Source organism: Myotis nattereri, assembly GCF_964212035.1.
Source record: "Myotis nattereri genome assembly, chromosome: 3".
Lineage (NCBI taxonomy): Eukaryota > Metazoa > Chordata > Mammalia > Chiroptera > Vespertilionidae > Myotis > Myotis nattereri.
In genome coordinates this window covers 181,158,297-181,424,751 of record NC_138077.1, presented here as the reverse complement: position 1 = coordinate 181,424,751, position 266,455 = coordinate 181,158,297, and the positions used below count along the sequence as shown (strand labels likewise).

At 42.5% G+C, this 266,455-nt stretch overlaps 3 protein-coding genes across 3 annotated transcripts; 1 reads left to right on the top strand and 2 right to left on the bottom strand.

Annotated features, from left to right (window-relative positions):
• The first annotated feature begins 39,632 nt into the window (after nucleotides 1-39,632).
• RNF11 (ring finger protein 11) lies at nucleotides 39,633-81,730 on the top strand. Its single transcript, XM_081087157.1, has 3 exons — nucleotides 39,633-40,293; nucleotides 77,112-77,281; nucleotides 79,824-81,730. The coding sequence occupies exons 1-3, from the start codon at nucleotides 40,171-40,173 to the stop codon at nucleotides 79,993-79,995; spliced, it is 465 nt and encodes a 154-aa protein (XP_080943283.1). The 5' UTR covers nucleotides 39,633-40,170; the 3' UTR covers nucleotides 79,996-81,730.
• Nucleotides 81,731-91,160: 9,430 nt separating this feature from the next.
• TTC39A (tetratricopeptide repeat domain 39A) lies at nucleotides 91,161-120,160 on the bottom strand. Its single transcript, XM_081087158.1, has 17 exons — nucleotides 120,060-120,160; nucleotides 115,065-115,196; nucleotides 113,882-113,958; nucleotides 112,705-112,772; nucleotides 110,756-110,820; nucleotides 108,816-108,915; nucleotides 107,399-107,464; nucleotides 105,302-105,410; nucleotides 104,716-104,783; nucleotides 104,576-104,635; nucleotides 103,650-103,811; nucleotides 98,720-98,811; nucleotides 96,791-96,911; nucleotides 94,958-95,069; nucleotides 94,297-94,411; nucleotides 92,881-92,997; nucleotides 91,161-92,379 (listed from the first exon to the last, which is right to left on the bottom strand). Exons 1-17 carry the CDS (start codon nucleotides 120,122-120,124, stop codon nucleotides 92,256-92,258), a joined length of 1,653 nt encoding a protein of 550 aa, XP_080943284.1. The 5' UTR covers nucleotides 120,125-120,160; the 3' UTR covers nucleotides 91,161-92,255.
• Nucleotides 120,161-144,583: 24,423 nt separating this feature from the next.
• Nucleotides 144,584-265,632, bottom strand: EPS15 (epidermal growth factor receptor pathway substrate 15). Its single transcript, XM_081087156.1, has 25 exons — nucleotides 265,450-265,632; nucleotides 243,693-243,734; nucleotides 236,265-236,354; nucleotides 235,338-235,385; nucleotides 230,706-230,801; nucleotides 228,742-228,807; nucleotides 227,588-227,713; nucleotides 225,210-225,269; nucleotides 221,166-221,255; nucleotides 219,846-219,991; nucleotides 217,076-217,232; nucleotides 213,347-213,432; nucleotides 200,638-200,710; nucleotides 186,686-186,847; nucleotides 186,097-186,294; nucleotides 174,053-174,256; nucleotides 171,465-171,581; nucleotides 171,170-171,260; nucleotides 169,948-169,983; nucleotides 167,730-167,866; nucleotides 161,756-161,825; nucleotides 152,870-152,946; nucleotides 151,470-151,632; nucleotides 148,823-149,004; nucleotides 144,584-146,217 (listed from the first exon to the last, which is right to left on the bottom strand). Exons 1-25 carry the CDS (start codon nucleotides 265,480-265,482, stop codon nucleotides 146,071-146,073), a joined length of 2,697 nt encoding a protein of 898 aa, XP_080943282.1. The 5' UTR covers nucleotides 265,483-265,632; the 3' UTR covers nucleotides 144,584-146,070.
• Between the last annotated feature and the right edge of the window lie 823 nt (nucleotides 265,633-266,455).

The window sequence follows — 266,455 nt, the reverse complement described above, 5'->3', positions numbered from 1 at the left end:
CATTCCTTTATGGTCAATTAAGAACATCCTTTAAAAAACACTTCAATCAAGCTGTTTTTTATTTTATTTTTTTTCAATACATAAATTTTATTACATTTTTAAAATATCACAAATAAAGTTGGAGGAATCATCTGGCATCTTGCTGTTTCCGAAGCTGAACAACTTAGAACTTACTCAACAGTTTATGCCAAATTATTTCTTTTTTGAGAAAGATAGATACCATCCAAAATTTTTCTGATATCCTTGTGCTTTTTTCTTTTTTTACTGCATTTAGGGTGACATTGGCTAATAAAATTATATAGGTTTGGGGTCTACAACTCTGTAATATATCATTTGTATATTGTATTGTGTATTCACTACTCCAATCAAACAGTTTTTTAAATTAAATGTATTGGGGTGACATTGGTTAGTCAAAGATCTTCCTCAGGCATGGGAAGAAAACAAAGGATTTATATTAAAGAACTCTGATCTGTCCAAAAAGGATTTAGGCATTTGAAAATTCCATATCAGTTTATAACCTTTTGAATTATTTAGTGTTATGTTCCAAGGCATAGCTGAGACATCCATAGTTGGGCTTCATAAGAAGTGTGTGTCTACTTTAATAAAAGAGAGGAACAAAAACTGCCACAGTAATTTTCTATTTTGAATACTCGTGCTTTTTTTCTTTATTCAGCAACTTTTCAGAGAAATTTTGCCATTTTTCAAAAGGTTAAAAATAGTATCTTGGATGAAAGGTTTGAAATTATGTAGTAATGTCAAGTTTTCAGAACCATTGGCAAGAAAACTGCTTCTGGGACCCAGGGAAGAAGGGACAACAGTAACAACCTCAAACACTGAGACAGCTCAGCTACTGTGGACTTTCCTAGATCCTTATTGACCCAGAAAATTTATCACGTCCCCAGTCACAAAGACTGAAGGACATGCCTTTTCATTTTGGCATTCTTCTTTGCCCCACTTGAGAACGTCCAGAACTATCCCTGCTCTGTTTTTGGGGAGGTGAGGAGGATAGGAGTTTGGCAGGGGGGTGGGAGTAGGACTTGGTTACACTGTTCTGCTTTTCCTGCTAAAACACTCCAGTGAGGACTTAACCTGGAGAGGGAGACAAAAAAAATTCCCCTTCTCAAACAATGAGAAATGCAGGTGTAGCAAATGTGTCTCTATGTGACTGCAGAGCTCTTTTCCCCTTCTCTGAAAGTACCCTCCACCCCTGGGCCAGCCTTTGCTGTAGGGGTTGGGTGGCCATGACTGTACTAGGCGACCTCCTCCTTAACATCCCTTTGACTACAGCAGAATGGATCAGAGTTCACACCTGATCCAAGTTGAGCCAAATTCTTTTTCTCTTAGAAATTTCAGATTGGTCTTTCAAAGGTGATAGGATTCAACCAGGGGAACCAGAGTTAGTCTGAATGTATTCCAGAATTGGAGGTTGCTGGTTATTTTCAGGATGTCTGTGTCAGGGTGAGGGCAAGTCAGGGCCATTTAAGGCCAGGCATTCTAAATTTGAATTCTACCTCTGGCACTTATACAAAGTGAAACACTGGCACATTTATCTTCTCCAAAGTTAAGCTTCCAAGTAAAAAAGATGGAGTTAAAGAGTGCTTACCTTGAAGCACTAATGTGAGAATTAAATGAGTTAAACTATGTGAAATCATTATAGTCAGTTGTGGGCAATATTTTTGTAATAAAATAGAAAATATCAAACTGTATGACATATAGCAATGGTTAGTATTATTTGGGGAACATTTTGTTTCAGATATATATGTATACTAGAGGCCTGGTGCACAAAATTCGTGCATGGGTAGGGTCCCTGGGGCTGGCCGGCAATCAGGGCCGATCAGGGCTTTCTGGCTGCCGGCCAGGGCCTTCCTTCATTCTGCACCACCCCTGGTGGTCAGTGCACATCATAGCGAGCATTCGGTCTCCCAGTCAAACTCCTGCAGGGACAATTTGCATATTAGGCTTTTATACATATAGATAAGTGTGTGTCAACTAGATCATATTGTAAAATGTATTTCTTACTAGAGGTTGTGGGTGGTTGTTTTTTATGTTTAAAACCTGTGCTGCTCAATATATGTTCCAGAAACACCTATATTAGAATCATCTGGATCCCTGCTAAAAATACAGATTCTTGCACTCCACTGACCATAAACAGAATTTCTGAAGGTAGAGGCTAGCAATCTACATTTCATCTATTTCCCCAGATAAATCTCACTCATACACACTAAAACCTGAGGACTAGTGCATTAAGCCTACAGAAATTATCCAAACATTAGCTATTATTATATAATTAAACTCATTCCTTCATTCAAACACTGTTTATGGAACACAACTCTACTAGGAGCTCTGTGAAGAGCAAAGAGGAAGGGGTAGTTCATCTGTTTTGAGTAATGTAGCATCCATAGTGTTCTGGTATTTTGTTGCTCTGGCATGTTTTCCTACACTTGACTTTTATTTACAAAAGACAACTAACTCTAAGGCAGGAATTGCCTTTGTAAACTCTATACCTCAAAGAGTTTACGAAGCTTCCTAAAGTATTGCTCTCCTCAGCTCTCAGAAAGTTGAATTATTAATTACTTCTAAAAGTGTGTCATTTTTAGAAGCACTAGTGAAAGCACAAGATGGTTAAATTTTTGTAATAGTCAAATGTCGATTACTGCTCACACTGTCGTCCACAGACCAGAAGCACTGGCACCATCTGGAAGATTGTTGGAAATGCAGAATCACAAGCCCATCCTAGACTACATCAATGTTTAAGGAGCACTGTACTAAAAAAATATGTAATCAGTTACCTAACTGTTGGTGTTTTATACGTATTGCTTATTGACTATAAAATCATATGATCACTATAGAAATTTTTAAAAGTTCAGAAAGTGGGGCCATTCATCCTTAATATAAAATGTATTCATAATTCCATTCCCTTTTCTTCTGAAAACATAAAAATGTACATATTTTAAAAAATTGGAATCATACCATATACAGGATTTATATCTTTCTCTTTTCATTTAATTTACCATAAGTATTTCCAACAGTTCTTTTTAAAAAAATTAGATAGAGTGATACCTAGTTAAGATTTCCTTAGTATGGATAAGATAAAATGATGAATGAAGGCAGGCCATAAATGTGACATCCAATTCTAAAATGGCATAGTTAAAAGGGGACTTAGGTGTTATTTTGTTTAAACTTTTTAAGTATAGTTAGAGAAATTTACGCACAGGTAGAAAAGTGTCTCACTGAAGGTAATTTGCTTAGGTAAACAAATGCATTGATTGAACTATTATTGTGTATCATGACCTGCGACAGGGTGAACAACTGTCCAGTTGCTTGGAACTGTGGGGTCCCAAAGATGTGGGACTTTCACTGCAAAACTGGAACAGTCCCAGGCTAACCTGGATGGGTGAGCACCCAGTTGCTAAGCTTTAGAGACAGAACAATTTGTATCTGGCCTCAGCTCTCAAGTGGGAGAGACGCCTTTGTGACCAGATCATTACAATACAGTGTGATTAAGTACCAGAAGAGCACACAGACTGAATGAGGCCAGACTTCTGGGATCCTGAAAGCTATGGAAAAAGAAGGAACTTAAGCCAGAGTTGGGAATGGGTCAGTTTAGAAAGAATTCTAGTCTGAAGGGTCACTACAATAAATTGTGAGAATTTACTGTGCCTAGCACTATGCTATTTATTATCTCATTTAATCTTCACAACTACATAAGTTTAGATTTGTCATACAAGTGATGAAAATGCCATTGGAGGGTTTTAAGCAGGAGATTAATACAATTGTGTACTTTAAATATAAATTATTACTCTGGCAGTATATAGTGTGCTTTTAAAAAATCCACTACATATGTGCTATTTTTGAAATACTTTTAACTTAACTTCATCCCCAAGGCCAGTTTCATAAGAGGGATTTCAGATTCCCAATACAGTTTAAGATCAAATTAACTCTTCTATTTCTTTCTATGTCTTCTATTGACTTTCAACCAATGTACAATGCTAATATTGTGTAAGGAGCCCTAGCCAGTTTTGCTCAGTAGATAAAGCATAGGCCCTCAGATGGAAGGGTCTTGGGTTCAATTCTGGTCAAAGGCACATACTTCAGTTGCAGGCTCCATCCCCGGTGTATGCAGGAGGTAACCAATTGATGTGTCTCTCTCATATCGATGTTTCTCTCTCTGTGCCTCTCCCCTTCCCACTCTCTCCAAAAATCAATGGAAAAATATCCTCGGGTAAGGATTAACCAGAAACAACAACAACAAAAATTGTGTAAGGAAATCATGCTATTAGGTTTTATAACAGGGGCTTCGCTTCCTCTGTTGACTATGTGGCAATAGCACAGCAATCATTTGACCTCCAGTAGAAATAATTATTTTAAATGTTACAGTAATTTTTTTCTTGTTTCCAGGAAAATCAGAGGCCTTTACACCTAAATTACAATAATTTATAAAATATTCAGATGCATATTTGACCCAGTTATTGGGTTTTTAAAATTTTCATATCTGCAGTGCCTGTTTTCACTGTCATTGTTCCATATCTTCATCAAAGAGCCATTTCCATTCATTAAACTGAACAGCTATTTGAATTTCATAATAGTATCATCCAGACTCTCATTTCCTATTATGCCTAGAGTCATACAAATGAACTTTGTTAGCACTAATTATAAGTATAATAATCACTCATTAGAAATGCCATTTCTTTACAACTTCCAGATCGCCTAAGTTCATGCATGATAAGTTGGCTCTCCAGATGAATTCCTGGAAGAGGCTGCAATGAGAGCTCCCCCATGTGGCACTGCCTCTTTAAGACTGTAGCAGAGTCACACTCATCCAACAAATACCCAGTAGCACTTGCTCTGAACCAGTTCTGTGCTCTGGAAACAGATTAAATAACAGAGAACCTGATCCCAAGAACCCTTTGGTCTAGTGAAGAAGATATTTGACACCTGAAGCAATATCTCTTATTTGAAGTAGATCATAAGTATAAATACAGAGGTACAACAGCAATAAAAGCAGAAGGAAATCTTATATAATAAAGAGCTAATATGCAAATGGTCATCATGCCATAACAGCTCAGTCACTCAACACTGGGAAGAGAAAAATGGGGACCAGCCAGGCACAACAGAGCTAGCGAGAGATGAATGGGAACCAGCCAGACACAAATGAGCTCGCAAGAGAGAAATGGGGACCAGCCAGCACAAATGAGCTCACGAGAGAGGAATGGGGACCAGCCAGGCTGTGGCCTGGGAGAGGGGCAAGCTGCCCACCCTGTGGTCCCAGGTGCTAGCAGCTGTGCCTGTGCCTGTGGCCTGGAAGAGGGACAAGCCGCACACCCCACAGTCCCGGGTACCAGCGGCTGGGGCTGCAGCCCAGGAGAGGGACAAGCCGCCTGCCCCGCAGTCCCAGGTGCCTGTGGCTAAGGCCCGGGTGAAGCCACCCACCCACAGTCCCCTGCGGCTGCAGCTGGCTCGGGTCCTGGGTGCTTGTGACCAGCCAGAGGAGGGAATCCTGGTCCCAGGTGCAGGGCAAGGCAGAGGCGGTTAGGAACAATCAGACCAACAGGGGAGCAGTTAGGGGTGATCAGGCAGGCAGGCAGAGGTGGTTAGGGGCAATCAGGCAGGCAGGCAGAGGGGTTAGGGGCAATCAGGCAGGCAAGTGGTTAGGAGCCAGTGGTCCTGGATTGCGAGAGGCAGTCATATATCCCCCGAGGGGTCCTGGATTGGAGAGGTTGCAGGCCGGGCTAAAGGACCTCCCCCCTGCCCTCATGCACACAAATATCGTGCACTGGGCCTCTAGTATTAAATATGATTGAGAGAATTCAGGCAGATATCTTGAAGAGGATACTATTTGGTCCAAATAGGATATAAGCTCCATGGTGGCAGGAATTTTTGTCTGTTTTGTTCTCTGCTATATCCTATTTCACACACCTGTGACTAGGACATAATAAATGCCTACTAAATCGCTATTGAAAGAATGAGTAGATTTGGAAGTCAATAAGAATTTTACTGACAGAAAAAAAGCAAACAAAAACAATTTCCCTTTTGAAAAAATTTATCCTCAAATCCATGGAGATTATTATCTTTTTGTTTGTTTAACCTGTCTAAACCCTTTCCTTATCTCTGCATTATTTTAGGATAAAATACTGTCCCCTGTTCACTTCTCCAGAATCATATCCATATATCCCAACCCAAGCCATTAGAGTTGACAGATATCTGGGCTACTACTTGACATTCTGTATGAATTGCTCATGAGCCATGTAAAATATAAAATATAAGGGAGGTTATTAATGAGCATATTGATCTTATGTATATGTTTAAAATTAAGATCCATTCAAGTTCAAGTAATGGAAAATTCAATTCATATTGGCTTAACTAATGAAAGGATATATTGGCAAACTAGAGGCCCAGTACATGAAAATTTGTGCATTCATGGGAGTCCCTCAGCCAAGCCTGCATCCTCTTGCAGTCTGGGATCCCTCGAGGGATGTCCACCTGCCAGCTTAGGCCCACTCCCTGGGGGATCAGGCCTAAGCTGGCAGTCAGACATCCCTCTGGCAGCCCCGGAGCCCTGAGGAGATATCTGACTGTGGCTTAGGCCTGCTCCCAGGAAGTGGGCCTAAGCCGCAGTCGGACATCATTAGCACTGCCGTGGAGGCAGGAGAGGCTCCAGCCATTGTGGCTGTGCTCGCAGCTGTCAGCCGGCTTGTGGCTGAGCGAGCTCTCCTTGTGGGAGCACACTGACCACCAGGGGCAGCTCCTGCATTGAGCATCTGCCCCCTGGTGGTCAGTGCATGTCATAGCACTGGTTGTTCCTGGTTGTTCTGCCATTAGGGTCAATTTGCATATTATCCTTTTATAATATAGAAATGTAGCTGAAAGTCAAGCAACAGGGCAAACTTCAGTCAGGGCTTCTCAGATGCTCTTCAGTTGTCTCATCTCTGACCTATGAATGTAGTTCCTACAACATAATCCTTGAACTGGTTTTCCCATGGGCACAAATTAGCAGCTGGCAGAAGGGATGTTATATGCTTTCTTGTGTACATGCAGCAGGAGAAAGCACTGTTTCTCAAAACCAGCAAATGGAAGTCCCAAACTCAACTTAAACTACCCCTAAACTGTTTTCTGTAGTCACAGGACTGCCATATTTGACTGATTTATACCTCATTTACCAGGGCAAATCATTATGCCAAGGAGGATAAGATTACTCTACTTGGCTTCTGTCTGTCAGAGTCCACCTCTAGAGCTGGGGCTGGAGTCAGTCACACAGGGAGGAATAGCTCCCAGAGGAAGATATGAGCATGGTTAAGAAGGGGGAAAAGGAAGGTAAATGCTGGATAGGCAGCTAATAAACCTCTAACTTACATACTTCTTGGATTTACAAATATGTATCAACTATTGCAGGAACCCACCGCTTGCTGATACTGTCACAAAAGTGCACCAAGGAACACAGAAGGCCGATGAACTTTGGGTGTTAGCAGGGCTGACGCTAAGCACCTAGTCCAGTGATGGCGAACCTATGACACGCGTGTCAGAGGTGACATGCAAACTCATTTTTTTGGTTGATTTTTCTTTGTGAAATGGCATTTAAATGTATAAATTAAATATCAAAAATATAAATCTTGTTTTACTATGGATGCAAATATCAAAAAATTTCTATATGTGACACGGCACCAGAGTTAAGTTAAGGTTTTTCAAAATGCTGACACGCCGAGCTCAAAAGGTTCGCCATCACTGACCTAGTCTGTTGTGATAGTGGTGGCTCAGGCAATTCCCTAACCTGATAATCCTTTCACTGTTTACCAAACTTTACCTTTGATAGGCCTGTATGCATTGCTAAAGGGCAAATGTGTATTCAAGTAAATAAAAGGCGGACCAGGCCAGAAGTTAGTGTGCTCTTCACGAAAGAGACACCACCTGGCCCCCACCCCTTAATAATTCATATTTCTTGTCTAGTGTTTTTATTTGTGCATTGGCCGCTCCTTCAGATTCTGAACCCAACCATGCAGGTCGCAGCAAACTATTACTAGTATTTTTGTTGAAGTCATCTAGAATTCCTCCTGGCTGTGGAACTACTGGCAGTTCTGAGCTTTCTTTCAACATTGCCCCAGCACATATTCAACTCTCTCTCCAGGACTCCCTTTAGCCTAGCAAACTCTTGTTGACTTTTAAAGACTACTCTTCCCTGGGATGGTTTCCCTGACCTCCAATCGTGTTAGCCAGTAGGGTTGACAGATGTCTGGGGTGGACCTGAACATTCTGTATGGATTATTCATGTACCATGTAAAATATAAAATACTAGAGGCCTGGTGCACGAAAATTCGTGCACTTGGGGGGGGGTCCCTCAATCTGGCCTGTACCCACTTGCAGTCTGAGACCCCTTAGGGGATGTCCACCTGCAGGCTTAGGCCCACTCCCCGGGGGATCAGGCCTAAGCTGTCAGTTAGACATCCCTCTGGCAGACTGGGAGCCCTTGGGGGATGTGTGACTAATTGCTTAGGCTCACTCTCCATTCCCTGCAGGAAGCAGGCCTAAGCCACAGTAGGATATCCTTCGTGCTGTGGAGGAGGTGGGAGAGGTTCCCGCCACCACTGCTATGCTTGCAGCCATGAGCCTGGCTTGTGCCTGAGTGGAGCTCCCCCTGTGGGAGCGCACTAACCACTAGGGGGAAGCTCCTGTGTTAAGCATCTGCCCCCTGGTGGTCAGTGAGCATCACAGCAACTGGTAGTTCTGCCCTTAGGGTCAATTTGCATATTACCCTTTTATTATATAGATAATGTCATGCCTTTAATCTTTTTAGCCACCTACATAAGGCTCTCATAGCCTTCTGTTTTTCCTTCAAGTCAGCATTAACATGCTGAGATGTGATTGTCTGTTTCCATGTCTGGCTCTCCCACGGGCAGGGAGTTCCTCAAAGATCGTGTTAGCTTTTGGCTATGAATAACAGAAACCTAATGCAAACTGACTTAAACAATAAGAGAATTAATTATTTCTCAAAATAGAAAGTCTATGCATAGTGCAGGCTCCAGGACTGCATGGGCCAGTGGTTCGATGGCAGCATCAAGAACCCATGTTTTTCCCCTCTCTCTATCATCTTCAGTGTTCACTCTCAGGCTGTTAACAGATGGCTAAAAAATTTCAGGCAGCTCTAACCAGTTTGGCTCAGTGGATAGAGCATTGGCCTGCGGACTCAAGGGTCCCAGGTTCAATTCTGGTCAAGGGCATGTACGTTGGTTGCAGGCACATCCCCAGTAGGGAGTGTGCAGGGGGCAGCTGATAAATGTTTCTCTCTCATAGATGTTTCTAACTCTCTATCCCTCTCCCTTCCTCTCTGTAAAAAATCAATAAAATATATATTTTTAAAAAATTCAGGCATTACATAATTCAGAAGGAAAAGAGGAACTTTTTCTTTCTTTGGAATAACAAAACATTTCCCAGAAGCTTCCCAGCAGATTTCCCCTCATCTTCTTGGTTGCCCCTACATTGGTCACTTGTAAGGGGAATAATTTTTCCACAAAGAGTCTAGGCCAGCCATGGACAAACTACGGCCTGCGGTCCAGATCTGGCCCGTTTGAAGTGAATAAAACTAAAAAAAAAAAGACTGTACCCTTTTATGTAATGATGTTTACTTTGAATTTATATTAGTTCACACAAACACTCCATCCATGCTTTTGTTCCGGCCCTCCGGTCCAGTTTAAGAACCCATTGTGGCCCTCGAGTCAAAAAGTTTGCCCACCCCTGCCCTAGACCCTATCCTTACCAATAAATGCATCCCTCCATAATTCCTACAACTTCAAGTATCTCTGACCTTCTATATTTCCAGTTCACTTTTTTTTACTACTCCAACTCCAACAATCTTTCAATCCCATAAGGACTTATATTTCACTGATGACTTTACCACCTTTTCACTCTCCATCACCCCCTTCATGTCCTCACTTCCCTCCCTACCCAGTTTAAATTTTATGATCAGTCATAATCACTCCTGTGTATATACTATCAACTTCCTTGCCACCTTTCATTTCATGATTCTCTTTCCATAAGACTACAACCCTGCTCATATAACTCTCAGCTTATTCTGTGCACCAGGACCCCTCAATATGATAGAGAAAAACACATAACAATGTTAATTAGTCTGACTCTACTCTTAATTTGTCTTTACAGCTCAGCAATCATAATACACTAGCCTAGTTTATCTTTCATTATACTAGACTAGTGGCCCGGTGCACAAATTTGTGCACATTGAAAGGAAATTAATTAGAAGAACTATTTTAATATCGCTATTCACCCTTTCTCTATAATGGAAGTGTCAACCAAATTCATGATCAACAATGACAGATTGAAACACATGGGTGTGGTTGCCGCCAGTGAGAGCTTTATATGTATCATGCATGTGCGAGTCAAATTAGCCTTTTATATATATAGAATAAACTTGCTTAAATAGACCTGCTTTTTGATGTAGCTAAACTTTTTCCAATCCAGTGAAACACCCCAACTTCTCTTTCAAGTAATTGTCATCAACACAGCAGTAAATATCAACACAAGCAGATTATTATTGCAGATCATGCAGGGAGAACAAAGGATAACATATTTAACTGCAGCAGTGTCTGACTATATTCTGAGCAGTGAGAAAACCTGAAGTCATTTTCAAGGTCCACCATTTCTTACTTCTTTTCAGTCGGGTCAAGTTTCTAAGCTTTCTAAATCTCTGCTTTCCGGCTAATGAAAAGAAAGTAGGATTCCACCACGTCTCCTATCTACCTACTCCAGAACTTCTGTGAGGATCAAAATAGATGAGGCATGGGAAAATGCTTCACAGACATTTGGTTAAAATGTAAAATGTTTGTACCTGGCTATAAAGCAAGTTGTGTTCCTGGGCTGAAGAAACTGCAAGGAGGCTAGTCACTAGGAAGAGGAAGCCAGGCGTTGCCATGTGACGTCATTACCTGGTGCCCACAGCCACCGTTTCCAGGCTAGGCTGGGCTGGGCTGTGGGCTGCATTTTCTGCCATGGGGTCTCAGCAGCATTGGCTGCGATTTGGTGACTGTCACTTCGGGGTGGTAGTGGGGCTTGTGTCCCACTTGGGGGAAGCTGAGTGTTGCTTTGTGGGCACCAGGTCCACAGAGACATTTCTCTGTAAATGGCCAGTGCGTATGTCACAGCAGCTCCTGTGTTGTGTCTGCCACCTGGTGGTCAGTGCACGTCATAGCGATGGGTCAGATGGTTGAACACTTAGCATATTAGCCTTTTATTTATATAGATGACCTCCCATCAGATTTTTAATCTCCTGAAACCTCTAACACCTCCTTTTGTGTGCTCACTTTTAGCTGCTTTCTCTGCTTCTAATTTTACTAAGAAAATAAAGGCAACTAGAAGAGAATTTCCCTAGGCTCCTACGCCACATCTAGCCACCTAACAGCGTCTGTACCCATATCCTCTGTTTTCTCTGTTAATGTGAATTTATAGTCTGTGAAACTAGCAAACCCATACCTTTTTTTGTGCAGTACATCCCATCCCTTCTCACCAACTCTATGATATTGCCCAGCAATCTTCCCATTCTCTATCCTACATCACCAATATGTTTTTAATCAGTGGTTCTCAGCCAGGGGTGATTTTGCCCACTTCCTCTCTCCCCTCCCGCCCCCTCAGGGGACATTTGGCAATGTCTAGAACCCCTGTGCTTATTACAACTGGGGAGGTGGGGGGAATTATACTGCCATCTGGTGGGTAGAATGCTAGGAATGTTTTTAAACTTCTTACAATGCAAAAGGACAGCCCTCCACAACAAAAAATTATTTTGCTCAAAATGTTGATAGTGCCAAAATTGAGAAACCCTAAACTAGATTATTCCTATAAGCACATACACACAAATGCTGGCATTTCTTCCATCTTAAAAATCACCCTCCCCTTATTCCCTATCTCCTTTCAACTTCAGCTCTATTCCCTGCTCCCCTTTACTACAAAAAAAAATCTTCAAAAGCTTTATCTACTTTCACTGTGGCCCCTTCTTTTCCCCTAAATCTCACTTAAAGTTTTCCAGTCTGGCTTTCCCCCCAATAGGCTATCAGAATTTCTCTTGTCAAGGTCACCAATAACCTCCATATTGTTAAATCTGACAAGTCAATTTTCAGGAGCACATGACTGGGTTGATCACTATCTTTTCCTATAATATATTTTTCATTTTTTTAGACTCTACCCTCTTCTGGTTTTCTTTATGGAAATTCTTCTCAGTCTCCTTTTCTGGTTCCCATGTCCTGACCTGTAACTGTTGGAGTGCCCAGCGCTCAGCCTTGGACTTGCGCTTGTATATAATCATTTCCTTAGTGGCCTCAAAGATCATCTATATCAGTGGTTCTCAACCTTCCTATTGCCGTGACCCTTTAATACAGTTTCTCATGTTGTGGTGGCCCCCAATTTCATTGTTACAAATTGAACATAATTAAAGTATAGTGATTAATCACAAAAACAATATGTAATTATATATGTGTTTTCCAATGGTCTTAGGCGACCCCTGTGAAAGGGTCATTCAACCCCCAAAAGGGGTCGCGACCCACAGTTTGAGAACCGCTGATCTATATGCTGATGAATCCCAAATTTTTATCTTTATTTTTTTTTTAAATAAATGTATCTTTATTGTTAAAAGTATTACAAATATCCCGCCTCCCGGCCCTTTTTTCCCCCACATTGACCCACTCCACCCTACCCCCACCCCTCCCAGGCCTTCATTATACTATTGTCTGTGTCCATGGGCTATTTCATTTCCCAAACACCCTTTATTTCTTGTTCCTGCTAGTTTAATGACCTTCTTTCTCTTATTTATCTGGACAATATGCATATAACCTGTAATTATAGCAAACACTTTGTGATATATACCTTGACTCAAGGAAAAATTAAACTTTCTTCTTTTGTGTACCTACTATGGACAATAAAGAGGTGCTTTAATAAGTCATAAATTCCTAAGTGGACAGATCACAGTGGTAGTTACACCTGGGCCTTAGTGAAAGGTTTTTAAGCCAGCCCTGTCCATTGTTCTTGTGCATCTAGGTTAACATACCTTTGAAATGTCCCTTTTCAGAGCCCTCCTTTGAAAGGGTGACCACCCTCGAGGGAGCATATAATCTTAACTATCCTGTAACCCAATTCCCACCTTACCTTCTCCCACCTTCTCATAAACTTTCTTACATTATCTCCTTAATTTTAAATGCATAAAAGAAACGGCAAATTGTTATTCTCCAGAGCATTCGAGATCTTGCTCCCTGACATATGTCATCATTTTGGCTCAAATAAACTACAGGGTTGGACGTTTCTTATTCAGATACACTGTCCTTGCAAAGGCTTGTAATTACTCTTGACAGGTCTCTGCCCCCCTTGAGACTATGATAATCTCTCTGGAAGAATCCTCATTTTACTCTTCTCTCTACCTAAACTAGTTTCCTGTGGCTTCTTTAAGAAATGATCACAAATTTGATAGCTTAAAACAAATGAACTTGTTTCCTCCCAGTTCTGGAGGAGGAAAGTCCAAAATTAGTAAACCAGGCCAAAATCAAAGTGTCAATGTGGCTGTGCTTCCCCTGCGAACATTAGGAGATAATCTGTCATTGTCTCCTCCAGCGTCTGGTGGTTGTCAGCATTTCTTGTTTTGTAGCTGCATCACCCCATACCTTGCCTTCTCTTCTTTAGCCTGGACTTCTTCCCTGCCCTCCAGACCCATATATCCAATCGCCTACTCATCATCTCCACCTGAATATTCAATATGCACAGTAGAAAGCTTGGTATTTCCAAACTGAGTTCCAGATATTTATCTTAAAACTTGCTTCTTCCTCAGTCTTATCAAAGTAAATTACATTCTTCTATTTCCTTAAGGTGAAACCTTGGTGTCACCCTTGACTTCACTCTTTCATGTTCCAATTTGATCCACCAGCAAACTTACCAAGCTCTACCTTTAAAATGCTATATATCAGAATCAGACCAATTACTACCTCTACTGCTACCATCCTGATCCTAGCCATCATCATCTCTCCCCTGGATTATTGCAAGTCTCCTAACTGGTCTCCCTACTTGCACCCTTCTCCAACACAGCAAACAGAATGAAAATGTGTCACCAGAAAGTAGATCATATCACTTCTTGGTTTTTTCATTTTTCTCTAAATAAAAGCCAAAATTCTTGGTGCTCTGATCCTCTGGGAGTAGCCTGCGCCATTCCCTTCTCTCCCTTCTTCCCCCACTTCTTCCCCTACAGGCACACATCTCCGAAACTCTAAAGGTCCCCACTAGGGGAGCAATGGGAAGCCGCAGCTGTCGCAGGCTAATCCCTTGAACCTGTCCCCTGGGCGCCCTTTTCTCTGACTTCCCGGAGAGCTCGGGCAGTCCAGCCAAGGCTCCCCTGTTGCTTCTTCCACCCAAGCCCGCCCTTGTTTTACTTTCCCCAGCTTTAACAAACATACCCTCATAGTCACCTGGACGTGTATAGTGAAAGTTTTTCTACACGAAATGAAAACCCCACAATTAAATATTTATTTAAGAACAAATTCTTAGAATAGTCACTCTGTTCCAGTTACACTGGCCTCCGTGCTACTCCTGGATCACACCAAACCCTGGAGTCTCAAGGCTGTGTGTGCACTTGCTCTTCCCTTTACCTGGAATGCTCTCGTGGTGTGTGTGTGTGTGTGTGTGTGTGTGTGTGTGTGTGAGAGAGAGAGAGAGAGAGAGAGAGAGAGAGAGAGAGAGAGAGGGAGAGAGAGAGAGAATGCAAGTCTTTGCCTAAATACCAACTTCCTAGAGGGGCCCTTCTATCTCACAGTACTTCCTGTTCCTCTTCCCTGCTTTATTCTTCCTGGCTGTTAGAACCATCTAAAACACTATATTTTCCACCACCACCCCCGCCAGGTGGTTCAGTGGTTGGAGCGTCCTCCCATATGCCAAAATGTTGTGGGGTTGATTCTTGGTCAGGGCACATACCTGGGTGTCAGGTTCAAACCCGCTCAGTAAGGGCACATATGGGAAGCAACCAATTGATGTTTCTCTCACAATGATGTTTCTTTCTCACTCCCTTTCTCTGTCTCCAAAATTGATAATCATATCCTCGGAGAGGATTCAAACAAACAAACAAACAAACGGACCCCACAACATTCTCTATAAGAATGTTTTAAAAAATAAAACACGATATGTTTTTTTAAAATATATTTTATTGATTTTTTACAGAGAGGAAGGGAGAGGGATAGAGAGTTAGAAACATCGATGAGAGAGAAACATCGATCAGCTGCCTCCTGCACACTTCCCACTGGGGATGTGCCCACAACCAAGGTACATGCCCTTGACAGGAATAGAACGCAGGACCCTTGAGTCCACAGGCCGATGCTCTATCCACTGAGCCAAACCGGCTAGGGCAAACACGATATGTTTTACATATTTGTTTGTCTGTCTTTGCCTAATAGAATGTAAGCTCCATGAAGCCATGTTTGTTTTGTTTATTGTTGTATCCCTAATGCTTGCCTCAGATATTTCATATTTTTTTTGTGGAAAGAATGAGGCAACTACAATGACCATTACAGAGAGGAACTGTCTCTGACTCATATGAATCCCAGGTGTCCTACAGAGACACGGAATAAGAACTAGTAAAACAAACGAATCTTCACTGTTGTTTTGAGTGGTTTTACTTGTCATGTGTTTCAGTGCTTTCTTGAGTCTGATGGATCACAGTTTCTCCTTTTCCCCCATCCCTTAAATATTCCTGTGGGGGGACAGAGAGCTCCCTGGGCACTCTTCCTAAGTCACTTGGTATCTGGGATCTCCTTTCTCCTTGTTCCTGGAACTTTTACCCTGAGATTCCAGCCAAGCCCTGGGCATATATAACAACATCACTCCTGTGGGCTCCATTTTTTTGAATAGCTGTGCTTTCCACCTAATTTTAGGTGCCTGACACCCTTATAAGATTCATTTCTCCTTCAGTGAAAAACAATAATTGGCTTTGCTGTGTCCCTAGTACTTGGCACAGGGCCCAAAACATACTTGGCACTCTATAAATGGAATTTGGACTAAGTTTTTGCCTATTGCTACTTTATTTCCTATTATTTTAGAGCCTCATTCTTTCCATACTTCCATGTAGCCACCATAATACCTTAGTAAATTTATTAGTAGACATATCTCTATGGTGTTGTGAATAATAACATAGGCTTTGGAATCCACTGAGTCTCAGCTCTGCAACTTACTGGTTATATAACTTTGGGCAAGATAACTAACGTCTCTAGCATCTCTTTCTCTATTAGCAAAATGGAAATAATAATGCCACAGAAAATTATGGTAAGATTAAACTCAATAGTTATATTAAATCCTAGCACTCCAGCACATAATAGCTTAATGAATGATAACACAAATATTTTCTAGCCAATAATAATGACAATACAACTATGAGTATCTTGAGGGTCAGGAACTGTATTTCTAGCAACCAAAGAGTGTAGACCTTGTAAGGGAGGGAAATGATGAGGTGTGGGGCTCCTGATGCCAGTGGGAGCCACATTATGAAGGATTAAGGAGTTTACCCTTTATTCGTTACATAATGAAACACCTAAAGCAAAGAACAAACTAGAGAGCCTATTTGTGAGTAGCAGATGAGGAAAGCCAGGAGAGCTGCGAGGGGCCACGTTAACAACTCATTGAACTTTATGGTGACTGACATCAGTAATGCACTCAGGCTATAGTTACATGATGTCAGCCTTCCAGATGAAAACGGAAAACTTCAGTCAAACATCAGGTTGTTTAGTCTACCCAACATCAAAGACCTGGCTGTTCTGAAACTTTCAGATGTTTGGCTGAAAGGTTTAGTTTTCATCTAAGGGGACTGGTAGACACAATCACTATGAATTTTGTCAGCTTCAGGCTTGAGGTTTTCTTTTTTTAATTATAAAAACATTTTTTATGACAACATAAAAGGAACGTTTTTTAAAGAAACACAAAACCTTAACTCTACCTCTTTAAAACAACTGGCTCTATTTTCGTGTATTCCCTTTATAGCATATAAAGTTTACATTGCATACCCACCGCGAACATATGTTTGTGTCCTTTTCTTTGCACTTAGTATTATACTGTAATATTTAAATTTTAATACAATTCATATTAAAAAATAATTATTATATAATATTATCAACTGAATACACTAGACTTCTACTGAATTTTAACATCCTGAGACTGTTGGACATTTTTTAAAATATATTTTCATTGATTTCAAAGAGGAAGGGAGAGGGAGAGAAAGGGAGAAACTTCAATGATGAGAGAGAATAACTGATCAGTTGTCTCCTGCATGCCCCCTACTGGGGACCGAGCCTACAACCCTGGGCATGTGCACTTGACCAGAATTGAACCCGGGACCCTTCAGTCTGCAGGCCAACGCTTTATAACACTGAGCCAAACCAGCCAGGGCTACTGAAAATTTTGTTGACTCTAATTTTTCATTAAAATGAGTAAAATTTTTGTTTATTGATTTTTTTTCTCTAAATAATTTTATAGGATAACCAGGTAAAGGTCAAAGTATTTTTATGACTCAATATAGATTTATATATATCAAAGTAATTATATTAATTTATAGTGATAATAATATTGAATGATAACCACAATCTTATCAACATTGATGTTATAATCTCAATGCTTTAAATTTTGGCCAGTTGAACCAGTTTTACATAATAGCATATATGTAATATGTTATCCTATATAATAAAGAGCTATTATGCAAATGGTTGTCACGCCCTCACACTGTCACACCATCACGGCTCAGACACTCAACACTGGGGAGAGGAATGGTAACAAGCCAGGCACAACAGAGCTCACAAGAGAAGAATCAGTACCAGCCAGGCACAAATGAGCTCGCGAGAGAGGAATGGAGACCAGCCAGGCACAAATGAGCTCACGAGAGAGAAATGGGAACCAGCCAGGCTGTGGCCTGGGAGAGGGACAAGCTGCCCACCCTGTGGTCCCGGGCACCAGTGGCTGCACCTGCAGCCCGGGAGAGGGACAATTCACACACCCCACGGTCCCCACGGTCTCAGATGCCAGTGGCTGCATCTGTGGTCCAGGAGAGGGACAAGTCGCCCGCCCACGGTCCCCTGCAGCTGTGGCCAGCCTGGGCAAAGCCGGCCCAGGTCCTGGGTACCTGCAGCCAGCCAGAGGGAGGGAAACCTGGGTCCCGGGTGCCTGCAACTGGCCGGAGGATGGAATCCTGGGTCCTGGGTGCAGGGCGAGGCAGAGGTGGTTAGGGGTGATCAGGCCAGCAGGGGAGCAGTTAGGGGTGATCAGGCCCGTAAGGGAACAGTTAGGGGCAAACAGGCAGGCAGGCAGAGGTGGTTAGGGATGATCAGGTAGGCAGGCAGAGGGGTTAGGAGTGATCAGGCACACAGGCAGGAGAGTGGTTAGTTGCCGGCAATCCCAGATTGTGAGAGGCAGTCGGACATCCCCTGAGAGGTCCCGGATTAGAGAGGGTGCAGGCCGGGCTAAAGGACCGTCCCCGTCGCCCCATGTGTTTTATATAACATAATGTATTATAATCTATATATGTGTTTATCTCTTCTACTCTTCCAAAACATCAATAAAATGAGAAAATAAATGACTAAAATGAGTACAAATGGTGGTTTTACTATAAAAGTGTTAACTCACAATGAAAGAGAGTGTCAGTGGACATGTTTTTAGAAGAGGGAAAAGTTCGCAGAGTTGAGAAAGCTGAAGTGTATTTTAAGAGGAGATTCCAGTGGGATGCTATAGAAACTAACAAGAATAATTATTATATATCTTAGGAGATATCAAGCATTGTCCTAAGCATTTTACATACAGTATATAACTCAATCTTCACAGCATCGTTTGAGGTAAATACTATTATTTTCACCATTTTAGAAATGAGGAAACTGAAGCATGAGGTCAAATACTTGTCCAAGGTCACATAGCCAAATCTCAAGCCCAGGCTATCTGGTTACAAATCCATCCCCTTAACTACTACATTGTACTGTCTCTTAAGAAAGGCTCAGTAGCTCTAGCCAGTTGGGCTCAGTGAATAGAGTGTTGGCCTATGGACTGAAGGGTCCCCAGTTTGATTCAGGTCAAGAGCAGGGTTGCAGGCTTGATCCCTGGCCCTGGTTGGGTGGGCGTGGGAAGCCAGCTAATAGATGTCTCTCTCACATCGATGTTTCTCTCTCTCTGTCTCTCCCCTCCTTTCCACTTCTCTAAAAATCAACGGAAAAATATTCTCAGATGAGGATTAACACACATGAAGAAGAAGAAGAAGAAGAAGAAGAAGAAGAAGAAGAAGAAGAAGAAGAAGAAGAAGAAGAAGAAGGAGAAGAGGAGGAGGAGGAGGAGGAGGAGGAGGAGGAGGAGGAGGAGGAGGAGGAGGAGGAGGAGGAGGAGGAGGAGGAGGAGGAGGAAAGGCTCAGTAATTTGAGGCACAGAGCATTGTGGAAGGCAGGGATAAGGTCTAAAGATTGGTTGAAAATCTGCATAGAGAGAAGCTAGACTTGCAGGTCCCTTCTCCCAACTAATCCAACCAGACTACTTGATCTCCCCACCCTGGCAGGAGATTTGATCTCTGGAAAAATTGCATCTGAGAGGCTAAAGCCCAGAGAAATTAGGCGCAGTCATAGGGAGAGAGAAGTGTCAACCGAAAACAGGGGATTACGTGAATGTTTGCTTATTGATGGTAAGTGCTCCGGCCCCTTATTCTACTGAGTGTAGAATACTTGGATAGCTGGACAGCCATACCTGTCTCTGCTACCCAAGAGAAGAAATTGCAGAAACTGATCAGTTTCAGGAAAAAAGAACTACAAATAGATATTTTGGGGGTCCTCCTTTAGTACCCTACAGGAGCAATTTTCAACCTTTTTCAGCTCATGATATGCATAAATTAATTACTAATATTCTACAGCCCAGCAAAAAAAATATATTTTTTGCTTATCTGACGAAAAAATAGGTGTAATTTTTATTTTTTTCATACCACTTGCCTATTGTTGTGTTAGCTGTTGGCTTTTTTATTTATTTGACAACTTAAAGGAAAAGAGGAGCGTGCCCATGACTATATAGTCAGGTATTGTATGTTTTAAAAATTCTTGTGGCACATGGGTTGAAAATTGCTGCCCTACAGTAAAGTCCCCAAACAACAACCTTGTCTATTCACACAGAGCTTACAATTGACATTTTAGTACCTCACTAGTTCATATGAAGGGCTGCAAAAATTCACCAAATATTTGAAAAAAGACCCCACAATTAGAGAAGCCAAAAGAAACAAACAGAAAAGGAAAGTGCCAAATTAGGGAACAGAAATTTATTTTAAATGATCATCAATGTACTTAGATAAGAATAGATATTACGGATGATTTATTTATTTATTTATTTATTTATTTATTTATGAAAAAGGAATAATAAGCCCTAGCCCTGTGGTTGGCAAACCGCGGCTCGCTAGCCACCTGCAGCTCTTTGGCCCCTTGAGTGTGGCTCTTCCACAAAATACCACGTGCGGGCGTGCACATATGGTGCGATTGAAACTTCGTGGCCCATGTGCAGAAGTCGGTATTTTGTGGAAGAGCCAGTATTTTGTGGAAGAGCCACACTCAAGGGGCCAAAGAGCTGCATGTGGCTCGCGAGCTGCGGTTTGCTGAGCTGCAGTTTGCTGACCACTGCCCTAGGCAATTTGGCTCAGTAGATAGAGTGTCGGCCTGCAGACCAAAGGGTCCCGGATTCAATTCTGGTCAAGGGCATGTATCTCGGATGCAGGCTCCTCCCCTGCTAGGGCCCTGGTCAGGTCATGCAGGAGGCAACCAGTGATATGTTTCTATCACACTGATATTTCTCTCTGTCTTTCCCTCTCTCTTTCACTATCCCTAAAAATCAATGGAAAAGTATCCTTGGGTGAGGATTTAAAAAAAAAAAAAGGAATAATAAGAAAACAACATAAAAATAAAAAACATGACAGTAGAAACTTAAAAAAGTCAATAGAAGGGTTGGAAATTAAAATTGAAGTAAATAAAGAAAGAGAGGAAAGAAGAGCCGAACAAAAAGACAAAGAGTTTGACAATAGTAGAGAAAATTGGAAGATCAATTCAGGAGATACAACATACAAACAATATGAGTTTCAAAAGAGAAAGCAAAAAGACAAAGAAAAATTATAGAAAGAATACAAGAAAAATTTCCAGAACTGAAGGATATATGTTTTTAATTTGTAAAGGCTTATCAAGGGACTATGCACAGTGAATTAGGAAAATACCAATGTCAAGATAATTCATTAGGAAAGTTCAGCCCTGGAAGGTGTTGCTAAGTGTTTAGAGAGTTGGCCTGGGCACCAAAGGATCTCGGTTGGACAGTGCCGTGAAGGCCTGGGGAGGGGTTGGGAGTGGGGTGGAAAAAGGGGATATCTGTCATACATTCAACAATATACATTTTTTTAAAAAAAAAGATACTTCAGAACACTAGGAGGTAAAGAAAGTAGTAGCTCAAGCTTCCAGAGGAAAATAATGGTGTCATACATGGGATAGAGAGGGAATTGAAATGATATTAAATGTCTCAAAAACACTAGAAGATAGGATACAAAGCAGCAATGCCTAAAAAGTTCTGGGTAAAAATTATTTTCAACCTAGAATTCTATATCCAGAGACCTAACAATCAACTGTGAAGGTAAAATGAAGACATATTGAGATTTGCAGATTGTCCAAAAAGAATTACTTCTCCAGGGAGCTACTACAGAATATGTGCCAACAAAATTAGGGAGTTAGAAAAAAAAAAAAAAAAAACAGAGAGAGAGAGTGTGTCATGATATTGGTAAAACAGAACTATATAACACAGGAGAGAGGTGAAGAGAATTCCCACAATGTTTATAAAGGGAAATCCTAGGATGGTGTTTAACATGTATAAAGATTGAAACAGGAGAATGGAGGGCTCCAGGGCTTACATCTTCAGGAAAATAAATGGAACAGATAAATTATCTGATATATTTGAAAATGTAGAAAATTATGACATAGAGAACTAAGCAAATAAAAAATAAAATTATCAACAACTATAAGAAAAGTATGTACAAGAAAGGAAATAAAATTATAGTAGAGTGCTTAGCTTGTCAATAAACAATCTATATATATAAAAGCCTAAGCAATCTTTACGACCAAATGACTGGAACGACCGGTCGACCAGTCGCTATGATGGGCACTGACCACCAGGGGGCAGACGCTCAATGCAGGAGCTGCCTTCTGGTGGTCAGTGTGTTCCCACAGCCAACCTCCCGCAGCTGCTCTCCCCACCCCATTGGCCAACCTCCCATGGCCCCTCCCCAGCCAGCCAACCTCCCACGGCCCCTCCCCCCAGCCAGCCGGCCAACCTCTTGGGGTCCCTCCCCCTGGTTGGCCGGCCCCCTGATAGGCATTGGTCACCGGCCAGGCCGAGAAACCCCACCTGTGCACAAATTCATGCATCAGGCCTCAAGTACTTATAATAATTCAAAGAGTGAATTTTTTATTTAATCAAAAATTCTATTTTAACTACATTAGGAAGAGAAAATTGGGGCCTAGAGTGATGGAAGAGGGCTGAATCCTCATCTTTCACAATAGGAATTCAAAAGATAATGTCTAAAATCTATCATAATAAAAGTGTAATATGCAAATTGACCAAATGGCTGAACAGCAGAACAACCATCCAGATGACCATGCTATGACACCCACTGGCACCAGGCCAGCCAAGGCAGGTGCGATGCAATTGGTCGGGGCCTCACCATCACCCCATGATTGCCCTGCAGAGGAGGCCCAGGCCACTGGCCTGTGGGGCCATCAATTGGGGGGCTCCACAATCACCCCAAAGAGGGAGGCCCAGGCCACCGACCAGCAGGCTGCAGCCAGTAGACGGGGCCTCCCTCTGTGCAGCACAATTGATCGCTCCAAAGAGGGAGGCCCAGGCTACCCTGTGGCAGCGTGGCGGTGGGTGGGTAGGGCCTCCCTCTGTGGGGGCAATCCATAGCAGAGCCCCAGCCAGGTGGGCAGGGCCTACCTCTTTGGGGCAATCCATCGCAGAGCCCCTCAATTGATCGCCTCGCAGAGAGGCCCAGGCTACCTGGCCAGTGGCACTGTGGTAGGTGGGCGGGGCCTCCCTCTGTGGGGTGATTGATCACAGGGCTCCTAGACTGTGAGAGGGCACAGGCCTGGCTGAGGGATGCCCCCCCCCCCCGCCAAGTGCATGAATTTCGTGCACCGGGCCTCTAGTTGATAAATAAAAAGAACCACTATAAGCATATTCTTTAAATGGGAGTAAATACCAGAAGAAATAGCTTTAAAAGTTTGGGGAGGAGATTAGAGACTGAAGATGAGCGAGGCTGGAGGTCATAGTTTTTCATTACAAGCCTTATAGAATTATTTGACTTTATAAAAATAATGTGAATATATTATTTTGATTACTTGTTTTTTACATTTTTAAAATAATTTTGAGTTAAGATAAGATTGAGTTATCTTTTTTCTTTTTAAATATGCTTTTATTGATTACAAAGAAGACGGGAAAGGGAAAGAGAGATGTGAGAGAATCATTGATTGGCTGCCTCCTGAACGCCCCCTATTGGGGATCTAGCCACAACCCAGGCATGTACCCTTACTGGGAATGGAACCGTGACCTCCTGGTTCGTAGGTCAGCGCTGGTCAGCACTCAACCACTGAGTCACATTGGCCGGGCTGAATTTTCTTTCTTTCTTTTTTAAAAAAAGAAAACCCTTTTTAAATAAAAAAAAAATTGGTCTGCGTTGGTAGAAGTTTGTTATAAAACTGGGCCTGTGGAATGTGAGGGGAGGAGCGCACTCTGCCAGATGTCAGCCCTAGGGCTGGTGCAGCACAGAGCCCTGTGGTGGTGGGCTGTCTTCACCCCCAGGAAAGGGCAACAGGTCCAAACAGTCACTCAAGAGGAGGACGTCACGGGGTCCCTCCACCTTGGCAATGGCAAAGGGCTTTTCCACCTCGATCTTGCCACAGTCTGCAATGATCACATCCTTCAGGGGGCTTGTCCTGACGATCTGCCTCGGTGCTTTCCATCTTGCCTACCACTTCCACGCCCTCTAGAACTCTGCCAAACACTACGTGCTTGCCATCCAGCCAGGCTGCTTGATTGTCATGATAAAGAATTGGGAGTGTTGGTGTCTTTGCTGGCATTGGCCATGCTCACCCAGCTGGGCCCATGGTGTTTCAGTTTGAATTTCTCAGCCGGGAAGCATTCGCCCTAGATGCTCTTACCTCCAGTGCTATCTCCCCGAGTGAAGTCCTGAATTTTCTTAAAGATTTTGATCACGAGTTTCTGTGCTGACTGCAAACTACTTTAACAAGCATTTATGTATGTGTTAGGTGTCTTGCCTGGCACTGGAGAAAATAAATGAGCAGAATTAAATATTTAGCCTTAAATAACTCTTAGTACAGGTGAGAAAGTAATCAAGTAATTATTAAACAGATGACAAAAGCTATAATAGAGAATGTGGAGGGCATTATAGGAGCAGAAAGGAGTGCATATAGGACTTTGCCTCGGGAGAAGTGGATCTGAGCTGCACCATAAAGGGGGATGGATAATGGAAGAGAGAGCTTTTCCAGGCAAATGGAATTGAGGTGGCCGGGCTGGTATGGTTCAAGAGGTCACTGGTTCCATTCCCGGTCATGGTACATGCCTGGGTTTCAGGCTCATTCCCCAGTAGAGGGCGTACAATAGGCAGCTAATTAATTCTTCTTTCTCCCTTTCTCTCTGAAAATCAATAAAAACATATATATAATTTTTTTTTTAAGGGTTGGAGGTGTCAGCAAGCTTTCTTTGTCATAATTGTTAAGGCTGGAAGGTAGGATGAGTAGAGTGTGGGATTTGCCTCAGCCTTTATTCCATTTTATTTGGGTTGGGTTAAGTTCTTTGGTAGACGTTTTAAAATATCAGAAATGTGCCTGTTCTTAAAATGTAGCTGGGATTCTGCCTTAGCAGTAGAAATAATGCAAACAGCTATAAACGGCACCATGTCACAAATGGGAAGGCCAGGAAAACACTAAGGTATGCAAACTCTTTTGGTATGTGTTCTCTAACAGCCTCAGTGTGTCTCATTTGCCCTGTGAGGGGGGGGCCCTCAGTTGTAGAGAGTTCCTGACTTTCCAAATTATGAACATAAGCTTTTTATCCAAGCCTCTCCAAGCAAATAATAGGCATCATTTAATCATCTTTCAAAATATTATGCCAAAAGGGAAATAGATAATAGCTATGAAAATGAACACTAATCCAACATATTTCTTGGTTCCCTTTCCACCATATCCATGACACCAGCCTAGTTCAGGCCTCAATATCAGACCATTGCAACCGAGTTCCGACAACCTTCTCTATGCCTCCATTCTCTTCCATTCAATCCATTTCTCCTTGCCACCAGATTGTTCTTTCTAAAACACAGACCTAATCATGGAATTCCTTTGATTAAAAAACCAAAACACAAAAATAACTTCATTGCTTCCCCATAGCCTACTAATTATGTGATGTTGGACAAATGACAAAACCTGTTTCTATATCTATAAGAAGAGAGATAGCTTCATTTATCTGAGTGAGGATTCAGTGATCATTTTCCTTTTGAGGTCTACTGTGGTCCTGCAGATAAACCTAAAACAGTTGACAGGCACACAAGTCTCTCCACCTTCTGGTCCTTTTCTACCTTTCCAGCTTCATCTCCCCCATTCTCCCTTGTATTTGCTGCTTCAACAATTCTAAAGTGCTTGAAATTTCCTAAGCTGTCCAGGTTTTTTAATTCTTGCACATACTGTTCATTCTATCTGAAGTGTCTTTCCCTTGATGTCTACTTACTCAGTTCTTCTTCATCCTTCAAAACTCATTAAAATAGAGGAGAAACCAAGATGGCGGCATAGGTAAACACCGGAAATTGCTGCCTCGCACAACCACTTCAAAATTACAACTAAAAGACAAAATGGACATCATCCAGAACCACAGGAGGGCTGGCTGAGTGGAAAGTCTACAACTAGAAGGAAAGAAAAAAGCACACTGAGACTCAGAGGAGGTGTGGAAGTAAAGTGCAGAGGTACGGAGGTGCACGCAGAAAGGGCTGGCAACTGAGGATGCAGTTGTCTTTTTCAATCGGGAGGGAGACACACGCTCCCAACTGCTCTGAACTCCAGTTCCGGGTGAGTCTTTGGGGACCCAGACTCATATGGGAAGAAACTGGACTGTCTGGCATCGGTCAGAACTCGCGGGTGGCTTTCTCTCAGAGGTGCTTGCAGCGATTACTGCGGGACACTGAGACACGGGGCCTCTTAGGGTAGGACTGAGGATCAGCCATACTGTTTGCTCTGCCCTGTTGACTCCCTGAGACCCCGCCCCACCCAAGCTGTGCACAGAGGCTTTTGCATATGAATGACCTGGGCCTTTGCAATCTAAAATTACCGAACGAAATGCAGCTGGGTCAGAGAGACCCAGAACATCCAAAAGAAGGCCCAAGGCCCCACAGCAGCTTGCATTGCTTCACAGCTGGGCCTCTTCCAGGCACCTCCAAACCCCAAACAAGGAAGAGGAATCTGCAGATCTCTCCGTAGCCCCTGCTGGGTAGCCTCAGGCAGAGGCTAAATTAGCACCTCCTTAGAGATCCAAGAGCCAGTGCACCTAGTGGTCAGAGTGGGACCATCCAGATTACAACTCCTCAGATCTATAAGGGACAGACTCAGTGAGCACCAAAGCCCCACTGAAGCAAGTCTTGCCCCAGAAGAGTGTCTCCAGCACAGAAGGTCTCCCGTAGACACAGCTAATTCTCACAGCCAATTGGCCTGGAGGTCAATTCGTCCCACTGATACCAACAATAATCAAGGCTTAACTACAGCAAGACTGTGCACAAAGGGGTGCACCAAGAGTGTCCACCTCAGGTAACTGGGGAGGTTGAGCCACTGGGCACTACAGGACACCTAGCACACAAAGCCACTCTATCAACACAGGGAAGCATAAAAAATGTGGAGACAAAGAAACAGGTCACAAATGACAGAAATGGAGGAAAATAAACTACTGGATATAGAGTTCAAAACCACACTTTGAAGGTTTTTCAAGAATTTTCTAGAAACCGCCGATAAATTTAGACCCTCGAGGATATGAAAAAGGACCAACTAGAAATTAAGCATACACTGACTGAAATAAAGAATAATATACAGAGATCCAACAGCAGACTAGAGGATCACAAGAATCAAGTCAAAGCTTTGAAATATGAAGAAGCAAAAAACACCCAACCAGAAAAGCAAAATGAAAAAAGAATCCAAAAATATGAAGTTAGTGTAAGGAGCCTCTGGGACAACTTTTCAACATCCGAATTATAGGGGTGCCAGAAGAAGAAAGAGAGCAAGATATTGAAAACCTATTTGAAGAAATAATGACAGAAATCTTCCCCTACCTGGTGAAAGAAATAGACTTACAAGTCCAGGAAGCGCAGAGAACCCCAAACAAAAGGAATCCAAAGAGGACCACCCCAAGACACATCATAATTAAAATGCCAAGAGCAAAAGACAAAGAGAGAATCTTAAAAGCCACAAGAGAAAAACAGTTAGTTACCTACAAGGGAGTATCCATACGACTGTCAGCTGATTTCTCAACAGAAACTATGCAGGCCAGAAGGGAGTGGCAGGAAATATTCAAAGTGATGAATACCAAGAACCTACAACCAAGATTACTTTATCCAGCAAAGCTATCATTCAGAATTGAAGGTCAGATAAAGAGCTTCACAGATAAGAAAAAGCTAAAGGGTTCATCACCACCAAACCAGTATTATATGAAATGCTGAAGGGTATTCTTTAAGAAGAGGAAGAAGAAGAAAAAGGTAAAGATAAAAATTATGAACAACAAATACATAACAATCAACAAGTGATCTAAAATTCAAGTGAATAAAAAATCTGATGAACAGAATAAAGTGGTGAATATAATAGAATCAGGGGCATAGAAATGGAGTGGACTGACAATTCTCAGGGGGAAGCGGGTGTGGGGGTGCGGGAAGAGACTGGACAAAAATCGTACACCTATGGAGGAGGACAATGGGGGGGGGCGGTAATGGCAGAGGGTGGGGTGGGAACCAGGTGGAGGGGAGCTATGGGGTGAAAAAAAGAGGAACAACTGTAATAATCTGAACAATAAAGATTTATTTTAAAAAACTCATTAAAATATTTATTAAATACATAATTACACATAGTCTATGTTCCTCTAGTCACTTAAAAAAATGCCTAAATTCCATCTGGAGTAGTCCCAAACTTTAGTGGCTTAGATCAACAAACATTTTATTTCTCACAATTTTGTAAGTTGGGAATCCAGTCAAGGCTAGGCTAGCCCCTTCTGTGCCACACGGAGTCAATTTAGGTAACCTAGAGGTATTCATTTAGCTTCACTCACATGCGTTGAGCCTTGGAAGGAATGGCTAGAAAGCTGACTTCATTTGGTCCCCTCTTCTCTCCAGAAAGTCTCAATGTGGTCTCTCCAGCAGAGTATATGGTTGGCAGGGCTCAACGAGAAAATATCCCCTGGAGACAGGAAGTGAGAATTACTAGTCTCTTAAGACTTGGACTTGTAATAAGCACAGTGCCACTTCTGCAGAAATCTATTGGTCAAAACAATCATAGAGCCCACCCAGACTCCAGAGAAGGAGAGGTTCATCCCACCTGTCAATCACAGGAGGATCAAAGAATTTATAGCCATCTTTATCTGTCACTGTCTGCCATTTGGCTATAAATTATTTACAATTTTTAAAAATACATTCACACACAAAAAAAAAGAAATAAAAAATGGGGAAAAAATACATTCACCTCTTCAAAGTATCTATCCCCCCAAACTCAGCTCATTGTAGCATCAGATTTTAAAGTCCATGACCTCATCATCTGAATAAGTTCCTGGTGTGGATGAGGCTCCTGAGATATAACTCCTAGAGTGTACCTTCTTGAGTATTGTTCCTTTCATCATAAAGATCTTCGAACTAAGAAAATACCTTCCCCTTCACACTCTTGACTACAATGGTGAGATAGGCATAAGATAACTGCAACAGACACTGATGTTCAAAAGAGATTGGTGGTGGTGGTAGGTAGGGAGAATGGAAGCACATAGCAATCACTGGAGCATAGAAATTCTGAAAGCTAGCTAGGCACATGTTACCAGTTCCTTAATTAAGGTCTAGTTATGCTCCTTGGGAATGGGTCTCTGTGATTTTTGTTCTGCCCTGTGAGTCATCCTTCTTTTTCCATAAAGAATTGCCCATTTTTATAGCTGAGTAAGTTTCTCAGCCTTCTCTCTGCCCATAGTAGGTTAGGAGTCCAAAGATCTCTTTTAATTTTGTACTGTCTCTGCTAGCTTCAGGCCAAGCTAATGTAATCCTTTTAAAATCTGGAGTTTTCTGTGTATCAAATTATACTCTACTCATTATCCAAGAGACACACCCACAAATTCTCTTTCAGATATCCTTTCTCAACCTTGGGCCCCCTGTGAAGCTGCTGTAGAATCACACCATGAAGACTTAGAAACCTTATTGTTTAACACAGAAGATCCATGAGGCACAGCATTAAGATCCTCAGAATTTTTCCCTCCTAGGAATAATTTTTAAAGGATTTATGAGACATTGCCTTAAATCTTTCTGAGGTCTTAACACAAGATTTTACAGTTGCATCCTTGGCTTGTCTTTACCCTGTGATCTCATTTTGCTGGCAGCACCTTGGGTTTGATTTTCACCATGAGGCCATTTGTTCCTTTGGGATCCTTGTGCTGTCTGGAAATACTATCCTGGACCCTTCTTCAGTTTATCTCTCTCTTCTTATATTTTATCATGGATAGCTAGAAAAAAAAAAAGAAAACAAAACAAACAGATGACACTTTCTGCCTGGAAATTCACCAGCCAGGTCCTCAAGTTCATTAGGTACCTTTCCATTTTCCATGTTACCACAAGTAACCATTTGCCAAACCTTCCTCTATCTTTCAATAACAACTCTTTGATTGTTCTGCAAGTCCTCAGCATTGATCTTCTCCAGGCCTTTCCAGCTTTCTCTAACAGAGTCCTCAAGGCTCAAAGTTAACATATTTTCAATGGTGAAAAATTGAAAGCTTTTCCTCTAAGATCAGGAAAAAGGTAAGAATACCCACTTTCTTTTTTTAATATTTTTATTTGTATTGATTTCAGAGAGGAAGGGAGAGGGAGAGAGAGAAATATCAATGATGAGAGAACCATTGATTGGCTGCCTCCTGCACACCCCCTACTGGGGATCGAGCCCGAAACCTGGGCATGTGCCCTTAGACTGGAATCGAACCCAGGACCCTTCAGTCTGCAGGCTGATGCTCTATCCACTGAGCCAAACCAGCTAGGGCAAGAATACCCACTTTCAACACAGTACTGGAAGTTCTAGCCAGAGCGATTTTTTTAATCTTTATTGTTCAGATTATTACAGATGTTCCTCTTTTTTTCCCTCCATAGCTCCCCTCCACCCAGTTCCCACCCCACCCCAGGCCCTCGCCCCCACACTGTCCTCATCCATAGGTGTAAGATCTTTGTCCAACTCTTCCCACACGCCCCCCCCCCACACCCTCTTCCCCCTGAGAATTGTCAGTCTGCTCCCTTTCCATGCCCGATTCTATTACATTCACCAGTTTATTCTGTTCATCAGATTTTTTATTCATTTGATTTTTAGATTCACTTGTTGATAGATATGTATTTGTTGTCACTTTGTTCATAATTTTTTATCTTTACCTTTTCCTTCCTGTTCCTCTTCTTAAAGAATAGCCTTCAGCATTTCATATAATACTGGTTTGGTGGTAATGAACCGCTTTAGCTTTTTCTTATCTGTGAAGCTATTTATATGAACTTCAATTCTAAATGATAGTTTTGCTGGGTAATCTTGGTTGTAGGTTCTTGCTATTCATCACTTTGAATATTTCTTTTTTTTAGATATATATTTTTTATTGATTTTTAACAGAGAGGAAGGGAGAGAGATAGAGAGTTAGAAACATCAATGAGAGAGAAGCATCGATCAGCTGCCTCCTGCCACACCTCCTACTGGGGATGTGCCCACACGGCACATGCCCTTGACAGGAATCGAACTGGGACCCTAAGTCCGCAGGCTGAAGCCCTATCCAGTGAGCCAAACCGGTTAGGGCCACTTTGAATATTTCTTGCCACCCGCTTCTGGCCTGCATAGCTTCTGTTGAGAAATCAGCTGACAGTCGTATGGGTGCTCCCTTGTAGATAACTGACTGTTTTTCTCTTGCTGCTTTTAAGATTCTCTCCTTGTCTTTTGCCCTTGGCATTTTAATTATGATGTGTCTTGGGGTGGTCCTCTTTGGATTCCTTTTGTTTGGGGTTCTCTGCGCTTCCTGGACCTGTAAGTCTATTTCTTTCACCAGGTGGGGGAAGTTTTCTGTCACTATTTCTTCAAATAGGTTTTCAATATCTTGCTCTCTTTCTTCTTCTGGCATCCCCATAATTCGGATGTTGGTACGCTTGAAGTTGTCCCAGAGGCTCCTTACACTATCTTCATATTTTCGGATTATTTTTTCTTTTTGCTTTTCCGGTTGGGTGTTTTTTGCTTCTTCATATTTCAAAGCTTTGACTTGATTCTTGGGATCCTCTAGTCTACTGTTGAATCTCTGTATATTATTCTTTATGCTGCCATCTTGGTTCTCCTAGCCAGATCAATTTGGTAAGAAAAAGAAATAGAGGCATCCAAAGGATAATGTAAAATTATCTCTATTTGCAGATGATATAATCTTATAAGTAGAAAACCCTAAATTTAAAAAAAAAACACTGTTAGAACTAATTAATAAATTCACCAAAGTAGTAGGATACAGAGTCAACACAAATATCAGTTGTATTTCTATATACTAACAATGAGCAATTTAAAAAGGAAATTACAAAAATAATTATTTAACAATAGCAACAAAAAGAAAAAAATAGTTAGAATTAGCTTAACTAAGGACTAAAACACTAATTCAATGAAAACTATGAAACATCCCTGAAAGAAACTAAGAAGACATAATAAATGGAAATACATCTCATGTTCATGGAATGGAAGACTTAATATTCATAAAGTGTAAATATTACCCAAAACAATTTACAGATTCAATATAATCCCTATCAAAATCCCAACTACTTTTTTTTTTTTTTCACAGAAAGAATAAGCCACCCTAAAATTTATTTGGAATTTCAAGGGACCCTAAATAGCCAAAATAATCCTGAAAAAGAAAAACAAAACTGGGGAGCTCACACTTCTTATTTCAAAATTACTACATAGCTAGAGTAAACAAAACAGTGTGGTCTTGGCATAAAGACAGCCATATAGACCAACGGAATAAAATAGAAAGCTCAGAAATAAACCCTCATGTATGTAGTCAATGATTTTTTTTCACAAGGGCATCTAGACCATTTAATGGGGAAAGGACAATTTTTTTTACAAATGGTGCTGGAAAAAAAATAGATACATAAAATAGTGAAGTTGTGTAGCGAACACCATAAAAAAATTAGCTCAAAATAGATCAAGGCCCTAAATGTAAGACCTAAAACAATAAAATTCTTAGAAGAAAATGTAGGTCAAAAGTTTCAGCCCAGCTGGCATGGCTCAGTGGTTGAACAAAGACCTATGAACCAGAAGGTCTCAGTTTGATTCCCGTTAGGATACATGCCTGGGTTGTGATCTCTATCCCCAGTGTGGAGCGTGCAGGAGGCAGCTGATGAATGACTCTCTCTCATCATTGATGTTTCTATTTCTCTCTCCATCTTCATTCCTCTCTAAAAGATATATATTAAAAAGCTTCATAACACTGGACTTGGCAATGATTTCTTAGTTATGACACCAGGGACATAGATAACAAAAGAAAAAATAGACAACTTGGACTTTATGTAACCTTTTTAAAATTGTGCAACAAAAGACACTATCAACAGAGTAAAACGGAAAACCACAAAATGAGAGAAAATACTGGCAAATCATATACCTGGTTAGGGCTTAATATCCAAAGTATACAGAACTTCTAAAACTCAACAACACAACACAATTCAAAAATAGGAAAAGGACTTGAATAGACATTTTTCCAAAGAAGCTATAAGAGTGACCAATAAGCATATGAAAAGATGCTCAGCTCACTGATCTTTAGGTAAGTGCAAATAAAAACTACAAGATAGTCTGGCTGGTGTGGCTCAGTGTTTGATTGTCAGCCTCTGAACCAGTAGATTCTATTCCTGGTCGGGGCAAATGTCCAAGTTGGGGCTCGATCCCCAGGGTGGGGCATGCAATGATTCTCTCTCATCATTGATGTTTCTCTCTCTCCCTCCCTTCCTCTCTGAAATCAATAAAAATAGATTTTAAAAATATTAAAAACAAAACCACAATAATATACTATCCTATATAATAAAAGCTTAATATGCAAATTGTCCCCTCGGGCCATCGGTCATTTGACCAGGAGACCGGGAGTCCAACTGCTTCCTATGACATGTGCTGACCACTGGGGGGCGGTGTGGAACATGGTGGGCATCAGTGACACAGGTGGCAGTGGAGGCGCTGCTAGCCCCAATGGGTCCTAACAAGAGCGGGACTGCAGCAGGATGGTGGAGCAGGTGAGTGGGTGGCACCAGGCCAAGGCAGGTGCAAGCGGGGGCCCAATCGCCCTGCAGCGGCAGTGGCAGAGGGGCGGGCCGCTGCCCAGCTCCCAGGCACTGAGGGAGCCTGGCAGGGGGCCTGGCCCCAACTGATCGCCCAACTAATAGCCCAACTGATAGCCTCGCAGACAGCAACCAGCAGCAAGGGCTGGGACTGCCACCCAGTCCTGATTAATCACCCCTCAGGTAGGATGGTGGAATAGGTGAGGGGGCGGCACCAGGCCAAGGTGGAGTGCCAGGTGGCACTGCAGGGCTGTGAGGCTGGAGGCGCAAGCTGGAGCCCGATCTCCACAGGCCAGCCCAAGACCCCATCTGTGCACTAATTTGTGCACTGGGCCTCTAGTAAACACTGAAAGTGATAAGCCTTTAACCAGGCTAAGAAAAAAAGAGAGAGGACACACATTACTAACATCAAAAATGAAAAAGGACTCTAGCTGGTGTGCCTCAGCTAATTGGAATGTTGTCCCACATACTGAAAGGTTGCAGGTTTGATTCCTGGCCATGGCACATACCTAAGTTGTGAGTTCTATCCCTAGGCACAGCACCTAAGAAGGCAACCAATCAATGTTCTCTCCCACAACAATGTCACAGAATGTACAACACCAAGGGTGAAACTAATGTAAGCAAGGATTTTGTGATATTAATGTGTCCTTGTAGATTCATCATTGTAACAAATGCATCATTCAGGTGCAGAATGTTGATAATGGGGAAGCTATGCATGTATGGGGACAGGCTGTAAATGGTACATCTCCGTACCTTCTGCTTAATAGTGATGTGAATCTAAAACTGCTCTAAAAAATAAATTCTATTCTTTTTGAAAATCTGGCTCTCATATCTGATTTTGCTTTAGGCCTACTGTCAGAGAAAACCAGAGCCGGTCAAAAGTTAAAGTGGTGAAGGCAAATTTTATTCAAGAACTACTGCAGTAGGGGAAGAGAGACCTCAGTATAGAACTGCACTCCATTGTGCATGCAAAAAGAACAAATGGGGCCCAGCCAGCATGGCTCAATGTTGACCTATGAACCAGGAGGTCATGGTTCAATTCCTAGTCAGAGCACATACCTGGGATGCGGGCTTGATCCCCAGTGTGGTGCACACAGGAGGCAGCCAATAGATGATTCTCTCTCGTCATTGATGTTTCTCTTTCTCCTTTCCCTTCCTCTCTGAAATCAATAAAAATATATTTTTTTAAAAAAAGAACAAGTGGAGATTTATGGTAAAGAACAAGGTGGGGAGTCAGTGGATGCTAAATTACTAAGAGGAAACATTGGAGATAAGGGGAATTCTAGCCAAACCTACTTGGTAGGATTTTTGCTCAAGTCAGGTCAAGGTGGTCAGATACCTAGGGTGGGAGATTTTGGCTAAACTGGAATAAGTGGGTCAAGCACAGAACCCAAGGCCAGGGCCTTTAAGGCTTAGAGGAGCCTGGCAGAGTTAGGTCAAGGAGAGTCTTGGTCACTGCAATAGCCCTGGTTACTATTTCCGATTTTAAATTATGTTTTGTGATTAGTTCACACTCTGGTCTACAGGGCACTTCCCAAGAGGTCCTTTCTAAAGTTGGGTTAGAAAGAGAGATCATTGAATAGTTACCTCCTTACAAAGGTACATGTGGATGTCAAAGGCATTCAAGATAAATCTTTCCCATCCCCTTGTTTTTACACACTGAAGGAAGAATATCATGATGAAAAAAGATGTAGTCCATTCCCACAGCCTAATAAAGGCAACTTGTATATGATTCAAATCCTGGCTTTACTACTGAATAGCTATGTTGTTACCAGACTGGAACCAGACCCAGAGTGGGTCTGCCTCTGGCCAGCCTACAGTTTGTGGGGTTTTTTACTTTGTGTAGGAAAGATTTCACAACACAAGTCCAGGTGACTTTGAGAGTATATTCATTAAAGCTGGGGATAGTGAAACAAGGAAGGGCTTAGGATAAAAGAAGCCAACAGGCCCTGGCTGGTGTGACTCAGTTGGGTTGGAGCATTGTCCTGTGCATGGGAAGGTTGCTGGTTCGATTCCTGGTTGGGGTTCATATGGGAGGCAACCAATCGATATTTTTCTCTCACATTGATGTTCCTCTTCCTTCTTTCCTCTTTAAAATCAATCAATAAATCACTAGCAGCCAACAACCAACAGGAGAGAGCCTTGGTGGGGCTGCTTTGGCTCTCTAGAGACATGATAGGAAAAAAAGTGAGCCAAGGTGGGGTTGCTGTTGGCTTACTGAAAAATCAGAGAAGAGGTGGCCTTGGAGACAGGTTCAGATATGAACTGCTACTGCTCATTGCCCGCCCCGCCCCCCTCCCCACCCCCCCAGTTGCAACTCTCGTGGGAACCCTTAATGATTCAGGAGAGAAAAACACTTGCTCAGGAGAGGGAAAGCATGTGCAGGGGCCTTCTTCTTTGAGGGTTTTAAAGTTTGGGAGTTTAGCGGAGGTCTTGGGGAGGATCTCAATAGTATATTCCTCAGCTTTATGCTGATGTGCCAAAATTTGGTTTATTTTCTTAACTTCATTGTCTTGGGTGTGGTTGGCACAAATGGCACTAATGAATTTCTGCTGCCTATCTCTCTGAGAAGGGAGATTTAACCTATTTACCCTCTGGTTGGAGAGCAGAAGTGTAAACCATTTACTCTTAACTGTCCTTGGTTAGGGAAAATAGGATTTTGCAATTTACTAAATGGCTATAAACTGCTTGGCCATTTAACTATCTGTCTGTTTCCCTATTCCACTTATCCTGGCTTGCTGACCTGCCTCAATGTGAAGCCATGTTTCTGTTCCTACAAAACAAGAATATCAATATGTACCTTACAGGGCTTTAATGTGTCTGGCTTAAGCTAATAAATGGCAGCTATGATTATATTTATTAAAAATTACATTGAAATTCATTTATGATATGTAGATATACACAATATAACAGATCCCACTTATTTTATATTGTTACATATATTCCAGTTAAGTGAAATCAAGGACAGCTGTGTAAAGAAAGTGGTCTTAGCCCTGGCTGGGTGGCTCGGTTGGAGTGTAGTCCCACTGTGCCAGGGTTGTGGGTTTGATTCCCAGTCATGGCACATTCAAGAATCAACCAATGAATGCATAAATAAGTGGAACAATAATTTGATCTTCCATTCTCTCTCTCTTCCTTTCCCACCCCTCTCAAACAAATCAATCAATTAAAAAATAATTTTAAAAGTGGTCTTAAAAGATGGCTGAATTTCAACAGAAGGGATAGCATGTCAAAAGTCAGAGGTGGAAAAGCATAGTGAAAACAGGGCATGGCAAGTAGTGTGATGTGGCTGGGGTTTAAGGATGCCTCATTGGAGCTGGAAATAAGGATGGAACTAAATGGTGCAAAGCCTCAAGGCCATGCAAAATTTCTGAACCACAAGTCTATGAATGCTCTCTGATCACATTTCTCATGGCAGTAGTGTGGAAAATAGATTAATGATTCAGAAGCAGGGGCATTCTTAAGAAGCTGTTGCAATAGTTCAGAGGATACAAGGAAAATGGCAATGGGGGGAAAGAGGCCTGTGCCTGAAATTTTCTGCCCAAAGGATCCAATGATTTCATTTTTCCAAGCTAGAGAGAATTAAGCAATCATTGGGGGGGATGTGTGAAAGATGCTGATGCAAACATGGCCTAAATTATACACCTATTTAGGTGGGAGCTATTAATGGGAAAGAAGGCAAGTCTTGGAGAAGAGGGCATACAGCAATGCTGGAAGCTGGTCCACCCTTGCTGCTTGACATAGTCGCTGAAGGGAAGAAACATCTGCACAGCATATGTTTCAAGGGACCTGGTGTATATGGCATATGTTTGCTCCCCCTCTTAGCGCTATGTGTTTTAACCAGGACCACCTCCCCGAGAAAGGTTGTTTCCCTGGGTGGGGATTTTTCCCTGGAGTTAGGGATTAACAGGACTAATGAAGGGAATAAATCAGTAAAACACCTTAACTAAGTGCCACCTTAACTAGGAACAATCACGCTTAAACTACATAATCTTTACTTAGGATAATCTCCTTCAGTTACTTCCTTGTAGCTTAACAGAACAGTTGAGTAGTGACCTTGGAATGGAGATAACACCTTTGGAATAGAATGGGTAGGATTAAAATCAACAGAACTAGATGGAGATGGGATTTTTGGCAAAGGTCAGATAAGAAACTATAAACAAGGAACTGTAGAAAGTTACCCAAAACATACCATGATGTGATTATAGAGGCATGCTTATAGGATCAAATGGTATAAATACAGAGGTAAGGGGACAATAAAGGGAGAAGCTGGCTATGCTGATCATATGAACGCTGTTTCTATGTCATTCCTTCTTCAAAGACTCCGACCACACCTTTGGGAACTACTGGACCTGGTGGGGCTGGACCCCAACACAGAAAGAGGGTTATATTTAACATGGGATATGAGTGCATTTAAGTCAGATAGTGATTTTATAGAATAGGGATTCCAAGAATCCTTTCAGGTCCTCACCCAAATGGTCTAATCACTCTCCTCTAGGCCTTCTACAACTCCTTGGTGGGTGAGGCAGAGGGCTCATCTGTTTGTCTTCCCAGGGGAACTCTGAGCTCCATTAGCAACAAGCCAGGTCTGGTAAATAAGTTTTCCTAGTGCTTAGCATAGGTTCTGGAGAATAAATAAATACATAAATAAATTTAAATAAGGAAATAAATGAAATCAGGAAATGGTGCATAAAAGAAAGGGAGTGAAGACCCGCCTCTTGTCTTCTTGCTGAGTGAATATTAGGAGAACTCTCAACTTTCTTGTTGCCTTCTTTTGCATACATTCATTGCTTGTTGAGTTCTGTTCATTCAACCAAGAAGGAGCCTACTGTACCTTAGGCAATGTGCCAGGCCTTGCACAGAGGAGGGACAGATAACGCAGCATGATCACACTGTGACAGAGAAAAGCCACAGAGGAGACTAACCCAGACTGGAGGGTCTGGAGAGGTTTCCTGGGAGAATTGCAGTTGGGTCCAAGAAGGCTCAGTGGGGATAATGATTAGCCTGAAAGAGGTAGAAGGTCTGGAATGAGTTTCTGTTAAAGAACAACATGAGTAGCCTGGGCCAGCGTGGCTCAGGGGTTGAGTGTCGACCTATGAACCAGGAGGCTACTGTTGGATTCCCAGTCAGGGCACATGCCTGGGTTGCAGGCTTGGTCCCAGGTATGGGGCATGCAGGAGGCAGCCAATCAATGATTCTCTCTTATCAATGATGTTTCTATCTCTCTCTCCCTCTCCCTTCCTCTCTGAAATCAATAAAAATATACTTGAAAAAAAAGAGAGAACATGAGTAAAGGCCTCGACCAAAGGGAACAGTTTTCTAGATAAGGGAAAGTATTTAGACAGCCTAGAGTTTAGAATATGTGAGGAGACAATGCTGCTAATGAGTTTAGGGAGGTAGGCAGATTTTTAAACCATTTGAGAATTAATAATTTAGTCATAACAGTATTGGGAAGCTATTGAAGGTTTTAAACAGAATGTCATCAGACTTACATTTAAAAAGATAATTCAACTGTGCCTATAATGGATTGGATGGGGGCAACGGTGAAAGCAGGGAGAACAGCTTTGAGAGCACTGCAATAGTGTGGGTGAGAAATGATGGTGGCTTGGACTCTGATGGTGAGAAAGCAAAGACACAGAACAATCTGAGATATGCAACTGGAGGAAGAATCTCTCTGGCTGTGACGTAGGAGGATAAGGAAGTGACTGGATAGATAGGAAAGGTTCATTGGTGAGTTTGGACTTGAAAGGATAAAGGGGGGTGGGGCATTTACCATTTAACTATGGGAGTGATACATTCTGCTCTAAGTTTATACAAGGATCACCGGGCAGAAGGAGGTGAGAAGACTCGGGACAGGACAGAGCACAAGTAAGAGCCGAGACAAGCGGGGAGGGAGGGGGGCTGTGGGGAGGAGACTTCAGAAGTCTCGGAGTCGGGGACCGAACCTGAGAGTCAGCAGGAAGAGACGCAGCCCCGAGAGCAGCGGAGGGCGGGGGAAGCGCGGCCGGAGCTGCCACGCCTCCGGCGCCGGGGGCGGGACCAGGGCACGCACGGCGGCGTGACGCAGGCCGCAGCTGGCCTCGTTTTGGCCGCCGCCGCCGCCGCCGCCGCCGCCGCTGCCGCCGCTCGGAGGCGGAGTAGGATGAGGCCCGCGGCCGCGGCTCCGGCGTCTGCAGGGGCAGCGGCAGCTGAGGCAGCAGCTGAGGCAGCCGCGACGGCCGCGCCCCCTGCTCCTGACCTGGATTAGGCCCAGCGGCTCCGTGGCCGCCGCCGCCCCGCGGGGGGGCGGGGTGGGGAAGTGTCTGGTCTCCCCGCCCGCCCCCCCCACCACATCGCCGCCTCGCTGGAGGCTCCTGCCGCGACCCCAGCGGCGCCCGCGGCCCAGCCCTGAGCCCCCGCCCCGGGGGCTGGCATGAGCGGCGCTTTGGCGGCGCCGGGGGGCGGGGGAGCCGCCGCCTGAACCCCGGCCTGCCGCCGACCCCTCCTCGCTGACCGCGGCTGACCGCGGAGCTGACGAAAGACCCCGCCACTGCTTACCCCCCACCCTCCCCTCACCCCCAGATCACACACCCTAGCCTCGGAAGATGGGGAACTGCCTCAAATCCCCCACTTCGGATGACATCTCTCTGCTCCACGAGTCTCAGTCCGACCGGGCTAGTTTCGGCGAAGGGACGGAGCCGGACCAGGAGCCGCCGCCGCCATATCAGGTAGGGGAGGGTGTGTGCGGGCTCGCGGGTGCGAGGGGCCGAGCCGAGGCGGCGTCGGCGAGGGGGAGGGGGCTTCGGGGCTGTCAGCGCCCGTGACCTAGCGGGGCCTGGCCTGGGGGCGGTGACCCGCCCGGGGCTGTAGCTGAGGCGATGGCTCCCTGCTCCCAGAAATGGGGGCTCCCTCACCTCTGCCCAGGCGCGGCGCGGGGCTGGCGCTCCGTCCTTGAGGGGAGGGATCCGAGGCGGTGAGCTCGGCCCCGGGGCCGGCGGCTGGTGGAGTTGGGAGTGACATTTTCCTGCCTTTATGCCTGAATCGAGGTGTTGTCGCCTCACCGCTGACTGGGGTCTGGGGTCTGGGCGGGCGGGTCGGGTGGGTGCCCCCCACCCGGTTATGTTGCGATGGGTGCTCACCCCTGTCTGTGTTCACTGGGTCTGGTGGGTGTTCATGGCTCCTCCTTGGGAGAAGAGCGTGAAGGGGGGATCTTAGTCCCCTCGGATCAAGAGTTACTTGCTGGTGGTTGGTTTGTTTGTTTTTTTTAAGAGTTAGTTGTTGACATATTTTTTTTTTTATTAAGTTTTAAACCCCTCCTCCTCGGCTCCACCCCGTGACACCTTTGAAACGCTTTGACTTAATAAAAGTTGGTTCTCTTGAACTTTGGGAACCTTGACCCATGCCTTGAAACATACCTTGTGTTCCTCGTGGTTCCCCCTTGGTACCAAAGACTTTCTTCTGAAGAGTTTCAGTGCTTTTGGGACCACAGTCAGCACCCCCTGGTGTGTTTCCACAAATTAATAAAGAGCTGTGCCCTCTGGAGAAAACGCAAGGTAGATATGTCGATGTTATTATTCATAATCTATACAGACAAACCTTTCCTCCGCTTCTTCGGTCTTAAGTGATGTTGGTTAAAAACTTTTTTTCCCAGAAGGACTTGCAGAGTTAAGTGGCTTATTTTTTTTTTTTTTTTCCTGCGGGGGAGGGGGTTAGTTCTCTAATTGGACAGGCTCCTTTGTTGTTTCATGGTGACATCATTACCTAGTGTTATTCTTTTCTCATTCCTGTGTAAACCAGTGTCTCACGACACCAGAAAAACCTGATCACACAAGCTGGTTTTTCAGAAAACCCTTCGGGGGCTCTTCCTAAAGGCCAATACAGGCCAGTCCTGACTGTGGCGCCGGGAGCCTCCACGGCTGACCTCGCGGTCTGTGTCCCGGGCTTCCCGAGCCTCTGCTCCCGCTGCTCCCTGTGCGCGGAGCCCTGCCCCCAAGGTCGGCCAGGTGAACATCTAATCCTCCTGGAGGCCTCGGCTCTCCTGTCACCGCCGGTCTGGAGGCTCTGCCTTGCCCTCCCTCCCTTGTTGGTGTCCTCCCGAACCCTCCACACGCCCATCCACAGCACACGGAGCACTTACCTGAGTGTCCCTGTCCTTGTTTGTTAGATGATGGCTCATCCTTGGGGCATTTCCCTCTCTCTGCAGTGGACACTGCCAGGTCGGGGGCCTGTGTCTGTCTCCTGGGTGCTGTTGTATCCCCAGCATCTGGTTCCTAGTAGATACTCAGTAACTGGGACACGTGAAAACTATATATAAGACTTGACAACAGCGTGCATGTGCCCAGTGCTTTGTGCACTTTTTGGCACAGAAACGCACTTATATGTCTGTCGAAGGAATTAATGAATTTGAATTTCGTATTATGTTTTGTAAATTTACACGCTCATTTCTTCCCAAGAATTGCCACAGGGAAAGTCTCTTTAAAAAAGACAAGCTAAGGGGGAAAAAGGGGGACCTATGTAATACTTTCAACCATCAAGATTTAATTTAGAAAAACACAAGCTAAATCTGGCTGTCTTTCTGAGTCTTTGACGCAAGTAAATTGTTTATATTCCACTTTCTGTTTACCTCAAAATACTGTAAGATGATGTATGTGCTTATTTCAGTTTCATGAGCAAATTTTTGTAGTGGGATGGATTTTTATTTCAAAATCTCCTTTCGTGTTTTCTAGCCCCTTTCCAGGCAAATTGAATATCTTTGACTTATTGCCCCTTTTATACTTATGATAACATAGTGTTGAGAATTGTATTTTCTTTTTCCAGGAGGACTAGATGATAATGAGAGGTTTTGGGGGTTTATTTTTTGGTATCATGGAGGAACATTTTTTGAAACATGTTATTTGTGACAGTGGGAGTTTTTTGTGGTTGTCCTTTCCTTAAATAAATGACCCAGATGCTGATATGCAAATTTGGTTGGTATCAATTGAAAGAAAAGAATTTATTTTAAAAATAGGAACATAAAAAGAGAAACTTTAGTAGAAAAAATTCTGTTCCCCATGAAGGAAGTAAGATTTTCAAGAATGATTTATTTCACACCAATCCAAGGTAAATTATTTATATATTCAGTGGACAGAAGTAACTCCCCTCCCCTTAAATAGTATATAATTAGCAGAGTTACAGGAATATTGGCTAATTATTTTTTTTTGAATAATTTCTTGAAAGGATAGTCTCAGCTGCAACAGAATTAAATTTTTTTTCATAAAGGAAATAGATAATTATAAAGGAACACACTGGTATTTTTCTGTAGTGAAGAGATTTTTGTGTTGGTGTTGCACAGTGTGTGTGTGTGTGTGTGTGTGTGTGTGTGTATGTATATATATATATCAAGAGCTCTAACTTCTGGTTATTTCTTATTAGCAGGATCTGACAGATTTTTTTATTTTGCATAAAAGTAATCACTGTTCCATTACTGTCAAAGTTTATAGGAAGTACATATTTCTTGGGCTTTTTTTGTAGCTTCCTAACTGGTCTCTCTTGCCTTCCCAATAAGTCTATTCCTTTTTTTAAAAAAGATTTTTTTATTGGTTTTTAGAAAGAGAGGAAGGGTGAGAGAGAGAGAGACATCCACATGGACATTGATTGCACCCTGCATGACCCCACACCACCGGGGATGGAGCCCACAGCCCAGGCACATGCCCTGACTAGGAATCAACCAGCACCAGCATGGTGCATGGGACAACACCCAACCAACTGAGCCACACCGGCCAGGGCCCAATAAGTCTGTTCTTAACTCAGCAGCCAGCTAAGTGATTCTGATACAACAGATCATGACACCCTGCTCAAACTTCTATGGATACCCATTTCATTCAACGTAAAAGCCAAATTCCTTACAGTGTCCCATAATCCCTATATAATCTGTTCCCTCTGCTCCCCCACACATAAATCTCCACACTCAACTACTCTACCCGCTGCTGGCTTCCCTTTAGCCTTTTCAGCTTTCTTGTCCCAGGATACTCCAGGACCTTTGCCCTGGTTTCTGTGCCTGGAATGCTCTTACCCCAGTATCACCATGGCTGACTCCCTCACCTTTTTCAAGTTTTTACTCAAATGACACTTTCCTTAACCCTCTCTGACCATCCTTTTTAAATTGCAGGTTGCCACAATATCCTGGAGTTCTTCCTTACTCTGTTCTGTCCCCCCCCCCCCCCCAGCATTTATCACTTTCTAACAGTATCTTTACTTATTATGTTTATTATCTTTCTCCTCCCACTAAGCGGTAAGCTTCCTGAGGAAAGGGGATTTTTAAAGAAACAGTTTTACAAGTACCTAGAACAGTGCCTGGCACACATTAGGCACTCAATTATTGGTTGAATGAATGGATTTTTAAAAAATGAGTTAATGTATTTATTTTGAGGCAAGTGCATTTGAATGTCTTATAAGAACTATGTGTATTCCTACTGCCTTTTTCCCTTTATTATGGATCATTTTTAAGGAATCCATTCTAAAATTCAAATCTCAATAATATTAAATAAAAGTTTAAAATAATTATTGATAAAATAATTTAGGGTTTAGTTCACCCTGTATATATTCCATAACAGAACGTTTATTTTATGAGAAAGTACTTGAATGCTTATCCTTAGAGAAATGGGAGGAAAGAGGTTAGAGCTTTTCTTGAATTAGAAGGTAAAAACAAAGAAATTTGGCATGCCCTCTATTTTCTCTTTCTGGAGTGTTTAGAAAGATACAAAGGAAATATGCTTGGAGAGAGAGGATAAGTCATGAAAAAATGAGGAGTGAAGGTCCTTAAGAAGAAAGGGCCAGTAGGTAGCCCAGCACCCAAAGATATATGTGAATAGGTTGAGGTACTACTGTTACTCTAAAACCCTGTTTGTCATATGCTAATTCAAGAGCAGCATCTTATTAAAACAGCTTAATATTCACTGAACAACAACAAAAGCCACTTAACAGTATTTCTGTCTAAATATATATATATATGTATGTATGTGTATATATATATATATGTTTCTCTCAGTTTTGTAGTAGTTATATAACTTGAGAATTACTAATTTCTTCCTCCTGTCCTACACTTTGTGATGAATACATTTTCGATTTTAAAATCAGAAGTAAAATTAGTTATTGTTAACATAGCAGTGGATGCAAGTGTAGCTCTGGTTTTGGAATTTGATAGATCTGAATTCAAATTCTGGTTGTCATTTACATGTAAAATATGAAGAGAGTTTATTAGGTTATATTGTGTTTTGAGGAGCTTCTTTCACAAGTAACAAAACAACATTTTGGATATTTCAAATTGTGACTGAATAAAGCTTACTTCAAGATACTTTTAAAAAAAGGTTTGATCTCTTCTATAGAACTTATTAAAAGTAACCCCCCTCCTTTAAAAGTCTATAATAAAATAAAATGCTTATTTTTAAGCATACAGAGCTGTATTAATATATTAATATCTTTTTTTTATACTTTTATGAAGTTAAATTCAAGTAATTGAAGATTTTTTTATGTTTTATTTTTGTTTACCATTTTGGTGGAAATTACCTCAAAATGTATTTCACATATCTTGGTCTTATTGAACAGATTATTTAACTTAAAAAAATGCCCTATGTATGACATTTATCCTTCTCCTCTTGAAGTTCTACCTTTTCACTGAGGTGCAGATCAACTCCAACCTCTTTAATGAAGCCTTCCCTGACCATATTTTCCTCTCTCACTCCTGATTTTGTTTGTTTTATTTGGAAATCATATTACCTTATAAATTAGCTCTGATACTTTAATAATTATTTTCTTTCCAGATTACAGTTTTCTTAAAAATGAGAATGAGGTAAGATTTTAAATTTTCTTTAAATTTTTTTTATTATTATTGATTTTAGAGAGGAAGGGAGAGGGAGAGAGAGAGAGAAACATCAATAATGAGAGAAAATCATTGATTGGCCGCCTCTTGCACACCCACTACTAGGGATCGAGCCCACAACTCAGGCATGTGCCCTTGACCAGATTTGAACCTGGGACCCTTCAGTCCAAAGGCCAACACTCTATCCACTCAGCCAAACTAGCCAGGGCTGGATTTTATATTTTCTTGGTGGAGTAGAATGGTACCTTACATACTCTGGACACCCAGTGACTAACTTAGAACTATGCCATCTCCCTCTTATTGTCACCACCATAATTGAGGTCCTCATTACCTCTCATAATAACCTAATTGACATCTCTCCTCCCCATTCATTTTATTCCTTGCTGCTAAACAAATTCTAACAAGATCAGATCCCTTACCTCTTAATCCTTAATGATTCTTCATGACTTGTCACTGAAAATCTCTCTTAAATCTCTGTCAAAGTCATAATCTGGCTCCTTATATAGTTTTTCAGCTTTTTAAGTCTGACTCTAGTCAGACTAAACAGTTTGTTGTCATCTATATATGCCTCTGTTTTCCAGCCTCTGCCTTTGCTCATTCTATTCCCATTGCAATGAATACTCATCCCTTAATTACAAATGTAAATTCTAGTTTTCGAGGTCCAGCTCAAATACCAGGAATCCTTTTTTGATTTCCTCCAACATGAATAATTTCTTACTCCGAACTTCTTTAAGTGCTCCGAACTTTAAGTAGTTCATTTACCATTCCTCAGACACTCTCTTTACCCTTCCTATTTGATTTTAATTATAACAATATCGCATCTTCTCTACTAGAATCCAAGTCTCATGATTTATCTTTGCATTGCTAGAACTGTTTTTCACATAGTAGGCACTCAATTACTTGAGTAAACGTGAATATCAGTTGTTTTGTTTTTCTGTAAGAGTGTTAAGTTTGCATTTTTAAAAATACTTATTGCTTTTAGAGAGAGAGGAGGAAGGGGAAGAGAGAGACATTGATTTTGTTGTTTCACCTATTTATGCATTCATTGGATGCTGCTTGCATGTGCCCTGACCTGGGGTCAAACCTGCAACCTTGGCGTATGGGAATGACGTTCCAACCAACTAACCTCCGTGGCTAGGCTGGTTGTTTGCTTCAATATAAATTGTTCCCAGAATCATGTGCTTTAGTGTGTGTGGCCTTTGTACTTTAAAGGGTTCTGATATTTTCCTCTCCCACATTAACTATTTTTATCTGACTGTATCGAGTTTTGTCCTGTCCCTGCTAATTTATAAAGTGCATGAACTTTGGGAAAGTTAATCTCTTTATCTTTTTCATTCAAGTTTGGTTTGTGTTCTATGTAGTTTAGCTTGTCTTGGTTTTTGTAAAATGAATAAGCTAAGGTTATTTAATTATCAAAGTTTGCTTATTTACTTATAATCTTTGTTGTAGTGAGTATGTTTGTTTATGCCTGATTTCCCACTCTGGATGTCCTTTAATTAAGGCTGATTTTTTGCCATTAAGCATGTATGCACCTTTAAGAGTGGGACAGTCAGTGTGTCACTTTAATTCTAGAGCTAATTATAGGGTAACTTGAGAAGATGGGGTAATAAGTTGGTAGATAAGATCTGGAAAACTTGACTTTCTTAAAATATTTTTTAGTTAATGCTTTCTAGAAACATTTTATTGTAAAATTTAGAGCTTTAAAATCTTGGTACAATACTTTAGAATGGGATTCTTTTTTAAAAAGGTCTTAATTTTATTTGGTTCCCTCTAAACAGAAAAATTGTCACAAAATAGCTACTATAGGTTCTATCTTACTTTTTTATTCAACTTTGTTCCTTCTTTCTGCCTCTGTCTTTTTTTTAAAATATTGCTGTAATTCATTCTTTAAAAAAATATATTTTTATTGATTTTCAGAGAGGAAGGGAGAGGGAAAGAAATAGAAACATCAGTGATGAGAGAGAATCATTGATTGACTACCTCCTGGATGCCCCCTATTGGAAATCGAGCCCACAACTCTGGCATGTCCCCTTAGCTGGTATCAAACCTGGGACCCTTCAGTCCGCAGGTTGATGCTCCACTGAGCCAAACCGGCTAAGGCCTCCCTTCTGTCTTTATTATGCCTCAGCCAAGTTTAAATGAGGAGGGGAATGAAAGGATGATTGTAAATACAATTGGAATTAAATGTTGTATTTCTTTGTCATCTTTTCTCAAGCCATTTTTAATTATCTTTTGTGTATTACCTTTCTTCAAGCAAAGAGATAGGGATGATGTATTTTTTCATTTATTCAAATAGGTTATTAAAAAATAGGCTAGAACAATTTTCCAGAAGTCGATTCCTTACCAGTTACTTTTAATAATGAATTTAACAAACACTTAAAATATTATTACAGACACTTCAGAATTCAGGTTTATTATACTAGGGGCCCAGTGCACAAATTTGTGCACCCTGAAAAGGAACTGTGGGCTGCAAGGTTCTTTGCATTGCTAGAACTGCTCCCACGCGCTGACGGCACCGGCACTGGCCCCGGCCCCGGCCCAGCTTGCACCCGCTGACAGCACCGAGTGATTGGGGCCAGTGCCAGCAGCAGGTGCAAGTGGCAGCTGCTGCCCCGATTGCCCCTCAGGAGCAGGGGGAGGTGGAGAAGCCCTCAGGGGCAATAAGGCAGGCAGCCGCCGCTTGCACCCGCTGATGGTGCTGAGTGATCGGGACCAGGGCTGGGCCCCGGCAGTGGGTGTGAGCGGCGGCTGCCAGCCCCAGTCACCCCTCAGGAACAGGGAGAGGTGGAGAAGCCCTGAGGGATGATTGGGGCTGGCAGCCACAGCTTGCACCTGCTAATGGTGCCGAGCAATCAGGGCTGGCGCCTGGTGCTGGCAGCAGGTGCAAGCGGTGGCTCCAGCACCGGCAGCGGGTTCAAGTGGGGCCAGCCGCTGGCAGCAGGTGCGTGTGCCGAGTGGGACCGCGGTGCACAGGAGCAAGGAATTTTCAGGAACCACCAGAGGCTCGCCCCAATGACAGCAACCAACGCCCCTCCTTGGTCTGGTGCCCTTCCTCACCTGCTCCACCATCCCAGTGTGGCCAACGCCCACCATATTCTGCACGCGCCCCCTGGTGGTCAGCACACATCATAGCGACCAGTTGTTCAGTTCTGCCGTTCTATTTGCATATTAGGGTTTTATATATATAGATAAATGAAATTAAGAGTGATGTGGTAAAGATTCTAAAGACCCACAAAAAGTGGAAAGGATGTAAGGAAACGCTGGCTTACAGACAGCCAAAGTGTGTGTTTTTAATGACAGAAGAGATTGCTACATGCAATTGAGAAGTAAAGTGATAAGGGAGAACTAAATATATTTTCTGCTCTTGGAGAATCTGCTTGACCTTTTGATTTTGGCATTCATTTTGGCTGTATGTTGCTTTTAAAGTTTTAGAAGAGTTCCTTTATTTTAACTGATTATGAATACTTTGAGTTCAGCCCTGGCCACATGGCTCAGTTAGTTGGAATGTTGTCCCCTATACCAAAAGGTTGCATGTTTAATTCCTGGTCAGGGCACATACCTAGGTTTCAGGTTCCATCCCCAGTTGGGACACATACAGGAATCAACTGATTGATATCTCTCTCTCTCTCTCTCTCTCTCTCTCTCTCTCTCTTCCTCCCTCCCTCCTTTTCTCCCTCTCTCTAAAATTAATAAAACAACAACATCTCCTCGAGTGAGGATTAAAAAAAAAGAATACTTTGAATTTAGTTTAATATGAATATAAAAGATATACCTATCTTTTAATTAAATAGCCAACCTGGAGTGTGCTCCCAGGGGCCAGTTGAGTAATTATCTTGTTACTTAATCCAGAGAGCATACAGTAAGATAACTAAGAGATCTTAAAGTGTGGGAAATAAAGCAATCCTCCAGATACATTTATTTTTAAATTTATTAAATTTTCTGAATTTCTTACACAGCTGAATGGCTTTAAGAAGAGTGAGTCTTTTGCCCTAGCTGATTTGGCTTGGTAGATAGAATGTCAGCCTTCGGACTGAAGGGTCCCATGTTCGATTCCAGTGCAGGGGATAGCCAATCAATGATTTTCTCTTATCATTGATGTTTCTATCTCTCTCTCTCCCTCTCCTTCCTCTCTGAAATCAATACAAATATATTTAAAAAAGAAGAAGAAGAGTGAGACTTTTATAACTAACCCAACTAGTTAAAATTACATATAATTTTGTATAACCATTTAATTCTTGGATTTGTTGGGGGAGGGATGGGGAAGAAGCAGTTTACCAGAAACTGAGTTGCAAGGCTTTAAAGATAAAAAGCAGGACGCTTGATACCTATTTTCTGTCACCAAGTATGTTAGGCACCAAGGGGATAGGAGAAATGAATCCTTTACTCCTGAGGAAGCTACCATATTAGTTAAGGGGCCAAAATTAATGCTTATACATGAAGCATTTTATTTTAGTTCATTGTGACATAGTATAATCAAGTATTATGTGTTTGATGTAAACTTTGAAGTTGGAGGATCAATTTATGATAAGACAGTGAATCACAAACTTACTTTTTAGGTTCTGAAGACTTTAAATGAAGTCTTATGTGAACATCAGTGTAAAAAAGGAATAAAAGCAACCCTGGCTGGTGTCAGTGGTTAGAGTGTTGGCCTGAGCACAGAAGGGTCTTGGGTTCAATTCCTGGCCAAAGGCACATACCTGGGTTGCAGGTTTGATACCCAGCCCTGGTTAGGGGGATGTGGGAGGCAATCAATTGACGTGAGATCCCTCTCACATTGATGTTTTTCTCTCTCTCTCTCTCTTTCTCCCCCCCCCCCCTTTCCCTTCCACTCTCTAAAAATCAATGGAAAAAATATCCTCTAAAGATCAGTAGGAAAATGTGAGGATTAACAAAAAAACAAACAAACAAAAAAGAATAAAAGCAAAAGAGCTGCCCTTATTAAACTATGAGTAGGGTAACTTGGAGCCAAAAAAATAATGAGTAGGTGGTGAGCATGAATTCTATAATCTTATGCAGTTAGAGTATAATATACAAGGGTGGGCAAAAGTAGGTTTTCAGTTGTAATACAAATACTACAATAATTAATAAATAATAGTATAAGAATACACTGTGTTTTGCCTTCTCACAATTGTAAACCTACTTTTGCCAACCCTGTATATGTGTGTGTAAACCTTTTTATTGTTTACATACAATAAGCAGTATTTTTTTAGTAGTATCTTAATAGCTTAGTGTACTTTTACATATTAGAACCACTATCAAGGTAGAGCCTCCTTCCACGCCCCCCAAAAGACTCCCTCATACCCCATCCAACAGTTAATACCTCTTTCCCAAAGGTAACCACTATTTTGACCTCTTATAACCATAATTGTGTTTTGCCTAGTTTTGAAGTTAAATAGAATAATTTATACAGCATTGTGAAATTTTTTTGTGTTCTTAATATGTATGTGATAATAGTTCATACTATGTTTTATTGGTGTTCATTTATCATTTGTATAAATATATTTTTATATTCTACTATTGATGTATATTGAGTTGTATTACTTTTTGGCTGCATAAATCTGCTGTGACCATTCTTTTTATGTACATAATGTATATAAGCCCCTGATTATTTTGAGTATATATCCAGGAGTGGAATTGCTTTGTAATAGGGTAGGGATATGTTTAGTTTTTCCCACAGCATTTTATTACAGTACTTTTTTTTTTTTTTTAATTAGAGGAAATATTTTAATATTGCTATTTGTCCTTTCTTTTTTTTTTTTTTTAAATCTTTATTGTTCAGATTATTACATTTGTTCCTCTTTTTTCCCCCCCATAACTCCCCTCCTCCCAGTTCTCACCCCACCCTCCGCCCTCACTCCCCACCCACTGTCCTCATCCATAGGTGCACGATTTTTGTCCAGTCTCTTCCCGCATCTCCCACACCCCTTTCCCCCCCAAGAATAGTCAGTCCATTCCCTTTCTATGTCCCTGATTCTATTATAATCACCAGTTCATTCTGTTCATCAGATTATTTATTCACTTGATTCTTAGATTCACTTGTTGATAGATGCATATTTGTTGTTCATAATTTGTATCTTTACCTTTTTCTTCCTCTTACTCTTCTTAACGGATACCTTTCAGCATTTCATATAATCCTGGTTTGGTGGTGATGAACTCCTTTAGCTTTTCCTTATCTGTGAAGCACTTTATCTGACCTTCAATTCTGAATGATAGCTTTGCTGGATAAAGTAATCTTGGTTGTAGGTTCTTGGTATTCATCACTTTAAATATTTCTTGCCACTCCCTCCTGGCCTGCAAAGTTTCTGTTGAGAAATCAGCTGACAGTCGTATGGGTATTCCCTTGTAGGTAACTGAGTTTCTTTCTCTTGCTGTTTTTAAGATTCTCTCTTTGTCTTTTGCTCTTGGCATTTTAATTATGATGTGTCTTGGTGTGGTCCTCTTTGGATTCCTTTTGTTTGGGGTTCTCCGCGCTTCTTGGACCTGTAAGTCCATTTCTTTCACCAGGTGGGGGAAGTTTTCTGTCATTATTTCTTCAAATAGGTTTTCAATATCTTGCTCTCTCTCATCTTCTGGCACCCCTATAATTCGGATGTTGGTACGCTTGAAGCTGTCCCAGAGGCTCCTTACACTATCCTCGCATTTTTGGATTCTTTTTTCATTTTGCTTTTCCGGTTGGGTGTTTTTTGCTTTCTCGCATTTCAAATCATTGACTTGATTCTTGGGCTCCTCTGGTCTGCTGTCGGGAGTCTGTATAATATTCGTTATTTCAGTCCGTGTATGCTTAATTTCTAGGTGGTTCCCCAATATACGATCGAGGGTCTCATTAGTTTTCTTGTAGATCTCATTAAGTTTATCGGCGGCTTCTAAACAGTTCTTGAGAGACCTTAAAAGTGTGGTTCTGAACTCTATATCTTCCATTGACAATTTTGTCCTGTTTCTTTGTCTCCGCATTTTGTTATGCTTCCTTGGTGCACCCCCTAGTGGTCTTTGTGCGCAGTCTTATAAACCTTGATTGTTGTAGCTAATACCAGGGAGGGTTTGACCTCCAAGCCAAGTGGCTATGAGAATCAGCTGTTTCTGCAGTGAGAGAACTTCTGTCCTCTAGGGAGGTGCTAATCTAGCCTTTGCCTGAGGCTATCTGGCAAATGCCTCTGTGCAGGGCTTGGGCGGGGTGGGTCGCACAGGATCAACAGGGTGGGCCGGAGAGAGCAGTGATGGCGGCTCTCAGTCCTGTCCCCAGGGGCTCTGCCTCTCTGAGTCCCAGCAATGGCTGCAAACCTCGGAGAGAAAGCTGCACTCGCTCTGACCGAAGCCAGACAGTCCCGCTTCTCCCGTTTGAGCCTGGGTCCCTAAAGACTCGCCCGGATCTGGAGCTCAGAGTCTGCGACTCCCTCCCGATTGAAAACGTCAACCTCGCCCTCCGCCGCCAGCCCGCTCCGTGCACTCTGCACCTCAGAATTTGACTTCAGCACTGCGCCTCCTCTGAGTGTCCGTATGCGTTTCTCTTTCCTCCTAGTTGTAGGACTTCCACTCAGCCAGCGTTCCTGTGGTTCTGGGTGATGTCCGTTCCGTTTTTTGGTTTCACTTTTGAAGTAGTTGTTCAAAGCAGCAAACTCCGGCGTTAACCTATGCCGCCATCTTGGTTCTCCCTTATTACAGTACTTTTCAAAATACAGAGAAGTCAACAGAATTGTTAGGACACCCATATTCTCACCACTTAGATTCCGCAGTTAACATTTTGCCATATTTGTTTTAACACATATCCATCCGTTTATCAATCCATTCTGGTTTTTGATGCATTTCAAAATAAGTTGCTAAGTAGTTTTCTAAAGTGGTTTCACCAATTTACAGTCCTATCAGCAATGTGTAAGAAGAATTCTATTTGCACTACATCCTTACCAGCACCTGGGATTATCGGTTTTATTTTTATTTATTGATTTATTTTTTTTGAGAGAGAAACATCAGTTTGTTGTTCCACTTATTTATGCATCCATTGGTTGATTCTTTTATGTGCCCTGCCCAGGGTCGAACCCACAACCTTGATGTATTGAGACGATGTTCTAACCAACTGAGCTACCCCATCAGGTTTGTAGTTCTTATTTTAGACATTTTGATAAGTGTGTAGAAGTACTTCATTGTGGTCTTAATTTGCACGTCCACAATGAGAAATAGATCCAATATGCATACTAATATGTGTTGTGTTTTTTTGTTTGTGGCTACCCTTTTTCACTTAGCATAATGTTTTCAAGATTCATCTATGTTGTAGCATGTGTCAAGACTTCATTCCTTTTTATTGTGAAACTAGAAGCCAAGTGCACGAATTCGTGCACCAGTGGGGTACCTTGGCCTGGCCTGAGGGATCGGGCCAAAACCAGCTCTCCAACATATCCTGAGGGGTTCCGGATTGTGAGAGGGTGCAGGCCAGGCCGAGGGACCCCACCGGTGTACAATTGGGGTTGGGGAGGGACCGCAGGAGGGCTCCAGGGCATGTCTGGCCCAACTCGCTCAGTCCTGATCGGCCAGACCCCAGCAGCAAGCTAACCTACCAGTCAGAGTGTCTGCCCCCTGGTGGTCAGTGCATGTCATAGTGAGTGGTTGAGTGGCCTTAGCATATCATTAGCATATTACACTTCGGTTGGTTAAATGAACGACTGGACACTTAGCATATTAGGCTTTTATTATATAGGATATTCCATTGTATAGATCAGCCTCATTTTGTTTAGCCATTCATCAGTTGATGAACATTTGAGTTTCTACTTTTTGTCTCTTATGAATGCTGCCAGGACATTTGTGTACAAGTTTTTATATAGATGTGTTTTCATTTCTCTTGTTCACACATCTACTAGTGGAATTGCTGTGTCATATAATTCCATTTTTAACCTTTTGAAGAACTGCCAAACTGTTCTCCAAAGCATTTGTACTATTTTACATACCCATCAGCAGTGCTCAAGGGTTCCAAATTCTGCATGTTGTCCAAAAACTTATTTTTTTTTTATTATAACCATCCTAGTGGCTATACTAGTAAAGTATCTCAGTATGGTTTTGATTGCATTTTCCTACAGGCTGATCATGTTAAGCATCTTTTTATGTGCTTGTTGGTCTTTGGAAAATGATTGTTCAGATCCTGTGCCCATTTTTAATCCGGTTGTCTCTTTATTACTGAGTTGTAAGAGTTCTTTATATATTCTAGTCCCTTGTCAGATACATGATTTGCAAAAGTTTTCAACCATTTTGTGAATTGTCTTTTCACTTTCTTGATGGTGTTATTTGAAACACAAAAGTTAGGAATTCTGATGAAATCCAGTTTATTTTTTCTTTTGTTACTTTAGCTTTCAGTGATTGTGTCTTAAGTTTAGCTTAGATCACAAAGGTTCACTCCTATGTTTTCTTCTAAGAATTATTTTTAGTTCACACAATTAAGTATATGATTTGTTTGGAGTTATTTTTTGTATATAGTGTAAGGAAGGCCCACATTTATTCTTTTGTGTGTGACTATTCTGTTGTTACAGCACCATTTGTTTAAAAGAGTATTCTTTCCCCATTGTCTTTCCATTCCTGTCCAAAATCAATTGTCCATAAGTGTAAGGGTTTATTGCTGGACTCTTCAATTTTGCTCCATTGATCTGTATATCTATCCTTAATGCTAGTACTACACTAGCTTTGTAATAAGTTTTGAACTCAGGAAGTATGAGTCTTCCAACTTTGTTCTTATTATTTAACATTGTTTTCACTATTCTTAGTTTTTATAATTCCATATAAATTTTAGGATCAGCTGTCAATTTATGCAAATAAGCCAGCTGGGATTTTGATAGAGCCACATTTGATTTTTCATTTTATTTTTTGCTAATCCTCACATGAGGATATTTTTCCATTGATTTTTTTTTTTTTTTAGAGAAAGTGTAAGAGAGAGGGAAAGACAGAGAGAAACATCAATGTGAGAGAAACACATAGATTGGTTGCCTCCTTTGCATGCCCCGACCAGGGCTTGCTCCGGGGAGGAGTCTAATAATCAAGGTCCCTGCCCTTGGCTGCAATCGAACCTGGGACCCTTTGGTCTACAGGCCAACTTTCTATCCACTGAGCCAAACCGGCTAGGGCTGAATTTTATTTTATTTTATTTTTTTTAATGAACCTACATTGAAACATTATCAACCAAAGTTGATAGTTTACATTAGGGTTTACTCTTGGTGGTTAACACTCTATGAGTTTGGACAATGTGTAATGACATGGTTCCACCATTATAGCATCAATACAGAATAGTTTCCTTCACCTAAAAATCCTATGTGCTCCACCTTTTCATCTTTCCCTACCCCTAGTCCTGGCAGCCAATGATCCTTTTACTGTCTATAATTTTGCCTTTATCAGAATATCATATAGTTAGAATCATACAGTAAGTAGCTTTTTCAGATTGACTTATTTCATTTAGCAATATGCATTTAAGGTTTCTTTAGAAATATGCACTTGAAGTTCCTCCATTTCTTTTCATAGCTTGATAGCTAATTTATTTAAATTAAGTAAATAGTACTTCATTGTATGGATGTACCATAGTTTATTTATCCAAATACCTGTTAAAGGATATCTTAGTTGCTTCCAGGTTTTGGCAGTTATGAATAAAGCTGCTAAACACATCCATGTGCGGGGTTTTGGGTGGACATAAGTTTTTAACTCCTTTGGGTAAAAAGCAAGGAACACTTGCTGGATCATATTTGGTAAGAGTATATTTATGTTTAGTTTTGTAAGAAACCACCAAACTGTCTTCCACAGTGGCTGTGCTATTTTGTATTCCCACCAGCAATGAGTGAGAGTTCCTGTTGTTCCACATCCTAAATAGCATTTGATGTCAGTGTTTTGGATTTTCACCATTCTAATAGGTGTATAGAATAGTAGTTTTTATTTGCTTACTTTAATTTGTAATTCCCAGCATTTATTAATGTGATCCCCTTTAAGTGGGACAGGATGGCAAGAGGTGAATGGCGTTGGATATTTCTCTTTCCCCACATGGAAGTTTAGAACCAGCTGGATTTGAGTATTACCCTTTCTTCAGATAGATTAGCATCTGATAAAACCCCAACAGGTTGGTGCTGGCAAAATAGTTTCTCCTGAGGGCAGGCCTGATTAGAATAGAATGCTCTGGTATATGTCAAAATGGTCCCTTTTCTCCTTCTCCTTTTGGAGGCACAGGAAAATTTTTCTCTGATATTCACTGTAGGAACTGGTAGGGTTCTTGGAGATAAAACTTATAAAAAGTAGGAGGGCCCCCTGGAGTTTTTAACTCAGACTTGATCTCTCTGAGCCCCCATCAATTATAATTTAGGTTTTCTTATCCCAGTGCTAGTTTTGCTCATGGTTCCTGCTCCAGTAAGTTGTGATTTTCTTTAGTCAGCTGTCTATCTCTTTAATTTTTGAATCAGTAGTCTGCACTGTGACCTCACTTCTCTGACTGATCAAGTAGAGTTGTTGATTTTCCAGTTTGTTCAGCTTCTTAGAATTTGTTATGATGGAGTGGTGGCTTATATAAACTCCTTATAGGCTAGACTAGAAACTAGAAGTTCTTAATTTTCATAATAATTCTGTGAATATGATTATTGTTATTCCCATCTTATAGATGAAGAAACAGGCTTTGCAGTAGAACTGGGTATCCTATGAGTACTGAGTTTTAGACAGAAGGGGTAATTGTAATTGTACAGTGTGGCAGAAGAATGAAAGTAGATATGATACACTAGATTTGGCTCAAAGGCAGTCATGGGAACCTGGGAGTCCATTTTCAGTAGAGTGAAATCTATCAGAAAATGTGATATTGGAATGAAGTGGTTTATACAGTGATAATTGAGGTAATGAGACTTCTTTATAATGAAGTGGTTGGTTAAAAACATTTCATAAATCATATAATGGTAGGTTTCATATTGCATAGCAGTGTTCTGCTAAATTGACAAAAATACCCCTGTGCATAACATCTATTTTGTCTTTTGAAGATAAGCAGAGCTGCCACTCAGCAAAATGATGAAGTTAGCAAAGTGTGTTTTTGGTGTTCCCATGTTCTCTAACCTTTTTTTTCCCCCCTTAAGTGATCAGGGCTTGCTGTCTAACCTTTCTCTCCCAAATCAAAACAAAATATGGTACATTTATTATTAATAGATATTAAAGCACTAATTCCTGTCTATTAATTAAGATGAATTGGCCCAGCAGGCATGGCTCAGTAGAGTGTTGACCTATGAATCAGGAGGTCACGATTCGATTCCCAGTCGGGGCACATGCCCGTGTTGCAGGCCCAATCCTTATCTCTCACCCTCTCTCTTCATTTCTGAAATCAATAAAAACATTTTTTTAAAAAAAGATTAATTATAGTACAGTAGGTCTTCGAATAACATTGTTTCCTTCAATGTGGTTTCATTATAACATTAATGGGCTGGGGGGTGGGGGAGGGCAGGATTTCTGGCTAGGGCCACTGTCTGTGTGGAGTTGGCACATTCTCACTTCGGGATGGTTTTCTCCAACTACTCCGGTTTCCTCCCACATCCAGAGATGTGCACTTTGGGTGAATCAGTATGCCTCAGTTGGCCTAGTCTGAGTGAGTGTGGGGATGTATGAGTGGCCCTGACATGAAAGGGCCTCCTGCCCCATGGGTTCCTGCCTTGTGCCCTGAGTTGCTGGGATGGGCTTTGTTCACCCTGGAATCTGAACTGGAATAAGTGTATTGGAAAATAATTATCGTACTTGTTTCTATTAATCTTTCTTAATTGTATGGAAATCTCATATTTATTCAATGTTTAATATTAGAAGTGCTTTGGGTTTTTATTTAAAAGTTTGATGATGTTTTTGTGATAAAAAAATTATACCATAGGAACTTAATTCTTATTTATATCAATTAGCCTATGGTAAAATTGGTTTTTTTATACTAATGTTATTTTATTTAAAGCTGCAGCTTCCTAGAACCTGTTGGCGACATTAAGTGGGCACTTACTGTATGGTGTGTGTGTATTTTATTTAGCATTATCTCCACTGGAAATTTGTATCCTACTTTCTTGCCTCTTACTGTAATAGTTTTTAAAAATGTAGAAAATAACAGTAGATTTGGAGGTAAAAGAGCTCCAAAGCAATAGGGTAATGGAGGAGCAAAGATATCCAAAAAATAAGACTCTTAAAAAGTAAAAAAAAGGACAGAGAAACCAAGATGGCGGCATAAGTAAACACCTGAAATTGCTGCCTCGCACAACCACTTCAAAAATACAACTAAAAGACAAAACGAACATCATTCAAAACCACAGGAAGGCTGGCTGAGTGGAAAGTCTACAACTAGAAGGAAAGGAAAAAGCACACTGAGACTCAGAGGAGGTGCGGAAGTAAAGTACAGAGGTACGGAGGCGCCCACAGAAAGGGCTGGCAACTGAGGACGCGGTTGTCTTTTTCAATCGGGAGGAAGACACACACTCCCAACTGCTCTGAACTCCAGTTCCGGGTGAGTCTCTGGGGACCCAGACTCATATGGGGAGAAACTGGACTGTCTGGCATCGGGGGGAACTCGAGGGCGGCTTTCTCTCAGGTGCTTGCAGCGATTACCGAGGGACACTGAGCCCCGGGGCCTCTTAGGGCAGGGCTGAGGTCAGCCATAGCTGTTTGCTTTGCCCTGTTGATTCCCTGAGACCCCCGCCCCACCCAAGCTGTGCACAGAGGCTTTTGCATATGAATGACCTGGGCCTTTGCAATCTAAAATTACCTAACAGACTGCAGCTGGGTCAGAGAGACCCAGAACATCCAAAAGAAGGCCCAAGGCCCCACAGCAGCTTGCATTGCTTCACAGCTGGGCCTCATCTGGGCACCTCCAAACCCCAAACAAAGAAGAGGAATCTGCAGATCTCTCCATAGCTCCTGCTGGGTAGCCTCAGGAAGAGGCTAAATTAGCACCTCCTTAGAGATCCAAGGGCCAGTGTACCCAGTGGTCAGAGTGGGACCATCCAGATTACAACTCCTCAGATCCATAAAGGACACACTCAGAGGGTAGACTCAGTGAGCACCAAAGCCCCACTGAAGCAAGTCTTGCCCCATAAGGATGTCTCCAGCACAGAAGTTCTCCCACCTTAGACACAGCTAATTCTCACAGCCAATTGGCCTGGAGGTCAATTCCTCCCAGTGATACCTACAACAATCAAGGCTTAACTACAACAAGACTATGCACAAAGTTCACAAAGGGGTGCACCAAGCGTGTCTACCTCAGGTAATTGGGGAGGCTGAGCCACTGGGCCCTATAGGACACCTAGCACAGAAAGCCACTCTATCAACACAGGGAAGCATAAAAAATGTGGAGACAAAGAAACAGGTCACAAATGACAGAAATGGAGGAAAGCAAACTACTGGACATAGAGTTCAAAACCACGATTACAAGGTTTTTCAAGAAACCGCTGATAAATTTAGTGAAGCCCTCAATAAATCTAGTGAGACCTTCGAGGATATGAAAAAGGACCAACTACAAATTAAGCATACACTGACTGAAATAAAGAATAATATACAGAGATCCAACAGCAGACTAGAGGATCGCAAGAATCAAGTCAAAGATTTGAAATACGAAGAAGCAAAAAACACCCAACTGGAAAAACAAAAAGAAAAAATAATCCAAAAATATGAAGATAGTGTAAGGAGCCTCTGGGACAACTTCAAGCGTACCAACATCCGAATTATAGGGGTGCCAGAAGAAGAAAGAGAGCAAGATATTGAAAACCTATTTGAAGAAATAATGACAGAAATCTTCCCCTACCTGGTGAAAGAAATAGACTTACAAGTCCAGGAAGTGCAAAGAACCCCAAACAAAAGGAATCCAAAGAGAACCACACCAAGACACATCATAATTTAAATGCCAAGAGCAAAAGACAAAGAGAGAATCTTAAAAGCCGCAAGAGAAAAACAGTTACCTACAAAGGAGTACCCATAAAATTGTCAGCTGATTTCTTAACAGAAACTATACAGGCCAGAAGGGAGTGGCAAGAAATATTCAAAGTGATGAATGCCAAGAACCTACAACCAAGATTACTTTACCCAGCAAAGCTATCATTCAGAAGTGAAGGCCAGATAAAGAGCTTCACAGATAAGAAAAAGCTAAAGGAGTTCATCACCACCAAACCAGTGTTATATGAAATGCTGAAAGGTATCCTTTAAGAAGAGGAAGAAGAAGAAAAAGGTAAAGATACAAATTATGAACAACAAATACACATCTATCAACAAGGGAATCTAAAAATCAAGTGAATAAATAATCAGATGAACAGAATAAACTGGTGAATATAATAGAATCGGGCATAGAAAGGGAGTGAACTGACAATTCTCCGGAGAAAGGGAGTGTGGGGGGTAGGGGAAGAGACTGGACAAAAATTGTACACCTATGGATGAGGACAGTGGGGGTTGGTAAGGGCAAAGGATGGGGTGGGAACTGGGTGGAGAGGAGCTATGGGGGGGCGGGAAAGAGGAACAACTGTAATAATCTGAACAATAAAGATTTAATTTAAAAAAAAAACATAAAAAAGGTCCTAGCTGGTTTTGCTCAGTGGATAGAGCATTGGCTGAAGGACTGAAGGGTCAAGGGTTCAATTCTAGTCAAGGGCATGGACCTGGGTTGCAGGCTTGATCCCTGGCGCCAGTGCAGGAGGCAACCATTAGATGTGTCTCTCTCACATCGATGTTTCTCTGTCTCTACCCCTCCCTCCTTTTCTCTAAAAATCAATGGTGTTTGAGAGAACCAAGATGGTGGCGTAGGTAAGTGCTGCTACTCGCCGCCTCCCACAACCACATGAAATTACAAATAAAATACAGAACAACCATCATTCAGAACCACCTGAAATCTGGCTGGCTGGAAGTCCTACAACTAGAGAAGTGAAGAAGAAAGCACAAGGAGACTGGTAGGAGGGGCGGAGGCTTGGAACTGGCTGGTCCGATACCCTTTTGTGGTGCTTTTCCAATTGGGAGGGATATCTCAGCTACGGTAACCTGTGAGGAGCAAGAGGTCTCAGCCCCACACCAGACCCCCAGCCCAGGGTTCCAGAGCTGGGAAGAGAAGTACCTGTAACTTTGGGCTATAAAAACCACTGGGGATTGTGACTGAGTGACTTGGAGGCTACTGAGGATCCAGGCAGTTCCTCTTAAAGGGCCGGCACACCAACTTACACAGACTCGCTCCCTCTGAGCTCCAGCACTTGGGCAACAGCTTAGGGAGAGCCAGGGACATACATATAGGGAGGAACTGGATTGTCTGGCGTAGGAGCAAGAACTTGGGGAGGCTTTCTCCCAGACAGGGGTGCTTGCAGGGATCATTGTTCCTGTGCTGGGACCTCCCCCATCACAGAGCTGACTAGCAGCCATATCTAAGTTTCCATCAGCATGGCCCACACTCTTTGCTCCACCCTGGTGATTCCCTGAGATCCTGCCCCATCCAATTTGCAGCCCCACCCAAGCTGTTTGCAGGGGCTTTTCCACGTGAATGGTCTGTTCTGGCTCAGACTTCAGACTTTCCTAAAATCTCTCAAGCAAGCAGCAGCTGGCTTCAGCATACCCTAAACCTATCAATAAGAGGCCCTAGATAGCTTGGCCTCGCCTGGGCACTTCTGGGCCCAACACAAGTGGTGACCATCTGCAGGTCACTCTGTGGCTCCTGCCAGGTGGCCTCAGGCCATGGCTGACTTTGCACCTTTGTGGAGGCCCCAGAGCTAGTGCACCTGGTGGACAGTTTCGGATCATATCAGATTACAACTTTACACATCTACCAGCAACACATTCAAGGGGCAGAATTAAGTAAGCAGCAAAGCCCCACTAAAGCAAGTTCTGTTCCGGAGGGGTATCTCCTGTACAGCAGTTCTTCCACTGTAATCACAGCTGGTACTCACAGCCAATTGGCCTGGAGGAAAATTCCTCCCAGTGACACCAACAGCAATCAAGGCTCAACTACAGGAAAGGGCACACAGCCCAAACAGGGGCACACCTAGAGTGTCCAGGTGATAGGGGAGACTGAGCCACTGGGCCCTATAGGACACCTACTACACAAGGCTACTCTACCAATTCCAGGAGACATAGCAGCTCTACATAATGCATAGAAAAAACACAGGGAAGCAGCCAAAATGTGGCAACAAAGAAACAGGTCACAAATGAAAGAACAGAAGAAATCTCCAGAAAAAGAACTAAATGAAATGGAAGCAAGCAAACTACTAGATACAGAGTTCAAGAATCTTAATGAGAGCTTCAAGGAACTTAGTGAGACTTTCAAGGATCTTAGTGAGAACTTCAAAGACATGAAAAAGGACCATTCAGAAATTAAGTATACATTAACTGAAAGAATAATTTACAGGGATTTAGTAGGATTTCAAGAATCAAATCAGCCGAGACCGGTTTGGCTCAGTGGATAGAGCGTTGGCCTGCGGACTGAGGGGTCCCAGGTTCGGTTCCGGTCAGGGGCATGTACCTTGGTTGTGGGCACATCCCCAGTGGGAGATGTGCAGGAGGCGGCTGATCGATGTTTCTCTCTCATCGATGTTTCTAACTCTCTATCTCTCTCCCTTCCTCTCTGTAAAAAATCAATAAAATATATTAAAAAAAAAAAAGAATCAAATCAATGATTTGGAATATAAGGAAGCAAAAAACACCTGATCAGAAGAGCAAAAAGAAAAAAATAATTCAAAAATATGAAGATTGTGTAAGGAGCCTGTGGGTCAACTTCAAGTGTACCAACATTCACATTATGGGGGTGTCAAAAGAAGAGAGAGCAAAATATTGAAAATCTATTTGAAGGAAAACTTCCCCTACCTGGTGAATGAAATAGACTTACAAATCCGGGAAGTGCAGAGTCCCAAACAAGAAGAACCCAAAGAGGCCCATACCAAGACACTTCATTATTAAAATGCCAAAGGTTAAAGACAGAGAATCTTAAAAGCAGCAAAAGAAAAGCAGTCAGTCACTAAGAAGAAGAAGAAAAATGACAAAAAAATATGAACAATAAAATGGCAATAATATAAACAGTTGAATCTAAAAATTAAATGAACAAGAAATCTAATGAACAAAATAAACTGATGAATAAAATAGAACCAGAGGCATGGGAACATGGGACAGAGTGACGAATCTCAGAGGGAAAGGGGTGAGGGGCGCAGGAAAAGATTAACCAAAGAACTTATGCATATGTGCATTACCTATGGACACAGACAAGGACATCTGTAATACTCTCAACAATAAAGATTTTTTTTTTTTTAATCAGTAGAGAAAATATCCTTGGGTAAAGATTAACAAAAAAAAATGTGAAAAAGGAAAATGGGGTATTAAAATCACATAGAGAATCTAATGGATATAGTTATAGAAAATACAGCTGCAATTAGATTTAAGTGAAATTTTCCAGTTTAAGAAGGATTTATTTTGGATTTTTAAAAAAAACATCCAAAAAGATATTATAAAATTTTACAATACCATTGTCAATGTTTTTTGTTCCCGTATACTACTTTGGTAATCAGTCAATAAGACTGACTCTCAACTGGGTCGTTTTTCAAACTTCACAACATTCATTTTCCATTCTCACTTCTTCACCCGTAAATCACTGAAATGTTGACTTCTGAGCAAATTTTCATCTCATTTTATTGCTTCATAATTGCTAGATCAGTTATTACACTCTGGAAGTAACACAATGGCACCTCTAGAGTCTTGAGTTATGTAGGACTATTTGTGTTATTGGGTGAAGTCAATTCTGCTTTTAATTCTTGTACTTGGTTTTAATCATTTTATTCTCATTGTCTTTTCCCATTCTCACTGGTTCTTCATCTACTATCAATATGCCTGCCATTGCAGTACCTCTCTTAAAATTCTGCATATTGGAAAAATCAGATAATCAAGTTTGTCAAATTTCCTAGGAGCTGCCAATAGAGAGATCCCAAAGGCAGTGCCTATGAGTAAAGAAGCTTTTTGTTTGTGAATAAACTATTTGGGGATTTCATAAACGGGCACCTTGTTGTTTTTAAGTTTAAAAGATGTGTTTTTAAAGTTTCCTTGGCACAAATTTGTTTAAGTAAGTAAAGTCAATTTTAGGTTACCCACATGCATATGAGAGTAGAAAAGATAAAGGAAAGAAACCTTCAATATTGAGGTGAGCTTATCAGTGTTTCATTTTTCACATACCCCTCTTCTTCCCCACTGTTTCATTATCTGGAATTTTCTCTCATCCCTAGATTTTCTTTCTCAAGATGCTTTTTACTTATTTTGTAAAACATGCTTTAATTAGCTAGGACTCCTTATAAGATCTAAGTTCTACCTTTTTCTACATAGATTTCAGACTTTCAGCCATTTTTACATGGTCCCATTTCATGCTATCTAATCTTTTTTTTTTTTTAATATATTTTATTGATTTTTTACAGAGAAGAAGGGAGAGAGATAGAGAGTTAGAAACATCGATGAGAGAGAAACATCGATCAGCTGCCTCCTGCACATCTCCCACTGGGGATATGCCCGCAACCCAGGTACATGCCCTTGACCGGAATCGAACCCGGGACCTTTCAGTCCGCAGGCTGACGCTCTATCCACTGAGCCAAACCGGCTTCGGCATGCTATCTAATCTTAAATGAAGTCTGACAACATACCTAATAGTGTTGCAACAGCAAAATTCAACTGAATTCTTATACCGCACACCTTTATCAGAACTCTGTGGCTCAAACCCCAAAGGCTTTGTGGTTTCTGGCAGCAGTGACATGAACTCATGACCTGCAATTCAGAGACTTCCTCTTAGGAATTCTTAACCTTCTTTGTGGCATAGAAACTTTTGGCAATCTGATGAAATTTATGGACCTTTCTTAGATTTGTTTTTGAATGAATACATATGATTACCAAGGAAAGCAGTTATACTGAAATGCAGTTCTATCCCTGATCCTATAGGGATCTATGAATCTAAGGATTATGTATCCGTCAGTCTAAAGATTACATTGAGCTTAAAAATTTAGATCTCTTTTTTTTCTTTTTTCGTTCCCAAGTTTTATTCAAGAATTCATACAAAATTTGCTAGGTAAATGAGCTTTAATCCTCATCTTCCTGCTCTTCTTCATCCTGGTGTATCTAGAAGTAACGCAATTTGTAACTCTCTTTGCTGTTAGCAACTACATGCAACCAGTCACGTAGATTATTCTTCTCAAATATTTTTTGCTGAGATATTTCAAATACCTTTTGGAAAAAGGCCACTCAGACGTTACAGTGATCTTACTCTTGCTTCTTTCAATGGTTACAGCCCCTCCGCTGAGATTCCCAGCTTTTCCATTCACTTTAATTCTCTCCTGAAGAAACTGCTCCAAGTTGGCAGCGTCCATGATTCCATCTTTTACGGGGTGGGTGCAGTCAAGGGTAAACTTCAGAACCTGCTTCTTTTTTTTGATCACCCCTAACTGCCTCTGCCTGCCTTATTGCCCCTAACCACCTCTGCCTGATCGCCCTAACTGCTCTCCCCTGCTGGCCTGAATGCCCCTAACTGCCTCTGCCTCTGCCCTGCCACCGTGGCTTTGTCCAGAAGGTCATCTGGAAGATGTCTGGTCTAATTAGCATATTACCCTTTTATTAGTATAGATTCTGTATATTTTATTTTATATTTTTAAAAGCTCCTAGCTGTGAGTCTCTAAAACTGATTTCACAACCCACAGGTTGGTCTTGACTTGCAGTTTAGAAAACATTTCATGATGCAGAGCCAAAAAGATAAGATTTTGAAATAATTTAAAATATTTTGTATGTCCTGAATTTTATTTTTTTTATTTTTATTTTTTTATTTTTTGTCCCAAATTTTAAACAAGGTCTCTTGGGAATCCAAACAAAAGCATATCCAAGAGAAATGAAAACATGTTTACACAGAAACTTGTATACAGATGCTCACAGTAGTATATTTATAATAGCCATTAAGTGGAAACAATTCAGATGTCCATCAACTGATGAATGATTAGGCTGGGGAATTTGGCGGGGGAGGGGATGGGGAATGACTGCTAGTGGGTATATGGGGTTTCTTTTGGGTATGATGAAAATGTTCTAAAATTGTGATAATGGTTACATAGCTTAACATACTAAAAATCATTCAATTGTATACTTTAAATGGGTTAATTATATTGTGTAAATTATATATCAATAAAGGTATTATATTAAATGTAGGTGTTTTGCCTTATAGTGATATCATATTTCCTCAATCATGAGATGTATTTTTTAAAATTTTTTTCAATGCTTTTTGCACTCAGAATGTAAATTTTAATTGGTATGTACATTTGCTGGGCTAAAATGGTTTTTCACTTAGCTTCAAAAATTGTTAGAATCCAAGAAATGTATTTCCTAAAGAGTTATTTTGCAAAATTCAACCTAAGTTCAACAGTCTTTGGAAGAAATTATTATTTATTGGTGATGTTAGCCCTGGCCCTTCAAAAAATAACTTTAAAAAAAAAGAGGGGGAGGTTATCTGTTAGAGAACTTAATGCAGTAAATGTAATACCAGACTTCCTGAGCTTCAAAACCAACCCTTGGCTGCTACAGACACATTCTTTTTGGAATTAATACACTTTTTTTAAAGCTTACATCTTTTAACTCCTTAAAGGTACATATATTCTGACTCTGATGATTGGTTTTGCAAAGATTCTTGGGCTTATTGCTTTTAGCTTTTAAGTAGGAACATTATTTTTGCATTTTCTGTTTAAGGATGAAAGACAAATTATGAAATGCATATTCTTATTCATTGAGCTGGTAAAATTGAGAGATAGGATGCTTAAATGAGAAAAATTTCAGTGTTTTTTGGCTGTAACAAAGAATAACTCATACATTTAGTTCGAGTAATATTTCTTAGTCTACAACTACCCTGGAGATCTGCCCCACTGGTAAGCAATTTTTTTTTCAGTAAGTGGGTGCTATTTCCCACCTGGAAGCTAGTTTGCTTGGTGAGAAGGAAAAGGCAGTCTAGCTTAGGGAATAAAATGGTGGTGGTGCTAAGGCAGTGGTCGGCAAACTGCGGCTCGCGAGCCACACACGGCTCGTTGGCCCCTTGAGTGTGGCTCTTCCACAAAATACCACGTGTGGGCGCGCATGTACAGTGCGATTGAAACTTCCTGGCCCATGCGCAGAAGTTGGTATTTTGTGGAAGAGCCACACTCAAGGGGCCAAAGAGCCACATGTGGCTCACAAGCCGCAGTTTGCCGACCACTGTGCTAAGGATACTCTTGTTTTAGACAAAATTAACTCTGAGGTGCTTATTTTAATGATTAGAACCAGAAAGCTTTCAAGGAACCAATACCCATCTCTCTTACCTAGGGGTTTCCGGCTTTTTCATTTGTGGGCTCTCCTAATTTCTGCTTCACTCAACATTTCTAATCTATCTTTTATACTATCAGTTTCCTTATAACTTCAGTTTACACATACCTCTTATTTGCTGCTTGATGACCTTTCAGGTCAGTTGTGATTCAGTTTTCCAGTTCTAATTCTAAGAGAATCTAATTGGTTCAATCTCTCTTCACCAGTCAGGAGGTACATGTCATCAAATGTTGGCTACCCTATGGGTCAACTAGAATGTATTAGTATGCCTATCCCAGAAGTTGCCAGATCATGGGCAGTTTAGGAATAGTAGGACCTGTGGGTAAGGTAGTATCTTCTTTTTGTTTACTATTTCTCTATCCCCTGCTATAAGGGCTTTAGACTTCATAAACACCTTATCTGTCTTGGTCAGTATCTCTCTCCTTTGCCTAAAACAGTATCTGAAATGTGATTGGGTGTTCAAGAAATACTATAATTTGTGCCTGAGCTCAAAATGTGACCTTGATTTCAGTTGTTTTGATATTTAGGTAGATGAATAAGCTTATCTAATGACTTGCTAATACTGAGTGCCTGTGGTGATAATGCCTACCAACCCTTCTCTAATTAGGATACTGTTTATAACCCTGTATGATAAGTGGTCAGTGAATATTTATGTAACAAATGAAAGAAGCCAACTTTTTCATTTCTTTAAAAATTAAGCAAACAAATGCCGAACCACTTCCCTGGAAGCAGTGTTTTTTCCCATGCAGATCACTCTGGTTTGTATATTTTTCCATCCTATATAATCCTATATAATAAAGAGCTAATATGCAAATGGTCATCACACCATCACACCTTAACGGCTCAGACACTCAACACTGGGGAGAGAGGAACAGGGACCAGCCAGGCTGTGGCCCAGAAGAGAGATAAGCCGCCCACCCCATGGTCCCCTGCAGCTGTGGCTGGCCCGGGTCCTGGGTGCCTGCGGCCCGCCAGAGGAGGGAATCCTGGGTCCCGGGTGCGGGGCGAGGCAGAGGCGGTTAAGGGCGATCAGTCCAGAAGGGGAGCAGTTAGAGGCAATCAGGCCGATAGGGGAGCAGTTAGGGACGATCAGGCAGGCAGGCAGGTGAGCAGATAGGAGCCAGTGGTCCCAGATTGCAAGAGGCAGTCAGACGTCCCCCGAGGGGTCCCAGATTGGAGAGGGTGCAGGCTGGGCTGAGGACCCCCTTCCCCCTCCCCCTCCCGTGTACAAATGGGATGCTAACTCTTTCCCCCTCTAAACATATGATTGTGTAATTTATGTAAAAATTATCCTTTATGGTTCAGGAACTGCATTAATGCTAATCTTTGGGGTTTTTGGTTGGATAGTTGGTTGGTTTGGGGGCTTCTTGATCCAGAATCATTGAACAGCAGTTAGAATGTGCATTGAGACCATCTATTCCAAATTCTCCATTTTATGGCCTTGAGTTTCAGTCTGGCAAAATTCAGAGAAAACATTCCCAGTGGAAGACTGCAGCTGGAGAGGGGGTGGTGCCAGCAGCCACTTGTAAGGCTGTATGGAAAAAATCAAAAGAGCTTACTCAGTTCTTACTGGAGGAAAGAATACAGCTTTTGGTGACAAGCTGCATTCTTTAGCAGTGACTTTATTTTTCCTTTACCACAAACCAGACTTGTACTATTTCCAGCCTCAGCACATTATTTAGGCACTTCCCCACTGCATTGTTTTAGTTTCTGAAATTATATCATATTCCCTAAATTCCGTCCAACTTTTAACGCAGTACCCTTCAGATAGACATGTTTATACTTTGATCTGTTTCTTTCTTGGCTTGTAAACTCCCTAGGGTTGGGGCCCATTATATTTTTCACAACATCCATCCCTTTATAGGTGCTTCATTATATATTAACAAGCAACTGGAATGCTTCAGAGATTGTTCTCATGAGGGCAGACCTTGCTTTTTTGTGTGACTGACCCTCTCTTTTTCCTTTATTCTGCCTCAGCATATTTTGGAATCCTTTGTTTCTTTTTTGTTCTACCCTTTCCATGCTGCTGCATTTCTTTTCCTAACACACATTTTAATTTTAAATTACTCATTTTCTTTAGGGTAAATGCTTTTCCTTGGATTGTCTTGTTTGTTTTTGTTGTTTGCATGGATAATTAAAGAAAGCATTAAGGAGGGCAAAATGTTTAAATTTAGACAGTTAAGTAGTTGAAAGGGATAGAGGGAAGGAGAGAAGAGTGATGAATTAGGAAGGATGTCTACCTTGGATGACTAGTGATGTCCTTAGAGGAAGGCCCAGATATTGAGGCCCTATCTTGGTAGGTACTTGACTTACATTTTCTTAGTTATACATTATAATACACTTTGAAGATAGATATTCTGTTCTGTTTTCTGATGAGGAACCTTATGCTTAGAAGTATTATGGTTGCATGCCTGATTAGTGCCAGAGCTAAAATTCCACGAAATGTCTGTGTTCTTTCCACTATAATTCTCTATCATTAACCTAGATAGTGGGCATAAATATTCTTTTTTCATTTTGTTAATCCTCACCTGAGGATATTTTTTCAATTGCTTTTCAGAGAGAGTAGAAGGGAGGGAGAGGGAAAGTGGGGAGGAGGAACGGAATATCTACGTGAGAGAAACACATCAACCAGGTTGCCTCCCGCACATGCCCCAACCAGGGCAGGGAGCAAATTCACATGCTCTTGACCAGGAATTGAACCTGTGACTCTTCAATTCATTGCCTGATGGTCTGATCCAAGCATGTCAAACTCAAAGGCTAACAATGGGGCAAATAAACAAGGTTGAAGTTTATGTGGCCCGCAAAAAAACACAAAAGCTTAAATTTTCATAGAAACGTAGGTTTATTTTGATAGAGACATGCTAAATACAAAGGGTTGAAATAAATGAGTAATCGTTGACATAAAATAATAGAACATTCTTGAACATTAACTTACCAGACACTGAATAACTGCACATATTAATAAGTGTAACACAAATAAACCTATTTTTCTTGTTCTCCGAAAGCAAAATATTTCCTGTTGCACACACCAAACAAGTCAGTCCAAGACTAATGACATGGCAGTCAGCTGCTAAAATATTCGCTGCTACCGATTGCCACATCATTAGTCTTGGACTGACTTGTTTGGTTTGTTGCCATGTTCCGTGCCGCCCCCTGTTAGTCAGCACATGTAATAGCGAGCGGTCGAACTCCTGGTCAAGGGGACAATTTGCATATTAGGCTTTTATTATATAGGATGACATGAATTACAGGAACATGAGTGCTTTGGTTTAAATCACTTAGTTACCCAGAAATGTTTATTGAGTCCCTATTATGTGTCAGATACTGTGCTGAATAAATAGTATACATTGGTAAGCAAACAGATACAATCCCTACTCTTATCAAGCTTATAGTTTAGTGGTGAGGAAGTACATTAGTCAAATAGTTGCATAAATAATCACATACCTTTTTAGCCCGAGTACAAAATGTCTGTTGTGCTTTCTGTGTTCTCTGTCCACAAAAGTGAACCATAAGACTGAAAAAGTCTAGCCTCTTAAAAAGCACATGCTTAGAGATACTACTCATAGTTTAGTTCTTTTTATAGTAGGTGTGTTCAAGGATTTTGGAATCCCTTATTACCCATAGTCTTATACCAGTTGTTCCAGTGTGACTTCGTATATGTCATATCTTGGTGTGGATGGCAGCTCATCAAGACTGGCCAGTTGGACTGGGACTCTGAGAGGAAGGTAGTTTAGACTGGGAATGGTAATCCAAGGGTTGAGAAACTCAGAGCTGGCAGGGGTCACAACAGAGGTCAAAATGTTTCTTGTATTAGGGACAAGCCAAAAAGCCAGGAGCAAAGCCAGGGACAGTAGCAGTTAGTTTAAAGTCTGCAAACCAGTTATTTGATGATGGGGAGAAAACTGAAGGTTGGAATAACTTACAAATGTTGACATTTACAAAGCCTTTTGATGTTATCTTATATATAAGTATATCATCACCCTCTAAAGTGCTGTTATTATCTCTATATTCAAAGATATGAAGAGACGTGGTTCAAGTCACCACAGTAAATAGCCAAGACTCCAGGCTTTTAATATTTCAGGCTGAAAACCCCATATTCTTAGATAAAAGTGTTTTTTAAATTGTGTTCCATTGATTCATAGGATTCTGCTAAGGTGCCCCAAGTAAGGGGTGGGGTGGGGATGGGGATACACATCCCTTTTAGGTGACATTCCATCCCAGCCCCATTCTACCAGAGTAGCTCAGTCTTAAATATTGTGATTCTAAATAAGATTCCTTTGAACAACAGTTATATTGCTTAAAAACTCAATGAATTAATAGGCTATGTTACCTTTTTAGACCAGGTAGTTTATGAAAGTGACACTGGACACTAGAAATTCCCAAAGTGAGTGCAAGGAGAAACTGTCTTATATTGTTTTAAAACAACTTAGGTTAGATAGCAGCAGAATTTGACCTTTTCCCAACCTTACTTCATATAGTAAGAACTATATGAAGTAGCCCACAGGAGTTCCAATTGAAGGACAGAGAAGTTATGATTAGACTTAGAGTTTATTTTTCTACCAGTAATAGAATCTGTTTTCACAGGGGCAGTTTATAGATGGAGTTGATGTTCTTTGAAATTCTTAATTCTAGACATTATTGAAATTATAAAACCTCTATTACAGATGAAAAACCTTTATAGAACCCTTTATTAGAAATGCCTTATTTTGATGGCTTTCTTGAAATGTTATTTCAGTGTACTGTTCTTCAGAGTGATGTAAATGGACAAAATCCACATCATTTAACTTATTGATCATCTTGCTATCCAGCAGCCACGCATAGTGTGGTGGAAATTATTAGCTTAAAGCAGTGGTCAGCAAACTCATTAGCCAACAGAGCCAAATATCAACAGTACAATGATTGAAATTTCTTTTGAGAGCCAAATTTTTTAAACTTAAACTATATAGGTAGGTACATTGTTATTAACTTAATTAGGGTACTCCTAAGGCTTAGGAAGAGCCACACTCAAGGGGCCAAAGAGCCGCATGTGGCTCGCGAGCTGCAGTTTGCCAACCACGGGCTTAAAGGGAGACAAGAATTCTAATTCCAACATTGTCGGTAATTATGTGACTGTAGGTAGACAAACTTAGGCTGATAAAATGGGAGAGTTGGTGTTAGATGAATTCTAAGATTCCTTTTTTTAAAAAAATATATCTTTATTGATTTCAGAGAGGAAGAGAGATAGAAACATCAATGATGAGAAAGAATCATTGATTGGCTGCCTTCTATACATCCTCTACTTAGGATCAAGCCCACAACCTAGGCATGTGCCCTTGACTGGAATCGAACCTGGGACCCTTCAATCCACAGGCTGACACTCTATCCACTGAGCCAAACCAGCTAGGACCTAAGATTCCTTTTTGAGAACTTTTTGCTTACTCTGCCAATCTACTTCATTTTTTTAAATTAAATTTTATTTATTTGAATTTCTGCTTTATTGAGGTATGATTAATATATTAAATTGTAAATCCCATTTATTTCTTAAACATTAGAATACTATTCTATAGTCATATAATATTAAAACTGCAATAATAATAGCTAATATTTATTTAAAGAGCCTTTATATGTTCATCTCATGCTGTACCAGATATACTTGCAATTCCCATTATATATATATACTAGAGGCCTGGTGCACAAAATTTGTGCACTGGGGGGGGGGGGGCGGTCCCTCAGCCCAGCCTGCACCCTCTCCAATCTGGGACCCCTCGGGGGATGTCCAACTGCTGGTTTAGGCCCACAGGGATCGGGCCTAACCCGGCAGTCGGACATCCCTCTCACAATCTGGGACTGCTGGCTCCCAACCACTCCCCTCCCTGCCTGCCTGATTGCCCCTAACTGCTTCTGCCTGACAGCCCAATCACCCCCTAACCCAGTAATGGCGAACCTTTTGAGCTCGGCATGTCAGCATTTTGAAAAACCCTTAACTCTGGTGCCGTGTCACATGTAGAAATTTTTTGATATTTGCAACTATAGTAAAACAAAGATTTATATTTTTGATATTTATTTTATATATTTAAATGCCATTTAACAAAGAAAAATCAACCAAAAAAATGACTTCGTGTGTCACCTCTAACACACGTGTCATATGTTCGCCATCACTGCCCTAACCACTCTCCTGCCAGCCTGATTGATGCCTAACTGCTCCCTTGCTGGCCTGATTGCCCCCAACTGCCCTCCCCTGCCAGCCCAGTCGCCTCCAACTGCCCTCCCCTGCCAGCCTGGTCGCCCCCAACTGCCCTGCCCTGCCAGCCTGGTCACCCCCAGCTGCCCTCCCCTGCTGGCCTGATCACCCACAACTGCCCTCCACTGCTAGCCATCTTGTGACCACATGGGAGCGGCCATCTTGTGCGAGGGCATGATGGTCAATTTGCATATTACCTCTTTATTATATAGGATATATGTATATGTATATACACATATATACATTATATATATATATACACACATATATACATTATATATATATACACACACATATATATATACACATATATATATGTATATGTAATTGACTTCAGAGAGAGGAAAAGAGAGGGAGAGATAGAAACATCAGTGATGAGAGAGAATCATTGATCAGCTGCCTCCTGCACTCCCCCCACTGGGGATTGAGCCCACAACCCGGGCATGTGCCCTGAGAATTGAACTGTGATCTGGTTCATAGGTCGACGCTCAATCACTGAGCCACATCAGCTGGGCCCCATTTATTCTTACAGTGGTATTAGTACTTTACATATGAAGAAACTGAGGCTCATAGAGGTTAAATAACTTGGTCTGAAAGTTAATAAGTTGCAGAGCAAGGTCAGTCTTTTTGACTCTGAACCATGAAACATTTCTGCACTGAAAGCTTGCCTGCTAGGTATAAAACCTTTCATCTAAACCAGAGATGAAATGGCCATATTTATTATCATTAATAACTAAAGTCATATAACTGTTATGCACTGTAAAACCCAGTTAACAAAGTTATTTTTCTAGTGCATAAAACAGGACTTTTATATATATGTGTGTGTATATATACATATGTTGCATATAAAATGTTCTTGGAGTTTGAGCTACAAACTGAAAAATTTTGTATATGCACAAAGCTTATTTAAAAGGAAATATTCATTTCTTAAAAAATAATTGTTTATAAAGCAAAATATTGCCTGTAGTCATAGTGTTATAAATATACACAGCTAAAAGAAAGCTTTCAAGCTTTACCAGAGAAATAGTTAGTTTGGTAACTTATTCCTCTGTGAAAGCTAGAACAGGGTGGGTGGAAGGAAGTGGAAGAGGGGATAGGAGATAAATGGTGATGGATAGAGACTTGCTGGGGGTGGTGAGCACACAGTACAGATGATGTATTGTAAAATTATGCACCTGAAGCCTATAGACTTTTGTTAACCAGGGTCACCCCAATAAATTCAATAAAAGGGGTGTGGGAGACCAATGGACACTCTCCTCACTTGATGACTGCACATGTAACTGAAGTTTCCTGTATTCTGTATAATCTTCCTAATTCTCTTATAGGTAGACAATACCTATGTAATTAAGCTGAGACTAGAAGCAGAGTCTGTCAATATTGGATATCAGGGAAGAGGATCTGAGAATGTTTCATTCATGTCAACAACCTACTTCATAGGGTAGAATTTAGACCAATGTACCTGTAGGGAAAGATTTAAAAAATATCAAGAGTAAAGGTAGTAAGATGGAAAAGCTTGCCAGTTTGGCTGCCATAATAGTTATAGCTCTTTGAAAGCAATATTAATGATTATATAATAATTGCCATTTATTGAGTTCTTGCAATTCACCAGCTTCCTCATTTAAGCCTTATAACAACACTATAAGTAAGGTAGGATCTAATCCAGATAAGTTAAGTAGCTTAAACATGGTAGCTCTGTTAAGTGGCAGAGAAATATCTTAAGCCCAAGGTTTCAGGATTCAAGAGCCATACTTAATCATATGGTATCTTCTTTCCATGTAATATGCATGAACTAAGTATTTAGATGAAAAAAATAGTTTTGATAAGCATTCACATGCTTATTATTTCCTAAATGATTAAATAGAAGTATGAAAGTAGTTAAAGTAACTATTAATTAATTTATATGGAAATTTATAGAACATTAAACTTTGAATTGCTGGCATTTTGCTTATGCCGGAGAATATACTCTTAATTATTTGATAAAGGATTTACTGGGTTTGAGCTCTTTAATTATGCATTTGTTCTGAATCTCAGAGAAAAGGAATATTTCAAGTCTTATGTTAAAATGTCTTTAATAGGAAACTCAATAATTATTTTTTAATGTAAGTAGTTATGATTTGACATTATATTTCCTATGAAAGTTTCATACATGGATTCAAAGTGTTATGTCTCCGCCAGTTTATTCAGTAGAGATGTTCTCTGTAAAACATATTAGGTGGCTCAAATAGTTCTAGCCACAAGGAAATTATTAAGTCTTACAATTATTAGTATCTAACTTATACTTCATTGAGGCACTTTCTCAAATGTCTCATCAGAGAGGTTTTCCCTGAGCATACTATCTAAACTAGCATCCTCCATCACTCTAGGAACTTTTATTTTGTTTATTCTCAACTCCCCATCACCTGACACTTAAGAGTACTCAGTGAATATCTGTTGAAAGAATGTATGAAGAGTATGAGTAAAATTACTTTATAAATGTAAGTGGAAAAAAGCAATATGGCAATATGTCTAAATTAGTATATTTTTTATGGTAATATATGCAAGTAAGTGAATGTTACAAGTAGATATTTGGCTATTTAATATATATCCCTAAGAGCTCTTTATTCCTTTTGGGCGGAAAGATGGCCTCATATTGACTCGCTCAATTATCATATCCAAATATGTATCCAGAAACCTAAAAGGAATTTTACAAAAGTTTATTGCAAAAATATGCAGTCTTTTCAAGTAAATAAATTAATTTTAAGGTTGCTGTCTACGTGGAAAGAAAAAATAAGTTTGCAAATAAGAGTCTATCATGGCCAGTTCTAATATAAATAATGGTATACTGAGGCCACAAAACTCCATTGTGTCCTACAGAACATTGCATACATTTCATTAGATTAATTAATTATATTGATTACCTATTTGTGTATCAGGAGTGAATATATCTGGGTTTTATGATCTTCATGGAGAATATTTCATATATCATGTTTTTGTTTTTATTTTAGGGAAGCTTGTGTTTACTGTACATCCTTCAAAGTAGGTCAGATATGCTAAAATTAAAGCTGGCTAAAACAGAATCTTATATTACTGTACACTAGCTCAGTCTACCTCTCCCCAAACTCCCCTTTCCCCTTCCAACCAAAAAAAGAAGAAACAAAAGGAAAATATAAACCAGAAAACAGATTTTTAAAAACTAATCCTTTTCTCCATTTCTTAAAATTCAGGAACAAGTTCCAGTTCCGGTCTATCATCCAACACCTAGCCAGACTCGCCTAGCAACTCAGCTGACTGAAGAGGAACAAATTAGGATAGCTCAAAGAATAGGCCTTATACAACATCTGCCTAAAGGAGTTTATGACCCTGGAAGAGATGGATCAGAAAAAAAGATCCGGGAGTAAGTTTCAATAAATTTATACATGTTTTAAAGGTCTATTTTAAGAGATTTTCTTTTGAAAAATGTTCTCCTGCATTTTGGAAGCCAGTTAATATAAACAGTTAATGCAAGATAATGTTTAGATAAAGTAATTTAAGAAGAATTTGAATTCTGACCATTTTATATGTTACTTGTGTCCATTTGGATGAAAGTTGATGTCAGTTAAAAAATGATTCATCTAGCTCTAACCAGTTTGGCTCAGTGGATAGAGCGTCAGCCTGCAGATTCAAGGGTCCCAGGTTCGATTCCGGTCAAGGGCATGTACCTTGGTTGCAGGCACATCCCCAGTAGGGAGTGTGCAGGAGGCAGCTGATCAATGTTTCTCTCTCATAGATGTTTCTAACTCTCTGTCCCTCTACCTTCCTCTCTGTAAAAAATCAATAAAGTATATTTTTAAAAAAATGATTCATCTGTGTGAGTATAAACTAGCACCAACATTGCCTTGTCAGCTGGGAAAGCAATTTGGCAATGTGTCAAGGACCTTCAAGTCTGTACCCTTTGAGACAGTTAATTCTAGAGATCTACCCCAAAATGTTACTTCACTCCCCTATAGCCTTATGCATAAAGATATTCACCATAGTTTTATTCAGTTAAAAACAATAGTAGAGGTATAGTTAAGTAAATTGTGGTATAGGAATACTTTGATTTGAATACATTGATAAGTTATATAGCCATAATCAACTGGCTTATTCTTAGAATTTTGTATATCTATCTATATAAAAGCCTAAGCGACCATCGCAACCAAACAGACGACCAAACAGGCCGTGTCGGGCGACCAGGCTGGCAGGGGGGTTAGTGAGGGGCGACCAAACGACCGAACAGCAGGCTGCGTGGGGCGACCAGGCCGGCAGAGGCAGTTAGAGGTGATCAGGCTGGCGGGGGGGTTGGGGCAGTTAGGGGCAATCAGGCAGGCAGGCAGGTGAGTGGTTAGGAGCCAGTGGTCCAGGATTGTGAGAGGGATGTCCCCAGGATCGGGCCTAAACCAGCAGTCGGACATCCCCCGAGGGGTCCTGGATTGGAGAGGGTGCAGGCTGGGCTGAGATGACCATCCCCCCCTCCCCCCCATGCATGAATTTCGTGCACCAGGCCTCCAAAAAATATATAAATAAAAGCTATCAGACTGAAAGTAAAATTGTTTACTAACGGTTTTAGTGATATGAGGAAAATCTTGTATCCATTTCTTAATTTCTGGAGTAATATTAGTAACGCTGGCGATTTGAATATTGTATAAAATTTTACTTCTGGGGAGTTTTTGTCCTCAGAGTTATTATTTGAGAGTTTCTAATGAAGACAGCCATACTCCTTTTAGGTTGAGAGTAGTCTTGCCAATACATGCATAATCTAATTTACTTTGTTGATGTTTGACTGTTTGAGCCATAGCACCATTTAAATTTTAGTGCTAGCACTTAGGATCATATCCTATCTAGAGCACTTTTTTAGTAAGTAAAAAAAAAAAGACTGGTGAAGAAAGAGACTCAGAATTTTAACATTGTTTTTTTGTTAAAATATGTTTTTATTGACTTTAGAGAGGAGGGCAGAGGGATAGAAACACCTATGAGAGAGAAACACCAGTTGGCTGCCTCCTAGACACCCCCTGCCGTGGATCAAGCCTGCAACCCAGGCATGTGCCTTGACCAGGAAGTGACCTCTTGGTTCATGGGTCAATACTAACCACTGAGCACACTGGTCAGTCTAGAACACTGACTTGAAACACTTGCAGAATTGGGTTGCTTTTTGAACCTGAAGGAAAGTGCAGTGAACTTGAAACTGGGATTGATAAAGAGAATTCCAGCCTACAGCAGCCTAGTAAGTAGGCTGAAATTAGTGGTTCTGTTTTGGATACGTATAGTTATTAAAATGGAAACTCTTATTTCTGGACTTAAACTAAAAACTCAGTCCGTGTAAACAAAGTTTATCTAGCCAGTGGTTTCCTCCCTAAAGCATCACATTTTCCTTTCAGTGTCTTCTACATGTAGCTGTTTTACAAGCACAGTTCTAGCAATGGCTTTGATCCCCATGTGGTTCATTTCTCTTTGTTCTGTTGATTGCTCCCAAAGTCTGCATATTTCCAGGGGATTGAAATGATAGGTTGTAGATGGTCTAACACTTATAGGAAAAAAATTTCAATTTGCTTTGATGGTAGGATGACTGGCAAACCATTTTTATCTGTTTCAGATTAACACTGTCTTTGTAATGGGATTTTTTTTTTTAATATATTTTATTGATTTTTTACAGAGAGGAAGGGAGAGAGATAGAGAGCTAGAAACATCGATGAGAGAGAAACATCGATCAGCTGCCTCCTGCACATCTCCCACTGGGGATATGCCCGCAACCCAGGCACATGCCCTTGACCGGAATTGAACCTGGGACCTTTCAGTCCGTAGGCCGACGCTCTATCCACTGAGCCAAACCGGTTTCCGCTGTAATGGGATTTTAAAGATTATTCTATACAGACCACTTCTCTAAAAATGCTTTCTGATTATTTCTCTCTCACTCCCAACAGGTGTGTGATCTGTATGATGGACTTTGTTTATGGGGACCCAATTCGATTTCTGCCGTGCATGCACATCTATCATCTGGACTGTATAGATGACTGGTTGATGAGATCCTTCACATGCCCCTCCTGCATGGAGCCAGTTGATGCAGCACTGCTTTCGTCCTATGAGACTAATTGAGCCAGGATCTCCCATCTGACTTCAAGTGAACCTTCATTTTTTGGTGGTTTTGATCTTTTGTCACTGAGCCCAAAGAGCCAGGGATTAGGAATTAAGATCATGCACAATGTTTCCTAAAAATTCCTGAATGGCTGCAGATGTTGGGGAAAAGTACGTCATATTTTAGAAACTTAGGGGGAAAAGTAGGATGGTATTTTTATGTAAAGCCTTGACCCAGTGTTTAAAAAAATATAATTGTATTTAGATCTTGTTATTGCTCCAGTACATAGGAATTGTGTAAAGTGTTACAGCAGCTGTTATATGTTTAAATCGTGTGTGTTGAAGATTAGGAAAAAGATAGTGGTTGTTTTTCCTAAATGAAATAACTTTCTTCTTCCCCACCCAAATTCTTTTCTGAAGTTGCTAGCATTTGGGTCAAGGTTTTATTAAAAGCTACATTTTATAACACTGGCACAAAAAAAGTAGTTTTAAGCTTGTTTGCACAGTTCTTTTTTTCCATTGGAAATGGAATTCATTGCCTTAGGTCTTTTTAAATAGTGTATTATTATCGTTGGGGCTGGCTCTATGCTTGAAAACCAGTTTATTTATAACCTGTTATAAGTGCTATATCTGTTTGCAGTTAGGAAATGCAGAATTCAAAGTGATCTCCTAGCTTGTAAGCAAACTGAGATGCACTATCCCTTTCTATAAAAAAACATTAGTTAATGTGTCAAGAAACCAACTCTAGTAGGAGTTTAGTATTATCCTTTCCAATGTGTTTTATCTGATTATTTTGGTTAATATGGTGATAATTAAAAGTCAAGGTAAATTTTAAAAATTAAGATTTCTGATTTATTGAGCTTGAATTATGCCACAATGCTTATGTAAAAATGAAAGTGGCACCATGGTGAAACTGAGAAAAGTTTCTCAGTTTTTCTTGTGACCTCCTTCCCTGTTGTCTTGAACCATAGCAAAAGGATACTGCATCTCTTATTATTGTAGTGCTGAGGTTATTGAAATTATACAAAACACATCTCAGTCTCTGTTTCTTGGAAAGTCCTGCTAGCTGACTGGCAAGTCTAGTATAAGCAAGGATAAATAAGATATATGTATTTCATGTTTTGCACACAAATGCAGAATTTGTATAACCACATGACTTCATAGTTGTGATCTCAAAAAAGAAGGAATTTCTCCTTTATTTTATCTTGCAGTTAATGTAAGAACACTGAATCTCTAAGCTTCTGAAGTGTTAAAGGTAGAGATGGTCTAGTAAAGAAGTAGTTGTAATGTTTTATCCATTTTTAGCATGTGTTTATTTTTCCGTATGTACTCAGAGGTGGTTTATTTGTTCAGCTCAGTGATATTACAGCTAAAGAAATCATTCATTAGCAAAAGGAGAAGCAGTTTCATCCTAACAAATCAGAAATGTTTCTTATTTTATATTGAGTTGAATATTTGACTCTAACACTTTTCTAGATACAAAATACAAGTATCTTAAAGGTTCTTCATAACTGCGTATAGAGGAATTTAGTATGTCATAAGTGCTTTTTAAAGATTTGACATTTGGCTGTAGTATCCATATGTTGGTTAATTTTCTTATGAGCCCCATGATGGAAAGACTTAAAGATGAATTTGAGAGAAAAAAAATGAAAGTAATTAGATTGTCAGGTTTATTAAATTGTTACATGTATCTTGCTTAATTTTTGTTCATTAATTTATATCCACCCAATTACATAAAGCAAATTTGGAGGAAACACCTGAAGTTGTGCAATATTTTTAGTGATATTACTGTTTTTATCCTTGTGTTTTCTACTTAAACATGATGTCTGTGTTATCAAGTATTATAGTCAGACTTTTTTTCTAGATCTTTAAATTTGGCAAATGAACTTTTTAAAACTCATTTTTTATGTTGCTGTTAGTCTTTCTTTATACATGGCTTCTTTCACAGAAGTTTGGTAGTATTGAAGGTACCAGTATTGAGTTGAATGCTTTTTTTTTTTTAGGTACTTTGTATTCTTTGATTTTGACCTTCAGCTACATGTTAAAAACCACCAATTTTGGCTTTTACTAAGTTAAATAAAGTTATAATACAGTTGTAAAGAGCTAACGTTAGAGTTGGTTACATAACAATATTTCCCAAGTTTTCTAGTCTTTTCTTTAAAACATATATGTATAGATTTAATCAGTTACTTTTGAATCTTTGGGTATATATAATTTGGGGAAAGTATTTTTATGGCTTGGTATTTCATCATAAATTTAGAAGCTTAATAGATTCAAATTTTCTAAAGCCAGATGATAGGCTCACCATATTTAGATTAGTGTGTTCATGCTTGGCTATAGGATTTAAAATGTCTGAAAAGCCTGATGAGGAAAAATAAAAAAGAATTTTATTCTTTTAAATGTAAACCAAACAAATTTAAATACTAGTAGTTTGATTCACACAAACCTTTTCAATTCTATGAGTGTTCTTTGTAGAGAATTTCTTAAGCCACGTATTATAACTCACCCTACTACCAGTACATACCGTGTGATATTAAAACAGTATGATTTTACAGAATACAGTGAGCATTGAAGTAACAAATTCTCTATGTACAAAGCTCCTTTGTAAGGAAGCATGCATTTTAAAAGAGGAGAATGGGAATCAGGAGAAGAAGGTAAGTTTCTTTGGCATAATTCAGAAATGTATGCAGCTTGGTGGCTACCTCTGCCTACAAGTATATTAGCTAGTAGTCAGTTTCTGAGTCAACTGATTCACTTGCATTTAAGTGCATCATAGCTGACATAATAACCTCAACTAGTATTTTTTTAATCTTTATTATTGAAAATATTACAGATATCCCCCATTGACCTCTTCTATCTCACCCTGTCCTTTATGCCAGGCCTTCACCACATTATTGTCTATATCCATGGGTCAACTAATTTTTCAAACTTTTAATTTTGAAATTAGTGGACATGGGAAAAGTTGGACTTTTGATTAGTAGCTCCTGAAGTAATATTAAATTTATTCACCTGAATTTAAAGATCACCTAGTCTTTTATTGGTTGGAGAGAAAGCCGGAAAAGATAGTTTGTTTTCCCCTTCCTCTCTACCTCTCTACCTCTCTAAATAGCTCTCTTGCTCCAGCCTTACATTCAGCTAGACTTCCCTAAGACACAAGCCTGATTCAGGATGTTCCCATCAGGGGAGTCATGGGCATGAGAGCCAGTATCCTCCTGATGCATTATATTAATCCTGTGGGGACTTAGCTGAATTCCTTCTTCTTTTCCCCACTTGGTCCCAGTTTCTAAGTATTTTACTATTGAAGTCTTTTGTTTCCATTAACTTTGTGCCCCTGTTCTCACAAAGGCTGTTTGATGCTCCTGTTCCCTTTGGAAATGAATTGTTATTACAGGCTAGCCTGCCTATTAAAAAGTTTGGATCTACCCATTTATCTCTTTAAATACATTTTTTCCTAAGGAAGATATTCTCAAAACCTAGGTGCTTATTTAATAAATGCTTGTTAAATAAAGTATAGAGTAAAAATGTCCAACTACAACATTTCATCATTGCATTGAATGTAATTGTTGATTGACCCTCCGTTAGGTGAGATTTTCCTAAGAGCAAAGATAGTATCTGAAATAATTTTTTCTTGGTTCTATATACATCAAAATATGTATTTGCCTATGCTCAGATAGTGATTTAATGTTCACAGTTCAAATTTAGACAGGGCTTTAGTTTGTGATGATTTAATCAGGGGTGGGGAACCTTTTTCTGCTAAGGACCATTTGGATATTTATAACATCATTCACGGGCCATACAGACTTAACCAACTTAAAAATTAGCCTGCTATATTTGGTCAGGCATTTAGCTCACCTCTAGTGCCTCGCAGGGCCAGACCAAATGATTTTGAGGGCCTTATACAGCCCCCTGGCCGGATGTTCCCCATCTCTGATTTAGTGAAACATAAGGGTTTAATGGAGTAAATAACTGTAAATGTTTAGTCATATTGCATTATATAAACATCTTAAAACAGTTCTTTTCCTAAGTGGTTTATAAGATATAGTAAGTTAATTATGTAGTTAGGGAAAATTTATTGGACTATTTGTTAGTTCTGCACATAGCATTTTTAAAATATGGTTTTATTTTTTAATATATATATTTTTTGTTGATTTCAGAGAAGGGAAAGGGAGAGAGTGGTTGAAACATCAATGATGAGAGGATCATCAACTGGCTGCCTCCCACACGCCCCCTACTGGGGATCGAGCCCACAACAGGGGCATGTGCCCTGACTGGGAATTGAACCATGACCTCCTGGTTCATAGGTCAATGCTCAACTATTGAGCCACACAGGCTGAACATACAGTATTTTTAACTTGAGAAAAACAATTTCCATCTATTTTTTAGTTCCTAAGAGTTACATTACAACATAAAGAAGTTAGTAAATGGACGTAACAAAAGTATTTGGGGAATATTAATTTAAATATACTTTGTAATTCCTTTTATGAGAGCCTCTTACTAAAAGCATCCCACAAAAAATTGATTAGCTTAATTTAACCAGCCCTTTTTAAAACCATACAGGGGTAAGTTAAAAATTAACAACAGTACTGGGTGTTCAGAGTTTGATTGTTCAGATAAGTGTATCCAGACTTTGCTTTTCCATTTGTCTTTTAGCATTTCCTTGTTCTTTAGCATGGAAATAGGAAATCCCAATGAATCTCTTTACAGCCCGTTCACTGATTCATAAAATTTTTTGAGAGGCATTAGTGAAATTATACAAAAGAGGTTTGGATTTATCTGCCCATTTTAATTGCCCACATTGATCTTGTTTGCTTTATCACTCTGAGCAATAGGCATTAGCTCAAGACAATTACTGGAACCATTTGACTACTGTTACTGATAGACTAAAACCACTTACCATTTCATAACATTTTTAAGGAAACTTTAGGAGTGATACTAACTTTCCTTTATATTTTTGTTTCTTGTGAAAAGTTACTGTCCACTTGAAGATTTAGTCATCTTTGGATGCTTTCCACAGAAAGTTTGTTTTCCTCTGCATATGAATGAAGAATGAAGCAGCATTATGAATAAGGTACACATTTTAGGCATCTATAATTGATTATGTTAAAAGGAGCAGCAGCACCTGTTTGCTTTGAACCCTTTCTATAACATCAGGGCTTATAGGCTCCAGATTTCTTGGCACTGAAGAAAGAAGTTGAAGTGAGTAAATGAAGGTTTGCCTCAAGAGACTAGTCATAGTGATGAACTCTTGAGTGCTTGTGAGAAGATTTGATTGGCTTGCAGAAGTGATGAGCCCAGCTTTTATCTGGGGCCACATAGTAATTTAGTCATTTGGGATCCAAAGGCATTGTGTGAATTGGGAAGCCTGGAATATGTCAGAAAGACATTGAGATTGGCTTCTAACACTCTCCATACTCGAGGTGGGAGAATAGGCTACATTCTGCCAATTCCAGAATCAGCCAATCCTTGAGCTTTGACACTGTGCAAAATCATGACCTTCTGTCTATGAGGGTAGCTGAACTCAGCAGATAATTATAAATTAATAGCTACAATTTTAGGATGTGCAGTGTGTGGGGAGGGGAAATTGTTTTTCACAAACCATTTGTCATCATGGCCCTTGCCGTGATGGGATCTTGACATGAAGAGGAATAATTTATAAACATTTTTCTTTCTGGTAGTGAGCAGGTACTATATCTAGTAGGGCATTTTGAAATGGTTTGTTATTGCAAGTACTATTCTCGGGATTATTTATTTCTTAAACTGAGTTAATGGCTTTGAAGATATCTTTGAAGTAAGAAATCACATTTATGGATATGGGTTTTGATAAACTGGGTTTCTGATTTCCATGATGAGCAAAGGACATGAAATGCCAACTCACGTGGACTCTTAGAGCCTATCACTTAGCATATTGAAAGTATTTTTTTCCTTAAGACTAGTAGCTGGTAAAGGGAAGATTTATTTTTATCAGCAAGTTTACAGAAAGCAGAGGCAAGTGTTGCTGGAAATCTTTGGTATCGCACCAGCTCCTAAATTCCATGTTTAACCCTATAGAATTCATTCTTCATGTAGCAGCTAAAATAATTTTGAGTAAATTGGATGATGTCATTCCTTTGCTTAGAACGTGTATTGCTTTCCAGTGTGCTGAGAGTAAAATCCAAACTTCTTAATGAAGATCCATTGGCTTTCTGCTCTCTTCTTTCATAGTACTCTAGCTATAGCCTTGTTAGACTTTCTTTTTGTGCCTTCAAAAATATCAAGCTTGTTCCTATCTCAGATCTTTTGGAATTACAGTTTCTGCCCTGTAGTTCACTTCAGTAATTTCAATGACTGGCTTATTCTCCAGACCAAACACATCCCCTTTTTATATACTCCTACTAGTATGTCTTCCTTAGCAGACTAAGCTCTATGAGATCAAGATATTTGGGTGAAGGGGAAGAGAAATGGGGCAGAAGAGAGCCCTAACGAACCTGAACATTTCTGATTGAGAGGGAGCCATCATCAAGGAAGTTCCCAATGGAAAATAGGGATCTTTCTGATAAGCTTTGTCACTAACCAGTACCACAGACTGTACCCACTGTCCTTATTCTTCCCTTCACCTAGGAAAGTTTCTGTATATGAACTTTGAAAAAAAGGTCATATAGTGGATACATGTTGTTTTTGTTTGCCCAGTACCCCATCTTTTTTATAGTAAAAACCTCCAACTGGCATGTGACCCAGTTGTACCAATTGTAGTACCTCACTCCCTTTCTAAAGCAGTGTGCATCACTTTAAACTTTAGTGTGCATCAGATCCACCTGGAGGGCTTGTTAAAATGTAGATTACCTGGCCTCACCCTTCTAATCCCCTGATGATCTGATGTTGATCTGGGGAAACTGGTCTAAGGGATGGACATTTAATCCAGCTAGACTAATCTGAGTTCTTATCTGGGATTTTTCATACTGGAGGTAGGAAAAGAAGCTAGCTTCTTCTGGTCACAAAGCTGTAAGTAAGGATGTGAGGTCTGAACTGCCACGTACCCCTCCCATGCAGAGAAGCCAGTTCAAGAGAATAAATCTAACACAGGAGCAAAGTCAAGAGATGGAGAGCACTAGAGCCCTTGACTCAGTCATCCCCAAGGCCAGCAGTTGCCAACTGGTGGTCGGCAGACCACTGGTGGTCCACAAGGTCTGAAAGGTTGGTGACCGCTGCTCTAGGCCAAACCCACCACTGCCTTCCCACAGTATATGTGGCCCAATAAATTTCCCACCTAAAGTTACTATTTTTAATAGATCAGGCTTTTCTCTAACTGTAAATTTGCTCACAACCTCTTTCTATAGATAGTTATCTGAAAGCTGTAGTCCAGGGGTGACAGATTTCTGGCCCATGGACCACTTTGACCCACAGAGATGATGTTGCCAAACTTAAAATTGAATGCCTTTAGCATACACATCCCAGTTTTCAAATGTTTCTACTTCTTATCGTCTTACTAGAGGCCTGGTGCACAAATTCGTGCACAGGTGGCGTCCCTCAGGGTGGCCTATGGAGTTCAGGCCCCAGATTGCGCCCCCAACCTCACAGCCCCAGCTCACACCCCCAGCCCCTCCTGGCACTCCACCTTGGCTTGGTGCCGCCCCCTCACCTGCTCCACCATCCTGCCTGCAGGGTGATCGTTCAGGCCTGGGCCCCCCTACTCGGCTCCCTCAGCGCCTGGGAGCCAGGCGGCAGCTGAGCTCCCCACCACCGCTGCTGGTCATCGTTTGCGGGACAGTCAATGAGGCGATCGGGCACCTGCTTGCACCCGCCTTGGCCTGGTGCCGCCTGCTCACCTGCTCCACCATCCAGCCGCAGCCCCACTCTCGTCGGGGCCTATGAGGGCCAGCAGTGCCTCCACTGCCGCCCCGCTGCCAGCGCCATGTAGCTGACGCCCACCATGTTCTGCACCGCCCCCTGGTGGTCAGTGCACGTCATAGCAAGTGGTCGGTATTCCAGGCGAACAACCGCCCAAGGGGAAAATTTGCATATTAGGCTTTTATTATGTAGGATACCAAAGCTCTTCTAGCATATGGTTTGCTGCCCCTCAAGCCTCAGTCCAGGCCTGTCTCTCTACATCTGTTCAGGCCTCACTTCTTGTCTCTGGAGTAGCTGACCAGACTCTGCCTATCCATCTGGGAATTAGAGCCTTTTCCTCAATAGCCCTTGATCATTTTATGAGCAAATACTGTTGCTTAAGGGTTGCCTTTTTTTCCTTTTGACTTTATTGAAGTTAGACCCTATCCCTACCTCAGGAAGCTTAGTGGCCTGGGGAAACTGCCACACAGACATATGCTGTGTGTTTTAAGCCAAGAGTTTCTGGTGTTTGAGTATTTAGCCAGTACCTTAAGAGTGGCCTAGTGACTATAAATCAGCTCCAACTTGTAATCATTTTAAGCTCAACCAGCAGTTTAGCAAAGTGTGGGCTTTAGAATTAACTGCCTAGCTTCAAATCTTTATGCTGCAAAGTAACCAGGTGATCTTAGGCAAATTATTTAACCTGTTTCAGTTTTCTCATCTGTAAAATGGCAGTAATCATCCCTACTTCATAGTGTGGTTATGTGGATTAGAACCATGTCAAGTACTTAAACTAGCAACTGGTAAATAATGAGCATTTGATATTAGCTATTTCTCTTCCACCCAGAGCATATAGTGTCTGGTGTTCAGAGGTGTTTGTTAATGATGTGAAGAAAAACAAGACAACCCAGTCCAGTCATTTGTGAGGTGTTACCTGTGACGTGTCTAATTAAACTTGAATGTCAACTTTAAGAAGTCCATAGTGACCTTTAGTAATTGTATATCTTCCCAGAGGAAGGACTGTATTACATTTTGTCATTTGACAGTTGACTTTGTGCAGTGGAGGCAGTTCATAGATTGCTAACTTAGAAGTGAATTTTTCAAGCCCCCAAATGAGGCTCCTTGTTTGTGGACTCACCCTGTTGGGCAGTAGTGAACTTTGCACCAGGTTTCCGGAGCTGTGCTAACCCAAGCAGAAAGACACTTTCTAGCGTTGGAGAGCTACCTCTGGGACTGGGGTGAGGAGTTCCCATTTGCTACATGGTTTTCAGAATCCAGGTACCTCTCATTTATTACTGCATTAGTGTGATGGTGCTAAGAACATAAGGAAACAGTTGTTGAAAAGGCACACTGTTAGCTTTAATTTTTAAACAAACAAGAAGTTGTCTATTCCCCATCATTTTAGAAGAAATAAACTTGGGAGTAACTCCAGAAAAAAGTGTCCTTGGATTTTATTCCTTTGTTGAATGTAGTCACAGGCTAGGGTTTTCTAAAACCTCCTGGTGCTGTTCTTCAGTTGCCAGGAATTGCCCACCTGGACCTCAGCCAAGTCTTGGTTTGGTGTTGGCCCTTTAGGGTCCTGTCTTTTTGCATGAATGACGATAGAGGTCTTGGAAACACTCCCATTCTGACTTGAGAGATAAGGAATAGGGAATCCTGCTAACACATGGGAGAACTGATAGGGAGCAGCACACTGCTGAAAGCCAGCCAGCCAGCCCAAGGGCCTGTGATCAATGAGAGGCAGAGGTAGACTTTCCGTTGACAAGGGCCTGTTCAGGTCATGTTACACAGTTGCTACTTCCTAACAACTGAGTTCCTCTGTGTGGCACAGAATGCAGACTTGCCCCAAATGAGGATTATTTGCTCTCTGGGTATCCTGGGCTATTGTCGGGGCCCCTGATTGAGGAAGCCTATCATTTCTGGTTAAGTTTTGGCAAAAAGCAGAGAGTTATATTTCTGTTGCCTCATTTTGGAGATGAAAACCCACCAACAGACTTGACCAGAGTTAGAATTCGAACTGTTAACAGCAGGAAAGAGTAATCTAGTCCAAATTACTAGTTTTTAGTGGGTCTGTGATTTTCCTAAGGTTACTCTGAAAATCAGTCAGTAGCAAAGCAGGGACAACAATTCAAGTCTCCTTATTTTTAGGCCAAAACTCTCCACCTGACCAGCTGCCTATCCAGGGCAGATGTGCTGGAAAAGTCTTTAAGAGAAGTAACCAGAAATGGCTCAAAGAGACACAGTGAGAAGCCCATAATGGAATTTTCACCTTCAAAGGCCTCTGCACAGGATATGGTGTCACCCACCCAATATGGTCACCCTCCACTCTCCTCCACATACATGTTTTCACAGACTATCTCAAGCTGCAGCTGGGATAAAGGAGACAAAATCCACTGATTTCTCTTATCAGCCAGACTGCAGCCAGGGCAGCAGACAGAGGTAAAGGTGACGTAGGCTAATTAATGAAGCCCAGCAAGAAAACAGCAACAAACACTGACAAGGAAACTGTCTGACTAAACTTTAAAATACAAGCAGAAGCACCTAAAATAAAGGTTGAAATAAAGCTTTTTATAAACTATTTTGCAAATTATATTTTGTATCTATGGCCAGTACTGCTTTTATACAGCAGCAGGTAGAGTTCTTCTAATATGTGGGGAAGCCACTAAATGCTATCCTCTCAGCAGCCTGGCTCTAGTCACCTCTGACCCTGCCATGCCCTGTCACCTAGAAACAAACTGGTCTCCCAGCACCCAGGCTTTGGAGGAGAGACAGCTTGCAAAGGGCTGCTCTATGGAGAGCATTCTTTTGTCTAATTCTAACAAAACGAGAAAAAAACTTCGTAGCATTTCTGCTGTGACAGTACTAAGTGCAAAGGAGGAGCTTGAATGAGGGTTTTCTGCTTTTCTTTCCCTAATGAGAAAATGCCTATAACCCATTGCTTCATTCAGTGTCAGTCATGGAAGCTGGTTGACTGTACATTAATAGATTAACCCACCCAACCACTGACAGATGCTCAAAAGTATTTGCTAAATACAGCAGTGCTGGAAGATTGGGAAAGGTGTCTACGGTCCTTCCCTTAAAGAAATTGCATTCATATATTTGAGGAGTCACATGTTCATAGATGACTATTTTTACTGTGTCCATGATTTTTCTAGGGAAATGGTTAAATTTAAGTATGCTGTCATGGGATTGTGAATGGTAAAATTTGGTGTTGGTTACTGAACTTGAGTTCTCATTTTAACTGTCCCAGAAGTTGCAAATGCAGGTGCTTTTAGAGACCAGAAAGATAAGTATTTAAAGTAGCCTCTACTCAGTTCCAACTGATTGTTGCCTTATTGCCTTATGGTAATGAGGCCCCATGTTGCCAGATTTTTTTTTTTTTTAATTAGAGGTCAGAAACCAGACTTATTTGTGAAATCTCCCCATTTTTAAATGTTAACTTATTCTAAAATTTTTTAAAATATCATGTTGTTCAAATAAAACATACCTAGGTCACATGGTTTCTGATCCAAACTTTCTGCCTTGCCTAAGAATTCAAGCAACACATATTTGACTGAAATACTAGTAGATGTTGCATGTTCTCTTTTAAGTATAAGTTTTATTACTTAAATATCTCTTTTAACTGAAAAAAAAAATTAAAACATATAAAATATGCCAAGAATTGCCATCCTGTTTCTAAGAAAAATGCTGTCAGTAAATAAATGTACCTCAGAATGAAGTACAGAAGATTTTTTAAATAATTCCCAATGGTTTCAATCTGATGGCAACCCCCCCACCCCCCAACTTCATGGCACAGAAAGAGCCACACAGGTCCCCTTCTGTCAGGCCTCGGCATCCCCATTCCTTACTGGTGGAGACTGATTTCCTACAGATGGATCCCAATGAAAGTTATCTCACTAAATAGACATGTTTGCTTTTTAAAAATTGGACAGGTACAAAGGGAGTTAAAACAAAGTGTAAGAAGTAAGATAGTGAGTGTCTCTGTGCAACCCCAGAAGCCTGAGGTGCAGACCATCCTGAGGGTCCCTCCAGCCCTGGGAGCTGAGACCGTGCTGACATTTGAAAAGCAGTTTGGCCTTTGGCAGCATACAGACTTACCTCCCGATCAGTATGGGTTAAAGCAAAGGTTACAGGTGGTTGGTTGGTGGTTTTTTGAAAAGCCAACTATGATCCCATCATTGTATTTCTAAGTAAAATGTAAACTGTTCATACATTCTCTTAAACATCACAGTGAAAAACAAGTACCCGTATATGTGATAGGGCAGGTGGAGAGCTCCACCTGCTCTGTCCTTGGCAGAGGACCTTGGCCACACAGGTGAAAATGTAGGCTTGGCTTCTTCACGGATACTCATGTCGTGCCATCCCACTGGAGCACCGGTGGACCCCAAAGGCAGGGCAGGGGGTGGGGATCAGTTTTGAAATGTTTCCAGGAGCTCTGTCCAGCTGTCTGTCTGCCAGCTTGGGAGTGCTGCGCCAAACTACAGGGACACTGATGAGACCACAGCTCTGCTTACATTCTCAAGAGAAGACTTGGCTTGGAGTGTGGCTGCCTGGATTCGAAAATGTGTCCTTGACTCCATGGAGTAATTCTTGTAGTTTTGTCTGGAAGAGACCAGAGAATCAGACACATGAGGCTGCTGTAGAAAGTGCTGTTTCTTCAGTCTGAGCTGTGGGAGTCCACCAGCCAACGAAGAATTGTAGAGGTCTAAATCCCTGTCTCTGTCTAGAGAAAGTTGGGTGGTCTGCCAATAGAGATTAGCAGAAAGGCTGTGTAGCCCCTCACCCAGACATCATGCCCTCTGGAACTCTTGGTCCTGATCAGTCCCTAGACTTGAGGTGTCAAGAAGTAGATCTATGGGCTGGAACGTAGGGGACCAGGGTCTTCACACAGCCCTGTGGCTGACTTGAGTGTGATCCTGGGCAACTCACTGCTTCTGGGATTCTAATTCTTCATTGGTGAATTGAGAAGGGAGCCTTCCCACCCTAGGTGAGAGCTGGGCTCCTGGGGAGGGCCCAGGCTCTGGACTGCCTTACCGCGCTTGCCAGCACCCTCCTTCACTAATGCCTGGGCTCTGCCCCCAGCCAGGGCTAATCAAGCCTTACTTGGCAGTTTCCAAGAGTTTGACAGCCTCTTCGTTTCTGCCTTGCTCCATAAACAGCAGAGCCAGCTCCAGCAGGGCATTTGGGATCAAGTAGTGGTCATATTTAATCTTCTTTTCGCTGTGGGAAAGAAGAGGACATGGCTTACAGGCTCGCCCTTGAAACGTCCTTGAGGCTTCTCGCAGGCCTTCCCCAAATGGGAGGATCCAACCCATGCCCTCAAGTGGGGTTTCCAGCTCTGAATTCTCATTTGGGAAGGTTCCCACTACTTAGCCCTAGGAAGGTTTAGGATCCACAGCAGAGCCTTCCAGACCTCTGCACCTGGGACCCAACTCCCTAACAACCTATGGCTCATGTCATACCCTTGGCCACTTCCACCTCAGTCCCCAACCCTCTTTTTCCTGGTTGAATTATTATATTGGGAAGTGTCCTGTCTTCAATCTGGCCCCTCTAACTTACCCACCATGCTGTCCCAGAACTATCCTTTTAGAACCCAGATCTGCCCTGCTTGGTATCCTTCCTTACTCTCTTCTGTCTACAGGATAAAGTTCAGTCTTGTAAGCAAAACAGCCAGGCCCTTTGCAGTCTAGGTGCGGCCCCCTCCCCTTATTTCATCTGCAATCCTTTCCCTCTGTAACAGCCATGGACAAACTACGGCCCGTTTGAAATGAATAAAACTAAAAAAAAAAAAAGACCGTACCCTTTTATGTAATGATGTTTACTTTGAATTTATATTAGTTCACACAAACACTCCATCCATGCTTTTGTTCCGGCCCTCGGGTCCAGTTTAAGAACCCATTGTGGCCCTCGAGTTAAAAAGTTTGCCCACCCCTGCTCTATAACTTTACCTAGGCAGGAAAAGCCTAATCACTGTCCCTCCAACCTCAGGCATATCTGTGCCAAGCATTTGCACATGCTGTCCCTACTCAACTTAAAACTCCTCCTTCATTACTTTCTCTGCCCATAAACTTGACAATTTAACTGGCATCCCTGGAAAACCTTTCCTGGTATCTTGAATTAGGTTTAGGTCCCTCCTCAGGACACCTGCTGTCTTTTCCGCTTCCCTGTGCCACGGCCCGGATCATATCAGATTGAGTTGCCTGTAGCTGTTGATCTGTAACATTTGTAATCCACAAGAGCAAGGGCAGGGTTGGTGAATTACAAACTCCAGGGGCACCATTAACACAAAACTCAATGTGGATAGACTCCTGTAGTTGAGCAGGCTGGCAGCCCTGCCAGATGAGGTCTGAATGATCTGTGCCTTGCTAGGCCCTGGCACAGAGTAGACACTAGTATACATGTAGTACCTAGAGGGAGGCACTGGAGTGCACAGGAGGGAGAAGCAGTCCTGAAAATTCTACCCAGGAGAACCAGGCCACAGTAGCCATCTGGATTGGGAGCAGCCACAGAGGCACTTACTTGGCAAAGATGCTCCTGAAATTCTCCTCAGCCTCCTGGACACGGCCCAGGTATTTCAGACACAGGCCTTTCAGCAGCTTCACCAAGCACTCATCATCCACTGAGTACTCATTTTCTGAGAACAGGGGAGTGAGAGGAGAAAACAGGCTTATTCATTTCTGCAACAGTCACTCATGGAGTCCCTACTCTGTGCTGGGCCCTGAGGACACAGAGGTGACTCACACATGGTCCCTGTCCTCAGGGAGCTCACATCTGGGAAGGAAAGACATACTGAGACGAGGACAATACAGTGGAATCAAGGCTGCTTGAAGGAAGCCCAGGGGCTGTGGGAGCCCATCAGAGGCCTTGACTAAACCTGGGGGACAAGAGACAGCTTGGAGGAGCTCTCGTTGACGCTCAGTCTAGAAAGGCACATTCCCAATAAGGAGTGTGCAGGAGGCAGCTGATCAATGTTTCTCTCTCATCTATGTTTCTAATTCTCTATCCCTCTCCTTTCCTTTCCGTAAAAAATCAATAAAACATTTTTTAAAAAAGAAAGAAAGGCAAAGGTCAGTTACCAGGGTAGAGAAAGGAGGACAGACATTTTTGGTAGAGGAAAATTTCAACTGCAAGTCCTGTGGTCTGACCCAGCCTGGCAGATTCAAGGGCCTGGGGTAGTCACCTGGGCCCTTTTCCAGCATCTCTTCAGCCTTGGTGATAATCTCAAGTATCCCATCTGTGAGTTCGGGCTGCTTCCCAATCACAGCGTAGCCATTCCAAATGTACATCATTTCCTGAAGGTAGGGGAGCAAGTCAGTCCTAGGTTTCTTCAATGGGGTCTCAGTTTCCCCATCTGTAAAATGGGCAGCTCAGATCAGAGGATCACTAAAGGCCCTTCTAAGCTTCTAAATATTGAGAAATAATTTACCTCAGCACTTCAGTATTTCCAAGAGTTTAAGACTGTCACCTCTCCTGCTCCCCCCTCCCCCCCTCCCCCAAGGCGTTGGGCTTGAGTTACCATCATGAAAACTATGAAACACCCCGATTTCCTTTTTCTGCCTTGACTTCTAGGAAGCTCAGAATACTAACATGTTCATTCATAGTAATTTTGTTGCTTAGGTTAGCATTTTCTAAACTATCAAACCAAGTAATAGATGTGAAAGTGATTTGTGTACATAAAGTTCTAGAAAGACATTACTCTTATGGTTCTTGTTATGTTCTAGGGAGGGAATTTAAGTTTAGACCAGTGTTTCTGAAGATCATAATATGGTCCCAAGTTAGCAAATGTTCCATTAAAAAAAAATCCAGGGCCAAATGAGTTAGGAAAAAAGCTTCTTGAGACTTACCCTGCTGATTGGTATATAAAAGCTCCAAGGTCTACATTATATACACTTTGTTTAGAACAGTCTTACCTAATATATTTCAGAAATCATTTTAAGCATAAATGGTATTTTCCAGATTATAATTTGGGAAATTCTCTCCTAAATTTTTGGTATAGGTGCTTCCCCAACCCTTCCTTACAACATCCCCCTCCCCATTTGATGACAGTAGTTTTACTTGATAAAATATTTCTAAATAGAGGTAGTCAGGATACAAGTTCTAAATACATTCTATAAATATTGAATGCTTTGATTTATAAAGTAACATTTTATCAACTGATTTCTCATAACTGTTCTATGAAATGGGCAAAGTATATGCTACCCCATTTTAAGGAAGGGGAACCCTATCCAAGGTCACACATTAGTGAATAGTAGGTCCATGACCAATAAAAGGTCTCTGAGGACTTTTTCTACTTCTCTGATGCCTGCTAAAATCATGCATGGAATTAGCATCACAATGATTCAGAACATGGGCTCAGAAACCAGACTATTTGGGTTCAAATCCTGACTCTAATTCCCTAGCTGTGCAACCTAGACAAGTTATTTTATCTTTCTACTTATATCTTGTCTACTTATTAGATATCTTTCTACTTTTATTATCTATTAGGACTTAGTATCCCCATCTGTAAAATGGGAATACCACCGCACCTACTCAGAGGGTTATTGTGAGGCTCAAATGAGGCCATGGGCCATGGGTGTGAACCTTGAACACAGCTATTAATAACAACGTCGGCTATTATTATTTCAGAGCTGACTATAACACAATCCCAGGGCTCAGGGCTCAGAAAAGCTCAGTCCAGTGATGGGAACAGTGTAAACAACAATCACTTGACAAGACTGAAACAAGCAGGGTAGGAGCACAAACAGCCTCTGCCTGGGGACAGGGTGTGGGCTGTCTAGGAGGGCTGCTCACTTGTAGCCCCACCCCCTGGCCACCAGCACTTCCTCAGAGGCAGGGCTGGCTCAAACTCCTCTGTCCCCTATCCCAGATGAATTGTGAAATCCTTTCCAGGCCCCTGAGGCATGAAGGTCTTTCTCCTTCATCCACTTCCTCTGGGCCTGTGGTTGTACCCCTGGCTCTCAGCTAATCCCTATAATCCCAAACAAATGCAATCCCAAAAGATCCTCCTACCCACCAGAGCAGGGATTGGCAATGAGATGGGTGAGGGGGCAAGGTAGCGCCTGGACTTCCGGATGGCAAACTTCTCTGTGGGTAGAGATTTCCCAGCGATCTTGAGTTTCAGGCCTGGCACAGCCCTGCAAGAGAGATGAGGGTGGAGGAGGGTGAGAAAAAGCAAGAGAGAACTGAGAGTCCCCAGACTGCCAAGCAGCTGCGTGGCACCTCTCTGGGCCTCAGTTTCCCCGTCTATATGATGATGGTGTTGGACTCACAGTCTACATCTTGTTTCACAGGCTTTGACCCAAGACCTGACCACTTCCTATGAGTAGGCAAAGGGCTCCTTCACACCAGCTGGCAGAGGAGAGAATATACACAAAGGCCCAGGCCTGTTCTGCCTTCTAGCTGTCTCTTCTCCACTCCCAGGCCCCACTTCCGGAGGGGCCGGCCCCATTTCACAGGGGAGACTAAAACCCCAAGAAAGGGAGGGACTTGCCCAAGACTGCACATCTGGAAGTTTTAATTAGCTCCTGCCACAGGCAGTTGTGGCCTCCTCAGCTGTGTCCAAGGGCAGAGTAAAATGTGGTATGCAGCTAAGCCAAGCCTCCACATCTGGGGCCTCACCCACCCAGCTCCATCCCACCTTCCGATTTCTGCCACAGTCACGGGGTGTGGCTGTGACCCTCAAGCCTGAGCCGCCCAGGAAACAACTGGACCTAGTTGTGACCTCCCCCACCAAACACCGCCCCTGCTTTTTCACAGCAAAACTTCTCTGGGCCTGTTTTCTCCTTTCTAAAATGGAGATAATGATATGAAGGAGAGCAGAACTGTCACCCTACAACATGCCTCTTTGGCATAAGGATTATTTTAGGCTGGTTATTTTTAAGAAATAGCATACACAGGAAGAGCTCTTGAAAACCTAGAAGTTACCTTTTGTGAGAGACATTTCTATTTACAAGGGAGATCCCATCTGTTAGGGCACCTCCCTCTCAGGGAGAGGGGGATGACTAAATCTCGAGATGCTCATCAGTGCAGAAGAAAATGACTTAATTATGCATCACAACCTTACCCTTGTTTACTATGCTTTTCTGGTAACCCCACATACTGGCTCCCCACCCCCAACACCTTTAGTCTTCAGCTGAAGATGGTATTTAAGGTGCTGGATTCAGCCATTTTGGTGAGTTGCTCAGTTTTCCTGGGTCTCCCCTCCCCCACACATATAGGAGGCATGCATGTTATTTAACTTCTCTTTGTTTTTCTCCTGTTAATCTGTCTTTTATTATGGGGGGAGGAGAAGGGTTTCAGCCCCAAACCTAGAAGAATAGAGGGGAAATTATCTTCCCCATTCTCAACTTGCAAGGCTGAGCCCTGCTCCAGACCCTTTGCAGAAAAAGCAAACACAGCAGTTATAAGTAAGAATAAAAGCAGCCACCCTTTAGTGGCTCCAGGCCCTACACCAGGCTCTTTAAATATATTCTCTATTTGATTTGCAAAACAGCCTGCAAGGCAGAGGTTATTCCCATTTTATGGATGCTGAGATTGTCTGAGGTGACACAGATAAATGGCAAAGGCTGGATTTAATCCTGTTTATTTGATCCAACTCTGGCTCTCTGTGTGCTTCTCTGAGTGTTAGCAGGTTAACTCAGCCAAGGGTACATCTCGACCTCAGTGTCCTACTGACCTGACAAAAGAGGCTCAGTGGAAAGGAAAGGATGTTGACAAAACCACTTTGGTGAAAGAAAGCCTCGAACACTCAAAGGGCTCTAATAAGCAACCACAGGAGGGGGTGATGGAAGGGAATGGTGGGCACGAGGCGGGGGGGGGGGGGGGGGGGGGGGCAGTCCTGGGGGAGGGTCCAGGCGCCCAGGGCCAGGGATGCTGTCAGCTCCGGGTGTCTGGATAGACCCTGGCTGAAGCCTACAATGGGGGGTGCAATAGTAGAACTCACCTAAACAACTCCACTTCGTCATCCCCAAACGGCTTGTAGTCGTCCTTCCCAAACATGCTGAGGTAGGCAGCCTTCATGTAGATGTAGGTGGCCTGTGAGAGGCAGGGCAAGAGTCAGGTGTGAGGAGCCCACCTTCCCAGAACAGCTGTGGAGGCTTGTGGAGCTGCAGAGCACATCTTACTCTGCCCTTGGAAACAGCTGAGGAAGCCACAACCCACATGGCAATTCATTTGGCACAAATACCTCATTTGACCCAGCGTAGGAGCTAAACAGCCGTGGGCAAACTACGGCCCACGGGCGGATCCGGGTTTGAAATGAATAAAACTAAAAAAAAAAAAAAAAAAAAGACCGTACCTTTTTATGTAATGATGTTTACTTTGAATTTATATTCGTTCACACAAACACTCCATCCATGCTTTTGTTCCGGCCCTCCGGTCCAGTTTAAGAACCCATTGTGGCCCTCGAGTCAAAAAGTTTGCCCACCCCTGGGCTAACATCATCGCCCAGCACCAGAGGAGAAACTGAGGGAGCTGAAGCAGCTTGAGAACTTGAGCTGGGGGTTAAATCCAGGACGGGCCCATATGAAAGCAGCTGCCACCCTCTCCACTCTGAAGCAATAGAGAAAGCGACTCAAGCAACCAGTGGACACCCAGGCAGTGCTGAGGCTAGGATGGAGATACGCAGGCTGGGCAGCAAGGGCTTCTGGGAAGCAATTACTTCTGACTGGGCCCAGGCAGGCCAACAGGAAGATCCACAGAGACCCTGAGGATGGACTTCCCAGGCAAGGGAAATAGCTGAGCAGAGCCTGTGTATAACCAAGATACAGATAGGTAGCATAAAGTATGGGATGCATAAATGCGGTGTGAGTGAGGCCAGAAGAGTGAGCAGGACCCTGGGCCACGGCTGTCGGAACTGGTGGAACTGCCTACTGTGTGCTAGGTGCTCTACATACATCACCTCACGTGATCCCAAAGACAATGCCAGGGTAGGCACCCTCTGCTTCCTGGGACCTCAGAGCTGCTTGGGGCAGAGCTGGGAGTGACCCCAGGTTTGTGTGGCTTTAAGGGCCTTGTCCACTGGATCCACAGTCACTCCTGACAGGAAGGGGTCAACTGTGCAGAACCCCCTTCCTCCGCCAGGGATCCTGAAAGCTGCACTCCTTCCCCCTAAGTCCAGTGCCAGAGGAGCCTGGATCTGTACTGCCCTCCAGTGGCTGAGCCCTGAACCACAGCTCCTGCTACCCCAGCTGCTGCCAAGGAACTACCTGCCCACCTGCCATTAGCCCAGAAAGAAGTGTACTGGGTGGAGGAGGAACCGGAGCAGGACATCCTGGAGCCTCGTCTCTGGAGAAGGCGGAAAGCAGCTCCACCTGGCAGCCCCACCCATGCTGAAGCCCAGGGCTACTCCTAGTTCCTCGCTGACCTCGGCACCTCAGTCTGCCCTTCAGAAAATGCAGGAAGACTGTTTTGTGGGGTGTGGTGAGAAGAATCACCCCTCACTGAAACCTGTTGCCCATCCCATCTTCAACTCCCTGGTGTCATCCTTGCCTTTTCCCTCTTCCCCATCCTGGCTAGCACTGAGTCACTAGGTCTTCATGACCTTCCCTCTAGCTCTTGCATCCCACTGGCCTTGAGCTATCATTTACCTCAGTTACTGCACCAGCCTCCACACTGCTCCCTGCTCCAGTCCACCAGAGATGTCTTTCTATTGTCCTAGTTTACATGGTCTTCTAACCCATCTTCCTGCACCCCCTCCCGCCCCCTGCAAGCCATTCCCCACACCATGCCAGTCAGATCTTTTTATGTCAAATTACATCAGCCCGTCCTTGAAATGTTCTTGTGATATCCCATCACACAGGATAAAACCCAAACTCCCTCTCTTGGCCTGCAAGGCCCCATCCAGTCTCCCCCAGTTTCCTCTCTAATTTCATCTCCCACTGTGTCCCCCTCCCTCACATCATTCTAACCACACTGGCCTCTGGGCCATTTCCAGAATACATCAAAGGCACTCAGCTTCAGGTGGCGGTGCCCAGCAACCACAGGAGGGAGTTCTTTAAGGCCCAAATCTAAACCACAGCACAAGGGTTCCTTCACTGTCAGACTAAAGCCTGAACAGCCACTCAGGGCCCTCCCTGTCCTGCCCTTCTGGCTCCTCTTCTGCCAATTATTCCCCATCACCCCTTAAACTCACCCAGGCCTTTGCCTGTGCCTTTCCTCTGCTTAAGATGTCATTGTTCCTTCTCTGCCAGGTTTATCCGTTGGCTTCCTCAAAGAGGCTTCTACTCCCCCCAGTCAGCTCACCCACCTTGAGTCACCAGGAGGTAGGGTGGACGTGACACCCATGGACATCGTTATTAAGGGATACATGGGGCACATTGACGGAAAACAGCAGCCGCCTCCTCTGATGGGAGTTCTGTCTCCCCAGGGTTATCTGTTTTCCCTGATTCCTGTAGTTTCTGTATTACTCTACCAGGGTCTGTGCAGTCAGCCCTTGTCTTCAAGAAGCTCCAGCAGCCCTGGCCGGTGTTCTCAGTGGTTAGAGCACCTACCCCTATACCAAAGACTCATGGGTTTGATTCTCAAACCTGGGTTGCAGGCTCGATCCCCACCCCAGTAGGGGCATGTGTGGTAGGCAACCAATCGATGTGTCATTCTCACATCAATGTTTCTTCTCTCTCTCCCCCACTCCTCCTTCCTGCTACTCTCACTAAAAATCAATGGAAAAAAGATCCTTGGGTGAGCATTAAAAAAAAGCAGCAGCAGCAGCTACAGCCAGTGACTTAATGGGGATGGTTTCTCCATAATCCCCTGCACTTCTACCCACAACCCTTCACCAGGGGACACTGAGCCCCTTAGCAGCACCCTGACTTCCAGCCTTTGACCTGTCTGTTCTCTTGACTTGGGGTGTCCTTTACTTACTCCACTTCCACTCTAATTCCTCCTCCAAAATCAGCTCAGATGTCTCCTCTTCCAGAGGCCGCCCGTCTTTGTGGCTGGGTGGCTGGCTCCCCAGGGCTACCTCGGAGCTCCCATTCCCTCATTGCTGCACGGCGTGCAGTTGTCACCACCTGGTTTCCGGCTGAGGGAAACGAAGGCTCCACAGGGCAGAGAGGGATGCCACAACCAAAGCCCTAGAGCTGAGTTGGGGGACTCTGGTGGCCAAGGGCTGGAGAGTAGGAATGAATGAGGTCCCAGAGCTGAGGGTGCTACAACCCCCACTTTCACAGGAAACCCTTCTGAGGAAAACACGAGAGAGAGTGGGGGCTGACCACCCCAAAGTCACACAGCTGGGTACCGAGCTGACCCAGCTAGACTTCCCGACACCTGGGAGGCCTGGGCCTCCCTCTGCTGCTCACAGCAGCTGTGTGCACCCCCACCCCCACCCGCTTCCCTGTGTAGGCAGACCCAGCTGCCCAGCTTATTCCACTGAAGGCTTCTAGGTCACTGTTCAAAAGGTTCCTGGAGTCTGTGCTCTTACTGGGAGTGGGAAGTGATGAGGAATGAATGCTGGGCCCATAGGGCTGGGCTTGAGGAAGCGCCTCTAGCAGTAGGGCAACCTGGGCCTCCTCGGGAGGTTGAGGGGCAAGGGAAAAGCAGAGGCCTTTGAGTCTCACAGAGCTGGCTTCAAACCCAGTCTGTCACCAACAGCTGTGTGAGCCAGGAAAGTCACACCCCCTCTTAGCCACAGCAGCCCTGGTGTGCCCAACGGAGATAACTTCTGCCTTGTTGGGTGTGGTGTGGAGGAAATGGCAAGCACTGGCACATGGTGAGAGCTCAGTGACACCCTGCCCCTTCCCCCAGCCCCACCTGCCCCAGACCCAGGGAATTCCCTTTCATTTGGTCCCCAGGCAGGGGTACTGAAGAAGGACTTCCATGCAGAGGTGGGGAGGGATGAGAAACAGGGACTTAAAGGCATTGAGACATATGTGCTAAGTATTTACCAATACCAGATTAGGTGCTGATGATGATTTTAAAACTCTCTGTTCAGAATTCTGTGCCAGCATTACTATGGTAATAATGGCTAATGCTTATTTCACCACTTAACTTGATTTTATGTTTTCACCTATGGTGGGCACCTTTTTTGCTTTGTTTTGCCTACAGGCATCGATTTAATCCCCCAAATGCTTCTTTTGGGGACATCACGCCATTTTTATTCTGCAACCACCTCTCTTCTGCTCCCCATCCCTCTGTTTCCAGGCATTGACATGCAATCTATGCAGACCAATGAGGCTGTATCGTGGGACTTTGGTTGAACCAAAGGGATGACATGAGTTGGCAGCAGGAACCCAGGGCCACCCTGCCTGTCACATGGAGAGAACCTGCCTGTACAACAAAGATATATTGAAGAGAACACAGTACAGGTAGAGAAACTAAGCCCTGAGGACACGGTTGGAATTCCTGCATCCAGCCCTACCTGAAGTCAGTTTGCCTAGAATTTTCTGTTGTATGAACCAATAAGCATTCTGTGTTCTAGACCAGCAAAGTCCAATACAGTGGCCATTAGCCCATGTGATTTTAAAATTTAAAGTTAAATAAAGTTGAAAACACCTGGTTTCCCAGTTGCACTAGGAACCTTTCAGGTGCTCACTGTGCACATGTGGCTGGTGGCTACCATGTGGATGGTGCAGGACAGAACATTCCCACCAGCGCAGAGGTCCTACTGGACAGCTCTCCCCTAGGCAGTGCTAGCCATTTGTCTGTCCCTTGTGACAAAAACTCCTGACGGACACATTACAGTTCTGACGTTTCTCTGCTCCTCACCACCCTGGGGACACTGCGTTCCTTCCCACCCTGAGTCCTATGAGAAGTTATGGTTCCGTTTAAATTCCAGCTGGGACATCTGTGTTCAGTTAGGAGTTTGCCCTTGGTCTGGGGCCCATGGCCAATCTGGGTTGGTCCCCCAGTGCCCCCAGCACTTGATGTGAGCCCACCTTGGACCAGGAGTTCTCCTTGCTGAGCAGGTCGGCGTAGAAGTAGGCCATCTTCCACTGGCCCTTGTAGGTGAAGCACCACATCAGCTCCCAGTAGCACATGTGGTGGAACTGCTTCCAGTGCTGCTGGGCCTCACAACACTCTTCGAAGCGCCGGACGGCCTGTGGGCACCTGCTGGTCAGCCTTCTGGTGCCCCCCAGCCATGCCCACCCACCCTCTGCACCCACCCAACCCCACTGCAGGCCCAGCCTGCTCCAGTGCACGGTCCACCGCTGTGCGGGAGACTGGCCTCCAGTCCTTATATTATTCCCCCAAGTCTCACACGGCCTCAGGCCCAGTTCCTGCCTCTCTCTGGAGCTCTAGTCTTTCCATCACAAAGTGAAAGGACAGGATAGAGCTATCATGGAGGGGGAGCAGGTAGTGGAAAGTGTTAACATTAAAGCAATGTAATAGCATCTGTGCCTCAGAGCCAACTCCCAAGGTTTCCGTAGCTCCTATCTGGGGCATCTGTCCTGCTGCCGGAGGAGTCACAGCCAGGGCAGCAGGAGATCCCAGGACTCCACACTGCGGAGTCCATCCTGGGCCTTGGCTTAGTGTTGGGTCCCCTCTGCAGCCCCTCCGATGGCTCCCTCCCTTCTATGGAGCCCTCACCCCCTGGCATTCACCAGGTCCAGCCTGTCACCACACCCCGAGTAAGTGGGTCTTACCATGTCCCTGCCTTATACCAGCACCTCCCTCTCCAGGAGCACTGCGTCCTAATCTCCCTGTCAGAACCCTCTTCTCCCCAGACTGCTCAGAAGTGCCTCTCCCACTCCTGCTCTGCTGTCGGTTCTCTCTGGGCCCCCCTCCCAGCCGGCCGGCCCTGTCCCTGAGTATATCTCTGTGCGTCTGACTTCCTGCTGGCCTGGGAGACCCCATTACTCACGGCGTCAACGTTGCCTTTGATGGCTTCAATCCGACCTGCAAAGAACAGGAAGATGGCGCCCTGCAAAGACATATGTGTGGGTCTGTGTGGGCCCATGCGGCACACGTGGGCAGGGGTGTCTGGCAGGAGGCGGAGCTCACCTTAGGGTATCGCTTCAGGTAGGGCTTCAGGAGCTGCTCTGCCTCCTCGATGTTGACATTCCCGGTGCCTGAAGGAGGTGGGGGTACAACACATGTCACCACCACCACGGGCTCCTGTGATCCTCCCAGCAACCCACCAGGGCCGTCTCAAGGCCTCTGTTCCCCCCTCTGTGAAATGGGGATAATATTCTATCTCTAGAGTGATGTGAGGATTAAATAAGGTAGTGCAGATGTCGCCTCTAGCATATCACAGGGCTCAATAACTAAGAGTCCATGCCCACTAAGGCTGTGCCCAGAACCTCAAGGAGCTGCCTACAGTGTCCTCACACCCTCTACAAGGTGGGCATGGGCATCCCCATTTCACAGATGAGAAAACTGAGGTTGGGACCTACTCAAACTATGGGGAAGTGAATAGTCAGTCAGCAGGCCCCAGGACAGTTGAGGTGGCCCTGCTGTTTGTGGTTTCAGTGCCCCATCCCCTGTCTCAGGGGCCCAGTCAGGGTGTGTAACCCCTCACCCTCTTGACCCCTGCCCTTAGAGCCAACCACACCCCAGAGGCCCTCACTGGCCCCAAGGGCACTCCTACCGAGCACGAAGGTGAGGAAGGTGTGGTAGCACAGCAGCAGCATGACGCAGAGCACGGCGCGGAAGCTGTGCCCCGAGGCGCCCTCCGCCAGCTGCAGCAGCCCATAGTCCTGGGGACAAGAGGCCAGGTTGAAGCCAGCAGGCCTGGGCTCCCCAAGCCCACCCTGGGACCCACGGAGGGACAGGGGCCTGGAGGTGCTGCTGGAGCCGGGGGCTGGGTGGCATACCCAGGACGCCAGGTCAGCTCTCCCAGGCTGTGCCACCCTGCGAAGGGGCTGTCCCTCTCCGAACCTCAGCCACCTTCCTGCGGGAGCACACACTGCGGCCAAGGCCACAGCAGAGGCTCGGGTGTAGGTGTCGCCACCTCCACAGCCCCTCGCCCATTCTTCCCCTTTTCCACCTGTTTGGCTGGTGGCGGGTGCTGGGGCCCTGAGCAGCCCCAGGCCTGGTAAGGGGAGGAGGAATGACAAGGAGGCAGATAATCCTAACCCGCAGGCCCAGGACACAGATGGGACCATGAGGATTGTGGTCTGGGAAGGGTCCCTGGAGAAGGAGTCTCCAGAGCCTGGCTGGGGAGGAATAGAAGCCAGACCCCACTCGTATCCCTGCCCCTCAGTCTGTCCTCCAGTGTTCCTGTGCCTGCTAGTGTACAAGCCGCCTCCCCTGCCTCACACCCTCCGTGGCTCCCCTACTTCCAGGGTAAAGACAGAGCCTGCGCTGGCACCTCCATTCTGGCCTCGCCACCTCTTCCTGACCAGGCAGGCTGCACGGCGCACTTCGGCCAGCGGTTCTCAAGCTCTTCCCTCCCAGCATCATCCTGAAATCCTACTTGTGACCCAAGGGCCTTTTTAAGAAAACAAAACTGAAAGGGACTTTCAGAGCCTCCCACCAGTGTTTTCCCGCCCGGGCACGGACCGCATGTGGCGACCATTTTCGAGGTCCGCGGACAGGCCTGAGGAAGCGGGGGGTCCCACGGGAGGTCTTCCCTTCTCGGGAGAACGCCTGGGCTCCATGCTGGGCCTGTTCAACATCACTCTGGCTCTGAGTTCCCTTCCGCACGGAGGGAACGGCCTTGGCAGAGACTGGGTTTTCGTAAGACAGTTTGGTCCTCATAGTATTCACTGTTATGATTGTGTTCTGTGTAGCATATTTACTTTAAATAAATTTAAATAAAACATATGAGCCATTTTTCAGAAAAATAATATGTAACTAATAACATAGAGGTCCGTGCACATGGCAAAAATCAGCAAGGGCTAGAAAAAGTTCAAATTTGAGAAACACTGACCTGGTTTATTTATTTATTTTATTTTATTTTTACTTTTTAATATTTTTATTGATTTCAGAGAGGAAGGGAGAGGGAAAGAGAGAGAGAAACTTCAATGATGAGAGAGAATCGTTGATTGGCTGCCTCCTGCACGCCCCCAACTGGGGATCGAGCCTGCAACCTGGGCATGTGCCCTTGACCAGTATCGAACCCACAACCCTTCAGTTTGCAGGCTGATGCTCTATCCACTGAGCCAAACCAGGTTGGGCACTGACCTGGTTTAAAAAAAAGTCCTTGTTTTACTGAAAAGAGGCTCAATGTCACAGGGAGAAGGGCATGCCTTCTAGGCTAAGCTCCTTCCCTCAGACGAAGCCTCCTCCACCAGGGAGCCCTCCTTGATCTGCTACCTGGGTACTCAGGTTCCTGCCCTCACTAAAGTGAGTCTGGTTTCCCCCCTCAAGGCCTGATGCATAACAGGACTTCTCTTGGGCATGTCCCAGACCAGAAGATAGTCCAGAGGAAGGGACTTGCTCTAGCTCTTCACCTGTCAGGCTCAGGAAACAAGTCCCAGGCCCCTGCACAGAGCTGCCTTTCACAGCCACCCTAGCCCCAGAGCCTCCACCCTGTGAGGGGACCAGGCAGGGCCCATGGCCCCACTTGACTGGAGAGTAGACTGAAGCCCAGAGAGGTCTGGGCCTTGTCTAGGGAACCCATACCGAGGGGGGCTGAGCAGAACTGGCCCCTTGGCCCCACAGCCCCTCAGCCGCCTCTCATCTAGCTGAGTTCCAGTCCTGGAGCTGAGGGGGTCCAGGGTCCCAGAAAGCAGGCAGTTACCTTGTTTCCTGAAAACCCCACGAACTCCAGCAGCCTCAGGATCCTAGTAGGAAGCATGGACAGCGTCTGCAGGAACAGAAGCAGGTGGGCACGTGCAGGGGCAGCTGCCCTTCCCACTGCCCAAACCCCGAGAGTCCTGGGGGTAATCCTGGGGGTGCAGGTCCTGTGTCTGCAATGCCAGGTTTCCTGGAAAGCCAGCTTCCCCAGACAGAGAAGCATGACAGTCGACAGGAACGGACTGCGCCCAAATTCTCACCACTCCCAGCTGGGTCACCTTGGGCAAGTTACATATCCTCTCTCTGCCTCCGTTTCTCATTTGTAAAATGGGAATAATAATAGCCCTTACCTCATGGGGGTGCTGTGCAGATGGATCAAATTAATCCATGTAAAGCCCATAGAAGGGGCCTGCGCATGTTAGTCAGCTATTGTCGTTACTACACTGAACCCCTACTTTGGACCAGGGTTCTCTCACTGCCTTTGATCCTCAGAACAGCCCAGCATAGAGGGCTCACTGACCCTTTGGACAGATGGGGAAACTGAGGCACAGGTAAGTGACAGGACCTGTCCAAGGCCCCAAAGCTCATCAGAGGTGGAGGCAGTCCTTGAAGCCAGGACGGCCCGGCTATAACCTGCTAAAGCATCCACTGCACTTTGCAGCTGTTTCTCAGCACTTGGCCCAGGATCCCAGCTCCCATTTTACATATGAGGAAACTGGAACTCAGAGTGGGGCCAGGACCCCTGCCCCTAGGCCTGCTCTTAGAACAGGCTTTGCCTGAAGTGGAGAGAGCTGCTCCCACCCCTACCCACTACCCCATATCACTCATACACACTCATACACACACACACACACACACACACACACACACGCTGCTCCCAGGGGCAGGCATGGCTTTTCTGAGCCTCCCTGCTAACTCCTACTGTTCCTTCAGCCTAGGATGCCCTTCCCTGCCTAGAAAACTTCCCCCACCTATGGATGGTTCAAGAATCAAGATCCAGCTCAAATACTACCCCCTCCATGAAACCTTCCCCAGCTCCCCCAGGAAGGAGTTTGGCTCTCCAGTCCCTGTGAGTCATCAGCTGATTCCGGGCCTGTCCCCTTCCCTGCCATTGGTCCATGTTTAACCACCAGCCTCCAGGGCTGAAAAGGCCCTGGTTTACTGTTTGTCCATTTCTGGTGCTATAAATACTGCCACTACAGTAGATTTTAAGCTTTCAACTTGACCTGGGAAGAAATGCACAAAAGGGACTCCCCCACCCAAGCTGGGCACCCCCCAGGCTGCAAAGGGCAGCTTCACCACTGGGGCCAGCGTTGGCACAGAGCCAGGAGCCCAGCAAAGCCCATGTGTGCGGCGGGATGTGCAGGGGAGATTAATTTTGAGCCCAGACACTGGACATGGGCAGGGGCACTCCCACTCACCAGGTTGAAGGCACCCACACCAAGCTTCACGCCTCCTTCAAAGTGCCTGTGGTTCTCCCCCTTGCAGTATTGTGAGGACTGCACGAGGCTGTCCAGCTCCCTGCAGAGGGAAGCAAAGCACATGTTGGGGGCTGGGTCTCCCCCCAGCTGCGCCTAACAATGCCCCATTCCCAGCTGAGCTCAGAACTCTCGGTAGTAGAGCTATAACAGCTCCAGCAATCCAGGAAGCTGGTATTTCCAACCACCTCTCCCTCCGTAATATCACACTCCTCACCCCTAAATGTCAGCCATATCAGCCATAGCGCACCTGCCTCGTCCAATACCTAGGCGGTTGCTTGTGCTCTGCATTTTGTCTAAAACACTTTCTCAACCTCAGCACTACTGGCATTTTAGGCTGAATCATTCTTTTTTGGGGGGTGAGGGAGCTGTCCCGTGCATCGTAGGCTATTTAGCAGCATTCCTGGTTTCCACCCACTAGATGCCAGTTGTGACAAACAAAGTGTCTCATGGTGGGGAATTACCCCCAGTTGAGAACCACTGGGCTAACTCCAACACCCCCTCTTCCTGGAGTCTCCTGGTTAGAATCCAGCTCTTTCTCCAGCCACCAACTGTGCAAAGCCCGTATCACAGCTGGCCTGGGACAGCACAGAGGCTCTCAGGGGCGCCTGCCTTCTTCCCTGCTTTAAGCATCTAGAAGGCTTTTAACCAGCAGACACTGGCGGAGGCCTCTCTGCGCCAGGCACTGAGGGGCAGCAGGGAGCCACCAAGCTGCTGCCCTCCCAAGTCTCCCACTCCGGGGACAGACCCCCAGGGGACCTGTGACAGTAAGGACGGCCTCAAAGGAGAACCCTGGGGCTTGACGCAGTCTGGGCGTCAGGGAGGGCTTCCCTAAGGAGCTGACATTTGAGCTGAAAACTAATGGATGAGGAGGGATGAGCCTGGCACAGAAAGAGTGTTCCTGGCAGTGAGAACAGCATGTCCAAAGGCCGTGAGATCGGAATGAGGTTGGCCATGACCCAGGACCTTATTCTAAGGCGAGAGGAGCCTCGGAACTTGGCAGGGGGTGACCTGACAAGGCTTGTGCTTTGGAAACATCCTGCTGGCAGCTGGTGGGGAGGCTGGAGGAGCCAGAATGCTCGTCCGCTTTCCCTCACACAATTCCAGCTCAGGCCCCCACGGGTGGGGTGCCCACGTACGCATGGTGTGTTACACCCAGCAATACCTTGCAGTCACACTCCAACTCTCTGCTGGGAAATGGTCACATTGAATGGGAGCAATAGAGATGATAAATAGTCTCAAGTCAATTCAAGTAAACTTTTCATGGAAAATGATTTTTAACGCCAAACTTGGGGGTGGGGGAATGAGCTTCCAGAGCTCTTTGGATTTGGGCATTCTAGATGTTTGTAATACCATGTTAGGTAAAGTGCTCTGTTTTGAGTCTTCATTCTTTCATCCATAAACATGGCCTCTGCCTTGCCCAATGCTGAGATGGCACAGAAATGACCTGGCTCTTGGGAGGTTGCTTCCATCTTAGGGGGGATGTGGGCACCATCCCTGTGGACTGGAGAGGTCAGGAAGGCTTTGTGGGGAAAGGGGCCTCTGGGTGTGTAGAAGTTCTGCTGCTATTCTCAAAATTACTGTCCTTCCTCCTGCCCCCACCATACCAAGCTGTTTGTTCAGAACCTGTGTTTTAAGTGCCTAGTTCAAGGTCAGGCACAGAGTAAGCCTGACCTTGGGGTCAGGGGAACCAACAGACACACCCAGGAAAACCAGGGGAATAATATTCCAGAAGACTGAGGTCCCGAGGGTGCAGAAACCTGCCCAGGGTCACACAGCATTCTAGGCGTCCTGCCTCCAGCCAGAGCCCTCCGCCTCCCACAGAGCAGCCTGAGAGGCACCGGGTAGCAGATGCTGTGCCCAGACCCCCCAGCCCCACTCACTTGTAAGTCTGGTAGCTGTTTCGAACTTTGATGCCGCCCTTGATGAAGCTCACCATGTTCTCATCCTGCAGGAGGGAGAGATGCTAAGAGCTGGGCCCGGGTGGGTAGCCAGAGAAAGATCATACAAGACTCTGATCCCTGCCTTCCCCTCTCTAGGTCCAGCTCTATGAGGGGCCCTCGAGAAGCGGTTCTCAACCTGTGGGTTGCGACCCCTTTGGCAGTGGAACGACCCTTTCACAGGGGTCGCCTAAGACCATCCTGCATATCAGATATTTACAATTCATAACAGTAGCAACATTACAGTTATGAAGTAGCAACGAAAATAATTTTATGGTTGGGTCACAACATGAGGAACTGTATTTAAAGGGCCAGAAGGTTGAGAACCACTGCCCTAGAGGGAGGGGGTCAGAGGTCAGCCAAACCAGGTCTCCCTGCCCTTGGACTTGAGATGGGGTCTTGCTTACCAAACAAGACCTCCAAAATGCCCCCTTTGTTCTGGGAGAAAGGCCTGGAGGAGACCCTCCCCATGTGTCCCCCATGGTTCCCAGGGCCTCCTCTCCGTGGAGGAATGTGGAAAAGGAAGAGGGGCGCTCATTTTGGGGTGGTTTGTGTTTTTTACAAGCTGGTATTTATCACATCTGTAATTTAGAGCACTAATACCTACAGCCCACCCAGCAGTTCCACTCCTGGGTGTACGCCCAGGAGAAATGGATGAACATGGGGTGTGGAAGTCGCCTTCGAGAACGTTTACAGCCCCGCTGCTCATAGCGGCCAAGAACCAGAAACAACCCAAATCCCCTCCGGCAGGAGAATGAATAAACAAACTGGTGTATTCACAGAAAGAACATCACACAGCCACTGGGTTGGGTGAAGGAAGCAAGTCCCACAAAGCTTGAGGCCTCACGAAGCTTGACGCCAACTGAAACATCATATGCTGTTCAGACATGAACTGGAAGATGAAAAGGCTATTTTTTAAAAATAGGATGGGGAGTGATTAACATAAAGCTCTAGCTAGTGTTTCCCCCCTGTGGAGGGAGGCAGGGCACAGGGTGGGAGGGGCCCAGAGAGGAAGAGACTTGCTAGCAATGCTGTGTTCTCCAGTTGGCTGGGGGTGGGGGGGTCGTGAGCATTTATTTATTATGTGTGATACTAGAATAAACAAAATAAAAGGACATTCCTGGTGCAATTATTACAGTGATCCTAATGAAGGAGTAGGATTAAATCCAGTTCTAATCATCAAAAGTCCAAAAAGATAGAAAAAATAGCAAAGAAAATTAAATAGCACCCCAACAATAAAATTTATATGTGCTTTTCCACCCTAATATATATGTTTACATGATGATTATATGTGACAATCATAACCCAGACTTTTTGGTAAAATCATGAGGTGATGGTTCTCTAATTACCATAGTGGATAAGGACAGCAGGTTCCTAGTCGGCCGGGTCTGGGTTCAAATCCCAGCTCTGCCCTTTGCTAACCATGTGACCTTGGGACAGTGGCTCCTCCCCTTTGCAGGTCTGCGAGATCAAGATTAAAGAATATATGTCCATGTTTGTAAGCACAAGCATGCAGTGTGTGTAAGGTATATAAAAACCACACACCTGTAATGTACGCGCAAAGTCTGGTACGTTGTAGAAGATGCTACAAGTCAGCTTTTTGAATGAATCAAGTCAACTTGTAAAGCAGGCTCTGTGCCCGTGCCTGTCATCCCACGTGACCCTCAACGGGAACACAGCAGTCGGGAGGCGGAAGCACATCCTGGTAGCAGACGGAGCCCACACCTCTGCCACTGAGCCTGGCCAGGGCTGGGGGTGCTGGGGTGACTGAGCCTCAGTCCTTGTTGAACCCCAAGGGAACTGATCGTGGCTGCTGTAGACCCTTCTGCCTTTGACATGGTGGCCCACCTTCTGAAGTCCCCAGGCTGCTTGTATAAGCAGCGGGTTCCTACCTGCAGGAAGGTCAGGGCTGCTCTCTGCAGCAGGCATTCTGCGTAGCAGACCTCAGCGTGGATTTCCTCTGTGGGGAGAAAGCCAAAGCCCTGTGGCCTCCTGGGACTCCTGGCAGGAAGCTTGGGCCAAACCCCCCCCCCTCCCCCCACCGCCACTTCCCGCGCCCTGCACCCCATCACCCAGGTCAGGTTCTGCCGTGCCCACGCTGGTCTGAATTCTTTGCTTGCATTTCCTGCCCCTGGTCTTCCACCTGGTTCCCCCACCCAACACCCAGATGTCAGCACAGGGCCCTCAGCCTGCTCTCCTTTCCTCCAAGCCCCACTATGGCTGTGCAAGGAGATGAACAAAGAAGCTGTGGGAGCAAGGGAAGGAGACCTCACGGCCAGGGACGCTTTCCAGAAGACAGGGCATTTGGGTTGAAAAAGGAAGAGGCCCAGGAGAGCCAAACCATCCCAATGTTGGGGGACGGCTGAGGCCCAGGAGGTGGAAGTGGGGTGAGATGGAAGAGAGGGGGGCAGGGAAAGAAGAGGCGGCTTGCAGAGGGACCTGAACACTGGTGGGGGATTATAGACTTGGTCCTGTGGGCAGCAGGGAGCCATGGGAAATATGAAGGAGGGAATGGCACCATCACATGCACTGTTTCTTGCTGGAACCTTCTAGGGCTCTCGAGGTGGGGAAGACCATTTGCCTCTATACTGAAGAGCCCCAAATTGTTCATGGTTGCCTGCTGCTACCTCCAGGACTGCCGCGTGGGGCACAAAGACACCACGTGGCTCTGGCCACAGAGACCATCTTCCACTGCCTTCAGCTGCCTTGTCCCGGGTGTCACCTTCTAAAACCACATTCCCTCTGGGGCAGACGAGATCACTGCTACCTAAACCAGAGAACCTAACTGCACACACAGTGCTCAGCCACCCTGGCCCGAGGAACAAAGCACAGAGACGCGCTTGCGCTCTCTTCCAGGTCCTCGGCAGGTGATGCCAGCAGGCAAGAGAGTCTTATTTGCTCTCCCTTCACCAGAGAGCCACTCCTCAAAGCCCATGTGTGTCCCGGCACCAGGCCAGGGCTCAGCCCCCTCAGGGAGACTGGGAGGGTACCCGCCCTTCCTGCCCCTCCCGGGGCCCGGGCTGGGCTGCCGGGGGCCAGCAGGGCTGAGAAGACATCCGGGTGCCACACCTTCCGTGAACTGATCCATGGTGGGGCGGTGCACAAGGTTGCTGAAGGAATCTGTTACAGAGGACTTCTTCCGGTACCTGAAGAGGAGAAGGAGCCTCTGATCATTCAGGGAATGTGAGTGAGGGTCCCGGGTGAGCTCCTGCCCCTCCCCTAGGACCCCACACACTGAACTACTGGCGACTTCTCTAGATCCAGGGCTTTCTCATCTCTCACACCCGGACCCTGCTGTTGCCTCTGCTTGGAGCCCTCTCTCCTCCCTCCTCCGCTGCTAGTCATCCTTCACAAGCCAGCTCTGGCATCACCTCCTCCAGGAAGCCTTCCCTCTCCTCCAGCTGAACCCCCAGAACCCCTTGAGCTTCCCTATATCACACGGGGATGCCACTGTGTAAGCCTGTCTTCCCACCAGGCAGTGTGAGCATCAAACTGGCTGGGGTCTGGTGATTCGCTGGGTGGCCAGCACCCCAGCAGCCAGCACAGGGCATAGCCTAGGGCAGTAGTCGACAAACTGCAGCTCGGCAAACTGCGGCTTGCGAGCCACAAGCAGCTCTTTGGCCTCTTGAGTGTGGCTCTTCCACAAAATACCGACTTCTGCGCATGGGCCACGAAGTTTCAATCGCACTGTATGTGTGCGCCCGCACGTGGTATTTTGTGGAAGAGCCACACTCAAAGGGCCAAAGTGCCGCATGTGGCTCTCGAGCCGCAGTTTGCTGGCCACTGGCCTAGGGCAAGCATGATTGTGTGCCCAGTGAATGACAGTCACCTGTGCACACACACTCAGGGTCTATTGATTCATTAATTTAAGCAGTAACAATACTGAACACCAATTACACAGCAGGTCCTGTGACTTGTATTTTCATTCGGTCCCCATGACAACCCTGTCATCGCACCCATTTTATAGATGGGAAAGTCGAGTCCCCAGAGGGACCAACCTAATGTCAAAGAATTATTAATGACAGAGCCAGAATGTGTCTCCTAATCAGGCCTGGCCCTGGGAGCCCAGTGAGTGGCTCAGATAACAAGTTTCCTGAGGCAGTGCTGACAGGGCCGGCTGTTAGCCTTGGGGACACAGCCTCTTTGCCAAAAGCAGCAGTACTCATAATGGCATTTTAGGCACTGGGATAGGCCAGGGTGACAGAAGGATGGGCCTCATGACCCCTCAGCCCTGTCTGCCCCAGGGCCCGACCTCTGACACAGCAACTGCGCCTCCTTCATCATGTTGCCAGCAAGTAGGATGTCCTGAGGGTCAAAGGTCATCATGGCCTGCATCTCCAGGATGGTGGCATACGTCAGTGAGTGGTACATGCTCTCCTTGGTTCTGCCAGAGAGAAAGGACATGAGAGCACCAACTCCTAGAACTGCAGAGACAGCTGGCCCTGTGCCAACTGCCCACCGTCCCCCTCCCATTCTGCCTGGGGGTGAAGGGAGGTCCAGGGAGGGGCAGAGACTTGCCCAAGGTCTGAAGACCTGGGATCCCAGCAAAGTGCCTATAAGTGACGTTCCAAATCTGAGCCTCAGTTTCCCTTCTGTTCTGTAGCGAGAACAGCAACAGGCTGCTGTGAAGACTCAAAATTGGCCTAAGGCCGCACTTCCCAGCACTCAGGCAGGGCCCACCTCTACCTTCTGCCTCTCCTCCCACAGGTGCAGGCAGAGGGAGCCGGTCTTTTCCACGGGATCTTTTCTATCCTCAGCCCCACCCCTGGGCTTCCCCCCTGCTTGTTCCAGTCCTCCTCCCCCCACTGCCTGCCGTTCCCAGTCCACCCTCAGATCACACTGCTCTGGCTAAGCCTCTCTGGTTAAACCCTCCAGGCTTCCACCTTCCAAGAGAGAACACTTGGGTCCCAGGCTCCACACAACGCAGGCCCTGCCCACCTCTCCAGCCCAGGGGTCCTGCCACTTCTGCTTCTGCCCTGTGATCTGGTCGCTTTCAAGACTGAACCCCACATGCTCTCCTCAAGAAAACCCCACAGTCTCCCTCCTCCCAGGTCTTCGTACATGCTGTTCCCTCAACTTGAAATACCCTTCCCTTCCCCTCCTGTTCCCTGAGCATCAAGGCCACTTGGAACCCAGGGCTCCCCACTCAGGGAGCCCGTGTCTGTAACTGCACAGAGGCTCAAACGGAGCTGGTATCCGCAGTCACAGCTCCCTCCCCAGAGCAGGCGCCTCAGGGACAGAGCTTGTGAGGATGCATCTGTCCTCAGCACCAGTGCACCTCAGGCAGGAAGCCTTCCCTCCAGCCTCCTCAACAGAAAGGGTGTGCTGGGGCTGGGGTGGGGGGTGGGGAACATTTAGTCTAACACATGGAGACAGCAGCAGGCAAGTTGGAATGAGAACAATGCCAGTCCCTCTCTGTGCCTGGGGAAGTCAGAATGTGTCTGGGCCTTGATTTATGTTCCTGCAAAATGGGAACAATCATGCTGGTCTGCCCGGGTCCTTGTGGGCTGGCTGGGGAGTACCCTTACCTGGCACACAGTAGGTGCTGCAGTGGTTTCACTCCCTTCCCTACATCCCCTCATTAATTACTTAGGAAACTCCTCAGCGCCAGGCTCTGCTGGGAACTTCAGGGCAGAGCGATGACTAAGGTTTACAGACTGTGCGACTGAAAAATCGCGTGATTTTACCCATTTTCCTGCTGGTCTCATCCACAAAGTGCCTCTGTGAGTTAAGTTGCTCTTTTACTTCTGGGTCACCTTCGGGTGAGGGAGTTAGAAGACTCTGAAGGAAACCAGTGGCTGGCCCCCCGCCTCCCCAGCCCGGGAGCTGTCCTCCCCTCCCAGACCTTTGCTAGGGCTGTTTAATCTGAGGGCAGTGGCTTGTGGAAAGGAGGCCACGGCCTGCAGTGGGGGCGGAACTCAGGCGTCCGAGTCCCTCAGGCACAGGGTGGAGTCTGGTCTTTGCCAGTTACCAGCTGTGAGGCTCTGGTGAGGCTTGTAGCCTCTCTGAGCCTCAAGTTCCTCCTCTGTAAAATGCATACCATGACCCGTCTCTCCCAGGACTCTGGTCGGCTTAACGAGGATGCCCAGGCCAGGGCCATATCGCTGATGATCAACAAATGTGAGTTCCTCCATGTCCTGCCAGGGTCAAGGGTCCCTGCCCAGGATAAAAGCTTATTCCTAATTAAAGAGGGGTTTCTTTTAGCACACAGAGCCATGCTTCCCCAGAAAACCCCTGCCACCAGGCCTCTCTGACTCTCAAGCCCCTGCCTTTCCTTTCCTCTCTCCCTTAATACCCCCTCCCCAACCTCCCCACACCTGAGGCCAGGCACTCAGCCACACCCACACAGCCCCACCTGCTGAGCCCCGTCTGGTGCTGGGCCCAGGAGGAAGAACAGCCCCCTGGGCAGCTGGCAGGCAAAGTGGAATTTCCAGTCTGAGGCCCAAGGCCACTGCAGGCTCCTGGCCCCTCCCAGCCCATCACCTAGAAGCTCCCCAACAAAGGTATGGACTGGGATTTGGGACACAGTGGATGACAACCTCCCCGACTTCAGACACGCCAAGTTCTTGTTTGCACATATAACATCTAGACCCCGGGGAGCAACAGCCCCTCAGCTCTGAACCGGACCCAGCCATGGCGCATCACGCCCCACAGGGGTCTCACTGTCTGGGCTTGGACCAGCTATCAAGATGGGGCGGGCATCGGAAGAGCTCCCAAAAGAGCTGGTGATGGAACCAGGGGCTCCTTGGCCACCTGGAGGTCAGCTAAGCCTAGTGGCCTCCAGCCCTTCCCTCCTCCGCCAGGAGCCAAGGCTCTGGGCCTTGTCAGCTACTTGTCAGCCAGCCTTGTCCCCATTATCTGGGCCTCCCGACTCTGACTCACCCTCACTGATCCTTCCTGGCCACGTTCCTACCTGGGTCCCAGCCTAAGGCCCCACTCGGAGGACCTCTCCGGGCAAGGCTGCTCCAGGCTGGAAGGCAGGGTAGCCCCCCTTTGCTTCCAAGCCCATCCCACTCTATGGTCCTCTCAGACCCCACCTCACTGCCCTCCTCTCCAGCCCAAGCACCTTCTAGGGCAGCAGTTGCTAACTGGTGGTCCCCAGACCACTGGTGGTCCGCGAGGTCCCAAAGGTTGGTGACCACTGTTCTAGGGGACTCATACCCCTCGTCCGCCTTCAGTCACCCAGCCCTCCCCCTTCTGGGACCTGCTTCAGTTCCCTCACTCCACCCAGCCAAGTGTCTCTGCTCCTCAAATACACTAGCCTCTCCCTCCGTCACTGCCAGGCCTTTGTACAACCTGTTCCCTCTGCCTTGAAATGTCCTCTCCACCCGGCTGACTCCTTCTCATCCAGCCCATCTTAGCATAAATGTCACTTCCTCCAGGCAGCCATCCAGTGCTGGCTTCCTGGTGTGATCTGTGAGTTACACTGGGCCTCATGCCTAGAAAGGCCCCATGCTTGGTTTTATATTCTGCTATTGCTGTCTTGAAATCCTTAATCATTTTTGAGCAAAGGACCCCATATTTTCATCTTGCAATGAGCCCCAGAAATTATGTGGCCAGTCCGAAAGCCTTCCTAACCAGCCCCTCCCACATGAGTTGGGGTCCAGGTATAAATCCTAGCACCCTTATGGCTTGTTTCACTGAGAACAGCCCAGGCCTTGCTCAGTATTGCAGCCCCGGACCCCAGCACGCTGCTGGGCACATGGGTGAGCTCATGAGGTTTTGCTGAATGAACCAGCAACAGGTGCCCAATCACCCATCCCCTGGATCACACCTTGACCTCCTCCTCATCCCACAGAATGGCTCTGCCTCTGGAGTCTTAAATGCGTTCAGTGGTTAGAGCGCCAGCCGGCACACCAAAGGGTCAAGGGTTCGATTCCCGGTCAAAGGCACATACCTCCCTCCACCCCTCTCTCCTTCCCTCCCTTTCACTCTTTCTAAAAAAGAAAAATGAAAAATATATCCTCAGGTGAGGATTTTTTTTTTAATAATAAGAAAAAAATTTCTGGAGGAACATGCTCTGATAAAATGAGGGAAGAGACAAGAGAGAAAAGGCTGGGATCGAGCAAAGAGGAAAGCAGCAAAGAGAGTTCCGGGAGACCGGGGGAGGCGGCCGGCAGACCTGTCTGTCCTCCAGGAGGCAGGTTTCCAGGACAAGGAGAGACTGAGTGCTCGCCTGATATGTCTGAACAGTTAGGGGAAAACTCCTAACAGCATGATCTGAGGGAGCGGTTATAGAGAGTTCAGGAAATACGTACAGTAAGTTAGGCAAACGAAAAAGAGACTGATTAAGTCTAGAAAGAAAATGTAGCCTTACAATCTCTGAGGAGCATTACCTACATAGTTATAGTAATGTAAACATTTATTACTGATCTAGCCAAATACTGTGATAGAATGGTAAGAGGGGGATGAGGGAAGGGAGATGGGGCAGAGGTATAAGAAAGCTAACTTCTGTCCTGGCTGGGTAGCTCAGTGGTGAGTGTTGTCCCCATACACCAAGGTTGCGGGTTCGATCCCCCCAGTCAGGGCACATACAAAAATCAACCACTGAATGCATAAATAAGTGGAACAACAAATCAATGTTTTTTTTTTCCTCTTTCTCTCTCTCCTTCCCTGTTTCTTTTTGAAATCAATAAATCAGATTTTTTAAAATGAAAGCTAAATTTACCAATAGATGATGTTTAAAAGTAAAAAGGAACAAAAGAGTGAATTTTATGGTACCTGAATTTTATCTCAATTTCAGTTTTTGAAAAACTGAACAAATTTTAAAAACAGAGCAGTATAAGCATATTATTCAGAAATAAGGCAGTAAATGCTAGAAGAATTAATGACTAACTGTTATTATTACCCTACAAGGCTTAAGTAAAGGCAACCCAAGTCGTTAGCACTTCAGAGAAAGATAAAAAGGGGCTGTGTTAACTGACAGCAGAGAAAGCCCCAGTGGATTCAGTGGGAACAAGAAATCGAAGTAGAAGAGGCCGAAAGAACCTACGGGGAAGGAAGTCACAGTGACCTTGGGGAGGCCTGGCTGCTCACAGCTGTGGAATGGGGAGCCTGAGCCATTTTTATGGGACTCTCAGGGGTCAGGGTGACCCAGAGGTTGAAGGCATTCAGTTCCATGGGGATCCCCTCACAGCAGAACACAGGTCCTCCATGACGCAACAACCCCATCCCTACACCCATACGTGGGCTCACACAAGCGCCTGTGCACGCACACCTCCTACCCCAGCCTGGGCTTAAGGCTCACCGAGGCTTGAGGTAGCTGAGTGCTTCTGAGAACTGGTTGGTGAGGAAGAGGTCCAGGGCGGTCATGCACTGGTCCAGGGCCTCATGGAGGCTGTTCACGGGCGTCCTGATGAGAGAGACACGGGGTGTGAGACAGGGACTTCAACCCCACCCCTGGCTGGAACAGGGCCTACAGGGACTGCTTGAGCTCCTTGGTGGGCCTTGGAGACCTGTCATGAGCTCCTCCAGGCTGCCCCTGGGACACAAGGACAATTTGGACCCACCTCTAAGTGTTTCTAAAGTGGGAGGAGAGCAGAATGGGGTGACATCTGAGAATGGGTTTGGGGGAGTGAGGACAGGGGAGCCAGGAAAGCTCAGAAATAAATTTATCTTACCTATCACGAGGGTAAAGAGAATCTTTGTGGCCCCTCTGACCCATTGGGCCTTTCTGCACCCCCCTCTGGGGGGCACAGCCCACCCACTAAATTCCACGTCCGTCCTTTTCTCCCTCCTTCTCCAGGCCTTCTCCTGCCCCCTTGGGCCTGCACTCTAGAACCCAGAGACACTGTCACAATGGGCTCCAGTGGGCGGAACGTGGAAGCTGCCATGGGCCTTTACTGCTCAAGGGTCACCTTCCAGCAGCATCTCCAACATATTCCAGCACTTACACTTCTCTATAGCTCTTACCATCTTCTGACATACACTTTTAACTTATTTTTGTGTTTATAGTCTTTCTCCACTAAAATATAAGCCTCCTGAGGGCAGGAATCTTTGTTTTGTTCACTGCTGTATCCCCAGCATCTGGTATCTTGGTACAAAGTGAGTTTTTGATAAATATTAAGTGAATGAATGAATGAAGAATCTTAGGCTAGGACAGTGATGGCGAACCGATGACATGCGTGTCAGAGGTGACACACGAACTCATTTTTTTGGTTGATTTTTCTTTGTTAAATGGCATTTAAATATATAAAATAAATATCAAAAATATAAGTCTTTGTTTTACTATGGTTGCGAATATCAAAAAATTTCTATATGTGACACGGCACCAGAGTTTAAGTTAGGGTTTTTCAAAATGCTGACACGCCGAGCTCAAAAGGTTCGCCATCACTGGGCTAGGAGAACAAACCTCTGACCTTTCTGGACCTCAGCTTCCCCATTTGAAAATGAGAGATGAAACTAGGAGATCCCAAAGTCCTAAATGAAGATTTTGAGAATGTCTCAAGTTGTCTCTTTTGAGTGAGCAAAGGTTCTAGAATGGGCCTCGACGATCTTGCTGAAAGGAGATCCTTTTCCCCAAAAAAAGTTAAGAAAGTCCTTTCTCCACCAGGTGAACTCCTACACATACCTTAAGGCCCAGCTCTAATGTCTCCCCCTCTGTGATGCATCAGCAGATCTTCCCAGGCAAATTGTTTAGAATTGAACTCTTGTTTGTTCTCCCACATCTGTTCTCACCCAGTCTTTAATGACACCCCTCTACCCAGGGCTTGAAGCCAGAAATCTGATAGTCATCCTTCACAGATCCCTCTCCCTGGCCTCTCTCACCTACTCCATCCCTGCGCCCTATCAGTTCTCCCTTTTGAACAACTCTTAACCCTTCCCCTCAGTGCCCAGTGTGCTCCAGTGCAGGCCCGTCCGATGGAGACTCCCCCTCCACTCCCGCCCCTCCTACCCCTTCTCTCTCTGTGTTAGACCATTTTATTCTATATTTCATGTCTCTTAACTCTACCTCTTTGACTCTCTCTGTTAGAGTCTGAGTAATTTCTTTAGCTTTTCCATTTCCCGAATTCTCTTTAGATGTGTCTAATCTGCTACTTATCCTGTCTGCTGAGTTTTTCATTTCAGCGGTTCTAGTTTTCATCTCCAGAAATTCCACTTTGTTCTTTTTCAAGTCTGCGTGGCCATCTTGGGCAGTATCTTCTTCCCTGCTTTGTTGTTCCACGTCCACCTTTGATTTCTTCACACATTTTAAACACAATTATTTATAGTCTGTGTGTCAGTTCTGGTATCTCAGACTCCCAGAGAAACTAATTCGGCTGTTTCTTGCTTCTGGTGCCTGTCGCTCACAGTGACTTGTGTGTTCTGTATTTTTACCGTGAGCTCCTATTTGATGAGAGCATCTGGGATGAGGACATGTTCCTCGAGGGAGGATTTTCATTCATTTCTCCAGGTTCCCTGGGGCATGACCACCCTGAGGCCACTTCGGTTACTTTTTTAACTTAACATTTTCAGGACCACAAAGGTAGTGTGCTCTCAAACCCAAAATCTGTGTGAGGGCGACAGTTATAACCTCTAGGGAACCTTTCTGTCTCCATCAGGACAGCTGTCTGTCTCCCTTTGCAGCCGGTGATATTTTTCCTGGTCAAGGCCCCCATTTGCCGAGGCCACCCTTTGAAGGTCCCGGTCCCAACCCCTGGCTCTGTGGGTGGGCAGGCCCAGAGCCTTCTTTCCCATCCCTTGAGTGGCAGTTAAAACTCAGAGATCTGGGCTCCTGGAATTTGTAAATACCCCCAGGTGGCTGTGGCTTCATCTCACTTACCAGCCTGGTTTGAGCTCCCTCTTTCTTGTTGGCTCAAGAGGATTCCTGTTACTTCTGTAGAAGCTCAGGAATGTATGTTAAAGGATGTTTGTTGTAAGCCATCCAGCCTCTCGGTTTTTTTTTTTTTTTTTAAGGAAGAATGTTGGAAGTGTTATTCCCTCTAATCTGTCCCTCTCATAACAGCCGAGACTTGAACTCCTTCACTGCCTTCTCGTCACTCTGAGGATAAAGACCAAGTTCCTTTCTGTGGCCAAAATGGCCCCACGCCACGCGGCCCCTGTCCCTCTCTTCATGAGGCAGGGACAGCGTCTTCCTTTGGCCCAGGGCCTAGCTTGGTGTTCAGCCCACCCATCTCAGTGGGATGACCCAGTGGAGAGCAGTGGGCACAGTGGCCCCCGGTGTTTAACTGGCAGGCCCTCCTGAGCCCTCACGAAGCCATGGGAAGTGAGGTTATTCCCCACTGCAGGTGAGGAGACTGAGGCACGGAGGAGCGGTGACCTGGCCAAGGTCACGTGCCCAAACATGGGTTCTAACCCAAGATTCTGCGTGAGCCAGTGCCACCAGCTCAGCCCAGGGAGTCAGGTCTGTGTCCTGGCTTAGGTGCGTCTCTACACAATTCCAGAGCCAAGCCTGCCTCCCATTGCTGTGCAACACGCCCTGCCACCACCTTCACCCCCTACCAAGGAACGGCCTGGAGAGGAAGAGGCACAGACAGATGGACAGACAACACAGAGGCACATATTCCCAGCACCTCTTCTACTTCACTGTAGTGAGCTGGGTCTGAGCTGACCTCTCTGGACGGGAAGCTGCTTTGGGGAGGCCTGGGACTGATCTCCTCTCATCCTCAACCCCCCTACCCACCACCCCCCAAATACCCACTAATCTCTGGCTCTGGGCCAGGCCCAGGGACACAGAGCAGGCCCAGGAACTCATGGTCTATAGCAGTGGTTCTCAACCTTCCTAATGCCACGACCCTTTAATACAGTTCCTCATGTTGTGGTGACCCCCAATTTCACTGTTACAAATTGAACATAATTAAAAAGCACAGTGATTGATCACAAAAACAATAAGTAATTATATATGTGTTTTCCGATGGTCTTAGGCGACTCCTGTGAAAGGGTCGTTTGACCCCCAAAGGGGTCGTGACCCACAGGTTGAGAACCGCTGGTCTAGAGGAAGGACAGTTGCAGGCAGGGCCGTGACAGCCACTAGGCTGAAGAGGCCCAGAAGTGGGGGTGGGACTCTCAAGGAAGCTTTCTGGAAAAGATGGCACTGGATTGAGGACAAGATGAAGAAAAAAGTCCAAGAAAGGGACAGCGTGTGAGCAAAGGGCTGGAGGTATACCAGCCTGAGGAGGAGGCAGGAGCTGTAGGGCAGGGCAGGAAGACAGGCCTCTGGACAGCCTGCTGGGTGGATGGTGGATTGCGGGGGGGGGGGGGGGGGAAGGGGGGGGCGCGGCTGGCTGTCTGGGAGCACTCGAAGGCTAGGGACAGCTGGCCCCATTGATTTAATAACGGCACTAATAACCGCCCACCACTGCCATGGAAATATCACGAAGTTATCTAAATTGATGACTAATTATTTCACTCAATCCTCCCACCAGTCCCAAGAGGCAGGTGCTCTTATCTACATTTGAAAGATAAGGAAGTGAAGACAGGAGCTATTCTGCTCCTCTCAGGAGCCTGGAAGACAGAAATGGTTCTTGCAAAAGCAGCCTCGCCAGGTCTCTCTCCCTCCGGGCTGAGGTCCCCACTTGTCCGCAGGCTTCCCCTGCGTCTTCAAGGGCTTTCTGCGGGGCCACCGCGCTGGGCCAGGCCAATATATTGCCGAGCTCCCAAGTGGTGACGGTAGCTCCTCCAGGGTGCCTTGGGGAAACAGGATTGGAGGGGGATGGAGCATGAAGCAGGGCTGGTGACCAATGGCAGGAGCCTTGGTGCGGTGGGGGAGGGGCTTTTCACTTCCTGCGTCACCATTCGGGGAGCGTCGGCTCAGAGGGTAAGGCAATGTGTCTATGGGGACCTAGCACTTCTAAAGTGATCTTTCTAAATTGCAAATATGATTGTGACTCTATTTCCAAGGACTCCCCTTTAGCTCTGCATAAAGCAAATATCACAGATGATGGAGTGAGGTGGCTGGCGTGGCCTAGTGCAGCGTGGCATTCAAGAGTTTGAAGGCAGACAGCCCTGGACTGCAGCTGCAGCTCAGCAATTACTTATTGGAGAGACCTGGCAAGGTGCTTTCACCTCTATAAGCCTGTTTCCCCAGCAAGAAAACGGGAGGCGGGGAACAACTGAGACAATGTAAAGCACAGTAAGAAGCACACAGAAAAAGTTAGTGACAGTATTTTCCCCCCAAGATTATATATTCCCATCATTTCTTTTATTGAGTAGCTCTACTTCTATAATGAAACGAAGTAACTTTAAAAGATTCAGTATACATTGTACTAGTAACTAGATAGTACATATCCTAAGACCCCTATGATTATATCCTATGTACTAGTTACCTATGTACTAGTTAGGGCAACCTAGAAGAACACTTAACATATGTGCAAAGGACAGTCAAATGAGAATATTCATTGTTTGAAAAGCAAGACACTGGGAACCACCCCAATGCTCATCAAGGAGGCTGGGTAATAAGCATTGGGAGCCTCACATCGAGTGGTATAGCACCCCATCAGGGCAAGTGGGGACCGGAGCCGCAAGGATCAGGAGGACTAAATCTCAGAAACCTGAAGCTGAGTGAGAAGCAGCTGCAGAACGATTCGTGCTGTCTGACTCCATCTGTATACAACTTTTAAAGTAAGAACAAACTACATATTTTTTTAGACTTACACACACTCAGCAAAAGAATAAAAACAGATAAAATGATAAAACCAAAATTGAGGATGGCAATGATCTCTGTAGAGTATGTGGGGAGGAGATCCACAAGAGGCTTCGAGGGTCTCTGCCATGGCTTAGTTGTTTAAAACAGTGGTTCTCAACCTGTAGGTCGCGACCCCTTTGGGGCTCGAACGACCCTCTCACAGCGGTGGCCTAAGACCATCGGAAAACACATATATAATTACATATTGTTTTTGTGATTAATCACTATGCTTTAATTATGTTCAATTTGTAACAATGAAAATACATCCTGCATATCAGATATTTACATTACGACTCATAACAGTAGCAAAATTACAGTTACGAAGTAGCAATGAAAATAATTTTATGGTTGGGGGTCACCACAACATGAGGAACTGTATTAAAGGGTCGCAGCATTAGGAAGGTTGAGAACCACTGGTTTAAAAGAAGACTATAAAGTAAATGGGGCCCTAGGTGATCTGGCTCAATGATTAGAGCGTCAGCCTGAGGACTGAAGGGTCCTGGGTTCGATTCTAGTCGAGGGTATGTACCTCAGTTGCAGGCTCAATTCCACACCCTGGTCTGGGTGCGTGCAGGAGGCAACAAATAGATGTCTCTCTCACATCAGTGCACAAGGGTTCCCTTTTCTTCACATCCTCACCAACATTTGTTTGTTGATTTATTGATGGCAGCCACTCTGACAGATTTGAGGTGATATCTCCTTGTGGTTTTAATTTGCATTTCTCTGATGCTTAGTGAGGTTGAGCATCTTTTCATATATCTATTGGCCATCTGTGTGTTCTCTTTGGAGAAGTGTTTATTCAGGTCCTTTGGCCATTTCTTAATTGGATTGTTTCTTTTGCATTGTATGAATTTTTAAAAATAAATTTGGATATTAACCCCTTATCAGATGTATCATTGGTAAATACATTCTCCCATTCAGTAGGCTGTCTTTTCACTTTGTTGATGGTTTACTTTGCTGTGCAGAATTTTTTTAGTTTTATATAGTCTCATTTTTTCTTCGTTTCCCTTGCCCAAGGAGATACATCAGAAAAAATATTGCTATGAGAAATGTCAGAGATTTTACAGCTCATGTTTTCTTCTAGGACTTTTACGGTTTCGAGTCTAATATTAAGTCTTTAATCCAGTGGTTCTCAACCTTCCTAATGCCGCGATCCTTTAATACAGTTCCTCATGTTGTGGTGACCCCCAACCATAAAATTATTTTCGTTGCTACTTCATAACTGTAATTTTGCTACTGTTATGAATCGTAATGTAAATATCTGATATGCAGGATGTATTTAGGCGACCCCTGTGAAAGGGTCGTTCGACCGCCAAAGGGGTCTCGACCCCGAGGTTGAGAACTGCTGCTTTAATCCATTTTGAGTTTATTCTTATGTATGGTGTAAGTTGGTGGTATAGTTTCATTTTTTTGCAGGTATCTGACCAATTTTCCCAACACTATTGAATAGACTATCTTTATCCCACTGTATGTTCTTGCCTCCTTTGTCAGGCATGGGTTTATTTCTGAGCTCTCTATTCTGTTCCATTGATCTATTCTGTTCCATGTAGTCTGTTTTTATGCCAGTACCATGCTGTTTTGATGTCTATGACCTTGTAGTATATTTTAATATCAGGTAGCATGATTCCTCCAACTTTGCTCTTTCTCAATATTGCTGAGACTATTTGAGGTGTTTTTATTTGTTCGTTTCATATACATTTTTGGAATATTTGTTCTAGTTCTGTGAAATATGCCATTTGTATCTTGACAGGAATTGTATTTTATCTATAGATAGACTGTAGTGTAGTATGGACCTGGAGAGTATTATGCTAAGTGAAATAAGCCAGTCAGAGAAAGACAAATACTATATGATATTATTTATATGTGGAATCTAATAAACAAAATAAACGAATGAATAAAACAGAAATAGACTTATAGATACAGAGAACAGACTGGCAGTTGTCAGAGGGGAGAGGGTTGGGGGCTGGGTGAAAACGGTGAAGAAATTAAGAACAAAATTACAACCCCCAAATAACCCTATAGACGATCACAGTACGGTGATTACCAGAGGGAAAGGGAGGTAGGGGGAGATCGGGGAGAGTACAGGGGCGGGGGATAAATGGTGATGGAAGGAGACTTGACTTGGGGCGGTGAACACACAATACAATACGTTTACAGATAATATATCACCCCAATAAAGTCAGTTAAAAATAAGTAAGTCTAGGGAGGTAACAGACTTGGCCAAAGTCATACAACAAAAAGTCAAGACTTATCCGTGAACCTTCTACAGCCCAGGCTATCCCCTGCCACCCAACTTCCAAGCCTCAGCCTGGAGCGCACCACAGGCCTGTGGAGGTTCCTAGCTGGCACCAGCCTTGCCACCTCCCTGTTCAAGTGTTAGCCCTGAGGCCTTGGCAAATATTGTCCCTGGTGGTGAGGCTCCAGGCTGGGCGGGCGCCACTCCCAGCTCACCGGGGCCACGTCTCCACCCAGTAACCTTCCGGCAGTCCAGGCTCCCAGCAGCTGCCCCCTCCCGACTGGGGCCTCGGAAAGGCAAAGGGCTGCTCGTACCTCCCAGCAGTTAGTAGCTGTCACTGCCACAGGGCGGGTGTGTGTGTGTGTGGGGGGGGGGGCAGAGGGGTTAAGGGGGGATGGGGTGGAGGGGGGGTCTGAGGGTCTCTCAGTGGGGGAGGGGGCACGAGAGCCACGTCGGCAGTGACAACACCCACCTTTACTACCCCGTTCCAGCTGAGCCCAATGGTTCATTTCTTAGCCTTTTAACTCCTAAATATCCCTGAAGGTGAGGTGGTGCGAGGTTCTGGGATCCAATGGAGCTGCGTCCAAATCCCAGCCCCCCTCTCACCTCCTGGCGACCTGAGACAAGCTGCCTCCGCGCTGTGCCTCAGCTTCTCCTCCGCAGGGAGGTGGCAGTGCGTCCCGCACAGGTGCCAGTGCCACGAGGGCGGAGGGCGGCTCTGAGCGCAGCCGGCCTGTCTGCGGGCTCGCGAGAAAGTTGGGACCCGGAGGGAGTGACGACCCCGGGCGGCCGCGCCTGCTCTCCCCGCGAGCTCCCGCAGCCCCTCCCCGCTCCCGCAGCGGCGGCGCGGGCAGACGGCGGGTGGGGGCGCGGGGCCCAGGCGGGGCTGGAAGCCGCAGTGCGGGCCGCGGGGCGCCGGGAGGTCGGCTCGGCGCCCCCCCAACGCCCGGCCCAGCCCGGCCCGCGCCCCCGGGCCATCCGGCCGCGCACTTACCCGGCGGGCAGGGCGCCCGGGGAGCCGGCCGTGCTCATCGCGGAGGGGGGCGGGCCGCGGGCCCCGCCGGTCGCCAGCTGCGGCCCAGGTGCGGCCGCGGGGACGAGCCGGGCGCTGTGCGGCGGAGCTGGGGACGCGGCGGCCGGGGAGGGGCGCGCCGGGGGCGGGGAAGGCGGCGGGGCCGGGCCGCGGGCTGCCCACCCGCGCAGTGGGGCCACGGCCGCCGCCTGCGGATGCGCCCCACCCCCGGCTCCGACAGGTGAGAGCCCAGGGCTGCGTGGCCCATGCCCGGTACCCCCAGTGCGCAGCCCCCCGGGACCGGGAGCTCGCTCCTTCCTCGCGCAAATCTACCTATTCGGGCCCAGAAAGTTCTCTAGACCTGTCACTCTCCCCTGTCCACGCAGCCGCCTGCAGCGCCGGGACCTGAGCCTGCATCGCCCTGGGGCATTCATTGGTGGGGGCATCCATGCAGGCAAAGTCCCGGCCTCTAGAGTCAGGCGTGGATTTTAATCCCACCCACTTGCCCCCTGGCCCCTGTGTTGGAGGAGGCAAAAGGGCGGACAGTAAGGCGGTTTAGCGCTCATTGCTAGCCAACAGGTCTCACTCGCCTTCTCAAAGGATCCCCATACCTGCCATTTTGCAGATGGGGAAACTGAGGCACAGGGTACAGGTGACTTGCTCAAGGCCACTCACCTAATAAATGGCAAGTTGTGATTGGAACCCAGCCCTCCTGACAACAAAGTTCACACTCTTGCCTCTTGCCTCCTCGGCTCCCTCTCCCCGGATCCCCATTCCTATGTGAGAGCCAGGTATACACTCCTCAGATGCCCACTGCGTGCCCAGCCCTGAGGTATATGTCTAGGGCCAGGGCTGAAGCTCACCTGGTCTGGCAGAAAGAACCCCTGGCCCATGAGGAGTTAAGCAGCCACCACCCCCAGGCCCCTGGTGCACTTAACCATGACTCATCAGGCCACGTGGCTGCCAGTAGAGCTGCCCCTTCACAAAGGCAGGGGACAGGAGGAGGAGGGACTCTAGCACCAGGCAAACAGCCCTGGCTCTAGGATGTCAGAAGAGGAAACAGGAGGAGCTTGCAGAAGCAGCTGTGGTGGGAAGACTTGGGCTAGGTCCCGGAGAGCCAGGCAGGTAGGGCCTGGTGGCGAGGGGAGGGGGTTAGGGGAGTGCTGTTTAAACCTAAGCAGGCTCTCTGCAAAGGTAGGAGTGCTTATCCTGCCCACATATGAGCAGAGGCTGGATGCTCCCTGGCAAGGTTCATCCCACCTCTGGGATTCGGACTTAGGCACGAAAAGATAGTTAACTACAAGGAGCAGATAGCCATCCAGCTAAGGGCCAGTGCTGCGCAGGCGGGGGGCCTGGGGGATTCCTGGAGAAGCGGGGCAGAGCTGACCCTTGAAGTTTGTATTATTTACGTACAGTGGAGTCATGGGAAGAGTGCACCAGATGGAGGACAGTGTGGGTGAAAGGGAGGCGGGCACGCTGAGTTTATGAAGCTGGCGAGAAGACCAGCAGCATATGTAAGAGGGGCCTTAAGCACCTCGCATGGGCTGCTTGCACCTGTTCCAAGTCTTAGCTTAAGAAGGCCCTCAGTAGCCGAAACCCGTTTGGCTCAGTGGCTAGAGCGCGGCCTGCGGACTGAAAGGTCCCAGGTTCGATTCCGGTCAAGGGCATGTCCCTGGGTTGTGGGCACATCCCCAGTGGGAGATGTGCAGGAGGCAGCTGATCGATGTTTCTCTCTCATCGATGTTTCTAACTCTCTCTCTCCCTTCCTCTCTGTTAAAAAAAAATCAATAAAATGTATTTAAAAAAAAGAAGGCCCTCAGTAAACATCTGTTTAATGAAATGGCCTCAGAAAGCTCCGAAGTAGCTGTATCTCCCATCCTACAGGTGAGAACACGGGGGCTTGTACCGAGTGTAACTTGGACGCGGGTCTAGCCACAGCATAAACCCCGGTCGTGACTATTTATCCTGTGGGGAAAGTGTGTGGAAATGGGGGTCACAGCAATGAGGGTGTAAGCATGGGAAACGTGGGGCCACTGTTGTAGAAAGAGCTTAAGCTGTGGAGTCAGAGCTGCTTCTCCCTCTTTGGACCTCAGTCTTTCCATCTGTAAACCTGGGATAAATGGCCCCGCCTCTCATGGATACTGTGAGGCTTATGGTGCAGTACTTGGGTGACCTCTTGTCCCCTTCCCCCTTCACAGCCCCTTCCTCCAGGTCTTCCCTGGCAGGAAGCGCTCTGCCCCCACCAGCCAGGACTCCCAGAGCCCTCCTGAGCTGCTGACTGTAAAACGGGTTGTCTTAAAGTGAGTGCACCCCACCCAGCCGGCTACAGGCTTGTTAATAATTCACAAGTAAACAGGTTCATCAACAAAGGGCTATACCAGTCACAGCTCTTAAACATCCCCTGGAGAGGGGCCCTTGAGAAGGTTCTAGGCCTGTTCCCTGGGCCTGCCCCCTCCAGCCCCATCGCCTGGGACTCCCACTGGCTGTGTAACCTGGGGCAGTTACTGCCCGACTCTGCCCTTAGGTTTCATTTTCCTGCCCAATATAAAGAGGAGAGAAGCCTGGACCAGGAGCTCAAGGGTCCTCCCTGCTCCGATGTTCTCAGTTCTGGGATCAGAGCTCTTCCACGAGTCTGGTCTCCAGAGCTGCCTAGCGTGGGTCTAGGAAGGAGCCCAGTCAGGCCCAAGGGACCACAACCAGTTTTGATTGGAAAGAAGGGGCATTGAGTGGCATCTTGTCAGGGGTTAGAGCAGTGGCTCTCAACCTTCCTCATGCCGCGGCCCTTTAATACAGTTCCTCATGTGGTGGTGAACCCCCAACCATAAAATTATTTTCGTCGCTACTTCGTAACTGTAATTTTGCTACTGTTATGAACCGTCATGTAAATATCTGATACGCAGGATGTATTTTCATTGTTACAAATTGAACATAATTCAAGCAGAGTGATGAATCACAAAAACAATATGTAATTATATATGTGTTTTCCAATGGTCTTAAGCGACCCCTGTGAAAGGGTCAGTTGACCCCCCAAAGGGGTCGCGACCCACAGGTTGAGAAACCCTGGGTTAGAGCTTGGGCTCCAGAGCCAGGACGATCTGGCTGGACTCCTGGCCCACCATGTCTAGCTGTGCAGCCCCCAAGCAACTCACCGTACTAGCTTAAGGCAGGGCAGGGAGTGGTCTAGAGGGCAGGTTTGCAAGGCAGGGCTTCCACTCCTGCTCTCACACCCTGACTTCATCTCTGAAATGGGGATCTTGATGGTAGCAACCTCACTGGGTTGTTGCAAGGATCAAGTGAGGTTATATACCTAAAGCACCAGGAACAGGGCCTTCCCTTAGTGTTTCATCTTTCCTTTCCTGACCCCTACAGCCTGCTCCTGCCTCTGTCCCCTTGTCTTTTCTTCACACAGCACTGGACCCGTTTGATCAGATCATGCCACCCTTCTGTTCAAAACCCTGCACCCATGTTCTCAGTACACAACCTAACGTCTTCACCATGGCCATGCGGCCCCGCATGACCTGCACCCCCATCTCTCTCTGATGTCACCTCCCTTCTCTCTCTTATTCAGCCACGCTGGTCTCCTTGCTCTTCTCCAAATAGCCAGCATCTCCCCCCTTGGGCCCTTTGCACTTGCTATTCACCCGAAATGCTGTGCCTGTGAATACTCACATGAGTACCCCCTCAAACAACCCCCTTCAGATCTCAGCTCGAATTTCACCTTCTCTGTGAGGCCTTCCCTGACCGGTCTACTTAAAATGGAACTCTTGCCCTCAGACCTCAAATTTCTTTCCCCTGCATTATTTTTTCCATAGCCCTTGATACCTGACTTCCTGTAATTTTGCTTGTTCATTTATTCTCTGTCTCTCCCCATTAAATTCTACACACCACATGGGCGGGGATTTTTTCTTCTTCATTTTTGTTCTCTATTTCCAGTGCCCAGAACAGTGCCTGGCATGAGGTAGGTGCTCAGTAAATATTTGCTACATGAATAAGTTCTCTAAAAGCTGGGAGAATACTTTTAAAAAGCTGAAAACAAAATTAGTACTAAAAACCCCCAATGTCTATGCATCTGAGAAAGCATGAGGAGGCCTCAATTTCCTCATCCATTAGGATTGGAGACAAGCCCTCCCCAGTGAGGGCTGTAGTGGATTGAAGGGGATGATGCATGTTAACTCAGCGCACCATCGAGATCACTGAGGCAGCGGAGGGGCAGGGGATGGGGCGTGCTAGAGGCAGGGGCCTCATCCAGAGGGTCTCCATGAGAGAAGCTGGATGGGGCAGGGGCAAGAGAAAGAGAAGGGTGACAATTTGAGTGCAGTGCTGTGCACTGAGCCTGTGGACATGTCATCCCCCTTTGACTGGTCTGGCCTGTGCTCAGGGCCAGTGCCTGGGTGTGCCCTCAGTCACCCAGGTGTGATGGAAGTACGCACTCACCCACGTTCTTGGGAAGACAGCAGTCACCTTTGATCTGAGACTTACATGCTCTGTCTGGGGGATGGAGATGAATCGTATAGGCAGTGGGTGCTTGCCAGAGCCGACTTTTCCAGGGAGTGAGGGGAAAGCCTGAGGCTGTGGAAGGGAGCAGGCAGGAACAAACTTCATCCCAGGGAGGAAAATGGGCATCAGAAGGAATGAAGTGTCTAGTGACCTGATGTCTCACCCAGTGTCATAAGTCCTAATATAACCATATTGTTGGGGGACATGGGGCAAAACTAACCACTTATAGGGTGGAGGGAGGATTTTACCTAAAAGGAATAGATTCCTGCACTGCTGTTCAGCTGAGAAAGGCTGATCTTGGAAAAGGAAAGGAAAGCCTGGGAGTCTTGGGCTGTGAGAGAAATTTCCTCTCTCCTGGGAGGGAAGATGTGGAAGACGTACATTTGGCTCTCCCAGAAGTGGGAGTTCTTCAGAAAGGCTCCTTCCAGGATGGCTGAGGGGCTTGGAGAACAGCCATCCTATCCTATGTAATAAAACCCTAATATGCAAATTGACCAAATGGCAGAACAACCGGTTGCTATGTGCACTGACCACCGGGGGCAGTGACGTGCACTGACCACCGGGGGCAGACACTCAACACAGGAGCTGCCCCCTGGTGGTCAGTGCGCTCCCATACGGGGAGCGCTGCTTAGCCAGAAGCCGGGCTCACAGCTGGCGAGCACAGCTGCGGTGGCAGGAGCCTCTCCCACCTCCATGGCAGGTGGACATCCCCTGAGGGGTCCTGGACTGGGAAAGGGTGCAGGCCAGGCTGAGGGACCCCTCCCCTTTCACCAGTGTGCAAATGTCGTGCACCAGGCCTCTCATAGAATCATAAAAACCTTCTGTTACTCTTCTCTGCTTCCTAAGTACTCTTAACAGGCAATAAGGGTTATCAGAATCCCGGGATCAGAAGCCTCAACATTGTAGAATCTTGAATTAAAATGACAAGTCTGATAGTCAACTCAAAGGATCTGAGGATCACAGAGGTGAAACCCAGCACTGGCATCCGGTTCAGATCCAGTCCCAAGGGAGAGACAAAAGCTGCCCAAGGACTCCAGTCACCAACTAGAAACTCCCTAACGGGGTGGCATCAGAGAGCTCCTTGAGCTTAGGCTCAAACCAAGAGCAGGAATTCTGTGGACAGCAGCCCCAGCCGTCCTCCATTCTCGGGAGGTGGGGGTGGGGGTTCCCTCCCTGAGCAGCTCTGCCTCTTAACTGCTCTCTCAAAGGCAATCTTCCTGCTCCCACTTCCCCTTTGCTCCAGGTGCCGGAGCAGCCGTAAGTGGGGGCTACTGGAAGGAGCCCTAGTTGTAGGCCGAGGCGATGGTGGTCCATATTGTATAAGATGCATGGGTGTCATTTCCCTCCTGTAACAGTTCCCAGCTACTGTGGACCTTGAGGAAGAAGATCCCGACTAAGGATGGGCTTCTGGTGGCTAACTGGGCTCAAATTTTAAAAACAGAGACTAGCAGCCATTTCTGTACAGGGGTCTCTCAGGCAAGCTGCAGTTCCTGCACTAAGCTGCCTGCCTCCTGCACAGAACTGCTCAGCCAGCACTGTGCTCTGTCCTCGAAGCCAGCCTTTATAAAGGAGTTCCTGGGATCCTGTGTCAACCAAAGGGCTGAGGCTTTTCCCATCCAATCAGAGCTACACAGCTATATCCCTCAAGCAGCTTTTTCACCCACCAATCAGAGTGGCTGCATTCTGGCCAATCAAGACAATGCCTTTTGGACCAATCAAACTTGGAGGACTTGGAGTCCTCATTTGCATTAGGATGAACCAATCATGGGCCAGGGGCAAGGACTTCTATCTACATAAATCAGCTCCTCTCTGGCTCTGAGAGCACACTTTTCCTTTCTAGGAAGGGTGAAGAGGGGAATCTTGCTGGAGCAGAGTGGAGCAGACCTATGCAGGGCGCAGCAGACTGGCACAGAGCAGACAAATGCAGGAACAGAGCAAAGCCGTCCAGCCAGAGGGGGGCCTGGCCCCAGAGCTGCCTGGTTCCAGGGCTGCCTAAGAGTCATGCTGTTTTCAGGGCAATGCTGTTTCATAATTGAGCTGTTTGCACTGAATCAAGTTTCCTTTTTCATTGCACCCCAATTTGGGGATTCCTGTTGGCGTCAAATTGATGCCAATGACCTTCAGTTAACATTACCTAATCCTGGTGCCCAGAATCCCACAGCTGACCCTCAAACCTCTCAGAAATCCCCTCTGTCCGATGCAAATCCCTCTGAAGGGAGGTTACCTCACACCAGTGCAAGAAGGAAGCGAACCCGCATTTACAGAACGCTGACGGAATATGTCCCAGTGACTGTGTATTAGGTCCTTTACCAGTGCGACTTCACTAGATCTTCCCAGCACTTCAGCTGAGTAAACTGAGGCTCACACAGCTCAGTTAACTGAATCAAGGTCCTAGAGCCAATAAACAAGTGGCAGAACTGGATCCTTACCCTTTGGCCAGGCTGTGGGACAAGGACGCCTGGTGGGTGAGGCGTGAGGGTGGAGAAGTCACAGGTCCTAAGCTGGGAAAATGCAGACTTAGGATTGTGTGTGAGTCCTGGTGGGGGCAACTGGGAGCAAAGAATTTTCTGTGTATTTGTGTTCGGCAAGTTCCCTGAGGTATAAAGGCGCATGTGTTCAGTCCCTCCTGCATACTCCCTCACACAGGCCCATGGAGGGATGTAGAGGACTCTGCTTGGCCAGAATCCCCCGACTCCCCCTCCTCCTCACTGCCTCTCACCTCCCTCCCTCCATTAGTCATTCTGGATCTGGTCTCCCAGCCTGTCCATTCACCACTTCTCAGTTCTTCCTTCTTAGTTTCTTTTATGTTTTTTAAAAAACATATTCTTATTGATTTCAGAAAGGAAGGGAGAGGGAAAGAGACATAGAAACATCAATGATGAGAGAGAATCATCAATTGGCTGCCTCCTGCACGCCCCATATTGGGGATCGAGCCCGCAACCCAGGCATGTGCCCTGACAGGGAATTGAACCAGTGATCTCTTGGTTCATGGGTTCGATGCTCAACCACTGAGCCACACCAGTCGGCATTCCTTCTTAGTTTCTTCTCCCCTATTCCCTCCATTCTACTAATCCACAGCCAGCATCTGTCCTGCATCATCACACCAGCCTCCCCTGCAGTCTCCCTGCCTCCATCCACACTGTGACATCAGCAGCATATACACATTTGAAATGCAAAAGGCTCCTGGGTGCCTAGAGGACAGAGCACAGCTGGATTCTTACAGGCAGGACAGCCCCTGGGCAAGAAATCCATCTGGACACAGACACTCCTTACCGCCCTAGCCAGGGGATCTCACCCTCCTCAAAAATCATCCCCCGTGTCCTCATCAACACTGAAGCATATGCTAAGCTCCATTCCGTGCTGGGCTCTGGGGACATGGGGCAGACAAACTCTGTCCACTCTCCATGTGCAGTAGGGAGACAGAAAAGGTGACTGTGACCCAGTGTTGAAATGGTCTGTGCACAAAATCCTTTCTCCACGGGGGTCATTGTGAAATATGTAAATCACCTCCCTAGCGCCCTCTAGTGGCTTCCCAACACACTATGAAATCCAAACTCCTTGCTTTGTTTGTTTTGGGTAGCCTGCCTCTAGGATCCCACCAGGACTGAACCTCAACCACCCACCCCCTTTTCTGCTCCGCAGGCACCCCTCAGGCTTGTACATGAGCTGCCCTCTTTGCCAGAAATGCTCTGGGTATGGTGGTTTTTACTGTTCATCACATCACCCCATTCTAAACCGTAAGGAGACACAGCCTCCATCTGGTGTTTACGTGTTTACTTGCCCTAGAACATGGCCCCCTGAGAGCAGGGATCTGTATGTGTGAAGTAATCGTATACCTGCAGCGCCCAGTACAATCGCCTGCTCAACAATTTTTCTGAAAGACTGAATGAGAGCCCTGAGAGGGAAGCAAAGATGCTGGAGCCTGGAACCCCCTTGAGCCTGATTCAAAGGCGGGGGGGGGGGGGGGTCAGAAAGCCTGCCTAAAAGGGGTCACCCAGCCCTAACTGGTTTGGCTCAGTGGATAGAGCGTCGGCCTACGGACTTAAGGGTCCCAGGTTCGATTCCAGTCAAGGGCATGTACCTTGCTTGCAGGCACATCCCCAGTAGGGAGTGTGCAGGAGGCAGCTGATCGATGTTTCTCTCTCATCGATGTTTCTAACTGTCTATCCCTCTCCCTTCCTCTCTGTAAAAAATCAATAAAATATATTTTAAAAATATAAAATAAAAGGGGTCACCTAACGTTGAGTCTTAGGGGTGAATGCCAGGAGTGGAGGACGGCATTCCAGGCAGGGGCACCCCACCGCCTGGCACGGCTGTGAGAACACCTCAGAGCCAGCTGGTGTTGGAGCAGCGTGAGGGTCAGGGGGTGATGGGAAACAGGCCTGGGGCAGGGGCACAGCCTACCCCCTTGAGGTCCTCGGAAGGGTTTTGAAGCAGAAAAATGACATGGTCTGGTCTGTGTTTTAGAGGAGACCAGTCTGAAGGTTGCACGGGAAGAGGAGACTGGAAGAAGTGGGCACTGTAGGGGCTGTTGCATCGCTCCAAGGGCAATGAGCAGCTCTGAGCCACATCAGCAGAACTTGGAGACTGAGGTGGAGGTGAGGCAGGGAGGTGAGAGGGATAACGCCCAGGTGATAACGCCCAGGTGCCGGCTTGGGCAACGAGGTGGATGACTGTGCCATCCTCCGAGATGGGAAAACAGGAGGAGGAACAGGTTTGGGGGTGAAGATGGAAGTCTGACTTAGGGCTTGCCAAGCTTGAGGTGCTCATAGGACAGTCAGAGGGAGGCGCTGGGAGGGCAGTTGGATTGTCCTTTGCGGGGGGGCGGGGAGAGAGGGGGGTAGCAGGGCAAACTTTAAATACGTAAAGGAAAGGACTTGGGGGTCAAGACAGCTCAGAAGGGAGGTCAGGGCTGTCTCCTCCCGGCCTCAGGGGAACACACCTAGAGACACCAGCTCATCCCGGAGGTGGGGACAGCTGGGGAGGTGGAGAGACATAGGACGGAGGGCCGACCTTTCTCCTGGTGAGAGTGTAACAGTGACCGCTGGTGCATCCAGTTCCACCATGGACCAGCACTGGGACCCAGGCTTCCCCACCGCTGCCCCCAGACGTGGACAGTCCCGCAGGGCGACAGGGTGCCTGCTCTCGCCTGCCAGGGCCCCCAGGGCGCCCACCTCTCCCTCCTGCTTCCCTGGGGAGGGCCAGGTGCAGGGGGCACCCCGCCCGCCCGCGGTCAAGGTCACCTGAGCCGCCCTTGCAGGTGGCCCACAGGTGCAGCCGGGGGAGCGGGGCTCGAGCGGGACTGGGATGGGGGCCTCAGCCCCGCTGCGGCCGGAACACGCCCGCAGGGCACACGTGGAGGTGTGAGCGGCGCCGGACTGCCCTTCGGGCGCTCAGCTGCTCCTGGGCCAGCAGCCCGCACTCCCCGTCCCCTCCGCCCCCGCCGCCCGCGGCTCCCTCCGCGCCGCCGGCCGAGCGCCCGCCCCGCCTGGTACCTGCGGGCGCCCTTCCTGGAGGCCGCTCCCTTCCAGGCGGTCAGAAAGGCCATGGACGCGGCCGGACCCAGGGGCGCGGGCGGCCCCTCGTGGCGGCGGCGGCGGCAGCTCTGGCGGCGGGACCTGGACGGGGCGGGCGGGGCGGGCCGGAGGCTCCTCCCCAGCCAGGCCCGGCCGGCGCCTTCCTGCCTGGCCCGGGAGCCGGTGTCCCCTCCCCCGGCGGCCCCCGGGACCCAGGGCAAGACCACTTCCCTCCAGAGCCGTCAGGACCCAGCGTTAGTCACAGGGGGAAACTGAGGCCGGGCCGGCCAGGGGTTTGCTCTTGGTCACACGTGGGGGAGGGGGGGGGGTCCCAGGACCACCCCAGGCCTCTCCACTCCCAGCCTGGAGCTGGTGCAGATGGACGGTGGCGTCGCCAATGCCTTTCCCTGCTGCCCAAGTGCAGAACCTGCCTGGCTGGGCGGCTCCTGAATTGGGTCAGAGGCCTGGGCCTCCCGCTGGGCCCGGAGCAGGAGCCCCGCACGGAGCAGGGGCGGCAGGGGCAGCCCGGGACGGAGGTGGGAGGAGCTGCCCGGCCCGGCCCGGGAGGGGAGGCTGCGGGCCTGGCCAGGCTCTGGGTCAGGACCCGGTTCGCAGACTTCTCATTCCCAGCACCCGGTGGGAGGGGGTGATCAGAGGAGACTGAGCCACAACGTCTCCAGTGCAAACTTTCTTCGAAATCCCATATTTTGTCTTAAATCACGTGCATTTTTACTTTTTACTTTAAGTAACTGCGAACATGAAGGAGCCTCAGCCCCGGAGCCAGGTGAGCCCCACAGTGCAGAGCAGCCCAGCGGCCCCGTGGGAGGCTCGGGCTCAACTAAGGCTGGGAGCTGGGGAGCACCCGGGGGAGGAGTTCGAGAGGGATCAGTCGGCTCCAGCTTGAACGATGGGTGTGGGGCCCTGGAGAGTTCCCTCAGTGAGAGAGGATCGGGCCGAACCCCGGGCAGGGGCAGGGTGGCTAAGGGACCATTTCTGTCTCCTTTGGGGCTGGGTGTGTATCCTAGGTACTTGTGCAACACAAATTGTGTGTCTAAAAAACGGTGATTGGTCTGACAAGTAGGAGACATTCTCTAATGTTCCAAGCCTTAAGCCAGGCGTTTTACACACATTCTGACTTAGGTTCATCTTATGAAACACCCACCCCCACTTTTACAGCTGCGGAGACAGGCTCAGAGGGGGTGCTCCCCCTGAGACCAGGCTGTGCAGCCAGGGCTGACACCAGGTCTGTCTGCTCCATGGGGTGCTTCCCCCACCTGCCTGGGGCCCACTGGGCGGCTGAGCATGGAGGGGGGGCCTGTGCACAGCAGAAGGCAGAAGACTCAAGGGTTGCCGGGGCAGTTTCTCTCACTTTTCCTCGGCAGGCAGCAGAGACAACACGACCTTTCCCCGTTCTCTGAGCACTCATGTCCTGGGTCAACAGGGCCCAAGAATGCTGCCTATCTGACCACAAACCTAGAGCTTCCAGATCTGGAAATTCCAGTTACAGTGCACCCAGGGGCCCTAACCCTCAGCCCACAGAGCCTTGTCCAGCTCGGCAGTGTTGTACACTGCAGGCAGCCAGATCACAGGCATGAGTACCACAGGGCCCCAGAAACCTGGTCTCTTAAAGGCCCAGAGCCCAGTCTAATCCCAGTGGGATTAAAGTCCCATCCAGCCTCTGAGCCCATAGCCAACACCACTTCCTCCAGGAAGCCCTCCTGTATCTCCCCAATGGAGGAGTCACTCCCTCTTTGGAGGTTACATTTTTATCTTTCTCACAGCATTTAGTACTACGCTTTTTAATCCTTATATTAGTTATCAATGACCATATGAGTCTCTCTCTTCAGATTTCTGTCTCACATCTGTGTCTTCCATGGACACTAGCACCCCTGCTGCAGGTAGCAGGTGCTCGGTGTTGAGTAAATGAAGAAGGAACTAAAATTTGTCAAGTTTCTACTCAGTGGCAGGCACTACACTGACGACCTTACATACACTACTTCCAATCCTGACAACTCTGCTCTGAGAACATCTCAGAAGTTTAGAAATGTCCCTGAGATTGGATTAGGAGAGGGGATTTGGTCGCAGGGTTCTCACACTTCAAAGCTAGTTTCCTGTTCTTCTTCCCCCTTTTCTCCTTTATCCTCGTCCTTATCATCATTTATGTAAAGCCATGGTAGGCATTATTCTAAACCCTTTACATGCTTCATTACTAGAACCGCCTGCCACATGTCTCCTTTCATAATCCCAATTTCTATAGCTAAGCAAGTGAGGCAGAAGATTAAGTAACTTGCTCAAGACCACAACGGCTAATTAAGTGGCAGAGCTAGGATTCAACGCAAGCGCCAGACTCGAGTCTGTATCTGAAACCTAGCCCCACTCTGCCCTCCACACACACACACTTAGAATGCACACAGCAGTTAGGAACCTCTTTCCCAATGCGTATCTTAGTTTGAATCTCATAACAACCCCAAGGTTTTATTCTTGCCTTTGCTCTCGAGCCAGACTGCCTCGGTTGGAATGTTGGCCCCACCACGTGGTAGTTGTGTGTGACTTCAGGCAAGTTACTTAACCTCTCTGTTTCCTCATTTGTAACAACAGCACTTATGGAAAGGATTATTGTGAGGACTAAATGAGTCAATGCAAACAATACAGACTAGTGCTGGACACACAGTGTGTGTTATGTGCACTTTTACTATGTGTAAAAGTTTTATCCATAATCAGTGAATAACGTGTTCTGGATCAATAAACTTTCAAGATGACTGAAGTTTATTCCATTTAATCGTAGACATTTTTTTCTAAAATGTATTGTTAGCTTTTCTGTCTTCTTCAACATGGACATGACAGCTCTTAGTGAACGTCTGCCAACTGCCACGTAACAGGAACGAAGACTTTGTATCCATCATCTTTAATCCTCACAACCCTCTGAAGTAACTGTTATCACCACCGAGAACCGAGGGGTTGAAAGATTTAATCAAGTTGTGTAGCTAGGAAACGGAAAGGCCAGAGATTACACCCATGTTTATCAGACTCCAAGGTCTGGGTTCTTTCTACGAGGCCAAGAATCTTTTTTTTTTTTTTAATCCTCATCCGAGGATTTATTCTTTTTCCAAATTACAGAGTGGAAGGGAGAAGGAGACAGAGAGAAATGCAGATGTGAGAAAGACACATCAATTGGTTGCCTCTGCATGCCCCTGACCAGGGCCGGGAGCCTGCAACCAAATTATGTGCCCTTGACTGGAATCGAACCCAGGACCCTTCAGTCTGCAGGCCCATGCTCTATCCCAGTGGTTCTCAACCTTCTGGCCCTTTAAATACAGTTCCTCATGTTGTCACCCAACCATAAAGTTATTTTCGTTGCTACTTCATAACTGTAATGTTGCTACTGTTATGAATCGTAATGTAAATATCTGATATGCAGGATGGTCTTAGGCGACCCCTGTGAAAGGGTCGTTCGACCGCCAAAGGGGTCGCGACCCCCAGGTTGAGAAGCGCTGAATTCTATCCTAACCGGCGAGGGCAGGAAACCTCAGGAAGCTATAGTGACAGGCTTTCTTTGAGAACGTCAGTTCTTGCTGAGGCCCAGGGTTGCTGCTTAGTCTTTTAGGTGTGCAAAGGCAGCCTGGTGCTGTGGACAAGCAGAGCTCAGAGCTCAGGCACCTGGCTGGACCCTGGCTTGGTCCCTAGAGGTTGGGGGGAGGTAGGGGGGAGTCTTGGCCAAGTCACGTCCATCTGTTTATAACTCATGTTTTCCGTTATAAGTATTGGGTAATGTATTGAGAGCCTTAGTGCCAGGACCAGAGAAGTCCCTAGTAAGTGTCAACTAGTTTTCCTTCTCTCTCTTTCCACAAAATACAGTCATGCACCACATAACGATGTTTTGGTCAATGCTGGACTGTATAAAATCAGTGATGGCAAACCTATGACATGCAAACTCATTTTTTTTGGTTGATTTTTCTTTGTTAAATGGCATTTAAATATATAAAATAAATATCAAAAATATAAATCTTTGTTTTACTATGGTTGCAAATATCAAAGAATTTCTATATGTGACACGGCACCAGAGTTAAGTTAGGGTTTTTCAAAATGCTGACACGCCGAGCTCAAAAGGTTCGCCATCTCTGGTATGTATGACAGTGGCCCCATAAGATTAGAATAGAGCTGTAAGGAATGGAAGGGTATGTGTTTGAGGAGCAATACTTTTTTCTCTGATGGGAGCAATACCTGTGGCGCTTGGCAGTAGATTCCCTCTCACTCACAGCACCTCAATTTTGAGTGCACACATCACATCCCAATCAGCCAGCCACTGACTGTTCAGCACACAGGAGCCTGTCTTCCCCCCACCTTGTGCGCCGTATTCAGAGGGCGCTATAGCCCTCCCTGATCTAGCCTGATGGTCTGCAGAGGACACTGCTGTACATTCTTTGTGAAGGACCCAAAATCCCATACAAGGACACAGGACCACAGGAGCTACCTCAGCAAGTACGAAGTGCCGCTGCCACTTGAGTAAAGGCTTTCTATGAGTGTGGAGCAGCCTGTCCCTGTATTTTGCAAATATTTTCAGGTTGTAATGATGTAAAGCACAGATAAATTTCATTTCTTCCCATTGATTCAATGCCAGAGAGAGCCCTTTGTGCCAGATGGGGTCAATGGAACCAAAAACAAATGTCAAAGTCAAAATACTGAGTCATCAGTTCTATAACCTCTTCAACACGCCCCCTTTTTTTTTCTTTATCAACACAACAAAGTTTCTTAATCTTACAATTGCTCCAATGTGTACTAGCCAAAACCACATTGCCTTGATAATCCCCTATGCTCCTTTATCTTCTCTCTCCAACCTGATTTCTTATTCCTACTGGTCCTCAGGCTATCTCTCACTCCCTCCTGACAGTCACTACTATGGTGATCTACGCCTAACCCAGCCAGTTCCTCCCCCTGATACTTCCAGTCAATCCAGCCCACACCCTGATCATGAAGCAGCACTGACAGCTTTGATGCTCGAATTCTGACGCTGTGAGAAGGGGAAGGGCCTGTGGGGCAGTGCTTATAAAATCTACAGTAGTGGACAGTAACGTCCTAGAATTCACTCCCCACTCACTCACTCACCCAGAGTAACTTCCAGTCCCACAAACTCCATTTCAAATAAGATGTATGGACAGTTTTATTATTACTTAAAGTTTATTGTTCTCATAGTTACAGGCTACAATTTAGAAGTTTGAAACATAAGAGAAAATTCTATTAAGAGAGAAACGTGAACAACTCCGTAGAAGATGGTTAATACTTTGGAAGTGGTGCCACTTGCTCTCAGGATACTTATCTGTCCTTTCCAAGCACAGGCTGTGGAGCCAGAGTCAACAGTGTAAAATATAATCAAAAATGACTCTACGACATTCATCCTACACAGGTGAGTGTAAAGATAGAGATATATATTTATATTTATATAATATATACATAGTTTAATATAATAATGGTCCACTGAGTATACACATTTTAACAAAAGGTAAGAATCTGTGTAATCCAGTTAAACATACATAAGATTAGGGTACACTTATTACATCAAAAGGTGGTGTTTATAAGTTACAGAGAGTTAATATTTTTCAGAGTGTTTTTTTTAATTAAGAAAAATATTTTTCAAACATCTGTTCATTTTCCCAGTGCAAAAGAAGGTTGTTCAAGTCAACTTACCTTTTTCCTGAAGTGTAAGGGGAAGAAAAATACCCAAAACCTCTACCTACCACAACTCCCAATACCACCTTCTAGTCAACTTTTGCATATATCCTCAGTCACTGGATCAGTTTATCAAAATTAAACCTGGTGATTATGATTCAGCCCTTGCTTCATATGTATGCCTTTTATGCTGTTTCAATTTACAAAAGTAGAAAAAAGCAGTGCAAGAAAGTGGTTTGAGTTTATTTAAACTACAGCAGTCCAATTGTGTGTGGAGGGGAAAAAAGCACCATTTCAAGATGAAATGAATTGGGTATTTTAGAATTTAATCATAGGCTAAGCAATGTTACTCTGATTATCACAGATCAATATCACTTTGATTTGGTAACCGGAGAGACTTTAAATTCATTTTTAGATGCATCTTTCTTTATCTTGGTAAATAGGTATTGAAAACATTACCTAAGTCAGTAACTGATGTTGAGAAAAAAATTACAATTAAAATTTACAGCCCACTTCACAGTCTATTTCAAATTTACGTTGTATGCTAGGTCAGTTTCACAAGAGAGGGGCTTTTAACACACAAAGAGCTCTAATAATTTGGCAGGTCTCTTCTCTCCCAATTATAAAAACAAGACTTTTCCTTTTTTTGCTAGCCTGCCATTTTCATAGTCAAAAACATGAAGAGAATAAACTGCTTTGAACCACAAAGATGAGCAATTTGATTTAATACATGCCACTTTTTTCATTTGTATTCAGTGAAAGTTTTTACATTTCAAGTAACTGAGCCTTCGTTAAAGGAAACAAAAATATACATACAAAAAATTAAAGTACCTTCCAGTTCTAGCTTGCTAAAGTTTCTTCTGCAAAAGTACAAAAATAAACCTGCCATGAACTAAAGAGGACAGTGCCACAGCCCGGCAGAATGACTGCCATGTTACGATTTTTGCTTGCCTTATACTGATGGGTATATCTTAGATGATAAATTTTCTCCACTGTTTAGCACTTAAAAGTATGGAGAGGTATCTTTCAATCTGAAATTCTTTAAATTCAGAAAAAAAATTTAGTATGTTTCACACATGAGGCTTTAATGTTTTTATTTAGGAAAAGATTGCATCTCAAGCTGTGACGGTTCAATCTAAAGCATCCCTTTTCAATAGTGGAGTCAATTTATGCAAAATATTTTTCCTTGTCTATAAAAAACAAATTAAACAGTCTTTTGATTCTATGGAAACACAAACATGCACTTTAAACTAGCCAATCTGCACTATCATAAATAGGATGTTCTTTCCCTTCCCCTCCCTCACCCATTAAAACTAGAGGAGAATACTGCAAATTTTAAGAACCCCACTGGCTATCACCAGAGTAACTTCAGAACAAGGGTAGCACAGGGGCGAAGCTATTTCTCTATATCCTAGAAGGCAGAAGCTTGGGTGCTCTAGCTTCACAAGTGAGAGAGGCAGAGGCAGGCAAAAGCGCACAGTAAATGCACACGAGAACAGGGACCTAGGTGAAGCTATCTGACTGGGTTACTGCTTTTCTGGGGTGGGGAGAAGACAAATCTGAAATGAATTTTAAAAAGACAAATACACTTTTGTCACATTTACAGGAATCTCAAACCTATGCTCATAGGTAGTTTCGATATACACTGTAAAGAGCTTCAGTATTCAGGGAGAAGAGTACTGTATGGTTGACAAGGGACAGGAGAATTCCTCATGCTTCTGAAATCTCCGATTTGCTGAGTGCAATAGCCAGTTCCAAGTCTTCTTGCTCTTGCTGATTCAGTCGGGCAAGCCTCTGCTCCTCCTCTCGCTCACTTTCCCTCTTGGCCCATTCGATCATGTCTTCTTCAGAGGGATACTGCCGTGTAAAGGATGAATAAATGAACAGATTAATGAGTAAAACAAATAAAAAGAAAAGAAGGAAAAATAGTTTCTACAAATGATATTAACTACTTGTTTCACCTGAAGGACTCTGGGAATAGTCTTGTTACTTGTTAAATTTTTTTCCTGAAAACACATTTCGTTTTACTCGTTCCTAAATGTAATTTTGTTTTTAAAAAGTAATGCAGCTTACAGATAGCAAGTCTATAAAACTAAACATTAAAAAAAATCATTTAAAAAAGTATATGCTTAAGGTGATTTAAGTAGATTTAAAAGCAGGAGAGGGCTAGCCTTTTTATCTAATATAAAACATCTACTACTTCACCTTCATTGAGCATCATCACATGATAAATCATTTTCAACTTAATTCCACCGGTGATTCCCTCCCTTAATCTAACCTTCAGGTACAGAAAAACGATAAAGCAAAGAATGTGATGATTCTGCTATACATAAAATAAGAGTACTAAACAAGATGTGGACCAAATCTTTTCTTTCAAATGCATTATAAAGATTTTTGGCAGGCACTGAGAACTTTTTGACGGAGTCTAAATGAAACCTTAACACCCGTAATTAGGTCAGGGAAATAGTTTTATCTATCCAAAAAAGCAATCTTGGCAGATACGAAGTAAAAATACTCTCCTTGCAACCTCCCAGGATTGCATCTGGAGAGTGGCTAATACTTTGCCAGAAAAAAAACCAAAAAACTCCTTGCTTTCAAGTTCTGTCACATAGAGGAATACCACAACAGGATGAATATCATAATAGGGTGAAATGATAGCTTTTTTCCTTTGGAATTAGAGGGACTTTAAATTTTTTAATACTTAACGAATCTTTCATAATGAAAAAAGAAAGACATTATGAGCTGCTTTATATTATGCCATATTGAGATTCGGGAGTATGAAGTAAGCAAAATGCCTCAACTACTGTTCAAGAATCATTCCAAACAGGTTTTGATTTGATGAAATTCTATTTAGATATTAAATGCCACAAACTGTCAGAAGGTTATTCTATATGAAGAGGGTTGTAATCTCCTAAGAAGAACAATTCTTGATTCTATGCTTGAGACAACTCAAATTTCATCTAACAAAAGTTAGGTCACTATAATCCTGACATTCCATTTTCCAATAATCAAGATACTGATTCCTATTCTGCTCCTTCACATTCATAAGAAGCCACTGGTGCTTAGAGTACAGATTCAAAACCTAGGTAGCTCAGTTTCATTCATCTGACTTAGTTGTATGCAGATTCCTGCCTACCTCCTTTCTAACTAGAAATGGCTGCTGGCTGAGTGACCCAATGCTACACTGATGGAGACATACAGACTTCAGCCAGGGTCTAAATCTATTTCCGAGATCATCTCAAGGGCTTAAAGCAGTGGTTCTCAACCTTCCTAATGCCTCGACCCTTTAATACAGTTCCTCATGTTGTGGTGACCCCCCCTACCATAAAATTATTTTTGTTGCTACTTCATAACTGTAATTTTGCTACTGTTATGAATCGTAATGTAAATATCTGATATGCAGGATGTATTTTCATTGTTACAAATTTAACATAATTAAAGCATAGTGATTAATCACAAAAACAATATGTAATTATATATGTGTTTTCCGATAGTCTTAGGTGACCCCTGTGAAAGGGTCGTTTGACCCCCAAAGGAGTCGCGACCCACAGGTTGAGAACCACTGGCTTAAAGTGATAAGTAGAGGAAAATTCCTTTGTTATAGAATCTGGGAAAATAAAACTTTGTTAGCTACTCTAAGAATTTTATTTTTAAAAAATCCTTGTTTCTTATCAAATAATGGTGGAAAAGGTCATTGCTTTATGTTGTTCCAGAGTGACACCTCCATAGCTGGTTTTCTCAGTTCTGGGATGTTACAGGCCCTGCCTATGCCATTATCACAGCATCCTTCCATTTGTTTTCACTGGTCTACCTATTGTAGTCAGTTCTGGGAGCATGCAGAGTAAATATGGAAGGCTAGTGAATTAGAGCCCTCCAAATAATTAAAGATTTGTTTAACTCTTGACGATTATATTTATTTCATAAAATTGACATTATAAAGCACAGCTATATAAAGCCAGAGTTTTACTTTCTATTCAAAGAGTCCTTGGCCCTATCCTGTCATATAATAGTTGCTGACTGGTCTCCAGAAATCAACAAAGCTTTATACACAAACACACACACACAGTTACAAATACACAAGCTCATTATTGGCATTATTTACCCAGTGGGCAGAGAGCAAATAACTGTCTAATGGCCCATCATCCATAACAATTTACAAAATAACAACAGTAAGGATTTTATTTATGTTGTTTACTAAAATGAAGCGAAGGGTTTACAACAACTGGTATATATCACAAGAACTAAGACTACTAAAATCACTTGTGCAATGGAGTAATTTTAGAACCATCCTAACAGAAGCAAACAGATGTTTTGGTTGGGGGAAGAATAAAGATCACTTTTAGTATGTTAGTAAATTTAATTGGAAATATACAAATTTGGAAGACTCCAAAATAATCTTTAAAAACCCTTCAAACTATAAATGGAAAGATTCTCCCCCAAACAGCCCATTCACAGTACTTACAGCACTGAAGTTAGCAAAATTGCTTGGGTCAGCCTCTTTATTGGTAGTGGTAGTAGTAGTAAATGGATCGCAAAACATATCAGGATCTTTTTCTTTGGGGCTATCATTGCCTGGGAAAGGCTGAAATGGATCATTCAGTTTAAAGGGATCGGAAGAATCCAATTTGCTGATGGGTCTTTTCCCTGGATCAAAATCATTACAATTAACTCAACTAGTAAATACAGCAAACACGAACACACAAGAACATGAACACAGGAAGCATGAAGAACTGGGGGTGGGGGGCAGGGTTGAGTGCCCAAAACACATTCTCCATATGCTCTTAAATGGCCACACCAACATCTATCTTCAAATTTTTCACACATAACCTCTCAACTATATTCCAGCTCCATGTAGGTAAATTCGGTCAGGATTCCTATTTCTGCCTGGGGTAAACCCTTTTCTTCCCCAAAATAGCATGTTCCCAGGAAAAGAGAGAAGAAAAGATATAACAGGAGAATGACAAAGAATGTCAATGGCCTCATCTATTAGAACCTCAGCCTGATTCAGTTACCCACTTGTGGCATAAGGGCAAATGACCTTTGAAAAATGCTGATATTCTTCTGATTTTTCTCTGGATCTATATATAACATCTGGGAACATGAAATTAAAAATTTACTTTGCCACCTAGAATACATCAAACTGAAGAATAAAGAGACTGTTTTAAAGCACAGGGCCTAAATCTTCGTGTTTGCTGATAAACTAATCTTTGACCAAACAACAGCATCATAATTTTCAAGCAAGTTCTCAAATTTTAAAGTTTTAAATTTAACACTTCCTGAAGAAAATTAAGAACAGGTGTTAAAATATCTTCCATCACTTTAATAGCTTACAAAAGATGTTCATATTTCACATCTCAGTGGATCCTTCCACCAATCCTGTGAAGGTAGCGAAATTAGAATACTGCCACCATCTAACAGCTCAGACAGCTGAGGCTCAGAAATTACACACTCAGGATCACCGAGCTCGTCAGGGCATATTCAGAATTAGAACCCAAACTTTTGAGCTCCCAGTCAAGTACTCTCTCCAACAAACTATCCTTTCCTTGATCTTTCTATAGTGATATACACTCACTCTGCTGAAGATTTAGCTAAAGCACTAATATATTATTTTATTTAGGACTTAAAAAATAACTTCACTATTGGCATTATATAGTTCTAAAAGTTAAATGAGCAAACTGGCTCTTATTTGTTTAATATATAGACTGACAACCTTACCCTCTAACAATATATGATATAGGCTACTTTTCCTTAAAAGATAGAAATCACTTATTTACCTAACTTTTCAACAGATAATTGAGTATTAACAATTGAATATGAAATTTCTTTAAATCAAGGAAGAAGAAATAATCATCCCAAGAAATACCATAGGGAGGTTATTATGAAAAGGCAAGAATAGTAATCAAGCCTGGCTGGTATTGCTCAGTGGTTGAGCATCGACCCATGAACCAGGAGGTCATGGTTTGATTCCTGGTCAGGGCACATGCCCGGGTTGTGGGCTTGATCCCCAGTAGGTGACGTGCAGGAGTCAGACGATCAATGATTCTCTCTCATCATTGATGTTTCTCTCTCTCTCCGTTCCTTCCTCTCTCTGAAATCAATAAAAACATTTTTTTTAAAAAGCCCTCACTGGTTTGACTCAGTGGATAGAGTGTCAGCCTGCAGACTGAGGGTTCTTGGGTTTGATTCCTGCCAAGGGCACATATTTCAGTTACAAGCTCGATCCCTGGGCATATGCGAGAGGCAACTAATCGCTGTGTCTCTCTCACATCGATGTTTCTCTCTTTCTCTCTCACTCCTTTCCACTCTCTTTAAAAATCAATGAAAAAATATTCTTGGGTGAGGATTAACAACAAAAAAGAATAGTAATCTATAGTCCTGTGCTCAAAATTTCCCCAGGAACGATACACGATTAAAAGAACAATGTACCAGATGTGTCTTCTCACATAACAACCTGGTAGCACAGCTACTCAGGGGATTAGTCTTTTTTTTGTCCCTTTTCTTTGGATAGTGCTACAGATTAAAAAAAATAAAAAATTAAGAATTTATTCCCAGATCCCAAAAAAAATCACTTTTATAAAACCAAGGCATCTTTCATTAACTGAGGTAAAAAAATTTTTCTTCAAGAAAAACAATTAATTTATTTCAAATCACTATATTGCTAAATGCTGGATACCAAAAGCCATATATTCTCACATTAAAGAATTTAAGGAGTACATTTGGCAAGAAAAGAATGGGACTTCAAACTAATCTTCTCTTATAGAAATTAATTAAAACACCAAAGTGCAGGAAACTATTGTTCAAACAGTAATCAATGGGCTTCCCAAGAGACTTCATAGATACTTTCCTTTTTCCATTTACTGCTTCTCTAAAATGATTTTAAAAGAAATTTGCACGTGCCAGAAAAGTAGTTCATGACAGTTACACATGCTGGGTTCTTAGGCATATGTCTGTAATTCTGTATTGAGGTCAGAACACAGGATAGTAGCAGGCTCCTGCCATGTTTTCTTGACTTGTTTTGTTAAAGGCCCTTTAGGTAAGTCTATAAATAAGGCCCACACAATACTTTAAGAAAAAAAAAAAGCATCTTGTTGATTTAGGAGCTCTCATACCAGGTGGTGGTGGGCAGGGTCTTGTTGGAGTTCCGATCTTCGGTGGCAGTGCTGGGGGTACATCTTCACTTGTGACTGGTGCTTCCTCCAGCACGTTTTTTGTAAGGACCACATTGCTGGCGGAGTTCAGTGTGGCTGAACTGAAAGGATCTTCATTGTTAGCCTTTGTTTGAAAAGAAATGTTTATGCATGGTTATATATATTATACCAATTAAGCTGTACATGTAGCATTTGGAAGAATGGTCTTCAGTATTATGCAGTTTTATGTATTTCAATTCTGAGCATTGACATTTTAACCGTTGCATTCAGGGCCAAAGGGGAAATATTTTTTTAATTGTTCTATATGAGTAGTGATTATAACATTGCTATTTTTTAAGAGCAAAAGATTATACCAAAATAAGCCATCTGGGGATCAAAGGTTTGTCAAGCTTCAGGCAATACAAAACCACTGGAGGCCATTTTAAAACAGCATCTTGAACATTAAAGACAACTTGAAATTCAATTTTTTAAAGCAAACTGACCTCATGGAATCATAATTTTAGTCTTAATGTGAGTCTGAAGACCCTATCCTTCTAATACATGGAATAATGAAAGATTCTGTTTTCTATAATGAATCAGATGTTAAGATTTTAGCTCTATTTAGGCTAGTGTTTCTCTACAGTAGCACTACTGACATTTTGGGCTGGCCATAATTCTATGGTGTGGGGGTACTGGGCAGAACTTGGTAGGATGTTTTAACAGCATCCCTTCTCTCTATCCACTAAATATGAATAGTCCCCCTATCCAACTGTGAAAACCAAAAGTATCTCTAGACATTGCCAAATGTTTTCTGGGGATAGGCAGAGGGGTGGAAAATTATACCTAGTTGAGAACCAATGGCACAGACAATCTGACATTTATTCTAATTTTATTCTTTTGGCTTCAATCAGTCCTAGAGCTATCCTGGAAAATAGGTAGAAGACATATAAGTGCTGGACTATGTGTATTAACATAACCCTAGCAGCCTCAGAACAAAAAAAGCCAATTAACTAATGCAGAGGATGGAATGAATACCCAGATTATACAACTATTGACCCAGACAATCAAGAGGAGAAAAATGCAGTTTAATTGGAAGAAACGTGTTTAAAAATACATAAGACTCTTAAAAATGAAGTTGTTGAGCAAACCTGCCAGTAGAAAACTATAATTACCTGTGCTATCACCATGGTCTTTATGAATAGAAATATGTACATCTACTTTAATTATATCTTATTTTCCACTTCTATTTGAAATCAACATTTGCTGTGAATTATTGAAATCAAGTTGCAAAGTCTGTGAGGGGGTTATATAATTGAAAGGAAGAATTGCTCTTTTGGTAGAAACAATGTATTTTATACTTTCCCACTAATCACTTTGGATACCTTTGACAATGTGCTGAAGTCAGCAAATCCATCTTCAAATGATTCATTTCCAAAAACAGAAGCAAAGGGGTCTGTGGCTAAAACGAATAAAACAGAAAGACATTAAATTTCATGTCCTCTTTTGGTTGGTAACATTTCAGATAGGTGAAAAATATCTAATCCCAAATATTAGTTCCTGAATTTCTGACTTAAATCCAAAAAGACAGTGAGCACATTGATATTCCTACAAGATAAATGCATTTCTTTATATAAATCAACTAATAAGTAATTTAAGATGAAAAACAGGTAAACTAACTCTAGATAAAGCATTTAGGACTCTGGAATACATGTCACATAATATAGCTCCCATGCACTTAAAATATTTATAATAACGACATCAAGAAGTAAAGAAAGCTAGACTACATTAATTCCACATTTCACACCTATTCTCCAAGGCCCATTTGAATGCTACCTCATCCACAAGGCTTGAAATAACCGAGGCATCTCTAATTCCAAGAACAAGAAGTGATTTCTTCCTTTTTTGTGGCACTGACTGCATTCTAGTTTGTACTATAATTATCTATGATTGATATATCACACTTTACTAGATTTTAAGGTCCTTAAAAATAGGGAATAAGGCTTAGCCAATGAAAAATGAATGGTCAAAAAACATTTGTTGATTAGCACATCTAGGAAAATAAGAAAATAGAGTTCCTACCCCTGGAAAGCTCACAGTCTAGTGAGGAAGATGTAAACAAACTATAATAAAACCATCTTAAATGAGCTATTTGAGATATGAAAAACATGTCGTAGGAGCCACTGTCTGGGAGAATTAGGAAAAGTATCAAAGAAGACTAACATTTGAGCTAGGTCTTTTAAATAAGGGATGGAATCTGCCAAATAGATGAAGGTAGGAGAAAGCAAGCTATTCCAGGAAGAAGGCACAGTAATTGCAAAAGCAATTATGTAACCACTGCTCCATAGGCATGACACAGTATCTGTTCCATTACAGTGCACTTACCACATGAACTAACATTTCTGGCTGGAATAAACTGATCTACACTGAGATAGGCTTCACTTGTTCAGGCATAAGGCCACCAATAAAGTCAAAGAATGTTTATAGGAATTTCTGCTTGATATAGGAAAGCAGAAAAGAAACAAGGGAAGGAGAGGAAAGAAATCTGCAAAAGAGAGTGTAAGACAGAGCAAGCAAAGAGGTGCAGAAAAATCTCCTTATCCTTCCTCAACTCCTCATCTTTATATCAAACTAGTGGCCCGGTGCACAAAATTTGTGTGGGGTGGGGGGGTGGGGGGAAGAGGGTGTCCCTCAGCCGAGCCTGAATCTGGGACCCCTGGGGGGATGTCCAACTGCTGGTTTAGGACATCCCTCTCACAATCTAGGGCTGCTGGCTCCTAACCACTCGCCTGCCTGCCTACCTGATTGCCCCTAACTACTCTGCCTGCCAGTCTGATCAACCCCAACTGCCCCTCCCCCCCGGCCTGATCACCCCTAACTGCCACCACTGCCGGGCTGATCGCCCCCAACTGCCCCCACCCTGCCGGCCTGCTCACCCCCAATTGCCCCCCACTTGCCAGCCTGATCACCCCTAACTGCCTCTGCCTTGGCCCTGCCACCATGGCTTTGTCCAGAAGGTCTCCCTGAAGGTCTCCTGGTATAATTAGCATATTACCCTTTTATTAGTGTAGATCAGGTTGAGAACACTGTGCCCAACCACTCATTGAAATGTGTAAAGTGTGCCTTTACTCTAAAAATGAGTATACTACGGGCATAAACAAGACGACGGGCAAGGAACATATATAGGGGTGGGCAAAAGTAGGTTTATAGTTGTGAGTACACAAAACATGCAGTTTATTCTTGTATTATTATGTATTAATTATTATTTATTTGTATTATAACTGTAAACCTACTTTTGCCCACCCCTGTATATTATTTTTGTTTGATTTATCACCAAGTTACTCATGGGGTGGAGGAAGTATAGAGGAGTGGTGAGAATCATAGACAAAACCAGTCCTTTAGGGATACACCAACAACTCTGAGCCTGAAGAGGATGTTGAAAGTCCAGAGTTACAGGAAATCCTGGAGCTTGAGCTATGAAACATGCTTTATTATTACTACATATCTGCTGAGTCCCACAGCTGGGGCCCAGCCTAGTCATGGCTGGTGTTTCAGGCCTTCCCTTCCTTTTCCTCCTCTTCCTGTTATTCCTGATTCCACAGCAGCTGAGGTACAATCAGGGTGCAGATGCTCTCCTGGTTGGTAGACAGGCAATGAGGGGAAGGAGTTGGGTTCATTTCACTGGAAAGACTGAAAAATCAGCTTCATGCTTTTCCTCTGCCATCGTCCCACAGCTTTCACAAGAAGTCACAACATTTGGCAACAGTGCTGAGTTAGGTCACGTTTGACTGAAATTTTGTGAAGTGACTGGAATTTTGTGGAGTGTACTTTGGGAAAGAAATGAATAAAAAAACATGGCATTTATGTATGAAGCTTATGCTACTGTAGCTTACTAGAGTTTTTCCACACTTTCTTCATCAGAATAAATGACCTATTTAGCACTGGTCCAAACACTGGGAAATGTATCCTGTATGAACGACAATGCACTTTTGCCCAAACTAGGGAATTAATAAGAGTTTGGCTAGAACTTTCTCAGATATCAATCATGACTGAAATGAAGCAGAGGCCCACCCAGAAACTGGAAGGAGTCACTGAGTGTGAACTTGTTTAGCTCAAGTGTGAGACACCTGCTGAGGAGTCCCAGGAATAACACTTGGAGAGGAACTCAGCAGGTGGCTTTCTTCTTATTGATGCACACAGGAGCTATGAGCCAGCAAAATCAGGCTTTAAATGCAAATGGGACCTCACTAACAGCCTTTTCTCCCCAAGAATAAAGGTAATGAACACTGTGGAAAAATACATGAAAGCATGATAAAAAAAATGCCATCTATAATCTCATTTCCAGAAATAACTCATACCAATATTTTACGTTTTTAACAGCTTTTTATCCTGGTATTTTTTTCCATTACATATTTAAGATCAGACTATGTCGATATGCTTCTTTTATGAAGTGTGACTGATAAAGCTACATTTTAGGCATGTCACTTTTTATCCCCTTATCCTGATTTAATTTATAGCATTCATAAGTACCTAACATATTACATGTTTGTTTATTGTCTATCTTTCCCATATAAGCTCTATAAAGACAGGAAGTTTGTTTTGTTCGCCACTGTATCTTCAAGGCCTAGAACAAGGTCTGGTAAATAGGAGATAACTCTTACTGTTGAAAATATTGGGGGGAAAAAAGAGTACAGAAACCGTCTATTTATAAGGGATCTTCCAAACAGGTATCATAACATGTCTTAGCACAACCAGATGAACAACAAGGAATAAGTGAAACCAGTCTTAAGATTCACAAATAATTCCCATAAAACAGCTGTCTACCATAGAATCCTGGGAGGAGAAGGAGGAAATCTTTTCTTCCCTAATGACCTGTTTATGACCCACAAGATAATCAAGCTCAAGCCAGTCACAAAAAGATAAATATTACATGATTCCATTTATATGAGGTACCTAGAGTAGTCAAATTCATAAATGCAGAAAGTAAAGGGTGGTTGCCAGGGCCTGCAGGAGTGGGTAATGGGGAACTTTTGTTTAAAGAGTATAGAGTTTCAGTTTTAGAAGATGAAAAAAAGATGGATGTATGTGATGGTTGCATTGCAATGTGAATATACTGAATACCACAGAACTGTACACTTAAAAGTGTTTAAAATGGTAAATTTTATGTTATGTACTAGAGGCCCGGTGCACGAAATTAGTGCGGGGCAGGGGGGGGGGCGAGATCCCTCAGCCCAGCCTGCACCCTCTCCAATCTGGGACCCCTCGAGGGATGTCTGACTGCCTCTCGCAATCCGGGACCGCTGGCTCCTAACCACTCGCCTGCCTGCCTGCCTAATTGCCCCTAACCACCTCTGCCTGCCTGCCTGCCTGACAGCCCCTAACTGCTCCTCTACCGGACTGATCACCCTGCTGGCCTGATCGCCCCTAACTGCCTCTGCCTCACCCTGCACCCAGGACCCAGGCTTCCCTCCTCCAGCTGGTCACAGGCACTCAGGACCCAGGCTTCCCTCCCTCTGGCCAGCCGCAGGCACCCAGGACCCGAGCCAGCTTCGCCCAGGCCAGCTGCAGCTGCAGGGGACCGTGGGCGGGTGGCTTTGCCTGGGCTGCAGCCGCAGATGCCCAGGACTGTGGGGTGGGCAACTTGTCTCTCTCCCAGGCCGCAGCCACAGGCTCGGGCACCTGGGACCATGGGGCAGGCGGCTTGTCCCTCTCTTGGGCCACAGGTGCAGATGTAGCTGCTGGTGCCCGGGACCATGGGGTGGGCAGCTTGTCCCTTTCCCGGGCCACAGCCTGGCTGGTCCCCATTCCTCTCTCCCCAGTGTTGAGTGTCTGAGCTGTGATGGCGTGATGACCATTTGCATATTAGCTCTTTATTATATGGGCTATTTTACTACAGTATTTTTTTTTAAACACTTATCAGAACAAAATAAACAATATACCCCATCCCCAGGATTTTCATCCACTGGGCTCCTATCACATGCTCTGTGAGGAGGGTAACTGATTCATCTATTCATCCAGGAATAATATGTGGCCAGGCATGGTTTAAGGTTCTTGGAATACATTAGTGAATACAAAGATCCAAATTCCCATGGAACTTAAAATTTAGTGGAATGACATAAGAAAACAAAGTCATTTATTCACCCTAGCTGGTTTAGCTCAGTGGATAGAGCGTTGGCCTGTGGACTGAAGGATCCGGGGTTCAATTCCAGTCAAGAGCACATGCCCAGGTTGCAGCCTCAATCCCCAGTGTGGGGTGTGCAGGAGGCAGCTGATCAATGATTCTCTCTCATCATTGATGTTCTATCTTTCTCGCCCACTCCCTTCCTCTCTGAAATCAATAAAAAATATATATACAAATATATATATATACATATATGTGTATATCTATATTTTATTGATTTTTTACAGAGAGGAAAGGAGAGAGATAGTTAGAAAAATTGATGAGAGAGAAACATCGATCAGCTGCCTCCTGCACACCTCCTACTGGGGATGTGCCTGCAATCAAGGTACATGGCCTTGACTGGAATCGAACCTGGAACCTTTCAGTCCGCAGGCTGACGCTCTATCCTCTGAGCCAAACTGGTCAGGGCAATAAAAAAATATTTTTTTAAAAAGTCATTTATATAGTATGCTGGAAAGTAATCAGTCATAATGAAAGAAAAAAGAGTAGAGAATAGTAAGGTCAGAATGCTGGGATGGGTGGTGGTGCTTGTAAATGTTAAATAGGGTGGCCAGAGCATGCCTCACTGAGTGACATTTTGGTGAAGATTTGTTAGAGGTAATGGAGATCATCATGTGGACAGATGAAGAAAGACCATCCCAGGAATAGGGAACAGTTAAAGGCAGAGCCCAAGGAACACCATCCTGTTGTTTGAGCAATAGCACAAAGGCCATGTGCCGGAGCAGAGTGAGTAAAGGGAATAATGATAAGAGATATTGTTAGAAAGGTACCCATTGTAAGCCTTTTACTGGATATAGTTTGAAGACGGAGCCAGTAAGATTTCCTGACAGACCATGGATAGAGAGAAAGAAAAAGAAGAACCAAGGATGATTCTGAGGTTTCAGGTCTTAGCAATGTTAAAGATAAATCACCATGAATTAAAGCTTTAAGAGAAGCAGTTTTGGGAAGGAAGATTAGGTGTTTGGTGTTATTAGACATGTTATGTTAGATATATCTAGGAGCTAATTAAGTGGAAATGTCAATAGGTAGTTGGATGTATGAGTCTAGAGTTCAGGAAAAAAATGTGGCTAGAGATATAAATCAGCATATAAATAATATGTACATCCATGAAACCAGGTGAAATCCCCAAGGGAATACAGATAGAGAAGAAAAGATGTCCGAAGTCTAGGGCCTAGAGCAGCATGACATAAAGAAATTGGGGGAAAGAGGAAGAATCAGCAAAGGAGACACAAGGAATGATCAAGAAGGTCAGTGGAAAACCAGAGACCTCAGATGGACCCACTGTTTCCATCTATTACTCCTTCTTTAACCTTGTGAAATGGCTTCCCATGTGAGAATTAAATGAGACCAATTATGGAAAAATGGTTAGCACATAGAGTTCTGGAATTATGCAAATGCTCACTCAATAAGAAGTGGTACTGTTATGATTAACAACAATAAATCTTAGTCCCTCCCAGGCTATTATAGTCATTTATTCTACCACTTTGCAGAAAATGAGCTTGAAACTGGAATTAAAAGAGAAAACCAACAAAGGCAAAAGAGACTTCCTACAGTAAGACTACAATCCACCACTTGAGCCTTAACTATCCTATATAATAAAGAGCTAATATGCTAATGTTCATGATGCCCTCACGCCATAAACACCGTTCAGCAGGAGGCTGCGTGTGTGGTGGGGCAGAGCCGCCATGTTACTCCAGAGATGGGGCGGAAGCAGGGAGGCGCCCAGAGGAGGTGGGATCAACCCAGAGGTGACTTGCGGGACTGAGGGCGGGGCTTGAAGCAGCCAGAGAAGGCCAGAGGGGTCGGGGGCGAGGCTATGCGCACTCAAGCTCTGGGTGGAGAGGTTAGGGTAGTGGTCGGCAAACTGCAGCCCCTTGAGTGTGGCTCTTGCACAAAATACCACGTGCGGGCACGCACGTACAGTGTGCTTGAAACTTCGTGGCCACACTCAAGGGGCCAAAGAGCCACATGTGGCTTGCAAGCCACAGTTTGCTGACTACTGGGTTAGGGTGTCAAGACGGGACAGCGGGCGGGTGGGCCGGACTGTGTGATTTCACGCACCAGGTCACTAGTCTGTACATATAAAAGCCTAAGCCACAGGCCCACTGGCTAGTAGCTATGATGTGCACTGACCACCAGGGGGCAGACGCTCAATGCAGGAGCTGCTGAGCTGCGGTGACTTGGCAGCTGCGGTTCTTGGGTGATGCACCCGGAACCAGAGAGGAGGGAACCCGATCCCAGGGTGCCGAGAACTGCCCTCTTGCAATCTGGGACCCCTCAGGGGATGTCAGAGAGCCAATTTTGGCCCAACCCCTGCAGGCCAGGCCGAGGGACCCACTGGTGCACAAATCCATGCACCAGGCCTCTAGTTCCTCTATAAATATGCTTTATGAAAAGGTCTGCTTTTCCCTGTATGTCCGACCTCCATTCCTTATTCCTGTTATTCTCTTTGCTTAACATCGTCTCTTTCCATAACTACTTATTAAAAACCCCAGTCCATTCTTTCAAGGCATACCACAAAAGCCATCACTCATGATTTACCCTAAATGGAGGTGGTCTCCCTTTCTTTTAAATTTTTGCAGTTCTAATGAACTCTCATGGCACTCACTATTCTTTAGTGTGGGCAACTGAGAGTTAATTATAAATGTATTAACCTTTCATTTTATTTTCTTGGGGTATCCTTTCTAATTATATAACATCCCTAGCAATATATAAATTCATCAGTCTAATAAGGGAAGTCTAAAAAAGCATATGTATTTTTAAAAGATATAATTTAACCACGGTTACTACAATAAGCCTTTTAAAAATCATATTTGCTGTCATTTAAATTTTTGGTTTAAATCAATACCCCATACAACATTAAATCTTGTTTCTACATTCCTCTTTCTTGCTACTCATGTTGGAAGCTAAATTTCAACCTGAAAATAAATAATGCACAGTGTTAAATCCTATCATGTTACAATTTGTACAATACAAGAAATTCAAATTGTGAAGGCCTTTCTTTCTATTATCTTTCTCTATGCTCATAATCCTTAATTTGTCACAATCAACAAATTTTGTGTACTGAATAGCTCACCCTATTTCCATCTGAAAAATAAGGCAGTCTATTTTCAGCATGATATTGAAGTATTGACTTGTTTCAGTTCACTCCCTCTAATTTCCTGCTCTCCTACATAATAGCTAGTCTGTTTATTTGTAAATGAACTGTGAGAAAGAAGAAGAATTACTTAGTCAACAAAGCTTTTAGAATCTGTCACACTTAGCTTTTCTTTTTCTTTTTTAAAAATATATTTTATTGATTTTTTACAGAGAGGAAGGGAGAGGGATAGTTAGAAACATCGATGAGAGAGAAACATCGATCAGCTGCCTCCTGCATGCCCCCTACTGGGGATTGAGCCCACAACCTGGACATGTGCCCTTGACAGGAATCGAACCCGAGACCCTTCAGTCCGCAGGCCGACATTCCATCCACTGAGCCAAACCAGGTAGGGATGTCAGACTTAGCTTTGAATCTTGGCTTCACCTGGCTCAAATCTAGTAAGCAGTATCATCCTAAATTACTCAATATTCTGGGTCTTCAATTTCTTGATCATTAAAATGAGAATATTACTTAAAGGTTATTAAAAGGACAAATGAAAAATTAGGTACCATAAACAAAACGTGTCTTATTACAGGACTTATCCACTATTTGGAAAGTTATTATAATTACCTATTGGAAGCCACAAATTTTTAAATCTAGGCCAAGATCCCTAAGAGTCAATGCTGACTTTGAAACTGCCAAACAATACTGCTTTTATAATGGAAAAAAAAATGTTATTGGTTTTACTGACATAGGCGAGAGAGAATATGCATTGTATTAAAGATCTTCAAGATGAACAATAAATGAGATAATGAATCATAAGGAAAGTAGAAAGTGATACATAAACACTTGCCATCATTATTATTACTGGTAGATTACAATTGGATATAACTATGCAATGATTTTAAAGCCATACATAAGGAAATACGACAAATACATTTGGAGACCAAAGAAAAGAAGCTTAAAGAAAAGGGTAATGCTTACTATTCAAAGAAATTGATGTTTTCTTACCTGAATCACTAGCTGCAACAACAACTGTTCCACCGGGAGCAAAAGGATCATTGTGTTTCAATGTTTCTACCTAAACAAATTATACAAAACCATGAGAGAGGCAACATTTCATAGCTGAAACCTCACTGCCACACCAAAGATAATATTCTTTACAAACTCTAAATTCATTAAGAAATACGGGCATTAGGAACAAATGTTTCCCCCTACTAATTTGCAATCTTATTAAATCAAAATGATACATATCATTTTCTAATCTCCTTTTATTATGAAATACAATATCCACTCATAAAACTGTATTAATCATATGTACAGTTTAACAAATAAGTATCAAGTGAACACATGTGTAATCATCTTCCAAGAAACTGCCAACACCTCAGAAGTCATGTGTTCTTCTCCAATCACCATCCCATCCCTCCTCTGTAGAGGTAATTATTATCTTGACTTTGGTAGTATTCATTTCTTTTTTCTTCATAACTTTGATACTTGTATAGATGCACACTATTTTAACTTTTTATTTTGAAGTAATTTTAGATTTCTAGAACAGCTGTAAGAATAATACATAGCTCCCATATTCCCTTCACCCAGCTTCTTCTAATGTTAATATCTCATATAATCATGGTATAGCTATTAAAACTGAAGAATTAATACTGGTACAAAACTATAAACTATAGATTTTTATTTGGATTTTACCAGTTTTTCAATTAATATCCTTTTCTTATTCCAGGATGATATACTGCATTTAGGATGCATACTATTCTCTTAAATATCCTAGTATTTAATATAGAAAATGCTAGATTTCCATTTTCTATTTGTTATCTAAAATAGTTTAGCATTCTTCCCCTTAAAAAAACATGCACTTGTGTATTAGGGAGAGGGAAGGAAGGGAGGAAGGGAGAGGGTGTTTCTGTTAAAAAGATCCTGCCACTTTTAAATATGCCATGTAAAACTCTGTACCAAGTAGCAAGGGTGAGTAGCTACGAGTGAGGACTTTACCAGAAGCCAGTTGTCTTCCCACTTTAGTTTTTAATCATAGTCAAACAAATTGTGTTTTTAGGAAGACAACTGAACTTCTTTCTGGCATCAGGATGTTTGTACGAGGCCATCCAAAAGCCTTGACAGACAGTGAAAGGGGCATGAAAAGAGCTTTGCAATATTTATTTCCCACTCTGACTCATGGCTATCAATGTCATCTATTTCTAATCATCAAGAAATTGGATATTATAACTGAGTGTCAAGGATAATGCAGAGCTCAATTTACAAATTCCCAAGTAAAACAGGCGTATTTGAAAAGAGAAAAGTAATGCTGAGACTTATATTCTCCGTTTATAAAAGAGGACCCAATAAAACTACTAGCAGAAAGAATTACTACTAATGAAGTTTTGGAATTGAAAATGACAGTACTTATTTTAACTGATGCCAATGATACTATTTATAAAACTAGCACACTAGCTTATATGTTGATTATATCTGCTGAATAATGAATAGCAATCAAAGAAAAAAATTAAGCTGGTCTGTATAGGAAATAAATTTCCATGGTTCCTAATATAATCATCAAAATATTGGTGTGAGACAGTCACTGGCATGATAATTTAAATCACCAACTATTATTGCTCTTCTCTTGACTTGGAGGGAGGGAAAAAAAACAGGCCTGGTTTTTAATAATAGTTTGCTAGTTTTGTGTACCATTACAGAAAGAAATGGAAAAAGCATGCCTACATGCATGTCAGGTTTCATTTCTATTCCTTCACTGAACACTGTGCAATCACCCTAAAAGGGCAACTGGCTAGCAAGGGAAAGAAGATGGATGCGTAGTCCATCTATCCTATATAATAGAAGGGTAATACGGCGGAACGACTGGTTGCTATGATGTACAATGACCACCAGGGAGCAGACACTGAATGCAGGAGCTGCCTCCTCGTGGTCAGTGAGCTCCCATGGGGGGGCGCTGCTCAACCCGAAGCCGGGCTGGTGAGTGCAGCAGTGGTGGCAGGATCCTCTCCCGCCTCCGCGGCAGCACTAAGGATGTCTGACTGCCCACTTAAGCCATCAGTTGGACATCCCACGAGGACACCCAGACTGCAAAAGGGCACAGGCTGGGCTGAGGGACCTTTGCCCCCCGAGTGCACAAATGTCGTGTACCAGGCCTCATATATATATATGGCTAATATGCAGTGTCCCCTTGGGAGTTCTACCAGGAGTTCGATCACTAGCTATGATGTGTGCTGATCACCAGGGGGTGGCACGGAATGAAGAAAGGCCCCCGCCAGCAGCCGATCGTCCCTGATCCCAGGCCAGGCCTAGGGACCCTACCTGTGGAAGAATTTCATGCACGGGGCCTCTAATGAAGGAATAAGTGGTCACAAAACTCTATGCTATGTTCAGTTTGATAATTAGGCAATTTAGTACAAAAAGGTAATTTTCATAACTAAAATTCAGATGGTATGATTTTATAAAATTAATGCTCCAAAATTCTCCAGTAAGGTAACCTAACTTACTGCTGAAATTCCCTCTCTTCTTTATCAGCCATCCACTCCTGACTTGGACAATATGACTTAGCACCTACACAATGCTACCAAACACCAGCTAGGATAGCAGGAATGGCAGTTGTTTATTTTGGTTTGTTTGGTCTTTAAAATTGTATCCCTTTGAGAACAAAGACCAGCCTTAAAGAAATAGAAAATACTTTTGAGGAGAGATTAATGACTGGAGGCATAATCAGAGGCCTGTTTTTGTTTGTTTGTTTTTTAAGAAAGATCACAATATCAGGGGTTTTAAGAGCTATGAAGAAATAAAGTTCAATTGTAGGCTATAGGGGTAAAGACCTTAAGATTTTTGATCAAGGTTTGAATTCAGTTCTATCATTTACTAACTTATTACCACTTAACCTTTCTAAGCCTCATTTACTTTATCTTAAACATGAGGATAATAACATAAGCCTTACAAGATTATTGTGACGATTAAATAAGGTAACACAAGAAAAGAACTTCACACCATGCCTGGCATATAGAAAAGATTAGATAAACAGCTATTATTATATTATCAATTTGTTTTTTGCTTTGTTTTGCTTTTAATGGAGATATATTAAGAGGAAATGCAAGCTGCTTTAGAAAACTGGGGAGAAAAGAGGAAAAGTAAGAATAAATGGCAGAAATATTTCACCAGTATAGAGGAACAGGAGAAATTTGTTTATTTTTAAATTAGAAAAAGCTGCTTTGGCTTTTTTGCTCTTTAAATGATACAAGTGAAGAATGAGAGGGTAGAATAAGGTGAGAGGGAAAGAATTCAGGTTACAGCCAATTGAAGAAGAATTTGGCAAGTGGGTCCACACTACAAACTATGTGTTATAGGAAAACACAGTATCCAGTAGCCTGTGGAAACCACAAATATTCAGTTACGGAGCCATTTGCTCAGTTTTACATCAATGGAAAATACCAGTTGTTGGCCAAATAGTTCCTTACCAAATACAGTAAGGAAGCAATTTAAGAACATCAAAATCTATTATCTTTAAAACAATCAATTACTCTTTTAAGAAAGTATTTTCCTTTTTAAAAAATCTTATTGAATTTATTGAGGAGACATTGATTAATAAAATGATACAGGATTCAAGTATATAATTCTATAATAAATCATCTGTATATATTATTGTATTCATCACCCAAAGTCAAGTCTCCTTCTGTCACCATTTAACTCTCCCCACCCCTTTATCCTCTTCTACCTCCCTCCACCCCTTTTTTCCTTTGGTAATTACCATACTGTTGTCTGTGTCTAAGAGGTTTTTTCTTAGGAAGTATTCTCTTTTTTCTTTTTTTAATCCTCACCCAAGTATATTTTTTCATTGATTTTTTTAGAGAGAGTGGGAGAGAGAGGGAAAGACAGAGAGAAATATCAATGTGAGAGAAACACATCGATTGGTTGCCTCCTGCATGAACCCTGACTAGGGCCTGGGCTGGGGAGGAGTCTGCAATCGAGGCACATATCCTTTCGGTCCCTAGGCCGATGCTCTATCCACTGAGCCAAACTGGCTAGGGCTTAAGGAAGTATTCTTTTTTTTTTTTTTTAAATATATTTTATTGATTTTTTACAGAAAGGAAGGGAGAGAGATAGAGAGTTAGAAACATTGATGAGAGAGAAGCATCGATCAGCTGCCTCCTGCACATCTCCTACTGGGGATGTGCCCGCAACCCAGGTACATGCTCTTGACTGGAATCGAACCTGGGACCCTTCAGTCCGCAGGCCGACGCTCTATTCACTGAGCCAAACCGGTTTTGGCAAGGAAGTATTCTTAATCCAAGAGTAATGAAAGACAAAATTTTTGCTTCAAATGCCTGTCACTCAACTGATCCTTTCTGGGTCTGGTTTACTCATAAATATGAAAATCCTGCCCCCCAAAAATAAGCCTCCAAATAATTTTTTTTTTTTACAACTCCCAAATTACTTATAATTATTGAAATTAAATCATAGCTACATAAAAGTTTGTTAGAATATTTCATTATATTACTTTATTTTAAATATGTTTAAATACCCATGATATAAAGATTTTGTTTTTAAAGCCTCCAGATGATAAACCACTTAGTTGTATAACCTTGGCTGTGCTAAGTTAATTATTCTGAGTCCAAGTGTTCTTATTCTTAAAGTAGACACATCAACACCTACTTTGCAAGGTTGTTGTGAAGATAAGGAATGTAAAGCACACAGAAGTATCTGGTCATAGTATGTGGTTATTAAATAGTGATTGTTGTACTATGTATGTTCTCAAGACTCTGACATTTAGTGGGAATTTGTACTTCTTTGTAAGACAACATTCCAGATGTGTCTATAAAATAACAATTATTTTATTTTTCTAAAACATTAATGTTGTTCCCTTTAAACTGATTTTCATTATTTCAATAATGCATATCAAACATTTCTAAAAACCTTTACTTAACACATTGCGGACCAGTAGTTTTATTGCTAGCTTTACCCAGTGGCCAGATAAGTTTCTATTGAATGAGTACAAAAAAACGTTTTACATAAATGTTAAAGGCACACTTTAAAATTAAATACCCATTGCATTTTGAAGTTATTTATTACATGTTCTTAGAAGCTAATATCTTTTTAAAATATGATACTTTGTAAAACACTGTGTAATATAAAAACACGAGAATTCTCGTGATCCGTCCATAATGTGTTTTACTATTGGTATATGGATTTCTAATCATTTATTTTAATACTAGAGACCCAATACACGAAATTCGTGCTCCGGTGGGGTCCCTAGGCCTGGCTGGCAATCAGGGCCAATCAGGTTCCCTGCCTCCCCTTCTCCTCCTTCCCTTGCTGCCCACGTCTGCCACCACCCACCCCCGGTTCCCCATCCCAGCCCGGGGCCCGGTCCCAATCGGGTGATCGGGGCCTGTCAGCCGGGGGTACCCGGGAGGTTGGCCACTGGCCCCGAGGAGGGAGCTGGCCCTCGGCCCCCCTGGAAAAGGTGCCGCGTCCACCGCCAGCCCCTGCTCCCCCACCCCCTCCCCAGTTCCCCATCCCAGCCTGGGGGCCCGGCCCGATTGGGCAATCAGGGCCTGCTGGCTGGGGGAGGAACCAGGAAGTTGGCCGGCAGGCCCCATAGGTGATCAGGGCTGCGGGCTAGAGGCAGTTCCTGCATTGAGTGTCTGTCCCCTGGTTGTCAGTGGGCGCCATAGCGACCAGTCATTCTGGTAGTTCCGTCATAACAGTTGCTTTGGCTTTTATATATATAGATCCCCAATGGAACAATACTTGGTCCTTTAAAGGGTAGACTTGATTTTCGGATGACATAAGTTATTCTAGTTAATTTCAGTGGGTGATCAAGCTCTGAACCAAAAACTAGGTGGGCTGAATGAAACTAAAAATCCTATATGGCCCATCAGAAGTAACCTAAAACAGCATTCTTTCACCTGTATATTGCAAGAAACTCACAACACTTGTTACCCATTTAACAGTTTTTAACCCTCCCACTTACCGATGTAGTACTGCTATTGCTGGCTGCACTGAAAGGGTCAATACTAGAAGTGACAAAGGGATCAGCAGAAGATTGTTTGAAGAAACAGTCAGAGGCAAATGGATCTGAACCTTTGAAAGGATCACCTCCAAATGGATCTAAGAAAATACAGCATTATTATGAGATTAAAAAACTATTATACTGAATTTCCTGTCACCTGAAGGCATGACAACTGCAGTAATAAAAAGACATTTTGTTATTTTTTTATTAGTCAAAATACTTTATTTATAAAAAATTTATCTTTTTGTTGAAAGTATTACAGATGTCCCCTCCCTCCCATCCCCATGCCCATCCCCATTTTGAACTCCTACAGAACCTAAGTTAGGTACTTTCTATTATGACTATTGATCTTTAAAAAAAGGTATAGACAGTTCCATCTAGTTAAACAGCTTTAATTAACATTCTTCACCATTCACCCAAAGCATACCAATAATTCCAACACTTACTACACAAATGTTTCCTGTATGGTAGGTTTTAATAATACCTCTAAGTTAGTTCTAATAGGGGGTGCTCCTAATTGAAGGAGGGGGGACTAGAAATTCCATAATGGTTTTGATAAAAGATAAGTGTCCTTAAAAAAAAAGAAAATCCTCACCAGAGGATATGTTTATTGATTTGAGAGAGAGAGGAAGAAACATTAATGTGAGAAAGAAACATGGATCAGTTGCCTCCCATATACACCCCAACCAGGGATTGAATACACAACTTTGATATGTGTCCTGACTGGGAATCAAACCAGCAACCTTTTGGTGTATGGAACAATGCTTGAACCCAACTGAGCCACCCGCCTGGGACAAAAGATAAGAGTCTTTTACATAATAAACTTATTTTTTAAAACTAGCATATAATTTTAAGGGATTCCATTCTAAGACCCTTAATTTATGCTATCATTAACTAAAATAAAACAACAACAAAAACTTTTAAATGTCTTTCTTTCTCTAGCTCAAGGGTAACAGCCAATATTTGGAACAGGTTCGCAAAGCAAAACTAAATGGTACAAATGATTGGCTTTATTCTAATGCAAAATCCTAGAAAAAGAATATCTTAAAGCCTGGCTGGTGTGGCTAAATTGGTTGAGTGTCATCCCATACACCAATAGGTCACTGGTTCAATTCTGGCCAGGGCACATGCCCAGGCTGTGGGCTCAATCCCCAGCAGGGGGCATGCAGAAGGCAACAGATCAATGTTTTTCTCTTCTCGATGTTTCTATCTCTCTCTCCTTCTCCCTACCTCTCTCCCTCAGATCAATAAAAACATACTTTTTTAAAAAAGAATATCTTGCCCTAGCTGGTTTGGCCCAGTGGATAGAGCATCAGCCTGAGGACTGAAGGGTCCCAGGTTTGATTCCTGGTCAGGGCACATGCCTAGGATGCGGGCTGGATCCCCAGTAAGGGGAGTGAAGGAGACAGCCGATCCATGATTCTCTCTCATCATGGCTGTTTCTATCACTCTCTCTTCCTCTCTGAAATTAATAAAAATATATATTTTCTTTAAAAAAGAATATCTTAAAAAGCCTGACATTTAGTAAATCTTTAAGATGTTTCTTTTTGTCCTAGCCAGTTTGCTCAGTGGTTGGAGTGCTGGCCCTTGGACTGAAGGGTTCCGGGTTCAATTCCGATCAAGGGCACATACGTTGGTTGCAGGCTCTATCCCAGGCCCCAGTCAGGGAGTGTGTGAGAGGTAACCAATTGATGTCTCTCACATTGATTTTCTCTCTCTCTGTCTCTCTCCCTTCCTTCCACTTTCTCTAAAAATCAAAGGAAAAATATCCTCGGGTGAGGATTAACAAAACAAAACAAAACAAAACAAAACAAAACAAAACAAAACAAAATATGTTTCTTTTTCCTCCATTCATTGGAGTAGAGTGTAAAAAGAAAGTTCTAAGCCCTGTAGTGTAATAATTATATTTACCTAATCCTTGACTAATAAGGAGTAATCAGTGTAAATATTACTAAAAACATCAAAGTATAAACACTAATGTCATTTTTTAAAAGTAAAGCTAACAGCTAAGTAAATTCACAAGAATCTACCACTTTCACTCTAAAAATGCAAGGAACACACAACATCAAGTGAAACCTTAGATAAGTTTCAAAACTAAATAAAAAGTAAGTCCATTTCCTATAACTACTCATTAGGATCTCTCATTCCTAAATACAACATAAATTTATAATATACTGACCAATTTTCCCAAAAGGATCATCCTTGAAAGGATCACCTATGATAAAATAAATAAGCAGAAATCAAAATAATATTTACTATGTGGCACCATTACTTAAAGGTAACTTTAAAACAAAAGCACAGTTTCTTAAAGCAATATTTGTTTCATTAATCCCACCGCAAAGTAAATAAAACAATGAATGCCATCTACCTTTAGGAAATATTTAAAATAATAAAGAGTAAAGGTAGACCATCAACACACATCCTAAGAGAGTCAAATTTGAATCACAGACTATACTTACCTCTTGATCACAAGTTACAGAAGGATGAGAAAAGACAGGCACGACAGCAAAAATTTTACTAACAAAATCTCTACTCTTCACAACAGTATGAAATGAGTATTACCATCACCACTAGACTCATTACTGCCATGCCTCTAAACCAGTCACGCTTAGTCATGGCAGTAATGAGATCAGTCTGCCATCTTTAAAACTGATATAAATTGACCTATCAGTTTCACAAGGTGATTTTAAAAATAAAATGCAAAAAGAGCTTTAACACAAGTAGTATTTAGCATAGTTTAGAGCAGGGGTGGGCAAACTTTTTGACTCGAGGGCCACAATGGGTTCTTAAACTGGATCAGAGGGCCGGAACAAAAGCATGGATGGAGTGTTTGTGTGAACTAATACATGTTAACACTGCTGCTGGTGAAGGAGCGGAGGGGAGAGCAAGAGAACCCTCCGCTCTTTTGGCTCCGCGGGCCGGATAGAACAGCCGAACGGGCCAGATCCGGCCCGTGGGCCGTAGTTTGCCCACAGCTGGTTTAGAGTGACATCAGATAGTTTAATTTATTAAACTTATGTTTCTTCAATAAGTCTGAGGGAACCTTAAGAGCAGGGATCAGGATAGTATTATAGCTTCCATTGTTTTAAAAGCATGATATTGGCACTTTTAGTAAATAACTGCTGTTTGACTTAAGAGTGCTCCACATCTCTCTTTTGATCCCTATTCTGAAGAAATATACTCTTATTCAGGAGTTTCTAAATCATAATTAAAGGCTTAGTCCTAGGATTTAGTTGCGTAAAGATGACAAATACTAAAATCTAAGCATATAAAACCTTACTCTCCACTCTACTTTTTTATAACAAGTAGGCTCTCAAAATTGAAGCCCTAATTCTTATACAGTTTATATATTTAAAAGCCTTTTTTTGGTAAATCTACAATATAAAAATAGGAGTACTTACTGCCAACAAAAGGATCAGACTGGAAAAAATCCAAGTTTGTATCTGGTACTGGATCTGTCAGGGAACTTGATTCTACAGTAAATGGGTCTTCCTAAAAATAATTTTAAATAAGAAAAAAAATTTTAGGAATCAAAGTTTTAAAAGGTAACATTTTAAAATAACATGCTTTGAAAAATCAACTGATGGTAATATAATAAATATTTCTGTAGCATAAAGTTCATTTAACACATTTTCCTCTTTCCTTAGCATAAAGGAAACCACTAATAAGAGCATTTACATATAAAATTATTTTTACCTCTTTTGAAAGTCTGTCACTGTTAAATTCAGGACAAACTTTTTCATTGACAGCTGCAGTCACCACTTCGATTTCATCAGTCACACCACAAGGCAGTATTTCAGGACTACTTCTTACCTACAAAATATTAATGCCACAAGGACTAACAATGTATTTTCTACTTGGCAGGAAAAAATGACAAAGAAAACCCCCAAATTACTAGAAAATAAAAAGGCAAGCAGAATATATTCATTGAATGACTTCTCCTATAATCTTTCTTGGGAAATGGTATCACCAAGCATAGATGTCACTGAGGTCTTCCTTAACCACTTCCCTTTGGTCATCCCTCAGCTAGATTCCATGTCTTACAGTATCTGCCTCCTACCTTTTTTCAGATTCTTATCTTCTTTTTCATCCTATCACTATCCTCCATTTATATCATTTCTGGTCCAAATTATTATAGTAACCTTCCAACTGCTTTTGTGCCTGTAATATATGCCCTTCCAATCTATCCTTTCTTATAATAATCAAAGTAATAGATTTAAAATATATATCTGATCTTAACCCTTCAGGCTAAAAGTCCTCCAATGGCTTCCCATTGGTTTCTGGATTTATAACAGTAGATAATAAGGCTTAATGCCCTGGCCAGTTGCTCAGTGGTTAGAGTGTCAGCCCATGGACTGAAGGGTCTCAGGTTCAATTCCCAGTCAAGGGCACATACCTCAGTTGCAGGTTTAATCTCTGGCCCTAGTGAGGCCCGAGTAGGAGGCACCCAATCGATGTGTCTCTGACACATCTCTCTCTCTCTTTCTCTCATCCCTTCCACTCTCTCTAAAAATCAATAGAAAAAATGTCTTCACTCCTTGGGTGAGATTAAAAAACAAGTGGCAGCGGCAATCTCCATTTAACAACACGCTGTCTTTGAAGAATAACCTAGTAATTTTACCTTTTGTGCTTAAAAGAAAATTCTATGATATGTCTAGCACTGTACTGTCTAAATAAAATCAAGTATTAATTTTACATCTCTTACTGCTTAATTTAGACTAAAGCAACTCTCACATGGACCATTCCAACAGTCTTAATATGTGTCCAATCCAACTCTCCAATCCACTTTTCACATTTCCTAAAAAGTAAGTTTAATCCTGTTACTTCTTGCTTAAAATTCTTAAATGCCTACCTACTTTTGTATGATAAATTCCTCAATGCTTCAAGATAAATCCAAATTTTTTTTAAACCCTCATCCAAGATATTTTTTCCATTGATTTTTAGAGGGAGGGACGGTAGGAGAGAAACATCGATGTGAGAGACACACATCGACTGGATGCCTCCCACACGTGCCCCAAACCAGGGCCAGGGATTGAACCTGCAACCCAGGTATGTGCCCTTGACTGGGCATGGAACCCTGACCCTTGGGTGAGTGGGCAGACACTCTAACCACTGAGCTGTATCGCCCAGGGCTACATCTAAATTTCTTATCGTCTGGCTCTTTCTGACCGAAAAGTGGTCATTTTTATCCAGGTACACATCACCATCACCCAGGGAATTTGTTTTTAAAATATATGTACCTAGCTATATCCCAGAAACTCACGTTTGGAGTAGGGCTCAGGCATCTATATTCTGACAAAGTACCAGAGGTAAGGCGGGCGCCCACCAGGAGAAAGCCACATCTCCTGTCAATACTCTCCCACCATCACAAGATACTCCTCACAAACTTCCCACGACCCTGTGCGGCGTGTTCGCTCCCGCCTCAGACCTGATGCTCGTGCTGCTTTCTCTGCCAGGAGCGTGCCACTTCTCCTTTGCTCACGCACCCCTTTTTCACTGTGAAGGTCACTTGTGAAGTTCTCCCTAGAACATCTTCTCTGAGCCCCCTCCAACCTGAATGTCCCATGCCTCCTTTGTCACAGCCCTTTCACACAGTGTTACACTACTAGACTGTGCTGCTTGAAGGCAGAGTTCATTTGTCTTTTTTCTCTATAGCTCGCACACATAACACAGCAGTACTCTTTTTTTTTTCTTTTTTAAAAAATTTATTTTTATTGATTTCAGAGAGGAAGGGAAAGGAAGAGAGAGATAGAAACATCAATGATAAGAGGGAATCATTGATTGGCTGCCTCCTGCACGTTGGACCAAGCTCGCAATCCAGGCATGTGCCCTTGACCAAAATCGAACCTAAGACCCTTCAGTCTGCACCCTGATGCTTTATCCACTTAGCCAAACTGGCTAGGGCAAACAGCAATACTCTTTTACACAGTCAGTGGTCTCTAAATAACTGGTAAATAACTGTCCTCAACATTAGGAAATAAAGCATTACTTACAGCTCTGGGTGAGAATATTTAAAAACAATTTCTAAAAGTTATTATTTACCGAACTACTGTTTTGAAAACATATATATAAGTAGACCGGTTAAATTACATTTTAAAATTGTTAAAACTCTTACAACTGTTGGATTAGTTCCTACTCTGCCTCTCAAAAGAAGAAAATCTCCATTGTCCTCAGATAAGGCAAGGCCACATAGTTGTATCAGGTATGATATCAACAAAACTTTTATCTGAATCAATTTTTTTTCCTGAAGTTGATTTTGAGGGTTAGGGAACTATTAGACTCACTGGAGACTCCTGGTGTATGGGCTCCGACTCTAGGTTGCTCTGGCCTTCAGCATGTTCATTCAGGTTGGCTGTTTCACTGCTGCTGGTGCTGAGGCTGCAATAATCTGTAGTGCCATTTACAAGAATGCCGTGTGGGCTACTGCGCCAATTTAATGGATTACTATGGTTTTCCAGCTCTTTCATTTCCATCAATTTCATTTGTATCTGTCAACACAACGTACAAGTACAAACAGAATTTATTACCAGAAAGACATGCAATGTAAATATGGCTATACCCGTAGACTTGATCAAAGATACATTTGCTTCTATAAGGAGAATATGTTGGGAATGAAGCATGACGTAGAGATTTCAGTAATCCATCCCAGTAAGTTCTCCTCTTTAAATCCAATACGCGTGGATTTTGAAAGCTCTAAGAATTTTGACTCAAATATTTGCATACTGGCAGACCTTTAGGGTATAATTAGAAAAAGAAGGGTCAGGGTAATGGGGAAAACAGAGCAAAGTGACAGAGCAAGAGAACATTGTGTAGTGAAGCATTAGAAGAGATAAAGGAAGTTGAGGGACAGTACACGAGGTTTTAGATCCACCCATACTCTTATTGGGAAGGAGAGGAGTAAAGACAAAGATAGTATGAGCTCTGGGATTTCTTAATGAGCCAGAGCTCATGAAGTAGTTTCTAAATCAGAGGTGGGGCACTGTTTTTCTGCCAAGGGCCATTTTGATATTTATAACATCATTCATGGGCCATACAAAATTATAAACTTAAAAATTACCCTGCTATATTTGGTAAAAATTTTAATTAACTCACTCCTCATGCCTTGGCAGTGCCAGACCAAATGATTTCACAGGCCTTATACGGCCCTCAGGTGGGACGTTCCCCACCCTGCAAATCTAAGCTATGCTAAATATGCTAAATAAAAGGCACTCAAAGTTTTTTATCCCAATATCCAAGTGACTTTATACTCTTGGGACCATAGTGGGACACAGAGGGTAGAAGTCAATAAATTTTAATACACACACACACACACACACACAAATGTTGGGGCTCAGTGGCAAGAAAAAAATGCTTATTTATATTAACATCTGTAAAGAATTTACAAATATCTTAAAGAGATTGAGAAGGCAGAATAAAAAAATGTTTGAGTGAAAAGGAATATTCTAAATTTTCATAAAGTATATATATTGTAAATGACATTAAAATTCCCTGTATTTATGCTTTTTGCTTTTAGCAAATATAAAAATGACCCACTGACATTTCAGAAATCCAGGCTCTGTTCATGTAGCCTTATTTTCCCTATAAGGTTTTTAAGTTGTTCAATTTGAAATCTGTAATTTACCACAGATCTTTTGGGGTCATAACCCTGAGAAAGATCATGATTTTGGATTGGGAGACAGATGTAAATTCAGCTCTGTCACTTTCCAGTTAGGTGATCTTAGTCAGAGTAACCTCTCCAAGTCTATTCCTTAATCCAAAAGGGAGTAATAATCACCTGTTTACATGAAGCAAAGAACTCTGTGAAATGTAAAGGACTATGTAAATGACGTGTAAAAATGTGTGTAAAAGTTCTTAGCACACTGCATTTCCCACTACTATAGCAAATTTTTCCTGTTCCTATTCCACTAATTCACCCATCTTTTAAATGTTAAAGACCTTAAGCTCTTTGAGGATAGAGATCACACTTTTTGTTGTTGTTTTGAGACCACAACTTTTGGTATCAACTTTGTAACTCCAATGATGCATATGTAAGTGCTTAATATATGTTCACTTAATGAACACAAGTATTGTGCGTATAAATTTAAACAGTGGGCATCAGAAAGCATATATATCTACCAATTTGTATACTACACATTTGTAACACACAGCATGTATGTGCCTTGTATGTTGCTAGTGCTAAAGAGCAGTGGCTTATATATGTTTTTTTTAAAACTTTAATCCATAGAAAGATATTTTACATCCTAACTCAGTAAATATGTATGTATTTATTTGAATGTCTCTGTGTATATATCTATAATAATAAAAGCTTAATATGCTAATTAGACTGGACATCCTTCAGGACGACTTTCTGGATGAAGCCAGGGCTGCAAGGGAAGCCCAGGTCCCGGGTGCCTGCCAGCAGCCAGAGGGAAGCCTGGGTCCCAGGTGCCAGAGGGAAGATGGTGCTGGCAGCCAGGGGAAGGAAGGTCTACTGTTGCATGAATTTCATGCATCGGGGCTCTAGTGCAGAGGTCCTCAAACTTTTTAAACAGAGGGCCAGTTCACTGTCCCTCAGACATTCCACACACGCGCACTGCGGGCCTGGGACAAGTCGGCTGCTAAGCAGGACAGGCAGCGGCAGCAAAAACACCGGGAGGGTCGGATAAATGTTTTTGGCAGGCTGCATGTGGCCCGCGGGCCGTAGTTTGAGGACCCCTGCTCTAGTGTATACATAAATATAAACACAATCCAGCCGTGGGCAAACTACGGCCCGCGGGCCGGATCCGGCCCGTTTGAAATGAATAAAGCTAAAAAAAAAAAAAAAAGACCGAATCCTTTTATGTAATGATGTTTACTTTGAATTTATATTAGTTCACACAAACACTCCATCCATGCTTTTGTTCCGGCCCTCCGGTCCAGTTTAAGAAGCCATTATGGCCCTCGAGTCAAAAAGTTTGCCCACCCCTGTCCTATATAATAAAAGGCTAATATGCAAATGGACCAAACGGCAGAACGACCAGTCGCTATGATGTGCACTGACCACCAGGGGGCAGATGCTCAATGCAGGAGCTGCCCCCTGGTGGTCAGTGTGCTCCCACAGGGGGAGCACCACTCAGCCAGAAGCTCTGAGCTGGGCTCACGGCTGGCGAGCACAGTGGCAGTGGCGGGAGCCTCCCTCGCCTTTGCAGCAGTCGGACATCTCCTAAGGGCTCCTGGACTGTGAGAGGGTACAGGCCAGGCTGAGGGACCCCTCCCCCCAAGTGACGAATTTCATGCACCAGACCTCTAGTATATAACACATTGCGTACCGCATAGAAATCTCTAAGACATACACCAGGGACCGCACATTTTTGGGCAAACTGCACGTTATTTAAATCATCATAATGCACTTCAGGTGTTGTTTTTCAATAATTATAACATTTTTATTTACAAAAACAATTAAACAATTAAACAGTTAAAGTTGCTAGTACTTTTTTAACGTATGGTACTGCGTAAAACATTTTCCTCTATGAAGAGGGACCAAACAAAACTTACAAAAGTATCTAGATTCGCCCCTTTTTCCATGGGTGGCACAAACTCTGCAGGCTCTCGTAGGAAATTTTTTCTTTCCACTCGCTAGAATACACTTAGGTTCATGCTGCTTCATATCACCTGACAACCTTTTGGGTGGATCTTTACGAGGTGCTCTCCTTGCACCCCCAGGGGGAGGGCTGGACAGATTTGTCTCTGGTTCCGGAGTGCCTTCATTATTGTGATCCGTTATCCAGTCTCTCGCCACCGATAGCAGAAACTGTTTATACTTCATTTTTGCCTGTGGATTGAGGACGTTGTACACTCTAAATGAATTGAAAAGGCCACAGTTTCTAAGGTACAGCACTACTTTTTTTTGTCCATTTCATCGTTTTCCTTAGAATGGAAAAACACGAAAAGAATTGATCTGCACGGTCAACGCCTTTCATGTGGGCATTGTATTCCTTGATGCAGGTAGGTTTTACAATATTCTCTCCCGTTTTTCTATTTTCTTTCCTGTTGTTGAGACAGTGTGTCATGGATCGTTGAGATCATTCGATAACCTGCTTGTCTTTCCATGCTAGGAGAAGAGTATCGCCTTTTCTGGAAAATATTATGTCACCTTTCTTCATTCTTGATGTTTTCATTTCCAAATTTGGCGGTAAACCTCTACTCTCCCTAATAATCCCACAGACTCTAGTTTTGTTCTGTAGCAGCAATTCAGCAGTAGATGTAGCATTGTAATAATTATCCTGGTAAATATGGTGCCATATGCCAAGATAGGGTCCAAGGACTGAAAGAACAGTTTCTTGCAATTTCCTTCCTTCAGCAGTGTATATCTCCATACTGCAGATATAACCGGTGTCATTCTCACACACCATCCGAACAAGTAAATCATATTTTGTTATTTTCGCTGGGTTGTATGTGCGAAATTTGAAACGTCCTCTCCATGGAATCATTCCCTCGTCCAAAGAGAACTGTTGCTTTGGTTTGTATATTGTTCGAAATTTATGCAGGAAATAATCCAGCACAGGTTGGATCTTGAAAAGTCTCCCCGAGCGACTGTCCATTTTGGCGTTATCATTGAAATGCCAGAATGTCCATATTTGCTCAAATTTATGGCGACCTATTGTCTGTGGAAATATAGGGGTACATATCAAAGGATCTATTGACCAATAGTCTTTCAAGCAATCTTTTCTTGTTTGACCCATCAGAATAATTAGGCCAAGGAATTTCTTGATGTCCTTCTGTGTAACTGGAGACCACTTTAGTGTTCTAGATGGTGTTTTGCGTTTCACTGCGGTTTGATCGTGATAGTTGGACAGCTCTTTGCACAACATCTCAAACAATTCATCACCAAAAAAGAGATTGGTCACAGAGGGTACAGAATCACACTGAGACGGAAATGTAGTGACCCCAGCATGACCTTCAAACATTTGTAAGCGATGTGGTGTGTCAATTTCAGACCAACAATTATCAGTACCTTCGTCAGTGTCGGAATCACTTGAAAGCACCGCCACCTTGCGCTTCCTTACAGGTCTAATAATTTCACTGTCAGTAGAATCAGTAGAATCGTCTCCGGAATCGTCAAAAGTCATCTGCATCTTCGATCTCACTAGGAATATCTGATAAATTATCGTTAAATACTTCCGGAAGTGTATCAGTTTCGTTGGTTTCCTTCTTTTTTCTGAGAGAGGGCATTTCTAAAAGCACCAGGAACTTGAAGACGAAGACTATTCGAATGACCAAAATACAATGTAACTGCAATGCTTTAAGGGTTCGTGCAATTATATAGTTTTTTGTAGATTGACCTGCACGGTTTCCACCAATGAGATCGCTTCATTAGATGTGGACTGTGCCGTGCCAGCACGGCCAAGGGTGTCTCTAGGGGGGGTTTGGCGGGGGGGGGCGGGTGGAAGGATTAAGGAAAGACAGACAAGAGAATAATAGCTGGGTCTCGGTGGGACGCTGCTCCCTGAAGAGGAGACAACGCCAGCGCCCACAAGCAGTGTCTTTATTTTATGGCAGATGCCACGAGGCAAAGTAGGGGCATGATCACATTGTTTACAGCATTCTTGTGAGTCTCAACCCTACTCAACTACATGCACCTAAACTCTATCACAAGGCACATGGGGCTACGTGTTCGGACCATAGGTTCAAGCTTACAACCACAGCCGTTGGCTATGATTGTGCTGGGAGGGCCCTGCCCTCCAGCTGGGACTTGATCGTGGCAGTGAGCGGATCCTGTCCTTTCAATAGTCCAAGGCTTGAACCTGGCCAAAACACTGTAACCGCGCCTCACATTGGACAAGACAGTGTGTTGACATCTAAGGTCCTTAACAGATGGGGTGCGAAACACAAGAAAACTCGTGAGCGGTCCTTAACAGATGGCGCGAGAAACATGAGAAAACTCCTGAGCGGTGTACCATCTCACACCTGTCAGACTGGCTATCATCAACAAATCAACAAACGACGACAAGTGCTGGAGAGGATGTGGAGAAAAAGGAACACTTGTGCACTGCTGGTGGGAATGCAGACTGGTGCAGCCACTATGGAAGACAGTATGGAGTTTCCTTAAAAAACTGAAAATGGAACTCCCATTTGACCCTGTGATCCCACTCCTAGGAATATATCCCAAGAAACCAGAAACACCAATCAGAAAGGATATATGCACCCCTATGTTCATAGCAGCACAATTCACCATAGCTAAGATCTGGAAACAGCCTAAGTGCCCATCAGTAGATGAATGGATTAGAAAACTGTGGTACATCTACACGATGGAATACTATGCTGCTCTAAAAAGGAAGGAACTCTTACCATTTGCAACGTCATGGATGGAACTGGAGAGCATTATGCTAAGTGAAATAAGCCAGTCAATGAAGGAAAAATACCACATGATCTCACTCATTCATGGATAATAGAGACCATTATAAACTTTTGAACAATAATAGATACAGAGGCAGAGCTGCCTCAAACAGATTGTCAAACTGCAGCGGGAAGGCCGAGGAGGGTTGGGGGGCAAGAGGTAGGGGGGTAAGAGATCAACTAAAGGACTTGTATGCATGCATATAAGCATAACCAGTGGACATAAGACATTGGGGGATAGGGGAGGCTAGGGGACTGTCTAGGGCAGGGGGATAAAATGGACACATATGTAATACCCTTTGTAATACTTTAAGCAATAAAAAAACAAACAAAAACAAACACTCTGAGATTAATAAACAGTTTCAAAGATAAAAAAAAAAAAAAAAAAGAAAACTCCTGAGCGGTACGCAATGTGATAATATAGACACATACATAATCATACATAGTTTATATATGATTTCACATACACATATATGCCTATACAGTGGTGAAACAAGTTTCATGAATACTTATCCTTACTACATGTAATGCATCCTGATGTTTTCTATTTTTTCATTAGACATTTTTTTTATCATGACCACTTAATTTCAATACCTACTACAACCTTGCCATCAAAAATTTAAAACCTTAACACTAAAATAATACCCATCATACAGATGCAGTGGAAAGTGGATATACCAGCCTATTAATTCTATTTAGGGCAGTTTGTTCCCCATGGTTATGTCTGAGACAGTAGAATCTTGAAGAGAACTAGACATTCTTGTGTCCGGCTCTCTCATACACCTGTCACTAAGCCTGTGTTCTTCCTTAGTCTCTGAGTAAACTTAAGGTGATATAAAAAAAATACGTCATACAACACCAGCTCTTTGTAAATTGTGCAAGGAAAGTGCAATAAACTATGAAAACACCTTTAAAGTACTTGTATAAAAGCAGCATACATCGTATAACCACAAGAGATTTAAGGTCAGAGGTCCTTTGCTTTTTTCTTGCTTCAAGTACTAGGTAAGAATTAAAGATGAAAATTCAGCAAGTTAGAAAAATTTTCGTCAACTAGTCCTTTTTCCAGAAAAGCTAGTGTAAGCTTTAGAGAGCAATTAAGTCTCAGGCTAATTTACAACCAGATTTTCATTTTTACAGACTCATGGGAATATACTGCCCGCTGTGGGAAAGACACACAAGCCATTGAGTAAAATGTAAAAAATAGAGGAGTGTTTATTCTTTATCTTTTTGAAATTTCAATGATATTTTTTACTTAAAATGTTATTCATGATTGTCTTAATAAAATATATTTAATTACAAAAATAACCTGTCTTAAAATACAGCTTGAGTTGTATGAGCTTGAGTTGTGTCTGGCTCTCTCATACACCTGTCACTAAGCCTGTGTTTTCTTCAAGATTCTACTGTCTCAGACATAACCATGGAGAACAAACTGCCCTAAATAGAATTAATAGGCTGGTATATCCATTTAATACTGCATCTGTATGATGGGTATTATTTTAGTGTATGAGCCCAACATATTTATTCTTAAGATTTGGAGGTCAGATGCAAGGCAATAATTCCTTCTAAAGATACCAAACATATTCTGGCACACGTGGTAATACAGTTTACTGAGGCTATTTTCCTTGCTCACATTGTTTTATTTTCTAATGATAATTAATAATACCGAGTCCTGTCTACTTTTCTTATTTATAATCCTTCCTTTGAAAGAAGTCCCCTTTCTTCTTTTTTTAAAAAACATATTTTTATTGATTTCAGAGAGGAAGGGAGGAGAGGGAGATAGAGACATCAATGATGAGAGAGACTCATCAATCGGCTGCCTCCCACACACCCCAAACTGGGGATTGAGCTCAACCTGGGCAAGTGCCCTGGCTAGGAACCAAACAGTGACCTCCTGGTTCATAGATCGATGCTCAACCACTGAGCCATGCCAGCTGGGCAAGAAGTCCGCTTTCAAAAAGTCAAAGAACAGAAAACAAAAAAGACAAGCCAGATGTTGAGAGGAAATTATTTGTAAATTAAACATCTGATAAAGGAATTGTGTCCAGAATATATATTTTAAAAACTTATAATTTAATAACAAGACAACCCAATTTTAAAAATGGACAAAAGAATTAAATAGACATTTCATCCAAGGAGATATATGAATGGCTAATAGGCACATGAAAAGATACTCAGCATTGCTAATCATTAAGGAAATACCTTCTAGAATAGCTATATTAAAAAAGTGGACAATGAAGGTGTTGGTAAGAATTTGGAGAAACTGGAACCCTCAGACATTGCTGAGGGGAATGTAAAATGGTACTGCCACTTTGGAAAACAGTTTGGCAATTTAAAGTTAAAAAAAGTTGAGCAAAACTTTACAATATAACTAACGATTCCATACCCAAGAGAAATGAAAATATATATATGTCCACATAAATAATTTTATGCATATATTCGTAGCAGCATTATTCATTACTAGAGGCCCGATGCATGAAATTCGTGCAAGAGTAGGCCTTCCTTCCCCCGGCTGCCAGCACCGGCTTCCCTCTGGCACCTGAGACCCGAGCTTGCTTCCTTCCAGCCGCGGCAGGCACTCAGGATCTAGGCTGACCCGAGCTAGCTTCCCTCTGGCCAACAGCCAGCACCCAGGACCTGGGCTGACATCCCTCCGGCCACCCACCAGCACCCGAGACACAGGACCCAGGCTGGCTTCCCTCTGGCTGCCCACTGGCACCTGGGACCCAGACTGGCTTCCCTCAGGCCACCTGCCGGAACCCGGGACCCAGGCTTCCCGCCAGCCCCGGCTTCGTCCGGAATGACATCCAGAATGACATCTGGTCTAATTAGCATATTACCCTTTTATTATTATAGACCAGAGGCCCAGCGCATGAAATCATGCGTGGGGCCGAAACCGGTTTGGCTCAGTGGAAAGAGCGTCGGCCTGCGGACTGAGAGGTCCCAGGTTCGATTCCGGTCAAGGGCATGTACCTGGGTTGCGGGCACATCCCCAGTAGGAGATGTGCAGGAGGCAGCTGATCGATGTTTCTTTCTCATCGATGTTTCTAACTCTCTATCTCTCTCCCTTCCTCTCTGTAAAAGATCAATAAAAAAAATATTAAAAAAAAAAGAAAAAGAAATCATGCGTGGGAAGGGTCCCTAGGTCTAGCCTGTGATTAGGGCCATCTTCTCCCCGTTCACCAGTCCCCAGTCCTGCCCCACCACTGCCACCAATCGATCAGAGCCTGCGGGCCAGGGGAAAGGACCAAGAGGTCTGCCTTCCGCCTGCTCTCTAGTCCCGCCCTGCCGTGCCACCCACCCCGGTTCACCCGTTCACCATCCACTGATCCATCGGAGACTGCGGGCCGGGGGGAGAGATCAAGAGGTCTGCCTTCCACCCGTTCACCAGTCCCCAGTCCAACACCACCCACCCCGGTTCCCCTATTCACCATCTGCTGATCCATCGGAGCCTGTGGGCCAGGGGAAGGGACCAAGAGGTTTGCCTTCCGCCCGCTCGCCGGTTTCCAGTCCCACCCTGCCACCACCCACCCAGTTCCCCGTTCGCCATGCTGCAATTGGAGTCTGCAGGTGGGGGGGGGGGGTGCAGTTAGGAACCGAGACGTGGTCAATGCACCTCATCGCAACTGGTCGAGCAGTCATTCTGGTTGCTGGGCTTTTATTATATAGGACGAAATTCATGCACATTAAAAGGGGATTAATTAGAGGAAATATTTTAATATTGCTATTTGCCCTTTCTCTATAATAGAAGTGTCAGAAATGAAAGAAAATTAGTAAAATGTATATGAAAATCTCCCTCCTGTCAGAGTCTGGGGCCCAGAGTCAAGTCCCTGCTCACCCACATGTGCCTTGAAATAGCGCGAGACCCAGACCCAGCCAGCCCCACTCCCGTCAAGCCCCGCAGGGTGGGGGGCACAGCCTCAGGTCCCCTGTCAAGCCCCACCAGCAGGGGTGCAGCCTCAGGTCCCCCGGCCTGGCCTCAGGTCCCCTGGTCCTGGCATGAGGGTGTGATGACCATTTGCATATTAGTTCTTTATTATATAGGATAGCCCCAAAGTAGGAAGACTCCAAATGTCCATTAACTGGGAAGGAATAAACAAAATACCTATAATCATTCAATGGAATACAATGTTGATACATGTTACAACATGGATGAATCTCAAAAACATTATGTTAGGTCTGGTCAAATAATGGAATCAATATGCCCTCCCCGGGGAAACTGACCATTAGATCATTTTACAACCAACATTCCCTTTTGCTTAGACCACATTCCATTTGCTAAGAGCAGTAACTTTCCCCACTGGATTTGCCCAGGATCTGGACCTACCCAGAGAATTCTCCATCAAAAAAGCTTGCCTAGAGTCCTTTAAAATCTGTGATACACTATTCCTGAGTGCTGGCATCATTTTGGAACTCAGCCCATCTGGTTTCCAGATGACCCAATAAATTTATAAATCTTTACCACTTTCAGCCTCTTGTGTACCTCCTTTGGTGACCCTAACACATTATTGTTACAGTTTGTTCAAATTCAAAATAAAAGGAATGGGCTATGTCCAAAAAAATAAATGGAGCCAACTTTAAATGGAGCCAGATCTGTCATGGCAGAGGTACTGATTTGTACATCTTATGCCTCAAACTTCTGGAATGTTAAAACAGGGTGTGGTTCTGTGGTCAGAGCATCAGCCATGCACCAAAGGGTCTCGGGTTTGATTCCTAGCCAAGGGCGCAAACCTGGGTTGCAGGTTTGATCCCTGGACCCCAGTTGGGAGCAGGTGCAGGAGGCAACCAATTGATGTGTCTCTCTAATATTAATGTTTCTTTCTCTCATTCTCTTTCTCTCCCTGCCTCCCTCCCACTCTAAGATCAATGGGGAAAAATATCCTCAGGTGAGGATTAACCACAAAAAAAAGAATGACAAAAAAACATGGCAAAATAACCTTTGGACTGGGCATAGGGAAACACTGTGTCCCAAAAAACTGTTTGCAAAGGTAACAAAAAAACAGTTATTAAGACTGCTGGACTGAAAATTAAAAATGTTTAAGGGGAGGGGGTGTTGGGGGCTGGGTGGAATTGGGCAAAGGTGGGGGAAATGGGGGGGATTTGTAACAGTGTCAATAATTAAAACAAACAAAAAAAGTTTAGAATTAACTATGTTATATTTATCTGAACCAACAGAAATGCTTTCCTTCAGTCGATGTAACTGTTCCCCTCCCACTTCTCATAAAAACACGATATGGGTTTCTGCCTAGTGTGTACCAAATAGCTATTCTTATTGATCTCAAATAAATGCTTTTTGCCTCTCATTTTGAAAGGCCCTTCCTTTTATTTTTAAGTTAATAGCTACATGATCTCTATGCTCCTATCTAACCATCTTATTATCATTCTATAAAATATTCTCCATTTAGGAAGGCCTAGAAATAACAAAGCAAAGGATCTATATACTGAACCCACCACAACGCTGCACATTTATCTATATAAAAACCAATTTTCTATTTTAAAAATTAAAAGTTGCCACATAAGCAAGACTGATTTCAAAATTAGAATCACAACAAGATACTGGGTATAAAAACACACAACACTTAGCATCTATGTATCAAACACTATGCTAAAATGTCTCACAGGTTTTGCTTCATTTAATCCTCATAGCAGCCCTGGGAGGTAGAGGTATTATTAATTCTCCAATTTTAAAGATGAGGAACCTGATGCTAAAGTGATTCAGATAGTAAGTAGCAGAGCCAGCACTTAAACTAAACCATCTTAACCATGACTCCAATGATTATTATCACACATACAAAATGAATGATAGTTTAATTTATGACAGGCAACAAGAAACCTGTTTGTATGAAATTACTGAAAAATGAATAATACACTAGGCAGAGAGAGAAAAGAGAAGTTGAGAAAGTATTATTTACTACAAGGATATGCGAGCGCCCATCTGAGCATATTTCTCATATTTCTTGCTGCTATAAAGACTTACTGAACTAAGTTCCTGCTGTGAATCTTGCAGGTGCTGCTGAAGAGGTCCCAGCTGGGCCTTCCCTGATTCCACACTCTCCTCCAATTCTGCTGTTTCTTGCTGTAGGCGACTCAGCTCCTCCCTAGCTTTGGCCAGCTCTTCTTCATAAGTGGAGATCTGCGATTCTTGACTAGTTAACTCAGCTTTCAGGGATGAGATCTATAATATGGAGGTGAATGAGAAGAAAGAGGGATTAAAAAAAGAGATGTCATTAAAATGTTCCATAATACATTTATTTGTTTAGCTTACTATTTTGGTATTTTTAAATGTAAACATTTGATAGAAAAGACAATTAGGGAATAAATAGTTAAAAGGCACAGGTACCGTACTTCCAAATAAAATTTGGAAAAATAGTACAGTAAGTGCCCTATTTTCCCTAAAGAAGGCCTGTAATTTCTGAGTGAACTAAGTTCCATTTCCTTCATGTGCCTGATGTTGATGAGAGATTGCCACCTAATGACAGCAACAACAAGAAACAGAGAAATGTTCCCATTTTAAGCCAGGGAAAGCAACTAAGGTGTAAATACAGCAGTAAATGGCCAGTCTTTACCAGCTGAGCCTCCTCAGAGCATTTCTTTCTGACTTCCTGGAGTTGTTCCTCCAGCTGGGCTTTCTGCTCATCCAGCCCATCGAGGAGTTCCTGTACTTGCTGTTTCTGGGCCTGTAGATTTTGCAGATTAGTACTCTCCCTTTGGACTTCATCTTGAAGATCCTGAAATATAAGAAAAGGAACATATTTATTCTCTTTGGAGACAGGGGAAGATTAAGCCAACAATTTTTAAGAGCCTATTTAAGAAAAATAAAATATTATCTTATTAATTATATTGTATAGGTGGATTGGAGGACTCGTAGCTTTAAATACAATCTTTACTTGAGGACCTCTTCCCTAGATTCCAGATTTAGGTATCTAATTTGCTTACTCAAATCTGTCCTTGGATGTCTGATGATTTTCACAAACATGTCAAAAACTCCTGGCATCCCCTCCTGCCCCCAAATCTTCCTCATCCTCAATCTCCCCACTCCCTTTCAGTTTGTCTGGCCAAAAAATATGTCATCATCTTTGACTCTTCTCTTTCCCTAACATCTTAGCTCCAATCAGTCAGTTTATTTTCAGTACAGCAGCCAATTGTTAGAAACCTATGTCAGATGATGCCATTCCTCTACTCAAAACTCTACACCGACGCCCCATCTCCCTCACTGTGAAAACCGAAGTCCTTACAATAGCCCTACATGATCCCATCTCTCAACTTCATTTCTTACTGCTCTCTTTCTTGCTTGCTCAATTTCAGCCATACAGACCTCACTGCTGCTCCTCAAACATGCCAGAAATGCTCTCATCTCAGGATCTTTCACTGATTATTCCCTCTTCCTCCTTTTTTTTTTAAACTGCTCATCAATGAGAGAGAAACATCGATCAGCTGCCTCCTGCACACTCCCTACTGGGGATGTGCCTGCAACCAAGGTACATGCCCTTGACCAGAATTGAACCTGGGACCCTTCAGTCTGCAGGATGATGCTCTATCCACTGAGCCAAACCAGTTAGGGCTCTACCCTCTTTTCTAATTCACTGATCTGAACTTTGGCTTTCCCTAATCTGCTGTGTATTCCTTCCAATGTTATTATTTATTAGTGCTATGTCATTCTTATTTCCGACTGGTCTTTTTTCATAGTTACTATATCTTTTCTCATGCTGAGCATCTTTGACATCATTATTCTAAACTCTATACCTGGTAAATTTCTTTTTAAAAAAATATATTTTATTGATTTTTTTACAGAGAGGAAGGGAGAGAGACAGTTAGAAACATCAATGAGAGAGAAACATCGATCAGCTGCCTCCTGCACATCTCCTACTGGGGATGTGCCCGCAACCAAGGCGCACGCCCTTGACTGGAATAGAACCTGGGACCCCTCAGCCCGCAGGCCAACGCTCTATCCACTGAGCCAAACCGGCCAGGGCAAATTTCTTATCTCCATGTCGTGTACCTCTTCTTCTGGAGAATTCTCTTGTTCTTTCATTTGGGGGTTGTTTCTTTGTCTCCCCATTTTGGTTGCCTATTTGGGTTTGTGTCTATGTATTAGGTAGATCTGCTACAACTCCCAATCTCTAATGCAGGACAATGTCAGATACTGTTTTCTGACTCGCCCTGAGTCCTCTGTTTGGAGCTATCAGCAATCCACAGCTTGTGGCTCCCTCTGTTATGGCTGGGTGCCTTTGGAAAGGACCAAAATATACACCAGGCTCTGCTTTTTCTAGCCCCAAGCCCAGAAGGAAATCAGGCAAAGACTCAAAGCCTCCAGAGATCCACCTCTGCCTGAAGTCTGACTATTATTCTCAGAGACATAATTTGCCTCAGGCTATAGACCACAGGGTGGGGCAAGAGGGCTTCCAACAGGGTGGGAGCAACTGCCTTCTCCTCAGTCAAAAACCTTCTGGATAGTAAAGGCCCACTGGAGAAGATATCCTCTGTAGCAAGAGGGAATGACTCAGCACAGGAAAACTGAGTAACTGCTTTCTGAGCTCAACCCTCGAGCCCCCAACCCTGGACTCTCCTCATTCAGCTCCAGTCCACTCTGCCCTTCCTGTGCTGGAGCCCAAGGTAAGTGGCTGCACATGAAATTTTGTGCATTGGCCCTTTAAGAAGGTGCCTGCATATCCAGCCATCTCTGGCAGACAGCAACCCTGCTGCTTTTCACAGCCAGATGTTCTGTGGGGTCCCTCTCAGTTCTGGTTCTCTGGACTGGGGTTTAGACTCCAAAGTTCTCAGTGTGAACTCCCCATGGCCGAGATATCCCTCCAGATCTTCAGCTGCTGTCTGTGGAATCCTGGCCAGCTCTTTTGTGCGTCCACACTTCCTACCAGTCTCTATGTGGTCTCCACTTTCCATCCTTGGTTATAAGGGTTCTTTCTCTCTAGCTCAGTGGTTCTCAACCTTCCTAATGCCGCGACCCTTTAATACAGTTCCTCATGTTGTGGTGACCCCCAACCATAAAATTATTTTTGTTGCTACTTCATAACTGTAATTTTGCTACTGTTATGAATCATAATGTAAATATCTGATATGCAGGATGTATTTTCATTATTACAAATTGAACATAATTAAAGCATAATGATTAATCACAAAAGAAATATGTAATTATATATGTGTTTTCCGATGGTCTTAGGCGAACCCTGTGAAAGGGTCGTTTGACACCCAAAGGAGTCGCGACCCACAGGTTGAGAACCGCTGCTCTAGCTAGTCTTCAGTTTATTTTTCAGGGTGGTTTTTTCTGTATTTTAGTTGTATTTCCAGTTTGGTTCTGGGAGCGTGTCAGTGTATCTTCCACTTACTCCATTGCCATTTTTAATCTCCAGCAAACACTTTCAATAGTGCTTACAATGTGCTAGGTACTCTTCCAGGCTTTTCATATATATTAACTAATTTATAATCTATATGACAGATCTACAAGGTAGGTACAATTATTATTCATTTTACAGATGAGAAAATGGAGGCATAGATGATCAAGTAACTTATTCAAAGTTAGTTAGCAAATGATGGATTCAAACGAGGTCCAGAATTTGAGCTCTTAATCACTATGCTATACACTATCTGTAGACTAAATGTCTCACACATGTGTGCCACTATTTTTCAAATACAAGCATACCTTGAAAATATTGCAGGTTTGGTCCAGACAACTGCAATAAAGCAAATATTGCAATAAAGCAAGTCACATCATTTTTTTTTTGGTTTCCCAATGCATATACAAGTTATGTTACTACTATACTGTAGTCTAGTAAATGTGCAATAGCATTATCTTCTAACAATGTGTACACTTTAATTCAAAAATACTTTATTGCTAAAAAATTCTAACCATCATCTGAGCTTGTTGGAAAAATGGCACCAATAGAATTGCTCAATGCAAGGTTGCTACAAACCTTCAAATTGTAAAAAAAATAAATAAAAAATGCAATACCTATAAGCATAATAAAAGGAGGTATGCCTGTAAATGTAGATGCTTCTGTGATTAAATAAAATATTGAACAATGCTATTTATAATTGCTTTTCATCGTATATTTTCTCTTGCCAACTAATCAAATCTGAATTATAACTATCATTCTGCTCTCTTTAAAATTATTCTTGAAAAGGGCCAACACAAATCAGGATCCAAGATGAGGACCTTCATGAATGAGGACTAAGGGGTCTACCCACCACAGAATAGTGTGAACCCCATAGAATCCCACTCCACCCCTGATGTCATTCCTGGGAGACCCTTTGCAGGGCTGTCAGGATAAGTAACTTTCCTCCCTCATTTCCAAATCTGGGAACCTGGAAGTGACTGCCTTAATTAGAGGGAAGCAGAGTCAGATTCGCCAAGGGGGAGGGCTCAGGCAGTTCTGGGAGTCAAAGTGATGATCCAGTGAAAAAGAAGGTAGTTTGGGGCCCAGATTTGAAAGTTCTGATGTGTTTTGTAACCAGTTTTACTTTATTCTACAGATGAGGGAGAACCATCTGTAGAAATAGCAGAGTGATTAAAGAGCACTCCTATCTGATAAATTATTTAAAAAAAATAAAGTTGGACATATGGAATAAGAAGAAACAAAAACTGAAAAATAATTATATGTTTATTGTATTTATTGCATGTCTTTTTTGAGAGACAATGCCAGGTGCATATATAAAACAGCATCTCTGTATTTAAGTATGGATCAGTTAACAGTGTAGGTTAGGTTAAAAATTTAGGCATGACTAGCAGTTTGGCTCAGGGATAGAGCATCAGCCTGCGGACTGAAGGGTCCTGGGTTCGATTCCTGTTAAGAGCACAGGCTCCAGGGCAAGCGCAGGAGGCAACCAATCGATGGGATAAAATGCCCTTTGTTAGATTAAAATACTTAAATTTCTATTTACGATTTTTATAGTGTGTAGACCAAGACTGATCTGACATTTAAAATTTCCATTATACGAAAATAATCTTTACTGCTTTAGCATGTCACTGTGGCATACACTTTTCTTGTGTTTTTAAGTTTATATATTTGTTTTATACATTATATTATGGGCTATTCTTACTCTTCAGGAAGGCAGAATAACTGCTTCATTTCAACACAGTAGCTTGAGTAATACAACAGTTTGAAAAAGTCTTATAATTAAATTTTTTTTAAATGCCACTCATTATGAATGCCTTATTGTATTATTATATGTATTATAGATATATAGTAAAATATTTAAATCATATAGTTTGTACATAAAAATATGCTGGCCTAAAAAGCAGTTTTTAAGACTACTGGGAGAAATTTTTTTTCTTTTCCTTTAATTAAAAATGTTCAACCCAGCTGGCATGGCTCAGTGGTTGAATGTTGACCTATGAACTAGGAAGTCACTGGTTCGATTCCTGGTCAGGGCACATGCAGGGCTTGCAGACTTGATCCCCAGTGGGGGGCATGCAGGAGGCAGCTGATCAATGATTCTTTCTCATCATTGATGTTTCTATCTCTCCCTCTCCCTTCCTCTCTGAAATCAATAAAAATATATTCTAAAAAAGTATTCAAAGGCAGGAATAGGAAAAATATGTTAACTATTTCCATCCTCAAATATTCTAGTCTAATTTCACATTCTCTCCTAAACTTCAAAGAACAACATTGGACTTCACATATGTAATGATATATCTACACTAATAAAAGACAAGATGTTAATTGACCACACCTTCGCTACGCCCACCAGGCAATCAGAAGAGTATGCAAATTAACCCAACAAAGATGGCCGTTAAATTTGCATACTGCAGGCGGGGCGGCACAGTGTGATCTGCCTGCCCCGCAGCCCACCAGGCCTGCAGTCCGTGTGTGCGGCCCGGCGGGCGGCGGGGCGGGGCAGATCATGATCGGCCTGCCCTGTGCCCCACCCCGCCCCACTGCCCACCAGGCCAATCGCGATCTGCCTGCCCCACCCCACCGCTCGCCGGGCCTACCGTGTGCGGTGAGCAGCGGGGCGGGGCAGTACAGCAGAGGGCCTGCCATCTGCGACCCGGGGAGCTGGCCTAAGCCAGCAGGTGGTTATCTCCCGAGGGGTCCCAGACTGTGAGAGGGCACAGGTCTGGCTGAGGGACACCCCCCCCCAACCCCCCGCCAGTGCACAAACTTTTGTGCACCGGGCCTCTAGTAGTATTTATAATTAGATATAACTTGATCTCTACTTTTACTGTAAATCTAATAAAAATAAAATTTACCTTAACAGGGTCATATAAGAAAATGTCTAGGACATAATGCTAATTCTTAAAAGCTGAATACAAAGACTGAATCACAAATAGAAAGCCATCCTATCTAATAATAGACAAACATGGTAATTAACCATACCTCCACTACACTTCCCATTGGCTAATCAGCAGGATATGCAAATTAACTGCCAACAAAGATGGCGGCCGGCAGCCACACAGTTGAAGCGAACATGAGGCTTGCTTGCTCCAGTGCCGGAGGAAGCCAAGGTTCCCCGCCTGTCGCAGCCCAGCTCTGAGATCCAGATGCAACAATGTTGCAATTATAGAAGCTAAACAAACCCAGAAACCTACTTTCAGCCGCCAGCGGGCTCAGAGCTTAGAGCGCCAGTGATGGCAACAGAGTTTCAATTATAGAAGCTAAACAAACCCAGATACCTGCTTTCAGCCAGCCACAGCCTCAGAGCTGGAGCCAGCTCTCAGCTCCAGTGACAGCTATAGAAGGTAAATAAATCCCAGAAAAAAAAAAAAAGGAGGCTGGGAGCTTCAGTCGCCCGCCAGCCTGAAAACGGCCCTCAGTCCCTCACCCAGACTGGCCAGGCACCCCAGTGGGGACCCCCACCCTGAAGGGGGTGTGACCAGCTGCAAACAGCCATCAGCCCCTCACCCAGGCTGGCCAGGCACCCAAGCGGGACCCCCACCCTGATCCAGATCACCCTTCAGGGCAAACCAGCCGGCCCCCACCAGTGCACCAGGCCTCTATCCTATATAGTAAAAGGGTAATATGCAAACTGACCCTAACAGCAGAAAGACTGGGAATGACTGGTCACTATGACACACACTGACCACCAGGGGGCAGACGCTCAATGCAGAAGCTGCCCTCTGGTGGTCAGGGTGCTCTCACAGTGGAGAGCTCTGCTCAGCCACAAGCCAGGCTGATGGTTGCCAGTACAGTGGTGGTGGTGGGAGCCTCTCCTGCCTCCTCAGCAGCGCTAAGGATGTCCAACTGCAGCTTAGATCTGCTCCCTGCTCACAAGTGGGCATCCCCCGAGGGCTGCCAGCCTGCCAGAGGGATGTCTGATTGCAAGCTTAGGCCCAATCCCCTGGGGAGCAGGCCTAAGCCAGCAAGTGGTCACCCCCGAGGGGTGTCAGACTGCGAGAGGGCACAGGCCAGGCTGAGGGACCCCAAGCCCCCAATTGCACAAATTTTTGTGCACTGGGCCTCTAGTTTATGTACAGTCATAGAAAATATAGCAAAAATGTTAATGGTTCTCTCTCGAATGTGAAATTGTGTTTTTCTTTTTATTTATTTTTCTATATTTTACAAGATTACGATATTTTACGAGATTACTCTGAACACATATCACTTTTTTTTTTTTACATATTACTTTTATAATCTGGAAATGTCAAAAATTACAATTTCCACAGCAATATCAGTATCCAGATATACTTGGCTATTTTATTTTGGTACAGATTTGCTTATCCTGAGCAAATGCTTATCTCCCTCCCCCCATGAGTAGGACAGTGGCAGGTAATCCTAGCAAATAGTATCTTCCACTAAACTAGGATAATTTTCTCTTTCCCTTATGATAGCCGTTTGGGAAAATTCTCTCCTGAATCAGCACATGATCTCAGCACTATCAAATGTCATCCCATCAAGTGAGTGACAGAAGACATTTGCCAATGACTGTAGTTAGACTCTACTTTATTTCTTCTTTTTTCCCCAAAACATTTCTTCATTAATTTTGTTTAGAGTTACTTTCTTATTCATTATTCCCTCTCCAGTGTATCTGAGAGTTGTTTCTATATTGTGCTGTATAGCTACATAACTTACACATTTTTTACCTTGCATTTTCTTCATGTAACATTTATTTCATTCTTTTGTATAGTTTATACTTTGGTTCCTGTCTTGACTATTAATATCAATGAATTTTCTCTTAAAAGAGACCTTTGTGTTTAAGGTGAATTTAAGACACGGGGGGTTTAGAATAGGTTGACACTGACAAGCTGATGGGCTTTGAAGATTTATTTTTCAGATGATATTATCACAATTCGTAAACATTAAATAGTGTTTGTAAACTGGGCTTCATTTAAGACTCCTGCCCCTTCTATCTTAACTGTTTTTGCTATTCTGATAATTTAGAAAAGTGAAATGATGTAACTAAACACATTAATGAAATTCATAATGCTTGCTTTTCCCCCCTCCCCACCCTCCTCCTCCTGTTCTAAATGAAATTAAGCTAAATTCATTATCAGTAAAAACTTGCCTCAGCAAAAATAATTTTATAAATTGAATAAAGGTTCCTACAAATTTTGTCTATAAGAGAAGAATCCTATATGATCTAAAATGACCACTCATATAATTTTTCTTTTTTTTCTATTATACAAATTTTATATAAATATTCTCCTGCTGTACAAAATTTTTTACCAGTACAGTTAATTGCATGTTCCCTTGATCATTCCTCCTATCCTACTCCCTTTCCTAAAAGTAACACTGGTCAGTAGTCATACTCTATTTTCCATGATCATGCTCTACAGCAAAAGGACAATAGCACTTAGAGAATGGCAAGGATGAAGTGAAGAGACTACTAAAATACAGTGCCAAGGTTTGTTTTAGAAAACACCAAAGCTAGCCACATCCAAGGTTCCTCATCCAGGAATGAAGGGATCCCTTGAACTGGGATCTTGGCTTTATTTAAAAAGAAATTTCAAGGAAAATGTCTTGTTTTCTAGAAATTATACAAGTTACTAAACATGATAAACTCATCCCCATCCCTCCACACCCCATGAAGTACTACAAGGGTACAGAAAATAAAATTTAAAAAAATACATAAAAACTCGTAGTTATATTAAAGGGTAAAATCATTCATTTTATAACCTAAGTCAGTTGGAAAACTGAAAAAAGTAACTTAAGTACTAAACCTATGAAATATTATCAACATGAATGTTTGCATTTGTTTCATATAAAATACAGAGTAAAAAAATTAACAAAAAGGACACTAATTTATGTATAACATACTTATTTATGTTTAACTGGTTAAAAAACTCTATAGACTAAACCAAAACTAAAAATAATTAGATACATTCATTATGTTGGCCTAATTTTCAAAACAGAAGTTACAGAAGTATTCTTTTTTTAAAAAAAATATTTTATTGATTTTTTACAGAGAGGAAGGGAGAGGGATAGAGAGTTAGAAACATCGATGAGCAAGAAACATCAGTCAGCTGCCTCCTGCACGCCCCCTACTGGGGATGTGCCTGCAGCCAAGGTACATGCCCTTGACCAGAATCGAACCTGGGACCCCTTGAGTCACAGGCTGACGCTCTATTATCCACTGAGCCAAACCGGTTAGGGCCAGAAGTATTCTTAATATAAAAAAGTACCAATTGTATAGCAAGATGTTTAAGTCAAGGAACAGAAACTAGGGTGGGTGTTAGAAAAATCTCACTAACAGCTTGACTTTATTTCCCAATCATATGCTTCCCAGCATGTCCTAAGAGCGTAATCACTAGAAAAAGAATGTTGAGCTCATGTATCTAATTTTATTTCCACCCAAAATAAGTCAATCTCTGAATTAAAATGAAAAAAAAAAGATGGACAGTTACTATGAATTACTGAACTTTTACTGATAAAGTATAAATAATTAAGAGCCTCTTTTGCATGAGGGTAGTACGAACACTGTGAAAAAGTCTGACTCTTCATGATGTACTGTGCTACCAAACCTATCTGTAGATTATGAGTGGGTCTTGACCCATTTTTAATTTCATGCACAAAATTGAGGTTTATTGATTTCTGTTGCCAATGGCTTCCTTAAAAGTACATATAACAATGTCTTTTTTTAAATTAATTTTAGAGAGAGGAAAGGAGAGACAGAGAGATCAATGTGAGAGAGAAACATTGATCGGCTGCCCCTCTGACCAGGTAGCTCAGCTGGTTGGAGCACTGTCCCATTCTCCAAATAAGGTTGCAGATTCAATTCCCAGTAAGGGCACATACCTAGGTTGGGAGTTCAACCCCTGGTCAGGGCGCATACCAGAGGCAATGGATCAATGTCTGTCTCTCTCTCTCTCTCTCTCTCTCTCTCTCTCTCTCTCTCTCTCTCCTCTTCCCTCCTTACCTTCTCTCTAAAATCAATGAACATATCCTCAGGATTTTAATAATATTATTAAAAATAAAATCAGTTTAGAAAGAAAAGCAAGAGGATGGGTTAAGCACTTATGCTCTGACTTTAAATTTTTACATGTTAGGTGATATGAGAGGCAGCAGTGAAAACGAAAAGCACTGGCAGAAATAGGGAAGTTCAAAATTGAAGTATTTTCCCCCCAACAAGATGAAACTCATTTTATATACAGTGACCTTGAAATGATAAACACCAAAATGCCTAAGTGGAGAGATGATTCTGTACTCAGGAGAACAGAGGGCTGGATAAATACTTGGGAGTCATCAGTATATGGATGGCAAGGGGTACAGAAAAAGAAGGACATGGGGGAGGAAAAAGTATGTCAGTTCCTGACAAAGTCAATAGAGGTGAAGGGTCAGAGAGGTAGGAGATTATCTAGGAGAGTGAATCCAAGAAAGCAGTAACCAGTGGATATGACCTTAATATTGTTGTTGGTCCTGAGCAGAAAAATTCAAGCACATCAGACTAACTAGGGTTACTGAGAGGATAGAACGGGGAAAAATGGCCACACAAAGCAACAAAAATAGAAAAAAAGTAGGTTGGCAGCTAAAGTGACAGCAAAAGCAAAAATAAAGGAATAAATAAAGGTATTTTCAAACTGGTAAGTCTTAAGTGCAGATAATCCGATGTGGAGCTTGACAATGAAGGGAAGGTAATAAGGAGACGACAGTACGATATGTAATAATACTACTAATCAGAACATCTATTGAACTTCTACCTGGTGCCAATTACTCTGGGAGACACATATTAAATTAAATTTGAAGTTGACTTGGTTTTCAAGAAAAAAATCTTGAACTGAAAGTTTTCAATATGTAGTTCATGGGACAGGAAACAAAAATTTAATTATATAGTAGATTTTCTAATTTTACTGAATTAGGAAGACTGTATAAATCCAAAACAGACAAAAATAGTCTTTTGGCACATTGGTCACACATTATAAAGGCTTTGAAAGTTTGGTTTCTGGCTTAAGATATGAGTTCATATAATGATTATTTGTGACTCTACATATGGAAAAAGGCAAGAACACTCAGAAAAGTCAAGTTTGGATTTTGGATTAGGCAGACACCCACGGATAGGTAAAAATTCCCTTACTTCTCCCCTGAGGCCTTTATGTTGGCATTTCTCATTAGCATCTTCATTAGAAAAGTTGGGTCAGAAAGAAGCAGAGTTCACATTTTTTTATTCTGCTACTGATTAATAAATAGCTCCAGTAAACTGCCATTTGCCAGAGAAATTAAAAAATAAAAACTAGGAGTTGTAATTACTTACAGATTTTAATTATCCATGTTCTTACTAGTCTGTACCTCATTACCAATGAGTAAATCAGAGTTAATTCAATAGGCAATGAACTCTACATATTACCACTTCTGATAAGTTGTCTTGTGCTTCAGAAAATTGAAAACGATCACTAAAATGAAAAGTTTTAATTATTTCTAGATGTCAATTATCCATGTCATCTTAGTCTAGTGTCTCATTACCATGGATAATACTTATTCTATTCCAATACCTGTATTGGAATAGAATAAGTAATGTATCTTCTAATGCAAAGTTATTGTGTTTTTAAAAAATATATTGTTATTGATTTCAGAAAGGAAAGGAGAGGGCGAGAAAGATAGAAATATCAATGATGAGAGAGAATCATTGATAGCTGCCTCCTGCATGCCCCCTACTGGGGATGGAGCCTGCAACCTGAGCATGTGTTCTGACCTGGAATCAAACCAGTGACCTCTTGGTTCATGGGTAGATGCTTAACCATTGAGCTACATGGGCTAGGCTACTAATGCAAAGTTTTAATCCACTGTTCTTTTTCAGTGAACTTATGTTTGACCATTACAAACAACTTGGTCTGTACCAACCATGCTCCAAGATGCCTTTTATTTATAGCAAAATTTCAACAATTTAGACTTCCTATGCTAATCAAACATCTGGATTTAACAAAACTTAAGGTTTAACATATACCTTACCATCACCACTAAGTAATGAAGGATAAGCAAATCAAGAAGAAATTTTGACTGACAACAAAACTACAATTATAAGAAATCAAATATTCAAGGACTAGAGGCCTGGTGCACGAATTCGTGCACCAGTGGGGTCCCTTGGCCTGGCCTGCGGGATCAAGCCAAAACCAGCTCTCCGACATCCCCCAAGGGGTCCCAGATTGCGAGAGGGTGCAGGCCAGGCTGACGGACCCCCACCGGTCCACAATCAGGGCTGGGGAGGGACGCAAGAGGTTGGCCAGCCAGGGAGGGACCACAGGAGGGACAGTGTCCGGCCCATCTCACTCAGTCCCAGTAGGCTGGACCCCAGTAGCAAGCTAACCTACCATTCGGAGGGTCTGCCCCCTGGTGGTCAGTGCACGTCATAGCGAGTGGTTGAGCGGCCCTTAGCATATCACTCTATTACGCTTTGATTGATTAAATGGACACCGGACACTTAGCATATTGGGCTTTTATTATATAGGACAGCCCATTTAGCCTAAAAGTAACAAAATCTTAGTTCAAACTGGCTATTTAAATTCACATCCTCAAATGATCCAGTAGGGAAAACCAACATGTAGACAGATACAAATCACAAAATATTGTCTATCATTAAAAACTTTGTACTTTGAAACATCTGGTTAACTTTAGAAACTGTCCAAGATTATATCAGTAACTATATCCATTTCTTCAGATTGAGAAAACTTTTGTAGATTGTTTTATCTTCTATCCTTCAACTATTTTTAGCAATAACTGTGAAAGTCTATGACTTTTTTGCATTTCCTAATAAGCTCAAAAATAATGTAATTGAAGTAACCCCCATTTCACTACCCCAAAGAGAAAAAATATTAGTGATGATCTCCTCACTTCTGCATCATGTTTGGGGAAATCCCAGTGTATGTAATAAATGCAGTCTTCCAACATGAACATTAACTTCCAAAAAGAAGTCTCTCTGGGCCCTGGCCGGGAAACTCAGTTGGTTAGAGCATCATCTTAATAGACCAAGGTTGCAGGTTCGATCCCTAGTCAGCGCACATACAAGAATCAACCAATGATGGATAAATAAATAAAATAATAAAAATCAATGTTTTCCCCTCTATCTCTCTCCTTCTCTCCATCGCCACCCCCCCCAAATAAATAAATAAATAAATAAATAAATAAATAAAAAGAAGTCTCTCTGGCCTCTTCATCAATCCCTCAATAAATCATTCTCCCCCATCCTATCACAGTCTACCCGGTAAAAATCTCTGGTGAATGTCCCACATCAGAACAAATCAATGAATCTAACCATTTATAGCTTTTACCTATTTAAAACTGAGATAAGCAGGGAAATCCAACATACAAGTAACATGTTAAGAAATCCCATCCATGAGATGGCAACTGCTACCAGTGTTTTTACACTCAACCTCCTGTATGTACTGGTGCAGCATCAGGAAATGATGCCCCAGTAACATGGTCACATGCAATGCGTACTGTTCTCACTGCAACACTGACCAATTTTCTGTATTTTTAATGTTTGGAAATACCCCTTTTTGTGTCATTTCCCAATCAGAAACTGAGGTTTGTCTTTTCTATTTTATTTGTAAAATGAAGTTACTTAACATAGCATTTACTGAAAATGAATTAAATCTCTATATGAAAAAGTTTAAGATATCCTGGCTACTAAGCAACTTATAAAATACTATTTTAAATTATTCCATGTAATTTCCCACCCTACCAGCATTATGCAAAACAGTCCTTTAAAATACCAGGTCTCCTAGCTAACAAAATCTCACATCTTTGAAAAAGCAATTTGCGTTTTCAAGATGATGACGATGTTGATGACAATTTCACTCATTTAATTTTACTGGTGTAATAATATTTATATCGTAAGTCATTCAAACTTACCTTTAATAGTATAATATGCAGTTAAATATTATCTTTAAAATACTTTCAAAACTAGAAATTTATGCTGAAAAAATACTGCTTTCTCATTGCAGTATGATCTCTGCAGGCCATAAAACCATCATTTTATAAAAGACAACTATTTATATCACATATAGAATACACATTTCTTGATCTGTTCACCAACATCACAGCCATCACATAGTAAAATATATTCATTTTTTACATTTAAAATATATTCTCCTAAATCAGAAATGGAATACTGAATTTCATAGCTCACATACCTGAACCTCGCTTGTCCTCTGTTTAAGAGTATCTTCTTTCTCCTTAAGGTCCTGTTCCACATTATTCTTTTCCCTAGAAGACCAGCAAACAATGCAAGAATATTTGAGAACATCAGCTACAGCCGGTATGGTTATCCAGCCTCCTAATCCTGAATCGCTTTTTAAATACATAGTGAAACATTCAATTTTTAAATGATGGGCAGATTTTTCTACCCTCTTTTAATTATTTATGGAACAGAAATAAATATAAGCTCTGTTTGTTAAAAAAAAAAATCGCTTCCTCACTAAAATGTGGTGAAAAGAGAATAGATTTAAAAAGGAAGAGAAAAATAATCAATGAAACACTCAGGTTTCACTGATCTCACTGTTGCTATGGAAATGCTATCCAATGAAAATTGCTGTAAGGAAAAGGAGGGGTTGCATCAGCTCCGTAAGCTTAACCCTTAAGTACCACTGTTAAATCAAATGAAAATGGCTAATAGAAACAACCAACAATATTAAGGAAAAGGGCATTTACTTTAGTGTTAATGTCCCCTTCAATCACTAGTGTGTAACAATTTTAGAATGAAATATAGAGAAAATGGAAAGAATCGCCAATATATGGGCCATTTGCTCTATAAAATACATCTGCTAAAAAAAGCTATTTTAGATCACTGATCATTGCCAACTGATCAAATTTTTAAAACAATGTATACTAAGTGAAAAATGAATCACAGTAGCATTTATCTTTCTACTCTTCAGATCGAACAAGGTAGGATCCCCTTTTACTTTGGAACATCATTATCTAAATTCGTACATGATAGAAAAAGAAGAAAAAAATTAAAAAATAAATTCGTACATGATCCATCAGAGCTGGATTCTTAATGAATGAATCCTAAGCAATCTTAGATTCAGAATTACAAAATAAAGCTATTTCTTTTGATGTTATAAATTTAACTGCTGTTTGTACTGAAATCACACACACACACACACACACACACACACACACACACACACAGCTCCCTTCACCTTCTTTTCTACAAAATAAGAGAAAAAGCAATAGGATTCTACAGTAATACATTTTTGGAGTGGGCTGGGGGGAAGGTAAAAGAAGGCAACATGAAGAAGGGAGGATGGCATTCAGGAAATCCTCCAGGCTAGTGCTGCCAAGTGTCCCCTTAGAGTTTCATGATGGTATTTCAGTTTCATCCCAGACATAACCCAAACATAAGTGCTGGCTCCATCAAACTGTAGCATAAAGGAAAAATGAGACAATTATACCAAAGAAGATGAAGATACTTAAGGGACAACTGCATGCTACATTTATATTTCTCACCTTCTTGAGGTGAGATTTTAAATGAAGACAAAACTCAACTGTTCTGGATATGTAGGTACAATGTTCTTAAGATTTGTATGGCAGAAAAAAGGCATAAGAATAAAGCTATTTGTATACTGTTACTTTTAAACACTTGAGATGGGCAAGGAGCTCACTAAGCGTTTCTCAGGTGGGTCGCAATGTGGGTCACGATGTCTCGGAGATTTTAAACAGACCCTTCTCATACGAATCATTGTGGCAGCCCATTTCTCCCTTACCTCAATCTACTTGTTATGCAAAGGTCATACCCCACTACCAAACCTTACAAAATTAGGCAAAGTTGAAAAATAGAAAAACACAGGAAGAAAAATCTAAATATACCCCACAAATTCTGCAAGCTCAATCTTGGAATTTTTTTCTCTCCTCTGTATATGATGAGCAGAAGAGTGTTTTCAGTTCCGCTGTAGCATGTCAGAGATAAGTCACATGAAAAACTACCCCCCTCCCCATCCCATATCCTCAGAGGCATTCTACACAAGCACAGTATTAATTCAGCTCCTGCTTTCACACAGTAGATAATAAAAATAGAAAACATGACACAGTATCATAGATCAGCATTACACACACAGTTTGGAGGGGAGTGCTCTATCCAAGGAAGATGGCACCTGTGTGTGTTTGTACTCAATCCTTTCTGCTCCGCTGTTAACTGCTTTACTGGCTGTGTCTGCTCAAGTGTATGTGCATGAAATAGGGCTGCAAGAAGGCAGCCACGACACATGAATGGGAGAGCAAAGGAAAGAAGCTTACTTGGTGAAAAAGGAAAACAGAGTACAAAGGACTCTCAGCTCTAACAAGCAAACACAGTTTATGTTTGGGTAAACTGAAGGAAGCTTAGAAAACACAAATTTCTCTTCATAATTCTGGGTGTGGGAAGGGTGGGGAACAAGGCAATATCTACAAACATATTTTGAGAACCATTCCCAACTAAATAAGATATGGGAATCTTTAGGCATTAATTTCTCTTAGTACTGAAATCAAATTTAACTTTTGATCTACTTTTATCTAGTAAAATCCTGGTCTCATAATTCCTTTTTACCATAAAAACCAAGTAGTATAACATACACTATTAAACAAAAAAACTTTAAAGATGATGGATACATAACCAATGCAAAGCATTCTGTTTAATATTAGTAATTTAAAATTTTAATTATTTTCAAGATTATGCACAAAAAATGTTTACATGCAGTTTCCTAAGAAGCTCAACATACGTGGATAAGACAGACGTAAGATATATTCCAAATAAAGGTATGTGAGCATCTTGCTTAGAGCAGCGGTTGCCAACCTTTCGGACCTCACAGACCACCAGTGGTCTGTGGACCACCGGTTGGCGACCACTGGCTTAGAGCATCACTCATCTTGGATGTCATGACAGGAAAGCTATTACCTTCACCTTAGTAAATTCCAGAAAAGGGAAATGGAATGATCCTACACACCCTCTACCTTTGACTCTCTGGCCCTATTCACTCCAAGATGCTGGTACAACCTGAGGAATCCAAGAACACCAAAGCCATAAAGAAAGGCCAAGGATAGAGCTCCCTGGTGTTCCAAAGGTTGCCTGTTCTGATTCTGTAGAAACTAGTATCTGAACCAGCAAGGAAAGCAAAGCCCAAGCTAGGCTTTCAAAAGTATAAAGTTGATAACCACATAATCCTACTATGAAACAGTCAAAAGCCATTCACAAAGACAGTCGGGCTCAGGACCTTGACTTCAAGCAACTCACTTCCATTCACCCAGTCTCTGTTTATGGGGAGAAGGGAGTGAGCCATCTGCCATAACTTTTATGTAATACCAACATTTTAAGAGAAACAGTATCAAATCACCTTCAAAGTCCTTTCCATATACAGTTTTATGTCTTTCTTCCTAAACATAAGCATCTATTATTTTCCAACTGGAAAACAATAAAAACTAGAAACCAGTTAAAAACTAGAAAGTTGTGAAACACTGAAGGTATATTTTTCAATCTAAGACTCATTTATAAAAATCCTTTAGTGCACACTTAACCTGAAATAGCTCAATTATCAATAAATTTCTCTAGCAACCAAACATAGAAAAGCATGCTACTCTCATTATGTAGTTTTCAGTGATGCATGAGGGTCTATGGAATCAAGTAAAATGGGCTAAAACTGACAGTTGGATTCTAATCTGACTCTGCTGTGAAATAAGCTTATTGACTCAATTCAGGTCACATAAACTTTTATTTTTTTATTTTTCATTATGCAGACACTAATATCTCTACCATCTTAAGATATGCAAGGCAAAATGTACAAGATGACATGTAATTAGGAAAAAAGTAGGCTTTGAGCCTATGCTTTGGCTTTTTACTTATAGTAAAATTATTTCTAGTTTTAAATATCAATAGAGTAATTTTTAAATTTGTTAAAAGGAATTATGAGTTACAAAAAAGCTTAGAAAATGATCTGTGACACAATTGTAGAATATGTAATCACTGAAATCTCTATCCCATAATCTTGCCTAAATATTCAAAATAATCCAAGGACTCTCTACTGTGAGCAACTCATTATATGGTTTCAAAGCATAACATCTGGCTGTGAAAACCAGTGGGGATTCTGTCCACCAGGGAGAATCCGGAGTTGCTAGAAACCCAGGTGCCCTCTTAAAGGGCCAGCCCACTCACAGTGGGCTCTGATAGAGGGAGGGGGCAGATCAGAGAGGAATGAAGTTAAGTGAGGACTGGGTTGTTTAACTCCAAGGAAAGATCTGAAGGGACAGCCACCAGGTACCTGTGCTAAGTCCCTCTTCCACTCCGTCAATAGATGCCATCTTCCCTGAATAGAGCACTCCCCTCCAAACTGAATCAGCCTGGAGAAATGCAATAGCCTCACCCTCCCACACAGCCCTTTATGTGAAACTGAATTAAATTGCCTCCTTATTACCAAATGTACATTACAGCCTTGTGCTTCTATTACTCAATCAGTAACACCATTCCTGAGGTAGTCATGATTAAGACCTTCTAGTATCAGTACCACAGATCTTTACAGGGCCAGAAACAGACTAGACTGGATTATATAAACAAAAGAGCTCCAGATTCAATATTATAAGCAATGTTTTCTCCAGAGATAATAGTTTCTAAAGGTACTTGAACTGAACTAAACAAAAAACATTAAAAATTTTCAAACTATATTCCTTAAATATGTATTTTTTAGATCAGCTCTCAAACATAATTGAGGTAGAGATCTATATATAGTATTTAGGAATATAGATCCTGGATATATAGTTCCTGTCTTTCTTCAACTATTCAGCTACTTCAACTAATGTTTGCTGAGCACCTATTCAGTAAATACTGTGTCTAAGTGCAGAGCTGGGTGTTAGGGATGATGATGATACTAACATGTATTGACAATTTACCATGTTCCAAGAACTGTACTAGGCATTTTACATGGTATTATTTGTATTTCCATTTTACTTTGTACAACTGAAGCACAAATAATTAACTAAGAAACTTGTCTAAGTCATGCCAGGAATCAAACCGGGCAATGTGGTTAGGAAGCCCATGCTCTGAAATACTACACTGTATTGCTTTATTACAAACTAGAGGCCTAATACACGAAATTCGTACACTGGTAGGGTCCCTAGTAGCTGCTGGCCGGGGCCTCCCTCTCTTCCCCCAGCTGGCCCGGCACCCTGGTCGAACTCCCAGGTAACTCCCCGTTGAGGGGACAATTTGCATACTATGCTTTTATTATATAGAATAAGAGACATTCTGTGTTATCACACAGAGCTCAGAGTCTCCTGTACAAAGAAATAGAACCCAGTATTTCTACATGTTCTGAGAAAAGGAGATTGAGTGCTCCTAGTTGAGGTGGATATCAGGGGAGGCTTCTTAGAAAAGACTTGCCCATTCCTCAACTGGAACACTAAGATAAAACTACTTACCCTTCAGCAACATTCAAGGATTAAATAAGAGAATTATATAAAGCAGGCAGAGCACAATGCCTAATAATAATTATTATTATTACCTATCCTGTTTACTGGCCCAAGACCAGGATAACAAACCAGCTTGACAGGATGTAGCTTTTACTTCCTGATGTTTTTGCTAGAAGGACAGAGACAGGAAGGAAGAAGCTGGTTGAAGACAAACAAATATTAACTCCTGCCTCAGCATAATTCACCACCACCACTCTAAGTGACTGAAGCAATTTCTCAGTACGTTTTGCATTTTCACTTCCAAGAACTTCTCTATTTAGCCACTTTACTTTCGGAGCAAGGGTTCTTGAAAATGGTTTCATGGAGAGTTTTCAAGGGTCTGGAAACTCTTGAAATAAGTACAAAATGGTATACATAGATACACCTTTTTTTTCCCTGGGTACAGTTTACTAGTCTTCAACAGATTCTCAAAGGAGCTGCTTGAAAAACAGGTACCCAAAATTTGAAAAATCAGCCCACTAACCTCATGTCCCTGTGAGGATTAAAAATCCTTTTGTCAATAAAATTTTCTACTATAGTCTTCAAAATAAGCTATTACTGAGCAACTCTTTTGCCTTATTTCATCATTTAACATATGGCCTCTAGTCTGCCGTAAACTTTGTGGGAATTAAGTCTGGGAAATCCTATCTAATAAAAGAGAAACATGGTAATTAGCGTATGACCACTACCCTTCCCATTGGCTAATCAGGGTGATATGCAAATTAACTGCCAGCCAAGATGGCGGCCAGCAGCCAGGCAGCTTAAACTGAACATGAGGCTTGCTTGCTTCAGTGACGGAGGATTGCAACGTTCCCTGCATGCCTTGCCAGCCTCTGAGCCTGCAGTTTAAGAAACACTGTAACATATAGAAGCTAAACAAAACCCCAGAAACCAGCTTTCAGCCGGCTGGGATCTCAGAGCTGGAGTTGATACAGAGTTTCGATTATAGAACCGAAACAAACCAGATACCTGCTTTCAGCGGAGGCCTAAGAGCTGGAGCCAAGCCTCAGAGCTAAAGCTGGCCCAGAATAAAAAAGAAAAAAGAAAAAAAGGAGCAGTTGGGAGCTTCAGTCCCAGCCTGAAAACAGCCCTCAGCCCCTCACCCAGACTGGCCAGGCACCCCAGTGGGGACCCCCACCCTGAAGGGTGTGTGACCAGGTGCAAACAGCCATCATCCCCTCATCCAGGCTGGCCAGGCACCCCAGTGGGGACCCCCACACTGATCCAGGACACCCTTCAGGGCAAACCAGCCAGCCCCCACCCATGCAACAGGCCTCTATTCTATATAGTAAAAGGGTAATATGCCTCCCAGCACCGGGATCAGCGGAGCCACGAGGCCTCCCGGCACCAGGATCAGCGTGACGGGGGCAGCGCCCAAACCCCCTGATCACCCTGCAGCTCTGTGTGTGACAGGGGGCGGGGCCACAACCTCCCTATCTTCCCTGCTCTGTTCCTGACAGGGGAAGGCGCCCCAACTCCCTGATCGGCCCTGCTCTGTGCCTGATAGGGGGGAGCTCCCCAACCCCCTGATCGCCCTGCGGCTCTGTGTGTGACAGGGTGCGGCGCCCCAACCCCCCCACCCCACGGGCCCTGCTCTGTGTGTGACAGGGTAGAGCCATAACCTCCCCATCGGCCCTGCCCTGAGTGTGAGAGTGGTGGCGCCCCAACCCCCTGATCGGCCCTGCTCTGTGGGTGATAAGAGGGTGGCGCCCCAACCCCCCTCTCCCCCACGGGCCCTGCTCTGTGTGTGATGGGGTAGAGGCATAACCTCCCCATTGGCCCTGCCTTGAGTGTGACAGTGGTGGCGCCCCAACCCCCGCTCAGCCCTGCTCTGTGGGTGATAGAGGGCGGCACCCCAACCCCCTGATCTGCCCTGCTCTGTGTGTGACAGGGGGCGGTGCCCCAACTCCCCTGTCGGCCCTACTCTGTGAGTGACAGCGGGGAGCTCCTCAACCCCCTGATGGGCCCTGCTCTGTGCGTGACAGGGGGGAGCTCCCCAACCCCCTGATCGGCCCTGCTCTGTGCGTGACAGGGGGGAGATCACCAACCCCTGATGGGCCCTGCTCTGTGCGTGACAGGGGGGAGCTCCCAACCCCCTGATCGGCCCTGCTCTGTGTGTGACAGGGGGCAGCACCCCAATCCCCTGATTGGCCCTGCTCTGTGTGTGACAGGGTAGAGCCATAACCTCCCCATCGGCCCTGCCCTGAGTGTGAGAGTGGTGGCGCCCCAACCCCCTGATTGGCCCTGCTCTGTGGGTGATAAGAGGGTGGCGCCCCAACCCCCCTCTCCCCCACGGGCCCTGCTCTGTGTGTGATGGGGTAGAGGCATAACCTCCCCATTGGCCCTGCCTTGAGTGTGACAGTGGCGGCGCCCCAACCCCCGATCAGCCCTGCTCTGTGGGTGATAGAGGGCGGCGCCCCAACCCCCTGATCTGCCCTGCTCTGTGTGTGACAGGGGGCGGTGCCCCAACTCCCCTGTCGGCCCTACTCTGTGAGTGACAGCGGGGAGCTCCTCAACCCCCTGATGGGCCCTACTCTGTGAGTGACAGCGGGGAGCTCCTCAACCCCCTGATGGGCCCTGCTCTGTGCGTGACAGGGGGGAGCTCCCCAACCCCCTGATCGGCCCTGCTCTGTGCGTGACAGGGGGGAGCTCCCAACCCCCTGATCGGCCCTGCTCTGTGTGTGACAGGGGGCAGCACCCCAATCCCCTGATTGGCCCTGCTCTGTGCGTGACAGGGGGTGGCGCCGCAACCTCCCCATCGACCCTGCCTTGAGTGTGACAGGGTACGGTGCCCCAACCCCCCAATCGGCCCTACCCTGAGCGTGACTGAGGGTGGCATCGCAACCTCCCAATCCGCCCTGCTCTGTGCATGACAGGGGGCGGCGCCCCAACTCCCCAATCAGCCCTGCTCTGAGCCCGACCAGGGGCTGCACCTAGGGATTAGGCCTGCCCTCTGCCACCCGGGAGCAGGCCTAAGCCAGCAGGGCGTTATCTCCCGAGGGGTCCCAGGCTGCGAGAGGGCACAGGTCGTGCTGAGGGACCCCCTCCCCCCCGAGTGCACAAATTTTTGTGCACCGGGCCTCTAGTATTCTAATATTTATAACATACTCTGACTTATTCAACTAACTAACCTATACTGAAATTCTATGGTTTCAGGCAATGAGTGCATTCATTTTTAAACCTATCCAAATGAATAAGACACAGCTCTTGACCTAAAGGAGTTTAAATTTTTTTAAAAGGCATATTTAAAAACAGACCATAATAAAATGCAGTGAATAAAAGTCTCTAGAAATAGACAGGAAAGAGCAACTAGCAATCAACCTTTCAGGGAAGGTTTGACAAAGGAGATGGTATTTAAACTGAAATTTGAAGCATTAGTGAAAGTTTATAAAGCAAAAGGTATCTCAGGCAAAGGCGAACAGCAGAATCAGAGGCAAAGAGAATAAAAGTAGTGGCATGTTGAGGTGAGAAGTAATAAGCCCACCCACCATTTGGCTGGAGAAGGGGGATGAAACTAAACAGTAGATTAGAGCACTATGCTGAACACTGAGAGTACAAGAGCAAACATACTGTGACTGCTCCCAAGATACTTACAGTGTTATCAGTGTTTACTACCAGGGATGGCTAAGCCAGAAGAATGGTCAGTGAGCCAAGGGAACACCAGGAAAGAAGAGCCTTTATGCCATACTCAGAAAAGTGAACTGGATCCAGTAGGAATGGGGAGTCACTAAGGGATCTGAGTTGTACTTTATACATCAACTAGAGGCCCAGTGCACGAATTCGTGCACCAGTGGGGTCCCTTGGCCTGGCCTGCGGATTGGACCAAAACTGGCAGCTCTCTGACATCCCCTGAAGGGTCCCAGATTGCGAGAGGGTGCAGGCCAGGCTGATGGACCCCACCGGTGCACGGTCAGGGCCGGGAGGGATGCGGGAGGTTGGCCGGTTGGGGAGGGACTGCAGGAGGGCTCCAGGGCGTGTCTGGCCCATCTCACTCAGTCCCGATTGGCCAGACCCCAGCAGCAAGCTAACCTGCCAGTTGGAGCGTCTGCCCTCTGGTGGTCAGTGAATATCATAGTGACTGGTTGACTTTCTGGCCCCTGGTGGTCAGTGCACGTCATAGCTACTGGTCGACTGCCCCCTGGTGGTCAGTGCACGTCATAGCGAGTGGTTGAGCAGCCTTAGCATATCATTACGCTTTGATTGAACAGCCAACAGGTCGACCAGACACTTAGCATATTAGGCTTTTATTATATAGGACGGAGGTAGGATGGTCAAGAAACCCAAAGCAGAGAGTCAATTAGGAGGTTATAAGAGTGGTCCAGATAAGAGATAAAGGCTAAAACTAAGAAACAGAAAAAAATATGGGCAGATTTCGACAAAATTGAGTCACTTATTTTTTCATCTATTACATAAGCTAAGCAATACAATTGTGAACAAGCAAATAGTCCCTATGCTTAAAAGTAGTCTAGTGAGAAATCCAAACAAAATAGGCAATTATAATAAAGTACAGTAAGTATAAGACCAAGTGCAATAGGCTGTTACATAAAATTTGACAGGTGCAGGTTTGGGACATAAAGTTGAGAGGGCTTCCTCTTCTGGAGGAAATGATGTCTAAGGCGAGATTTGAAGGATGAGGAAGAGTTAATTAGGCAAAGGAAATGGGAAGGTAGGAATAATTTCAAGAAACATTTCAAGATAGAAGAATAGGAGGAGAGGAAGAAAAATCTCAAGTTTGTCTCAAGTTTGTAGCTTGAGTGACTAGATGAACAGTGATGTCACTGAGAAAGGGAAATAAAAGAGATAAAGACAGTGGTCAGAGAAAGATTAGAAAGTCATATCCTACTGGATATTCAGATGAAAACACTGGTTGGCAATAAAAAATATAAAAGTTGAGCTCAGGTGAGAGATCTAGGTATTTGATATGATTATTACATTATTATCTTTGCTTTTCCTTTTTTTAAGTTAAAAGTATCATACTAATTTAACTTGATTAACATACTTAAATGCCTACGTACAAAAGTTGAAGGAATTAGTGACCTAAACAAACAGTTATAAAAGAGAATTTTAACAATCATAATTTTAGCTGGGTAGATGAGTCTCATTATGACATTACTGGAGTTGACAGATGATGGAAGTTTAGCTACACTGTAGATCTCACCTAAATAAAAACCTAGGGAAAGTATTTTCACAAATGTCAAATCATGTATTATACATTTATAAAACATGACTACAACTTAAAACCTAAAAAGGTTTTGGAGTTCTATGATTTTCTTACTAAGACAGTCGCAAAAGGTTAGGTATGTTTTTTATGTTAGCTGGGATTCACTAAGCAATACTGCCACTAGTACAACTTAACATTAGGGTTACTATAAGTTAGGGAAAGCTCAGTTGACCAAAATGTAATTAATAACTGCAAATGTTTGCACTGGCAAGAACATTTTACGTATGATGCTCTACTTCCTATTAAAACACACAATAGAACATTTCATATGTTAAATAACTTCTCTTGAAGTCAAGCAAGTCTTAGAATACTGGTGTCTATTTTCATAGGCATGAGACACATAGAAGACAAGCATTTTCAAATCTAGATACTATTTAATATATATATATATATATATATATATATATATATATATATATATTACCTAGGAGGCACACAAAAAAATGTTAATGGGCCATTTATGGACCACATGATCATGAAAAGTCTACACACCATTACAGACTCAGTGATTAAACTTTTACTTCTATTCTGAACCACAGTAAAAACTTTTTAAATCTTAATGAGAGGCAGACTAATAGGAAGAATACAGAAGTAAAACTTATACAACCAGCACGATTGATGATTTGATGTGTGAATTTGGATTGGATTTTTTTTTTCACGAGTAAGAAAGAAAGTGGGACTTTTTGATATTCAAGGGGTTTTTTCTTTTGCTTTATTTTTTACTTCCGATATTAGAGGCTTATGTAACAGGCAAAGGCAATTTTTTAGCAGGAAATAAGAATTTGGTAGAAGGCAGGTGCGCTGAAAACAATGACATTTCAGAAGGTACCCAGACTGTTTACAGTATGTCGAGTCATATTGTTCAAATAGGCTGATCACTGAAATTAATAGTGATTTAAAATTATACTGTCTTTTGCAGACATTTACCTCCCCAGAATGCATTTTTCCATCTTGCAGAATTTTCATGTGGGGATACCCTCTCCTCTACTTCATATGGTATCAGTGGCAAATTACCACCTACCACTCCCAGGACAGAGTTCATGAAAAATCAAATATATACATCCTTCACCCGATTGTTTCAGGGGTAGGCACGGCATTAAGCTAGTCCAATCAGGTTGAATCTTACAACTTTTCCAGGAACTGCCAGAAGAGAGGCACTCCACTAGATTTGAAATTATAAGTACATGAGGCTAAGTATGCTATAGCCCCCTTGACAACATAATGGGAAAATCCATCTGAGAATGGATCAAACCCAGTGTAAGTGGAAACAAAAAATGGAGAGAGCAGCTCTAGCCGGTTTGGCTCAGGGGATAGAGCATCGGCCTGAGGACTGAAGGGTCCCAGTTTGATTCCGGTCAAGTGCATATACCGGGGTTGTGGGCTCAATCTCCAGGGGGGTGGTGGAGGCGGGGGCGGCGGGGGGGGGGGGGGGGGGGTCGGGTCGGTGGGGTGCAGGAGGCAGCCAGTCAGTGATTTTCTCTCATCATTGATGATTCTCTCTCTCCCTCTCCCTTCCTCTCTCTGAAATCAATAAAAATATATTTAAAAAAAAAATGGGGAGAGCAAGAGAACTGATTATATTATTTGAACCCAAGTATAAAGCTATGCTTTAAGCTATCACTACTTCTAAGAGGTCTTAGTTTCAAAAGTCAACAAATTCACTCTCACTTAAGTTAGACTGGGTTGGTTCTTTCTTGCAAATGAAAAAAAAATCACAACTAAGTTTCTTTACAACAATCTCAATGTTCAAATGGATGAGAAAAGATCATTGCCAAGTTCTTGCCATATAATCCAGATAAATTATTTAACACCCTATGTCTCAACACCATCAATAAAATAAAATATCAGTCATTATCTGCATCAAAGTGTTGTGAAGGTAAGGAAAAGTAGAGTTTTTGCAAACACAGTGATATTTAAATACAATGCCTTATAGATGGAAAAATGGCCTCACTTCAAAAAAAGTAATTTTAGGAGGTCATTTTTATAATGAATATTGCCATAAACTTTCCAGGGAATACAGAAATTAAGAAAATCAATAATACTTGCTATATTTATTTATTTTGTTTTGTTTTAAAATATATTTTTATTGATTTCAGAGAGGGAGGAAGGAGAGAGAGAAGGAGAGAGAGAGAGAGGGAGGGAGGGAGAAAGGAAGGAGAAAAAAAGAGAGACATAATTTATGTAGTCATCTGTAATTTTACTTTACATACCTTTGTAGGTCAACTAGTTCATTGTTAAGGGTATCTAGCTCCTTAATAGCAGAGAAATCTGCAACAGGACTTGATCCTATGATGTTCTAAAAACAAAAAGTTTACATTTATACATTATTACTATAAAATTATATATGGCAAAGCATTTAAAATGTTAAAAAGCACTACATGCATATAGAGTATTACATTTTTTATGGTATTACTAACAATTTTAACTCATTTAAGAACACCACATCCAATGCAATTTTAAACACACACACAATTATATACTAAGACATTTTCCCTTAAATTCTCTAACCTATTGTTCTATATTATGTATCTTCACTTCAGATCCCAATGCCTTTGTCATTTGATTCTAGCCTGTCCAGTACCTTGCAATACAACAGATATCAGATTTATATTTTTAAAATCTTTTAAAAAATATTTTATTGATTTTTCACAGAGAGGAAGGGAGAGGGACAGAGAGTTAGAAACATCGATGAGAGAGAAACATCAATCAGCTGCCCCCTGCACCCCGCCCCCCCCCCCCCCCCCCCACTGAGGATATGCCCACAACCAAGTTACACGCCCCTGACTGGAATCGAACCTGGGACCCTTGAGTCCGCAGGCCAATGCTCTATCCACTGAGCCAAACCGGTTAGGGCTAAAATCTTTTTAAAAATAGATTTTTATTGATTTCAGAAAGGAAGGGAGAGGGAAAGAGAGAGAGAAATATCAATGATGAGAGAGAATCATTGATCGGCTGCCCCCTGCACACCCCCTACTGGGGATCGAGCCCGCAACCCGGGCATGTGCCCTTGACCAGAAATGAACCTGGGACCCTTCAGTCTACAGGTGGATGCTCTATCCACTGAACCAAACCGGCTAGGGCAGATATCAGATTTATAAAGTACTTCCTCCACTAAAGTATATGTTTCTTGTGGAGATGAATGCTGATTTATTTGTAATTGTATCATCTGGCACAGAGTTAGTGCACACATTTTTATTGAGTATTAAAATTATAATGGTGGTAATTTTATTTAATTCAACAAATACTTGCTTTTGTTAAATACTTTAGTGTCTACCTTAATTAAAGTAAAACATACTGCTCAGGCATGTTCCATAGTAAATATTAAACTATCTTCATATAAGGCAGCCTTTCCATATGGTTCTCTTTCAATAATGAAGGTGTCAAAATTGGTCTGTGAATGGTACTTGCAGTTAGAAAATCTAGCTGGATTTATTTTTGGCTCTGCTATGATCTTCACTGAGAAGTAATTTCTGCCCTGCCCACCTTAAAAATTAAATGAAATAAATATTACATGTGAAGTCACTCTATAAACTTTATATTTTATAAATGTAAGCTATTCTTATAATTAACTTCATCAATAGAAGCTGTTCTTAAAAGATGGATGGCCTCCCAATGAGCTACTTCCACCTTGGCTCAATCTTCTTTGTGAAATGACTTTCACACCTCTTCCATCATTGTAACTCAAAAAGAGTGACTCACATGTGATAGTCATTCACTGTTAAAAATACCATCAAATAAGAAGAGTGAGACAAACAATTTCAACCTCAAACAAGTTAGAAGGTGATACCACAGATGACTACAGAGGAAGATTAGTGTACTGTAGTTGGTACACAGTTTGTGTCACTCCTCAATCGCTGACACAAAAATTAAACTCCCATACTACAGCAATAAAATGACATACAACTAGGAAGCATGGAGAAAGTCCAGCTAACAGTATATGAAGTATAAGGGCATATAAAGAAAAATGTAACATGTCACCTTCTTTCAATATATTTTCTCTCACCCTGTTTTGTACAATACACAAAAATTCCACTTTGGTGATTTTAAGTAGATTAGAGAGTTTAGGGAAGGCAAGTAAAATGCACACAAGGACCAAATGATCACCTGGGACAAAAGCATGCTGTTTAGGTATTTTCTCTGCAACAACTTTGCTGCATAAAAAACCTCTAACTTCAAAATGTATCTTGTAAACCAAAAACTGCAATGCTAAAAAGACATAAAGTAAAGCTCTAACCTTGAGAGAGTAAAAAAACTGACAGTACAAGAAAGGCAAAAAGTAGAGTGCTGCAGAATGGAAAACATAGTCCAAACTAGAAAAAATACAGAAAGGAAAGCAACATTCATAAAAGGATTAGTCACAGCTGAAAAAAAAAATGCAATTCTAAAAAAATAATCAGATTATTAAGAGGAGATTATTTGAAAGACAAAAACAAATGTGAGTTTTAATTTTTAAGGTTAAAAATTTTGGTTAATAGATAAGAAACAGTAACAAAATCCCATTTTGATGACATAAACAGACAAGGGTGTCTATGCTCCAGTGAATGGACTTCAAACAAATCTGTTATATTAAAAACTCTGTAGAGCAGATACAACTTGAAGTGTTTACTAATGTTATAGAGACTTCAATGAACAACATAATTTGCTTCAGCAAATTCTGTCATATCTGTAATTTGTGTTGGGGAGAGATTAAGTGGATATAAAATGAAGGCAGCAAGGGGAGAAAAACCGTCTATGTAAGGAAAAGAAAGGGTGAAACAAATAATCATTCCAGAACTGAGATAGTTATAGCAGAGGGCATCAGTACAGGTTTGTAACCTTTAGCTTTACAGGTGGCATCATTTTTAGCCTTCTCCACAACTTAGGGAACCCATGTCCTACATCATATGAAATGTCCAAAAATTCATAAAATATTCCCCCCCCAAAAACTCACAAAGCAGATAATCAAATACTTATTTTATTTAAAAATAAGAATAAAAACTCTGAGAACAAACTTTTGTACCTGGTGGCTATACATTTCCATTTAGATGACTTAGAAAATACCCAATTTTGACTTTAATGAGATTTGTTTAAATGAGATTTTTCAACCTACATGACAAAATGAATGCAAAATCAAAATATTCTACTGACATTTTAAAGAATACTTTGCTCATACCACACATTTAACAACTATAACTACAGCAATGGCTACTTTATAGGTCACAGGAAATTTGCAGATTCAGAGCATGTATTTTTAATAGCAAATCCTTTTAAAGCTCTGTTAAGGCCAATATATTGTAAATGCACTATACTTGGAGAGTTTATAGATGAGAGAAAAACCAAGACACAACATGGCTAAACAATGTCGTTTTGAAAGTTCCTATTGCTGGCCAGAAAACAAAACAGCAAAACCTGTTCCTAGCTGTACAGGTATGAAACTCGGCTGTATGCTCAGGAACAGAGGGTCATCTATATGGTAAAACCACAGATTTGTCCTCAATATAATGTTTTTTTCTAGTTTTTTTAATTTAAATTTAAAACTGATGTCAAGCAATTATAATCTCCTTGATTTTGTTTTCAAAATTACATTGTTTTGTAAGAGTTAATCATCAAATGAAACCCAATAATTTAATTCTTATGGATTTCATTTAAATTTTATACCCTATTCATAAAAATTAATCCACAGATCCAGGAGGGGGAAAATAAGACATCTTTCCACTTTTGAGGCTGAAAAATGTGGCTGCCATATGTGTGATGAATGATGAGGTAAATGAGGGGCAGCCCAAGGATATCATACATGCATTCAGCATATCTATAGTCACAAACTAAACCACAAACAGTATATTCCTCTGCTCCTAGCCAGATATATTTCTCTACCATTCTGTCCAAATCGAGTTTGTCATCTGACATAACTTTTGTTCCTTTCTGTTAATGCATTCAGGTTTTCTTCTAAGTTGTCTTACCTTTTGTAAATTGGCCCTGTCTGATGGTGGAATCATCTCAGGAGTAAGAATATGAGGAGGATCAATGCCCTTTATTAACTTCTGATTGATTAAGTGAAAAGCCAAGGCAAACTGATCCTTTGAAAGCTTCCCACAGTCCTTTGTGTCACATAATGCCCTGTACAAATAAACAAAATGAACAGTATATAAATGCCACAACTACCACTCTAAAAGTCTAATGTGACTATTTAAAAATGATTAGTTGAATTAAAAAAGGTCATACTAATTTGTGGCTTGCCCCAAACTCACTCAAATGTTAGAAGCAAGAGAACAAAACAGATAAACAGAGACACAGTGACAGACAGAATGTTGGCCCTGGTGCTGAGCAAAGGCCTCTAATCTGGGTTTATTATGTACTTTTTCTTACCAATTTCCACAACCATTACTGAGTAAGACTTGTAGTGGACCAAAGAATCTCAACATTGTCTACTCCCAATACTTCAACATTAAAAGATATAAAAAAATGAAACCCAAGTTTCAACAAAATTGGTTCACTAGTGGTATTAGAATGATTCTAAAACAAGCAAAAACTTCCATGTCAGCTTGCTTCCTGCAACTCGGAGTAGGAGGATATAAGGATCACCAAGTTAAAGCAGAAACAACAGCTGCAAATGGAGATCACATGTGAAGAAAGGCAGCAATCTGGAAAGCTTTACAAAATCACTTGAAGAGAAACAGCAAATGTTTTATTCTATTTTTTTTTTTTTTAAAGCTTAGCTTTCTGAAGTCCTGATCTGTTTGATTCATTGAAAACTAATTTGACCGGACAAAAAGACTACCGGTTATAGCAGTAGTTCTCAACCTTCCTAATGCCGTGACCCTTTAGTACAGGTCCTCATGTTGTGGTGACCCCCAACCATAAAATTATTTTCGTTGTTACTTCATAACTGTAATTTTGATACTTGCAGGATATATTTTCATTGTTACAAATTGAACATAATTAAAGCATAGTCGCCGAAACCGGTTTGGCTCAGTGGCTAGAGCGTCGGCCTGCGGACTGAAAGGTCCCAGGTTCGATTCCGGTCAAGGGCATGTACCTGGGTTGCGGGCACATCCCCAGTGGGGGATGTGCAGGAGGCGGCTGATCGATGTTTCTCTCTCATCGATGTTTCTGACTCTATCTCTCTCCCTTCCTCTCTGTAAAAAATCAATAAAATATATTTAAATAAATAAATAAATAAATAAAGCATAGTGATAAATCACAAAAACAATACGTAATTATATATGTGTTTTCCGATGGTCTTAGGCGACCTCTGTGAAAGGGTTGTTCGACCCCCAAAGGGGTCGCAACCCACAGGTTGAGAACCGCTGGGTTATAGGTTATAGTGTCAAAGAAACATTGAATTTCAGCTTTTGTACTTATTTATTCTTGTGGTCTTAGCCAAATTTTTAACATCTCCGAGCCTTAATTTCTTCATCTCTAAAGTGGAGATAACATCCATCTTGCAAGATTACTATGAGAATTAAAGACGAAGTACATAAAAAGTGTGGGCATAATGCCACACCCATAACAGCTGCCATTTTACTGAGCATTGTGCCTAGCCTAGGCACTCAAAAGTGGCAGCTATTATTAGTTATGCATATAATTTTTCCCAGTCTTGGGTTCTTGCTCCTTTTAAGTGAGAACTACTGTCCTCCTTTGTTCGACCCTTTGGTGCATGGGCCAATGCTCTAATCACTAAGCACACCAGCCAGAGCAAGGTTTGTCTTTTTTAAGGACCAAGTATGTAATTCCAATGTGAAGGTATAAAAGTATACATATGTCCTACAGAATTGTACAGATATGCCTTGAAGACTTTAAATTCCAAATTTTGTATTCTCCCTTAAAAATTTAAGTTTGGCCCTAGCTGGTTTGGCTCAGTGGATAGAGCCTTGGCCTGTGGACCGAAGGGTCCTGGATTCGATTCCAGTCAAGGGCACATGCCAGAGTTGCGGGTTCCATCCCGAGTGGGGGTCGTGCAGGAGGTAGCAGATCAATGGTTCTATCTCTTCCTCTTCCTTCCTCTCTGAAATCAATAAAAATATTTTTTTTTTAAATTTTACTTTGCCCTAGTTGGTTTGGCTCAGTGGATAAAGCGTCAGCCTGTGGACTGAGGGGTCTCAGGTTTGATTCTGGCCAGCATGCCTGGGTTGCGGGCTTCATCCCCAGTAGGGGGCGTGCAGGAGGCAGCCGATTAATGAATCTCTCTCATCATTGATGTTTCTCTCTCTCCCTTCCCCTTCCTGTCTGAAATCAATAAAAAGTATTTTAAAAAATTTAAGTTTAATTGATATATATTGATAGATAGATAGATGCTGCATTTTAACATTCTAATAACAATTAACTGACACTGTCAATCTTATATAAAATGTCAGGTAACCCATTCTCCAGCTTTTGTCCATCATCCAGAAGAAATCCTCAGTTTTTCTATAAGGAATTCCGAAACAAAAAATTTCCTATTGATAAATGCCTAAAAATAATAATGCACAAAACTAGATTTAATACAAACCATATTTGTTTTTAAAATCCATTTAAAAATGTTATTTATTAATTTGAGAGAGAGATAGGAAGGAAGAGGGAGGGGGAGAGAGAGAGAAAGATTGATTTGTTGTTCCACTTATTTATGCATTCATTGGTTGTTTCTTGTATGTGCCCTGACTGGATATCAAATCTTCAACCTTGGCATATTGAGACAACGCTCTAACCACTTAGTTACCCAGCTAGGGTAAATCAGTTTAAATAAAGTCTTACCAAATGTGGGCAAGCAAGGTAGAAGGTAAACCTGTCTTCAGAAAGATTTCACGGACTTCCAATCCAGAAACAAATCCATCCATATCTTTATCAGTTTTCAGGAAGATTTCGTCATATTTAGCTTTTTCTGAAGGTGATACAACCCACTACACACAAAAATAATTATATATATATACACATATACATATATAGTATTTCTACCAAAATAAAACAAACTTTGAAGTGACATCTTTTAACACATGACAGTATCTGCCACAAATTCTGAACAATTTTATTCCACTAACTACTAAGTATAGCAACAGCATATCATTTTCATCAGATCCCTGACTAAAATGTTGTGGTCAACAAAAAATCACAGAAGAAAAATATAGGTCAGTGGAACTACATATACAGATGCCCATTTACTTTTTTCTTTTTAAGTAATGAGTAAATTCAAGCACAGTTAACTCTTGACTTATAACCAGATGAATATGGGTAAGTGCAGAGTTTGTTTAAACAAAATACTCAGATAATTCTCAATCTCCAATTTTTATAGTTTCATTCAGCATTACTAACTATATACAAATTGGCTGACTTGCATAGTCTGTCATTATTTTCCTTTATGCAACCTGACAAAAAACAGGTTGGAGGGGGAAAAGGCCTTGTATAACCCAAAATTGGATAATTTGAACCCAAAGATCAAGAGTTAACTAGAGATTAAACAAATAAAAACACCTATTAACTATGACAGGGCAAGCATTCCAGATTAGTATAGAGCAGTGGTGGGCAAACTGTGGCTCATGAGCCACATGCGGCTCTTTGGCCCCTTGAATGTGGCTCTTCCACAAAATACCACGTGCGGGCGCGCACAAACAGTGCGATTGAAACTTCGTGGCCCATGTGCAGAAGTTGGTATTTTGTGGAAGAGCCAAAGAGCTGCATGTGGCTCACGAGCCGCAGTTTGCCGACCACTGGAGAGTATCTGCTACCTCTAACTTTAATTCTAGGTTGATCAAGGCAAAGCCATTAAACCTCCATATGATCTAAGTAAGGCCAAATGCAGAAGGATTACCTATTTTCTTTGGGACATCACATTATTCAGATGCAATAAGAGGGAGCTCTAAATCTTGATCCCTTTGACTGCCTCTTCTATCTTCATCAAGCAATCAACTGTTAAATGCCATGCAGTTTGTTTTTTTAAAAAAAGGTTTTTTAAGACTGCTAAATCTATACCTGTCTTAACGGTGCTTTGGTAGGTAAAATGCCTACAGGTGGTAAGGAGTGATAAGATTCCTTGGCTGCTGAAGTGGGGATCAACCGCACAGAGCCTGATATACTGACCGTTTTCCTCTTTGAAGGTGGCACCAAGGCTGGAGGCAAGGACATTGGCACAGGTTCTTTCTCAAGTGCGCAGTATACCAAAAACATGGCCTTCAAAACAGATAAACCAGGGTCATACATATTAAAATAATTTACTATCATCCACCCATTGAATTGATTACTATTCAATAACAAAGCATCTTCAAACTGTCTGAAATCTTTTTTTTAAAGAAATTAGGCTGTAAGAAAAGATATCCAAGACACACTGATAAACATGATAAAAGCATGGTGTTGGACAGTATGTATGCCAGTATGTACACTGTGTCATCTTCTGTATTAAGGGGGTAATAACTATTCCTATTTGCTTATATTTGCATTAAGATCTCTAGAAGAATAAAGAAGAAACTAAAAAAAGTGATTCATTATGGAGGAGGTATAAATGGAGCAGTTGAGGACAAATATGCTCCCCAGTGAATATCTCCTTATACTGTACTGATTTCTGAACCATGAGAATGTATTACCTATTAAAATTATTTTTAATTATTAAATACATGAAGCACTTGCACAAAGTGAAATAACCTACATAGCGACTGTACCAGGATATTCCTTCCACTTTGAATCCAAGGCACCTTCAATACTTTCAAAAGATGAAAATTTTCTGTAACTATCTTCAAGCATATGAAATTACTCAAAGCGACTTGGAACCTCCCGAAGTATTCAAACAGCAACTGGAAGGAAGCTTTAATATTTCTTCTTAGTTTTTTCTTCCATTAAAAATACCAATTCCCCCCCAAATAGGTTTGTTTTTAATTCTAAGTTTTGTGGAGCTTTAAAGTCAATACTCACTGAGCACATAATACAACTCATGATTTCTGTGATTACTAATATCATTTTGCAAATGAAGAAACTCAGGCTATAATAGTAACTTGTCTGATATATTTTTAAGAAGTGATAGAGTAAGGCGCAAACCAAGATATTCTGACTACAAAGCTCTTTTTTCCAGATTTGATCAGCTTTATTAGGAGCACACATAATTTTACAATACCATGCTCTCTTCTTTGAGCAGTAAAACTAACCTTTAACCCACTGGTATCCAAATTGTAGCAGTTATCAGAACTACTTGGACAGCTTGATAAAGCACAGGTTTCTGGGCCCCACTCCCAGAATTCCAGAATCAGTAAAGTCTGCAGTTGAGCCAGAGAATTTGCATTTCTAGGACGTTCCCAGGTGATTCTGATGCTGTTTACCCTGAGACCACATTTAACCATTTGATACCAACCAACAATTCACCTCTCTCCATTCACTAGTCAACCTAAAGAATTCAACATACTTTTTATTTTTTTCAATTTCGGTTTTAGAAACACACAAATTTTCAATCTCCCAAAGCTTGAAACTCCAGAAAGAAAACAATCTGGCTAGCATATACTTCCAACCAAATTCACAATATGCGTACTATTGTCAGATTGACACAAACTAAAAGAAGGGACCAACATGCACGTTAAAGGTCAGCATTCCTCTCGCTGCAGATGGGAGTCATTTCCTGGAAAACAGAACACTAGAAGCAAAAAAAGCAATGTCAGCCATCTGCTGACAATAGACAACACATTTTTTTGAAAGTTAAAAAAATACTATATTATTAATTTCATGTTGCCTTGAAAATAGTTTCTTTGACAAAACTGAAGTCAATTTTTCTACCAAATAAAACAAAAAAGTGAACAATATACTGCTGGTTGTGATTTTGTTTTCTTATAACACTATACTTTATCCTAAACAAAGTCTGCCATCAAAATTAATACAGCATCAAAATAAATACAGCAACTAAATCAAATGATGCACCATACATACACACACACACACACACACACACACACACAAAATAGTGGCTGGTAGCTAGTTTTTAAAACTAAAATGCATTTACACAGCTAGAAATAGACACTTAACTAAGAAGCATTTTACATTATGATTTCAATGTAAAAATATCAAAAAATAAACCTAAGCTTACTCCAGGATAGCAGAGAAAAGGACAAAGAGAAACTGAAACATAATAAAATCAATGTAGTGGATTTACAGAAGTCTAAAATATTCTGAACAGAAAGGTTAGTATAGCCAGAGAACATATGTAAAAACAGGTCATGAATTTAGCAACAAAAGAAACCTTAACAATTTTTTTTTAAATATTTTTATTAATTTCAGAGAGGAAGGTAGAGGAAGAGAGAGATAGAAACATCAATGATGAGAGAATCATTGATTGGCTGCCTCCTGCACGCCCCCTACTGGGGATGGAGCCTGCAATGCAGGCATGTGCCCTTGACTGGAATCGAACCCGGGACCCTTCAGTCCACAAGCCGATGCTCTATCCACTGAGCCAAACCAGCTAGGGCTAACAAATTTTTTAAAAAAAATATATTTTATTGATTTTTTATAGAGAGGAAGGAAGAAGGATAGGGAGTTAGAAACATCAATAAGAGAGAAACATCAATGAGCTGCCTTCTGCACACCCTCCTACTGGGGATGTGCCCGCAACCAAGGTACATGCCCTTGACCGGAATCAAACCTGAGACCTTTCAGTCCACAAGCTGACGCTCTATCCACTGAGCCAAATCCGTTAGAGCACTAACACATTTTTTTAAGTAGAGATTTTAAAGACCACATTCTCAAGTCATAATTTAACCAACTAATATTATATACAAAGGGAACAAAAACCAAACAAACACACTTAAATACTTTGAAAGTAGGAAACATTCCTAAATAGATGATCAAAAACACCTAAAAATTATGTGAAAAGGAAAATACTTTGTACCAATATATATGGAATCTAGCTAACCCTGTATTCAGGTAAAAAATGTTCCATAAATGCTTTGAACATTAAAGATAAAAATAAACAGACTTTGTACTCATCTTCAGAAAAAATTTTTAAAAGTAAACGAAAAGAAATTAGGAAGATGTAATTAAGATAAAAGTTGAGCCCTAGCCAACTTGGCTCAGTGAATAAAGAGCATCAGGCCCACGGACTGAAGGGTCCCAGGCTTGATTCCAATCAAGGGCACTTACCTTTGTTGCAGGCTCAATCCCAGCCATGGTCAGGGCACCTGAGGGAGGCAATCAATCCATGTGTCTTTCTCACAATGATGTTTCTCTCTCTCTGTCTCTCCCTCTCCCTTCCACTCTCTCTAAAAATCAATGAAAAAGTATCCTCAGGTGAGGATTACAAAATAAGAGAAAAGTTAAAAAGAATAAAAGTCAAAACATAATAACAGGATAAATAAATCCAAAACATATCTCTATCTAAAGATCAATAAACTAGATAAAATTCAATTAAACAAAAAAATACGAGAAAAAAAATACATAAGATTTGGAATAAAAAAGAGGTACAACCATAAACTCAGAATAGATTAAAAGAATAATACAAATAAATCTGTGGCAACAAGTTTTGAAAGTCAAATAAATGGATAATTCCTTAGCAAAAAGAAAAATTTGAACAGACTAATATTCAAATAAGAAGTAAAAGGGGAATTAGAGATTCACCATTCATGAGTTCACAGAAGAATTTTATCTAATTTTTAAGGAAGAGATGAATACAACTCTATTTTAAATTAATTGCCCAATTATTAAGGATAACAAGTCTTCAGAAAGATATCAAAACTTTCTCAGCATATACAAATGAAGCAACACTAAAATGTTATTCATGTCTTCCTTTAATGAAACAAATGTGAAATTTTGGGGGTATATATGAAGTGAAATTATTCCAGAGCAGAAGCAGGTACAGAGATGCTTGATCAAGTCGGGATACAAAAGATAACATTACTTAGCATCTTTACAATGCATCATCCAAAGTATATATCTGTACGTACTTTAAAGTCAAATAAAATGAAGATAGCAAACACATACATTTTCTATTATCCATTTGTTTAAAAATATTTATTGATTATCTACAAATTCTAGATAAAAATATTCATACCAACAATATTTGGGAAATAAGTTTTCCTATAAGGATGAACTAAAGGAAACTTTTCACTTGAGAAACCATTAAGATGTTTAAGATTTTAAGAGCATTAGGTTACTTACAACTGCAAACTCATCTCTGTCAAGCATTCCATCATGGTCAATATCACTCAACTCCCAAACCTTAAAAAGAAAAGAATTGAGAAAGATAATGTTCTTTCATTTAATGTGCTACATTTAAACACCAAATACAAAATAGAGGAAAAGTTTTGCCTAAATATTACACTTTTTTCTGAGAAATTTCAATTATGCTGACTATTTTATTATATCGCTGTTATTTGCTATATTAACAATTACTGTAAAAAGAAGAATTCACTTAAATATTTTTGAAACAGAAATTCCCTTACAAATTTTTTAAAAACTATTTTCTTCCTTTCAAGTCATAAAACAATTATGCACATAGTATTTTAAGACAATTACAATGCTTTTTCACAAACATCATCTCAGTTAATTTATGCACAGCTCCTGTTTTAGACAAGAAGCTGCATGACTTACCCAGGACCGTGCAACTATTATTAAGTAAAGGAATCAGTTTTCAATGTGAAGACTTCCAACTAAGTCCATTATTGTTTTCCCTACGCTACAGACTTTCTAATCAACTAAAAGAAATATGTAATGAATACTGTGTAATGAATCATCAGCCAGCGAATGTCCAGGGCTTACAAAGAAAAATAAAATCTGAAAGGCCCTGGTAGATTTGGCCTAAATTTAGAATAAATTACATAGCTTTAGACCAGCTACAAAACTATGTTAAATCCTTGAGAAGATATTTAAACATTCAACAAAATCTCACTTGGGGGCAAGAAGAGAAAGTGAGCTGATGAGAGACGAGAGTGGAGACAAGTGCCTGGTCACTAAATGCCTTGAAAGGAGTTTGGACTTTATCCTGAATGCAATGGGAAGCTACTAAGAGGGTTAGTTTTGTTTTGTTTGTTTTTTTAAAAAAAGATAACAGGATTATATTTATAGTTTAGAAATCTCACACTGGACCAAACAGTGGAGAAATGATTAGTAAGAAATAATAAAAGGCTTTTAAATTAATGTATATTGGGTAACCGATGCAACACTGATTGAATAGCATGATTGCTGGTGGTGTGTGGTTTCATTATCATCATCATTATCATCATCATCATCATCATCATCATCATCATCGGCATAGTAGGAAGCATTCAAAGAGTATGTGCTAAGTACTTTACATACATTATCACATTTAATCCTTACAACCCAATAAACTGAATCATACTCATTTTAAAGATTAGAAAACTGAGACATGATTTTCTAATGATTTGCCCAATGTCACGCAACTAAGAAGTGGTTCAGACAGGATTAGACTCTACAGAGTAGGATTAAGGGATTAAAGGACTGGAATCTGGCTGGCATGGTTCAGTGGTTGAGTGTCCACCTATGAACCAAAAGGTGGCGGTTCGATTCCTGGTCAGGGCACATGCCCTAGTTTCAGGCTTGATTCCCATTACGGGGCATGCAGGAGGCAGCCAATAAATGATTCTCTCTCATCACTGATGTTTCTCTCTCTCTCTCCCTCTCCCTTCCTCTTTGAAATCAATAAAAATATATTTTTAAAATATATATATTTAAAAAAAAAAGAAAAAAGAAAGGACTGGAGGTTTAATGAGAGTAGATAAGGTTTGAAATATAAAAAGAGGTGGAGAAAAATCACTATGGAAACAGCGCAAGAGTGGCTGGCAATAAGGAAAGCCCAGCTGACGCTGATGATCATGAAATTATGATGATACCGATCTTTATTAGACTTTCTCAGTAGTCCATATGCAACCACAGAGAAGGTAAATAATTAGCTTCACACAAAGCTGGATTTTCATCATACAATCAAGAAGTTAAAAAAATGGTAAAGGGAGCTAAGGATACTGACATGAAACTATGGACCATAAAAATCTAAGTTGGATGAGGAAAAAGGAAATTCAAAAGATGGAGAAAGTAAAGGAGTTGAGATTTAAAGATCTTGATGAAGTCAAAGAAGTACTATAGTAGTCTTGCAAGTATCTAGGAAAGAGATCTAGAAAGATAAGAAATTCTAGTAGAATTTATGTTTTCAGAGATGAAACGGTTCCTTATAACAAGCCCCCCTGATATAGCTATGGAATAGGTAGCAGATGAAACTTACTGATGGTCTCTGGAAATTAAATCAAGGAATTAAGAGGTCAGAATGTACAACATAAAGAAAAAAAGACCTACTTAAGAGGCTTCTACATATAACTAATTTCAAACACTCATAATTTAGAAGAGGTAACCAAATAAAGAAACAAATTGGCAATTATTTCATATATTAAGTCTGAACACAAAAAATTCTATAACACAATTTCAAAATAAGATCTGCGCATTTTTTAACAATGAGCTATAAGCACTCCTGGTAGATACAAATTTAAAATACATAAAATTACATTTATAATTTAATAATATCTTACTCTTCCAAGAATATCCACAGGTAACTTAGAGTTGAGCAACACTGGTTTCACTTTATCACCAGACAGAAATCCATTTACTGGACTTAAACTATCAAAAATTGCATCATATTTGGCCTTATCTTCAGACTATAATATAAAAAAGATCACAAATTAAAACAATAGAGAAAAGGATTTCAATGCAGTTATAAAAATCAAACATTCAAAGAATAGACAGCATATTTCTTAAACTCATCACTTAAAAACCATTTTCACTTTTATCAAAATATATTATAGTAAATGATAATTTAAGTTCCTCCACCCCACTCCTTTTGTAGCTGGAACACTATCTTTGCTTTTCTGTTAGATTAGAATCACAAGATTTCAGTGATAGAAGGGCTTTGAGAAAAGCACCTAGCCCAATCCTCTCACTTAAGCAGATCCACAGCAAGGAAGTAACTTACACAGACAAACCAAAATGGTTTTCTGACAAAACTGACATACTTTTATTGAAGGTCATTGATCTGCTATATACTAAAAGTATTTTTTAATAATGCTTTTAAAAATCTATAAAGCCCTTGCCAGATAGTTCTCAGTTGCTTAGAGCATCATCCCAATACACCAAGATTGTGGCTTCAATCCCTGGTCATGGCACACACAGCAATTGATTTATTTCTCTCTCTCTCTCAAATCAATTAAAAATTATTTAAGTACATAAATTGTATTTTTTTATCTGAAAAGATAGCTATAACTAGTGTGATGTTTCTAAATACCTATAAAGCAAAATATCCATTTCAGAATATAATTTCTTGAAAGAATAAAGAATTGTTTTATAGCTCTAAAAACAGCACTATTTAACCAGAATTTTCAAGTCAGGCATAATATCAGTAGGGTAAACTAGACATACCAGTGGGGTAAAAACTCATCAAACACTTTAGTTAATACAGGGTTACCATTTGTAGTTTACACTATAAAAGGAATGAGATAAAACCAGTACTAATTGTCACAAAATGATTGCTAGTGCTGTAAGATCCCTCCAAAGATTTCTAGTACCAGTAATTCCTGAACAGTAAAAAATGAAAGTCTAATGAAGATTGCAACATATTATGGAAGTAGAGAACGGGATGATGTGGAAGAAAAGCAGGAGTAAGGAGAGAATAGTTACAAAGTTTACTTACTTTTACAGCCCATGGGAGCTCAGCTGCAGAAGTCCCACTAATTAGCAAGGGACTACTGGTATCATGCTAAAAAAGAAAATACAGCATATGAAGGGCTGAAATCCTCACATCAATAAACAATGAAGAAAAAGAGGTCTTTGGCCTTAAATACATTCATACAAAATGCTGGATCTCAATAAACACATATACTCTATTTTACATTAATTCTATTAGACCATCTAAGTACAAATGAAACAAAAACTGCATAAATGACTATGGAGCACTAAATAAAACTTAAGTATTACCTATTATAAACTTAAGAAACCTATTATAACTGACAGAAAGATAAAGATATCTGAATGTAACAAAAATATTTATTGCCCTGTTAACTGAAGATTTCTTCCCAGCACTCTTTAAGGAAAACTGACAGGGACAAGAACCAAACTTAAGATTTATAAGTTACAATTACATGAACCTATCAATAGCATGACCAACTAATTATAATTATCTGCTTGTAGAGACAGATAAATATATTTGAATAAATTTTATGATAATATAGTTAGGCAACAAATCCCTAAATTACCCTTCTGATTCCATGACTCTAAGCCTAAACTCAGAAGTACAGAAATTCTCAAAATTAAAGATAAATTCATAATATTCAGACCAAATACTTCTAAAACACTGACTTTAAAAGTAAGCATGAAGAGCCACGAAACTTCTGAAAACAAGAAGTAGGGTGGTGAGGCTTAGCCCTATCAGATATGAAAACAAATTACCAAATATGATTATTAGAACAATGGGAGATCAGCATATGGATAAACAGATCAATGAACAGAAAAATCCAAAAAGAAACCAAAATACAGAAGGAGAATTTACCATATGATTGAGATGGCATTTCAGATCAGTTAAGGAAAAGATGATTATCAATAAACTGCATTAGATCTGTAAAGTAGCCATCTTTAAAAAACATAAATTTTAATCCATACTCATACCTTACATACCTTATATAAATGTGAAAAAAGAAACCATAAAAAATTTTTAATCCTAGTAATTCATATACATAAAAAACAATGACACCTTTATAGAAGAAAATCACCATAAACAAAGTCAAAAGACAAATGACAAACTGGGAAAAAATATTTGCAACTCATATAGACAAAGAGCTGTTTTCCTAATATATAACGAGCCTCTAGAATTCAATAAGAAAAAGACCAAAAGCCACAAAACATAAGCGAAGACTATAAATAGGCGTTTCACATAAAGGCACTGTAAGTGGATGATAAGCATGAGAAAAACTATTCAACTTCATTCCAAAAAACCGAAAGGACAAATGAAAACAACACTTACATGCCATTTGTCACCTATCAAACTAACAAGAATCCAAAAGTTTGACAACAGTATCTTAGCAAAAATGCACTTAACCAATTGCTGATGGGAGTGTGAACTAGTGCAACCACTATGAAGACACATTGATATTATATGGGAAAATTACAAACGAACAAACTTTTGAAACAGCAATTCCATTTCTGAGAATTTACATATATAAGTATATTTCTGCATATGCAAAATAATATATATTCAAGGTTATTATGCACTGCAGCATTTTTTTAAGTAAAAGATTAGAAACAAGCTAAAAGTCTATCAAAAGGAAGTTAAATAAATTATGGTGACTAGAAATAAATAGAATGCAGCTATAAAAAGAACAAGGAAGCTTTTATGTAATGATATGTACACTCTCCAAAACATACTAAGTTATTAAAATAAGGTACAAAATTGTGTGTACAGAATGATACAATAAATATAAAATGAGAAAATAGGTATTATTATTTCTTTATATACATATATAATAACTTTAGAAGGACACACAAGAAACTAATAAGTAGTAGCCATTATGAAAGAAAAGTAGCTGGGTAATAGGAGTTGGGGGAAATTATTTTAATAGAGCAATTTAGAAAAGAAATTTTAAATTTAAAAGTATTTCTTACAAATCTTGGTGGAGGAACAGCCAGGTTCAAGTTACTCAGTGAAACCTCCAATCCATTCTGGGCACATGCCACAAGACGCAAAGCAACAAAGAATTCCTGAGAAAGAAAAAATATGACTGTAAGAGCATTATCTACCTATTCATCCATCCATCCACCCATCCACAGACATACCTACAACTTGAAAATACAAAACAATTCACAATTACTCCAAGGTTTTTACATAGCAACAAATATAACAGCACAGTTGCTTGAATAACACTTGCTTTAAAATTGAGAAAAGATCTATGTACAAAGATGTTCCCATTATAAATAGAAATAAAGTGTTAATAAAATGGGAAAATATTTAGTGATACATAAATATAGTGGAAATTAAAAATTAGTAATCATTATCCAAAGAATATTTTATGGTGTTAAGGAATACTTTTTATCATTTAAATGAGGAAAAGGCATCTGAAAGAAAAACCCAGAAGAAAATAACTACATGTTATTAAAAATCATCTCTGGATTTAAGATTACAATTTTTGAAACTGGATCAATCATTCAAGTGACTAAATCATTGCTATTCCAGAAGAGCTAAGGAGAATAACTGTGCAGCATCTAAAAACAATTATATAACTGCTTGACTTCAAAACACTTATAAATCTCTCCCAAAGGTCCTTGTATTTTTGGCATCTGAAGTGTCAATCCAAAATTTAATAAATAAATGCAAACATGCTGAAGTAACTGGTGTTCAGCTGTTTTCAGTTAAAGTCAGGTCTGGGAATAGCCATAACAAAACACTTGACTCCAGCTATATAACTTACAATTTGTCAATACTCTCTAGTACAGTTACTGGTACAATCAGTTCTTCACTACTTTTCTCAAATCTCCTATTCTCACCTATACCCTTCTTATCTAATTCCTAACCTATTCTTAGAAACTTGCAGGTTATCGGTTGTATACAATACCTTGCCTTCAATTATAAATTTATTTTTAAAATGCTATTTCAAGATCTCCCCTTCTCCTTTTATTCATTCCACAAGCTTCTATGTCATCTGACTTCAACTCCCACCATTAGCTACAGAAACTACTATGTCACAAATAACATCCTAGCTATCAAATGTTCTCCAAAAAAAAAAAAAAAGGCCTCCTCCTACTTGTTCTTTTGGCAGCCTGGGAAGCATGATCTTTCCTAAAGCTTTCCTCCCCTCACCAACACAGATTCATAAAGCTCTCTCTCTCAGTACTCCTCTGACCTTTCAAGTCTCTTCTGTTGAAGTCAACCTTTAAATCCTCCAACCTTTAAATGCTGGTATTCTAGGTATTCCAACATTAACTCTCTTTCTCTTCTCATTCTGTAAGAGATTCAATTACTCTTAGGTAATCTGGTCCACTTCCAAAGTATAGATGGGCTCTGAAGTGAAATAGTCCTGCAATAAATACTAGTTCTGCTACTTAAAGTTGTAAGGCCATGGGCAAGTAAAATAAAATTCTTACATAAAAGGGGGGACTAATATTAGCTACCCTGTAATTATTATGAAGAACAAAATAAAAACTATACTATAAAAAGAAAGCACCTACTGTCATTTTTGACACATAGAAACTCAATAAGTATAGGTTTCTTTTCTTTCTTTCATGTTAATTAAATAAACTATTCCCCCAATGCAAACATCAAAGTTTAAATGCAGACCCATAAATCCAGCCACCTAGATGTAACAAGGACAACTTAAACTCAACATCCAAAGTCCAGGAATATCAGTGAAGAATTTAATAAATGGTAAACTCATGAAGATAGGAGCCACATCTGTATTTCCAAAGCCTGGCTCAAAACAGGTACTCAACAAATATTTGCTGACAGTGCAGACTCTGGGTGTCCATATGAATTTAGTGTTCCTATGTTTCCAACATACCAAACTGGCCCTTCTGCCCAGGAGCTCCAATGGGGACTACAATCTAGCACTGGAATTCTATATAATAAAAGCCTAATATGCTAAGTGTCTGGTCATACAGTCGTCTGTTCAACCAATCAAAGCATAATATGCTAATGATATGCTAAGGCCGCTCAACCGCTCGCTATGACGTGCACTGATCACCAGGGGCAGACAGTCAACCATTCGATCAATCGCTATGACATGCACTGATCACCAAGGGGCAGACACTCCAACTGGTAGGTTAGCTTGCTGCTGGGGTCGGGCTGATCAGAACTGAGCAAGATAGGCCGGACACGCCCTGGAGCCCTTCCACTGTCCCTCCCTGGCTGGCCAACCTCCCATGTCCCTCCCCGGCCCCACTGGTAGGGTCCCTCAGCCTGTCTTGCGCCCTTTCACAATCTGGGACCTCTCAGGGGATGTTGGAGAGCCAGTTTCGGCCCGATCCTGCAGGCTAGACTGAGGGACCCCACTGGTGCACAAATTCGTATCAATCTATAATTTAAACAAATTCATGCACCAGGCTTCTAGTCTTAAATAAGAGACAGGGTATTCGGACCTTCTAAAAAATTTTCCATCCCTTTTCTGATCTTGATCCTGCTTCAGCAGTCCTCATGAGGGTTTGGGGGTATTAGCTTTTTTGGGAGAGGTAGAGAAGGGGGGAGAGGAGGATATTAGCTTTGAGTAGCAGTGCTCAACTAATGTATCAGCATGTAGCAAGCTTTGAATCCAATCCTGAAGAACTCTGAAATCCATCTCCAACAATCAGAACTTCAAAGTACACTGATAGTGTCCAACACCAATAACTACTTTCACAAATTCCTGGTCTAGGATTTACATCTAACCTGTAAACCATTTTATGGTTTATAAGTCAGTGGTAAGATCTAGACCAGAATACTCAGGTTTGATTAGCCAAGAATTTCCTTTCAAATGTATGAGGCATACCATCTAACACTTAACTAATAAAACCCATATTGATGTATAAACCCTGTACATGTAAGAAATTCAATTAATTAAGATTCAAAGAGCAAAATCTTTCTGAAAGACTGAAAAAAAAAAAACAACACGCTATTTATCTGATATGTCCTCCAAAAGTCTTATATTCAAAGCCTAACCCCCAAAGATAAAGGTATTAGGAGGTAGGGCCTTTGGAAGGTGCTTAAGCCATTAGGGGGAACCCTTATTAATGGGATTAGTGCCTTATAAAAAGGCTTTGGAGAGATCCCCAGCACCTTCTGGTATGTGCAGATACAACTAGAAGTCTGCAATCAGGAAGAAAGTCCTCACCTGACCATGTTAGCACGCTAATCTCAGAATTCCAGCCTCTAAAACAATGAGCAATAAATTTGTTTATAAATTTCTGTGGTATTTTGTTATAGCAGCCCAAACAGACTAAGATACTCCGGTAGAACAATGTCACCAAACTAACACTAAACTTTGGGAATTAGTTACTTTAATGCCTTCTTATTAGAAATATTTTCATTGTCTTATTAGAAACCAGTGGCCCGGTGCACGAAATTCGTGCACATTAAAAAGGGATTAATTAGAGGAAGTATTTTAATATTGCCATTTGCCCTTTCTCTTTAATAGAAGTGTCAGAGATGAAAAAAAATTAGTAAAAGGTCTATGAAAATCTTCCTCCTGTCAAGAGTCTGGGGCACGCCGCAGGACCCAGAGTCAAGTCCCTGCCCACCTGCGTGCATCTTGAAATCGCGCAAGACCCAGACCCAGCCGCACCCCCCGCCCTTGGGCTAGATACAGACCCGGCTGGTCCCACCCTTGTCAAGCCCCGCCAGGCAGGGGAGGTGCAGCCTCACATCCCCTGGCCCAGCACCAGGGCGGGAGGCGTGCCTTGAGGTCCCCCATCAAGCCCCACCGGGTGGGGGGCGTGGCCTCAGGTCCCCCAGCCTGGCACCGGGGTTGGGGGCACGACCTGAGGTCCCCTGGCTCAGCACCAGGGTAGGGGGTGCACCTTAAGGTCCCCTGTCAAGCCCTGCCAGGTGGGGGGGATGGTGCGGCCTCAGGTCCCCCGTCAAGCTCTGCCAGGTGGGGGGACGTGGCCTGAGGTCCCCAGTCAAGTCCTGCTGGGCGGGAGGAGAAGCCTGAGATCCCCTGTCAAGCCCCACAGGGACGGGGCGGAGAGGGTGCAGCCTCAGATCCCTGCTGATTGCTCATTAAGGCTCATTACGGGAACTCAGCCTCTGCTGTGGGCACAGCCATCTTATGTTACAGAAACCCTGCCTCTGCTGCGGGCGCCACCGTCTTTGTGGCAGAGTGACAGTCAATTTGCATATTCCCTCTTTATTACAGAGGATATTTTCATTGTTATGACACTTGCCCTTGCAAAACCTTAATGTTGATAAAAAGCAACTCTTAGTTTAAATATACAAAAAACTGCTGGCTCTTTTTTATTCTGAACCACTAAAAATCCTATCTAATAAACAGGGAATATGCTAATTGATCCTCACACTGTCGCAAAGATGGCGGCACCCACAGCCAATAAGGGAATATGCTAATTGACTGCTCCACCCTCAAAGATGGAGGTGCCCACAGCCACAAGATGGCGGCGCCCAGTCCCCTCAGCCCCCCAGCCACCCAGGGCCGCCCAAGGCTCAGGTAACCAGGTCCGGCCATGGCTTGCGCTTGGCTGAGGGAATCCCCCTCCAGTGCATGAATTTTCATGCACCAGGTCTCTAGTTTTTTCATATGAATCTCTGAATCTTACTTGTTTGTTCAGGATACCTTTGCCATCTGTGTCAGCTAAATCCCAAATCTGAAATTCAGAGGAAAAAAGTATCAATCTATATTTTAAACAACAATCATCTTAAAAATAAATTAATTCCCTGTAATTTACAATCTCATGCTCTTTGGTAATCAGATTTAAAAATTATAGAATTAAAAGTGGAAAGAAACCTTAAGTTCAAATTTAGTTCAAATACTAAAGCCATTTAGTTCAAATACTAAAGCCATTAAAGTTACTCAAGAACATTTAAGGCATCATGGAAAGAAATGAAACCCAGATTCTAACTTCCAATCCAATGCCTTTTTCATTAGCCCAGGTTCTAACTCCAAATCTCTTGCTCTTTTTACTAACACATACTACTCTGATTTTAGGTCCTTACTAAGATGATATTTTTTCTTATGGGAAAGTGGAAACAGTTGTTTATTTGCGAATAATTAAATTATTAATGATAATTTTTCAGGGTTTTTAATACATATCATGTATAAGGACTTTCCAGGAGATCAAGCTGGCAGAGGGACTTTCCACCTTTTTGTGCTTTTTCTTAAGCCTCTCATCCCCCAATGTATTCACCACATACAAAGTGCAGTTGGAGACAGTTATAATAGAGGAAGTAGAGATAGAGCCAACTCTCTGAGTGGGTGGCAAGGTTCCCAGTCTGCAGCACTGTTTCTCCCCACAATACCCAAATGCACTATTACTTCTTCATTTCATCCCACTAAAATGTAATTTGTTTTCTAAACATCTGAAAAACACCTTACTTTTCAAATTCTCTCCATCGCATTACTATAACTGCCTCTATGACTCAGTTCTAACTTCTAAGTTTCTTAATGATATCTTTCTGAATTTGTATCCAATTTATCTACACTGCTAACTATTCACCTTAATCTAATTATAATAAATAAATATTACCTTTCCAAGTATCAAGTCTGGAAGCCCTGATTTTTTCAGGAAAGCAGCAGCATCAGAAGCTAATACCCTTCCAGTATTGCCTGTATCAACCTGAAAAAAAATACAATGGTAAGCTGACAAAGACAAAATTATTTGTGTTCCTTACTGAGATTTGAGAACTGGCTTTTTCAAAAAGGGAATGGGAATCCTTTGACTAAACCAAGGCGGAGGAATATATGCATAGCCATATAAGTAGAGTCCCATCTAGACAGCATTGGCAATTTACAAAATGTTTTCTATCGTGTCCATTATACAAATGAGAGAACTGAAGCTCAAAGGAAGTAGAGCAAATTAGTGGAGTCATAACATTAATACATTATCTCCTGACTCCAACTCTTCTATAGCGCCTTTTAAATTCTAATAAACTTACAGGGCAATAGGAAGAAAAAGAAGCATTTCCTGGAGAGGTCTTAGCTGCATGTGTTACCTGTTTTTTTCAAACACCTTAAAATCATTAACTTCTGCTTTTATACTTACTGTTAGGAACTACAACACTTTATTAAAAAATCAAAGCAGCTCCAATACCAGCAGTGATTCCATAATAAAATTAAAGAAACGTTTTAAAAACTGTTAAACTCCTAAAGCACATTAAGGCTAACACACCATTTCAACTAAGGGGGACTTTCCTTTAAGACAAATGAGGTCACCAAGAACATAAAAACAGTTTTACAAAAATGACACTCACTTCTGCAAAGATTTCCTAAAGTAAAGTTCAATTTGTAAAAATAAAAAGCAAGTTTTAAAAAGGTATGGGCAAGATAACATGATACTACAATATTTATGAGCTGTTTTGCAACTTTACTTAAAAGGCTAATAAGTTTGTTGCAAACATATACAAAGCATTCAGACAAGCCAATCCCAGCAAAGAAGCAAAAGAGAAATCCTTTCTTTCAAGTGTTCAGCAAAAAAGAAGGAACTACCCAATCCAAATGTGGGGTAACAAAGAAGTACATTAAGAGCTGGGAAACCTGCCTCTAGAATTTTCCAGAATTCCTTTTCTTTCCCCACTCTCTGACCATGGGAGGGGTGGGGGCGGGGGCGAGGAGAGAACACCTACCCCAGCATAGTCTAAATATAGAAGAACTCAGGGAAAACATTTATCGATCTCTTATAAAATATTTGTGTACTGTATTCCAATTAAGAATTTTACTATCTTCTATCCTTTTGTTACTAAAATAAATTAAATGCAGCTGTTTAGTCATGGTCATACATAGGTGGTTTCTGTTGTACTCAGATGCTTGCCTAAAGGCTTTACCATAAGCTACCAGATACAATTATGTCTTCAACAAACTCTCAGAGCCTCATCTAAACAACCATATCGTGTTCTCTGAATTGTTAACACTTCAAAATATAGATTTTTGGGTAAAGTCTTCTGAGTTGATATCCCTTAAACAACTTTCAGACTGTACTGGTGGAGACTTAGAATTTCCAGGACTCTTTGCAGTCTAGAAATACATATCTATATACATAAAGAGGTAATATGCTAATTGGTCCTAACAGTGTCCCAGTCACTACCGTTCAACAGGCTGCATGCACACAAGTTCTGGTGGGCAGGGACGGGGACTTGTGCCACCAGGACATGAGGCTGTCACTGGGGGTGCCCCTTACCCCCCGGCAGAGGCATGCGCAGGCCTGCCATGCTCCCCAGCCCAGAGGGGGGCATCAGGACGGGCCGTGGCGGCCCCCAAGAGGAGGCATGCGTAGGCCCGCTGCGCTGCCTGCCTGGAGGTGGGTGTCAGGATGGGCTGCGGTGGCCCCCCAGGCAGAGGCACACACAGGCCCGTGGCACTGCCTGGCCAGAGGGGGTTGTCAGGACAGGGGCGGGGCCTCAGCAGAGAGTTCTCAGCACTCCTGCGCTGAGGTCTGAAGGCGCAGAGAGGAAGGGAAAGCAGATGGGCAGTTAGGGGATTTAGGCCAGGAGGGGAGAGCAGATAGGCAGTTAGGGGGATCAGTTAGGGGGATCAGGCCAGGAGGGGAGAGCAGACAGGCAGTCAGGGGGATCAGTTCAGGGGATCAGGCCAGGAGGGGAGAGCAGACAGGCAGTTAGGGGGATCAGACAAGGAGGGGAGAGCAGTTAGGGGGATCAGGCAGGAGGGGAGAGCAGTTAGGGCCATCAGGCAGGCAGGAGAACAGTTAGGGGCATCAGGCAGGCAGGCAGGTGAGCGTTTACAAGTCAGTGGTTCTAGATTGCGAGAGGGATCCCAGATTGGAGAGGCTGCAGACCAGGCTGAGGGGAATACCTCCCAACCCCGTGCACGAACTTCATGCACCAGGCCTCTAGTATTTTATAAAAACAGACCCCTGACCCAAGATGAAGGAGAACAAGAATTATATAGGACTGAATGAACTGGTAAGAAAAATGTAATTATGGTTATTTACTTAGAATACTGTTGGCATTATTTTTAATATTGTATTTTGTAATGGATATATGGGAAAGCACTTTTTCTCCCCTCTTACACTATCTCTAACCCTCAATTTAACAGGCTCTGTATTTGTAAAGTGAATGAAATAGTTTTCAGTAGTCTCTGATTTCACTGACTCTTCAGAATTCAAAAACAAGTCCTTTACCCCAGCCGCTGTGTCTCAGTTGGACATGTGGCTCAGTTAGGTGTTGTCCAGTGGGCACTGAAAGGTCACTAGTTGATTCTAAGTCAGGACATAGGCCCAGGTTGTGGGTTGGATCCCCACTAGGGGGCCTACAGGAGGCAGCCAATCAGTATTTCTCTCTTGCATCAATGTTTTCCTCTCTCTCTCTCTCCACGCCCCTCCTCCCCCGTCTCCAGTCCTCTCTGTCTCAAATCAATAAAAACATCCTACATAATAAAAGCCTAATATGCTAAGTCTCCAGTTGTCCAGTCATCTATTCAGCCAATCAAAGCATAATATGCTAATGATATGCTAAGGCCACACAACCACTCCCTATGACGTGCACTGACTATGAGGGGGCAGAAAGTCAACCAGTTGACCAGTCGCTATGACATGCACTGATCACCAGGGGGCAGACAGTCGACCGGTCGACCAGTCACTATGATGTGCACTAACCACCAGGGGGCAGATGCTCCAACTGGTAGGTTGCTTGCTGCTGGGGTCCGGCCAATTAGGACTGAGCGAGATAGGCTGGGCACGTTCTGGACCCTCCCATGGTCCCTCCCCCGCCCCAATTGTGCACCAGTGGGGTCCTTTGGCCTGGCCTGAGCCCTCTCGCAATCCAGGACACCTCAGGGGATGTCAGAGAGCCAGTTTCGGCCCTATGACAGAACGACCAGTTGCTATGATGCGCACTGACCACCAGGGGCAGGCGCTCAATGCAGGAGCTTCCACAAAGGGAGCGCCACTCAGCCAGAAGTCGGGCTCATGGCTGGCGAGCGCAGCGGCGGTGGCGGGAGCCTCTCCAGCCTCCATGGCAGCGCTAAGGATGTCTGACTGACAGCTTAGGTCCGCTTCCCGTGGAGAGAAGGCCTAAGCCATCAGTTGGACATTCCCTGAGGGCTCCCGGACTGCGAGAGGGCACAGGCCGGGCTGAGGTACTCCCCACCCCCCACCCCAATGCACAAATTTCATGCACTGGGCCTCTAGTATATTTTTAAAATCCTTTAAGTGAGTGTCATTACTTTTTATGGCAATAGAGTAATTTTTACATAAGTTAAATAAAAATTTGGTCTCCTTATTATCAGGGTATAATTGAGAAATTCGATTGTACAAAACAAGGTCATATTTTATTCAGACAGAACAAGCCACTATTAAGGAACAAGAACTGACTTTATGTGAAGTCAATGTCTACAAAGTCCTCCCCAAAAAAATGGCCTGCAACTTGATTTATAAGGTGTCAGTTTCTCAGAGAGTAAAGCAATCTCACCTCACACACCAGGAACTTCAGCAGATATGGGAAACCTCAAGATGAGATAAATTCACTCAAACTTGCATGTACTGCCAGTGAAATATAGAGGGGGCGGGGGGGAGGATTTCTATGGTTGGGATCCTAGCCTCAAAATTGAGGCACAAATAAAGAGGCTTTATAAAGTACAATCTGAGATTCTTTAAAAATGTTAAGGAAAAATTAGTCTCTAGCCTTAGAAGTTGTTAAATAGTAAATGTATGGCTCTAGATTTGCAAGTCACACACAAGGAGACCTATAATAGTTCATTAATGTTTTTGTTTTTTGTTTGTTTATAACAAAGGTGGAGATTTATTGAAGAACAAGTTCAGACTCCCACATGGTACAGGGTAAAGAATCTCACAGCACAAACTCCCACATGGGGAGGGGGAAAGAGTCCCCCATTAATGTTTGCTCTAACTATGTAAATAGCCAGGTCAAATATAGAGACCAGCCTTTGCAGCGATTATGATCCCAAGGTGAGAGGATTATTAGGAAAAATTATCCAATATTTGGTAATGGGCAAATGAGATTGTCTACACCCTCAGGAGATTGTTTGATCTATGGTTGATTAACTTTCCATCAACTAGGCTATTTTACAATCTGTAGGTTAAATTATAAAAAAATTGATAGCAATGCAAGTGAATCCTGTCCATACCAATAAAATGAATTTTGTCTGGAGAATATAAATCTCTGTAACTCATATTCTCATCTTTACATTTTACTACTTATCCCAGTAATTAATGAGTTGAATAAAATCCTTGACACATGTTCATTTTACATTTGTATGAGTCATGGTTTTAACTTTATAAATATTAAAAACCTTAATAAGTCTTAAAAACAACTAAAAGTCATTTTCATTTGACTTATATTAATATGGATATTTATATTGAGATGAATGCATCTAATGTTGTATGGATTTTTTTAAAATATATTTTATTTTATTTTTTACAGAGAGGAAGGGAGAGGGATAGAGAGTCAGAAACATCAATGAGAGAGAAACATTGATCAGCTGCCTCTTGGACACCCCTCACTGGGGATGTGCCTGCAACCAAGGTGCATGCCCTTGACCGGAATCGAACCTGGGACCTTTCAGTCTGCAGGCCGACGCTCTAGCCACTGAACCAAACCAGTTAGGGCATTATACGGATTTTTAAGATAGATAAATATTTGAGACAATTAAGTGTTTGGCCTTAATTATCTTTCCTTCATTTCTGAGAGCTCGTCAAAAGTATTAAATACTCAAAACATGAGGCTAAGGCACAAAACGTTGAAAATAAGACATGTCGGAGAAACTAAGATGGCGGCATAGATAAACACCGGGAAATAGTCGCCTCCCACAACAATTGAAAAATACCCCAAAGGACGGAGCAAACATCGTCCAAAACAACAGGAAGGCTGGCTGAGTGTAATTTCTACAACTAGAAGAAAAGAAAAGCACGCTGAGAGCCAGAGGAGCTGCGGAGGCTGAGTGCAAAGGTAAGGCGGCGGCTCGCGCGCGCGGAAAGGGGGTGGCACCTGAGGACGCGGCTGTCTTTTTGAATCACAAGCTCCCGACTGCTCTGAACTCCGGTTCCGGGAAGTCTCTGGGGACCCTGGACTCGTACAGGAAGAGGCTGCTCTGTCAGGCGGCAGCGGGCGAACTTGAGGGCGGATTTCCCTCAGAGGTGCTTGCAGCCGTTACCAGGACACTGAGACGCGTGACTCCGGGCATGGAGAATCACCATAGCGGCTTTCTCCGCCCTTTGACTCCCTGAGACCCCGCCCCACCCAGGCTGCGGCAGAGGCTTTTGCATGTGAATGTACCTAACTACAGCCCAGCCAGCCAGACCCGGAACCTCCAAGAGAAGGCCCAAGGCCCCGCAGCAGCTTGCATTACTTCACAGCTGAGCCTCTTCCTGGCTTCTGCTGTGTGGCCTCAGGCAGGGGCTGAATTAGCACCTCCTAAGATCCAGGAGCCACTGTACCCAGTGGTCAGAGGAGGACCATTCTCCCACTTCAGACACAGCTGATTCCCACAGCCAATTGGCCTGGAGGTCAATTCCTCCCAGTGATCCTACAACAATCAAGGCACCAAGGGTGCACCAAGAGTGTCCACCCCAGGTAACTGGGGAGGCTGTGCTACTGGGCCCTACAGGACACCTGGCGCGCAGGGCCACTCTATCAACACAGGGAAGCAGCCAAAATGCGGAGACAAAGAAACAGGTCACAAATGGCAGAAACGGAGGAAAGCAAACGACTGGATATAGAGTTCAAGGCCACGTTTATAAGGTTTTTCAAAAATTTTATGGAAACCGCCGATAAATTTAATGAATCCCTCAAGGAGTATAGTGAGACCATGGAGGACATGAAAAAGGACCAACTAGAAATTAAGCATACACGGACTGAAATAAAGAATAATTTACAGAGATCCAACAGCAGACAAGAGGATCCCAAGAATCAAGTCAAAGATTTGAAATACAAAGAAACAAAAAATACCCAACCGAAAAAGAAAAAAGAAAAGAGATTCAAAAAATATGAAGATAGTGTAAGGAACCTCTGGGACAACTTCAAGCGTACCAACATCAGAATTATAGGGGTACCAGAAGGAGAGAGAGGGCAAGATATTGAAAACCTTTTTGAAGAAATAATGACAGAAAACTTCCCCCACCTGGTGAAAGAAATGGACCTACAAGTCCAGGAAGCGCAGAGAACCCCAAACAAAAGGAATCCAAAGAGGACCACACCAAGACACATCATAATTAAAATGCCAAGAGCAAAAGATAAAGAGAGAATCTTAAAAGCAGCAAGAGAAAGACAGTCAGTTACCTACAAGGGAGTACCCATCCGACTGTCAGCTGATTTCTCAACAGAAATCATGCAGGCCAGAAGAGAGTGGCAAGAAATATTCAAAGAGATGAATAGCAAGAACCTGCAACCAAGATTACTTTATCCAGCAAAGCTATCATTCAGAATGGAAGGTCAGATAAAGAGCTTCACGAATAAGAAAAAGCTAAAGGAGTTCATCACCACCAAACCAGCATTATATGAAATGCTGAAAGGTATTCTTTAAGAAGAGGAAGAAGAAAAAGGAACTCTTACCATTTGCCACAGCATGGATGGAACTGGAGAGCAGATAAATACCACAGGATCTCACTCATTTGTGGAATATAATGAATAACATAAACTGATGAACAAGGACTGATCCAGAGACGGAGAGGCATTGATTGGACTGTCGGGCCTTGGAGGGAAGGTAGGGGAGGGTCGGGGCAAGGGGGAAAGATCAACCAAAGGACTTATATGCAAGCATATAGGCCTAACCAATGGACACGGACAACGGGGGGGTGAGGGGATGAGCAGGGGGGTGGGGGGGTAGAGGGTACACATATGTAATATCTTAATCAATAAAAAATATATTAAAAAAAAAAGAAAGAAAATAAGACATGTCAAATTTATCCAGCATGTATTTATCTGCATGTATTCAATCGAGGTGAAAGTATATTTTATGTTCAATCTAAGACAAACAAAAATCTTACCTGTCTATAGTATTTTTCATATACAGGATTCCCACTTGATAACTAAAAAAAAAAAAAAAACAATAGAAATTAAATTCTATTCAATAACTTCTATTAATATATTTGCATTCATTCAATAGATATTTGAAAAATAAAGATAAACAGGATTAAAATATCCTTAATTTCAAAAAGTTAGTTTTGTTTCTTTTGGGAGGGAAGTGGGAGTGAATAAAGGCAGCCATATAGATTACTAAGAATCAGGTACAAGAAATAAAACAAGAATTTTTAAATTACTCTTGACATCAAAACTCATTTCCTCATGCAAAATTTTACCCAGAACCCAATATATAACAATTTAGGGGTGAAATGCTTAAAGTTGAAAGGCCCAAAGCCTTAAGCAGTCACCCTATACCCAAGTGCCCAAAGTACCTATAAATACAATTCAAACACCACATCAATCTATACTAATAAAAACCTAGGTGGTCCTTGCACCCTCACGCAACGCCCTCACGCAACGCCCTCACGTCATCACAAAATGGCTGGCAGGGGAGGGCAGTTGTGGGCGATCAGGCCAGGAGGGGAGGGCAGTTGGGGGCAACCAGGCCTGCAGGGGAGGGCAGTTAGGGGTGACCAGGTCGGCAGGAAAGGGCAGTTGGGGGCCATCAGGCCAGCAGAGGAGGGCAGTTGGGGGCAACCAGGCCTACAGGGAAGGGCAGTTGTGGGCGATCAGGTCGGCAGGGAAGGGTAGTTGGGGGTGACCAGGCTGGCAGGGGAGGGCAGTTGGGGGCAATCGGGCCAGCATGGGAGGGCAGTTGGGAACAATCAGGCCATCAGGGGAGCAGTGAGGCATCAATCAGGCTGGCAGGGGAGTGGTTTGGGGGCAATCAGGCTGGCAGACAGAAGCGGTTAGGGGCAATAAGGCAGGCAGGCAGGTGAGCAGTTAGGAGCCAGCGGACCCGGATTGTGAGAGGGATGTCCAAGGGGTCCCAAATTGGAGAGGGTGCAGGCCAGGCTGAAGTACACCCGCCTTGTGCATGAATTTCATGCACCGGGCCTCTAGTAAAATAATAAAATGAATACACCAATGGATGTACAAAATGATGATACTATCAGCAGATGTGAAATGCCTGTAGTCAGGGAGTGCCATTCAATTCATACCACAGTTCAAAGGGTTCCTTGGTCATCTGATGAACAGACTTATCATCTCACCTGAAACGCAATTTAGGAGTATCAATGTTTGAAGGCACAAGTTCACCTATACATGAATGTATAAGAGTGTTCTGGAACCAGGAAGGGAGTCCAGGATGGCTTTATGAGGGTGATATCGGTGCAGGAATTTGAAGTACGAGTGGGGGGAGCGGGTTATTCTATACACAAGTAATAGCATGCACAGAGGCATGCATGCAACAGAAAGCTCAATTATGTTGAAAAGAATCACAAGTAGTTCTGAATAGTGGTACAAAGTAAGCACAAGGTTGTAAAGTTTTGTTTAAGACAACTTATGAAGGGCTTCATCTGCATGGTAAAAGTAAAGGAGGATAGAAAAAGGGGACAAATTCAGGAGTTATTTACTTCGTATTAGTTCTAGGTGATTAGTTATATGTGAAAAGGAAGAGTACAATGGAATGTACACTGCTATTTAGGAAATAAATTTAATGGTCCAGGGAAAGACCCAAACACTGGTAATAGCAAAAAAGAAGGATATGCTTTGAAGAAAAGTTTATAAGATAGATTTGTCAGGGCTTATTAAATAGATGAGGGGGCAGGAAAAGCTTAGTTAGAAATACAAAGATAAACAGAGAAAAATATTTTTAAGCATCAAGATTGGGCTTTTTTTTTTTTTTTTCATGGCCTATAGTCTTAATGGGTACAAGACTGGATTAAGAAACCAACATTCACCAAGTGCCTACTTTGAGAACATATTATGCAAAGTACTTTATAAATACTTCCACACTTAATCCTTGCGAGCCACATATCATCCTAGTTTGCAAATGAGGAAACCTAATATGAAGGCTAATTATATGTGTCAATTTGGCTAGGCTATGGTACCCAGTTGTTTGGTGAAATACCAGTCTAGATGTTACTGTAAAGGTATTTTTTTAGATGTGATTAATATTTAAATCAGTAGACTGAGTAAAGCAAATTACTCTCCATAATGTGGGTCGGTATCATCCAATCAGTTGAAAGCCTTAAGATGAAAGAATGAGGTCCCCTGAGGAAGAAGGAATTCTGTCTCCAGATGTCTTCAGAATCTCAACATTAATTCTTCCCTGGGTCCCCATCCTGCTGGCTGCCCTGCAGATTTAGGACTTGCCAGCCTCCACACTAGCCAATTCCTTAAAACCAATCAGTATGTGTGTTGTGTGCGCGCCTGTGCATTCCCTGTTGTCTCTGTTGAACCCTAATATAACTAGTCTCAAAGAAGTTACTTGTCCAAGCTTTTAAATGGCAGAGACTGGACTTAAATGCAGGTGTGTCCCACTCCCAGCTCCATGCTCTTTCACAACAGCATGCTGCTTTCTCATATGCCATGGTTTGCTCAGGAAGGTCTTAATTTACAGTATGCTGTCCCAGTATCCCATCCAGTTTACCATTTGTCTCAGATTTCTCATTTTCTTAAATGAACAATTATTATTAATCACCACATTAAAATAAGCCAAGATGGATTCAGTATACTTCTAACTGTATACATCTAGCTTCTGGTAAAGATATCAGCTAATCATGTGTAAGTGCTTTAATCACTTGAACAAGTGATGAAATCTCAAAAAGAACTAGTGATAATTTCATCTTTCTTTTCCTGACTCTACAGATATAACATAACTAACTCTTTCTTTTCAAGGATAGCATGCAGAAGACCCACTGGGTATCTTCAGATGCAAGCAACCAGAGACTGCTAATTGCTTACAGCCTTTCCAGACAGTAGGAAAAGTATTTGCCACTGGTGCTCCTGTTGGCTATGTGGTGTTCAATGACCTGCAAGATGCACCAGGCCACCAGCTGCTGTCAGTGGGGAATTCCAGGTTAGGTGGGAGGAGTCAGGTCTGATAACTCTTGAGGTGGTTTTGTGGTTTTTTAAATTTATTGTAGAGCATAAATCTACAACTGCTTATTTATTTTGTTGTTTGGCAATCATTTTTTATCTACTATACCCTTTCCGTAGCAATAAGGTAAAATGAAGAAATTGTATATTTAAAACAAAATTAAGTACTAAATTTCTATTTCTGTAGAAAGCAGATAGACAATTTGCATAAAACTTTTGAGGCTATTTCTATTTAAAATGGAGCTCTAGTGACATCACTGTTAACAAGTTAGCTGTAATTATCAACATTTACAAATGTTTTCATATATCCACAGTTAACTGTTAAGGACAAAAAAAATTATCGAATACAAAAAACAACAACATGGCAATATTGTACGCTCTACTTGCAAGGTATTATCAGATTTTAAAGACTGGAATCTTTGAAACACTAACATTGCAAATTAGTATTGAATGTGATTGAAAACAAGTCTAAAAATTGGTTGCATTTGTTCAAAATCAGTTGGAAATCTTTAATCAAAGATTAAAGTTCAATGAATAATGCTCAAAAAAAAAAAACAAAAAAATTTAGCTTTGAAGCTTTTAGCAAATAGCAATTATTATAAACTACATTTGCCAAAACACTGAAATGCATCCCTTAAAATCAAGGAAACACCTAGCTTATGTGGTTCAGTTGATTGGAGCATCATCCCATACACCAAAAGGTGGGTTTGATCCCTAATCAGGGTGTGTACAGGAGGCAATGGATTGATGTTTCTCTTTCATGTTGATGTTTCTCTCTCTCCCTTCTTCTCTCTAAAATCAGTAAAATTTAAAAAAGCAAAGAAAGAACTAAATAAATTAAATAGTGAGAGCTCAAACAGTATAAAAGACTGAATCTTGAAATTCTATAATTATACTTTGTAATAAATTGTAGGAATTCCAGCAAAAGAGTATTTCTATTTTTAGCTGAAAAAATTTATACTCTGTATTGAAATGAAATGAAATTACAGAAAGCCTACAATTTTACAGCATCTAAATTTCATGGAACATGTAAAATAATCATATGTAGGGACAACTTATATGAAAAGATTATTCTTCTAAAAATATTTGTCAAAAAGAGTACTTTTAGTAGAGGCAAAAAGACACTGCCTGTGAAAATATTAGGGCTGATAACTTTATAGTTTTCAGTAAGAAAAAAATTAGAATTAAGAATATTCTCCATTTAGTAAAAATTTTCCTGAACTAACCAGGTATAATGTGTACAGAAAGCATATTAGCAATTAAAAAATATCACTGGTTACAGAGAAGAGTCAACTGTAAGGGTTAACAACCACAATACATAAAATGTAACTGAAAAATACTGCAGGCAGTTTTATGAAAAAATTAGAATTAATTAAACTATATTGGAAAATAATTACATTGTTCAGAAAAGTATTAGAGACAGATATAACTAAGAAATTGATTTAAAATCTGATTATTACCAAGAATAATTATTCTGCTTGTTTTCTGATATTCTGATAACCTATGTAAAGACTTTATTTTGTTGTAATACAGAACAAATGTTTTAATTTTAATTTTTGAAAACAGACCTTGGAATAGAACTGTTTTACTGATCTACCAATGTAATGAAACCATTTTGATGGCCAAAAATGAAGTATTTTTTTTAATTTACAGAATTGAAAATAAAATGTCTTTTTCATTCTCAAAAATGGCCCAGTTTCAATGAAAAATTACAGGTAGAGGTGTAAATTTTCTGCTAGAGAAAGTAAATGAAATGTGTTCCCTAAATAATCAGTTAATTGTTTTTTAATATATGTTTTTTTATTTCAGAGATGAAGGAAGAGGGAAAGAAATATCAATGATGAGAGAGAATAATTGATTGGCTGCTCTTGCATGCCTCCTACTGGGGATCAAGCCTGCAACCCAGACAGGTGCCCTGCCCCAGAATGGAACCATGACTTCCGGGTTCATAGGTCAACGCTCAACCACTGACACTGGCCAGGCAATACTGAGTTACTTTTTAAATACAATCCAGTTGAATTTTTAGTGTCCCCCAAAAAACTCATACATACTAGTAGTAAGAAATCCTGAGTTCCATACTACCTTATTAATCATCACCTTACAAACTCGTTGGGTTACTACATAAATACATTTGAGAAGGCCTGGGCTCATTAAAGTATTCTCATCTAAAGTACACCTTGTGCTGATTACTATACTTATACGATACAGCTAAGTGAGAATGGAAAAAGCCATTTAAATTGCCAATTCACTCATCAAGCAAAATGATCAAAGAATGTTTTTCGTGTGTTTTAATAAAATTGTTTTTTTTAAACTGAAATATAACCATTTTAGAGTTTAAAAAATCACAAATACACAACACACATAATGAATGCACAGAGGAAAAAAATGTGAAAGGTATAGCTAAAATGCTAACAGTAATTATGTCTGGATAATGGGGTTATAATTATTTTTACATTCTTTACATTACTCTGTATTCCCTGAAAAGTTTTTTATATATATATATATATTTTATTGATTTTTTACAGAGAGGAAGGGAGAGAGATAGAGAGTCAGAAACATCGATGAGAGAGAAACATCGATCAGCCGCCTCCTGCACATCCCCCACTGGGGATGTGCCCACAACCCAGGTACATGCCCTTGACCGGAATCGAACCTGGGACCTTTTAGTCCGCAGGCCGACACTCTATCCACTGAGCCAAACCGGTTTTGGCAAGTTTTTTTTTTTTTTATAATAAGCATGCCCTGCTTTTATAAGTAAAACAATAAAGCTATTTTCAAATTGGAGGAAAATATGAAACTCCAAAAATTTTAAATCAGTATGCAAAATTGCATATGAATTTTTGACAAGGAAAACTTAAACTAAAGTTGTAAAATCAAATTCTGACCTCTTAAAATACTAATGTTATTAGAATTTTAAAGTAATTATTTATCATTAACTATCATAAACTCTTATCAGTTGTCACAAAGTAAGAGGGGGATGAGAGGCTGCTAATTTTATTAAGAAAAGTCATGTAAAGTGTAATAAGCTTTACTAAAAAAAAAGTTATTACAAAAGTAGAGCATAGTATATCATCCTACAGTCTGGTAGGTTGTATTATAATTCTTAATCATTTATTCTCCTTTTATAAGAGTATTAACAACCCTCCCTGTTGCCATGTGACTTGTAGTGCCTCTCTGTGGATACCCTATTGTTGGCTTGGCCATGTGACTTACTTTGGCCAATGAAATATGAGAAAGTTCCAGTTCCAAGTAGAAGTTTTAAGAGCTTTGTGAGTTTCCACCAGCTCTTGCTCTTTTCTCTCTGCCAAGAGAACAGTATGTCATAAATAGGGGGTGCTCCTTCATCCTGGATCCTGAAATGAAAAAGAATTGTGGAGTAGAACCATAATAGATTACTAGAGAACCTATAATGTGAGCAATAAATAAATCTTTGTTATTGTAAACACTGATATTTGGAGTTATTTCTTAGTGCAGCATAATCTAGCAAAAGTTAACACAGAGATAATCTAACCCCAAAGTGTACCAGGTAGTTAAAAAAAAAAAAAAAGGAGACCCTGGTTATTGGGTATTCATAGGTTGATAAATGAATGTTGAGTTGCTTCATATAAATTTTCTAATTTCATTTTTGGGGGATTTTGTGGAGGGGAAGATGCAACATTATATGACTTCAAGAGCCTTTGATTCTAGTATAGTACACAATATGAACTGAAACTTTAGTATTAGGCTTATTGTAAATGGTTATAGTACAATGTTGAAAAAAGGTAAAAATAGAAAGGCATTCTCTAAAACATAATGCGATCTTTTTCCATTAATCACAAGATCAAATGATACGAAGAATAACCAGTGAATAAATTAATAAAATGACGAAGGGAGTAGTTATAAAGGAGTAGCATGGAAGATCTTTGTGATGAAACAGTTTATCTTAATTGTTGTTATAGTTAAATGAATCCATACATGATAAAATTGCACATGCACAGTATATACATACAAAACCACAAATAAGTATTTGATAAGGTCTGTGAATGTGCCAATATCAATCTCCAGGTTTTGATCTTGCACTATTAGGTGAGGAGGTGTTATAGTTAGGGACAACTGGTGAAGGGTGTGTGAGTACAACTTTTTGAAACTTCCCATGAAAAGGTCATGTTGAAGACCACTGTGAGGTAGACAGAAAGTGGCAGTCCAGACAGAAATAACACTGTGTATAAAGGCAAACAAATACAGAAGTCTAGGTAGTGAAAAGGAGACAATGGAACAGATTTCATTCTTTCAAATAAACCACTCAAAATCTTTTTAGTTTTGCTCTCTAAAAATGTAAGACGAGGAGTAACAATTCAGTACTAGTGAACATAAAAAAAAAATGGTGTTATGATGCACATGATTTTCTGGATAACTTGCCATTCAAATATTCTTGAAATATTAACACGCAAAAATTAAGCTATTTAGAATTCACCTTTCTAATACTCCATTTTCAAGAGAGCTGAGGAACTAGAAGGGAAACTAGTCCTTATATCCTTGGAATCTTCCCACAGTTTTAGTTACCAAAGGTCAAACACTGTTCAAAATATTAAATGGAAAATTCCAGAAATGAAAAATTCATGTTTTAAATTGTGCACCATTCTGAGTAGTGTAATGAAATCTTGTGCCATTCTGCTCCAGCCTGCCTGGGATGTGAATCATCCCTTTGTCCATCATATCCACACTGTATGTACAATAAAATATTTTGGGAGAGAGAGACCACATAACTCTTATCACCGTATGATGTTATAATTGCTCTATTTTATTATTAGGTATTGTTGGGCCTAATTTACAAATTAAACTTTATTATAAGTATTTGTGTACAGGAAAAAAACATAGTATATGTAAGATTTAGTACAATCTGTCATTTCAAGCATCTACTACGTATACTGGTACAATGTATCCCCTGTAGATAAGGGGGACTACTACTGTACATCTGTGTGTCAACATACTGAGAACCTATAAATATAAAAGCCTAAGCGACCGTTTAACTGGTAGCTTTGATGCGCACTGATCACAGGGGCAGATGCTCAACGCACAGGCATGGAAACATGGAACAGACTGATGAATCTCAGAGGGAAGGGGAGAGGAGAGGGCAGGAAGAGATTAACCAAAGATTTTATATGCATACTAGAGGCCCGGTGCATGGATTTGGTGGGGTCCCTCGGCCTGGCTGCAGGGATCAGGCCAAAACTGGCAGTCTGACATCCCCTGAGGGGTCCCAGATTGCGAGAGGGCACAGGCCAAGCTGAGGGACCCCACTGATGCTCAAATCTGTGCACCGGGCCTCTAGTATTAAAATAACAAACTACAATTTCTCACATTTGAGAATTGAGGCTAGTGGGGAAAACAGACAATAAAAAAAATTGTGGTTAAATGCAATAAGAGAGAGCAAACACAGATGCTATGGTATCAGAGATACCTGAGGGAGACAGAAGAAGAAAAGTCATGTCAGAATTATTATATAACAAATTAAGATGGGAGCCCTGGCCGGTTATGCTCAGTGGGTAGAGCGTCGGCCTGTGGACTGAAGGGTCCCCGGTTCGATTCCGGCCAAGGGCACATGCCCGGGTTGTGGGCTCTATCCCCCACGAGTAGGAGGTGTGCAGGAGGCAGCCAATCAATGATTTTCTCTCATCATTGATGTTTCTATCTCTCTCCCTTCCTCTCTGAAATCAATTTAAAATTAAGATGGGAAAAACTGAGGAAGTCTCTTACAAGTCTTTTTTTTGTTGTTGTTGCACAGGAAGGCACTCCCACCAAAAGAGCCACCTGGCCAGGGCCACTAACAAGTCCAACAGGAAACAATCAAGCAACTGCAAAGTGCATTCCTATCTTAAGGACCCTGCACTTGCTGTTGCCTCTATCTGGAACACATCCATAGACACTCATATGGATCACTTCTTATTTCATTCAAATCTCTGATCAAATGTAACCTAAGAGGGGCCTTTCTAACCACCCTATCTAAAGTAAAATCTTATAGCATTCTCTTCCCTTACCCTGCTTTATTGTTCTTCCTAGCTTTTCTCATTATCTGACATTTATATCTGTTCGTTTCTGTTGGTTTCCTTTATTAGAAGGAGGCCAGTGACTTTGTCTTACTCACTATGTATGTAATAGTATAGACAGCAGTGCTTTGCAGATAGTGGGTACTTAATATTTGTCAAATGAATGAAGCAAAGGAGAGGAAAAGAAATTCAGGCACAGCAAGAAACACATATAAATGAAAGACAGGAGAAATGGGCCATGTTGGTGTTCTTGGTCAATAATAATTGCAATAGCAAATATTTATATTTACTAAGGACTCACTTATGGGCCAGGCACTATTCTCAGCACTTTACTTATATTATCTCATCTAATCTTGACAACTCTAAAGTAGATACTCTTATTTTTAAACTCTCATTTTACACATGAAGAACCTGAAACACAGATTAAATAAATGCCCAAATTCACATAGCTAGTAAATAAATGGCAGAACTAAATTCCAAGCCATGCAGTGCAATGCCAAGGCTCACTCTTTTACTAGTAACCACTACCCAAAATCACTGAAAATTTCCAACTTCTCTGGGTTGTTTCGACATGTTTAAAAAAAGGGGGGGGGGGAGAAAGAAGGAAGGGAGGAAGAAAAAAGGAAGGAAGGAAGGGAGGGAGGAAGCAGAAAATACCTACTGTAACTCATCTTTGTGAATATTACATGCTTCATATACTTAAAACCCTGTTTGTGTTACTCATTAGTAGTATTAGTTTCTTAAAAATATGAACTACATTTACCAAGCAAATAGCTAAGTAAATCCCCCACCCCAAAGTTTCCAATTCTGATTCAGAGTAGGACTGAAGTGAGGTCTAAGAATTTGCCTTTCTAAGTATTCAGGTGATGCTGATAGTACAGAATCATGTTCAAGAACCCCTGAGCTACATAACCAAAATGTGAATTAAACCTCTTTCAAATAACACTATTTTTCCTGAATATCAATGGCTAAACTAGGCATCTTCCAAGTACTGAATATATGCATGTTTTCCCCTAAAGATTAGGAACAAATGTCCACTCTAGACACTTCTATTCAACATTGAACTGGAGGTTCTAGCCAAGGAAAGTAAACAAGAACAAGAAACAAAAGGCATCCATCCAGATAGGAAAGAAAGACATAAAACTATCTCAGATGACATGATTTTATATATAGGAAATCCTAAGAAATCCCCTAAAAAAAATTAATAGAATAAATGAGTTCAGCAAAAGTGCAGGGTATAAGATCAATATACAAAAATTAATTGTACTGTTATAAACTTGCAATGAATATGAAAATTAAATCAGTTGAACAAAATTAAATCCTATATAATAAAAGGCTAATATGCAAATCAACAGAATAGGGGAATGACCGGTCGCTATGACATGCATTGACCACCAGGGGGCAGATGCTCAAAGCAGGAGCTGCCCCTTGGTGGTTAGTGCACTCCCATAGGGGGAGCACTGCTCAGCCAGAAGCCAGGCTCATGGCTGGCAAGCGCAGTGGCAGGAGCCTCTTCCACCTCCCTGGCAGCACTAAGGACATCCATCTGCTAGCTTAGGCCCGCTCTCCATGGGGAATGAGTCTAAGCCGTCAGTCGGATATCTCCCGAGGGCTCCTGGACTGCGACAGGGTGCAGACTGGGCTGAGGATCCCCCCAAGTGCACGACTTTCGTGCACTGGGCTTCTAATATATATATAAATGGAAAACAGGGTCCTTTTTGAGGTGATAAAAATGCTCTAAAATTAACTGTGCTGATAACTGCAACCTCTATAAATGAACTAAAAAACATTGAATTGTAAATTTTAAATGGATAAGTTCTATTACATGCAGATTATATGTCAATAACGCTGTTTAAAAAGTTTAAAATTTTTAAAGAAACAATAGGGCAGGAAGCTCAAAGAAAGTCTCTTAACACCTAAACAATTTTTAAACATTTTATAAATTCAGTACCTCTAGTACTTCTTAAAGTTGTTTGATGGCTCATATTTCTAAATTTAGATATAGTTTTAAAAATTATCATTAATTTTGACACATGGAATATCTTTAAACTAGTACTAGGAATTAACTCAGTAAATTTATAATTTTGCAGAATATACTTTTCCTTTCCTAGCCTCAAAATGAAAGCTATAAATTAGTACCTAAAAATATTCAATTTTTAAACATTTTAAATATATTAAACATGTATAAGTATACAAGTCATGTCAATTATATACACTAATTTTAAAAATAGAATGCTTTGCAAAGTTTCATTATAAGAGTTTTTCTGATGAGGTTATAGGAAAAAGTAAATCTTGTCCACTTAACATAAAAATACTGGTAAAATTCCTGTGTTAAAATAAGGAAGAAATTATTAGTAAAAAATTGTGAAAGTATAAAAGAAAAATCTGCCAAGCACAGAGACAAATCAAGTCATTTCAAGCAAGTCTGGCTCAAAATACAGTAAATAAAGTTTCTGAACTACTCTAAAGAGCCAGATGGTCCAGAATCCACTCCCTAAATCTTACAAGGCCCTGCATAAAAGTGTGCCAGAAAAAACAAAACAAAACAAAACAGAAAAACACAGAACAGAATGTAAGAACAGACTAAGAATGAAAGCATCCCAGCCAGCAAAGGATAAAAACTGCAAGCAAATTAAAATTATCCTATCTTCAAGCTCAGAATTTTAATGCCAATTTCCTATACTAAGTGAACTTCACAAATTATAAATGGCCTTTGCAGCCAAATTAAATATGCTCAACTTAGTTTACTGACAATAGTATTTAGACATTATTGCTCCTATCTGAGAATATTATTGCTGTCTGCTTTGCCATTCAAAATATTCTAAATATAAACTAAATAAAAATCACCCAAGTTTCATTTCAAAACTCAAAAGTATCAGAGAAAGACAACTCAATCATGTAGTACCATTTATTACTCCACAAAAAGGAATTCAGCAAACAGTGTATCAAAGGTTATTCTCAGGACGACACTCCTACCAACTGAGCCAAACTGGCCAGGGTGAGAGAACATCAGTTTGAAAGTAAATATTGGTATGATGTACACCAGCAGTTCTCAACCTGTGGGTCGCGACCCCTTTGGGGGTCGAACGACCCTTTCACAGGGGTCGCCTAAGACCATCGGAAAACACATATATAATTACATACTGTTTTGTGATTAATCACTATGCTTTAATTATGTTCAATTTGTAACAATGAAATTGGGGGTCACTACAACATGAGGAACTGTATTAAAGGGCCGCGGCATTAGGAAGGTTGAGAACCACTGATGTACACTAACCTAGACAGGCTTAGGTTTTCATGAGTTACAGATTTCTAGTGGTTGCAAAATATAAAACTACCTTCTATCATGTTTACAAAAACCCTTCACTATAACTTGGTACAACAATCACTTTCTAGAGATGTAGTCTATGTCAGCGGTCACCAATCTTTAGGACCTCACAGACCACCAGTGGTCTGTGGACCACTGGCTGGCAACCGCTGGTCTATGCAGTAAGTTGATTTTCACATAAGAAGTTGCAGCCTAGAACATATGTTCAGTTACAACCAAGGACCAGCACCATAATTTGTTCTATCAGAACTATTTTGCCCTTAATAATAAAGATCATTCAATTTATGAGCTGTATACACTACCTGGGTTATAATCCTGGCTCTACTACTTAGCAGCAACTTCACCTCTGTGCCTAAGTCTTCTCTTTTTGTAAAACAATATTAAGGATGATCCAGTTAACAATGATAATAAGGATGATCCATTATCAAATTATAAGGATTACTAAAAGCAGTGTCTGACATATCATAAATGCTCAATAAGTATTAATTATTGCTATCATTATCCCAATATTGACCTCTCTCTCTCTCTCTCTCTCTCTCTCTTTCTCTCTCTTCCCACCCACACACACACACAAAGCCCATTCTCTGAATAATCTGTTACTTTTACATAACAACAGAGGAATATAATATCATGTGAATTTTCATTCCAAAATTTGTCTGAAATATTGTAAATGACTATTTACGGGAAGCAGCATTGAAAATAAGCTTGAGAACAGATGTGCCTGGATTCAAATCTCAAATCTACTATATACAACAATGCTGAGTAAGTAATATAGAAGATTAACTCCTACTTGTAGAAAGGCTGTGAAAATTAAGTGAAATAATATATGTAAATCACCTAAGAGTATCTACTGCTTATCAGGAGTTTAACATCAGCCCTTAACAGTGACAGAAGAATGTTATCCTTTCAGGATCTTTGCATTAATATTTAGCCCTCTAGATAAAATTGTTCCACAACTAAAATAAGAGCACTAAGAAAGGCAGAAAAATCACACACAAAATTAAGTTCACAATTTCTGGCTGTCTCACCATTTAAGTGTTTTAAGCTCAATGTCTAGGCACTATTAGTCATTCATGGCTCATGGAAGGTTTAGGAGTAAAAATATAAAGATAAAATATTCCCTTGTCCCTGTCCAAGAAAGCTTATACTTCTGTAACTCACATAAGCCTTAATGGATCACTAAGTTTAAAAAGTAAATATTTAAACCAGTGATTCTCAACTAGGGGCAATTTTGTCTCAGGAAACATTTGGCAGTGTCTGAAGATACTTCTGATTGTCCCAACTGGGGAGTGCTTCTAGAATCTCATGGATAAGGATGCGGAAAAACATCCCACAATGCACAAGAGAGCCCCCACACCAAATAGTTACCTGGCCCAAAATGTCAACAGTGCCAAGGTGGAAAAACCATGATGTAAAAATATCCAAAGTATTATGATATAGAAATTTTCCCAAAAAACATAGGTTCTTGGCCAAATTCTTATTTTACTGAAAATAACAATGAACAGCTTGAGTATTTCAGATGAAAAACTTCTAGTATCATTAAATTACCACTACAAAATCCTCAATCTAAAGGGGGAGGATGTGAGGCTAACTTTTCTCTGTATATTTGTATTATATAAAAACAAGTTTTTAAAAGAGCTTCAACCTTGTCCTAGCCAGTTTGGCTCAGTGGATAGAGTGTTGGCCTGCAGACTGAAGGGTCCCAGGTTTGATTCCAGTCAAGGGCACATGCCTGGGTTGTAGGCTAAATCCCCAGTAGGGAGTATGCAAGAGACAGCCAATCATTGATTCTCATCATTGCTATTTCTATCTCTCTCCCCCTCTCTGAAATCAAATAAAAATATATTTTAAAATAAATAAATAAATAAAAGAGCTTCAATCTTTATTTAACTAGAGGCCTGATGCACGAAATTCGTGCAAGAGTAGGCCTTCCTTCTCCTGGCTGCCGGCACCGGCTTCCCTCTGGCACCTGAGACCCAGGCTTCCCTCCGGCCACCAGCAGGTACCCGGGACCCGGGCTTCCCTCGCAGCACCGGCTTCATCCAGAAGGTCTTCTGGAAGGACGTCTGGTATAAGTAGCATATTATGCTTTTATTATTATAGACTGCACCTCCAATTCATGAAAGCATTATTTATATCACAAAGATGTTTCTTACACTTCACTTCTTTCTTACTCTTGGACAAAATATTAAAAAGTTCAGTTATGTGATAGGAAAGCACAATATGAGGTCAACTTTTAACAAATATCATTTTTGTAAGGTTGACAATGATCAAAAGTTTGATAATATACTGTTTTGATAAAGCTGTGGAGAAAAGGCACACTCAAACACTGTTGCTGAATAGAAATTAATATTATCTATTCAAATTTTTAAAAAATCCTGCCCTGGCAGGGTTGCTCAGTGGTTAGAGCATAAGTCCTGGGACCAAAGGTTCGTGGGTTTGATTCCTGACCCCCATCTGGACACATGCCAAAGGCAACCAATAAATGAGTCTCTCTCATGTAGATCTCGATCTCTCTCTCCCTTCCACTCTCTAAAAAAAAATCAATGGAGAAAATATCCTCAGGTGAAGACACACACACACACACACACACACACACACACACACACACACACACACATATATATATATATATACTAGAGGCCCGATGCACGAAGATTCGTGCAAGAATAGGCCTTCCTTCCCCTGGCTGCCGGCACCGGCTTCCCTCCGGCACCGGGGACCCGGACCTTAGCTCTGGCAGCCACCTTCCACCTTCACTCTGGCCGGAGCCGCCTTCCTGTAGCTCCCTCCACCCCCCACACCCCCGCTCATAGCAGGCGTCCCACCCAGCCCCGGCCCCTGCACACGCGTGCTGCCCATAGGCCCCAGAGGGGCTGGGACAGGGTGGAATGCCTGCGTCCCCGCCTGGCCGCCACTATCTTTGTCACATCAATTTGCATATTTCCTCCTTATTGGCTGTGGGCACCGCCATCTTTGTCACAGAATAATGGTTAATTTGCATGTTCTGTCTTTATTAGATAGGATAGCCATCTCTTGGATCAAAATAATACCCATTTAAAACTAATGCGCATACTCAGACACATGTAAAAGATGTGAAAAAGAATATTCACTGCAGCACTGTCGGTAATAACAAAAGAATGTAAACAGCATAAATGTCCATCATTAGATGGCTAGTTAAATGAATTATAGCATATTCATATAAGGGAAAATCCTAAAGTTTTGAAAATAATGAAGGAGGTCTGTGTGTTGGTATAGAACAGTGGTCGGCAAACTGTGGCTCAGCAAACCGCAGCTTGCGAGCCACATGCGGCTCTTTGGCCCCTTGAGTGTGGCTCTTCCACAAAATACCGACTTCTACGCATGGGCCACGAAGTTTCAATCGCACTGTACGTGTGCGCCCGCACGTGGTATTTTGTGGAAGAGCCACACTCAAAGGGCCAAAGAGCCGCATGTGGCTCGCGAGCCACAGTTTGCCAACCATGGGTATAGAACAATCTAAATCAATTAAGCTTTAAAAATAATGATAATGAGTCACACAATAATATGCAGTTTACTAAAAATAAAAAGTACATATATAGCATAAATATGTATTTGCATATACATCACAGACTATTGCTGGAAATACACACAAAAGAAACTGGCAAGAATGAATGCCTCTAAGAAGGGGACTGAGGGCTCAGGACAGGAAGGAGACTTTCACTGGTATTGTTTGAATTTTTTTAATATGGGTTAATACTGGCTCTTTTATTTATTGACTGTAAAATTTAAACAAATCACAAATTCTGAGCCTCAGCATTCTCCAATTTGAAATGATGTTAACAACAGCCTAGCTCATTGGTTATTACAAGATCAAATGAAAGAGCATAAAGTGCTTTATAAATTATAAAGCAGAACACAAAATTATAAATTTAAACAAATTCCCCAAACCAATTACAATAATTATTATTATCATTCTTCTGACCAATTTCTGTAAACCAAAAGATGGGAATGTTTAAGATGAAACCCGAATGTAGATGCAATCTTAGAACACAGATTTTTTTTTAACTTTACCTATCGCTATTGACTTCAATTTAAAAGAGTACATTTTCAAAAAGTTGTAAGAGAAATGCTAAGTCAGCTGATTAAAGAAGGAATACGTGCTCTCATTGAGAAGAAGGCAAATAAAGATTACAACCATGCTATTACAAAATCTTGGGGTTTTTTTCTTCCAGTCTTTTTTCTATGCATGCTTAACCAGCTTAGGTCATCTGTCTAAATAAAATGTTTCCACTTTAATACAGCATTCAAATTATAACATTCCTCAGATTATTACAAGCTTCTAATAAACATAATGATTTAAATAAACATAATTTTTAATGAAAGGCACAATATTTTATCTTCTTGAGAGTTCAACCACTTTAAAATGAAATTCCAGGGTGTGGGTTTGCCTAATGAACTCTGCCTGGATTAACTTTTCATTTCTTTCTCCAAGTAACCAGATTACCTATCTTTCTCTCTGTACAGCCCCAGCTCCCCTTCTCCCAAGCCATTTTCCTGCTTTTGGTTTTCCCAGAGTTCTAATTTTACTAAGTCCAAAACTCACAAAACAAAATAGTATATAAAGTGTGTATATAATTCCTTGAAAAATAAGTACAACACCTTAGATTGAGCCCTAAATCAGACTATTAGTGAGAGAGATTAGAACTATGATTTGTTGCTAAATAGAGATGCTCAATCTTTTTCTCTACATGTTAATCTGTTATCATTCTGTCTGCAAAGAGTAAAAACAGAGGAATATTCTTCCATTATTCCTGGGAGACCTGCTATTGGACAAACCTAACTGTTCCTAATTAATTTTAACTATGACAACTCCTCCCAAATGCTAAACATTCCAAGCCATTTTTGAGAACAGTTAGATACCGCTCAATGAAAGAACAAATTTCCTGAGACTACTAGATTGTCATTTTAATACTCTGCCCTGTATTTACTGTCATAATTGTTAAACCAAACCACTATGGTGATATATTTATTAACACAACTATATAATTTTTTAATGAAAATTTAAAATAAAATACCAGAAACTAAAATTATAGATTTTCCCCCTCCAATTTTCAAACTTTCTATAATGCAGTTATATCACTCTTTCAATTAAGAAAAAGAATTAGGAGGAAAAGCATTCTTATAGCATTTATTGTTTTAGACCACATGCTAAGATTATTTTAAATCCCATTCTAAGGACTTTGTTATTATTAAAAAAAATAATCCTTATTAAATTAAAACAAGAAAACCTCTGCATAAAGCTGAACTGCTGGAAGATTATTTAAAATACTCATATCAGCCCAGCCAGCATGGCTCAGTGGTTGAGCGCTGACCTGTAAACCAGGAGGTCAAGGCACATGCCCAGGTTGCAGGCTCAATCCCCAGTGTGGGGCGTGCAGGAGGCAGCCAACCAATGATTCTCTCTCACCATGGATATTTCTCTCTCTCCCTTTCCCTTCCTCCCTGAAATCAATAAAAATATATTTTTAAAAATAAGATAAAATACTCATGTCATCCCTATTTCAGTAAAATAAAACCTTTATCATCAAGAGCACTACTATACATCCACATGAAAGTTGACACACGAAAGATACTGAAGATTCAGAGGCACAAGACATGGCTTCCATCCTCAAGTTTTCTACCTAATTAGGACAACAGGGCATATACTGAAATAGAGAATCAAAAATACAAGGAAACATTGGATATGCCAAGCATCTAGCACACAGAAAAGTATAGTGGAGTCCTCCTACAGAGACCTTGGTTCAAATCTTAGATCTACCACTTACTAGTTGATGTAAATTACTTTCCTCATTTGTAAAATGTTAGATTAAGTGAAGTAAAATTCTTGGCATATAGTAACACCCAAAAAAAAAGCTAATAGTGTTATTGTTATTATTAGGGATACAGGTTTGAAGAAGAAATGGGCAACTGTAAAATGTTTTAATGAGAATTATGAATCTTTTTATAATCTATCACCATAAGCAAAAATCACAAGTCTTTCTCAAGTTTTACTTCTTTTTTTTAAAATATATATATTTATTGATTGATTTCAGAGAGGAAGGGAGAAGGAGAGATAGAAACATCAATGGTGAGAGAGAATCATTGATCGGCTGCCTCCTGCACACCCCCACTGGGGGTGGAGCCCGCAACCCAGGTATATGCCCTTGGCCGGAATCGAACTTGAGACCCCTCAGTCCGCAGGCCGACACTCTATCCACTGAGCCAAGCCGGCTAGGGCTCAAGTTTTACTTCTTATTGACAAGAATCAAAGTGAACACCTAGTGTAAACAACTGAAATTAGAAAAAACTAAGGTTATCCAGCACTGAAATACCCTGGGAAAATCACCACTAAACCTACAAATCACAGAATATGATCTAGAAAAAAGAATGTTAGTTGGAAAGGTCCTCAGATCAGCTGATTCAAACTCCCCTACCAGATGTAAGCTCCAAGTTTTGTCTCCAAGCTTGCTATTTATTTTGTCCACTAGTATATCCTCAGTACCTAGAATAATTCCTAGCACATGGTGAGTGCTCAACAGCTATTCATTGAGTAAATACTGACGCTAAGGAAACTGAGGCCTGGAGGTTTAACTCAGCGCCATGCATTGTCATACACTGAGTTAAGTTCGGCAGAGCTGGGACTGAACCAACATTTATTTCACTATTCTAACAGTCTATCCTCTCTAGAATCTGGAGTATGACCATGTATTTTGGTGACTGGGGAGTTGGAGGGTTGGTTGGCAGGCAGGGGAAGAGGAAGGAAGGAATAAATTAAACATTTTTCACACTTCCCCCCAAATGTCAGTTTTGCTTACTTGACAGAGGCAAAAAAAAAAAAAAAAAAAAAAAATTATAAACAAGAGAATCCCAGTACAGGGCCTAGCACATGATAGGACTTAACAAATATTAGTTGAACGAATAAACCTACTCCAAAACCATTATTATCTCATAACCAGAGGTGGAAACTAACTTCAGCATCTGTTTAATCTTTGTAACTGTCAAAGAGCCCTTTAGAATGTTCAGTCATAGAGAAGACAAAGTTATTAATCACTTTCTTCCACATGGGCACTGAGGGAGGAGAGATGAATTAAAAGGCAAACCTGCCCTAGAGGATCTCTTTCTCTTGAGTTTACCTACATCTGTCTCTCTCTCTCTCTCTCTCTCTCTCTCTCTCTCTCTCTCTCTCTCTCTCATTGTGTGTGTGTGTGTGTGTGTGTGTGTGTGTTGGGGAAAAGGGTTGACATAAACATATTAATAATGAATGTGAAACCAAATTGCACTGTTATCTCAGTTTATTGCCTCAAGCAGTTAAAATATCAAATCAAAAAAACACAAATCAGCAAAGTTTTGAATAACGAGGAGGCACATTAGGGTATATTAACACTTGGGAAGATTCTTTTTCTTGTGCCTTTTCAAATATCTTGTTGCCTCTTAATGGCTTAAAAATCAAAATATTCTAAATTGACTTATTTGAATCAATGAATGCATTAGGATAATATTCCTAATTCAGTACTTACTCTGTGTGCATGCTAACATTTAAATACGTATATAAAAATCATAAAAACATATTTAAATTATTTAACTGTCTATAAAACTGACAGAGCCTGACGAAAAACCTCCAGAGACAAATGCTAATAAATAGGAACTAAAAATATAGTATTACCCAGCGAGAGAATAAAGCAGGCAACACATCTAAGAAGTAAATCTATAGGAGTCTTCAAGGGAACAAAATCTTCAAGAGGGGAAAAACTCCCGCCCAAATTGGCCCACAGAGCCAGAGGGCAACAGCCTGCCAACAAGATCTTGTTTAATGCAAGTCACTAACAAGCCTCATAACAAGTGAACACCCAAGAGTCAATGCTGCCATCCCTTGAATGTGGGTGTCAGGGGGACCCTTCCAAAGGGATTCACCGCCAAGATTAAATTGCCACAGTCCAAGGATTCTTCCCCACTACCTGCTTGTCAACGTAGGAAAAGCAACACTAAACAACTTGGGAAATAAACAGACTGCACGTATGAGACTGACAAGTCCTGCAAGCTGAAGCTGGTTATTCTGCCCGAGACACATGTTTACATGTGGTTCCTGGTTCCCGGTGAGAACAATTTTCACCCCGTCTATCCTAAAGCCTCCTGATCCCGATACTGAAAACTCTCCAGCCCACATGCATACCCTCCTAGCGCAGTGTTGAAGTCTCACAAGCACTGGCAAATCCGGGCCAAGGAGACTACAAGGTGGCGGGAAGACACTACCGAGCAGACGGAAGGCCAGGGTGGGCCCCCGGGGGAAGTACCTGGCCCCCAGCTGTGCAGAGCGCAGGCGGCGAAGTGGAAACCCGGGAAGTTTTGGTTAGAGGGGCGGGGAGGGACTGACAGGTGCAGGCCACCTCAGCCCCCGGGACAACGGGGGCAGATTGTGGCTGGCTTTCTTTACCAAGAGGGAGGAACGAGGACCCCAGCGTGAGTGAGGTGGAGAGGTTTCCTGGGGAGCGCAAGGGCAGGGTTCGGAAGGAAACAGAAAGGGAAGAGGGTAGACCCCGAGAACCGATCCTGGTGAAGATGCCCCCAGGAGGAGTGATCTCCAGGGTCCGTTCCCGGCACCAAGACGGATGGAACCCGCACTCCGGTGATCCGCTCGGACAGCGATGCACTGAAAGTCCAGCGGTCGGAAGGGAAGCCGAGTGGAGGAGGAAAAGACTCCTGGGGGTCCGCCCCGGGAGGACACCTGATCCCGAGGGGACGAGGCAGCGGCCAGCAGTGCGAGCACTTGGGTCGGATGGGGCTCGTCTGGAATAGAGACAGGCTGGAAGAAACTGCTGGGGAAGGGTGGGCTTTCGTCGGACTCCAGGGAGAACAGGCCGGTTCCGAAAGGACAGCCGCCCGGGGCGTCCGGCCCGGGAAGGTGACTCTCACTGGGGAAGCCGAGGGCGGACGGGGGACGAGGCTGGTCGCAGGAGCTCAACAGGCGCTCACCTGGGACAGTCCGGCCTGGAGGGAGGAAACTTCCCGGGTGGGTGAAGGCTGAGTGGAGAGAGAGAGGGGCCGGGCACCAGCTGAGCGGGGCGAGGGTCACGGTCAACTCCGCGGGGGCGCGGAGGGGTGGGGAGCCCGGCCGCGCTGCGAGGGGCGGGGTCGGGGGCGCCCACCGGCCCGGGCGGGGTCGCGGCTGCCGCGGCGGGGCAGCCGGCTCGGGATGGCGCCTTCCCTCCGGCACACACGCACACACGCTCTCGCCCTCACTATCCGCCGCCCCGCCCGGCGCCGAGAGAAAATGCCCGGGTTGGTGAACCCTTGACGGCGGGGGGAGGAACGGGTCGACCGGGGACACCGGCCGACCGAGCCCAGCGGATGGGCTGGCGGCGTTACCTGTGTTAGGGAGAGCTGGGCCGCCGCAGCCATGGTGTTTCCATCATGCACGAGAGGGGAAGGAAGGACGGGCGGACTGGGGCTCGGGGCGGGGAGGAGGCGGAGGGAGCGGCCGGAGGCGAGGCCGGGGCAGGCGGGCGGGCGTCTCCTCGAACTTCGACAACTTCCCTCCTCTGCCCGCCCCGCCCCGCCTGGCCCCGCCCACCCGCCCCGCGCACACCGCGGCGGCACCCAAATCCTGGCGCCGGAGTTTGCGCCGCCGGACCGGAGCCTGCCCCCCCCAAGGGCTGCTTGGGAAAACCCGGCGCGGAGGACGGGTTTTGGAGCCAACTCCAGATTATCCTGTGAACTTCAGGCAAGTCTTCTGCTTCTGAAAAATAGGGAAATTATAGCCAGAGTCTAGGTTTCTTGTGAGGACTAAATGATATGATGATGGGAAGTACTAACAGTATTGTAGATATGCCAAAATCTGTGCTAAATACTTTATTTTTGAGTTGGAGACTGAAGCATCAGCTGTACAAATGAAGAAACGGATACATAAATGCCATACCTAATGCCATACAGCTAACTAGATAGCTGGGGTAGGATCCAGGTCTGGCTCTAAAACCTTTCATTTAACCATATGCTATTAGGATGTGATACTGGAAAAGAAGACTTAAGTCGCACCCTCCAGGAGTCAACATCTAGGAGGGAGGGGAAAGGAATACTTTCCTTGCCTGCTTGCTACCTGCCACACTTAGATTGTTCAGTACAGGAGCACTGGGACTGGCTCGGATGCCTGTAGTACTCCTACTCCTCCCATAGTCCACCTGGCAAACTCCTCCGACTTTCTCAAGACACAAGTATCACCTCCTGTGCAAAGTTTCTTCTGGCCTCCCCAAGTCAGTTACACACTCTCCTCTTCTTTTTTTTCTTTTTTAATCATCACCTGAGGATATTTTTCCATTGATTTTTAGAGAGAGTAGAAGAGAGAGGGAAAGACCGAAATATCTATGTGAGAGAACCA

Bases quoted from the DNA above. Each gene is read 5' to 3' on its own strand.
- TTC39A (XM_081087158.1), bottom strand. From the start codon at position 120,124: ATGACCGCCCTGGACCTCTTCCTCACCAACCAGTTCTCAGAAGCACTC. The intron at 104,636-104,715 runs GTGAGCTCCGCC...ATGTCTTTGCAG, and splicing joins ACCTGAAGCGATACCCTAAG to GGCGCCATCTTCCTGTTCTT. The intron at 96,912-98,719 runs GTGAGTTCTACT...TCTCTCTTGCAG, and splicing joins GACGAAGTGGAGTTGTTTAG to GGCTGTGCCAGGCCTGAAAC.
- EPS15 (XM_081087156.1), bottom strand. From the start codon at position 265,482: ATGGCTGCGGCGGCCCAGCTCTCCCTAACACAG. The intron at 227,714-228,741 runs GTAAGTAAACTT...TTTATATTATAG, and splicing joins AGCTCCCATGGGCTGTAAAA to TCTGAAGATAAGGCCAAATA. The intron at 151,633-152,869 runs GTATCCAAAGTG...TTTCAAACAAAG, and splicing joins ACTTCAGCACATTGTCAAAG to GCTAACAATGAAGATCCTTT.
- RNF11 (XM_081087157.1), top strand. From the start codon at position 40,171: ATGGGGAACTGCCTCAAATCCCCCACTTCGGATGACATCTCTCTGCTC. The intron at 40,294-77,111 runs GTAGGGGAGGGT...CTTAAAATTCAG, and splicing joins AGCCGCCGCCGCCATATCAG to GAACAAGTTCCAGTTCCGGT. The intron at 77,282-79,823 runs GTAAGTTTCAAT...CACTCCCAACAG, and splicing joins TCAGAAAAAAAGATCCGGGA to GTGTGTGATCTGTATGATGG.